This window comes from Aulonocara stuartgranti (genome assembly GCF_965226115.1).
Source record: "Aulonocara stuartgranti genome assembly, chromosome: 16".
Lineage (NCBI taxonomy): Eukaryota > Metazoa > Chordata > Actinopteri > Cichliformes > Cichlidae > Aulonocara > Aulonocara stuartgranti.
In genome coordinates, this window is record NC_138952.1 from 37,745,138 (window position 1) to 38,033,495 (window position 288,358).

A 288,358-nucleotide genomic window follows, 5' to 3' on the forward strand; every position below is an offset into this window, starting at 1 on the left:
CAGTTAAATGGAGTTTTTTCTTCCCATTGTAGGCACGTGCTTGCACATAGGTGTTTGTGTGATTGGTGGGGCTTATGTGTATCGTTATAGGGTCTTTATCTTAAAAGTCAAGAAGGCTCAGCAGCGGCTGTAATACGTGAGGAGGCAGAGGAAATTCTGCATGTCGGCCAAAATCCTCAGCAGGTTCTACAGCTGCATTGTGGAGCCCACACTGACCAGCTACATCACTGCATGGTACAGCAGCACTACTGACATTGACCGCAAATGCCTGCAGAGAGGGATAACAACTGCAGAGAAGATCACCAGAAGTACACTGCCCTCTCTCCAGAGCATCTACCATTGCAGAGTCCAGAGGAGAGCTGCCTCCACCCTCAAAGACCCCACACACCCCAACATGGATTGTTCACACTTCTGCCCTCGGGACGGATGTTCAGAAGTGTGAAATCCAGAACATCCAGACTCAACAACTCCTTCTTCCCCACTGCCATCAGACACTTGAACAGCTGACCTATTTTTGAACAGTAATAACAATTTTTTTGATTTAAGTTTCTTGAAGATGTTTCGCCTCTCATCCAAGACGTTTCTTCAATTCTAAACCAAATGGTGGTGAGTCCCTTTTCTTTCCATCTTCTTAGTTTAGTAGATGAAAGTGAAAATTTGAAAAATTTATGCACATAATTAATTTACATTTTAAACTTATATTAATGGATTGGATTTATATAGCGCTTTTCAAGGCACCCAAAGCACTTTACATTACCACTATTCATTCACTCTCACATTCACACACTGGTGGAGGGGACAGTCCTGGGGAAGACTGACAGAAGCGAGGCTGCCATATCGCGCCATCGGCCCCTCTGGCCAACACCAGTAGGCAAGTAGGGTAAAGTGTCTTGCCCAAGGACACAACGGCCAGGACAGAGAGCCCAGGGATCGAACCGGCGACCTTCCGGTTACAGATGCGATTCCCAACCCCCTGAGCCACGGTTGCCTGGAATTGATATTGATATTGTACCGTAATTGTCACAAAGCTCATGAACTGGATATTTATTGATTCGACCCTCCCAAGCACCAACTAAAAGAGCAACCCAATGTCATGATTCGAGTTTTGAGGAGAAGACAAACGACTGCATGGTCTCAGTAGATGTCAGAATAGTGATTTTTATTATACATATGTACATATGGGGAAGATGAGCATCACAAGCCTTTTAGAGCCGATCTCCCCCGAACAATCACTTCCCAAGTCTTTTATTGCAATGATGACGTCAAGTCACATGATAAGTATCAGTCAGTTCTCAGAACTCAGGAAGTTCCCTCCAAAAGTTCACCTTATATGGCCTCCAGATGTTTCCACTCAGCCCAGCACTCAGAGAAAACCAGTGTGTGTGGTGTGTATCTCTATTCGTGTCTATTGTGTGTATGTCAAACAGAGAGCATGTCCTGAGCCGACCCCACAGTTCTCCATAAGTGTGTGCGTGTCCTACATGACTATGTAAGTGCGTGTAGTGTGGACTTAAATGTGTGTACTCTGTGTAATTGTGGGTTTAGGCCAAAGAAAGTTGAGTGTCCTTATCTGACTTACTGGGTCCGCCTGGAGCTACAGCTATTGCTGGTAGAGAATTACCTTGTAGCCGATTTACTAAGAATGATATGATGAATGATACAATGATATATTGCTGATAAACTGATGCAGACTAATGAAGTAATAATGAAATAATAACAGTGCATGTAAATGATATCAGTGAGATTAAAATAACATACTTTATCCTATCAACTCCTTTGAAACAATGTAAGACATTCAACATAATACAGGTCAATCCAACAGATCTAATGATTTTCACACTCTTTAAAGTCAGAGGTCTAAGGCAAACTAAAACTACATACCATATCATAATGCAACTACTTTGATCTCACATATAAGGTAACATATGATAACAAAATAATCTCACACCAAATTCCAGAACTCTTATCCATCACTGGACCTATGGTAAATGGACTGATTCTTACATAGCACTGTTCTACTCTCCTTTTACCTTTTACCATCTCCGTGCAAGTCTGCAAATTTCTTTATTAAATCATAAGATTCTTAAATTCATCAAGTCTCTCTGTGCCCTGGTCCTCGTCACAAAGCATGACATCACTGTTTTGTACATTTTAACACAATTTAATCCCACATTTGTGAAAGGAAAGCAAAACACTTTTTTGAAAAGTCTGTAAAAAAACGGGGGTGATCGTGGCTCAAGAGTCGGGAGTTCGCCTTGTAATCGGAAGCCCCCGGCTTGAACCGTCGCGGTCGTTGTGTCCTTGGGCAAGACACTTCACCCGTTGCCTACTGGTGGTGGTCAGAGGGCCCGGTGGCGCCAGTGTCCGGCAGCCTCGCCTCTGTCAGTGCGCCCCAGGGTGGCTGTAGCTACATGTAGCTGCCATCACCAGTGTGTGGATGTGTGTGTGAATGGGTGTAAAAAAAAAAAAAAAAGGGCAGCACGGTGGCACGGTGGTTAGCACTGTTGCCGCACAGCAAGAAGGTCCTGAGTTCAATTCCACCATCAGGCCGGGGTCTTTCTGTGTAGAGTTTGCATGTTCTCCCCGTGTTTGCGTGGGTTCCCTCCGGGTACTCCGGCTTCCTCCCACCGTCCAAAGACATGCAGCTTGTGGGGATAGGTTAATTGGATAATCCAAACTACCACTAGGTGCGAGTGAATGTGAGTGCGAAGGGTTGTCTGTCCCTGTGTGTTGGCCCTGCAACAGACTGGCGACCTGTCCAGGGTGTACCCCGCCTCTCGCCCCATGACAGCTGGGATAGGCTCCAGTGCCCCCCGCGACCCCGAAAAGGATAAGCGGAAGCGAATGGATGGATGGATGTAAAAAAAAACATCTGATCTGGTTATTTAAATGCTGCAAACGAAGAATGGATTGGAATAAAAAAAATACATATCCTAACCTTAATTACTGGGGAGAATAATGAATGATGCTCATAGTAAGTAAAAAGTAAACTGACTGCATTTTTTGGAGAGAGATTCACTTTTAATGTGTATGTATAATATAATAGAGATGCATAAAAAACACTCCTGAAAAAGAATAAATTATTACAAATATATTACAAAATATTAAAAAAATATATATATATAAAAATGGAGGCAACTTTGCCTGTGTCAGGAGTAGTGTCGTGGATGAGAGAGGGAGGACCCAAATGCTGGACTCACAGGTAGGTAGGTGAAGGTGGGTGTTTATTGCCGATGGAGAGAACAAACAGAACAGAGGTAGGAAATGGCTGGCTGGACAGCTGACTGAATGAACAAAGGACTGACTGAATGGCTGGCTGACTGAACGCAGGCGGAAACGACAATATAACATCAATGACACGACAGTGAATGAGTAGAAACAGAGGGCTTAAATACACTGACTGATGAGGATGACAATGAGAGACCGGTGAGTACACAGCTGAACATAATCTGGCTAATGACACAAGACGAGCTGACACAGAAAAAGCAGGAAGTGAACACATGGAAGTGGAAAAATAAACTGAACATGAACAAAACTGAAAACACTGGGTCACCAACCCAGGAACCCTGACAGCCTGTGGTAGAATGTATACAATGTATGAAAAAAAACTTTGCTGCAGATAATAATTTTACTAATTTCCATCCATCCATCCATCCATCCATCCATCTTCATCCGCTTATCCGAGGTCGGGTCGCGGGGGTAGCAGCCTAAGCAAAGAGGTCCAGACCTCCCTCTCCCCAGCCACCTCCTCCAGCTTGTCCGGGGGAATACCAAGGCGTTCCCAGGCCAGCCGAGAGATATAATCTCTCCAGCGTGTCCTGGGTCTGCCCCGGGGCCTCCTCCCGGTGGGACATGCCTGGAACACCTCGCCCAGGAGGCGCCCAGGGGGCATCCTTGCCAGATGCCCGAACCACCTCAGCTGGCTCCTTTCGATGTGGAGCAGCAGCTGCTCTACTCTAAGCCCCTCCCGGATGGCCGAACTTCTCACCCTATCTCTAAGGGAGAGGCCAGCCACCCTTCGGAGGAAGCTCATTTCCGCCGCTTGTATCCGCGATCTCGTTCTTTCGGTCACTACCCACAGCTCGTGGCCATAGGTGAGGGTAGGGACGTAGATCGACCGGTAAATTGAGAGCTTCGCTTTTACACTCAGCTCCCTCTTCACCACGACTGACCGGTGCAGCGTCCGCATTACTGCAGCCGCAGCCCCAATCCGTCTGTCGATCTCCAGCTCCCTTCTCCCATCACTCGCGAACAAGACCCCGAGATACTTGAACTCCTCCACTTGGGGCAGGAACTCATCCCCGACCCGGAGTGGGCACTCCACCCTTTTCCGGCTGAGAACCATGGCCTCAGATTTGGAGGTGCTGATCCTCATTCCCGCTGCGTTACACTCGGCTGCGAACCGCTCCAGTGCGAGCTGGAGGCCCTCACCCGATGAAGCCAACAGAACCACATCATCCGCAAAAATCAGAGATGAGATTCTGAGGCCACCAAAGCGAAAGCCCTCCGCCACTTGGCTGCGCCTAGAAATCCTGTCCATAAAAATTATGAACAGAACCGGAGACAAAGGGCAGCCCTGGCGGAGCCCATCACCCACCGGGAACGAGTCCGACTTATTGCCGGCAATGCGAACCAAGCTCTTGCAACGGTTGTATAGGGATTGAATGGCCCGTAGCAATGGGCCAGACACCCCATACTCGCGCAACACCTCCCACAGGACGCCCCGAGGGACACGGTCGAATGCCTTCTCCAGGTCCACAAAACACATGTAGACTGGTTGGGCAAACTCCCATGCACCCTCAAGTATCCTCGAGAGGACAAAGAGCTGGTCCAGTGTTCCGCGACCAGGACGAAAACCGCATTGTTCCTCCTGTATCCGAGGTTCGACTAGCGGACGAACCCTCCTCTCCAGCACCCTGGCATAGACTTTCCCGGGGAGGCTGAGGAGTGTGATCCCCCTGTAGTTGGAACACACCCTCCGGTCCCCCTTCTTGAAGATGGGGACCACCACCCCGGTCTGCCAGTCCACAGGTACTGCCCCTGATCTCCACGCAACATTGCAGAGACGTGTCAACCAAGACAGCCCTACAACGTCCAGAGCCTTCAGGAACTCGGGGCGGACCTCATCGACACCAGGGGCTCTGCCACCAAGGAGTTGTTTAACTGCCTCAGTGACCTCGCCCCCGGAAATTGGTGGGTCACACCCCTCATCCCCAGACTCTGCTTCCTCCCCGGAAGACGTGTCAGTGGGATTAAGGAGGTCCTCGAAGTATTCCTTCCACCGCCCGACAATTTTCTCAGTCGACGTCAACAGCGCTCCGCCAGCACTATACACAGTGCAGGTAGAGCACCGCTTTCCCCTCCTGAGACGCCTGACGGTTTGCCAGAATCTCTTCGAGGCAGTCCGAAAGTCTTTTTCCATGGCCTCTCCGAACTCCTCCCACACCCGAGTTTTTGCTTCAGCCACTGCCCGAGCCGCATTCCGCTTGGCCTGTCGATACCTGTCGGCTGCCTCCGGAGTCCCACAGGCTAACCAAGCCCGATAGGCCTCCTTCTTCAGCCTGGTGGCTCCCTTCACCTCTGGTGTCCACCATTTGGTTCGGGGATTACCACCACGGCAGGCACCAACCACCTTGCGGCCGCAGCTCAATGCAGCAGCTTCGGCAATGGAGACGCTGAACATTGTCATGCTTTCATGCTTTCATAGTGGTCCTTAGGAGAGCTTGACATTTTATCAGGTGGTCCACACTGTAAAAAGTGTGAGAAACATTGATAAGTGTATGTGTGCTTTTGGAAAACATTTAAAGCTGCTGTACAGAATCTATTCAATTTCAATTCAATTCAATTTTATTTATATAGCACCAAATCACAACAACAGTCACCTCAAGGCGCTTCATAGATACAGAGAAAAAAACCCAACAATCATATGACGCCCTATGAGCAAGAACTTTGGCAACAGTGGGAAGGAAAAACTCCCTTTTAACAGGAAGAAACCTCTGCCAGAACCAGGCTCAGGGAGCGGCGGGGCCATCTGCTGCGACCAGTTGGGGTGAGAGAAGGAAGACAGGATAAAAGACATGCTGTGGAAGAGAGACAGAGGTTAATAACAGATATGATTCAATGCAGAGAGGTCAATTAATACATAGTGAGTGAGAAAGGTGACTGGAATCCCCCGGCAGCCTACGTCTATTGCAGCATAACTAAGGGAGGATTCAGGGTCACCTGGTCCGGCCCTAACTATATGCTTTAGCAAAAAGGAAAGTTTGAAGCCTAATCTTAAAAGTAGAGATAGTGTCTGTCTCCTGAATCCAAACTGGAAGCTGGTTCCACAGAAGAGGGGCCTGAAAACTGAAGGCTCTGCCTCCCATTCTACTTTTAAATACTCTAGGAACAACAAGTAGGCCTGCAGAGCGAGAGCGAAGTGCTCTAATAGGGTGATATGGTACTACAAGGTCATTAAGATAAGATGGGGCCTGATTATTTAAGACCTTGTATGTGAGGAGCAGGATTTTGAATTCAATTCTGGATTTAACAGGAAGCCAATGAAGGGAAGACAAAACAGGAGAAATCTGCTCTCTCTTTCTAGTCCCTGTCAGGACTCTTGCTGCAGCATTTTGGATTAACTGAGGGCTTTTCAGTGAGTTTTTTGGACATCCTGATAATAATGAATTACAGTCGTCCAGCAGTCTTACATATTTGTTTAATATGTGCATTGAAGGACATGTCCTGGTCAAAAATGACTCCAAGGTTCCTCACAGCGTTACTGGAGGCCAAGGTAATGCCATCCAGAGTAAGAATCTGCTTAGATACCATATTTCTAGGCTTTTCAGGGCCGAGTACAATAACCTCAGTTTGATCTGAATTAAGAAGCAGAAAGTTAGCGGCCATCCAGGTCTTTATGTCTTTAAGACATTCCTGTAGCGGACCTTGGAGTAGGGGTATGTCACCAGGGTGCAGAGGAGGCTACCCCCCCGTCCCCTTCTGGCTGCCTCTGCCTCAATTTTATCCCACAACTTAGACATTCCCATTACTCAGACTCTCATTACACATACATATAGGATCTTGGGGGTGGGCACGATACACGGAATCCAAAGTACCATCAGGGTGTACACCCCACCCCTGGCGTCGTTGCCCACCTCTCAATTTTAAATACACGTAGACATTGAGGGCTAGCAGGAGGGACCATGCGCTTACCTCCTGCTCTCTGGCAGGTAGCTCCATGCCCTCCTGGGTTTTAAATGCACCTTAGAACACACATGCATCAACACTACAATGAGCGGGTGGAGGGAGGTTTGGAGTCTTCTCTCACCCCCGTTCTCTGCGGCCTGCTGGAGCGGGGGGGGGCTAGGAGGAGGAGTTGGCCGTCCGACTGCGGTCTGGAGTGTGGGGCCTCCCTGCTGCTGCGGAGTCGGGGCGGTCTGCCTCCCCCCACCGCAGGGAAAAAGGGTAACACCACTTGGGTCTGGGTCTGGGTGCAGTTCCCCCCTCCACGGGCAAGGGTACCTAGACCCGGTTTGTAGAGTACGCTTGGGGAGTGTGATCGTGTGTACAGCGTCTCTTTATGTCTGTCTCCACGTTGGTTGAGTGTGGAGTAAGTGCATATGAGAGCATGAGGGTGGGAATGGATGTTTGTGTCTGTGTGTGCCTGTATGTCTGTGTCTATATGTCAGGTTGGGTGTCAGGCGCCACCTCTCTGGGGACATCTCAGGCCCTCCAAGGTTTGGAGGTCTATCTCCCCCCACCACCACTTCCCCTGCCAGTGGCGGACTCCCTCAGACATCGGTGCGTTGGTGGTTCTTTGTGTCCGGGGATGGGCGTCCAGGTACACACCGGCTCACTCCTTGGCGGCCGCTTATCGGGGCCTGGAGCCTGGGGCGCGCTCGGGCCACTTCGGAGGTGGGGTGCCCCCGGCCTCTCGGCCTGGGGGTCGGTCACTCAGGCACGGCTGGCTGCCGGCGGAGCTTACGGGCGCGTCACTGCAACTCCCCCTGGCTTCTGCTCCGCGGCTGCTGAGTGAGCCCTCATCTGGGACTCTCCTCAGCTCTTTCTGGGACAGTGGCGCGGCTGCCCCTCTGTTGGTCTTCCTTGGTCTCTTGTGTTCTGGGGGCCTCTGGATGTCTGGAGTTTTGATCTCCTCCATACCTGCTTCATGCCCTGGAGGATGGGGCTGTGGCCCCCCACACCCTCTAGCAGATCATTACATGAAGGAACCTTTTAAAAAACAAAAAACAAGCGCGTCCATGCTCACAGGTGTACACACGGGTGATCACACCCACAAACTACACCCTTTTTGGCTCCTACCTCAAAGCACACTGTTATCTTATGTGCTGCACAATAATGTTTAATATTTAGTATTTACTGTCATATTCCCATATATCATTGTGATGTTGTTTATTCTATTACTCTTGTTCTCTTCTGCTTGTTTTCTTTTTTCTTTCTCAGCAGGTAATCCAGGTGATTGATATATGCATTTTTTTTCTTTTTTTTTCTGCTCATTCTGTTGGTTTTTGTCTTTTGCCCTTCTCCCCCGTCCCTCTTCTCAGCTGTTTCTCTTTCCCTCTTTCTTTCTCCCCTTCTTTCCCCCAGTCAAGTCTCTCCCGTATTCAGTAAGTGAAAATAAAATAAACAATAAAAGTTGAATCAAATGGACCATTACGGCAAGGCTGGGATGGTCAATTTGGTAAAGTAAATCCGTTGGGCATCTTTCTTTGCCTTTAGACAACAATTCTGATGGCAAAAGAGCCAAACGGGACAGGCAAAAAAAAAAAAAAAAAAAAAAAAAGACATTCCTGCAGTTTAACTCATTGGTGTGTGTTATCTGGCTTCATGGACAGATAGAACTGGGTGTCATCTGCATAGCAGTGAAAATGTATGCTATGTCTTCTAATGATGCTGCCTAAGGGAAGCATGTATAATGTAAACAGAATTGGTCCTAGCACTGAACCCTGTGGAACTCCATAATTAACCTCAGTATGTGAAGAGGACTCTCCATTTACATGCACAAATTGGAGTCTATTAGATAGATATGATACAAACCACTGCAGTGCAGTACCTGTAATACCTACAGCATGTTCTAATCGCTCTAATAGGATATTATGGTCGACAGTATCGAACGCTGCAGTGAGGTCTAGCAGGACAAGCACAGAGATGAGTCCACTGTCAGAGGCCATAAGAAGATCATTTGTAACCTTCACTAAAGCTGTTTCTGTGCTGTGCTGAGCTCTGAAACCTGACTGAAACTCTTCAAATAAACCATTCCTCTGCAGATGATCTGTTAGCTGTTTGACAACTACTCTTTCAAGGATGTTTGATATGAAAGGAAGGTTGGAGATTGGCCTATAATTAGCTAAGACTGCTGGGTCTAGAGATGCTTTTTGAGTAAAGGTTTAACTACAGCCAGCTTGAAGGCCGGTGGTACATAGCTGATTATTAGAGATAGGTTGATCATATTTAAGATCGAAGCATTAATTAATGGCAGGACTTCTTTGAGCAGTTTTGTAGGAATGGGGTCTAAAAGACACGTTGATGGTTTGGAGGAAGTAATTATTGAAGTTAACTCAGAAAGATCAATTGGAGAAAAAGAGTCTAACTTAACATCAATGGTACTAAGAGTAGCTGTAGATAATACTACATCTGCGGGATGATTACTGGCAATTTTTTCTCTAATGATAAAAATTTTATTTGTGAAGAAGTTCATGAAGTCCATCCATCCATCCATCCATCCATCTTCATCCGCTTTATCAGGGGCCGGGTCGCGGGGGCAGCAGCCTAAGCAAAGAGGCCCAGACCTCCCTCTCCCCAGCCACCTCCTCCAGCTTATCCGGGGGAATACCAAGGCGCTCCCAGGCCAGCCGAGAGATATAATCTCTCCAGCGTGTCCTGGGTCTGCCCCGGGGCCTCCTCCTGGTGGGACATGCCTGGAACACCTCACCCAGGAGGCGCCCAGGGGGCATCCTTGTCAGATGCCCGAACCACCTCAGCTGGCTCCTTTCGATGTGGAGCAGCAGCTGCTCTACTCTGAGCCCCTCCCGGATGGCCGAACTTCTCACCCTATCTCTAAGGGAGAGGCCAGCCACCCTTCGGAGGAAGCTCATTTCTGCCGCTTATATCCGCGATCTCGTTCTTTCGGTCACTACCCACAGCTCGTGGCCATAGGTGAGGGTAGGGACGTAGATTGACCGGTAAATTGAGAGCTTCGCTTTTACACTCAGCTCCCTCTTCACCACGACGGACCGGTGCAGCGTCCGCATTACTGCAGCTGCAGCCCCAATCCGTCTGTCGATCTCCGGCTCCCTTCTCCCATCACTCGCGAACAAGACCCCGAGATACTTGAACTCCTCCACTTGGGGCAGGAACTCATCCCCGACCCGGAGTGGGCACTCCACCCTTTTCCGGCTGAGAACCATGGCCTCAGATTTGGAGGTGCTGATCCTCATTCCCGCTGCTTCACACTCGGCTGCGAACCGTTCCAGTGCGAGCTGGAGGCCCTCACCCGATGAAGCCAACAGAACCACATCATCTGCAAAAATCAGAGATGAGATTCTGAGGCCACCAAAGCGAAAGCCCTCCGCCACTTGGCTGCGCCTAGAAATTCTGTCCATAAAAATTATGAACAGAACCCGAGGGAACAGTTTACCCTGCCCGGGATAGGGCTACCGGGGCCCCGCCCTGGAGCCAGGCCCGGGGAGGGTGCCCGAGGGCGAGCATACATTTCATCATAACTAAATGCTGCCTAGAAACAACTCCTGTGTGTTAACACTAACTTCATTTTAACCTCACATTTCCTATGTTATAACCTGTTTTTGATATAGCCCTTTTTATTTCATTTTGCTCCTTTTAATGTAAAAATACCTTGTAATTCTAGTTTATCAGACTTAACCAAAATATATGCTTTCCTTCCTCTTTGGTCCTTCTTTAAGTTCAGTTAAAAGCTAAATGAATTTGAGGCCTTTTGCCTGGAATTAATACTTTCATGTGTGTTTCTGGACTCTATGTCTGTAAGCGTGTGCAATCCTTCAATAACTCATATCATCCTCACAGTAGATTGGCTAATCATAGCGCTAGCCAAAGGCTCGTGACCCTCAAGAGACGAATTGAGCCACAACTCCTTTAAAGGCACAAACTGCAATATATATAAAAATTTCTATGTATAAGCTCTTCCCTTTATCCTAAAAATAAATCTATGTAATATCTGTATGTAAGCCTACATTATAACCACTTCTTCTAGAAATCAAAAAAGAAATCAAACCTTTTCTACTCCTACAACCTTCACCAATTTTCCCCCAAAGCATATCTTTTTGTCAACGTGTCCCACAATTTCCCTCTAAGATTTGTATACAGCTTTAAAACACTGGCATTGTATCTTCTAAACAGGATTCAGTTCATTTTAATCCTTTAACCTTAACATAAAAATAACAGTTTCAGTTTTACCATATCCAAATGATCAAAAACCCCAAAAAGTCCTAAAATGATCCTAAATTATTAAACAATTAAATTATTAAACCCTAAATTCCCCTTTATTTTGACACATTTCATGTGCCAAAATACTATACAAAACTAAAAATGCTCAGTTTTCCCCACTCATGATCCAATCTATGTCATAAAAATAAACTTAATACAGAACAGTTATCAGTCATGTCTTTCTTCAGTTAATGGTAACTGAGTTACATCAAAAAACATTTCCCCTTTAGCATTTGGCATTCTCCCAACAATATACTATAATCCCATAATCTAACCCCAGGCAATAAAACAGAAATTTTCTCTGGTAAAAGCAAATTGTTTATCCACATTCATTCATCCCCACCTTCATCCAGTCACGCATTCACTCACATGCATTCACACCATATTTTGCTAATAGTGGAGCCTCCCGCGCAAGTGATCAGATTCTCCACCCTCAGCAAAATGAGTTCATTTATTTGTTCTATTTTTCCATAGGAAAATATTTCTTTATGCTTTTGGACTGGATTGACTCGCTACAATCCTTTTAGACAGGGACTTACGACCTCATCAGGTCCCCACAGGTAGCTTTCTCCTCAGCCAGTTGTAATCTGGAAAGCCCACCTTATATTTGCTCTTCCCGAGAATTTGTCAGCGCTGTTATTCACTGTTGCAGGCCTGCTTAGAACAAAAATGAGAAAAAGAGAGCTGATTATTAGCTCATGAAAACACAAACAAAATCACCTGACAGGTTTTCTCTGAGTACACTGTTACAAAAATAATGGGCCCCCTCTTAGACATGTACATGTTTCCTAAAACTCCTTCTACTAAAAACAAAAACAACAACAACCCGAACCTGACTGACAGAATCAGGTCATCACCACAACAACATCAAAAGTCTTAAGCACACAAAAGTTTTGCCACCACAGTCCTGACACTCCCAGGTCAACTCACATAATTTCACCTCCTCAATACACCGAAAGTCTTGTTAAAACCACACAATTTGCACACAACAATCACCCCCTTCATGCACTTTAGCATACTTAGATTCAACATAAGACATAACCCCCTTACGACAACATATAATCACTAAACTATAAATTTCCTATCCAAATCTGCACTCCTCTTCTCTGCCGTGCTTCCTCTCCTGAAAGCCTCAGTCACACACACACAGGAAGCTCCTTCGTCACCACTCACTCCAGCTAATTTGCATACTGAGTCATCTCTCAATGTGTTGCCGTAACAAGAGAAACATATGTTTAAACATTACCAACTTATTAAATTATTTTATTTCTTTCTACAGTGATCACTGGTTTTGATCACTCAGTACCAGGGCACTCCTAAGTCACTCTTTTAAAAACTACTTTAATCACTTTTTCTTTTTTCATAACTCACTCCCTTTGTCATATAGCTTCTTTGAGTTATTCCTCAATTTCAAACTCAAATGTATTCTATTAAACATTCACACCATTCTATCACTCATACAAATAGCAAGCTGTTCTTCATTGCGTATGTTTGTGTTCTTAGCCAGGTTTAATCAATGTCTATGCATTAATCTTTATGAGCTTGTCCTTGTAAGGTTAATGCATTTTCTGCTTGTGTATGTGAATTTGCATATGTTGCTTTTGCAGTGTTTCAGACTCCTGCACAATTCTCCACTTAAGCCGTCAGTTTTCTTTCCCAAATTTGCTAACCCAAATTTTAAGTTCCCACCTTATTAACAGCATTCCTGGTCCTCAGCCACAAGTTAGGGCCCACTTGTCAGGTTTATGGAGACATGGCGCTGTGAACAATTCAACCAGAAACTTGCCTTGACATGTCCAGTCATGTTAACCTATAGGTTTCTTCCGACCGCTGCACGTGGAGAATTGCTCCAGGTCTGTTTCGCCCCTGAAGAAATACAACTGAGACATTTTATTATTATTATGAGTACTTAAACTACCCGTTTCCCTCTCTCTGGTCAGAAACACCAGCTTATGTTATGTGTATAAGTGTAAGCAGGTCTTCATTGCTTTTCCTATGTATTTTTGTTAATGTTCAGTGAGTGTAAGCTGCTTTCTTCATTGCCTCTGTATGTTATAGTCAAGTTTACTTCATGCATCTTTTCACTTTCAAAACAATCTCACTTCTGATTCTTTCCAGAAATAATTTCACATATAACACTTTGTGTATGTGTGTTTTCTATTCATTGATGTAATTGTCAGTTATTTTCTCTCTTTATTTTACCTTCTTTTTGTTTACCTCTTTAGTTTTTTGGTGGACATCTCTAAACACCATCATGAGTTCAGGCTTTCATTTCAATCCAATTATACCCTGTATTCTCGCAGTCGAACTCATCCGGCTTCACCTCTCACTGGTCCCCGTCCTCTTCTCTCAGTGTCCTTTTGTTGTCTTGAATTCTCCAGCAAACACAGTCCGTTTCTTCTCTGTTTCTCTTCAGTATTTTCCTTTTGGATTAAGTCCCAGCCTGGCAAAATATCACAGTCCACCGTGCATGTTTCATCACGCGGTTTCTTCTTCTCTGTTGATCCTTTCAGTCATCTCTTTCAAGATTACTCCAAGCATGGCAAATCTGACAATCAGTGTCCAGTGCTTTCCACAGCTTTCCTACGAACCATGCTTAAAAGCAGCTCAAAAGAAAAAGGACATTATAGAGACAGATTGCGTCCGGATGCAAAGAGACAGTACTTGCAAAAAATAGCCTGCATTGGAAATGTGGACCTGTATGAAATAACGGCAGTGGAGTAGAAACCCTGAAGACCAACCGCTATTGACATAGCCTGATATATTTTCCTGCATTGTCTGTGGAGTCAGCGCATACATGGCGAACCAATTTCGCAATTGTAAATCTCTGGAGATGGACATCCAATTCACCAAGGATTGGGTACAAGATTTGGCTATTTTTCAGCCTTCACGTTGTAAATTCGCCATCATTCAAACAAAGGTAAGTCAGCTTGAATACTGCGAGTAAAATGTGTTTGATTTCCCCCCAAACATTCAGATTTGTGCAAGCACAAATTCATTCATGAGGGGAAATTACAGTGAGAACATGTGGAGGCTCTGTTAGGGGGATAACATAGTGAGTTCAGTGCACTGATGTGACATTGTCCTGAAGGATTTAGTCATTCTCTATGGTTAAAGAAATTGCAATAATTAATTCGTATTTATTATAAATAATCCTAATTATACATGTTGCTTCATTGTTTGTGTCCTGTGTCACTAAAAATATATTCTATTTTAGTTTTCTACATTGATCAATGACCTGCAGAATCTCCTTACCATATTAAGTGATTCATAATTGTCACTTAAAGTCAAACTTTATGCTTTCTCCCTCTTGAAAGTGATTACATCCTTGCATTACAACTTTAGGTTAATTTTTTTGGTAGCAGATTAAAAAAACAAAAAACAAAAAAAGGCAGATTCAGAATATAACATGCAGCGTTCTATAGATGGATACATAAAATGAAAAAAAATTACATGTATGTGCTAACTTTCTAAACACTTTGTTACATTTATGATGAATAGATTTTAAAGTAGATAAAACACATTTGTGTAGGCCTTGGCTCATTAAAGTTCTTGTCTTTAAATGAACTTTGTCTGTGTGTGTTTCAGGTACTGCACTCTCAAAGACTGAATGAACCGTGGCACAAGGACTGTTACAAATGAACCTGCATACTGGGTTTTGCTGGGTAATATGACCAAGATACAGTTGGTGGTTGGCTATAACCACTGACTAAGCCATGATTGCAGAGGGAAAAGAGTCTTACAGGAGGAGGCTGGAAAACAAACTGCAGGAAAACAACACCAGGGAGGTGTGGAATGGAATGCGGGCCATTACTGGCCTGAAACAAAAGAGAGGTGTTGCGATGGATGGGGTCGTTGAAAGTGCAAACAACCTAAATCTACACTTCAATAGGTTTGACTGCCCTGCGTCTCCTGTCTCCACACCAAGCTCTTCTCATCTTATCCATCTACTCCATTCTCCTTCCCCCTCTCCTGTCCCCTCAGACTGTCTCACCCTGTCCCTCTCAGGAGATAACATCAAAAGGGAATTGGGCAGATTCCACTCCAGTAAAGCTGCTTGCCCTGATGGTGTCAGTCCCAGGGCCCTCAGGTGCTGTGCTTCCCAGCTGGCTGGAGTTCTACATTGGATCTTCAACACGAGTCTGAAACTGCAGAGGGTCCCATCACTCTGGAAGACATCCTGCCTGGTTCCTGTCCCTAAAAAGATTAACCTGTTGACCCTCAGTGACTAAAGGCCAGTGGCTCTGACTTCACATGTCACGAAGACGCTGGAGAGACTCATCCTGAGACATCTGCGTCTGCTGGTGGACCCTTGGCTGGACCCCCTGCAGTTTGCTTATCAACCTCGTATCGGCGTGGAGGATGCCATCGTCTACCTGCTGGACCAGACTTATTCTCACCTGGACATTGTTGGGAGCACTGTGAGGGTCATGTTCTTTGACTTCTCTAGTGCTTTTAACACGATCAGACCATCACTGCTGGGGAATAAGCTCACGGAAATGCAGGTGGATGCCCCACTGGTAGCTTGGATCACGGACTATTAAAAAGTCGACCACAGCATGTTCGGCTGAAGGGCTGCCACTCGGACAACATCATGAGCAGCATGGGGGCACCACAGGGGACAGTCCTATCACCCTTCCTCTTCACCCTCTACACATCTGACTTCAGGTACAAGTCACTTTCATGCCATCTGCAGAAATTCTCTGATGACTCTGCCATTGTGGGCTGTATCAGGGACGGGCAGAAGTACAGGAGTGTGGTGGACAGCTTTGTTGAGTGGTGTGAGCTTAACTATCTACAACTTAATATCGCAAAGACAAATAAACTGATCATGGACTTTAGGAAGCAGGCTTCTCCTCCTACCCCTGTCACCATCAGAGGGGCTGATGTAGAGATAGTGGAGGACTAACGGTACCTGGGGGTACACTTGGACTGTAAACTGGACTGGACCAAGAACACCAATGCTGTCTTTAAAAAAGGGCAGAGTCGGCTTTTCCTACTGAGGCGGTGTGCCCAGGAGATATTTTATTTTGTATTCTTATGGCCACAGTTATAATCAGTTATCATTGATTAATCATTTACCATTGTTGAATCAGTTGACAGAATAATCTTTGAATCACATCTATGTTACTCTGAGCAAATATTAATGCACACAGATTATCAGTACTTTAGTCAGTCTATTGGGGTTCTGTATTATTCTTGTTATCTGCTTAAGTTGTTGCACCTTATTGCAATCACACCGCTCAGACCCACCAGTCCTGTTGGACCCAGGCCTGTCTGCGTTCAGTTCTGCACGTACGCAGGCCTGTAACAACATGCACACACTTAGTAATAATAGGAGGGTCGTCTGAGGACAGTTTTCCTGATAGATATACTTTCACAAAGTGCACAATATAATACACACTTGTTTTTCTCTAAAAGTAGCAGTTGATGTCCATATAAGGAGAACTTTTTGAGAGGTGGGCAATTGTTATCATTTCCAGTAAAGATCTAACTGTGACGTCAGTGGGATTATATAAGGATGGGGAGCAGTTTGCTCGAAGAAGTCCGGCTCTTCCCACACTGTATTGTACTGTGTGTTTTTTAAATAAATGTGTCGACACACTATGGATTCTCAGTTGTATGTCTCTTCCTCAAATTCGAACCATGACAGCGGCTCAGGTCCTTCAATGTTTGTAGGAAAATGCTGACCATGTTTATCACTCTGTGGTAGAGAGTGTTGTGTTCTCTGCAGCAGTGTGTTGGGGCAGTGGGGTGAAGACAGCCGATGCCAACAGGCTGAACAAACCGATTAAAAAGGCTGGTTCTGTCCTGGGTGTCAGACTGGAGAACCTAGAGGAAGTGTCTGAGAGGAGAATGCTAAAAAAGCTTCTTTGTATCATGGACAACCCCTCCCACCTCATGCACGCCTCCATGATGGACCATCGGAGCACACCGGGCAAAAGACTCATTGCCCCGAAATGCAGAAGTGACCGCCACAGGTAATCCTTTGTACCGGTGACAATAAAACTATACAACTCTTCCTCACTCTGTAGGTGATTTTCCTGAGGAGTAATAACAAAGCTATTCTGTTCCCATTCAGACCGTGCAATATCACCCAACAGTTTTTTCATTGAATGTTTGTTTCATCTCCCCATCATATGCTGCTTCTCTTGTATCCATTTGCACAATACTATGTAACTTTTAGAATCACCTGCACTGATATGCGCTGATAGCTAAGCTATTTATTTTTCAGGATATAGTTATACTGTTACTTGCTACTATTAAACCCGGTTCTTTTATCCCCATGATAGAACAGAGAAAACCCGACTCAGAGTGGTCAAAACATTTATAATTCTTTATTCAATCATCTTCCGGTAGAGAGAGCCCTGCACAGCCCAAAGCCAGTTGCAGAATCCCTAACATTAGAAGCTAAAAATGTGTCTTATATAGGTATTATTTTGGTACTTTACACGTCACACACAGTTTCGATACAAACAACTCCTTATATGTTACTAGTTCCTCTTTTCTTTGTGTCAAATTTCCGGTGCAGCTTTGCACTTCCTCTTTCTAAAGTCTGTTGCCAGGGCAACCTGTCACCCTTAACATAGTTCTCGTCTTCCTGGTTTATAAAGGCATACATAAAACAATATAATCAGACAATAAGCACTAAGAATATATATATTTATTCAATATTATATTTTGCACTATCTTACTTTATATTACTGTATACTTGTATTCTATTGTCCATCCATCCATCCATCTTCATCCGCTTTGTCCGGGGCCGGGTCGCGGGGGCAGCAGCCTAAGCAAAGAGGCCCAGACCTCCCTCTCCCCAGCCACCTCCTCCAGCTTATCCGGGGGAACACCAAGGCGTTCCCAGGCCAGCCGAGAGATATAATCTCTCCAGCGTGTCCTGGGTCTGCCCCGGGGCCTCCTCCCGGTGCGACATGCCTGGAACACCTCACACAGGAGGCGCCCAGGGGGCATCCTTGTCAGATGCCCGAACCACCTCAGCTGGCTCCTTTCGATGTGGAGCAGCAGCTGCTCTACTCTGAGCCCCTCCCGGATGGCCGAACTTCTCACCCTATCTCTAAGGGAGAGGCCAGCCACCCTTCGGAGGAAGCTCATTTCTGCCACTTGTATCCGCGATCTCGTTCTTTCGGTCACTACCCACAGCTCGTGGCCATAGGTGAGGGTAGGGACGTAGATCGACCAGTAAATTGAGAGCTTCGCTTTTACACTCAGCTCCCTCTTCACCACGACGGACCGGTGCAGCGTCCGCATTACTGCAGCTGCAGCCCCAATCCGTCTGTCGATTGCCGGCTCCCTTCTCCCATCACTCGCGAACAAGACCCCGAGATACTTGAACTCCTCCACTTGGGGCAGGAACTCATCCCCGACCCGGAGTGGGCACTCCACCCTTTTCCGGCTGAGAACCATGGCCTCAGATTTGGAGGTGCTGATCCTCCCGCTGCTTCACACTCGGCTGCGAACCGTTCCAGTGCGAGCTGGAGGCCCTCACCCGATGAAGCCAACAGAACCACATCATCTGCAAAAATCAGAGATGAGATTCTGAGGCCACCAAAGCGAAAGCCCTCCGCCACTTGGCTGCGCCTAGAAATCCTGTCCATAAAAATTATGAACAGAACCGGAGACAAAGGGCAGCCCTGGCGGAGCCCATCACCCACCGGGAACGAGTCCGACTTATTGCCGGCAATGCGAACCAAGCTCTTGCAACGGTTGTATAGGGATCGAATGGCCCGTAGCAATGGGCCAGACACCCCATATTCCCGCAACACCTCCCACAGGACACCCCGAGGGACACGGTCGAATGCCTTCTCCAAGTCCACAAAACACATGTAGACTGGTTGGGCAAACTCCCCTGCACCCTCAAGTATCCTGGAGAGGATAAAGAGCTGGTCCAGTGTTCCGTGACCAGGACGAAAACCGCATTGTTCCTCCTGTATCTGAGGTTCGACTAGCGGACGAACTCTCCTTTCCAGCACCCTGGCATAGACTTTCCCAGGGAGGCTGAGGAGTGTGATCCCCCTGTAGTTGGAACACACCCTCCGGTCCCCTTTCTTAAAGATGGGGACCACCACCCCAGTCTGCCAGTCCACAGGTACTGCCCCTGATCTCCACGCAACATTGCAGAGGCGTGTCAACCAGGACAGCCCTACAACGTCCAGAGCCTTCAGGAACTCGGGGCGGACCTCATCAACACCAGGGGCTCTGCCACCAAGGAGTTGTTTAACTGCCTCAGTGACCTCGCCCCCGGAAATTGGCAGGTCATTCCCCTCATCCCCAGACTCTGCTTCCTCCTCGGAAGACGTGTCAGTGGGATTAAGGAGGTCCTCGAAGTATTCCTTCCACCGCCTGACAATTTTCTCAGTCGACGTCAGCAGCGCTCCGCCAGCACTATACACAGTGCAGGTAAAGCACCGCTTTCCCCTCCTGAGACGTCTGACAGTTTGCCAGAATCTCTTTGAGGCAGTCCGAAAGTCTTTTTCCATGGCCTCTCCAAACTCCTCCCACACCCGAGTTTTTGCTTCAGCCACTGCCCGAGCCGCATTCTGCTTGGCCTGTCGATACCTGTCGGCTGCCTCCGGAGTCCCACAGGCTAACCAAGCAAGATAGGACTCCTTCTTCAGCCTGGTGGCTTCCTTCACCTCTGGTGTCCACCATTTGGTTCGGGGATTACCACCACGGCAGGCACCAACCACCTTGCGGCCGCAGCTCAATGCAGCAGCTTCGGCAATGGAGGCGCTGAACATGGTCCATTCGGACTCAATGTCCCCAGTCTCCCTCGGAATGCTGTTGAAGCTCTGCCGGAGGTGTGCGTTGAAGATCTCGCGGACTGGGGCCTCTGCTAGACGTTCCCAGCACACCCTCACTACGCGTTTAGGTGCACCAGGTCTGTACAGTGTCCTCCCCCGCCACCTGATCCAACTCACCACCAGGTGGTGATCAGTTGACAGCTCAGCCCCTCTCTTTACCCGAGTGTCCAGAACATATGGTCGCAGGTCTGCTGATACTATTACAAAATCGATCATCGACCTACGGCCTAGCGCGTCCTGGTGCCACGTGCACTTATGGACACTCTTATGTTCGAACAGGGTGTTCGTTATGGCCAAACTGTGATTAGCACAGAAGTCCAATAACAAAGCACCGCTCGGGTTCAGATCAGGGAGGCCATTCCTCCCAATCACGCCCCTCCAGGTCTCGCTGTCGTTACCCACGTGACCATTGAAGTCTCCCAGCAGGACAACAGATCCTCCAGGTGGAGCACCCTCCAGCACCCCCCCCCCCCCAGGGACTCTAAGAAGGCTGTGTACTCCGAACTGCCACTCGGCGCATAAGCGCAGATGACAGTCAGGACCCGTTCCCCGACCCTAAGGCGCAGGGAACAAACCCTCTCGTCCACCGGGAAAAACCCCAACGTACCGGCAGCAAGCCGAGGGGATATTAGGATACCCACCCCAGCCCGCCCCCTCTCACCAGGGGCAACTCCAGACTGAGACAGAGTCCAGCCTCTCTCCAGGAGACTGGTTCCAGAGCCCAAGCCATGTGTAGAGGTGAGCCCGACTATATCTAGCTGGTACCTCTCAACCTCACGCACTATCTCAGGCTCCTTCCACACCAGAGAGGTGACATTCCATGTCCCTATTGCCAGTTTTGGCAGCCGGGGGTCAGTCCGCCAGGGCCTCCGCTCCTGGCCGCCACCCGGCACACAATGCACCCGACCCCTATGGCGCCTCCTGCGGGTGGTGGGCCTGCGGGAGGATGGGCCCATGTCTCCTCTTCGGGCTGTGCCCGGCCGGGCCCCATGGACTAAGGCCCGGCCACCAGACGCTTGCCCTCGGGCACCCTCCCCGGGCCTGGCTCCAGGGCGGGGCCCCGGTAACCCTATCCCGGGCAGGGTAAACTGTTCCCTCGGTGTCCTTTTCATAAGGGTCTTATGAATCGCTCTTTGTGTGGTCCCTCACCCAGGGCCAATTTGCCATGGGAGACCCTACCAGGGGGCAAAAGCCCCCAGACAACATAGCCCCTGGGATCCCTGTGACACACAAACCCCTCCACCACGATAAGGTAGCGATTCAAGGAGGATTCTATTGTACATATTGTATATCTTATTACTCTGTTCCTCTGTCTCTCCTGCTGCATTGAGCATGTGTATGACAAAAGAATTTCCCTCAGGATAAATAAAGTTCTTCCTATCTTATCTTATAAGACAGACTTCTCCTGTTCAGCTGCCCAAAAAAAGGCTCTTAATCAAAACATAAAAAGACCATCCGTAGTGACAGGTAAAAGAAGCCATCCTCAGAAAAGGAAAATTCCACCTGCTACTGTGGAGGAGTTGGATCAACTGATGGGAGAATATTTCTCCAAGCATAGTTCTGTTCTGAATAACCTACAATGTTTTATTTAGGGGGTCTAGATTTATGCCTGAAGTGAATTGCCATGTAAATAATTTGCATTTACTGAATATGTACTTACTAAGTAACACTGTTCAAAAGTTGAATAAAGAAACAAACTAATTTTTGCCTTTTTTTTTTATTAAAACCGCTTTGTAGAACATAACATCAGTAACAATGTACAATCCATGTCGTTTATAGTTTACAAGTGACAAAATGTTCACATTAAATCATGACAGCATTTAAATAATATCACCCTCTACTAGCATTCTGTAATTTACTGTCTCTTTTGAAAACGTATCACTACATATACAGCACAAGACTTTTAAGAGTATTTAACAAGAGCATTTTCCCTGGTTTTACTACCACACTGGGGCACATGTTCACCCTCACATGGAAGAAGTAATTTGATTGGCATAGTGGCATGTAGCATGTAGTTTGAAGCAGGGATTTGTGTAGCTTTGGAACCCAGTCAGGATTTGTTTCATTCATTTCATAGGCTGGTTTGCTACAATAATGAAAAACAATTAGCAACTCTATAAATAGAAAGTATATCTACAAAATCACTCATTAGGATGTTTGGTATGGAATTTGGTATGACCTCAGAGCGCATTGAAAATAAAACTAATAGGCTATAGGCAAGGCAAGTTTATTTATATAGCACAATTCAACAACAAGGTGATTCAAAGTGCTTTACAGAGACATTAAAAAAACAAAAACAAATAAAATGCATGACTTAAAATTGATTAAAAAAAACAGTAGATAAAATCAGAACAGTAGATAAAATCAGTAGTTAAAATGTAAGTTTTGAAATAAAGACTATAAAGAGTAATATGAAATTATTTAGAACTTACCTGAATGAAAATGTCTGGAGCACACCAACAGATATCTGTGATGTAGAAAATTGGATGTCATCTTGTCTCACAGCTGCTATCCAGGCTGGATGTTTATTTTGGTAACATCTGATACATAACCTCCCTCACGTTGCTTCCAGGTGGGGAAATGATAAAAAGAGAGCCCATTTTCCAGCTTATTCCCTTCCCAATCTAACATTACAACCAGCAACACAGCAAGACCGAACCATTGCTGATGCTTTTGCTCCTTTAGCCCTTTGTTTGGCCTGCTAAAATGGCGCCTCGGCGGTCACACCCCCTCCCGTGACATCATGCTCCAAAGCCCTATATAGGTTCCCCTAGTTCTGCAAGCTGATCATTCTTGTTTACGTGCCCCACCCTCCCTCCTTCCTTCTTCTCCATTCTTCTTCACTTCTATTTAGTACATGAGGATCTGCTTAAATTAATGTTTTGTGGGAGGGTTTGGCAGCAATGTGGGTCTGGGGTCTGTTGTCAGGTCAAACAACTCCTTACTTCTGACTGCATCTTTCAAGACAAAAAAAAAGTGGGGGCAGGAAACGACAGGAAAGAAAGAAATGTGGATATAATAGTGCTGGAGGCGATTTGCCTCAGGCCTCACCTTCACTGCCCAGGATGGTATCAGTCCTATGCATTACGCCAGAGCATTAAGCTAATTGATCTTTGCTTCTGCTGAGCTTTGTGTATAAAGCTGCATATTCTCTCAGACTTCTCTGTCAGAAAGGGAAAGACATTATCACAATTATTATCATTTACTGACAAAAACTGACATTTTCCAGGAAACAATTATATACAATTCAATACAATTTTATTTATATAGCAAATTTGAAAAACCACAGGTACAGTGGGGCAAAAAAGTATTTAGTCAGCCACCGATTGTGCAAGTTCCCCCACCTAAAATGATGACAGAGGTCAGTAATTTGCACCAGAGGTACACTTCAACTGTGAGAGACAGAATGTGAAAAAAAAATCCATGAATCCACATGGTAGGATTTGTAAAGAATTTATTCGTAAATCAGGGTGGAAAATAAGTATTTGGTCAATAACAAAAATACAACTCAATACTTTGTAACATAACCTTTGTTGGCAATAACAGAGGTCAAACGTTTACTATAGGTCTTTACCAGGTTTGCACACACAGTAGCTGGTATTTTGGCCCATTCCTCCATGCAGATCTTCTCGAGAGCAGTGATGTTTTGGGGCTGTCGCCGAGCAACACGGACTTTCAACTCCCGCCACAGATTTTCTATGGGGTTGAGGTCTGGAGACTGGCTAGGCCACTCCAGGACTTTCAAATGCTTCTTACGGAGCCACTCCTTTGTTGCCCAGGCGGTGTGTTTGGATCATTGTCATTTTGGAAGACCCAGCCTCGTTTCATCTTCAAAGTTCTCACTGATGGAAGGAGGTTTTGGCTCAAAATCTCACGATACATGGCCCCATTCATTCTGTCCTTACCACGGATCAGTCGTCCTGTCCCCTTGGCAGAAAAACAGCCCCATAGCATGATGTTTCCACCCCCATGCTTCACAGTAGGTATGGTGTTCTTGGGATGCAACTCAGTATTCTTCTTCCTCCAAACACGACGAGTTGAGTTTATACCAAAAAGTTCTATTTTGGTTTCATCTGACCACATGACATTCTCCCAATCCTCTGCTGTATCATCCATGTGCTCTCTGGCAAACTTCAGACGGGCCTGGACATGCACTGGCTTCAGCAGCGGAACACGTCTGGCACTGCGGGATTTGATTCCCTGCCGTTGTAGTGTGTTACTGATGGTGACCTTTGTTACTTTGGTCCCAGCTCTCTGCAGGTCATTCACCAGGTCCCCCCGTGTGGTTCTGGGATCTTTGCTCACCGTTCTCATGATCATTTTGACCCCACGGGATGAGATCTTGCGTGGAGCCCCAGATCGAGGGAGATTATCAGTGGTCTTGTATGTCTTCCATTTTCTGATGATTGCTCCCACAGTTGATTTTTTCACACCAAGCTGCTTGCCTATTGTAGATTCACTCTTCCCAGTCTGGTGCAGGTCTACAATACTTTTCCTGGTGTCCTTCGAAAGCTCTTTGGTCTTGGCCATGGCGGAGTTTGGAGTCTGACTGTTTGAGGCTGTGGACAGGTGTCTTTTATACAGATGATGAGTTCAAACAGGTGCCATTCATACAGGTAACGAGTGGGGGACAGAAAAGCTTCTTACAGAAGACGTTACAGGTCTGTGAGAGCCAGAGATTTTCCTTGTTTGAGGTGACCAAATACTTATTTTCCACCCTAATTTACGAATAAATTCTTTACAAATCCTACCATGTGGATTCATGGATTTTTTTTTCACATTCTGTCTCTCACAGTTGAAGTGTACCTCTGGTGCAAATTACTGACCTCTGTCATCATTTTAGGTGGGGGAACTTGCACAATCGGTGGCTGACTAAATACTTTTTTGCCCCACTGTATGCCAAAGTGCTTCACAGAACAAGTTAGAGCAATAATAAATACAAATACAAAACACAAAGTACAAATAAAATATACTAACAGGCCTTTATGGAACAAACTACTAAAAAAGTAGATCGATAAGGACATGAATCCTTGACCTCTTAGAGTTGGTTGAAAGTTCATGTGCAGGTGCATGTAATGTCTATTACTTTCTCTTTCAACACACACACACACACACACACACACACACACACACACACACACACACACACAAATGGATTCATGTCAAGTGCTTCACAAAAACAAAGCATCCACATACATAGCCTATAGTTAATTGGTCTGAATCACTGTCATCACATATTCACACCTTCTCACATTATCACCAGATAGCTGTAAACTCCCATCTCAGGAGGGTCATTCTCATCAAAGGTGTTGATAAAAACATGAATGTTCCAAAGTAAGCACACAAGATGAAACCCCATGAGATATACTCTACAAGGAGACAAAAAAACAACATGATGCAACCTGCAATGTTTTTCATATTAGTCTAAAGTTCAGTGTGGCTCCAATGATAGTGAAAAGTAACCGTCAGATTTTAACAGCAATGTTTGCTCATCTTAAAGATGGAATTGCATATTGCACATAAGATAAGATAAGATCACCCTTTATTGTCATTGCACAGTCATATCTAGTACAATAGTACAACAAAATTGGAAATGATATACATTATTCATAAAGCATCATTATATTTAAAATATATATAAGTATTGTAAAAGTCTGTAAAAAGCCATGCTCTACTGGGTGTGTAAACTATTTGACAAATACTACTTGTTTCACATACAGTATAATGACATATGTAAAGCAGGATTAATAAATCTTGTTTTCTCTCTCGCCACAAGAACAGTTTCTTCCCCTCTGCTGTCGGACACATGAACAATAACCACATGACTGTCCCCGCCACAAACACATGACCCTACGCTGTGTCACTGCATCATTTCATGTCTGGCACTGATCACCACCTGCACTCATGTATATATCTTTCTACGTAGCACTCATAATTCTTATTCTCATGTATATATCTCATGTATATCTCATGCACATATCTTTCTTTCTACATAGCACTTTAATTCTTATTGTCTGCACTGAAGCACCGCAGCAATTTCCTAATGTTGTAAACCTCAACATCTGGCAATAAACCCATTCTGATTCTGATTCTGATTCTGATTCTGATTGTCTTGCTGTGTGTTTGTATGGCCTGAACTGTGTTTCGAAGTTACAGATACACAGAACACACACCCTTCACTCCAGCCATTGCTTCTACTTGAGTTAGGATTACTTTTATTATTAGTGCTAATTGTGCACAGGAATGTATGTCTACATGAATTAGGCTTAAGTCGTCAGGTTAGTCATCTATACTTGCAAGGGAGAACATGCAAACTTGCCCTTAAAATAGTGTAGATAAACTGTAATATTATTGATATTATATTTGTGAAACCTTAAATAAAATTAGATGTTCTCTTGTCTAGACATAAATGTACAGGGTGAGCCATTTATATGGATACACCGTAATAACATGGGAATGGTTGGTGATATTAAAGTCCTGTTTGTGGCACATTAGTATATGTGAGGGGGCAAACTCCTTAAGATGGGTGGTGACCATGGTGGCCATTTAGAAGTCGGCCATCTTGGATACAACTTTTGTTTTTCAATAGGAAGAGGGCCATGTAACACATCAAACTTATTGGTAATGTCACAAGAAAAACAATGGTGTGCTTGGTTTCAACCTAACTTTATTCTTTCATGAGTTATTTACAAGTTTCTGACCATGTGTTCAATGTGCTGCCCATTGTGTTGGATTGTCAATGCAACCCTCTTCTCCCACTCTTCACACACTGATAGCAACACCGCAGGAGAAATGCCAGCACAGGCATCCAGTATCCGTAATACAACAAAAGTTGTATCCAAGATGGCCGACTTCTAAATGGCCACCATGGTCACCACCCATCTTAAGGAGTTTGCCCCCTCACATATACTAATGTGCCACAAACAGGACTTTAATATCACCAACCATTCCCATGTTATTACGGTGTATCCATATAAATGGCCCACCCTGTATATTGCTTGGTATAAGCCATAAGCCAGAAGAATTTGCTTAGTTGTCTTTGTGCACCCCCTCTGGGTTTTTGAATAATCGAATAGCTGCAGCAGGAGTGATTATTTAAGTTTTCCTTTTCTTTTCTTGTTATTTTTCTTTGGGGTTTGGTGAAATACGTGGTATCTGCAAAAGCATTTTGTGTTGTGTGTATTTATTAATTACTACCCATCAGCTCCAGTAGCATTCCTAAGTCTTCTGATTAATAATAACCATAATATTTCACTCAATACCTAGTCTGTATTAATTCATTAGCGCTTCATCAGTGTTACATTTCTTGGCGAGCCAGCCAGGAGCTCATTTGGTTAGTAATTAATATATATTCAAACTCACCAATTTATTTTTCCCCATAATGGAAGTTTTTGAGACACTTGCCATTAAGATCCCAAATGCAGTTTTAATTGACGGAGTAACTGAGCACTCGGTTGATGAAGTTATACATTTCTTTGAACAGTATGGTGACATAGGCCGCAAGGTTACTATAGATTCACCAGAATCTGAATTTAATAACATGCTTGTCGCTGAGTACGCTTCGGGTTTATCTTTAACACGGTTGTCTCAGTTGTTACCGCACACATCTATTTCAGATTCAGGTGACAAACTCCACATTGAAAGTCTATCTGAAATTTATGCATCAAAAGTTAGTGGTTCCAAGACAAATACTTACTTGGCAGACTTAAAAAGAATAGCCAAATTATCTGGGAGGGATTATGCAGAAGTCCTCAGTGAGGGGATGACCCAGATACGCCGGTCCCTTGCAGAGCTCAACCCAGAGACTCCAGTGGTTGCAAAACCAGAACCAGAAGATTCAAAACCTCCAGATTCAGTCTTTCCTCCTTCACGACCAGCCTCTCTTCCATCTAAGTCCCCTTCTGTTGCCAGTGGTGCTGAAGCACAAGGCAGAGAGAGGCATTCTGCCTCCATTCCAGCGGCTGATCTCAACCTTCCTGAAGCACGCTATGTTGTGGAACACGTTGTTCGGAGTGGGGACAGCTCGCTGCATGCATTCCATAGACTGAGAGCATTTTCTGGTAAAGTGCCCAGGCCAATTCAAGAGACAGATTATGATATATGGCGGTCAGGTGTTGAATTGGCCCTGAAAGATCCGTCTATATCTGATCTGCAGCACACCAGACTGATTCGTGACAGTCTACTGCCTCCTGCCTGTAATATGGAAAAACATCTCAGCCTTGACACCTGCCAGGACAGTGGAGAAAAGCCTTCGGCCTATAGAGATTGACAGACCACGTGACTTTCGCGCATTGCATGCCGGTAACTCGTGGCAAAACAATCCAAGTACCTGCATCAAATGCAAGCATTTGCAGCACCGCAAAACGTTCATTCTTCGGTTCCAATAAATTCTTGCTTTTTCTTTGTCCCCCAAAAAGGTATGTACAAAACGAAGGAGAACAATGCCGGTCCGTACAAAGACAGACATGATGAAAAGTCAAAGAAAAGATACGAGGAAAAAAATGAAACCAGTGAAAGTGTTAGACCCTTACGAGCACACAGAGGGACAAAATACGTTAGCGTGCTGCCCAACTTCGCCATGCTCATATTTATAATCATACTGTTCTTGGAGTGAGTGCATACACTCATGAAGTTTAGTAACTTCAGGTCACTGCAACAAGCCCAGGTACAGTTTACCGACGGATGGGTACAGGACCTTGAAATGCACCATGTAGAAAGTAAAGACCATCGTACATATCATAAGTTTACCAGTCTCACAAATCGTCTTCATAAATACACATTCGTTAACCGTTTATTAATAGGACCTTTGAGCTCAACGGTAATTAATTAGTAGTGGAAATAATTTCTGGTAGCATCACAGAAATGTAGCAGTGACAATAATATTGTATGCTGTAATCGTACTGGGCAATTAGTGATACAAAACAACTGTTTTACCCTGTGAATAAAAGTATATGTTTTTGTCAATGTACCATAATAACAGAAGCGAAACACAATATTGTGTCAGGACAATTCACTATTTATGCACAATAAACAAAGGAGCATAGCGCGGCAATTTCTGTTCAGCGCCAGACTTGCTTGTAACCTATATCACCAATTATGTTAAGAAAAATGACGCATTAACTACAACAGCAGACTGACCTTCGTGTAAATGCTTGGAGCAGACTAACCTGTGAGCTGGAGTGTTCTGGGACGTTATAATTGGTCTTTGAATGGCTGCAATCCAGTCGCCTCTTTGTTACCTCGGAAACATGGCTCGAACAATTTCTCTTCAACGACGTAATCCGATAACAACCGATCTCTTTACCCGTCGGCTTCCCGTGGCTGTCATGCGACTGGCTATTGCAGTTAATAATACAACAGCTTCTTGCCATTTTTTCTGTTTCTTTTTATCGCTGTATAACTGATTTCAATTGAAAGCCTGCGTGCGCTAGTACCTCTTGCCACGAGTTCCCAGAATTCTTTGCGGTTTTACCCCTGAGTGACGTCACATTTTCAATCTCTATTTGCAACGTCTGCAGGTGGTATTACAGCATGCAGCAAAAAGAGGAGGTGTTTTAGAGAAAGACATGGACAACCGACTGTTGAATCAATTCTGCAGGGGATAACAATTTAATATCGGAACTCCAACTTAAACAAAAGAAACACAACCCCCCCCCCCAAATTTACTGAACTTCTATTACTCCTTCGAACTGAAGAGGACAGAGAGGCAGCAAAGACATTAAGGATGAAAAAGCATTTGGGACCGACAAAACAGAAAGCCACCACTAATGCCCAGTTTGCCAATACTGGAGAAGAAACTAACCCTCTGTACTGCGCTAACCACTCTGACTAAACAGCTCTCACAACAGATGGCAGCTATACAACAGCAGCTTGCAGCTTTGACAGCACAGCAGTGTAATGTCAAACCACCGGTTGCTGCCTGCCCAGCTCCAAAGCCCTATGGGCTGAAGAAGGTTGGTAAGAATCCAAAACCTAGCGTCTCCAGCCCTAAACCAGAGTTTTGCTTCTGCTGTGGAGAAGATGGTCACATTAAGCCACAATGTGAAAATGCACCCAATTCAGCATTGGTAAGTGCTAAGCGGAAACAATTTGACAACAAACAAAAGTGGCAGAAGCAAAAGTCCTCTGCTTCTGAGGATTTAAACTAGTTCCGGTTCCTGTGGAGGGGCAAACAGGAGCTTAGCTGGACAGACCTTGTCCCGCTGAGAACAAAAAGCATGCCAAGTGTGCAAAATTGCAGAAAAAGACAAAGATCCACACTAGATTACCACCAGGATTAGTTGGATCCAGATGTACAGCAGAAGTCAATATTGCAGGTTGCAACTGCCTGGTTACCACAATTACTGGTTCCCAGGTTACCACAATACTGGTTCCCAGGTTACCACAATTCCAGTTTCATTTTATAATGAGCATCTCTCCGATCAGCCAGTCCACCCATTGAATGAGCTTCTTCATGTGGAGGGGGCTGCTGGTCAGTGTGTTCCATACCTTGGGTATGTTGAAGTTGCCATGACATTTCCAAAAGACTTTCTTGGGAGTGACTTCCCACTTCAAACTCTTGCACGGGAGTCATCATTTTCATCACCAATTGTGGTTGTCAAGAAGAAAAATGGAGACATTCGACTATGTATTGACTACTGCAAACTCAACCTGCAAACGATCAAGGATACGTATGCATTGCCCAACTTGGAGGAATCGTTTAAAGCACTCACTGGTTCTCTGTGCTTGATCTCAAATCTGGTTATTATCAGATAGGGATGGATGAAGCTGATAAAGCCAAAACCGCTTTTGTAATGCCAATTGGGTTTTGGGAGTTCAACCGAATGCCTCAAGGAGTTACTAATGCACCTTCAACGTTCCAAAGACTCATGGAGAAGTGCATTGGAGACTTGCACTTGAAAGAGGTCCTGGTGTTTTTGGATGATTTGATGATGTTCTCCAACACCCTTGAGGAGCACGAAGACCGTTTGCTGAGAGTGTTGAATCGGTTGAAAGAATTTGGGTTAAAACTTTCTCCAGAAAAATGCAAATATGTGTTACTGTCATGGTGTGCTGTGTGAGGGCAGGAGAAGAGGACCCAAACACTGGACTCGGTACACAGAAAGGGCAGCTTTATTGCGCTGTGGCAGAAACTCCAAACATAACTCAAAATCACAACCCTAAACTGAGAACCCAAAACTACTAAGAAACACTTGGAGCCGGGAGACAAAAGACTGGAAACACAGAGACAAAACACACAGCTAGTTGAGGGTGAACTGACGTTAACGACGCGACGCAGAACACTGGAGGACACACACTAGAAATACCCGGGCAGGAACATGAGGGAACGAGGAACAGGTGGGAACACAGTCGGGAGAAATTAGACTAAACGAGACAGAGGAAGCGAAACTAGAAACACTGACATAAGATATGAGCCTTCAAAATAAAACAGGAAATCCACAGACTGAACACAGATAACTCTGACCAAGAACAGGAAGAACACAGTACAGGGGTCAGAGTGGCATCAGGGGCAAAGGAATACACAAGCTAAGAAATATAGAACAGAAACCAAACACCTGTAGTCATAATCCAAGAACCAAAAGGAAAACAGACCAATAAACAATAATATAGAATCAAAACACTGGGCCACAGGCCCAGGACCGTGACAGTTACAAACTGCTTAGAAGAAAAAAGACTTTATGTTTGGCAATATTTGTTTAGCTGATTGAATTTATGCACCTAAAATTACCTGCTACATAAGAAGAGATAATCTGTTTATGCTCACTCCTCCTCGGTAGCACTAGAGAGATACTTATGAACCACAAACCCAACTTCGAGATCCTCACCATGAACACATCACAGAAATGAGTACAAAAACAGGATGTGTTGAGGGTGTAAGTGGGGCTGTTGGATGTCATTGTTTTCTTATTACTGAGTATCTCCATGCTGTCACCTGGAAGCAATATTAGGCAGCATGTGTCCACCTGCCTGTCAGATTGAATTTCTTAATTGGTTTAACCTCGGCTGAAGTGTTTTCAAAGTGGACTTTTTTATCTATTCACATAGTGCATGACTATCGTGGATGACAAAACTACACCTTATGTACAAATTAGTTGTCACAAGATATTCACACCTAGTGTCGGTCTGGTATATTGTTTGTGTTACTGAGGCAGCATGCTCATGTTTCAACCTTTAATTCTTTTGGTGTCATACACTTTGAACAGGATGAAGTCATGTATTGAACTGGCTTGCGGGTCCATTATTCTATTTTGCTTTTGCTAAATAGTTGTGGAAAGTTAACGTTTCCATTGTCAGTCAGCTCCTGCTGTGCAGGTCAGTGTGGTGAAAGACTGTCTTATCACTTGTGAACAAAATTAGTAATAGCAGAGCGCTACCGGTTGTTTTTAATCCCATTATTTTGGAAATGATCTGTAATTCAGGTGGAGGCGGCACTCCCCTTAGACAGTCCTCAATGAAGGGTAATAAACAGGCAACATTATCATTTACACCAACTTTAATTTACACCTAATGTTTTATTTACTCCCACCTCTTGAGCCACGATCGTCCCGAAGCCATGATCGCCCCGAAGCCACGATCGCCCCGCCTCTCGCCCTGTGAGAGCTGGGATAGGCTCCAGCACCCTCCACGACCCTGAAAAAAGATAAGCAGAAGCGAATGGATGGATGGATATATTTTTCTGTCAGTGTGTGCTGTCCGACACTGTAGCAATCAGAATTATTGTCTGAAAGCCAAGAAAAATGCCCAATAGATTTACTTCTACTTCAGTTCTTCCATACTGGTCCACACTGGTACCCCAGTTCCACCAAGGAATCCACCAAGGGCAGGGGGGCCCAGGCCCATCCAGTAGCAGCACCACAAAGCTCCATAGAGCCCAGGACACCCACCTTTTTTTTTCCTTTTTTTTTTTGAATAAAAAAAATGCATATATCGATCACCTGGATCACCTGTTGAGAAAGAAAAAAGAAAACAAGCAGAAGAGAACAAGAGTAATAGAATAAACAACATCACAATGATATATGGGAATATGACAGTAAATACTAAATATTAAACATTATTGTGCAGCACATAAGATCAACAGAACACAGTGTGCTTTGAGGTAGGAGCCAAAAAGGGTGTAGTTTGTGGGTGTGATCACCCGTGTGTACACCTGTGAGCATGGACGCGCTTGTTTTTTTAAAAGGTACCTTCATGTAATGATCTGCCAGAGGGTGCGTGTGTGTGGGGGGGGGGGGGGGGGGGGGGGGCACAGCCCCGTCCTCCAGGGCATGAAGCAGGTACGGAGGAGATCAAAACTCCAGACATCCAGAGGCCCCCAGAACACAAGAGACCAAGGAAGACCAACAGAGGGGCAGCCGCGCCACTGTCCCAGAAAGAGCTGAGGAGAGTCCCAGATGAGGGCTCACTCAGCAGCCGCGGAGCAGAAGCCAGGGGGAGTTGCAGTGACGCGTACGTGGTCAGTACACACAAACAAAACAGTGAAGAAGGCGCAGCAGCGCCTCTTCTTTCTCAGGAGACTGAAAAGATTCGGCATGAGCCCCCGCATCCTCAGGACCTTCTATCACTGTGCCATTGAGAGCATCCTCACTGGATGCATCACCACCTGGTATGGCAACAGCACCGCCTACAACTGCAAAGCTCTCCAGCGAGTAGTGCGGTGCTCTGAACAGATAATTGGAGGTGAGCTTCCCTCCCTCCAAGACATCTACAGGAAGCGGTGCCTGAGGAAAGCGGGGAGGATCATCAAGGACTCCAGTCACCCCAGCCATAAACTGTTCAGACTGCTTCCATCAGGAAGGAGGTTCTGCAGCATCCGGTCCCGTACCAGCAGACTGAGAGACAGCTTTTTCCATCAGGCCATCAGACTGCTGAACACGTCATAGACACCTCAGCTTCACTACTGGAACTTTAACATTATGCACTCCAAACTGTACAGTAATGCCACTGTTTTGCACATGTCTCAACTCTGTATATTTTATATATTTTATTTATTGTTTACTCTATTTAATTTGTAAAATATGCGTACACACACACACACACACACACACACACGCAGAAAAACATATTTAGTATACACATCCAGAAATGCATATACTATTATATATTGTACATACATTTATTAGTTTCAGATTTAGCCATTCTTGTATTTTGCTTGTTTACATTATTGTATTTTGCACAACTCTGTTGCTTGTGAAGCTCGCACACAAGAATTTCACTCACATGTGCTGTACCAATGTACCTGCACATGTGATGTGACAATAAAAGTGATTTGATTTGATTTGATTTGATTTGATTTGAGCTCCGCCGGCAGCCAGCTGTGCCTGATTGACCGAGCCCCAGGCTGAGAGGCCGGGGGCACCCCACCTCCGACAAGAACACCCCCCTGACCTTGCCGCAGGGGAAAAACTACAAGCAACCTAACATTCAGTCAACTCCCAGACTACATAAGACAAAGACAATAGATAGCCAGGCTGAGATCACCCCCCCCCCCCCCCCCCATACACACACACACACACACACACACACCTCAGTGGGGTCCTTGAGAGCGGAGAACCCCTGCTAGGGATGGTAGCAACCTCCCCGCCAGCTGACGAGGCTCCCAGTTCCACAGGGTTCAGTGCTAGGACCAATTCTGTTTACATTATACATGCTTCCCTTAGGCAGCATCATTAGAAGACATAGCATACATTTTCACTGCTATGCAGATGACACCCAGCTCTATCTGTCCATGAAGCCAGATAACACACACCAATTAGTTAAACTGCAGGAATGTCTTAAAGACATAAAGACCTGGATGGCCGCTAACTTTCTGCTTCTTAATTCAGATCAAACTGAGGTTATTGTACTCAGCCCTAAAAATCTTAGAAATATGGTATCTAACCAGATTCTTACTCTGGATGGCATTACCTTGGCCTCCAGTAACGCTGTGAGGAACCTTGGAGTCATTTTTGACCAGGACATGTCCTTCAATGCACATATTAAATAAATATGTAAGACTGCGTTCTTCCATTTGTGCAACATTTCTAAAGTCCTGTCTCAGAGTGACGCTGATAGTAATGCCATGTGATTCAGCTAAGAATCTCCTCATTTGTGAAGCCACGCTTAAAATACTCAGCAATTTGTGAATTCATGATCCGTATCTGTAATGCTGTTAGCATATCTGTAGCATTTGTAGCTGAGGGCTTCAGCTTCCGGGTAACAAGGAAATGACGTCATGCACGTAGATTACTGATTGGAAGAGCTAAATCGAAATTTCGAATTACTACGTCGAAATTTCGAGAAAGATGGTAAAATGGTAAATGGTCTGTATTTGTATAGCTCTTTACTTGGTCCTAAGGTCCTAACAAAATTTCGAGTTAAGGATCTTTTTTTTTTGTGGCGGAAACGGGCTTCCATACAAATGTCCTGTTTATAAGGTTGGGGAAACCTGCAGTCAGTTGAGACTAGGGATGGGTACCGTTGTCCAGTGCCATGATGGCACCGGTTCTGACATAAACGGTAGTAACCAGACCGAAAAGCAGCGCACATTTCGGTGCTTTATTTCGGTGCTTTTTTTTCCTGAGCTGTGATACACTTTAGATTCTAGCCAATCATTTTACGTTTCCGAGGATAGTAGGCGGGCCCAGGTACGTACGTTCTTTTAGAGCAGAGCTACAGATTAAAAACGCGCAAGGCGAAGTGGTCAAAAGTCTGGCTGTACTTCACAGCAAAAGATGCAAACTCAGCACCCTGCAACAAGTGCTTTAAGCTGATACTGTGATACAGTGCAAAGGAGGTAACACCTCAAATCCGATGAAACACCTGGCGAGGCATAGCGTTTTTTTTTTTAAAGCCCAGAAATGCGCCGTATTTGATAGCTTGCTGCGAGACCTCACACCGAGCACATCTACTGCGGGTGTGGTGCCTGTTATCGGACCCGGAGTTTGCAACATCCCCCAAAAACACGAAGAGGAGAGTCCTGGCCCCTAGCCCTGCCAGTGTAGCAGAAGTGATGATGGATGATGATGCAGCAGCAGCCGTTCTTCTCTGGGTCAGTAGCTTAATGTTGTTCGTGTGTAATTTACGTTGAGTAGGCTAACCACGTTATTACATTAATGCATGTAAGGTGAACTAGCAAACACCATCATAGCTACATGCAGCTGTCTTCTTGTTTGATGGCAGATACTCCCTTCACCCTGGCCAAAAAGGCTAAAATGACCAAAGAAAAAGTGGAAAACAGTTAAACATGAGAGGTTTAGGACAAAGTTTGTGTTTTTTCCATTGTTTAAGCACTGCTTCCAGCCAAGAGTGATACCATATATGCCCCATAGCTGCAGAAAAGGCTAACATTGCTATCTTTTTACAAAAACCAGCTGAACATGAGAGGTTTTTGGACCAATTGTGTGTTCTCCATTCTTTAAGCACCGGTTTGAGCACCGTTTAAGCACCGGCACCGTTTCAAAAGTACCGGTTTGGCACCGGTATCGGATAAAACCTAAACGATACCCATCCCTAGCTGAGACTGAAACTTGGATGAGTGATAAAACATTTCTCTGACTGAAAACACTCCGTCCAGATAAACAGAATCAACTTTTTTTAGACTGCTACATTAGCATAACATAAAAACAGTGAACCTGGAGGATGAACGCTAACTTTTTTCCCCTCGATAAAAGTTAACGTGCCTGATGGTTAGGGACAAATGCAATCGCATGGCAGGATGCTGTAAACGGACCAAACTTCAGTCAGGAGAACAACTGAGATAATCCATCCACAATACGAGGTCATAAATATACTGCAACAACATGGGAATAGAGCAGCTGCCAGAGAATTCAACTTTAATGAATCAATGGTACAGAAGTGAAGGAAGCAAGAAGAATGAGTTGAGTGAAGTCTGACTCATCTGATTTTGTTACACTTAATGAGCCTTATAATCCAGTGTGCCTTATGTATGAAAAAAGACCGGTTTATGGACAGTGCGTGTAAATGCTGTTAAAAATCTTCTATGTAGATTTCATGATACAGGACCTGTACACCTCCAGGACACTGCGGCGTGCAGCTCGGATCTCAGCTGACCCTTCTCACCCTGGACACAGTCTGTTTGACCTGCTCCCCTCAGGCAGGAGGCTCCGGTCCATTCGCACCAGAACCTCTCGCCATAAGAACAGTTTCTTCCCCTCTGCTGTTGGACACATGAACAATAACCATATGATTGTACCCGCCACTAACACATGACCCTACGCTGTGTCACTGCATCATTTCATGTTTGGCACTGATCACCACCTGCACTCATGTATATATCTTTCTACGTAGCACTCATAATTCTTATTCTCATGTATATATCTCATGTATATCTCATGCACATATCTTTCTTTCTACATAGCACTTTAATTCTTATTGTCTGCACTGAAGCACCGCAGCAATTTCCTAATGTTGTAAACCTCAACATCTGGCAATAAACCCATTCTGATTCTGATTCTGATTCTGATTATGATGTGTATGACTGATTTATAACAAGTTACATAATTTCGTAAATATATATATAGTTTGGGTTAAAATGTCTTCATTTGAAATGTACATATGTAAAGTGTAAGAGCTAGCGTATCGTGAGAATACCCTTAACTAGTGTACACAAGACTTTTCGTGGACTGCGAGGGAGCAGATGTCTCTCATGAAGCGTGTTACGCTAAAGGTTTACTAAAAGAAAAAGCAACACAAGGACAAGCAGTCAGCGAGCTATTTGTCGTTTGAGAAATGTTTTTATTTGTTTGGGCTTAACATGTGTACTGTAAAGTTGCTAATTGGGTTGTAATGTTCACTCGTGACCAGTTCTCACGGCGTAGTGGCACATGGGCGTACTGGTGATGATGAAGCTGAGGAGAGAAAGCCCAAGTAATAAACGCCCGTTTCAAAGAACCGACCTGTGTCTGTGTTTCCGCGAAGAGAGCTACAGTGTGCCTTATAATCCCGTGCCCCTTATGTTCTTAAAAATATGGTACATCAAAGACACTGCAGCACGTGTTGGAAAGTCGCCAATTCGGCTCAACGAGTTAAAAACTAACCCAACAAAACCTGCTTCTTAAACACACGCAATTTGCCGTTTCAGATCAGTGTCTTTCTATAAGGCTTATGCATGGTGTTAGCATAAAACAAAACAATAAATTCACACTGAAATATCACTTTATAAATGAGATAAACCTAATTAAATTCATTTCAGATAGCTTATGCAGAATGGAGCCGAAGATTAGTGTGAGTTTCTCTCCTAAGGAGACTTTAAAAAAAATTATTGGACAGCAATTTCCACTAACAGTTCTTTGTTAACAATCTAACATCAAATGGATGGCCACCAGCTTAAGTAGAATGAACATGTGATCACACAGTCAACCACAGTTATGTAAACAGCCCAGGTGCTGATAGGTGGGAGCTGGAGGAAGACCCGCCTCTAACCCTTAATACAGGTTGTGGTAACTGCACACACAAACACAGACAGTGAGAGAGAGAGAGGTGTAGACCATGACAAAAACCTTCTCAAACACGAGAGTTGCTCGCACACAGCTTCACAGTTCTTTTTAAAATGATGCTCTTAATCAATATCTGCTCCAGTATATTTCTAACACTGAATAGATTCAACAAGCTGAACTTATACTTATTTAATAAAAGTGGCTTCAAGTGTATGAGCGCTTTTAACATATCCAGATATGTTCAACTCATCACACCATTTGACAAAGGAACTGCACTGCACTCATTATCATTGAGCAGATCGACAACAACATGGTCCTGTGTTAAAACTTGCTTTGACACAAATTTGTCAACATGAAAAATAAATATGGGGAGGGAACACATCCCCGTGAGGAGCCTAGGACCAGAGGTGGTTAGAAAGGACCCCATTCATTTTTATTTATGCTGAACTATTCTAAACACCTTGGGATTAAAATATGAGGCTGAATTGTGTTGAAAGCAAAAGAAAAATCCACAAACTTTAATCAAATATGAGAACGTTTTCCTTCCATTGTGTCACGGACCCAGTTCCAGGGATTCGGGGTCCGTGAGCAGTGTGGACTACTATTGTAGTTATTATTATTATTATTATTATTGTGGTTATTGTTATTATGGTTGTGTCTGCTGTTCTGTTTTTCCGTGTTGATGTACTGTCAGGTGTTATGGGTGTGTGCATGTATGTGAGGGTGCGGTCGTGGCAGGCACTTTTAGGCCTGGTGGGTGTGGCCCTGCCAGCTGACCGGTCCCACCCAGGAATCCACACACACCTGGCGCCGATCAAGCCTCGTCAGAGGAGCTTCAAAACAGTGTGGCTGAGAGCTCCTCAGCGCTGGATCGTTGAGTGACTTCCCGTCAGTCTTAAGTCTATGTGCAAGGTTAGTGCAGGTCTGCCATTAGGTTTTTGTACTCACGGCTACCTTTTGTATGCATGTTTCCCCAGGAGGCATTGCGGCATCCAGGAGGCAGCACACGGACAGTACACAGGGAACGGAGACAGAGCACGGAGCACGGAATAAAGGAGAAGACACGGAACGGGAGTCGGGATCGCACGGGGAATTTATTGTTGTTTGGATTTTCACCCCTGTAAATAAACGCACTGCCTTCAGCGTCACGTCCTGCATTTTGGGTCCTCATTTCTCACATCCCCACGGTCTGCCAGCCAGACCGTGACAGAACGATCCAGCCAGTAATGGATCCAGCGGACTCACCGTGGAAGTGCAGCTCCCGTTTTGACGGGACCCGGCTAGCGCTTGGAGGGCCTCCGCGCTGCCGTTCCTCGCTGGCAGCCTACCCTTCGGCCCACTCGTCTGCTTCCTCCCCGCGGACGCCCCGGTCTCGCAGAAAACGCTCCAGCCGGTCCCGGGAGGATTACTACGAGCCTGCAAGCAATCAGCTCACGCCTGCACAAGCCTTTTACAAGATGTTAGGGATTATTATCGTGCCACCTGACTCACCCAGCATTTCCACATCACAGCAGGAGCAGCCACAGCAGAGTCCTCCCTCGTCACATTCCGCCAGCGCCGCTCCCTCTTCAACAGGGAGGCAGCGAACACGCAGCCAGCACTCACAGCTCCAGCAGGAGCCTGGGATTCAGCTCAAACAACCGCCTAGGGTGAGTGACAGAGTCTCCCTTCATTCGCCTTTTTTGTCAAGGGATAGACAGACTGTTTCCCCCAAAGCTGCGAACGCCAGCTACATGAACACTACAGCTCGTGTTTCTCCGGTTCGGGAAAATAAAAGTTTTCGTTTTAAGAATGACTATTTTCCCATTGGTTCAGAAGACTGTGCGCCTGATGTTCTTTCAGATCCAGGAGTTAAGACTGTTCCCTCTGGATCTGTTTATTCTGGAGCTATGTTTATTCAGTCAGCTGCCCGTCCGCTTTCAGCTCAGTCCCCTGCTCAGCAGCCACCTGTAGCTCAGTGTCCTGTGTTTCCTGCTCAGAAGCCGCCTGTAGCCCAGTCACCAACTCCACCACCACCACTTTCGCCTCAAGCTCAGTTAGCCGCCCGGCCTCAAGCACCTGCAGCTCAGTTAGCCGATCAGCAGTCACCTTCTTCACCACCGCTTTCATCTCGCATTCAGTTATCCATGGCTCAGTCAGCCACTCATCTTCACCCTCAGCCAGGGGTCCCAATTGCCTCTGGTTCTGCATCTGCTCCAGCTGGAGGGCTCGAGCAGCCCATCCAGCCTGAAGTTTCGTCTGCTGAGGGACACATTGTTTAACAATCGTGTTCAGCAAGGTGGGGTTTGCTTTAAAATCTCTGATATCACAAGTTTCTCCAATACTTTCATCACGACTGGTGTATTAGCATCCAAGCACTTTTCTGAAATGTAATTCAGTATGTTACTTAATTACTCCCAGGACACAGTACTTTGTTACACTAATTTGAACCAAGACATTACTTTCACGTCTCCCTGAAATGACCTGAAAATAATCGCCTCATACCATACCAGTTAACAATGTACACTCCTTCACACCAACACAAATCCCTGTCCTAATGAGGACACAATTAAGATCTTCCTCTTAGGATTTAGCACAAAGGAAAAATCCAGTGGTTTTTTTGTTTGTTTGTTTTTTTTGCTTTGGGCTGTGTTTTGAGTACACAATGCATTTATAATGCATTAACTGAATGAGTGTATGGGTGGTTGTCAGTGCACTGTCAGCTCAGCAGCAGATCCTTCTGTCTCAGGAAAACCAGAGCCATCGCAGGTGACCCCTTGCACCCCTCCGACCACCTGTTTGACCCACTGCCCTCTGGTTGGCACCTCAGGTCAATCTGGTCCCACACCTCCAGACTCACTAAAAGCTTCTTTTCCTGGGCCATTTGTACTGTTAACAAACACTGCACAGTTGGTGTGGAGCACCCATAATTTTGTTGTACATGTACAAAGGGGTTATTCTGCTCTATTCTAAAAAGGCTCTATGCAAATAATAATAATAATAATAATAATAATAATAATACATTTTATTTAAAAGAACACTCAAGGACACTGAAAAGTAGTAAAAGTAGGCATAAAAGCAGGGAATATGCACAATACTGAGAAACATAATAGAAGGAACAGATTAAAAGCAGTAAAGTGGAAAGGTTATGTGGAATAAGCTATTTTGAACGGGTGAGTTTTGAGTCGAGAAAATGAGGTGATAGTTCTCAAATCAGGAAGTAGGGAATTCCAAAGTCGAGGAGCAGAGCAACTGAAGTCCCTGCCGCCCATAGTGACAAGACAAGGGGAATAAACGGTGAGAGAAAGAGTAGAAGAAGATCTAAGACACCGAGATGGGATTGTGATCTGAACCTAAACATAGAGATATGGAGGGGGGAAGACATGAATAGCCTTGAATGTATACAGAAGTATTTTAAAACTGACGCGATGTTTGACCAGAAGCCAGTGTAGCTGCTTCGGGACCGGGGAGATGTGGTGAATAGAGGGAATCCACATGATAATACGGGCAGCAGAGTTCTGGACACGTTGAAGCTTACTGATGGATTTTTGAGTAAGGCCGAAAAAAGTGAATTACAGTAATCGATCCGTAACAAGGCTTTGAATAAGAATGGCATGTGGGGTGAAAGAGGGACAGAGATGGTTAATGTTACCCAACTGAAAATAAGCAGAGCGAGTGACATTATTGATGGGAGAGTTAAAGGATAGAGTACTGTCAAGGATGACACCCAAACTTTTCACAGAAGAAGAAATGGAGACCAGCATTTGGAAACAGCAGGAAGGAAAAACTCCCTTTTAACAGGAAGAAACCTCTGTTAGAACCAGGCTAAGGGAGCAGTGTGCCATGACTGGTTGGCAGGGGAAGAAGACAGACAAATATACACTGTGGAAGAGAGCTGGAGCTTCTGATACCAAGTGTAAAGCTAATTACTAGAAAATGTCATTTCTAATTGCGGAGAACAATGATTTGTGTACGTATGAGTCAGAATCAAAGCAGGCCTTTGGAATTGTAACACGCAAATATACATTTTATGGGTAAACGTTTTGGTGTCATTGAAGATGTGTAAAGCTTTACTGGAATAATTTGCGCTGTATTAACAGAATGCTAGCACTTTCTTTGCAAAGCTTTACCACCCTTCCTGTCGTGTTCATCAAATCTGTCAAGGTCTGGCTGGCAGGCCGCGGGGATGTGAGGGAAAGAAGGACACAGGCGCGGAGCTCTGTGTGTAGACAGTGCCTTTATTTACAGTGTGGTAAATACTGATGCACAATTAATCCCCGTGCTCCATAAGACTCCCGTGTGTGTCTTCCAGTGGCGTCCGTGCTGTCCTTCCTCTCCACGCTCCTCCTGCAGGGAAACTATGGAAGCAGCCGTTAGACACTGACCCCTGCGGCCACACACGATCTTCTAGACTAAACCACACACACTGACTTGGGAGTCTAACACAATGATCCCACGTCAGTGGGAGCTCCAAGATTCTCCTAAGTAGCTCCCCCGACGAGCCCTGATCAGCAGCAGGCTTCGGGTGTAGCCAGTCCCCTAGCAGGGTCCTGGGTGTGAGCGACCCAGGACCCTGACAAAATCTGACCGATGTACAAATTAAAAAAACTCATAAATATTGTTTTATGATGTAAAAAAAACCCTTATGGCATCCTCTACACTATGCACTTGAACATATAAAAGTGATGACCACATCTTTCGTTGAATTTTGAGAGTTTTAATCAACTTTGTTACATTTGTGGTGTTCCCAGTCAAAAGTGACCACCATAGAAAATGGATGGGAATCCACCGCCTACCCCACCCCTTTGGCCTCTGACCCCCTGAATGACTCACTGAATGACCCATTGACCAACCCACTGAACTGAATTTGGTGGTGAAAAATGTTTCGTATGTAAATTTAAGAGCTGTTAAAACTGACTGGTTAATTTTGACCGGGAACACTAAAGTGAACACAAGGGAGGGACAGACTTAAGTTTTACTTATTTTAAATCAGACATACATTTTATTTGTGATCCTTAAATAAAACATTAGGTGTAAATGAAAGTAGGTGTAAATGATAATGTTGCCTGTTTATTACCGTTCATCAGCTTGAAGCTGAAGCTCCGGTGCGTGTGTCAAAAAAATCAACACACTGCTTCAGACTGTGTCGAAGCTTGATTCGTTTGGCCAGAGTCACGTGATCAGTGACGTCCGAAGCTTCATTTAGAGCCTAACTGCTTCGGTGTCTGATTCAATGGTTTATAAGGAAGCGAATCATTCGCGGGATTTGTGGAGTGTTTTGATGGTGACAGATAGCGAACCACTGATCATTCCACTGAGAGATTTGGAGCCAGCGAGGAATCGAGGAGGTTCTGTTGTGTGGGAGTATTTTGAGTTGATTTTGGTCGATCGGGTGGGTTTTCCAGCTTTGTGTTCTTGCTGTTTACTTTTGTTCTGTGCGTGTTTATTATATCTAAAAACGGGAAAAAGGTAAAATGTCAAAAATCTGCTTCCATAATATAAATATCATTAAATAACTTTAGAAAAACTTCCACTTGACTCTTTACATGTAATGTTGTGAAAATATTTATTTTATTGTTTAACTAATCTGAAAATGTTTGTCTGCCAAATGTGCAGCAATTGAATGTATTTATTCTCTTTAGCTGATAGTTTGTGGGGCCCAGGTAGACTGTATACCTGCATCTCTACCAGTCTCGCTGCACTGCAGCCTCCTCTGGGCCATGTGAAGGGATTTTCCTTAATGCAGGAGAAATTATCTCCACGAAAAGGAGCAGGTTCGGCCATCGCACAGTGGAACAAATTCTCTTCTTAAATAAAAATGAGAAAGGGTTACCTTAAATGCATCATGTTTTTCATTTGCAAGTTCATAAGCATTTTCCTTTTCCATTTCACAATCAATTCTACCCCCAGGTCAAAAATATGTCTGGGAAAATTTCCCTAATATAATATTATTTATAAATACACCCGTCTAGCGATTAACTGCATAAGTGCATGGAGGCAGGACCTCAGGGCAGAAGCATACTCCATAATGTGTTGTACATTATTATATGTATATATATGTAACGTGGTATTTTTCAATTATTGTATTTACCAACTTCAAGAAGTCACAAGCAAAGAAAGACCACACCATGGTGCATGTTTAAACAAGGAGAGTTTACTGGTCAAAATTATTTATTAAACAAATAAAACACGTTTTTTTAACCACCAAACAATATATGATCAAAGCAACACAACGGCGGTCCAATATCAGACAGAACTCCACTCTGTAGAGTGAACAGTCATTATGAAGCAGTTGGTTTTATTTTGTGGATTCAAGCTGCTCTTCATATTTTTGGCCACCAGATGTCACCAGAGAGGACTGTGTTGAAAAGCTTCGAGTAATGAACCGTTTTTCAACACAAGCGTCAGAAAGCTTCATTTGGCCATCACTACCGTTCATTGAGGACGGTCTCAGAGGAGTGCCTTAGAACACACATGCATCAACACTACAATGAGCGGGTGGAGGGAGGTTTGGAGTCTTCTCCCACCCCCGTTCTCTGCGGCCTGCTGGAGCGGGAGGGCTAGGAGGAGTTGGCCGTCCGACTGCGGTCTAGGGTGTGGGGCCTCCCTGCTGCTATGGAGTCGGGGTGGTCTGCCTCTCCCCACCGCAGGGAAAAGGGTAACACCACCTGGGTCTAGGTGCAGTTCCCCCCTCCAGGGGCAAGGGTACCTAGACCCGGTTTGTAGAGTACGCTTGGGGAGTGTGATCGTGTGTACAGCGTCTCTTTATGTCTGTCTCCACGTTGGTTGAGTGTGGAGTAAGTGCACATGAGAGCATGAGGGTGGGAATGAATGTTTGTGTCTGTGTGTGCCTGTATGTCTGTGTCTATATGTCAGGTTGGGTATCAGACGCCACCTCTCTGGGGACATCTCAGGCCCTCCAAGGTTTGGAGGCCTATCTCCACCCACCACCACTTCCCCTGCCGGTGGCAGACTCCCTCAGGTGTCGGTGCGTTGGTGGTTCTTTGTGTCTGGGGGTGGGCGTCCAGGTACACACCGGCTCACTCCTTGGCGGCCGCTTATCGGGGCCTGGAGCCTGGGGCTCGCTCGGGCCCCTTCGGAGGTGGGGTGCCCCCGGCCTCTCGGCCTGGGGCTCGGTCACTCAGGCACGGCTGGGGGCCGGCGGAGCTCATGGGCACGTCACTGCAACTCCCCCTGGCTTCTGCTCCGCGGCTGCTGAGTGGACCCACACCTGGGACTCTCCTCAGCTCTTACTGGGACAGTGGCGCGGCTGCCCCTCTGTTGGTCTTCCTTGGTCTCTTGTGTTCTGGGGGCCTCTGGATGTCTGGAGTTTTGATCTCCTCCATACCCGCTTCACACCCTGGAGGACGGGGCTGTGGCCCCCCCACACTCCCTAGCAGATCGTTACATGGAGAAACCTTTGGAATACAAGCGCGCTGATCCACACAAGTATGCACACGGGTGTTCACTGCTCGTAGACCCAAATTACACCTTTCTTGGCTGCTACTTCGAAGCACATCTGTCCTGCGTGCTGCACAACAACATTGAATATTTAGTATTTACTGCTGTTTACACTTAGCTAGATTAATGCGATGGTGTTGTGTTTAGTATGTTGCTTTGTTTTTTTTGCTTGTTTTCTATTTTTCTCTCAACAGGTGATCCAGGAGATTTTTATTTTTTTTCTCCCCCCTTTCTCACTGTCCCTCTCCCCTTCTGTTTTTCCTTTCCTTCCTCTTTCTTTCTCCCTTTCCTATCCCTCACTCATGTCTGTCCCGTCTGTAACATCTGAAAATAAAATATAATAAATAATAAAAACAAAGATCGATCAAATGGACCAATACGGCAATGCCACGAAGATCCATTTGGCAAAGTAAATCCATTGGGTATCCTTGTTGGTCTTCAGACAACAATTCTGATGGCTAAAGAACCAAATGGGACAGGCAAAAAAAAAAAAAAGAAAAAGAAAAAAAAAAAAAAGGAGTGCCGCCTCCACCTTAATTACAGATCATTTCCAAAAAATGGGATAAAAAAATAACCGGTATGAATCTAGAGCACTCTGCTATTACCAATCTTTGTCATGGTCCTGGGTCGATGACCCAGCACTTTAAGTTTATTATTATCATTGTTCTAGTTTATTCTGATTTTGTATTTGTTCTTAGGGTTTGAGTTGTGTGTTTCTATCATCCCTACCTGTGCCTCCCCTCTGTGTTCTGTTCGTGTCCCCAGTTGGTAGTGTAAAACAGTCTGTGTGTTTCCTGTTTTACTTTGTCTCGTTATGTCCATTAGTTCCAGCTGTGTCCCCGCCTGTCTGCCATTTCCTAATTACCTGGTGTGTGCATTTACACTGCGTGTCTGCCTGTGCACCTCGTCGCATCGTCTGTGTTCATCCTCTGTGTTACGTACGCTACATTACTTTGTGAATCCCCTGCTGTCCTCCCTTCATGTTCAGGTTTGCTGCTCTATGGTTTAGTTTCTCCCAGTTTAGTTCATCCTTAGTTCTGTTTTGCCATCCCCACTTTATGTTCGGTATTCTTAATAAATCACCCTCACATCCTAATAAGTGCTGCATTTGAGTCCTCCTTCCACACGTCACACGGCTGCTGCCCCCAGTCGTGACAATTTTGTTCACAAGTGATAAGACAGTCTTTCACCACACTGACCTGCACAGCAGGAGCTGACTGACAATGGAAACGTTAACTTTCCACAACTATTTAGCAAAAGCAAAATAGAATAATGGACCCGCAAGTCAGTTCAATACATGACTTCACCCTGTTCAAAGTGTATGACACCAAAAGAATTAAAGGTTGAAACATGAGCATGCTGCCTCAGTAACACAAACGATATACCAGACCGACACTAGGTGTGAATATCTTGTGACAACTAATTTGTACATAAGGTGTAGTTTTGTCATCCACGATAGTCATGCACTATGTGAATAGATAAAAAAGTCCACTTTGAAAACACTTCAGCCGAGGTTAAACCAATTAAGAAATTCAATCTGACAGGCAGGTGGACACATGCTGCCTAATATTGCTTCCAGGTGACAGCATGGAGATACTCAGTAATAAGAAAACAATGACATCCAACAGCCCCACTTACACCCTCAACACATCCTGTTTTTGTACTCATTTCTGTGATGTGTTCATGGTGAGGATCTCGAAGTTGGGTTTGTGGTTCATAAGTATCTCTCTAGTGCTACCGAGGAGGAGTGAGCATAAACAGATTATCTCTTCTTATGTAGCAGGTAATTTTAGGTGCATAAATTCAATCAGCTAAACAAATATTGCCAAACATAAAGTCTTTTTTCTTCTAAGCAGTTTGTAACACATTATGCTTTGGTAGCTAAATGTACAGTTGCTGTATTTCCATGGAAAAGACAGAGAAAAAACACTTTCCAGAGAATGAAAGAATGACGAAACACAAGAGAAAAACGAAAATGTATAAACTAGAAATTTTACTTGCTTATATTATGGATCGTGGCTCAAGAGTTGGCAGTTCATCTTGTAATCGGAAGTTTGGACAGTCTCGGTCGTTGTGTCCTTGGGCAAGACACTTCACCCGTTGCCTACTGGTGGTGGTCAGAGGTCCCGGTGGCGCCAGTGTCCGGCAGCCTCCCCTCTGTCAGTGCGCCCCAGGGTGGCTGTGGCTACAATGTAGCTGCCATCACCAGTGTGTGAATGTGTGAATGACTGGATATGTAAAGCGCTTTGGGGTCCTTAGGGACTAGTGAAGGGACTAACCCTAACCCCTAACCCTAACTAAAAAATGAATCATTTACTATTTGATTCATTTTTTAGTTTTTTTTACTGGAATCTATACACGATCCATTACAGGGTGAATATTTATGAAAAGTCTCGCCAAACTGAAGTAATAATTTTGTGTCATTGAAAAAGTTGCATGAAAAATAGTATCGTTTTGTGTTGGCCAGTGGTTCTCAAACTTTTCACAATGAGTACCACCTCATAAAATAAATGGCTCTTGAAGTACCACCCTTATGACCTCCATTAAAGTACAGTAGTATAGGCCTCTTTAAAACCACATACAGTTTACAAGAGACAATTTTCTTTCTTATATGAATGTTATTTATTTAACTGTCATAAACAGGATGTGACAACTGATAATAACAACAGCTGTGCTGCATGAAAACAGTCACAGCAGGTGGGACATCCGGTCTTCAAGTGATGACGTGTGAACAAACTACTCTGTGTCTTTTAAACATGTTTTAATGTTTTGTATCTTGTTCTATTTAATCTGAACAAGCCCCTAAAAACAGTCAGTGATCACTGTCTGCCTCTCTGAGATTTTATTAACTCTGTTCATTTTACAGCTCAGTTTTTAAACCCTTCTGATGTAGCTACAGCCCATGCAGCAGTATATGAATGACTAACCTCGTGTTGTGGATGGATTATCTCAGTTGTTCTCCTGACTGGAGTTTGGTCCGTTTACAGCATCCTGCCATGCGATTACATTTGTCTCTAACCATCGGGAACCCTCACGTTAACTTTTATCCAGTGGAAAAAAGTTGGTGTTCATCCTCCAGCTTCACTGTGTTTATGCTAACATAGCTATGTCGCTAGCAATCATGTAGCACATCATTATATACCAGCTAGCCCAACTTCAGCAACTCTACAAACGTTACTGCTGTTTTCTGTTGTAGTTCAGTGGGTCATTCAGTCAGTCAGTGTGTGTGTGTGGGTGGGGATTCCCATTCATTTCCTATGGTGGTCAATTTTGACTAAGAAAACCACATATGTAACAAGAGGTGCTCATCACTTTTATATGTTAGAGTGCATAGTGTGGAAGATATCATAATTCAGTTTTGACACAAACACAACAGGAAGGGTAGTAATGCTTTGCAAAGAAAGTGCTAGCATTCTGTTAATACAGCACAAATTATTTCATCTTTAATGACTAGAGGGAGCCACAATTTGAGAACCACTGGTGTAGGATAAAATAGTTAGTTTGCCAAAGTCTGCCAATAGTCCAACATATTGTGAGAAAGGATCAGGCAGTGGCGACCTTGAATCAGTATGAATGAACTTGAGACTGCAATAGTGTCCCTCTTGTGTCATTCTTTCTCTCAGTATGGATTTGCAGATTGGGGATCAAATGACTACTTTTGAAAAATTATGCTTTGTACCCGAAATTCTGGGAATCCACCTCACTCTATAGAGGGAAGGACCACTCATTTCTCTCCTGATACCAGTGGCCTATTTTAGGATGACATTGTATGTATCCTATTTTTACTGAAGGTGAAAATAATGTGTATGAGTAAGGCCTTTACAGCCCTCAGATGAAACTGAGCTGAACATCTATGGGAGACATTTGAGCTTTCAGTGAAGAATGGAAAGAAGGTCAGCTGAAATGGGTGCATGTCCCATTCAACTTTAGCTGGAAAAATATCTAAGAAAATAGATGGAGTGATGGTTAGGAAGGATCACTCTGCAGAGGTTTTTGGATTTAATTTTTATTGATTAAAAGAAACCATACAAATCTATTTTGAAATAAAAGACACATAAAGACAACAGGCCATTCAAAAGTCAAGGTATGATATTTGCTACATGTGATGACAAATGCAATGATTTTCTGTTCCCCTCCAGCAAAACAACAGGTTATCGTTCAGATTAACTAAGAGGTTACAATTACATTTATCCTTAGTAAAGGATATTGAACCGATTCTGTGGCTGCTGATGGGCACACCGTTTTCTCCAGCTTGAAATGTGTAAACTAGGATAAGTAGGTATCCCCCACCCTCAACGATGTATATCATAAAATGATACAAGCGATGAGACAGAAACCAAACTGGCCACTAATGGGGAGCTTGAGGTATATTTATAAAAATATAATATTATTAGCAATAAGGCATGTACCGCAATAATTAGAAATTGTACCATTGTTGTGTGCGTGTGCAGAAACACTGAAGCACGTGGAAACTACACAAAACATAGTATAAAATATTGTAATTTGAATACAAGATTAAGGCAGATTTAGAAAAGTAAGTAAGAAAGATGCATTTATAGCACTTTTTACTGATAAAAATCACAAAGTGCTTCACAATAAAACCAGAAATATAAATAAAACAAAACAATGAGAAAATTAGTTAAAAACTTGTTTGTATAGAAATGTCTTCAGCTGCTTTTTGAAAGAGTCAGTGGGGTCTGCACGGCGTAAAGACAATGGAAGAGAATACCACAGCTTTGGTGCGTGAAAAGCCGGATCCCCACAAGTTTGGTACGTAGGACCAACCGTGACCTCTGACCTGAAGACCTAAGAGCAGGGAAGAATCATGAGGTTTCAACATGTCAGAGACAAAATCCAACCACGATGCTACATGTACAATCCACACTTACTATTTTGAGGAATTACATCAAATCAATAGCTGACATTGTTTTAATAAAGTAAGACTTTAAAAAGATTAAACTAATGGATCATATTATAGGTCAATAAAACCATGTGCCTTTAAGAGGTGAGTTCACCCCCCTCTTTACTTCAGTAGTACACAGGTTTTCTGCTATTGCACAATACAACTTAATGAACTGTCAAATACTGAAGAACAAAATGTTGAGAGCACAATATGAGCTGTTCACGTCTTCTTTTTGAAGATACTGAAGACAGATGAGTGAGCTACAGTACTGTGCAAAAGTCTTGAGCGACCCTCATTTCTTTATATTTTGCTTCTAAGGAGCTGAACTTTCTTGTAACATTTTAAACTGGTCATGATCAGCAGCTCTCTAAGGTTTCTAAAGCTCTTTCAAAGTTATACTTTAATCAATGCCGACTTTACAGTCTATTCAGTCAGTGTCAACAGGTCGTATGGATTGAGAAAAAAAGCATATCTGGGTAGAAAACTGTTAGTCATGGTCTGGGCCTCAACACCAGCTTCATGGAAAATGGAATAAAGGCAGCCAGCCCCCCCCCCCCCCCCCCCCCCCCCCCCCCTCAGGCTATGTAGAAGAATAAGTTTGGTCATATGAAATATTTAAAGTTCCTTAGAATTGTGAAGACTCTGTTTATGCATGTGTGCACACAGTTGTATTTACTGCAGATACTGTATTTCCATGTATTTTTACATGTTTTAAGACATTGTTGAACCTATTACCCATTTTCCTAATAAGATATAAAGAAATGAGGGGCAGCTCAAGCCTTTTGCATAGTATTGTAAATGTGGTGAGGATGCAGCTGAACTGGAACGTTCCTCATTTCAACATAGGTGGAGTTTTCGCAATCTTTGCTGCTGTTCTGAAACAAAAAAAAAAAACACAAAAGTGACACATCACCTACAGCAGGATTTCTTTTCAAGTAATTAGTTTAGTAACATTAAGTGCAGAGGAGATGCAGACATTTCGGCCTCATTCTTTTGATAGCTTTATTCTGTTAAATGTATTTAATGATAATACTGCTGTTAAAACTGGGTGTTCAGGCACGGCACAAAGGCAGGACAGTTTTTATGGATGTCTTTCAGTATCTTATTAACTGTCTGTAAACTCACTTTGAAAAACCTGTCTACAAATTGTGAAACAATTCCAGAACAATGGTCTTCAATGTAAAATAGAATAACTTTCTACAGTACATAACATTAAAAGTTTCCAAGAATCAGGAGAAATCTTTATGCTCGAGGGACAAAGGATCAAAGTCACAATCCTCCGGTCGGCATCGTCGAGTGGAAAACTCTTCTGTGGTCAGATGAAGCAAAATTTGCAAACATGGACAGTGATTCTTTGGGATCAGAGAAAACAGGGAGAAAAAGGCTGGTGTGTGCCAAATTTTTCAAGAAGTAGAGTGAAAATCAGCAGCACATTGGCATCAAGATATAGAGAGGAGGTCAGGAAAGAGGTGGATTAGTGAGTGTATACAGCCAACTGTAAAACACAGCGTGATGGTTTGGGGCCACATTTCAACAGTGGTGTCGGGACGCTTGTCAAAATTGATGGAATTTATGTAAGAAAGAAAAGCAGTAAGAATTTGAAAGTCTTTTAACTCTAAAGAACACCTTATAGACTAATTTCACATTAGTTATGTTACAAGGGCTGGAGCCTATTGCTCAGCAGGCGTTTTACAGTCTCATAGCAGAAAATGATGCATTAAAACTGCATTCGGTTTTGGGGACGTCCTGCTTTTGTGCATTTCATATTTACAGTCAGCTTATTAGGAAACATTATAAATTTAACTTGTGTGTGTCTAACTGTAACAATGTCTGATGTCAATAAAAATCTGTGTGGGTCAGTTTGATGTTTCATTTCAAAGGACTCTTGAGGTTGACACAGAACATCCACTGTGTGTTGTTATGATCTGAACAATTATTTTATGGCTTTGTATCGTCTGCTGTGAGTGTAAAAAAAAAGCAGAATTTCAAAGCAGCTTATAAACAGCTTACACTGAGTTGGAAACAAAAATCATTTTAAATTGTAATTGGAAAAACAAACAAATATGATTTCAGACTAAGAAAGTCTCAAAATAACAACGATCAAAAGAAGCTCCCCAAGCCCTCAACAACAGTGAAAGCTGTGGTCATATCATAGACCTTATATAAAAGTTTAAACCTGAATTCTTTCTCATTTAGAAAATGAACTACGGCTGTGTAAAAATCTCTAGCAAAACATCTCCCTTCATCCATTACCTGGCTGACCATCGTAAAAGCTGCTTTCAGCTGCTTTGTGGACCTTTTAACGTTGCGTCCGGGCAAGATGATAACAAACATCTGATAAAAAACACACTAAGACATATAAAGACATATATCGTAAATTACAGCCTCAGAAAAATAGTAATTCTGACAGATAGTCACCATAAGCCTCATGTAGAAGGAGGTGATGATACAGCTGTACACAAACATCAGGGCCAGCAGACCAATCAAAATCCACATGAGCTGATGGGACTGAGGGGGAGGAGGTGAAGGGGGAGGAGTACACTGTGGTGTGGTTTCCAGATGACCTAATAAAAACAGTGGTTACTTCCTGTTTGTACTTCAGTGGTTTGACTGACGTCACTAAACACAACGACATGAACAGCAGCCAGTTTCACGTTCAGAAACATGCATTATTAGGTTTTGTTGTAAAGACTGTTTTACACATTTAGCAGCACAGAGTATCCAGCCAGCTTCGTCAGTAGCGTGGGCGTAGTTTGATCAGATCTGACCAGCAATGCAAGGAAGTCAAACTTTGATTTAGATACTGTTAAAAGATTCTGTCTGCTTAAACCACTGAATATACAGACTAAAATCTCTGAGGTGAAAAAAAATCCTAGCCTGCACAGAAATTATTATTTTTTTATTTTTAATTTTAAGAGTCAACAACAGGTTTCAAAGCCTTGCAGTATTTCTGTGATAGTTTCTTTACAAAGTGGTAACTGTAAGGAGCAATCTCTTGGACAATTAACCCTCTGAGGTCTAATTTGTCCTCAGCGATAACACTCATCACAGCCTTAACCATGTGCTAAACTGAAATGGTTTTTAATGCATATCAAACAGAGCTACATTTTGCCCTGATTGCCAGGACATGGTTGAACAAAAAAACGTTTAACAAGTTTAACAACACACCCCTAACCCACACATGCACTGCAGACCATCTACTAATGAGAATGTTGATGGTTCAACCCTGGCTACTGCAGTCTGTATGCCAAATATCCTCAGGTAAGACATTTACCCCAAGATGCATCAAAATGTGCAAATGTTAGAAAACAATGCTTGTGTGAAATAGTGAATGAGGCATGCTGTAGAATCACTCTGAGTGCTCAGAGCAGAAAAAGAACCCGTCGATTTACCATTTTCATCATTCTGATTGAAGATTCTGAGTGTCTGTGTTGATACAGTGCTAACAGAGTTTACCTGCATATCCTTCTAAGACACAGCAATGCATTTTTGTCCCGTGTGGGGGACGTAAATGTGAGACGTCTACATCAAGCACCAGCTATGCAATCTATGAGTCCTACTGCACAGTAAAGAGGATACCCTGGGCTTTTTATCGCAAAATTTGTGTGGTTTGGGCTAAAAGACCACACGGACTTTGCAACTTGGACACAAGGGAGGTTGAGTCACAGTGTCTTTGCTGACATTATGATTCTGTTGCTAAAAAAGTCTCAAGTCTTAACTTTGATTTAGTAGGATCGTGGGTTTGTATTTGCAACTTTAACAACACATAGTTCCTAATTTTACCACCTCCAAATCAAAACTTTTAGTCTGTACCTTTGAATTGCACAGCAGGACTTACTGTGCTTATACTTTTTGGCGCGTTTCCTGTCTTATTTTGATAGTCTATGTGCACTATGTTTATGTGTCCCTGCTGCGTTGACAGCTGTCTCCCCTCATCACCCTTGTGCATATGTTGTCTAGGACCTGCTCAAGTCACTCTTCCCGTGTGGTTCCCAGCAGCCTGCCAAAAGGTTATTTGTTAAAATGATTTCGTGTTCGGACATGTTTCCTTCATCTTACTGTTTTAATATTTGTGAAAATTTGTGAAAGAATGTGTTTTATGTTTTTTTTAATGATGGCCAATACGCACAGAGAGACCACAACCAGTTAGGCTGAAACCGAACTTTGCCCTCCCCCATAACAAAAACTAGCCAGCAGATAAGTATGCAATGAAGTGCAAAACACAGCTCTGATGAACAGAACAAGCTGTCTGCAGAGCTCAACTGTGACTTGTTCCAAACTGAAAACTACTCTTTGGAGGGAGACTGTAATCTCAACTATTCTAACAGCATCTGACAGAATCACAGTATTTGATGCTCTAAAATGTGGACGTTCTGTTGCATCATTTGTCATTTCAATCTTTCACTTCTGCAGACAAAAATTAATAAATAAATAAAATGCAATTTCTGTTTTTATCACTTTTTGTATATACATACCTTGTAGTTGCAGTTTAATTAATTTGTTTGCTGCACTTGTCACGGTTTTGTCCGTCCCATCCTTATTTGTTGCTGACCACTCACATTCATACTTTGAGGTCCATGCCTCTGGCCCAGCATTGAGTAAGATGAAAATGTACTTGAATGGAGCGTCTTTAAGTACGATAATGTTATGACAGGCTTCAGATTCAGTCTGGCAGAGCATCTTTCTGAAAGGAAACAAAGAAATATTAGATATGCAGCTAGCATGACCCAGTCTAATTATTTTAATTGAAATAATGTTAAAATTGCAGCAGGCAGAATTCTTGAAAATGGGAAAAGAAAACCTGCAGATTTTTGAACATAGAACTGCTACAGACTTCATACAGACACCTTTTTGTCATACAAACATTTGATCAAAAACATAAAGAGAACTTCAGTCAGCAAACATGAGTTCATACAAGTAGTACGAGAATTTCTCAACATCCTGCAGTGAAAGAGAAAAGCTTGTTTTTGTCATCTCAAAAACAACACAAATTCACTAAAACCAAGAGACATGCTTCGACATACTTCTCTGGTAAAACCTTGTTGAGTCGAACATCTACAATTATCCCAGTGTTTGCTGTAAAGTTACAGCTGATGAAAACTGTATCTGGGTTATTAGTCTTATTCTGTGGCTGGATCACCTCAAAACCTGGTAAAAAGAAATTCAGAAACAAGGTTAAAACTTTCTGTTTTTTCTTTCTGTCATTAGAGTCCATGTGGAGAGACATCTAAGGGTAAATGTTTTATTTACTGTACCTTTCAATAACATAACACACTGACCATGAGAAATGCAAGTCCATATTTGTGTTCTACTGTGGCCATTTTTTAACTCACTGGACCAGCAGTTCTCATTAATCACTAAAGTTGAAAAATTAATTACTAAAATTAAACTGCTACAGTTTAGAAGGTGAAACTGAAAGTCTTACCATTGCTTGGGTAGAATAAGGAGCTCAAATAATAATAAATAAAGAAGCTTTTGAAGCTGGAAAGTATCATTGTCTTCTCCCCGTTGTAAAAAAAAACACTAAGCTGATTCTCACCAGATTCTCCTTTTGTACAGAGACTGCATTAGAAACTGTCATTTGAACCTTTTGGTTTCTGTGGGCTGTGCTCTTTCCTGTAGTCGTCAGATAACAGACATTCATTTTTTCCTTTTTGTTCACTGCCAGAAGAGTTCACATCACACTGTTTCCGGGACTACAGGAAATATTTTGCATTTCTTACTGTCTGTTTACGTTATTTGGAGTTACAACTTTACTGGTGCTTTATGTGCAGCTTTGGAAAAAGACTGAAAATACTTTTTTAACTCATCACTCTAAAATCCTAAGCCATTTAGATCTTAGCAAGCACTTTATTATAAATACTATATAAACACTAAGCCAAGCACCTTTTATCAGCCTCAGTTCTTACTGTCATGAGTTTCCAAACATATTTCAATGATTGCTTGCACCGGGCCAACATACACTTAGCTAACACTATGACTACTGAAAGGTGAAAGGAATGACACTGATCATCAAGAAAAACTGGAAAATGCAGTTCTTGTGGGGTGTTTCTGGTCTGAAGTGGTTACTATCAATCAAAAGTGATTCAATGAAGGAACGGTGGTGCACCAGTGACAGGGAACTATGGGAAGAAGGCAAACCAGCTGAGGTAGTGTGCAGTTTTGGGCAATGTTCTGCTACCTTGGGTCCTGTGCGTGCTACTTTGAAACATCCCACTTACCTTAGCACTGTTGCAGTACACCCCTTAAAAGAAAACACACCCATGAATACCCTTTATTGGAAATGGCATCCCCTGATGGCTGTGGCCTCCTTCATCAGGATAATGCACCCTGCCATGAACCAAAAATGTTCAAAAAGAGTTTGAAGATTTGTCCAGTTGACCATCTGTGGGATGTTCAGGACAAACAAATCTATTTCACACCACATCATACTAACATCTTATTGCCAGATGACACAGCACACCTTCAGGGAGCTAGTGGAGACTTGTCTTGATGGGTCAGGGGTGTCATGGCATCAAAAGGCCAGTCATCTAAACATGATCAGCCAGACTTGTGATGACAAAGACCATAATGGAAGGCCTTTGTCATCACATGCTTGAAATCATCATGTGTTTTTTGCTGAACTGTTGGGTAGAAAATTACATGAACACCATACGGAATATTGATTGATTGATTGATTGGTAATTTATTTCAACATGTGAACAATATACAAGTACATTTAGAAAAGAAATAAGAGAGAAAAAAATACTATACAAATTACATACAAAAAATTATGACAAGTGTGGTTGAGTGTCTGTTAACAGAGGTGATCCAGTAATGCTGCACTCAGGAATTAGACTAACTGTTCACTTTAGCTAAAGTTATTAGGTTAGCTAAAGAGTTGGGAAGACATAAAAACCCCTAAAATACAATGGTTTGGGCATTCATTTTCACATTTGCCTACTGTGGGGGTCTCTGCAAGCATACGGAGCTGTGAGAGGGTACACGATGACAACTGTGGAATTCTGCTGGAAACAGTCGATCATATTCATTTGTCAAAGCTGAACCCAGGGCAAACTACGCTAAATTAGTGTTTTTAGGTAACAGCTACAATAAGCATAACAGATAATAACAAGATGAATGACTTCTGAATGCTTAATCTGTACCCCGCCTCAGCTCAAGATGCCGTAGGTCCACTCAGTGACACTCCGCAGGTACAACATGTCATGGTCCTGGGCCATGTTGGCCCAGTATTCTTAGTTTTTGTGTGTTTTTGTATTTTGTCCCCTATTTATGCCTTGGTTCCTAGGTTATTTAGTTAAGATGTTCCTTATTTGGTTACCTCCTGTGTGCCCCTGTGTATCTGTGAGCCCTCGTCTCTCCTTGTGTTTTATTCCATGTTTTCCCCAGCCTGTTATGCCTGTGTCCTCCCCGTACTCTCTCCTCCTGTCTGAACCTCCGTGTACTTCCTGTTTTACTTTGACAGTCTCTCGTCAGTATGTGTCATGTTGTGTTCACTCCTGCCCTGTCTCGTTATGATTATCTGTGTCAGCTGTGTTCCCCGTGTGCTCCGACTTCCCTCGTTAACCCTCTGTGTATTTATGTGCATGTCTCCCTCAGGTCAGTGTCGCGTCGTCAATGTCTCCTCCCCGAACCTGTGTGTCTTTCTGTGTTCCCTCGGTCTTCTGTTAGTATTCCCAGTTTAGTTCTGTTTCTTTGTGAAACCTGCAAAAAAAGCAGTGATTTTGAGTTCAGTTCCTGCCTCCATGAGTTTTGCGTTTGGGTCCTCTTCTGCCTCCACACAGCCAGTTCATGACACAACATAGTTCTGTTAATCAGCACTCGATTACTTTCACGAATGACCCGGATGTATGACCCCAAAAACTGAATTGTACCACTGAAATTGAATGGTGCGAAGTGAAACTGAAAGCATTCAATTGCTAAAATTAAAGAAGGACAGTTTCAAATTAATTAATTTTCAAAATATAAAATTCAGTTTCAATTTAGAGATGATCATTTCCAAATCAATACATTGGATTTCAAATTATACTAATTCTAATTGAGTTTTAGAAGCTTTCATTCAAGTTGAGCAATTCAAATTCAAATGTAACTTATTCAAATTCAGTTTCTGATGGCACAAAGTTCTGCCCATAGTTAGCCTTCTTAGACTGTGAGATTTCCATCAGTAATGGGGGACATTTAAAAGCTGACGTGTACGGTAAACCTACACATACGGATCAGTATCTAAGGTTTGACTCTCATCATCCACTGGAGCACAAACTGGGCGTCATCAGGACGCTGCAACACAGAGCGAACACCATCCCCACAGACACATCAGCCAGAGAAGTAGAAGAACATCAAGAAGGCTCTGAGTAAATGTGGTTATCCCAGCTGGACTTTTGTCAAAGCTGGGAAGGCTCCTAAAGAAAGCTCCAGCCGATCCAGGAGAGAAGGACAACCGCTGCCTAAGCAAAAACCTGCAGTAATCCCATATGTGTCAGGAGTATCGGAGCAGCTGAGACACATTTTTCCTAAACACCAGGTCTCTGTGGCTTTTAAACCCCAAAACATGCTGCGCCAAAAACTGGTCCACCACAAAGGATCGTGTCCCCCGACACAAACGGAGTAACATAGTGTATGCTGTTGAGTGCCAGGAGGATTGCCAGGATTTATACATCGGGGAAACCAAACAACCTCTGGTGAAGCGGATGGCACAGCACAGAAGAGCCACCTCGTCAGGCCAGGACTCTGCAGTCTATTTACACCTACAGGCCAGTGATTGGGTAAACCTGCAGTCAGCTGAGACTGAAGAAGTTACTTGGATGATGACGAAACATTTCTCCCACTGAAATCATCCAGATGAATAGAATCAACTTTTGGGCAGTGACACTGATGTTATCAAATGTTACCTAGGAAGGAATTATACCTGCCATGTGCAGCTATAACAAATCTCAACGACTGATCCACTACAATTTGCATACAGGCCTTGTAGGGGCGTTGATGATGCTGTGATCACTTTAATAAATTTCTTGAACACTGAAAAAATGGCTGTTTTCAGTGTTCATTAACCCTCTGAGCTCTAAGTCATCATCCATGATAGTCCCATGTTTAATTTTATCAAAATATATTTTTAAAAATAGGTTTTTCCAAAGTGTCTTTTTTGCTTTTCTTCTTAACATAGAGTCTGGGCCATATTAATGACGACTTAGACCTCACAGAGTAAGTTAATATGACCTGATTGAACTATTGAGACACCAAGGCCAAGGAAAGTCACACGTGGTTGTCATGTCAAACACTGTTGAAATTCCTCGTGGGTAAAGAACTGTCAGGGTCCGTCTGTCTTCCCTTCTCCAAGGCTGTGTCCACATTCAGGGGCTGCATCCTTCGAAGGACCCAGCCTACCCAGTCTACGTATGTCAGGTCCTTCAAAGTCCAGGAAGACCGGAAGTGCAAGGCTTGTTAAACTGGATGGGCTAGCCTACATTGCACATTCCCTGTTGCCTAGCAACCATGATGGCAGCAGCTACAGCTGTAGTGCATGTTCAACAGAAATACAGAAAATCTTAATTTTATGTCATTTCTTTGACTTTCTCTGGGAAAATTGTTTTGTTTCATCTACATGTGATGTATCTAAGAGAACATCAAGAGAATATCTGAGAGAACACTGAGTGCCTTTAACAAAAAATGAGCCTACCTTTAGCTAGTAAGCTAGTAGTTCATGAGACTAGTTTCATTTCATTGTAACAGTACAAATATAATACATTTGTCACGGGTGCTGAGACGAGCCGTGTGGTATTGAAGGGAAAAAGGACCCAAAACGCAGGCAGTAGATGATAACGCTTGGTGATGATTTATTTACACAGTGGTGAGAAGGCAAAACCGGCAAGAGGGAAGACAAAACTAAAGACCTGAACTGGGAAAGCTAAATGACAAACCTGAGAAGATACAAAAAGGGATGAGAGGCAGAGAGACGAGCAGGACACCGAGTAACACAGACTGACACGGAGGAACACAGACGAACCGGCAACAGGCAGGAGAACACACAGGGCTTAAATACACACACCAGTAATCAGGGGATGAGAGACAGGAGGGCAACACAGCTGGGAGGAATCTGGGCTGACGGGACAGAGGAAAACTGAACACACTCACATACGACACAGACCTTCACAATAAAACAGGAAACTCAGACACATGGAACCAGACAAGACATTGAACTAAACAGACAGATTCACAAACAGATGGGGTGACACCATAGACAGACAGATACAGACGCAGACTCAGAGGCAGACCGAATATAACACAGAACCTAAACAATCATCATCTAGAAAATGATAACGAACTAAAAGCGCTGGGTCACCGACCCAGGACCATGACAACATTTTACATTATATATAGTTTACTATTTAAACCATCCATCCATCCATCCATCTTCATCCGCTTTATACGGGGCCGGGTCGCGGGGGCAGCAGCCTAAGCAAAGAGGCCCAGACCTCCCTCTCCCCAGCCACCTCCTCCAGCTTATCCGGGGGAACACCAAGGCGTTCCCAGGCCAGCCGAGAGATATAATCTCTCCAGCGTGTCCTGGGTCTGCCCCGGGGCCTCCTCCCGGTGGGACATGCCTGGAACACCTCACCCAGGAGGCGCCCAGGGGGCATCCTTGTCAGATGCCCGAACCACCTCAGCTGGCTCCTTTCGATGTGGAGCAGCAGCTGCTCTACTCTGAGCCCCTCCCGGATGGCCGAACTTCTCACCCTATCTCTAAGGGAGAGGCCAGCCACCCTTCGGAGGAAGCTCATTTCTGCCGCTTATATCTGCGATCTCGTTCTTTCGGTCACTACCCACAGCTCGTGGCCATAGGTGAGGGTAGGGACGTAGATCGACCGGTAAATTGAGAGCTTCGCTTTTACACTCAGCTCCCTCTTCACCACGACGGACCGGTGCAGCGTCCGCATTACTGCAGCTGCAGCCCCAATCCGTCTGTCGATCTCCGGCTCCCTTCTCCCATCACTCGCGAACAAGACCCCGAGATACTTGAACTCCTCCACTTGGGGCAGGAACTCATCCCCGACCCGGAGTGGGCACTCCACCCTTTTCCGGCTGAGAACCATGGCCTCAGATTTGGAGGCGCTGACATTTAAACCTTTTTTGAAAAGTTTTTTTTTGGGGAAAAAAAAGCTCAGCGGTGGAATTTAACCCTGTCTCAAATATTACAATTCAGTTCAGATTCAAGGTATTTACTTTTATTTCATATAATTTCTAACTTGTGACTGTCTGACATACAGATATTAACCCTTTGAAGCCGGTCGGAGTGGGCACGCTCCGTTTTCCCTAACTATGTTTAAATCCCGGTAGCACTGCAACCACGTAAGCTAGCGCAATAATTTTTTTTGCATATGAAACCGGAGGAGTTGTACTTACATTTTATGCCATCAGCTTATCCTCGGTCACAGTTTCCTTCCACATATAGTCTTGCAAAAACTGCATAAAAAGCACTTGCAGCAACAAAAACATAATATTCCAGAAACACGCTTTGCCGATCCGATCAGCTGTTTGTAACACTTCCTACATTGGAATAGACGTCAGCGCAAACTATCGCATGTCCGCCATGACCTGCCCGAAACCGGAAGTGTGCGAATGCTGTTTGTTGATTACAGTTCAGCGTTTAACACAATAGTGCCCTGCAGACTGTTCACAAAGCTGAGGGATCTGGGACTTAACAGCCGTCTGTGTGCATGGGTGTTGGACTTCCTCACTGGCAGAACTCAGGTGGTGAGGGTGGGCAGGTGCTTCTCCAACAGCATCACCATCAACACAGGAGCACCTCAGGGATGTGTCCTCTCGCCACTGCTCTACTCCCTCTACACTTCAGACTGTGTGGCCACCCATGGCTCCAACACCATTGTGAAGTTTGCTGACGACACAGTGGTGTTGGGTGCCATCTCCAACAACGATGAGGCGGCCTACATGGATGAAGTGAAGAATCTGGCATCGTGGTGCCAGGACAACCACCTCCAGCTGAACGTCAGCAAGACCAAGGAGCTGGTGGTGGACTTCAGAAGGGGTCAGCACAGAGACTACAAGCCCATTATCATCAATGGAGTTCCAGTGGAGAGGGTGTAGTCCTTCAATTATCTTGGTGTCCACATCTCCTCAGACCTGACATGGGCTGCCCACATTCAGGTCCAGACCAAAAAGGCTAGGCAGCGCCTGTATCACCTACGACAACTGAGGAAGTTCAGGGTCTCTCCAAAGATCCTCGGGATTTTCTATACAGACGCTGTGGAGAGCATCCTCACACAGAACATGACATCGTGGTTTGGGAACAGCTGTGTGAAGGACCAAAAAGCTCTCCAGAGAGTGATCCGTACAGCAGAACGCTGCTGCAGGATTGCTCTCCCCCCGCTTCAGGACACCTACACCAGGAGATGCCGGACTAGAGCAGCGCAGATACTGAAGGTCCCATCCTGGCAACAAACTGTTCCAACTTCTGCAATCTGGTAGAAGGTTCCGCATCTTCCGGGCAAGGACAGAGAGACTCAAGAGGAGCTTCTATCCCCAAGCCATCCGTGCCCTAAACACACACACCCGCCCTCTCACATCATCTATAATTGACTGAGTCAGGACTCTTCCAGACACTAAACCAAGGCACAATGTACATTTCAATTCCTTTAATTTTAAATATGTTTATATTGTCTATCCTGTAAAATAGTCAGATGTCTATTCATATTAATGTACAGAATTCACCTGCTTGCTGCTACTACTGCACATTCACCCAGTGTATATACTATATGTATATATAAATATATATATATATATATACATATATATATCCTCTACACCCCCCCCCCCCCCCCCCCCCCAATTTTTGCACATGTCGAGGAGCGTGTCAGGCTACATTTCACTGTGTGTTATACTTGTATAACTATGCACAGTGTTGGGAAGGTTACTTTTAAAATGTATTCCATTACAGAATACAGAATACATGCCCCAAAATGTATTCTGTAACGTACTCCGTTACGTTACTCAATGACAGTAACGTATTCTGAATACTTTGGATTACTTAATATATTATCATGCTTTTTACAACAACGTGAATGTGCTATTGCTGTGTGATTTATTACTATTACTGAAGGTCCGCGACTCCGAACTGTAGTAAAGGGACCTCTGACTAATACGGCGGGGTCCCTGTCGGCTCGTAGCCCAAAAATAGCTTTACTTTGTTGTGTGGGTCAACTTTTCTAGTGAGAGACAGAGAGAGGCGTTGAAAGGCTGCTCCAACGGAACTTATTGTTTTCGGAGGAAAACACGAACACGGCGTACAGTCGAGTCTTAATAGCTTACTTACAACTGGGCTCGTCAGGCTCTCTTCTTGGCTGCAGTGGTTATTATTATATTTACATGCTTCCAGCTCCCGTTTTTCCTCGACGACAACTCGTACCTTTCCACTCCCCTTTTTCTCCCTCCTCGCGCTCACAGACACATAACGTGTATGGCAGTCCATTCTCCCTGCAGCACGGACTACACTGCCCATGATGCTACATTCTTTAGAGCTATGCTTGTAGCATTCTGCCTGTTAGCTTAGCACAACAACAACAACAACAACAACGAAAAGGCGCTCTCTCACCCAGGAAACACACAGAGAGAGAGCGTCGCCCTGTAACCATGGCAACCGTAACGCTGCCGCCTGGAACAGCTGTCAAACAAAACCCAAACAGTCCTGACCCGCGACAAAATGAAACAGGAAAGTACCGCAGTGTAATCCATTTATTTCAACAAAGTAACTGTATTCTGAATACCACCTTTTTAAACGGTAACTGTAACGGAATACAGTTACTCATATTTTGTATTTTAAATACGTAACGGCGGTACATGTATTCCGTTACTCCCCAACACTGACTATGCATGTGACAAATAATAAAAAACCTTGAACCTTGAACCTTGAAGTGACGTCATTGTCGTGGAAATGTAGTTCTTTACCATCAGTGCCTTGTAAGCCTATACTGGTGTTTTTAAAAGTTATGTTTGACTTTATGACTTTCTGTGTCGTTTCTGGGATGCTCAGGACTCATATTGCACTGCTGGAAATAGTTTATTTTGATGCTGCTTTTTTGCAAATTTGCATTATAATATTTATTTTCGTTTTTTCTGCAGTGTATAGAAATTGGTGTATTTCAAAAATAAAACTATGAAAACACTCAAAATAAATTTCCTGTGGTGGGAAACTAGTTTGTGCAACTTTTTTGTATTTACAGTTTTGCGGGATAAGTCTCTTAAATTTCTCTAACTAGAAATATATGTTAAAAAAACAAAAACGATTTTCAATTTTTTTGTAGTTTATTGCACTTTGTTGCAATTTATGTAATTACTATGCACTTAATGCAGACATATTATTAAAATTTGGGCTATAATGGTTGTATTGACAATGCTCCCAAAAATGGCTCCACAGCATGTAAAAATATAATATAAGCTCTGGCGGACTTGGTTCTATGGTTAATATACAATGCTCACTGTCTGAAAGCTTTAGCTGTTTTTAAGGGCAATATCTCAAAATAAACTAAAAAAGATTTGATCTTTGTATGTTTCAGATAAAATGGAAGACAAACTGATGCAGTAAATATTCTTATAATGATGAGAAAACTGTGCAGTATAATTTAAGTATGAATTTACTTAAGCTGTTGAAGATATGAGACATGTTTGGATAAGAGGCTCTAACCCAATCCTGAAAAAAACAGGTCTAGATCCAAACAACTTTAATAATTTCCGTCCTGTCTCCAATCTACCATTCCTCTCAAAAATTCTTGAAAAAATAGTTGCTTCACAAGTCCATCTACACCTAACTGATAATAACCTTTACGAACAGTTCCAGACTGGCTTCCGTCCTCTGCATAGCACCGAAACTGCTCTTATAAAAATAACAAACGATCTTCTTATGGCAGCTGATTCTGGTCTCCTCTCCATCCTTATTCTTCTTGATCTGAGTGCAGCCTTTGACACCATCTCTCATCCCATTCTCCTTAGCAGATTAGCTTCTATTGTTCTCTCTTATACTCCATTAGCCTGGTTTAAATCATACCTGTCTGACCGCACTCAGTTCATTCAATTAAAATCCTTCACTTCTCAGCCTTCTCCTCCATCTACTGGGGTGCCCCAGGGATCTGTCCTCGGGCCCCTTCTTTTCATCATTTACCTTCTTCCACTCGGACACATTTTTCATAAATATAATATTCAGTTCCACTGCTATGCCGATGACACCCAGCTTTACCTCTCTACCAAACCCGATTCTACTCTTCCTCCACCCTCCCTTACCCTCTGCTTAGCTGAACTCAATTCCTGGTTCTCCTCCAACTTCCTTAAACTCAACAGCAATAAATCAGAACTTCTCCTGGTCGGCACTAAACGATTGCTATCCAGAATTAACAATTTCTCTCTCACCATCAATAATTCGCTGGTCCCTATCTCTCCCTCCGTGAAAAGCTTGGGTGTCATTCTCAATAGCACATTATCCTTTAATTCACATGTCAATAATGTCACACGTGCAGCATATTTCCAACTCCGTAACATCAATCGCCTCCGCCCTTTCCTCACTCCTCATGCCACTGCCATTCTCGTCCATAATCTTGTTATCTCTCGAATTGATTACTGTAACTCACTATTATTTGGCCTTACACAAAAATCCATTAACAAGCTCCAACGTGTCCAGAATTCTGGTACCCGTATTATTACTAGGACTTCCTCTACCCACCACATCTCCCCAAACCTGAAGCAGCTTCACTGGCTCCGGTTAAATTTCGCATCCATTTTAAAATAATCCTTTATACATTTAAGGCTATTCATTCTCTCTCTCCACCATACCTCTCCAATTTAGTACAGATGAACGTCCCATCCCGGTGCCTCAGATCTTCATCTCCTCTTTCTCTCTCTCTTCCTTCCGCTCGTCTGATTACAATGGTGGGCGGGGCTTTTAGTTGCTCTGCCCCTCGACTTTGGAATTCCTTACCCCCTGACCTCAGAAATATTAGTTCATTCCCTCTTTTTAAGTCCACCCTCAAAACTCATCGGTTTAAAATTGCTTATGTTTAAACCTCTGTATGCTCCTAACTTTTGTCTGTTATTCTTATATATATATTTCCAGTTTTTGTGTTTTTATTTGCTGTACAGTGTCCTTGGGTGCTTTGAAAGGAGCTATTTTTAAATAAAATGTATTATTATTAGAATACAGAAGCAACTAAGTTGTTTATAATTAGCACCCCCCCCCCCCCCCCCCCCCCCCTCTATATGACGTCTGGGGTAATAACCATCTCAAGTTCCCTAATTTCCCCTTAACTGTCCCCAACACCTTTTCCCAGTTCTTGTTTACTGTATCATCTTCCCCAAGTACACACCCAAATACTTCAAACCACCTGGAAGTTACAAGAGTCCAGCCAATCCAGCCAATCTCCTACTGCAAGAGCCTCACTCTTAGCCCAGTTTGCTCATGCAGCTGAAAATCTGCAGAAGTTTTCAACAATCATTCCTAACTTATTGACATCTTTTGGACTTCTAACAAAAACAACATCAGCATATGCAGATAGGTTAAAAGACGCGTTAAAACCTACAAGTCATCCCAGCAATAGAACGCCTAACCCTATTTAACACTGGTTCAATAGACAGAGCATATAACATACCAGACAGCCTGATACCTCTGGTTACTTTAAAAGGTTTACACAAACAGTCGTTCGTTTTCAGTACACTTTCAATGTCCTTGTACAACACCATAATCTTAAGTCAGTGCCGAGACCAAACCTTTCCAACACACTGCAGAGGTAACGGTGCTCAACTCTGTCAAAAGTCTTTTCTTGGTCCAGAGAAATTAGACCAATATCACATCCCAATGAACTGGAGACCTCCAAAATATCTCTGACTAGTGACACATTATCGACGATAGACCTGCTTGGCCTAGACCTTTGATGGACAATCTGATCCATCACCTTCTTCAGTCTGTTTGCCAGCACTTTCAACAGTATTTTATAATCAGCGCATAACAAAGAGACAGGCCTCCAGTTCTTAACATCCTGAAGCTCACCTTTTTTAGGTAAATGTGTTAAAACCATTCTCCTGCAGCTCTGAGGTAAAGATCCTGTAGCAAAGCTCTCTTCAAAAACCTCCATGACATCAATACCAAGGTCAGAAAGCTTTATCAAATTCGACTGGAAGTTCGTCTATGCCAGGGGCCTTCCCTCCTTGCATGCTTTGTAAGGCAATATTAATTTCAGTCACTGTTAGAGGCTCCCCCAGCTCCTTGGTGAAATCCTCAGAAATTCTGGGGAGACCGCTGCAGAAGGCATTAAAAGTCTCTTCGTCTCTAAGTACTCAGAATGATAAAGCTCTGAGTAAAAATCTGCTGCTCTCCGCCTGATGTCACCATCCGCTGTCAAAAGATCCCCAGCAGATGATTTCAAACCATGTATGAACTTGCTCTGTCCTTTCTTTTTTTTTTTCCAGCAAAAATAAAAACTTCGTAGGAGCATCCATCAAAGAAAGGTTTTGAAATCTGTGCACCCTGTGCTCTAGAGCCCAGCAAGTCAGCCAACAAAGCTTTTTTAGAATTGAGGTTCTCAAAACAACCTCGGTTTCCTGTGGAATTTGCAGCTCCACTATTTCAGTCTCCAGATCTCTCATAGATTTGGCCAAGTCCGAAGAGACATTGAAAGTGCACTGATGACAAAAGTCTTTGGTTTCAGCTTTTCCCTGCTCCCACCACTGCCGCAAACACATAAAATCATCTTCCTAGATTTAAACACTCTCCAGAAAAACTAAACGCTGTCTTGAAATTTGCATCTAGTAACAAAGCAGTGATAAAACGACAGTAAGCAGACTTGTGTTTAAGATTTGCAACAAAAGCATTACAAGAAACCAGAGCATGATCAGAGAAAGAAACAAGATGTATGTTACACTCTTTAAAAATTCCAAAATGATGTCTAAAACAGTATATCCTGTCTAATCTAGCTGCAGTCAAACATTTTCCTCTACACCTAACCCATGTAAATTGTGTTTTTTATTGTGCATTTCCCCCAAACATCAACTACAGACTGTGCTTCTGTCAAACGCTTTAGAAATGTCTGGGTTCTAAATGAATTCATCATTTTCTGTACAGTTAAAGTCTCCGGCCACAAAAAGAAACTCTTCTGGATCACACTTGCGTAAGACATCCTCAAGCTTTTGTAAAAACAGAACTCTCTCTGGCCTCGTATTTGGAGCATACACATTCACAAACATAATCGTGGAACATACTTTGCCTTCACCACCATCAGCCTGCCCTTTACCACCTCCTGAAAATCATCGGACTCTGGTAGAAAGTCTTTTGAAAAAAGCAGCCACTCCACCACTGGCTCTATTTAAATGACTCAAAATCACTTCTCCGTCCCAATCCCTCTTCCAGTCTGTCTCATTTAAACAGTCGCTGTGCGTTTCTTGGACCATTAATACATTCATGTGCTTTAATTTCATTAACTCATACACACTGACTCTGTTCCTCATATCTCTGGCTCCATTCAGGTTTAAAGTAGAAACTCTGAAGTTACTCATCACCAAAGATACAAGGATACACAAAACACAAAACCTTAGATGCCATCGTACTCCTCATCATTATTAAACTCCAGCTTAAGTTTTGCAACTATCTTTCTCAGTCTGTAGACTTCTTTGTCCGTATAATCCTTTCCTTTATTGCTCAACTGTGATCTCACATGCAACAGAAGCCACTTCTTGTCTGGAAAAATTCCTCTATTTTCACATTTTTCGTATTTTTGTGACCTTGAGAAAGTGTTTAACTTTTCGCACCCTGTAACCTTTCTTCTGCTGTTTAACAGAGGCTCTATAGATTGAACTGGCCAGACTATCTTCAGTCCAGCCTTCCTTTTCACCTTCATCCTCTTCTTCCGTATCACTATCAGCTTCCTAACTCCATTTTATCTGTAACATCATTCTGAGTTTGAGAGCTAGCTACACTCCCTGATTTTGTCTTTAAAGGACTCCTCTAACAGCATCTGACTACCTTCTGTGTCCTCAGGATCATTTGCAGTTTTTCCCTGAGCTCTCGTTCACCACACCTGTGTTATTCTCCTGATTATCCTGTGTATCTATCACTGTTTGACTTTAAGTGTGGACAATTTGCTCTACATTCCCTTCTTCTGTAGTCTCCTTTTTCTGCACTTAAGTTGGTTTCTGACCAAGTTTCCCACCACTTTGCTTCCCTGTTTCGTTTAATTCATTGCTCGCCGAATCTCTGGATTCTGCTGTTCTCTGCTTCTTTTCTCCTCCTTCCACCCGAGTTTGTTCTAAATTATTTGAAGGGACATATTTTCCAGGACACGCTCGAACTAAATGGCCCACATTGCCACACCCAAAATGCACCAACACGCCCGAAGTCCCATATAAGTTATAGTCAAAATCATCCACTCACACATTAAACACTACATTTAGGTCTTTATCCTTTTTATTTAGAATCATGGGAACCTGTCGCCTCTGTGAGACAACGTGCTTTAACAGCTGGGATTTGCTGCCGATGACAGTTTTCTAATCAGAGAATCATTTTTCTCTCACCAGTCATTCATCACTGATAAATGGAGGAATATTTGCAATCATGACTTTTTTCGCTTGTGTGCTTAAAGGACAAACCGAAAAAAAATCTCATTCACGACAATACCCTTCTCAATCACTTTGTCTTCTCCACACTGTCAACAAAAATCACCACTGCACTGTTCATCCGAGCAGCAGATTTAATGCTGCTATGACCCAGAATTTCACCCACCGATAGACTACACTCCTCTACAGAGCAAGGACAAGTAGGTATGATCTTAAAACCATGTTGTCTCGTAAGGTTAGCGAGGTCCATTTTGGCGATACAAACGCCAACCAGCACAAAGCTGGTTTTACGCATTCAGCAAAAACACAGTGACAGGGGATTTCTTTAAATCACCCCGTAGTTCTTCAGCTTGAGACACCTGGGTTAGAAAACACAAACACTGCAGTTGTCTTTCACTCGTGAGGGCAGTCATGGACGCACGACCTGCATCTCATCACTGTCTGCGTGACAGTGATGAGACTTCACCCACGACTGCAGACCTGCTGATGGTTCCAACACCATCATTAAGTTTGCAGATGACACCACGGTGATTGGCCTCATCAATGACAACGATGAGGCCGCCTACAGGGAGGAGGTGGATCGTCTGGCTGAGTGGTGCGACACAAACAACCTGCTGCTTAACACCGAGAAGACCAAGGAGCTCATCGTGGACTACAAGAGGAATGCTGACCCACATCCACCCATCCACATTAAGGGGACGGCTGTGGAGCGTGTGAGCAGCTTCAAGTTCCTGGGAGTCCACATCTCCGAGGATCTCACCTGGACGACCAACTGCTCCAAGCTGGTCAAGAAGGCTCACCAGCGCCTCTTCTTCTTGAGGACTCTGAGGAAGAACCACCTGTCCTCAGACATCCTGGTGAACTTCTATCGCTGCACCATCGAGAGCATCCTGACCAACTGTATAACAGTCTGGTACGGGAACTGCTCTGCCTCGGACCGGAAGGCGTTGCAGAGGGTCATGAAAACTGCCCAGCGCATCGCCGGAGCACCACTTCCAAAAGACAGCTACAGGAAGCGGTGTCTGAAAAGGGCTGGGAAAATCATCAAAGACCCCAGTCACCCATCACATGGACTCTTCACCCTCCTGCCCTCTGGGAGGCGCCACAGGAGCCTCCGGACTAAGACCACCAGGTACCGGAACAGCTTCTTCCCCACAGCTGTCAGACTCCTGAACTCTGCCTCCTGACATCTGACCCACGTTAAACTCATGGACTGAACATACACACACCCACAATGGACAACTGTACCCTCAAACACACAATAATAACATGGACTGAAACACCACTCACAACCACTAGCACTTTATATAGCCTCTGTAGAAACTATCTACACCCTCACTTATCTTAACTGCACTACTGTATAGCTCTGTGTAAATAATCATTCTGTACATTCGATAATCTTTAATCCTACAACTGTTTACAACTTGCATAGTTCCCATTTCTGTATAGCTGTATATCTCAGATTCTGTAAAGTTATTTATTTCATATTTATATCCTGTACATAGCTTGTACTCACTACAGCCTGTACATACTTATAGTTATAGAATATTCATAACATACTTCATACCGTGTACATTATAACATAATAGACCCATTTCTGTAATATACTCACATATCTATATTATTGCTAATATATATTGTAATATATCTATATCACTAAAGCACTTCTGGATGGATGCAAACTGCATTTCGTTGCCCTGTACCTGTGCATGTGCAATGACAATAAAGTTGAATTCTATTCTATTCTTTATTTATACTTTTCTCTGTGTGTGTGTGTGTGTGTGTGTGTGTGTGTGTGTGTGTGTGTGTGTGTGTGTGTGTTCAAATAGCTCAGAGTTGAGGTTCCCCTTTTTCTAAATCTGTATGTTCTTAAAGAAAGAGGAAGCGGTTAGTAGCTGAATAAGTTCATCATCACAAAAGTTATTAGGTGAAACGTCACGTAGACATGTAGATTGCTTAGTGATCAATAAAAAGCACATTTCATGAAGCTGATCACATTATATGAAAACAATTTTCCTTTGACACACAGACAGAAAAGTAAAGTTGGAAACAAGTCCTCAATCTCTCAGACTCACCACACGCTCCAACACTCCCAGCATGCAAGAAAGAAGGACCTTTAACAAACGCATTTATTCATATCACAATTCAATAATACAAACAAATGCTCACAAAGTCAAAGGAAACATCACATACCACCCAAAAACCACACAAACGTAGATCCATGTGTAGTTAGCAAAACAAATACACTGAATAATAATATCACTCTAAAAATGCAAAAGTAGTGCACCATCCTCCCTCAATGAACATAAAACATTTCGAATACACCACAAATCTGTAAACATCTGTAGATTACAAGTAACACAATAAAAAGCATCCACTTTCAATCTCAATGCAACTAAGCCCTTAAAACTAAGTGCTGCATCAGTCCAACCCTGTCCAAGCATTTTACTCTTCATTGTTTTCCAAATTGCTACCTTAGTCATACCAAGAAGGAAATTGATTAAGACATGAGTCTTCTTTTTCAAAGCTCTGTACATAAGACTAAAAACTAAAACAGCCATAGAAAAGTGGTCACCCAGTGCTTCCAACCATTCCTGCAAAAACAGGCTTTTTAACCTTAGACAGGACAAAAACAAGCGCTCCAGCGACTCCTGTTCTTCACAAAATAAACATCCACCCCTAGTAGTTGGGTCAAAGTGAGCTCTGTGTCTGTTCGTAGCTATAAATCCATGAATAATCCTCCACTGGAGGTCACCAACCTGTTTCTCAACAGGTGGCTTATACAGGAACCTCCATCTGCTCTTCGGGGCAAGGTCTGAACCAAGAACCTGTGTCCACCTCAACACGCAACACTGGTGTTCTCAAAGAGAGAAGCAGTCTATTCTCCTCATGCCATCCATCAAAAGCTGGTGCAGCTGAAAGTACTGGAAATACGTACTCATATCCATTATGCCACTGGTCAGCTAGATCGCAGTTTTCAGCAAATACTTTCAGTGACACGGGTAAGGACTCCCAGACCTCTCCCAGGATCCTCTTTAAGATTCTGGTGGACTTGATGTTAGTAAGGTCACATATCCTTTCTATCAATAGTTTTGCGAGGTGACCCAGTTTCACAATCCCAGCATGAATGAACTTGGTCCTTATTGTAGGTGATGACAGCAAACAATCCCGTACAACAAGTCATTGTGAAACAATGGTTCCTCAAAAATCCCCAGCCAGGTCTAAGGTCAGGATCACAGAAAATCTTCAGCGTTTCCCAAGCATCCAACACTGAATGATAAAAAGGTCTTAAACCCATCATATCAGGCTCTGCTGTTTTAAGCAAAAACAGATGCTTATCCAGTCCAGGATATCCAGCTATAAGGAGAAGCAGCCGAGCCAAGGGCAGCCAACAGTAACTACTTCCATAAAGCAGCTTCTGAGCGGTTTGTAATCTGAAGGCAGTGGTCTTGGCCAAGATATCCACAAGTCCTTGACCTCCCTCTGACACGGGAAGAAAGAACACAGATGCCTTAAGCCAATCCTGCCCGGACCAGAAAAAATCCACAATGAACATCTTTAACCAGCCCAGCAGGTGGAACCAACCCCGCAAGCTTGTGCCACAGGGACGAGATTATTGGCAATCAGAGCCCTACCCCTATATGACAGCTGGGGTAGCAACCATGTCCATTTAGACAACTTGGACTCAACTTTTTCCTGTACGCCCCTCAGTTCGTTTTCTGAAATTGTTCGTTACCTATAAAAAGTCTCAGTGTCTTAATACCATTCCTTCCCCAGCACATATTTCCTGGCAGGGTTGGACTGTTCTCCACCCACCATTTACTGACCAATAAGGCCTCACTTTTGTCCCAGTTAACTTTGGCCGAAGAAGCCTTTTCATACATATTTAACCTCTCACTCAGTTCATTCACATCATGTTGATTACTAATAAAGATTTTAACATTATCAGCATAAGCAGAAACAACTACCGAAGAACTGTGACCCATTCCCGGTAGGGAAAGACCTTTTAATTTTCTCAATCCAAATAAAAGAGGCTAAACTATATAGCTGACCAGAAATGGGACAACCCTGCCTAATACCTCTATGAACTAATACAGGGTTACTAAACCTACCTGTCACCTTCACTACACAACTAGCATTGGTGTAAAATAATGACACCCAAGAAAGAGAAACATTTCCCACACCAAATGCTTGCAAGGCCGAAAAAAGAAAAGTATAATCTACACGATCAAAAGCCTTCTCCTGATCAACAGAGATAATCCCCACATTTAGGTCACATGTCTCACAGACAGCAAAAACATCTCTCATAAGAAATAAGTTGTCTAACACAGATCTGTCTGGAACACAGGAAGACTGATCCACTGGAATCAGGAGTTCAATAAAACATTTCAGCCTCTTGGATGACACCTTTGAAATAATTTTATAGTCTACATAAAAAAGTCACTGGTCTCCAGTTTTTTAACAAGGCAAGGTCCCCCTTTTTAGGCAGCAGAGAGAGTGCACCCTGCTGGCAAGAAACTGGAAGTGTACCCCTAACAAAAGAATCATTAAACACATCCAGAAGATCGTTCCCTAATACATTCCAGAAATGTTTAAAAAGTCCGCAGGTAAACCATCTATTCCTGGAGATCTCCCAGAAGCCATCTGTGTAACCGCTGTTGTAAGTTCCTCCAATGTCAAGTCCGTGTTTAAAGATTCCTGATCCTCTGAAGTGAGTTGAGGAAGCCCTTGAAGAAGTTCTGCTACCACTGCTTCATCACAGTTGCATTCTAAAAGAGATTAGTAAAACTCCATTACAAGTCTTCTCATCTCAGCTGGATCTGTTGTAACTTGGTCGTTTCGCAGATGAAGGCAGACCATCTGTCTCTTCCGTGCGACTGACTTCTCCAAATTAAAAAAGAATGTTATTGGTGCGTCCATGTCCCTAAACTTTGTAAACCGAGCACGAATCAGAGCCTCGTTAACTCTCTCCTGAAGAAGAGTAACTTCATCCTTTTATGATACAGTAAATCCTGCTGATTATTCTGACTAACAGAAACACTCTCCAAGTCTGTTATTTCCTGTTCCAGTTGCCGAATCACCCTCCTAATGTTGTCAGTGGATTTATAAGTATATTGCTGGCAGAAATTCCTGATTTGGACTTCCACTACCTGCCACCACCCAATCAGGGATTGAAAATCATGTTTCTTTGATCTCCAGAAAATTTTCACAAAAGTAAAATCAAGTAACAGTTCAGTGTTAAAATGCCAAAAAGATTTCTGTGTCCCTGTAACAGTAGGAACCAATTCCATTAAAATCGTGTCGTGATCTGTAAACCCAACAGAAACAATGTGGCAATTCATTACACGAGTGCTATAAGATCCAGACAGATAAAACCTGTCTAACCTGGCTGCACGGCATCTACCTTCAGCTATTCTGACCCAGGTATGCTGTCTACTCCTTGAATTATTTCTTCTTCACACATCAATCAGGTCCATCTTTGTCAAAACATGAGACAAGAAGTTGGAAGACTCAAAATGTGTTTCCTGACCTGTTCTGTCCAGCATATAATCAACACAGCAATTCCAGTCTACACCCAAAATAATACATTCACTGGAATCTATAAGACTTAAGTTGTCTTCCAACATTTTAAATTGATGTTTCTGTTCTGGACCATAATTTGATTCCTACACTTTAATAAAATGAATGACAACACCTTGAATTTCTGCCTTGACTTGTAAAATTCTGCCATTAATATATTCTGCACTTGCCAAAATTTGGATGTCCAGAGTTGGTGAAATAAAATACCGACCCCTGCACAGCAGTTAGTTCCATGACTAAATATGCATTGCTCCTTCCAGCTTACCCCCTTTCTATTTCAATAACATTGTCACTATGGGTTTCTTGTGAAATAAAAAAATACATCTAGCTTCTTCTCTTTGATAATTTCTGTAATCAAAGCTCTCTTCTGTGCATCCCTCCCCCATTTATATTCAAAGAGGCCACCTTTAGATGTTCTATATTGAGAGAAGGAAGAAAAGCAGTGAAGAAGAAAAAGTATATAAGAAACACAGAGTGATGTCTGACCATCTTGCGATTAATAATAAGATTTTACTTTTTCCTCAAATGAGTTTTAACTGCTCTTTTCCCCCCGTCTTAAATTAGTAACATGTTTCCTTAAACAATATCGTTTCTTCTCATTCAGGAGATCCACATCAACAACTTTCTGTATTGTCTTCACAGACTGAATAAACTTATCAACGTCAGGAAAACAGTCCGTCACCAAAACTGATCTTCCATAACTATCGTCCAAGAATGAGTTAATTTCTTCTAAAGAGTACAAATTTTCAGTTTGGGAAACACTTTCCGCAACTGAGAAACACTCTATGTTTGCCATACTGTCACCATGGCAACCAGTCTGCGTCGTAGATTCTCCCTCTACCTTTCTCCCCAATCCAACCTGTTCAGTTTCTTCCACAGTCACCACCAACAGCACCTGCTCCACCGAAGTGCTGGCTGAGAAAACAGTCCTACTATGTAATAATAGAAACATGACGAAAAAGTTTGAAATAAACAACAGCTCTCAATCCTACTCATGACATGCTCCACCACCAAACTCCCAGCATGCAATGCAGAAAGAAAGAAAGAAAGAAAGAAAGAAAGAAAGAAAGAAAGAAAGAAAGAAAGAAAGCACTGGTGCAGCGTTCGATACTGTCGACCATAATATCCTATTAGAGCGATTAGAACATGCTGTAGGTATTACAGGTACTGCACTGCAGTGGTTTGTATCATATCTATCTAATAGACTCCAGTTTGTGCATGTAAATGGAGAGTCCTCTTCACACACTGAGGTTAATTATGGAGTTCCACAGGGTTCAGTGCTAGGACCAATTCTGTTTACATTATACATGCTTCCCTTAGGCAGCATCATTAGAAGACATAGCATACATTTTCACTGCTATGCAGATGACACCCAGCTCTATCTGTCCATGAAGCCAGATAACACACACCAATGAGTTAAACTGCAGGAATGTCTTAAAGACATAAAGACCTGGATGGCCGCTAACTTTCTGCTTCTTAATTCAGATAAACCTGAGGTTATTGTACTCGGCCCTGAAAAGCTTAGAAATATGGTATCTAACCAGATTCTTACTCTGGATGGCATTACCTTGGCCTCCAGTAACACTGTGAGGAACCTTGGAGTCATTTTTGACCAGGACATGTCCTTCAACGCACATATTAAACAAATATGTAAGACTGTTTTCTTCCATTTGTGCAACATCTCTAAAGTTAGAAATATCCTGTCTCAGAGTGACGCTGAAAAACTAGTTCATGCATTTATTACTTCCAGGCTGGACGACTGTAATTCATTATTATCAGGAAGTCCTAAAAACTCCCTGAAAAGCCTTCAGCTAATCCAAAATGCTGCAGCAAGAGTCCTGACAGGGACTAGAAAGAGAGAGCAGATTTCTCCTGTTTTGGCTTCCTGTTAAATCCAGAATTCAAAATCCTGCTCCTCACATACAAGGTCTTAAATAATCAGGCCCCATCTTATCTTAATGACCTTGTAGTACCATATCACCCTATTAGAGCACATCGCTCTCGCTCTGCAGGCCTACTTGTTGTTCCTAGAGTATTTAAAAGTAGAATGGGAGGCAGAGCCTTCAGTTTTCAGGCCCCTCTTCTGTGGAACCAGCTTCCAGTTTGGATTCAGGTGACAGACACTATCTCTACTTTTAAGATTAGGCTTCAAACTTTCCTTTTTGCTAAAGCATATAGTTAGGGCTGGACCAGGTGACCCTGAATCCTCCCTTAGTTATGCTGCAATAGACGTAGGCTGCCGGGGATTCCCATGATGCATTAAGTTTTTCCTTTCCAGTCACCTTTCTCACTCACTATGTATTAATAGACCTCTCTGCATTGAACCATATCTGTTATTAATCCTGGACCTGCTTCCAGGCCCAAAGTAGTCTGCGTTTAATATGGCTTTTGTGTTGTTAACATGTTTAAAGTTTGTATCTTCTTCTATTTAATTTCCAAAAGCCCCTAAAACAGTCAGTGTTCACTGTTGGCCTCTCTCAGCTTTTATTACCGCTAATCATTTATTTAAGCTCTGTTTTTAAGCCTTTCCGATGTAACTACAGCCCAGCCCATGCAGCAGTATATGAATGACTAACCTCGTATTGTGGATGGATTATCTCAGTTGTTCTCCTGGCTGAAGTTTGGTTCTTTTACAGCATCCTGCCATGCGATTACATTTGTTCCTGACCACCGAGAACACTCACGTTAACTTTTATCGAGTGGAAGAAAAGTTAGCTTGTTTATATTATGCTAACATAGCTGTGTCACTAGCGGTCACGTAGCACATCATTATATACCAGCTAGCCCAACTTCAGTAACCCTACAAACGTCACTGCTGTTTAGTTTTCTGTCTTCATTTATGTTGGAAGTGATAGCAGAGCTGTACGTTTGAATTGTTTCAGAAATCTCTCAGTCAGAACATGCTATATTGTATTTAGATGGAAACTAGCGAGCTAACTCCCTGCTAACTTCTAACTCCGTTAAATGTCATAAATTCCGTTTTCATGGATGCCTGGATGTTAAACTCAGTTGTTACACCTGGTAGAGCAGAACGCTGATCATTTTATTAAAGATGAAAGACTTTAGACAGTTTTTCAACTCTCAGTAATGCCATAGTGATCGTTTGATATATGGACCTGCAGTGGAGTTTAGGCTCAGACACGGCTAGTGACGTCAGGCTTAACGACCGAATAAGCAAGCGACTAATGCAGAAAACAGAGATTTTTAGATGGGAAACTTCTTGAAGTACACTGAGAGAGAAAGATAGAGAGTTATGCATGAAGTGTCATTTTATCGTGGTGGAAGCAAAACAGCAAAAGTAAGAGAGAATTCATGACAACGTTTATGTGAAGTGAAATGTGAATTGTAGTTTGGATTTTCTTTTGCTGCTGCTTCAGTCAATTTTGAATGGAAAGAGACAAAACCTGCAGCTTCAGAATCGCAAAAAGCGCAAAAAAAGACAAACACAAAGCGCGGATCCAAAGCATCAGAATCAGTGAAATCAGTGAAATCAGTGAAACCCTTTATCACCGTTCCTCTTCCCCGCTGTTTTTTTTCCTCCCTCTCTCTCTTTCTCCCTTCCCCCAGTCATGTCTGTCCCGTATGTAACAACTGAAAATAAAATAAAATAAACAATAAAAACAAAGGTCAATCAAATGGACCAATACGGCAAGGCCGGGATGGCCCATTTGATAAAATAAATCCGTTGGGCATCTTTCTGGGCTCTAGACAATAATTCTGATGGCAAAAGATCCAAACGGGACAGGCGAAAAAAAAAAAGAATCAGTGAAATATCGGCTTTCAGCCCCAACAGCGTGTCTGTGACGTGCCGTCGGGTCAGAACGCAGACATCTCACTGATTCTGCTGCGTCAGGTCGACGCTTCGTGTTTATGCCCTTGTGCAGAATCTGTATAGTGCTGATTTTCTAACACTGGAATATTTCTAACATTTTGAGTTATTTTCCAGTGTTAGAAAATCAGCACTGCTCAGTGTTAGCCATTGTTAATTTTAAAAACTGACTAGGTTACTTTTAAACATATAACACTGTCAAAAGTGTTAATTTAACACTCAACAGTGTTGTATTTAACACTCAGAGTTGTGGACCCATATAGACACTCTCTAGTGTTAATTTAACACTGGAGATTTTGCTGTGTAGTATCTATTTTTATTGGAAAATCAATTATCAAAACTCACCCCGAGAAACAGTGGACCACGAGAACAACGTTGGAAGATGATTCTGGGATCATCCTTGATCCACTGTTTCTAGGGGTGAGTTTTGATGATTGATTGATAGTTTCCACAATAGCCAACCAAGTGTACAAGGCTCTCCAGGAGGTGGACATATCCAAGTCTATCATAAAGAGAAGACTGCATGAAAGTAAATACAGAGTTTATTAAAGCAAAGAAGTGGAATTTTCTTGAACGGCCAAGGCAGCCACATGTCTGTCAGAGGGTACTGTCGCGGTCCCTCTGTCTTCCCTGCTGTCTCTCTCCCTCCTCCCTTCTCCTGGTGTTTGTTTTGTTTGTCTCTGTGTTCCTGCACAGGACTCGTTGTGGGTCCAAACCCCTGATTGAGCACACCTGCTATGAAGCACAACCTGCTCTTGATCACCTTGTTGTAAAAGCAGCTACTTAAGGTATTGGCTGAGGATCAATGTTTGCTGGATCGTTAAACCGAAACACTGGCTTCATCGTGTGTTTTTGCTCTACTTTCACCTTTGTGGATATTGACCCTCTGTTTCCCTGGGCACAGGTTTTCAGCTGGTGTGGTGAGGCTGACTCTGAGTGTGAGAGTGAGACACTTTGAACCCCTTCCCCCAGAGCACTTTTTCCCCTTTTCACATTTGTGATTGTTGGAAAGATTTTTGGCACGGTTAATAAACGCACTGATCTTCTGGCCATTAGACGTGACAAGAACAACATTTTTAAAGTCAATTTCCAAAGCCAACATATAAGTTGTATAATCTGTGTCAATGGAAAATTGTACTCAGTAGTCAGTATAATCTTTTAATGATATAAGTTTGCATATGGTAGAATACTGCATGTAATCATTAGTGTTTAGAAGTATATAGTTGGTGGCATATTGAAAGAATGTCTCATCCTAGGGGGTCTGTGACATTCCAAAGTGTTCTAGCATTCACCCCCACATCCTGGGCGCATGGGAGAGGTCGTACCTTGTTTTATTGTTTTACGGTAGGATTAACGTAGCTATGTCAGTTTTAGTCTAAGTGCCTTTTTACATATAGATGAACTGTTGGATTTTCCAGACCAGCAGGTTAAGGGAAGTCGTTTAAGGGGTCACACTCTGAAACACACACACACAAACAAACACACACACACACACACACACACACACACACACACACACACACACACACACATAAGCACCCACTGAAGTATAAATAAAGACCGGGGCAGTTTCTCAGCGCGAGTCTCAGTCTGGAGGCTGCCCTTGCTAGCAAGAAGTTCTGTGTGTTTCTCTTCTCTGAGTCTTTGCTGAAGAAGTGTTTTAGAGTATATTTCTTGACAATCTGGATGGCATAGTTATCAACAATCATAGAAAAGTGCTTCGCTATAAAAACAAAAAGAGACTGGAGGAGGCTGAATTTGCTTTTTTGTTTTATCTCAAAGAAAAACGGACCTCAGATACACCAGAAACCAGAACTGTAGGAGATTTGTAACCCTGATTTTGTCTGTGTGTTGTAATCATCTTGCTCATGCAGACAAAGATTTTACAGACACACAAACTGTCAACAACAGGATGTGGATTAACACTGCTGAGAATAATTATTCATATCACAGAACACAGTTTCTTTCAAAGAAAAATACTTTTTGCTGATAAAGATCATGGACACATGCACGCAACTGTAGCACAGACAGCAGTGATCAGTCGCACACGCTGTTTAGCAAACCATTTGTTTAACTTACACCACACTGACCAGTGGGGAGGTTTTTCTTACCAGCCCACTGTTGCTGCTTTTACAGATAAGGCAAAGGAACACAATGTTTTTCTATTTTTAACTCAAAAGTGTGACACTGACAATAACCTGTGCCACATAAAAATGTACAAGGTGGAGGCTGAAAGTTCAGGGGGGGAGTAATTACAAACACTGAACTGGAATGAAGGTTTATGACCAGTCGGAGCAACACTTTACATGACCATCATCACACACCAAAAGTAACAGTTGTGTTTTTAGCAATGATTTATCACAAATCCCAATTATTTTGATTCTCATAAATATTATGTTCATTTCATGATCCCCTTGCAAATCAGATATTACATTGCCTTTTTGCATTTCTTTTTGTCTTTTTGCAAAAACTCCCCAGATGGCAGCAGGATTTCTGGTATCAGATGAGATTTACTACGTCTTTGTTCAGAAGCACAGAAAGTACAAAAGTGGCTTCCAGAAAGAACCTGTTGATAAAAAAGCTCAGACTTGTTGGAGCCAGCAAAAAAAGTTTAGTAACTCAGTAATTACACGTGTGCTGAGCAGGAAAGCAGCTCAAACTCATAAACCATGTTGGTTTCCGTCTTTGCCTGCCAGGAACAGAAATAAGATTGTGCTGTGGTCAGTGGAGGAAGTTGTGTTTCTGCTGAGGCTGCTGAAGGGCAGAATCAAATGCATGAATCTCTGGAGCCTCCTCGCCCTGTGTCGATGATTCACACAGATGCCGTTGGCGTCGGTACCACGAGTTCTGTTTTTTGCTAACATGTCTGCCATGGCTTATAGACATATGAGGTCATCGGTGAAAATAATTATTCTGTTATACTGTATACACGATTATAACTGCTGGACAGGCAGGCGTTCATGAGCTCAAAGATGCAGGCATGAATCCTGATATTTCAGAAGTATTTCATTCAGACACTGTCATTGATGCTAATTCGAAAATGCTGCTGAACCTGCACCTGCTCGATTTGCATGTTTTAATAGACCGGATGTGGTCAAAGCTGTTGCCCTCTCTATCGAGGTCAGAGTTATTAATGACTTCTTTAAATCCCATCTTCACTATATCACACATGTTGACCATGGTGGAGAGGAGCCTTATTTGTTACAATGCTAAATCAATGAAGCTCATTTACTTGCTAATGCTTGCTGTACTTTTACATGAACGGCAGGTCGTTACTGATCTCAGAGCCTTTAAAAGGCCTGTGGCACACAGTAGTCTCCCATGAGCTTAAAGTCAAAGACCAGAGGTTTATCCATAAGACAGTGTTCTAGACAGTGTTGAGGGGAGACAAACCCTACCACTCTATTTTCCCAAACCTCAACAGCTTCTTTCCAGTGCATAAACCTAACCAGTGATCTACTATATAACAGCTGTGGTCGGTAACTTACTTACGTGCATCGAAGGCATGAACGCTGTGGTACTCTGGGGCTTTTAATGACTAATGCAAAGATTGTCACATTTACCTTTTAAATAACTTTTCAACTGCAAAATCTGGTGTACAAATTGGGAATGATTTGGGAACAAATCCGTAATTATATTTTTAGGCATGTAAATACAAATACAGTGAAGGGCTAATGTTTCATTTGCTGAAGACTGGTGTTGCATCTAGCTGATGGCATGGAGATACTTTCTCTCTAAATAATAAAATAAGTAATTTTGCAGGAGGTTTCACAAAAAAACACAATTCAGCAACTCATCAACAACTCATCAACAACTCAACACAACGTCACAGAAAAAAGGTTATAATCGGTGATGTTGGTTTACGGCCACCTCTCCTCAGCACCATAGCTCCTTAGATGCTAAAACACTGTGAGCCTGAGGTGGCAGCTGCGCATGAATATGTCACAGTGAAGTTAATCCAGTGTGATCCATTAATAAGTATATCTGTCACCAGGAGAGGCAGTTGGTTTCAGCCGACAAAAAGTGGCTGGAGGGGTTAAAGTGGCTGACCCACTTTAACCTGGGCCTGATTAGTAGCTGCAGTCCTCTGGTTTATGGCCGAGTGTATAAGGATCTAAAGACACACGAGACTCAGAGTGTCAACATGCTAATGCATTTGTGCTATAAAAAACTATTCTATGGACTTGTGTTATTTTTTTCTGGGGGCTTTTCAGGTTTCTTATTGTCTTAGTTCCTTCAACGAAGACGGTGATGATAATTGTTTTTCACATTGTAACATTGTTTCAGCCTTAAAACACTCAGTGAGAAAACCGCTGAGTCAGGAACCTGAATCAGAATCAGAATCAGAATCAGAATCAGAATGGGTTTATTGCCAGATGTTGAGGTTTACAACATTAGGAAATTGCTGCGGAAAGTCCCATTAGCAGCAGAAGTAGGGCAGCTCTTATCAGTTGATAAACCAAGTTACACGAGTTGCATCTCAAGCTGATTGAGTGATTTACCATCATGTTAAATAGGTTGCTGATTATTGAAATGGTTATTTGAAAGTAATTTTAAAGATTATAAAATTCATTTTAAAGTAATTCCGACCGTTAAATATGACCATCTCTGCCAGCCAGATTCAGCTCTTTTTAAATGGGGTACTTTCTGGATTTGTTTTGTTTTTTCAATTTTCCAGTCAGTCACTCTAAAACTGTTATTCAGAAACTGTTTGACAGCAGTCATCAGGATTATCCATGAATAACACCTTTGGTGACAGTGGGAGGGAAAAACTCCCTGGTAACAGGAAGAAACCTCCAGGCACTGTGACTGGGGTGAGGGGAGGATCAGGAGCTGCTGAAGAGAACCAGAGATTAATAATAACTAATGATTAAATGCAGAGTGGTGTATAAACACATAGTGAGCTAAAAAGGTCAGTGAAGAAGAAACACTCGCCAGCAGCACTGACCTATTATAGCATAAGAGAGGATTCAGGGTCACCTGATTCAGCCCAAATACATGTTTTATCAGAAGTTTCCAGTTTTAATAAAGCTCTCATTTCCATGTGCTCTATAAATTACCTATAGGCTTCTCTTGAAGAAGCTGAAGGCTTCTGCTTTTAAATACCCTTGGATGTTCTAATAGGGTGATATGGTACTACAAGGTCATTAAGATAAGATGGGGCCTGATTATTTAAGACCTTGTATGTGAGGAGCAGGATTTTGAATTCAATTCTGGATTTAACAGGAAGCCAAAACAGGAGAAATCTGCTCTCTCTTTCTAGTCCCTGTCAGGACTCTTGCTGCAGCATTTTGGATCAGCTGAAGGCTTTTCAGGGAGTTTTTAGGACTTCCTGATAATAATGAATTACAGTCGTCCAGCCTGGAAGTAATAAATGCATGAACTAGTTTTTCAGCGTCACTCTGAGACAGGATATTTCTAACTTTATGCAGACTGCACAAATTTAAGAAAACCCACATTTGTTTAATATATGCATTAAAGGACATCTGATCTATGTTGTATGGCATTCAATGCAACTGAAAGTCTGCATCCTCATCGAACAGATTTTTCTTCAGACTAATACAACAGCCTTATACGTGTGTAGTAGTGAGTAACCTGTGCTCTAAAACCTTCAACTGCAAGTTGAAAAAGAGCATTATTATATTGTTTTTCTCAAAGCGCTAATTAGCAGATGGTCCTGGTAGACACGTCTGTAGCCTACACAGGGTTAAATCCAGATCTGCTGCAGGTACTTTTTCATGGTATGATACTAATCTGTACTATCAACAAAAACAGAGGAACCGTGCATGTCTCTGTGGTTTATGTCGCACACACATGTGCACAAGACTTCCAGTAGCAACTTTTCAGCAACTGTCAGTGGCTCTAAACTGCAGCACAATGCTTTCTCATCATTTAAAGCTCTAACTAGCACCATCTACAGTCCAAAGCACTGTGTTACATGCTACCCTGTCACACTCTGTCAAAAATGCTTTCATAATTCTGATTTAACCATTGTGGCAACAAGTTATAAGATAAGATAAGATAGAACTTTATTAATCCCTCGGGTGGGTTCCTCTGGGAAATTCGATTTCCAAAAAGCACAGCACCGACAGAAGTTACAGTTACAGAATATTATATATATATATATACACACACACACACACACACACACACACACACACACACACACACACACACACACACACACATATATAAATACAGAGACAAATATAAATAAAATATACAAAGTCGATAAATAGAATAAATAGGAATAAAAAATAAAAATACAAGTGAATTGCACATTTCAAGTATGTAACAAGTTATGTAATGAGGTGCTCAAATAAAGGTTCTGGGCTTGTAGCTTCAGCAGGAAATAAATATGCTTTGCACATTTCATTTGATGTTGAGACAAAACTGAGAGAGTCTCCTTTATTTCAAAAAGTTTCATTTTCATTGTTGTTGTTGTTCTTTTGGCTGCTCTGTTCAGCTGCGACCATGACAGGCCCCCAAGGATTTTAAGACCACGTTTAATGCTGGGCAGACACTGTGCGATTTTTTCAGTCACGTTATTCAGCTCCTGCTCAAACTGCACAATTGACTCGCAGGGGTTAGAAGTTCATAGGTCACGATGCAGGTCTCACACTATACGGCCCGATGCTCTGATGCAACCTGAGTGCTCACACTGTGCGTCCATAACATGAAGCTTATAACAGAAAATCTGTCGCTCGCTCTCTCTGTCTTTCACTCACACAGACACACCACCACCATCAACTTTGCTAAATTGCTAATGAAAAACATGATCAGGCAGCTGTGATTGAGCAGCAGTGTCGATCCAACTATTTTCACGGTTGTTGTGTCGTGATAATTTTGTGAGGCCACATCGAAAAGGCTCGGATGAGCTTGCCATAGTTCTACAAGTTGTGCCTCCATCGCTTGTGTCCAGATCACACGCTGCACAGCCGTGCTGCTCTGTCTTTTTCGCTGACATTTGTGTTTGCGCGTGCGCAGTGTGACAAACTGCGGTGACACCCTCACGACCAAGCGATTGATGATCGGGAGCTGGTCGTGAGGTGTCAATCGTGTCTCGTTACCCCACGTATACTACACAATGCACGACGCACGATGAAGGCCAAAATCGGGCCAATCACCAAAACGGTCGCACGACTCAAAAATCGTCTCAAAATGGGCCAAAAATCGCACAGTGTGAGCCCAGCATAAGGGAAAAAAACAGCAAACCTTTTACTTACTTTATACATGCAGTTTTTATGCACCAATAATTCTGAGAACCAGCAGCAGACAAACAATATTTCAGTCTTCATCCCAGTGTATCCAGGCTTGGTTGGGCTGTCAAGTGATCAGTGACGTCCGAAGCTGCTGCTGCTGCAGTATCTGATTCAGTGGTTTATACAGAAGTGAATCTTTAGTGGGATTTGTGCTGTGTTGCGGTGATTTTGTGTGAGAGATCGTAAACCCATGTGGGATATACTGAGAGACATGGAGCGAGCAAGAAAGAGAGGATGTTCTGCTGTATAAAAAATAAATAGAATAACCTTATGTGTTGTTTTTATGATATTAAACAGAAGCTGTCATTTCAAGTTGTAGATGCAAGCTGCTCTTCACGCAACTTTTGCTTTTGGCCACAAGATGGCACCAAAGAGGACTAACAGAACACAACACTAACACAAGCTTCAGTGCTTCAGACAGCTTCATTTGGCCGTCACTAGATGCTGACGCTATATAAATAAAATGAAATGAACTGAACTAAAAGAGGCAGTTTTACTGCAGTAAGAAAACACTTAAGTGATCTTAAAAGAAGCCATGGCTCTGCAATGATTCAGACAATATACTGTATACACAGAAAAGGGGAGAGAGGACGTTCCTGGGGAACACTGCTGACTGATGAGACTGATCAGTCAACCATTTCATTTCCACTGCATCTTACATGCCCCCACCTGCCACCCCTGCTGCACATGTAAGCTGTTTTCACCTCGGATCCATTTTTACCTTGTTAGCCTCTTTATTACAGTTGAATCATGACCACTGACCTTAACCGAGGCAGGTGAGGCCTGGAGTTCTTTAGATGCTATTGTGGATTCTTTTATGAAAAGAGATGAGTGGAAAAAGCTCCATATATCATACATATGATGCATACTAAGTCAGCTGATCAAGCCCTAACTTTAAGATGTATCAAAAAAAGCTTGAAGCCTAACCTTAAAAGTAAAGAAGGTGTCTGTCTCCCAAACCCAAGCTGGGAGCTGGTTCCAGGGAAAAGGAGCCTGAACGCCAAAGGCTCTGCCTCCCATTCTACTTTAGGAACAACAACAGGTCAGTAAGCAGGGCTCCAACACCTTTGATGAGCCATAGTTTATGCAGTGAGACACATGATAAATATGCTATATGTGTCGTTATTGTCTGTGCCATGTGGACGTCCTCTTGTCAGTATTTATCTGTTGGCTTCTCTGTTATTTGACATAACAGCAAAGAAATAGCCTGTTTGTACACAACGAGGCTTATTCTGATTTAAAGGACTTTTAGAAAAGTCCTGAAAACTATTAAAAAGTGTTTTCCAAAAATGTCTCCTGTTGCAACAACACATATTTATATTTTTCAAATAACAAAAGTACAATTTAAAGTCAAAAAACTTTATTTTGTGTTAACATCCAACATGAATACATGAACATTTGCTTTGCATTACAACAATAACAATAGTTGCAGTAAAAGACAGCTATCATTGTACTCTTTTAATTATCCCAAGCATTGCATTTTAAGTTGCATTTAAGCTGTGCACAATACAAGTGATTTTACATCTAAACTCAATGGAAAATTAAAGCTACAGCTTTTTACCATCATTTGAGTTTACAAGAATGTAAACATTATTTTTTCACTTAAAAAGTAAAATGTTATTTTGGTGTTTTTCATCAGTCGTCAAAGAGGTGAAAATGATCATCCCCACCCCGCTCACTAGGTAGAAGCAATAATATTATTCTAACGCTTCTGAGCCAAAGAAAAATCTGCCCTGCACACGATAGCTCCACCATCAGCGTTCACATGTTACACACGATGTTTTCACATGGACCTGAAGCTCCGTCCACCTTATGAAGCGTGCCAGGCCACGGCCTCAGCATTTCTCTCCTCCCCCGTTCACATTGGACAGTCTGAAAATGGAAAGCATGCAGATGTTAATGGAGTGAATAATTATCATCGCTTTCGATGGATAGTATGCAGCAGAGCCTGACAGCTACGTGGAAGGAAAAGGTCACATGATTTGTCTGTGACACGAGAGGCTTATGGAAAGATTTGACCTTTGAAGGATAAAGATTTCTGTCAGCCTGACATATTGTGTTTCTCTTGTTGATCTTGAATAATCCTTTACACCACTGAGACTTTCATGCCATTAGTACTCTTGGACTGTTAACCATGAATATGTGCATAAATATACTACTACTTTATGCCTTAACCGATAAACAGGCTAAAACACTGAGAAGTGATTGGAAAGAAATAAGTGGGGCAAACTGAGGTCAAGAAAGGTTTCTGCAAGGTTGCTGTAAGGCTGTCAAAGTGGAGAAAAAACCCTACAAAGTGAAAGAGTTCTCTTTACAGTTGTTACAGTATCAACAAGAGAACTACTTTCTGGAAACCAGGCAGCTGAGCTGGGACGGCACGTGGAGGATGCAGCATGCAACACTGGCTGCAGCTCAGGTGGCAGAGCAGGTCAGCCACTAATCAGAAGGTCGGTGGTTCGATCCCCGTCTGCCTCCTGGCTGCATGCCAAATGTCCTTGGGCAAGATGCTAACCCCGTGTTTTCCTGCTGGTGGTGGTCAGAGTGGCGCCAGTGTCCGGCAGCCTCGCCTCTGTCAGTGCGCCCCAGGGTGGCTGTGGCTACAATGTAGCTGCCACCACCAGTGTGAATGTGTGTGTGAATGGGTGAATGACTGGTTGTGTAAAGCGCTTTGGGGTCCTTAGGGACTAGTAAAGCGCTATATAAATACAGGCCGTTTCCTGATCCTGCACAGCCACAATAATTTGTAGCTTTGGCTGAAATTTTAAAACATGCTAGAAACAATTTTAGAAACATCAATTTTGTTTGTGCAGAGGGCAGAACACCCCATGGGGTGCCCGAGCACACAGGAAGTGATTTTCCTAAATAGCATGGTAGAAAAACGTTTCCATGTCTCTGAAACTGCTCTGGACGAGGAGCGAAACATCAGTGGCTCGCAGCTGATAAATGCCTCGAGGCTAAAAGAAAACACAAAACTGCTTTACTGCTTTTTAAACAACCCGTGCAGCGTCATGGTTCAGTGCCTCGTGTTTGCTCTTTCATAAGTGAAACTGTAATATTCCACGTGAAAAATTAGAACCAGTTACCTTCTGTAAGGCAGTTAGCCAATGACTGATGATTCACACCACAGAGTCACACTCTTTGCATCAGAAACAGTTCATTGTGTTGGAGTCAGGTTGCTGTGATACTACTAATTAGAAATAAATACTAATCAAATTCCCGATAAAGACAAAATAAATGAATAATGTTCTGACCTGGAAGTAGATGATGATGATTAAGACACAAATGATTGCGATCACCAGGACAACCACAGGAACACTGACAGGTGCCGTGTTATCATCATCTCCCTCTTCTTCACCCTGGTGCTGACTTTGCCTCTGAGTTTCCTGCATGGGGCAGCTGGAGCTGTCTGTGAACGCAGAACAGGAAACGTAAGACTGAAAAAGTGATGTGCACTCAAAATTTCAGCTCTGTGGATAAACATGGCAGTGCGGTCGCCTCACCGAGGACATGAATGAGTGTGCCATTGCCAATAAGCCGCAGGTACGGTGGTGGGTAGAAGATCTGTATTTCACAGCGATACATATCTGTGTCAGTGGCATTCAGTCCAGAGAGTGTCACCTCCACAGTGTCATGTGTGGTCTCAGCAGTGCACTCCACCTGAAATGTGCAGGACATCATTGTACCTCAACACTCCGTGCACAAGTTTCACACTTTGTATTTTGTATTTCAGTCTAATGTTTGTGCCATTTGTAAGAGTGCAATCTTCAGTTTAATGTATAATGAAGAAAAAGAATATTTATGGAGGAAGAAATATACATTTGTAGGACGGGATCTGGATTCTTAATGTCTGACACCTTGTTCACTAAAGACGTCTCATGCATGCAGTTTGCTGAGCACATGAACCACCTTCGTTTGGTAACTGAGGGTAAATTAAGGGTGTAGTGAAAGTGGGCTTCTTCAGTTGTGAGCCATGATATAAATATGTTTATATAGCGCTTTTCCACTCTGAGCACTGAAAGCACTTTCATAACTTCATTCCCACGAGCACTGTTTTCTCTGCTTTCTAACATTCACACACCAGTGGATGCATCGGAGGGCAACATGGGGTTTAGTACCTCGCCCAACGATATTTGGCATGCTGACTGGAACAGAAGGAGGTGGAACCACCAACCTTCCAATTAGTAGGTGACCTGCTCGACCACCTGAGTTTTTAAGCATAAAGTGTTATCTTGTGTCACTAGCAGGTCGCAGTGGCAGATTCCTGAAGAAAACTCAACCTTAACAGGCAAAAAAGCACAAAAACAATAATTACCTGTTCTTTTTGCTCCATACGTGTCTCTCTCTGGTCCGTGAAGTTAAGGATGGAGAAGCAGATTTCTTGGTGGCCATGGAGGCCCTTCAGCACAGTGACTCTGGCCTCCTCAGGGTATGGGTATTTCAGGCTTTGTGGATGAATAACACACTGAATCTGTGCCACACCATTGGTGCTGACCACTCTGTAGGGCTGGGTCACTTTCGTAGCTGGCGTGAGAAAAGGTATAAGTGACTATTAGTAGTAGCAATGAAGAAGCAAATACATTACTATCAGCTAAAACCATTTACATATCAGAGTCCAGTTCCAATGGAGCACTCAAAGAAAGAAACGTATATATAAATCTTTTCATATAACGACAAATGAGCTAGCACAAGGAAATAATAAAATTATGGGAGCAAATTCTGGGTTTTGTAAGCTTTGTATGGATTAAACAGACAGGACACAACCTTTGGAAAACCTCACAGGAGCTAAGACACGATGCTCTTCTTTCTGAGAGCTGAGGTGAGGATGAGTGTTTGGAAAGGCCGTCTGACTCCTCCAGTTCAAAAGTTATCAAATTTGAATTGTTGTTTCATTGGTTTTCCTCCAAGCCGAGTCCTTTCAGAGATTCTCAGAAGTTTGGCATTGACAAACTCAACATGCGTCATGTTACTTTACCCCCTCCTGTTACTCTGTGTTTGAATGTCTATCGAGCTGATAGTTAAATTCAGCACCGACCTACTGAAGGCCTGCTGAACAGTGACATTTAATATACCTGAATTGTTTAATCCTACATTAGAAATTCCATGACTCTTTTATGTTTTTCATCACACGACGATTCATGATGTGCTTGTTGAAAATTAATTGGAATACATTAAATTTGCTTGGCTCCTTTCCTGGCTAGCACTTTAAAAGCTAAAACCACATTACAATGCCTTATAATACAGTTAGCTGAATCCACAAGGAGCAGTAAACTTCAGAGCCACAGCAGCAAAATGGTTCAGCTAAGGACAGCTGAACTATCTATCAAAAAGAAATATTGCTGAAGATTCACTTTATGATCAGTTTTGTCATTCTGGTGGCAAAACGTCTGGATCCAAGGGTCACTCCACCTGTCAAATGAATGCCCGTTCTGTGATTACATCCTGCAAACTAAAGGTTTCAGCAGTCTTCACATGTATTTAATATTTTCCATGTATCGCGTCTGAAATGATGACTTCTTTTAAATACAGAAAATACCACCTGACACCTGAAAACCTTACATGTTTCACGTCACTGATGCTGGGCTTGGCACCAGTTTTACGTTTTAAGTCAACAGTAAGTCTTAAACTTGCTCATGTAGGAGCAAAGTGTGTCTACACAGCTCCACCATTAAAGCTTCCAAGCTACTTTATATGTCTGCTCATGTGGAAATGTAGTCACTGTGGTACATGGTCCAGCAGCTAGTTAACATATGTTTGGTGTCCCAACGAATCCTGTCAGAACTGCCCTCAGGTTCTTCAATGTGCCCCACAGAACACAAAGCTTCAATGGTTTTGCATGACTGTGGCACCATTGTCTTTATCTGTAGTGCTGTTTAATCTGATTCCAGTCTCATTCGCTTTTCTTGTTCGTAATGAACTTAAAAATAATGTTTTTTAAAGTGTTACAAAAATCATCAGTAAAAGGCTGTTTATACTCACCGCTCCACACAGGCAGGCAGAAGCTAAGAGCTGTCAACACAATCCATCCCATCATACAGTGAGTCAGGAACATCCTACACTGCTACACAGAAAGCCACAGGCACTTAAAATGATCCTTAAGCTGGCGATCACTCACACTGAGCAAATTTGACAGAAATACATGAAAATGAGTGAAACTCATCTTTATATTTCCTTACGGTGCTGTCATGGAAACTGTGCAGCAGCACAGGAAATGATGACGAGGTTTTGCCGGTAAGAGAGATGGCAACGTGGTTGTGGTTCTGCTGGAACACTGAGAAAAACATGAATTTCATTTTTCTATGATTTTAATGAACTAGTTTAATAGCAGCATCCTCTGTCTGAAGAAAACAGAAGAAGCTGCTCAAAACATGAAAAAACAAAGAAAGGAAATCATGGTAAAAGATGACAGCAGTCAATTAAATTCTCAAGAAAACTTCAATATTAATAAGACAGAAAAAATAAACATGATGCTGTTTATGTTCTTTAAAGGATGTGAAGAGCGTAAGAATGTTCCAGAACAGCTACTGAAAACAAAGTAACACCTGCTGGCTCGGGAATTTTTACATCTCTTTCAACTCTGTGAATAATTTAAGATCCTTTGCATATGCTCATACAGCAAAATTCAGTGATTCAGTGCTTTATTCAAATATACACTAAATGCTCTGTTCACTGAAGCTTTTGTGTCTAATTCCAAAATCTGATTGTTTTTAGAGTTTTGTTGATTTTACATGAAGCGTGTGAGCGCGTCTCTGAGGCACAGTCGCTGATTGAGGCTTTGGCAGGTGAATCTTGGGTGGAAACTAACGTGCACAAATGACTTGTTCGTGTGGAAACTTTTGCTGGGTGAATATTTAGTTTGAATTCCTGTGACTGTTGAATTTTCCTTCCAAGTTTTAGATAACAGTGCAAAATCTGTAAAGCATAAAAACAAACCCACTGTTGTTTTTCACTGAGCCATTGCTAACATGATTTTCTGTCCATGACTCTTCCCAAGTTAATGAATATTCCTGAATACTTGTGTATTCTTGCTGAATATTTGATATTTTACATGCACATAGTCTTATTGTCTTTAGTTGTAGTTTAACTTCTTTTTATACAATTATCTCCTGTTTGAAACAACAAAACCGGAGGATCAAAACTTACTGGGCTTCACCTCAGATGGACCATTGTGTAGTGTCTGAAAAACCAAACCCCGGGGAGTCGCTCGTGAACTGGTGGCATCAAGAGGTTAATTCATCTTTATATGCTTTTAGACAAACAAAAACAAAACAAGGCAGGCTAACTAAACTAAACAGCAGAACACTGAGCTTTGTAGGGGAGTAGAGTGACTACACAAAGCTGTGAGTGGGATGTACAGTAGAAACTGTTTTTGTTTTCCAAAACTGTGTTGCCTCATCACAGCAGGATGGTTTTCTGCAAAAACACAGACAAACGTTGTTCTCTACTTAGGCGGGTCCATTCAGCTCCAAAATAACAGCTTAGTCTAGTCCAGGTTAGCACAAGTATATGTTTAAGTTTACGTTTTTAACCTGTGATTGAAGCAGCTTGCAGAGATCAACTCCAAAACGTAATAACTCTGACTACTTTCAAGGCAAAAGCAAACTGTGTCACTAATTTGTCACATTTGTTCCTGTAAAGCTTTTAAAGGACTTTTAAAACAGCATTCAAGTCCTGCTTGCAGCATAATGCAGCGCATGATGCAATCAGCACCCACAAGTTCCCCACATGTTGTATTTTAACATTATCGCTGATTTGCTATTTCTCTCTGGAATATAACAATCATTTTCGTAGTTTCATTTATGCATTCCTCTCAGGCCTGCTGCACCTAATATGCAACGATAAGGTGCAAACAGTGGAAAACAGCTAATTTTGCAAGTGCATTTTCAGATAGTTCACTGTGAAAGTGCTGATGTTGTGACATTCAGTGTCCTGACGTCACATCTGTGTTTTGCCTGGAAACACTCTGTGGGGTTAAACCCCGTTTTTGACAAAGCTGACTGAAGTTACAGTCAGCACTACAGTCACCTGGAAAATGGTGGTTTATTTCTGCTGCTGTCATTGTTTCAGGATGGTTTACTATGAAGCGCATGCATGTAATGAGAAGCCGTCAGCCCCTGCATGTGCAAAAAGCTATTGAAAGGAGATGGTTTCACTGTTTAGTTCTGCAAAGCGTCTTTAAAAAGGCCAAAGTTGCAAAAGCACGTGCTCATCTGATGTTCCTACTTTACACCGCGTAGACGAGAGTAATGATCTATATTGGCAGCTCTGTGCTCAGCTTCAGTAGATTGTGTTGATGCAGCAATTGTAACACGAAGCAAATGCAAAACTATCGAAAGCAGTTTAACAGCTGCAAAATCCCATTTGGTTCCATTTATCCAGTTTTTCGTTAAATGCACAAACGTCTCAGTGATATAAATAATAAACAGACGTCCTCCCGTCAAAGCTGCAGCGCTCCTCAGGCCCAAAACTGAGAGACACTGCTTGAAGCTCCACACTTGCACTTTGCAGCATCTCGACTGGCATGCATATATTTCTACTACTTTACATAAGATTATAAACTTCTCCATCACTGTACTTTCTGTTTTATCTTAAACACATATTTGAGTGATATGGTGATGCTCTGCTTATCATGACAGCAATATGAATCCAGAGTACAGTGTTGCTGTTGGAGAGTTTAAATTGATCATGGGTGTGAGAGTGGAGGTAATGTAGCTTGTTTTAAGTGCTTTGAGAGGTAAGTAGAAAACTGATGCCAATGGGTCTATCCCTGCCCTTCCATCCTAAGACATGTGACTGTTTTGTTTCAGTGTTTTTGAATTTGTAGAGTTCGTTAACGACTAACGGACGACTGGTTCCAAACAAAGAAGCGTACCCAAGCCTCTCTGCCTTCAGCTCTCCACAGCTTTAAATCTTGTGTTCATTTTCACCAATGTAATAGCTCAAAGTATGCAGTTGCTTTCTCCCCTCTTGTCTTTGATTCCTGCTGCTATAGTTATACTTACAGGATATAATATTTGCTCTTTTTGCACCGTGATATGTTTGCATGATTGCACATGAGCGATTTAGAACAGTTTGCACCAAATGCAAAAGTGCAGAACTGCTTAAATGTAAGATAAGATAAGATAAGATAAGATAAGATAAGATAAGATAAGATAAGATAAGATAAGATAAGATAAGAAGAACTTTATTTATCCCGAGGGAATTTTTGTCGTACACATGCTCAATGCAGCAGGAGAGACAGAGGAGCACAGGAATAAGATATACAACATATACAATAAGAATAGTAGTAACAGTAATATACAGTAATACAAATATAATATCAAATAACTCTAATAAAGTAACAATATAACTATATCCTGAAAAATAAATAACTTAACTATCAGTGCAGGTGATTCTTGACAGTATTGTGCAACTGAATAAAAGAGAGTAGCAGCGTGTGATGAAACATTCGATGAAATGCTGTTGGGTGATGTTGCAGGAGTGCTGGGAGTGGTGCACTGGTGCACAACAAGCCTGAAGAGGATAGCTGTTAATTGTACTATTTGTTTTCCTTAAATGAAGCTGTGACTCTGATGGAGCCAGTTCCAGGGCTCAGGCTGGTTGTTGCTCTGTCTTTATCTACTGAGTGTGCCAAAGAGTGTTTTAGACTTCCACCCATCAGCATTATTGAGTTGCTTTACTTTTTAAATAGATGTCTGCAATGAGAGAGAGAAATTCTAAATTACTGTACAGAAACGTTTTTAGGTGAGACCCATGTTTTTATAGGTTTCCATTAAATACCAATCAGCCCTGTTTACAGAACTCAGTAAAGTTCTTTTAGAGTCTCATAGAGAATGTAAAATATAATTATCTGATGATGATGATGATAATAATAATAATAATAATAATAATAATAATAATAATAATAACAATAATAACAATAACAATAATAATAATAATAATAATAATAATAATAATATGCCTTGCTATGTGGTGAGTCCGTGATCTGGTGAGTGAATGAGGTGATATCTGTGATTACCTTTTGGATGAGCTGCAGTGTGATCAGCTTTGACTGTTCTGAGTGTGTCCACTGTGGATAATGAAATGTTATAAAACTGGAAGAGGAACACAGGGAAGACACGAGAGCTCCACACACCGACCAAACACAAGAACCAGCATCAGCTCAGCAAATATTTCACATGAACCCAGAGCTATAGCTATCTAACCACGTAACACTGTGGCTATATCTTCTATATATTCTGTCTTTCCCAAACATAATGAAAATTAAACCGTGGTTTACGACAAGGCCAGGAACAGTTTTTCATCTCAATATGCCTGTGACCCAGTTAGAGCCGCCTCCGTGCTGTGGAAGACTGATTTCAGAAGTATGAATCAAATTTTCGATTCTCTCTTTGCGACTCTTAGTTGACGTTATGAGAACTTGGGAAACTAAAAATGGATCTAAAAGATGTGAAACTGCTTTATTTTCAGTGAAATTAGAACTTTTGATTCCTTTATGACAGAAAAAGTACTCGTATAACCGTCTGTGTGTAATGCATCCTTGTATTGCAGCTTGTATTGGAGAGGAAAATATAAAAGCAAGAGACAACATAGTAATCGCATCTGTAACGGAAGGTCGCCGGTTCGATCCCCGGGCTCTCTGTCCTGGTCGTTGTGTCCTTGGGCAAGACACTTTACCCTACCGCCTACTGGTGATGGCCAGAGGGGCCGGTGGCGCGATATGGCAGCCTCACCTCTGTCAGGGCAGCTGAGGCTACACCTGTAGCTGCCTCCACCAGTGTGAATGTGAGAGTGAATGCACAGTGGCATTGTAAAGCACTTTGGGTTCCTGGAAAAGCGCTATATAAATCCATTATGATTGTATTGAACTGTACGTCTCACACGCTGTTTTAAAGATCAGTCTTCTGAGAGCACTCCTTATGTTCTAATGTTACTGACTGCTTGCTACCTGCAGGTCATCTGATTTCTCATAAACCTGGGAATAATAGGAAACGTTTAAAGATACTGACTTGTTCACCTGTTAGAAACAGCTGACACTAAGCTGCACTGTGATTATTGTGCCTTTCACTCGGTTCTCTGAGCAAAGGAACTAAGTTAATTGCTACTCTGAGTAACAAGTAAGTTATTCAGCGACCCTGCAGACTGTATAGAAAAGATGGACACAGTCATCGATCCCAGTGGGACTGATGACTGTGTCCTGTTTCAAAGTACTGAGCTCAGCATGTTTGTGCTGCGATGGCCTTTTGAAACTGGTTGTGAAGATGGAGTGAGGAGTGACTCTGCACACTCATACTTGTCAGTCACAAGCTAGTCCCAGCCTAACCCTGCTCTGACATTTGTGATTATTATTTACAAAGCAGACATCCTGTTGTATTCATTAAGACTGAGATCATGACCTTATCAGGAGTGTCTTTTCTTGAAGCCGGGGGTCATTTATTATACAGAAGTAAGAAATCTGGGCCCCTTTTGAAAGCAGTGAGGTCGCCCCCTGCTGGCTCCTGGAAAGAATGCAGGCTGAAGGTCTGTGTCTGCCTGTGTCTACTGTATCTGTGTTTCATGTTTGCCATGTGTCCCTTTGTTGTTCTGTAAAACACTTCCGGTAAACTGGTGCTTTGCTAAGTTAGCTATTTAAAGCCTAAATGTAATAATTACTTTAGATTTTGTTTGAATGGGATACTGGATGTGTACGTGTGTTTAAGGTTTCTGGATGTTTCTAAATATTGTTTTAAAGCAAATGAAGTGATGACGGTTCCATGCTATTCAAAGTTTATACTGGGCAGTAAGTGCAGGCTATGCCGGGTAGTTAGTCTACCATGATAAACGATAGTGCCGTGAAGATTTCGACCCTTTCTCAGAGCTGAAAGTTTGATTAAACACATTTTAACATTAGACAAGGATTCTCGAGTAAATGCAATACTCGTCTTTGAAATTCAGCCCCACTGAAAGGCTTTTAGACGTGAACCCTACCAGGGCCGGTTCCCACGCTCAGGTCTCACCTGTCACATCATATGAAAAGCTGTGTCAGTTTTACAACAGATGCAAGAAGCACAGTCTTTCTAAATGTTCAGCTTTTGTCTTGTTGATCTACAGAATGTTTCCTCTGAAGTCTTGGAGATGATGAAGATGTTTCTCTGCAGCCTTTGTGGGATTTCTAGCTCATCCAGAGCCCTGGAGTAAGTCCAAGAAGTGTCAGAGGGGATTTCAGGTCATCACGTGGTTTTAAAGATAACAGTTGGCAATTAGATCGTGTGAATACACAGTTTGGGTAATTAGTAATCATGCAGTAATAATGTGTATACCACAGTGAGGTACATGAATTTAAATCTTTGTATATTTATTCATCAGTCAAATATTCAAGAATTAGTTTTAAGACTGCTGCCCTCTGCACGTATCCCAGACTTTTCCTAAAGCTTCCTAACAATACTTGCTAATCAACAACAGTCAGATCCAGATATTTATTACTACATATTGATAGAGCAGAATAAATATTTTCCATCTGCCCCAATTTTTCTTCAGTGTTAGGATAACTCAGTGTTTTAGGAGGGACACAGTGTGACTCACAGGTGACTATCAGTGACGACAGCATGCCAGTGCTGTGTCTCTGTGAATACAGTGATGGACACAAGTGCAGCGACAGAGATCGCAGTTCTTTCTTAGAGGCTAAGCTAGTGGCAGGAAGGTCTCTGAGGCCGCCTCTGAAACCCGAGGCACACAAACTCAGTCATGACATGAGAGCGACAGAGGGGAGGGGGTAGGGAGAGAAAGGGCGAGGGTCCTGCAGGACTGTGACATGCTGCACACTTAATCACTAAAACAAAACGTTTTCGTCTACTTTTTGTGAAACACAGTCAGAAATGTCTCTGTTTTGTATGCAAATAAATCTGCTTTCTACATTAGAACACAGGCTCTGCCCAACATGTCAGCTTCCTTCTTGATATACAGCAGCAAGGCACCTTTGTGGTTTTAATGGCTGTTTACACCTTTGAGCATGTTTTGGTCCATTCACATATGAATACATTTGTTTTCTGTGTTTTTGAATGTTATGGAGTTCCTCATTGATTGTAATTGTGTAATGATGAAGAGTATGTCACCGTTTCCTTTGTTGTCCACAGTGTCCACTGTGGCAGGTGTCTGCTCTCTCAGACGTTACATGTGTGCAGTCGGTCATTATGGATTGGTATAAATAATATACAGTAATACTGCCAAGATGTTGTTGATGAATATGATACAGTTTTTTACTGCAATTACTCATTTAGCCCATTTTTTTCAAGGCTGACTATTTGCTGCTTTTTTACTCTCAGTTCTGTCTGAATCTATTCTAACAGCCAAATGTAACAAGACTCTGAACATATGACAGTATTAATTTGATCACATTCCCAGTAGATACACTGACACAGGCTGATAAACTACATCCCATAATGTCACTAAGGGTCAACACCATCTAACCAAGTTATCTGTAAATAAACAAATGTACAAAGTCAGCCCACATCCACTTAAGTAAGCCGATATAACACAGTCTGGGTTTTTTTAACACCTCACATTTAAAAACTACATCTCAGACTTCAGTCTGTTGTATCTCTATGACACGGTTAGCCTTTGTTGCTAACTTTCGAGTGAAACTAGTGTGAAAACTCGTAAAAACATGACCCGGCTGACTGACTGACAGGCTCTGAGCTCATCATGACATGTATTTTGGACATATCCATCTTTAATCATTCATAATAAAAATATGTTTTATGAAATTCAAAATAAGTGCTGTAAATCTTTCCTGGTGTTCTCAGACTTTTTGTTGCTTCCACTTAACTAAAGCTCAGAGTCCAGCTGCATCTTGTCTTGCTCATAGGAATGATTCATTCATTTATTTTCAACAGAGACAAACTAAAAAATAAATGAATTAATAACATTTAAATGTTAGTGAGTGACGAGAAAAATATGCAAGATTATATTGAGACTTGAGACGTGTCGGTTTCCTGCAGAGCCATGAGCGCACTTATTCTGAGTAATAAGACATTTGTCATCTTCATCAAAGAAAAAAGATACAGTCACTTCTGAGTAAATCCACACACGCGTGAGGCATCTCTGAACTCACGACAGCATAATGTAGCTGAATATGAAGGAAAATTACTCATATATCAACCAAACAAGAGAAGGAAATAGATTTTCAGCACATCAGTCCCAGAAGTGAACACAGTCATTACATAATGGCAAAATGTTCTAAAAATACACATGATTTTTTCTATTTTAAAACATCTCATGTTTATAGCAAAGGTGTTTACTGTGCAACATGTAATGTACATATACTTCACAGTAGTGGGACAGACTTTATCATTAATTAAACAAGTAATACAACAACAACAATAATAATAATAATAATAATAATAATAATAATAATAATAATAATACATAAGAAAAAAGTAAAGATCAAACAAAATGTTTTAAACTGTTCTTAAATATTTTAACTTTTAACAACCACCAGTGCTCTGCTGAACCACTCAGGGTTGCACTTAGCCACATATTAAGCAAAGCAAAGCTAAAGGATCACTCTTACATACACTTACACTCTTACATACATTTACACACTTACATACACTTACACTCTTACATACATTTACACACTTACATACACTTACACTCTTACATACATTTTCAGTGTGCACTTCTTCTGTTCTGGGACTTTCTAGGGTTTCTAGGGTTCAAGCTACAGTGAACTGATCTAAAGGCTGAAAGTGCTTTGAAGTCAGAACAGTTTGACAAATTTGTTTATTTATATTTTCTTTTTGTGTTAAGTTTTGTGTATTGAAATATTTTATTTCCCCAATTCTTTGTCTGAAAGTCTGTTGACATTGCTACATAAGTAATGTGTCTAACTGATGGTTTCTCAGTATACATGTAGTATTTTCAGTTGACACCCACAGAGTCATCCAGAGTTGGACTTTGCTTTGAGTACATGCTAAACAGGCAAATCTTCCAGGACCAGAACATGTTACATCTTGGATTAAGTAAATGTCATTACTGTTGTTTCCATTAAAGTTTTTGGCCTTTGGGTGGTGGATGAATGTCCTACAGAAAGATGGGGATTCTAAGCCCAGATTCTGCTCCCTTACCCTGGATGGGTCATCAGTGACCTGGTTAATATCAACAAGTTTAAATAAGAATAATTAACAATAATTCTACTATTATCTGTCTATACTGTTTTTCCTTTTGGTAATTGTAAAAATTGAAAGGTTTAGACAAACAGCCTTGTGATGGTGTTAGGTAAGCCTAACTCATCACGTGTGCTAATCCTAATCCTACGAAGCACCAACCATAAAACAAATGCCTGAAATCCAGACATACCATTAAATGTGCTGTGCATGTCCACGCCGTTTAGACTAACCATCAGAAAACATACAAACAACATCAAAAAACAACTTGGTAAAGACCCCAACAGGTGAATCTTTTCCATACCTACGCAGTAGTCCTCTGACTTGTACTAAATGGTGTTGGCAGCATTCCTAGGTTTAATACTCGTGATATTTATGGATGATTGCCATAAGCAGCAGTTAAGGTTTGGGAGATTTCCTGGGTCTGGTGTTTTCATACACAACACTTTCCATCTCTTCTTTCTTCTGCTTTTTCTAAGGAACACAAAACCGACAGACACATTGTTGTTGTGTGTTTTTAGATGAATACAGCACACTATACACAGAGTTGCTGCCATGTGTGGCTTATTAGATATTTGCATCAACAGGCAGCTTAACAGGTGTACCTTAAAAAGCGTATAGACACACCTACCCTCTGTGGTTACTTTGATATGAATGGCTCTTATTTACTGCATGACTCCTAATTATTATACACAAATTACACACTGTTAGCAGAAATCATAGACAGTATAAAACATGGATGTAGGTCCTGATTTGGAAAAATGAAGTCAGTGAAGTGGCTTAAAGCTGCATTCTATCTGAAGGCCACCAGGTGGCCGTAGCTGTGGTTGCAAACAGACTTCCAGTCCTGTGGAGGAACAGCTGACCTCTGTAAACACTTTCCTGCTGAGCTTCAGTCACTCGATCTGGGTCATGTCTGCTCGTAAATATTATTAATATTATGTTTGAAAGTGGAGGGTTGTCTTTGGTGTGCACCTAGAGCTACATGCTGTCCGTCTCATCAGTGTGCAGTTTCATCATGACCGTTTTTTGTGACCAAATGGAAATGACAGAAATCCTCACATCGAGGCTTCAAGTGCTGTTTTTACACTAGGAAGAAGGGGGTGGGTTATCTCACACTGAGTGTGCTATACAAAAACACTCAACCGCATAAAAACTGCTTTGGTTTAGTTGTTTTGCAAGCTTCAGCTATCTCAGTCATATTTCAGTGGGTTAGCATCTACAAACTGATATCAGCTGAAAATGTCTGAACTGATAAAATCAGCTACGTCTGCTAAAAACCCAGTGAGAAAGCTTTCCGTCTTCTTGGTAATGCATCTGGTTTCTTCTTCATTACCTCTACCGTTGATGAGTTAAAGCTGATGAGCTCGCTATTTTGAATATTACTGCCTGCAAACATGTGCAGAGAGACACGGTGTCGTTTGCAGATATTTTAGGATTTGACCTCTGCACAGGAGCTGAGGAACGGTTCAGCTAATGGCTCTTACAGAATGATGCTCATAAGAACTAATATCTGTCCTACACCACTGAATTTTGCATTCAAGCCCAATAGAGTGATTTGTATTCATGTATACTGAGATTTTTCTAAAATTGAACATGCTCTTTCCCCAGACAACTCACAACTGCTGAGCTGAGAATGTTAAATTATAGCTTACAATCCACAAATTTAGCTTACAGAGAAAAGAAAGATGATGCCTCAGTTCCCTCATTAGCCCAGTCCACTGCACTACAGCTCTCTCCTCATCTTTCAATCAGACACATATGGACAGTAAACTGTGTCTAATTTTCATCCCTAATGTCGTCTGCAGTTTATGAAGTTTCTCGTGACTCCAGCTGTGACATAAAGCTGTCGGACATGATGTGGCAATTTGGTTTTAAAATATTGAATTAATGATATGAAAGAAACTTGTGAGGAAAGTAACCCCCTGAACCCAGATCAGTGATAAGAATGACATAAAAAGGCAGAAACCATCTTTCTGAAGTGAATTCCTGATCCAGTAACATGGATAACCTCACCATGTTTTCTACTGTCAGTCACATATAACTTTGACCATTTCTATTTTGTGTCATATGTTTTCTACTTTCACTAACACTGATCAAGAGAAGCAGGCCCAGGAGGCGTCTGTGTACAAAGGTATCTCCATGGTTACCCCATTTTGATCCTTTTACCTGCTTTGGCTACTTTTATGTGGACAAATGAGTGAAATCCATCTTCTTATTCTTACCCATATAGCAATGGTTATGCAGGTGATTGTCAGGCTGTAGACTAATAAAGCACAAGATCCCGCCCACATCACCACCTCTGGGATTAATGGAGGATTGCATGGACAGTCCTTAACAGGTATGATGCTGTCGTTGATTGATGTCCAATTCTTCCCATCTGAAATTCCATAAGAGTACAGTTTATATTATTATCATTATATATTATATTTCACATTCATGTGGGAAAAGTACCTCTGAAATCCTTCCTTGATGTCCCCACCTAAACCTCACTGTTGGTGTGGTGTTTTGGGGTACTTTGTGACCTCCAAACATGGCATGCATGATGGCATCCAAAGAGTTTTCCAGTTTTAGTCTCATCTGACACGACTATATTTCCCAGTATTGCACAGGCTTGTCTAAATGTTGTTCAGCAAACTTTAAATTCACTTTAACATGTTTGTTTTTACAGCATTAGAGTCTGAATATGGGCGGCTGAGTGCATTACTTATTGTTTTCAAAGGAGCTTGCAAAGAAAAGCGTCTGGACTTCTTTAAGTTGCTTGAAGACGTTTCACCTCTCATCCGAGAAGCTTCTTCAGTTCATGTTTTCTTTGAAACGATCATACCTGCTGATCCCAGGTCAGATGCTCCTTGGCTCTCCTGATCATGCTGTTCATTCTGTCTGAAATCTGTCTGGTTGTGGCCAGTTTATGGTGAAATTATGTTCTTTCCACTTGCAGATTATGGCCCCAACAATGCTCACTGGACCCTTCAGTATTTTAGGAAGCAACAACAACTGGTGGGGAGCAGCAGTGAGTAGCAGGGCTGCTTACCCCACTCCCCTCCCCACATGACTGATTTCAGCTGTCGTGACATCCCGTGCCTTTCACACCTCCCTTTCTGCATGTGTTCAATACTTTTTCAATGTCATTTATGATTATTCCTCATAATCTCATTTGTGAGCATCTGTGGTTTCATTTGTTGGTTTGTGTGGACTGCAGATCTGGTCAGAATTCAAAGTTAGCATTAAATTAGCACCTTTAGAAATATATGTACTTAAAACTGGTGACATGTTTCATATTTATTTTACCCGCTGTGAACCTTTAGAGCCTCGTCAGCGGGGAGAAGAGACTTTGTAATGTATTTGTTCTGCTCAGACAGTGTTCCTGTGCAGTGACCTGGATGTGGGGAAGACCCTCTGCTGTCCTCAATACTGTTTGCAGGGACTTTCAATCTTCTGACCACACAGACATACATGTGGTCCTACCAGCTGCAGGGACTCTGCATAACTATGATCGAATAACCTAATTAAGCAGGGAGTCAAAGACTGAGTGTGAAAAGTCTCTTTATCTGAGTCTGTGATGTGCAAAGAGCGTAACCAGACTCCAGGAGGCTGCAACTCACCAGCACTTGTTTTTGTTTTAAGCTTTGTGAGACTCTGCAAGAGGAATTTAAAAGTTTTTGGATTCAGTCTTACCTCACATAATTCTATGCGGTTGTATGTAGAAAATAAACAGAACAGATAAATTATTGAATTACCAGGTTCATAACTGCTGGATTCATTTTTACTGTTTTTTGCACTTAATGTCACTATTTGGCATGTAGGTAGGTGGGAGGTGCACCCGAACGCAGCAAACTCGGTCATATAAGAAACTAGACATGGAACAAACAGAGCGCACAGCATCAGGCGCTCGCACGACACCGAGGAAAACTGAGGACTTGGACATACATGAGGTAAAAGGACAGAGAAGAGACACCTGGGTAACACACAGACTAAGACATACAAACATAGAGACAATCAGACAATTCATGATCTCACACACAGAATGGAAAGCAATGGTTTTCTTAATGAGTTTGTGTGTACGTGTTTTACCGGTCACATTGACTTGGATTCTCTGACAGCTCTGTTTGTATGGTGGAGGATAAATCTTCTCAGTGATGCAGGAATACACCCCACTCTCACTCACTGTGACTTCAAACTGTGCAGTGTGGTTCTGTATAAAGAAAACAAGCAATCATTCACCATCATTTCAACTGAATTCATTGAATGGAGTGAGTCCAGGTGTTTCCGGCATCTGGCTGGGATGTCACTCAGGCCGAGGAGAGATGTCTCAGGCATGTCCTACCACATGGAGACCCCGAGGCACGTCCAGGAGATGATTTTTCGGTTTCGGATTTTCCAGTGTCCCACCGGCAGTGTTGGTCAAGTTACTTGAAAAAAGTAATCAGTAACTAATTACTGATTACCTCCCGAAAAAAGTAATCCTGTTTCTTTACTGATCACTTATTTTCAAAAGTAATTAGTTACTTAGTTACTTTTTAAAACATGATTTATCCCCTAAATAGGTAATGACGTCTTGGATCTTTCAGCCCAATTCTACTTTTTCTGCATAATCCATCATACAGAATGTAATCAAATGAAAACGTCTCTTTTTAAACTTTAAAACTTTATGCATCAAGCAAAGATTTAATTATCTGCAACATTCTCTGACTGGAAGAAATTTGTTTAACATCTAAACCTATTTTCTGCACATTCCAGCTCATAAGATAAAGTAGTGTTTTGTGTTTACACTCAGTCTTTTAAATAGACGCAAGTAAAACAGCAGAAAACAAATAAAAAAGTCAAAGACTCAGCGGTCCTGTTGCTCTATTTTCACCTGTAGAGCAGGAGTGGGGCAGGCGGAGGTTTGCCCTGGGGCAGGTGTGCCGCGGCGGTCAGTGGAAGGATACGGCAGTTTCTCTGTGAATGTCACATTCCAGCGGCAGCGTATTTGGTGCTTTCTCGGGCGTTTAGGGGTTTTTTCGCTGTAAAAAGAAGTTTTCTTCCCACGCACAGCGGACACTAATGTTTTTGTCCCTTTTTATGGAATCAAACTCAAAGTAAGGTCAGTACTTCCACGCTTTAAACGCTGCACGCTCATACTCTCTCTGCACTCGATATGTGATCCATTGTTGATCTGCACACAGCTGTTGTCACGAACGTCGCACTCGCTTACGTCACTGTCGTGAGACATTCTCGCAGAAAAATCACGGTTTTAGTAACGCAGTGTGCTTACGGGAAAGTAACAGTGATCTAATTACCTTTTTTGCAATAGTAATCCCTTACTTTACTCGTTACTTGAAAAAAGTAATTGGATTACAGTAACGCGTTACTTGTAAGGCGTTACTGTAATCCACCAGACGAGGTGGCCATAGAGCGGGAGCCTCGTCAGCCATGTTTAGACTGTTGCCCCACAGACCCAGTCAGCAGCACACAATCAGCTCATGCATGGATGCCTCTGAATGTTCACACTGATTGAAATAGAGCACGTACTTTATTAACTAAAAATAAAATATTAACTTTTCTTATCTACGCTGTTTCTGTGACTCCGTCTTTCTCTGAGTTGATTTATTTGAACTATTGTTCAGATTAACTGCTTTTATCATTTTAATATGGCTCATAACATTGAGTTATAGAGCTTTTTTATATGTTTAATTCAAAGGAGCAAGTTTGAAAGAAGCAGAGCTCATTAGGTTCACACATGGGTTAAACATAGATGGTTGTCATGTGCTCAGACTGCACATGTCCACACCATCTCAGCCTCGCCTCTCCAAACTGCTCAACCTGAACCTCTGATGTTCTCATTTCTAATCCTGTCATTCTGGACTCTCCCAGTGAAAATCTTGAAAACTCTGCCACTTCCAGTCCAGTATCCTGTCTCTTTTGTCAATGCCCCCATCTCCAAACCATACATCAAAGCTCTCACTAACATCTGGTAAACCTCCCCTTTCACTCTTGCTACTATTGTTCTGTCACCCTGCCTCCTCTTCACCACTCTTGTGCTCTGTCCGTTGCCTTGGATGGCTGACTTCAGTAAACTCATCTACCACACATGTCTCATTTACCCGGCTTTACACAGGCTTTTTCCAAAATATTAGAGAAAATACAAGAGGAAAGAGTAATCAATAATTACTGCAGTATGCATTAAGTATATATATATATATAATCACACCACCACACAGCACTGACCCACACATACAGTTCTTACACACACACTGGACTTTCTGGACTTTGGTTTTGCACAACACTGGTCACTATATTCTTCATTTCCGGTTAATACTTGTACAGCTGCTGTTATTGTGTATATATTTATTTATATTTAGATTTCTTCATACATTCTTATATAGTTCTATATTGTGTATTGTGTATTTTGTTGTACAGTTATTTTATTTTCAACTTTAATTTATATATTTATCTTTATCTTATTCTTCCCAGTTAAATTTACCCTTCATTCTAATTTGTGTTGTACAGTTATTTCATTTTTAACCTTAATTTATATTCTATTCCTTCCTAGTTAAATTTACCCTTTTTAATTTTTCATATTTATTTCCTATCTTATTCATAGCCTTTTCCTTTTTTGTTTTCTTTAGGTCACGAGCAGTTGTCCAAGCATTTCACTACATATCGTACTGTGTATGACTGTGTACGTGACAAATAAAATTTGAATTTGAATTTGAATTTATATATATAGTCTGAAAGTGTGTGACACAGAGCTCAGTGACGTCAGTATTATCTTTTTGTGTGTGGTGAAATGATACAATCATGCCAGTCATGCACATCCTGATTATAGGAGAGACGTTACATTTAGAAATTAAAAATAAGTTACATGTGTTTATGTGTATGTCTTAAAAATATACATAACATACATAACACTGATTTATGAATACTGACCAACTGACTGCAACAAGTATAGTAATGTTGCTTAAAGTGCTATTTACAGGGATTTTGCTGTTGATCACGGGTGGCAGTTTCTATACTTGACCTTTATCGTGCTTACAGAAGAAGAAAGGTGATAATGTTCAGCCACACTAAAGACAAATAACTCAAACTAAAATGTGAGTTACCTGAAAAAATAAAAACTACACTTCAGAAAACAAGGAAAACACTGAAAAGACATTGTATATTCACAATATGTATATAATGCTATGCACAACACACACACACACACACACACACACACACACACACACACACACACACACACACATATATATATATATATATATATATATATATATATATATATATATATATATATACATATATAATATTGTGACACTACATTAATGAAATAAAATTTAATTTAATGTAAAACATTACTTAAATGTCTTTCTGCACATACTGTTGTGGATCTTTTGCATGAATTTTTACATCAATCAGTTGAATTTGAAGTTCATATGTGGTTTGGGGGTCTGTGGGGGAGGTATGATCTGAAGCAACCACATAAATTGGTTTAACAGTCAGTGAAACTGTAATACAGCTTTCTAAAGAAGTCAGCCTGACATTTAGTTAAAGGAATATTATACCAACAGCCACTGATTACTGTTTCATCCATATCCTGACGTATGATGTCACCAAGAGCCTTTGACTCAACATGAAACAGTAACCCAACACAGGTACAGCTTCTCCCTCCTCAGTTTGTCCTTCCCATCATTTCTTTCGGGGTTAATAAAGTATTTCTGATTTTGATTCTTTTCACTTGCACTGAACGGTTTGCATACAGTTGTCATTGTTCTTAAAACACAGTGACAACAAAGATTGTGATGATGTTCCTATGCTAAGGCCATCACAGTCCCCAGATCTCAACTCCGCTCATACACCTATGGGACATTTTGAAGTCTCAGACAGAGCTCTCGATTTCTGTCATCAAAGCTTCAAATGACAAAGTGTCTTTTTGAAGACAGGGGACGACGACGGGGACCAAAGATGTTCCGCACAAAGATGCGTAATACCTCACAAAAATAGATATAGAGGTCCATGCAGCAATTTTAATTGTCAGCTTGCCATCACATGTCGATGTCACGGCCTTGATTGCTCACAGCTTTCAAAATTCAGTGCATCTGCATTGTGATACTGCACACTGTGAACAAATAGAAACCCCAACTTGCATGGGATCTCAGTGCAGTGCAGAGGAGACACTGTGGTTTTCCCGTGTGGCAGAGATCAGCAGTTCTTGCAATCTGACTTTCATTTCATCAAAGTTTTCTCTGAGACATAAATGAATACTATGACTTCAACATAAACTGTTTACATTACTGTGGTGCATACTGGCTAGGTGTGCTGCATGTGCTCCAGCGCCTATGACACAGAAATTCAACATATTTGAATGATACAAAAATCTATACTGAAAGGTTTTTAATGAATGTCCTTAGTAAGGAAACAGCTAAAGAAAGCTACAAGCTCACACACTGACCTTATCCAGGCTGACTTTACTGATGGGTTTGTCATTGAAGATTAGCTGATATTTCATCTCTGAGGCTTGGATACGTGGACATGGAAACATCACTTTACTGGATTCGGTCACTGAGATGACAGGTCCACCTGATGGACAAAAACAGAGTCCAAGCAACAAAGGATGAGGTTGTGCAGAGGCTACCTGTCATAATGGACAAACAGCAATGCTCAGCGTTGTAATGTACAAGCATAATGTGCGTGCTCCCAGGACCTGGAAGACTGTGAAACCTGAATACATGTAAGCAGTACATTTTTCTCACCCAACCCCGACAATGTTGTAACCCATGCCAACGTGAACTGTTGCACTTTTCTCTGCTTTTGTTCAATGTTCTGCTCAAAGTTAGTATGAATACAAAACAAATAGTAAGTCAGTCAAAATATTTATGAAGCACTTTTAGGCACAGCTCTCACTGACACAGCTCTACTGTGTGCAAATGTACACACCCCACGAGTAAACAGCTGTATACTGGCAACAACAACCAGAGAACAGCAGGTTACTAATGTAGGTACAGTGAATTATAGCAACACACACAGGGGAGGTCCTAGCCTAAAGATAAGGCTGCATCAGTGTCCTTAAAGACACCCCAGTGTTCAAGATGAGCCACAACAGTGCTTCAATCCAGCAAAAGGTGCAGCCTGGTCAGGGCTGCTTTATCTCCCAACTTTGACACTAGTAACAGATCAGTGGTCACTTCACAGATTTAAAGGAGTGTTTTTGTTCCCTACTGGTGGAGAAATAAAACTCCTAGAATGAAAATGAACAAAACAGCGCATTCAGCCTGCCCTTGTTTGATGTCATTGACACAACCTGTAGTATCATCACTGGTTCTGCAAACTTGCTGGAACATGCTGCTCTGACACAACTCTGATGTCCAGCTCAGGTTTGCCACTCCAGGCTCAAATCCCATCCCTGCAGGCACGCTCTGATCTGTGGTCGAACTGGGATTTCTGTCAGTTGTTGTCAAAGAAGAACTGAAACATGAACCAAAACATTTTCAGCTTCTTACCTGGAATTCCCCAGTTTACAATTTTTCAGTCAACAAGTAAAATATGATCCAGGTTACGTTTTAGGAAAACCAGGGTTAACTAGAGAGTGTCGTGCTGCTGTACCCCTAACACACTTTTCAAACCGCTGTATTTTCTTTTAAACTGTGAGTGTTCCTGGACATCAGACTTGATCCTCTCATGACTGTTTTTAACCTAAATATGATGGCACATGGAGCTTCTATGCACGGTGTTAACCTCAGTGTCTTTATACTGTTGGAAGAAACCAGACAGCCCAGCATGGAAAGGGCAATCAAAACCAGGAAGGTAAGAAACCAGAAAATTGAAGCACCACTGACACAACACACTGAATGAAATGTGTCAGAATGTGTGAAAAGGCTCTTTGACTGAAACCTACGAGTATAATCCTTTTGTTTTCTTTATTTGTCCAAACACAGATTGTCTCCTTAAAATCTTGTACTGGGATCACTCAGCAGCCAGTTTCTCAGGGACGCTTCATTAGCACTGGTTGGACCCTTTTGACTTGATTCAACAAGCTGCTGGAAACAGTCCTTGGAGATTTTGGTCCATATTCCCATGTGAAGGCCATTTGAGTCATTTTTACAGTGTACATACATATCAGTGCATAAACTGTGCAGGAATCACTGATTGATCCATGTTTTCAAATCTGAATTTGTTCTTTCTTTAAGTGCTGCTGACACTGTGTATGAACAAACACTGTCTCAGAAAATTTAAACTCACAGTCTTTTAAATTACTACTATTATCATCATTATTTTTTTTTTTTTAAGTGTTTATGATTTGTCACACTTTTGTGACCATAAAAGAAGAAGCTTCTGTTTATTACTAAGAGCTTTGCAACAGTTTCTCTTTGTGTTGTATGAAACAATAAAGTAACTGTTGGATCATTCACAGTCATGGTGTTCTCGGTTTACTCTTCTTTATTGCTAGTATCTCTAGTTTTGTATTCTGGACTGTCTTTGTTTTAAGAAAGGATTTGTGTTCATATGTTTATCTGTTTGTGCTTTAGTCCCTCGCCCTGCTGTGCTGATTGTAGTTTTCTTAGGTACCTTTTGTCTCCATGTCTGCTCTGTGGATGGTTTCGTCTTCTCAGGCAGGTTTCTGCTTTAAATAGCTGGAACATGTCTGGCCATTCTCCTCTGAACTCTCAAATTAAAAAGGCAACGTCGCCCAGAGATATTGTCTCATTTTCAGGGCTGTTCTTTCTGTGGTGCAGCACAGTGTAAAAGTGTAGTTATTCACAGTTTTACTGCTATAAAAACCAGCGTTCCTGTGATTGTGTGTGGCAGAATATGACATCTAGGTCATTCATTCTGAGGTTATATACCTCACATCTGATTCATCCAGTATCCAGTCAAAGAGCTGCACTAAAGAATAACTCACTCTTTAGTTTTTCTCGTTTTTTGAGCCCGTCAGTTTGCATAGTTTTCCGAGTCAAGCCAGCTTATCAAACTTTCCCGTGTGAGGGTTTATGTCAGTGTAGATTTGACTTTCTACTGTTTCTCAGAGTGTACATGTTGTGTACTAAAAGTTATTTGTGAGCCATGTATTAGTATTTCATTTGGTGTCCCACAGTATGCAGTACAAGAAAGAACATTTTGTGTCCATAACAAACTCGCTTTATAACCACTGCAAAGTCAGTAAAAGCACAAGAATCCGACACGCGACAGCTCTGTCATTCTGAAAGTCGTCACATTGATTAATACACTCACTTATACAAATAACTGAAGTTATTTCACAAATTCACTGGTCTTACCTGAGCATTCTGTGCCTTCTCCATCACTGAAGCACACCATCACCACCATCCACAGAGCCCTCAGCCTCATCTTGCTGTCCTCTGAAGCTAAGCTGCCCGTGTTTGATGCTGGTCTGTGACGAGGACAGATTTTGTTTCCTGTAAGGTGTGAGGGGGGTTATCACAGTCCTCACTACGTGAAAGCTATTTGCCACGTGCTAACAAACACCATGTTCAGTAAAGAGAAGTGAGTGACTGTCAGGTAGGAACATTTCCTGTGTGAAGCTATGAAACCATAGAAAACGAATACCCACGTGTCCCCACACACACACACGCACAGTTACAGTTGCTTTTGTTTGTTTGTTTTGTTTTTGAAGCAGTGGGCACTGAAACTAAACCTGCACTTTGTTGTTGTAGCTGATACTGGCTGTCAGTCAGCTTTTATTCGCAGAGTAACAAAAAAGAACACAAAACAGAGACTTTTGATGTGATCCACTTTCACCCATCTGTGTGACTTGCTGTGGTCTGTAGTTCTCCCTCACCCACTAACTGCATGTGTGTTTTGTTTGTCTCGCATGTGTGTGAAAAATCCATTGTATGTGCAAATGTACACTTTCAGACTGGATATGTTTGTTGGACGTGTTTATATGGGTGTACATGTTGCTGCAGACTCACCTGTAAACTGTGTGTGTGTGTGTGTGTGTGTGTGTGTGTGTGTCCACATGTTTCACTTTCACACATTTTTTTAATTCTTTTAAGAAATTAAAACAAAATGGAAAAAAGACCAAATCTGTGGGTTTTGAAAACCAGCTTCAATGAAAGAAACTGACACAAATGAAAAGGGGGGCCCATATGAACCTATCTCTCGCTCACTTTCTGTATTAATTAATTAATTAATTAAAAAGGTAGATAGATAGATAGATAGATAGATAGATAGATAGATAGATAGATACTACCAATTAAGCATATTAGGTGATGTGCATCTCTGTAATGAGAAGGGGTGTGGTCTAATGACATCAACACCCTATATCAGGTGTGCATAATTATTAGGCAACGTCCTTTCCGTTGGCAAAATGGGTCAAAAGAAGGACTTGACAGGCTCAGAAAAGTCAGAAATAGTGAGATATCTTGCAGAGGGATGCAGCAGTCTCAAAATTGCAAAGCTTCTGAAGCGTGATCATCGAACAATCAAGCGTTTCATTCAAAATAGTCAACAGGGTCGCAAGAAGCGTGTGGAAAAACCAAGGCGCAAAATAACTGCCCATGAACTGAGAAAAGTCAAGCGTGCAGCTGCCAAGATGCCACTTGCCACCAGTTTGGCCATATTTCAGAGCTGCAACATCACTGGAGTGCCCAAAAGCACAAGGTGTGCAATACTCAGAGACATGGCCAAGGTAAGAAAGGCTGAAAGACGACCACCACTGAACAAGACACACAAGCTGAAACGTCAAGACTGGGCCAAGAAATATCTCAAGACTGGTTTTTCTAAGGTTTTATGGACTGATGAAATGAGAGTGAGTCTTGATGGGCCAGATGGATGAGCCCGTGGCTGGATTGGTAAAGGGCAGAGAGCTCCAGTCCCACTCAGACGCCAGCAAGGTGGAGGTGGAGTACTGGTTTGGGCTGGTATCATCAAAGATGAGCTTGTGGGGCCTTTTCGGGTTGAGGATAGAGTCAAGCTCAACTCCCAGTCCTACTGCCAGTTTCTGGAAGACACCTTCTTCAAGCAGTGGTACAGGAAGAAGTCTGCATCCTTCAAGAAAAACATGATTTTCATGCAGGACAATGCTCCATCACACGCGTCCAAGTACTCCACAGCGTGGCTGCAAGAAAGGGTATAAAAGAAGAAGAACTAATGACATGGCCTCCTTGTTCACCTGATCTGAACCCCATTGAGAACCTGTGGTCCATCATCAAATGTGAGATTTACAAGGAGGGAAAACAGTACACCTCTCTGAACAGTGTCTGGGAGGCTGTGGTTGCTGCTGCACGCAATGTTGATGGTGAACAGATCAAAACACTGACAGAATCCATGGATGGCAGGCTTTTGAGTGTCCTTGCAAAGAAAGGTGGCTATATTGGTCGCTGATTTGTTTTTGTTTTGTTTTTGAATGTCAGAAATGTATATTTGTGAATGTGGAGATGTTATATTGGTTTCACTGGTAAAAATAAATAATTGAAATGGGTATATATTTGTTTTTTGTTAAGTTGCCTAATAATTATGCACAGTAATAGTCACCTGCACACACAGATATCCCCCTAAAATAGCTAAAACTAAAAACAAACTAAAAACTACTTCCAAAAACATTCAGCTTTGATATTAATGAGTTTTTTGGGTTCATTGAGAACATGGTTGTTGTTCAATAATAAAATTATTCCTCAAAAATACAACTTGCCTAATAATTCTGCACTCCCTGTAATATTTCTAATAAATACAAGTAAAGGATAAGTCCGTTTATAATTAACAATGAACCAGTTAAGACGTTATATCCACAACAGTGAAATTCATTTGGTGAGTAGTTGCCCTGTATGTTAGTACATGTACTAACATACAGGGCATGTCAAAGTTGTAACAAAGTTGCCTCGTGAAGAATTAACACGCAATGTTAAAACATTCAGTTTTTCAGAATTTACATAAATGTTTCAGTAATGTGGATTCAGTTCAGCCACATAAATTCACACGGTGCCAGTTTACAGCAAGAGTCGCTTCAACGTGCTTTGTTGATGATCCCTATGAGCAAGCACTACCTGCAGGTGTGGGGAGGAAGACGTCTGCTCTGTGGAAAGGTTAATAATGTGGTTATGCTTCCATCTCATGTGTTGAGTTGATATTTAAAATATGCATCTTCATAGACGGGTTGAACACACACACACACACACCACACACTGTGTGTACATGTGCAGCCATTAACCTTCCCTTGTTCCTCCAGTGACGAGCTCACAGCTTTGTGCAAGGGGATGAAAATAAAATGTCCCGACATTTCAAATTAGCAGCGTGGGCTGTGAGTTGGAAAGCTCGTCAAAGTACTGAGATACGTAATGCACATTTAAAAAATATACATATATGTAATAAGTGGGTGGAAATCTTTGATTGCTTTTTCCATTGTCTTTCTATTATAAGTCAACAGAGGAAGCCAGCAGGGGACGTCCCGCTCCCGCTGAGCACCACCAGGTTAAAGTTCCACTGCCTGCTCGTCTCTGTTTGTCTAATCTGCGGCTCTTTGTTGGCTTTGGCTTTGGAAAATTGGTGTTCTTATTTGGCATGCAGTCTCTTTGCACCCCACAAGTGCAGGGTTGAGCTCTAAAGTTTGAGCAACAATAAAAAAGTTAACCCCATCAGAGATTTATAGCAATGGCTCTCTTCAGCTAGTTAGTGCCAAACACAGCATGCAAGTCTGTGGCTGAGAGCTGCAGCTTGTACCTCCTCCTCTTCCTTCCTCTCTGCAGCAGCCCCAAGTGTTCTGCTGTAAAAAAAATCAACTGTCTTATTGAAGCCAGCAGGTCTCCCATTTAAAATGGTTTAATTCCATCATTGTAACACTGACAGGTGGATTCTTGGGATTAGACAAAGTTTTTTTCTGTGAGTGCAAAGAAAATGAAATACAGCTGCTACATTGTTAAACTCGGTTGTGTGTGTGTGTGTGTGTGTGTGTGTGTGTGTGTGTGTGTGTGAGAGAGAGAGAGAGAGAGAAAAGCTAATTTAGCATCTTTTACCCAGCTCGAAATCACAGCATAGTCGTGTCCAACCGGCTCTAATGTTCACCAGCTGGGCAGCACCTTTATCTGGGTGCAGTGATGATAATAGTCAGATGTGACTTTGTGTTCACAGGTTTCTTCGTGAGGCGCAATGAGGACATTTTCACTGTCCACTGGTTGGACCTGGCTGAAGCTCAGGAGGTAGAGTGGGTCATCCACTGACTGGAAGACTGGTGGGTTGATCCCTGGCTGCTCCAGTTTGCATGCCAAATATGCAAATATCAATGGGCAAGAATCCTCTTAAGCACAGGAAAACATGCGGCCTGTTGTATAAAGTGCTCTGTGCGCTCCGGGAGAAAAGAAAAGCAATCAGCCCATTTAACGTTCAAGTCATGTGTGAGGGCGTTCATAAGGGACAGGTGTGCGAGTCTCTCCCATCGTCTCATGGACCATAACTATGATTTGACACATGGAGAATGTTGTGCTCTTTGTAGCAAGCTGGTAGCTAGAAAATAATAATAATACTAGTAATATTTTCATATTGGCTCCTGATGGGACTCAGCAGATAGTCCATTGTGAAAAATGCACCATGTTTGACTATGATGATGATGCTTGGCAGTACAAACAGAAAAAACAGTAACTAATAACTTTCTGTCACACATTGACAGAGAAATGTCAAAAGGAAGAGTAGAGTGTGTTTGAACGCTGTGATACAGGTGTTACAGCACCCTCTGCACTCCTGGCCTTTCTTTGCTTTCACACAGATCTTTGAATTTTGCTGCGCAGAATGACGAGTCAGCGCAGTCTGACAGTCTGACACTAGAGGGAGCTCTCTGGAAACTCATTTCAGTTCTACATATTTGTCCTATGGAGAGAGCCATGATTGTTTTCCGCTAACTGACGTACCTCCTGCAGACCGTGCTTTGAAGAAAGCATAATATTTTTTCTTTTGTACATATAATGATTGATTTTAAGTGTGCTAGGTGTTAGACCCTTTAAAATAATAATAATAATAATAATAATAATTGTTGGGTTGTGTTAATATGAGCTACCAGACATACCAGAAAATAACGTATTATTATTATTTGATCCTGTCGGGGTCTCCTTTTAGTAAATTAAAATATGAAGCTTGTGTGGAACTGCATACATCACTGTGTGCACACCATAGATGGACTGGCCATCGGGCATACCGGGCATTTGCCCGGTGGGCCGCTGGCGATTTTTTGTTTTTATGGGCCGATGGATTTTTTTTTTTTTTTTTAGGAAGGGTATATATAATGAAAGGTGTTGGATTGGCCAATTGGTCATGATCGACTCTGGGCTGGACCAATTACAGCCGAGGAGGCCGGATGCACCCTCCCCCTTGTTTAGCAATCACGTGATTTTCGCGCATTGCATGCCGGGAACTCGTGGCAAAACAATCCAAGTACCGCATCAAATGCAAGCATTTGCAGCACCGCAAAACGTTCATTCTCCGGTTCCAATACCTTCTTGTTTTTTCTTTGCCGCACAAAATAGGAATGTACAAAACAAAAGGAGAACAATGCCGGTCCGTACAAAGACAGACTCGACGAAAAGTCAAAGAAAAGATACACAGCAAATCCATCATGTCCAAATTAACACTGTCGGATTTGATTTCAACACTATTAAAGTGTCTATATGGGTCCACACCAGAGAGTGTTAATTTAACTCTTTTTGGAGAGTTGGTACGTTAACTCTGATTTAGTGTTAAACACCAAATCTGTCTGAAGTTGATAATTTAACACTTGGTGTTAAGAGTTTATATATTAACTCTCAAAGAGTATTTTAGTTTAACTACGTAAGAGTTATCTTCTAATTCATTCTAAAAAGCAGGAATTTTACTGTTCTGAACTTCTAGAAATTTCTTTTGGAAATAAACATTTACTAAAAAGATGCAATGGTTTTTGAAAAACATTTATTCTGAACTGTGCACCACAATTTCAAAACATTTTCTGAAAGATGTAACAGTATACATGTTCTCACTTTCATTAGAATTTTGTTTATCAAAAGGTCTGACATGGTAAATGCAAATAACAGCATCTCATCACTTATTTCTTCAATACAATATGCAGGTCCTTCATTCATCCCTCTGTGGAACTTCAACGCACTTCTGCTCTCCCCCATATTCCATCTTCACAAGCATATCCTGTGCGGAGATTGAATAAAAATTAGTTGACAGTAATTAATGGCACAAATAATCCAGTAAACAATTGCAGCACAGTAAAAAAAAAAAAAAAAGGAATCCTCTTTGAGCCATTACTTGTGTAAAGTATTTTCCCAAAAGACAAAGACACAGGCAACAGGTAATACTGAACTAAATGTAAAACCTCAACCTTTTTCATTTTTACCTAAACCGTGTGCACAAAACTCTGGAGGGATCTATGCTAACGTAGAATCCAGTCAGGACGTCTGCTACTGCTCGTGTTTTTTTTTATTTTTTTTATGGGCGATCGTTTTCAGGCTTCAAGCAGCACCATTATACCAACATTTCACATTCTAGACATTGTTTTAGGTGTATTTGACCAAAAGTTTGACTGAAAATTCACATGCAAGCTTTTTTTCAAGGCTGTGGTATTTGCCCGCAGACAATACCTTTCAGCTAGCTAAAACAGAATATTATGCTATCAGCGAGCAACATGGCTAATGCCTTTCACACAGCTTTGTCTCAACTCCAAAGAGCCACAGAAGTAAAAGCTCATAATAATAATTGAAACAATCTTTGAAAAAATGACTTACCAAGCATGGCAAACAACTCAAATATGTAGAGCAAAATGTTCTGAAACGGCTTCACTTCAGCTTCGATTGGAGCCGTGCTGGGGGCGGAGTCTGTGAATTTACTCTGTTGGTGTCATAGCCCGTCTAGGAGTTCAGAGTTAAGAGGTCAAGAGTTAATGTTTCCATTGTAACACCTCCAGATTTGACAGAGAAACACTCATTTTTAACACTCGATTTTAACTACTATCATTTTACACCTCAGAGTTACATTAAAAGAATGTGACTCTGCTTAGAGTAAAATTAACTCTACTTTTGCAAGGAGACTATTAACACCAAAACATTTAACACTTTTGAATTTGCTGTGTACGAGGAAAAAATCAAAGGAGTGAACGGGTCAGACCCTTACGAGCACACAGAGTGGACAAAAGACGTTAGCGTGCTGCCCAACTTTCACCACGCTCAGATTTATAATTATACGGTTCTTGGAGTGAGTGCATACACTCATGAAGTTTAGTAACTTCAGGTCACTGCAACAAGCCCAGGTACAGTTTACCGACGGATGGGTGCAGGACCTTGAAATGCACCGTGTAGAACGAAAGACCATCGTACATATCATAAGTTTACCAGTCTCACAAATCGTCTTCATAAATACACATTCGTTAACCGTTTATTAATAGGACCTTTGAGCTCAACGGTAATTAATTAGTAGTGGAAATAATTTCTGGTACAGAAATGTAGCAGTGACAATAATATTGTATGCTGTAATCGCACTGGACAATTAGTGATACAAAACAACTGTTTTATCCTGTGAATAAAAGTATATGTTTTTGTCAATGTACCATAATAACAGAAGCGAAACGCAATATTGTGTCAGGACAATTCACTATTTATGCACAATAAATAAAGGAGCATAGCGCGACAATTTCTGTTCAGCGCCAGACTTGCTTGTAACCTATATCATCAATTATGTTAAGAAAAATGACGTAATAACTACTACAAAACTCTGACCTTTGTGGGAATGCTTGGAGCAGACTAACATGTGAGCTGGAGTGTTCTGAGACGTTATATTTGGTATATCCAGACCATCCGTTGGCTCTTACTTCGGAAACATGGCTTAAAAAATTTCTCTTCAACGACGTAATCCGATTAAAAAAAACGATCTCTTTACCCGTCGGCTTCCCGTGGCTGTCATGCGACCGGCTATTGCAGTTAATAATACAACAGCTTCTTGACATTTTTTGGGTTTCTTATTATCGCTGTGTGACTGAGTTCAATTGAAAGCCTGCGTGCGCTAGTACCTCTTGCCACAAGTTCCCAGAATCCTTTGCTGTTTTACCCCTGAATGACATCACATTTTCAATCTTTATCCTGGTGGGCCGGTCTCTAGTCAAAATGCCCGGGCCGATTTTTTGTCCCAGTCCAGCCTTGGTGCACACATGCACACAGTGATGTATCCAAGTCTGACCACGTGGATGTAAAAAGCTTCTTAAATCGGACCAGGTGCCTATTTTGTGTGTGCGTGGTACATGTTGGCCCATTATATTATATTATATTATATTATATTATATTATATTATATTATATTATAAACTTTTCAAACAGATGACATGAGAATAGAATAGAATGAACTCATCAGCACCGATTGGTTAAGGCTGATTTAAGGGTTGGGCAGGACAGGAAATGAGCCACCGGGAACGCGCAGTGTGAGGATACGCGCTCCCACAAGTTTTTTTGGGATCCGGTGTAGCGTCAAGTCAAACTGCAGAATACCGGAAGTGAGGCGTTTTCGGCTTCACAGTAAAAGCTTAATTCCTATTTGTATGGTCCTTATATGCACTTTATTCTCAATCCTTAAATCTAAAATTTGATATACAGAGAAAAAACAAAAACTTCCTTTTTTTATGTAATATACACTGGTCTGTGTGGAGTCTGGAACTGGATTATTTCCCTCAGTTTAACTTCTACAATGACAAAAAAAAAAAAAAAAATCCAATCTAAATTGAGATAAATAAAAAATAGAACCTAAAAGTGTTTAATATTGTGTAGCCTAGCCAAATAAACATGAGAAGTGGCATTCTCAAATGTCAGTACTAATAATAATGCTTTTTTTTTCCTAAGGCAAATGAGCTACAATTAATATACAAGAGAGTAGCCCGCTACCACAAAGTTATCATTACAATGTAAACACATAAATATGACATAAATATGTTATCATTATTTATTGTCAGTTATTAAATAATAATAATAATAATAATAATAATAATAATAATAATAAGGGCTCATCTTTCTAGTTTTATTGTGAAAGTCACGCCGGAAGTGCTCCGAGTGCCAGCCTCCAGTATCAGCAGCGGTGTTGGGATTCAGTGTAGCAGCAAGGGAAATCAGTGGAATCTGGGCTATCTGGGAAAAGGGCAGTCGGTGAAAACCGGCAAGAATCCCGGCGAAGTGTCCACCGTGACACCGCAGAAGCTCCCGGCGGACTCCTCGGTCCCGTCTCCCGCTGCTGGCTGCGGTTTTTCCTCCCTGGATCCGCACAGTAAGTAGCCCGATTCCTCGCTCACCTAAACGCATCTTCATCGCACCGCATTCACCCTTTCCCTCTCTCTCGGTAACCTTTGTGGATCAAGCACTAAAGCGGCTTCTCCTGGCTGCTGGAACACCGGAGCTTTTTCGTTTTGTGACAAATGCATCACGATTTCCATTCGTTAACATCCGCTGCAATAAGAGCTAATTAATTCCGTTAGAAGCTGCATGTGTGCAAAGAAAGGAGAAGGATGTGAGAGGGGGGGGGGGTGACAGAAAAAAGGCACTGGGGTGTCTGCATGTGCACACACGGGCTCGCTGCTCGTAGTGTCACACTGCGCCGGGGCCTGCTGCGCACACACTCCCGGCCTGTATGCGCAGGGTCGCCGGGGAACAGCAGCCGGCTTGCATCGCCTTTCCAGGCGGAATATCGGCGTAGCTCCGAGGCCAGGCATGCCGGGCTGACGCGAGCTAGGCGTGGCCTTCATATAGCATTACACAGATATGGGCGTGTCCCCCGCAGCTGCCTCACAACTCACTGCTGTCCTGTTAAATCGCATCCACATATTACGCGCATTGATGTGATTTGAGCATCAGTTTCCATTTTCGTGATGTTTTGTGTAATAAGCAGACGAAGGCTCGCCCCGAGGCTTCTTTAAAAGTCCTTCCAAACGCAGCATCATTAGACATGCAGGCCTGCCATCTGTCTGTCCTCCTCCCGTGCACCGTCAGGGTCTAACTTCCTCTCTTGTCTGTCCTCCTGCTCACACTCCTGTCCGTCTACACTGACGGACCCAGCAGGGTTAGAAGTGGTGGTCAGCCATTTTTTATGTGTGTTGCTGTAAGCTGTCAGGTGTTTAAATGACGTGACTCCACTCCTCAGTGTTGGTGGTTACGGTGTGTGCAGTGTTGTTTGTTTTTGAGTCCGTAGAGATGTGCAGTGGTATTAGGAAATGCTAGCAGGGCGGTTAGCTGAACCCACAACTGTACAACACACAGATTCACATGTCAACAACCGACCTTTTGGAAGCCTTTCCTGCACAGCCAGCCATATTATTGACACTAAATATAGGGGCGTGGTTTAGTTGTGTTACAGCCATTAGAGGTGTGGCTTAGCAGGCGCTGATTTGATACAGCTCCCAACAGGCCATGTTAATAATAATGCTAAAATTACACAAAATGATCTTATTTTTTAATATAATATGCAGACACTTACACAATATTTCTGCCAAACCACAGTTATTGTGATTGTTTTTTTTATAACCAAGAAGAATATCATCAGTACTTTTTATCACATGCTGGTATTACTATTTGAATTGTATGTTCCATGCTGGTGTGCATGGCTGAATGCGTGTTGTATAAAGTGCTGTGAGTGCTCAGGTAGAGTAGAAAGCGCTGTATAAGAACCAGTCTGTTTATCATGACCACTTCAAAAAGTAGTGAGATGGCAATGACGAAAGATCTTCCTTTTGAAGTATCCAATGGTTACTCATGTCTGTCTTTTATATACAGTCTATGAGAGAGAGCAGAATATGGAGCAGTTTCTCTGATTAACGTGGTTACGGTTAATCTTAAACTCCTGAGTGCAAACCAGACCGAACAGGCAAACAGCTAGAAGGGCAAACCTGCAGCTCCACATGGGAGATTGTTCCAGGAGCTTTGCTGGGAAGATTTCAGGTATGAACATCCTGACGCGTTCACTTGCCGTGCTCGTCTCTAAGGTTCTTCGACAGGCTTCCTCCTGTCGTTTCAGAGCGTCCGTGTCGAAGCATGTTGGTTTTTGCTGGTCAGATGCTCCAGCATCTCCATACAAGACTCATGTTGTTTTTCCTGCTCGTGTCTCCGTGGACCTGTTGCTACAGCTGCACACGTTTTTACACAAGTCTCTCCACAGCTACAAGATCTAAGCTTCATTCACTCACCATTGTAGTAAAAGGAAGGGCTGTGGCACACACTTTGTACCAATGTGTGACTGAAGATGTAGGAGCAGTGTAGTGTGTTCAGTCACAGAAGCCTGATGTAAGTGTACTGATGTAGTGCAACATGAAGTTGTACTTACAACTGATTTTGTGGGAATGAGACTGTGATCACAAACTCTTCTTTAACTGAGGAGTTAATCGCGTCCACTCGTGACACAAGACAGGAAATGATATATAAAGTATTCAGAATGATTTCACCACACTAACAGCTTTAAACGTTTCTCATTCAAATGTGTGATGCCTCATTTCAACCAAATGTTCTTAAAACCACTCGTAAAGGCGTAAACGTCTGGAACTGGGCTCGTCAGAGCTCCAGTCTAATCGTTCTGGCAGTTTTGAGAAGTCCCGCCTCGATAACGCGCTCGCGTGCGGCAAAGTGGGGCAGGATCCCGTGTCTCCGGGTGGTGCTGAGAGTGAACTGGAGTATAAAAATCTCAGATGCCCTAATTCCACTCAAGGCTTCCCCAGCTATGTGTGACCAGCCCCTGGACTACACTGTCCACTGTGCCCTCACTAACATGCTGATTTAGTCGCCTGGCGCCTTTTTAAACAGCGTGACACCATTTTTGATGGTTTTAGCATTGATGCAGTACGAGTTGCTGCTTATTGCTGGCAAGGTGTGGATTACATGTTTAAATTGTTTAAATATCGTGAACATCATTTGGCTAACCATTGCAGGGCTCTCAAAATTTCAAAATCCCTGGTAGCCCTTCGGGCAGGGACTCTTCAGTTTTTGGTAGCCCAAAATAAATGTAAGTAGCCCGAATAAAAAAGAGAGCAATTTTTTGATTGATGTTTTGTTTCCTTTACAATATTATACATTAAAGTATAATATTGTAAAGGAAACAAAACATTCATCAAAAAATTGTTGAAACACAAATTACAACATTGTATAAAAATTACAATCATCAACTCAAACACTTGGTTCTAATTGAACAGAAATTTCTATGAACTTGTAAGAACTGTGTAGGACATGAATCAGTCTGTGTCAGATCCTGAATTTGAAATTTCCACTGAAGTCACGGGTAAGAGGCAAGTGGAACCAAGATCGAGGCCGTTTGCTTTTTGAAGTTTGCACAGACTGCTGCATTGTGCCAGTGGTAGTTCACTCTTTGCAACATAGTAGCTGTTCTAAACTGATTTTTCAGGTTTATTTTTAGTATGTTATTTGCAATTGGTGTTTGTTCTGGGAAAGATACTGCAGACTGAGCAATAATGCATTTCTTGCATTTCTCATGGGTTCTAATGGGGGCCTTTCTTAAAATGACTGGTCCCAGTAACAAAGGCGCTTGTCGACTCAGAAATCGAGAGAAAACCAACAACACAGCCGGCAGAACATTATGTTATTTACACGGGTGCACATAAGTGGTCCGCATGTGCGCATTCGCTGTCAAAATAAAAGACGCGCACCAGATAAGAAGTTGCAGCGCGCGTTTGCGTCCATATAAAAGGCACTGTTTTTGTCCTAGAGTGGGATTTTCACGGCACATTCTGCACCACATCTCTGTGCGTTCATCATTTGTTTGAAGCTAGCTCACCTCCTGCAACCACTTTTCCAAGAATACGTGCTTCTTTTGTGGTTCGGACTCCTTCTGACATTTGTTTGGAGGTGGAGGAACATCACAGTAATTGCTTAAAGGAGCGTCTTCGACATCTTTAAGAGTTCTAAACAAATGTCTGTCCTCCTCCTGAAAATCTTATGTATGCAAACACGCGTTGCAACTTCTTATCTTGTGCGTGTTTTTTATTTTGACAGCGAATGCGCACCTGCGGACCACTTATGTGCAGCCCTGGTTATTTAGCTCGTCATGTTGCAGCCACAGAAATTCTTTTGTCCATGAAACCATAAAGCTGCACTTTCTTTTTGCCTTATAGTCTGATTTGTCATAACTTCTCCGTTTTGTGGTAAGCTTTTCTTTGGCTGTCACTTCTTCACCCTGACCTGTCTTATTTGGCTCAGCAGAACTAAAATATATATCCTGCTGCTTTTACACACGCACTCACATAAGCTCAGCGATTCTCTGCGCGATCAACCTCTCACATGTTTAAGCTGCGGGAGATTTCACTTGTCATGTTTGCATAGTAAGCTAACGATTGATAAGACGATGTCAGAGGAATTGGTGCGCAAATTATCATCACTCACAGATCAGTGCTGTCGCTCTCTATACACAGTTCGCGCGATTGCAAAGTGAAAGCAAAAAAACAAGCGCAAATTCAAACACGATTTCAATATGTCACATATTGACAGCGGCTCACCGATGCCAATGACATAATTACCCAGCTACATTTCCGAAAGAATGCAAAAGCATTGACATATATTTTTCCTTCCTACAATAGCCCGACGGGGAGGGCAGAGAGAGATTTTGGTAGCCCGACTGGAAAAATCACTAGCCCCGGGACGTCGGGCTAGCGATTTTGCGAGCCCTGCATTGCAGTTAAACTCACCTAATTACCAAGCGCATAAACATTATAAACAATAATATATTGTTGAGTAATCATCACTGCTAATAAGTATACTGGTTGCTTTTCTTGGCAAACCAGAACATGAACAGGCTTCGCTGATTTGGTGCAAGGAGCATGTTGCATAAAGCACTTAATGCTGGGCTCACACTCTGCAATTTTTGGCCCATTTTGAGCTGATTTTTGAGTCGTGCGACCTTTTTGGTGATCGGCCCGAGTTTGCCCTTCATCGTGCATCGTGTAGTATACGTGGGGCAACGACAAGCGATTAACACCTCACGACCAGCTCCCGATCATCAATCGCTTGGTCGGGAGGATTTCAAACAAGTTTGAAATCCTCCCGACCGTCGTGAGGGTGTCACCACATGTCGGTGAAAAAATCGCACAGTGTCTGCCCAGCTTAATGAAGCAGCTGTGAAAACCTGCGCATGTGTGGTACAAGTACAACCTGGGGGGAGAAAAGGTGATGTTCTTTATTTCCCAGATATTTTGATCAAATATTACTGATAATTATACTGCATTGCACAAAAGTGTTGAGGCTCTCTTCAATATTTTGCTCCCAACCAGTCAGAATTTCCTGTAGTCTTTTAAAGCAGTGTTGAGCTGCCAGGCTTCTTGGGACATTGGCTGCCTTACCCACCTCAGCTCACCAAGGCAGTACAGGCACTGCCTTTTAATCCAGTCCTTGTACCCATGAATCATCCAAGCATAAAACACCTAACTAGAGAGAGATGAGTTAGTGTTGTGTTTACATGTACCAGACTTAGCAGTTGTGTCATTAGCTTGATTTTGTTCCCATTTCTGTGGTTGAATCCATGAAAAATGCTCCAATGGAGACACTTTGGAAAACTGCACCTCTTCCTCCTGTAACTATATACACTATATATCTATGTGCACTGAACAGATATATTTTAACTTTCATGTAGAGTCTTAAGCACAAGACATTTTGCTTCACCGAGGTTTATTAAGGTTTTACAGTAACAGGGCAGGTAATGTAAGGGGAGAGTTCTCCGGTAACTAACCTTCCCCAATACACACTCAACGTCTTTGAGTGTTACAATGTTACCAAAACAGTAACATTGTAACAGAGATCCTGAACACATCACGATAAAATATCATACGACGATATAATCACACACACACACACACACACACACACACACACACACACACACACACACACACACACAAACACACACACACTTTGAACTACACTGAAGTGTTTTAAGAACCTATGTAGTTATAAGATTATATATTAGTAATTAGGATTAATGTGTGGCCTTTGACCATGCTGTGACCTATTGTCAGAAGGCAAAGCAAAGGGCTAACCTGAGGGTGTCCCCTTGGGCAGGGCCCTCAGCCAGGGCTGCCCGTACCCTGGCCTGTACCTGACCCCTGCAGCTGTGTTTGGACGGGTGGGAAAGTTACTCAGCAACAGGGGGCGGGGATACTGATCCCTATATATCAGGGGACCAGAGGACACCCCCAGCACTCGTTTCCCCTCTGCTGATGCTCTCTGTCCGTCTCTGTGTTGTTCTGCTGTCTGTGCTTAAGGCTGTACACCCCGGGGTTTTGCTTTGCTTGCTTTCTGCTATGTAATTCTCTTGCTAAATGTCTGTATGTATTTTTCCTGCTGTTCATATGATTCAGTGTATTAAACTCTGTTCCAGAGCATCTTTTTAAGTGTCTTGATTTTAATTGGATCTAAAGAGGTTGGATCTCCACATCCTTGGTGGGAGAAGGTTATCAGGATGGCTTCAAAATTTACGACCACAACCTCAGACACTTATTTCTACTGTTAGGTTTAGAGGTGCTGGCCTCTCTTTTACACCAGCGTCACTACAGTAATGGGGGTGGGGCAGAATGCAGATGGTATGTAAACTGTATGGAGATCCTGTTAGACTGTCGGTTCGAATGAATCAGATTGACTAATAAATACGCATGGTGGTCAGAACAAAACAGTCCGGTACAAACTGCAGCAGATGTTAGTAAATGAGGTCCAATGATCTCAAACATGCTGCCAATGCAGTAAAACATACATGGGTTGAAAATAGGGCTGCCATGATTACTATCAAAATCGTCGACAACTAACTTAATAGTCGATGTGTCGTTTGAAGCTTTGTAAGATCCCGAAAGATACAGGAATAAGTAGTAGGATTTAAGAGTGTAATAACGGACTGAAACAGAAGATGGCAGCACTGCATGTACAAGGAGTCCAGCTGCCGTCAAACCCCGAAGAAGAAGAAGCTGTGTCCGGTATCGTAGCTGTGTCCAAATTCAGGAACTGCATCCTCCTGAGCCCGCATTTGTAGGCCGATTACGTTACAGCGACACGACAGACTGTCCAAATTCGAAGACTCCTCCAAATGTGGCCTTAGCCGTGTAAACTTCAAATATCTGTTCGGTTTATCAAGACATCACATATTTGCAAGAGCGCTCCGACGTTTTCGGAGACGTCTGTTACCGACCAGCTCGATAGTGGGGTTCAAGGCTCACTAGAGCACAGCGAGAACAGCGGACTCCCTGCACATCATTTTCAACCCCCCGCGGCCTTTGGCTACTCAGGTTAAGCATGATATATAAGTCATTTAGATAACTTAAAAATGTTGTTGTTTGGCTTTTTTCAGTATTTGTTCCTGAGTAAATCGGTTTGGCTGAGATTAAAGTTATAGTTTTTACACAGCTGAATAAACGTCAAGCAGAGAACTGATTATCAGAAGTGTGAGACGGTGGAGAATATACTCCTGTTATATTTTAGATAGCAAGGAGCAGACGGCTGAGTTTATTAAACTTCACCAAAACAATCTGCAAACTATCATCTTGATTATTTTTAGTTAGCACAGACCTGAAACACTTCAAGCTGTAAGCTAATGATAGTCAGTGTTGGTGAAGTTTCTTGAAAAAAGTAATCAGTAACTAATTACTGATTACTTCCTCAAAAACGTAATCCCGTTACTTTACTGATTACTTATTTTCAAAAGTAATTACTTAGTTACTTAGTTAGTTTTTAAAAACACGATTTACAACCTGAATAGGTGATAAAGGGGTAGATCTTTCAGCCCAATTCTACTTTTTCTACATAATCCATCATACAAAATGTAATCAAATGGAAAAGTCTCTTTTTAAAACTTGTTTTATCAGTTTTAATCTTTTAACTTTATGCATCAAGCAAACATTTAATTATATGCAACATTCTCTGACTGGAAGAAATTAGTTTAACATTTAAACCTATTCCAGCACATAAAATAAAATATTTTTTGTGTTTACACTCACTCTTTCAGATGCAAGTAAAACACAGCAGAAAATAAATAAAGTCAAAGACTCAGCGGTCCTGTTGCTCTATTTTCACCTGTAAAGCAGGAGTGGGGTAGGCGGAGGTTTACCCTGGTGCAGGTGTGCCGCGGTCAGTTGAAGAATCCGCGAGTTTCTCTGTGAGTTTCCCATTACGTCGTAGCGCACTCGGTGCTTGCTTGGAAGTTTAGGGGTTTTTTGCTGTAAAAAGACGTTTTCTTCCCACGCACAGCGGACGCTAATGTTTTTGTCACTTTTTATGGAATCAAACTCAAAGTAAGGTCAGTACTTCCACGCTTTAAACGCTGCACGCTCATACTCTCTCCTGCACTCGATATATGATCCATTGTTGATCTGCACACAGCTGTTGTCACGAACGTCGCACTCGCTTATGTCACTGTCATGAGACATTCTTGCAAAAAAATATCACGGTTTTAGTAACGCAGTAACGCAGCCTTCCTACAGGAAAGTAACGGTAATCCAATTAGCTTTTTTGCAATAGTAATTCCTTACTTTACTCGTTACTTGGAAAAAAGTAATCGGATTAACGCGTTACTGCCCATCTCTGCTGATAGTTGTATAAGAGCAGATGCACGCTGGTGCAATAAGCCGTACGTTTTACATGATCTGATTAGTCGACTGTCAAAATAGTCGTTTGTGGCAGCCCTAGTTGAAAAACCAAAGTGCAGCTGTGTCATTCATGGTCTGGCCTCCTCTGCAATCTAACAGAACAAAAAGCAGCTGACATCCAAAGAAGAGCTTTGGAGCGCCCTTCAAAAAGCTTAGAGAAATATTTCTCAAGACTATTTAAGCAATAACTGGAAAGCTTGCCTTAGAGTTCAGGCTGTATGGACGAATGAAGGCGGTCATACCAAATACTGACTGTCAAGCTCAACTGTTTCATACTTGATATTTCCATGGATGTCTGCACATGTTTCAGTAACTGCACCTTTTTCCCATTTTCCTAAAAAATCGAAAGAAATGTGGGAAGACTTTTGCACAGCACCGTACCTGCTTTACATCTTCACCAACTGCCCAACAATAAACTATAATACACATAATAACTGTAAAATGATGTGGTACATAGATTATAATTTAACATGTAATGAGGGCCGTAGGTCGATGATCGATTTTGTAATCGTATCACCAGGCCTGCGACCATATGTTCTGGACACTCGGGTAAAGAGAGGGGCTGAGCTGTCAACTGATCACCACCTGGTGGTGAGTTGGATCAGGTGGCGGGGGAGGACGCTGGACAGACCTGGTGCACCTAAACGCGTAGTGAGGGTGTGCTGGGAACGTCTAGCAGAGGCCCCAGTCCGCGAGATCTTCAACGCACACCTCCGGCAGAGCTTCAACAGCATTCCGAGGGAGACTGGGGACATTAAGTCCGAATGGACCATGTTCAGCGTCTCCATTGCCGAAGCTGCTGCATTGAGCTGCGGCCGCAAGGTGGTTGGTGCCTGCCGTGGTGGTAATCCCCGAACCAAATGGTGGACACCAGAGGTGAAGGGAGCCACCAGGCTGAAGAAGGAGTCCTATCGGGCTTGGTTAGCCTGTGGGACTCCGGAGGCAGCCGACAGGTATCGACAGGCCAAGCGGAATGCGGCTCGGGCAGTGGCTGAAGCAAAAACTCGGGTGTGGGAGGAGTTCGGAGAGGCCATGGAAAAAGACTTTCGGACTGCCTCGAAGAGATTCTGGCAAACCGTCAGGCGTCTCAGGAGGGGAAAGCGGTGCTCTACCTGCACTGTGTATAGTGCTGGCGGAGCGCTGCTGACGTCGACTGAGAAAATTGTCAGGCGGTGGAAGGAATACTTCGAGGACCTCCTTAATCCCACTGACACGTCTTCCGAGGAGGAAGCAGAGTCTGGGGATGAGGGGAATGACCCGCCAATTTCCGGGGGCGAGGTCACTGAGGCAGTTAAACAACTCCTTGGTGGCAGAGCCCCTGGTGTTGATGAGGTCCGCCCCGAGTTCCTGAAGGCTCTGGACGTTGTAGGGCTGTCCTGGTTGACACGCCTCTGCAATGTTGCGTGGAGATCAGGGGCAGTACCTGTGGACTGGCAGACCGGGGTGGTGGTCCCCATCTTTAAGAAGGGGGACCGGAGGGTGTGTTCCAACTACAGGGGGATCACACTCCTCAGCCTCCCTTGGAAAGTCTATGCCAGGGTGCTGGAAAGGAGAGTTCGTCCGTTAGTTGAACCTCGGATACAGGAGGAACAATGCGGTTTTCGTCCTGGGGCCCGTTCTTCGTACGTCGCTTACTACATCCAAGATCAAATGACACATCCAAGATCAAATCATCGCGCTAACCGTGAGCTCGCTAATCCGGTTCCCCGAACACACCTGCTGTTGACGATTACTACAGCTGGACGCAGGAATGTGACATCACTGGGTGTCGTAAAAGGGGCTACGCATCGATAGTAGAAACATTGATCGGCAACCCGCTGATTGGTCGGCGAAAATGTCGAAGGGGCGTGCTCGGTATTTTCCGGCAGCAGAGCAAGAACTCATGAGTGAGGGATTTCAGGAGTTTCAGAGTTTAATTAAAACGCAAGAGAACACTGCAAAGGCTGCAAAAGCAAGGAGAGAGGGCTGGCAGAAAGTTGCTGACAAATCAAACTCGTAGGTAATTTAATAATAATAATAATAATGGATTGGATTTATATAGCGCTTTCCAAGGCACCCAAAGCGCTTTACGATACCACTATTCATTCACTCCCACATTCACACACTGGTGGAGGCAGCTACGGTTGTAGCCAGGCTGCCATATCGCGCCATCGGCCCCTCTGGCCAACACCAGTAGGCGGTAGGGTAGATCTATCATATGACACTATATTGTCCAATATCATATGGCATTATATTATATTATAATATGTTATATTATATCCCCTTTCACATTAGAGCCACAACAGGACCCACAAGAAAATGGGAACAAGTAAAAGTGGAATACAGGAGTATTCTACAGAATGGTAATATTTATCTCTTAGATTGCTTTGCGTCTCTTGGCAAGGTAATACTGGCCTGTAATACTCTGTTAGTTTGTTCATAACAGCAACCAAGAAAAGGGCAGAGGAAAAAAAGACAGGTGGTGGTCCTGCACCCCCTCGTCAACAAGTTGGTTAAGTAAATAATACCCTCACGGGAATATCGATATCTCTCTATGAGCACACTGTCGCGCTGAGGTAAAGGATCCTGTCTGTCCCGCAATATACGCTGAATTCTGAGGACTCTCCTTATCAATCTTGCACCTTCCGCAATGGGTTGGTCGCGTATACGGACAGGACATGGCTGCGACAGGCTTCCCAAATCCACCTTCACTTTTATAGCCGTGGTCTCTCATCTTGATTACACGAAGTAATTTACAATTACTACTCTGAAATATGAATTACATCTGTAATAATCACATACATGTAATAGAATGTTAATAGTTCATTTCCCTTTTTTAGGAAATGACCTGTATGTATCTGTGTGACATCAATAAAAGGATCAAGTGCTGCATTACCTTTAGTTACATTGATAATATTTATTTATGGTGAAACAGTGGAAAAATATCGCTGTTGCTTTCGTATAAATGAAGCGGACATACCTGCGTGGCCGCGATCTAATCCTGTTTACATAAAGTAAACCTGCTCCCGAGCAGGTTTACGCTTACGGCTCTGTTGCTATGACAGCAAGTCCCGGATGAGCTTCGGGGAACCGACTGATCCAGGATCACGCGAAATCGTCAACAATCAAATCCGGCTAACCTACTTAGCGAGGTACGAAGAACGGGCCCCTGGTCGCGGAACACTGGACCAGCTCTTTATCCTCTCGAGGATACTTGAGGGTGCATGGGAGTTTGCCCAACCAGTCTACATGTGTTTTGTGGACTTGGAGAAGGCATTCGACCGTGTCCCTCAGGGTGTCCTGTGGGAGGTGTTGCGGGAGTATGGGGTGTCTGGCCCATTGCTACGGGCCATTCGATCCCTATACAACCATTGTAAGAGCTTGGTTCGCATTGCCGGCAATAAGTCGGACTCGTTCCCGGTGGGTGATGGGCTCCGCCAGGGCTGCCCTTTGTCTCCGGTTCTGTTCATAATTTTTATGGACAGGATTTCTAGGCGCAGCCAAGTGGCGGAGGGCTTTCGCTTTGGTGGCCTCAGAATCCCATCTCTGATTTTTGCGGATGATGTGGTTCTGTTGGCTTCATCGGGTGAGGGCCTCCAGCTCGCACTGGAACGGTTCGCAGCCGAGTGTGAAGCAGCGGGAATGAGGATCAGCACCTCCAAATCTGAGGCCATGGTTCTCAGCCGGAAAAGGGTGGAGTGCCCACTCCGGGTCGGGGATGAGTTCCTGCCCCAAGTGGAGGAGTCCAAGTATCTCAGGGTCTTGTTCGCGAGTGATGGGAGAAGGGAGCCGGAGATCGACAGACGGATTGGGGCTGCAGCTGCAGTAATGCGGATGCTGCACCGGTCCGTCGTGGTGAAGAGGGAGCTGAGTGTAAAAGCAAAGCTCTCAATTTACCGGTCGATCTACGTCCCTACCCTCACCTATGGCCACGAGCTGTGGGTAGTGACCGAAAGAACGAGATCGCGGATACAAGCGGCGGAAATGAGCTTCCTCCGAAGGGTGGCTGGCCTCTCCCTTAGAGATAAGGGTGAGAAGTTCGGCCATCCGGGAGGGGCTCAGAGTAGAGCAGCTGCTGCTCCACATCGAAAGGAGCCAGCTGAGGTGGTTCGGGCATCTGACAAGGATGCCCCCTGGGCGCCTCCTGGGTGAGGTGTTCCAGGCATGTCCCACCGGGAGGAGGCCCCGGGGCAGACCCAGGACACGCTGGAGAGATTATATCTCTCGGCTGGCCTGGGAACGCCTTGGTGTTCCCTCGGATAAGCTGGAGGAGGTGGCTGGGGAGAGGGAGGTCTGGGCCTCTTCGCTTAGGCTGCTGCCCCCGCGACCCGGCCTCGGATAAAGCGGATGACGATGGATGGATGGGATGGATGGATGTAGAGCTGGGCGATAGAACGATAACGATATGTATCGCGATATAACTTTTTCTCGATAGAAAAATTTAACTATCACGATAGACCTCGCCGCTCTTGTCCTCTTAAAAAAAAAAAAAGAACAGCCATTCCAAATTACGTAGCGCAGAGCCGAACCAATCACAGCCGCAGCGTCACGTCATGTGACTTGTTACGTACAGCACAAGTGCCAAGCCGCACATGTGTATTTGTTTGGGAAGCAGCCAGCCACCGCACCGCCCGGGTAATGGAGGAAATGAGTGTGCCGACTAGAAAAATCAACCGAGCGTGACCGAAGGTTACCGAAGAGAAAACAGATGATGGTTCCAATGCCATAGAGATTGTCGAACGGAAGAGCCATAGAAGTTCCGTAGTGTGAAGGTATTTTGGCTATTTCAAGTCTGACAAAAAACAGAGTAGCGTGCACTGTAAATTGTGCCGAAAGCAAGTCTGGAAATACAATAAACTGGTGCATGCGCTACGTCCACACGTACCCGGGTATTTTTGAAAATTTTTTCTATGCGTTTGCACCTTTCGTCCACACGTAAACGGCGTTTTTGGTCACTGAAAACGAAGATTTTTGAAAACTCAGTTTTTGCATTTACGTGTGGACTAGAAAAACGGAGAAAACGCAGTGTCAAAGGTTTGCGCATTTTTTGACGTCACACTGTGCGCCACGTTATTGTTTCGGTGAAATGAATTTCTACAATACTGTTACTGTTAATTCTACTCTCTGCAGTGTTTAAATGCTTACATATACACACACAGTTACTGTCCCTCCACACATACGGCTCTGTTCTGCTTCTATGCCCCAGCTTTGTTTACTTTTTCCCACCGAGGCTTCTAGACTTCTGATTGGCCAACATTTCTGCACGGTTAGGAATCTAGCGCCACCTGCTGCTTTGGCATGTTCATAGCAGCGTTTTCCTTCATTTCTGCCTTTATGTGTGGACGGGATTATTTTTTTAAAACGAAAACGGAAAATCTCCGTTTTCAAAAATACCCGTGTACGTGTGGACGTAGCCTCAGTCTCTGACTGGAAGCGCTAATTCGTCATTCGGCTTTTGTCAGACTAAAGTAACTGTTAAAACTGTTTGAAAAGCTAAGCTATACAACAAGGAGAGATTGAGAATTTCCTTTTAGTTCTCAGTTTATTTGATATTGACAAAAGTTAGTCAATTTTGTCTGTTCTTCTGTAAAACAAACTAAGATTTATTTTTAGAATTAATATTTTGTTTCTAAGTGGAATTGACAATTTAGTAGTCTGTTTCGTTTGTTCTATTTTGAAACTTAAACGCTTTAGCGGCTGCCTTTTGTGTAGTTTGCAATATTTGCCTTTATTTATCTGAAAAAGTCTCATGTTCCTTAAGTACATCTACCCTGTTGAACTTATTATGGGAAATAAATATTTAAATAAAAACAAGCTGCTGATTATTTCACATTTTACTTGTGAGCAACGGCACATTTAAATCTTACAAATGTAGTTATTTGGCTTATATCGTGATAGATATCGTTATCGCCTGAAACGAAAAAAACATATCGTGATATGAAAAAATCTTATATCGCCCAGCTCTAGATGGATGTAATGAGGGTAAATGTATGCGTTTTGATGACGAATGATGTCAAAGCTGATCTAAACAGTTATGTTTTGATTGGCTGTTCCCATTCCACGCTTGTATCCACTGTGTAACATGCATTTACAGCATGATGGGCTGTGCACCGTTAGCACAAACAGGAAATGGCACTAGACTTAAGTCAATCAAAGCATGGCTTTGGGATGTCGTGGACAATTACACATTACAAACAAACATGTTTGTACAAAGATGACGTTAGTTCATTCACGAGGCTTTCCAAACACACGGCCACATCATTAGACGCACGCTGACAGTTCTGAGGAAATTAAATTTCCACCATGAATGTTTGCAGCATGGAGCGAGGACACATCGAGTTAACCTGTTATTTCTGCTGCCTTGAGGCCTTTGCCCTCGCACCTTCAAAATAAAAGAAGGATCTGCTCTAATGTATTGACACAATGGAAGGAGCAGGTTGCTGTTCGATTAATAACGCAGACGATGAGTTTGTTTCTTTTAGCTCTCTCCGGTCGTCTGTTGCTGCTTCCACTGTGCGTTCTCATTTTGTTCCAGTTGGACATGCATTTGATTGGAATCATTATTTTGATGAGAGCTCTCAGTGACTGTGCGAGGCTCTGCTTGGTTGCTCAGCAGCACTTAGACCTCTGTTATGGGAATTAGCCCATCTGCGTTTCCGAGCAGCGCAGAGGCCTACGAGCACAGAGTCGACGTTTGGCCTCGTGTGCTTCCTCTGGCATCTGTATCAGCTGCTCTACTGCAGTTTGTCAGTATATTGCCACTGGAGGCTAAGAGAGGTCAAACTAGGTCACCATCTGATGTTTTTGGGGTTTTTCTTTTGCATGTCTGTCCTCCTCTAGCCAAGTGTATGGAAAAGTCATCCCTCCTTCTCTCAGGAAATTCCATCTCATCCCAGGGGTGAGACAGACAGAGGGTGTGACGGAGCAGCACAGCACATCAGCAGGGACACTTTTCCAGCACATTGAACTGTTTGTGTTTAGACAGTTTACCTTGGACTAAGGGAGTAAGAACTCCAGTTTGATTCACACACTGCAGGGACAAAAAGCACTGGACCAAACCTCTGAATCTTTGAATTCAGCTGTTTTCAGTCCCACTGCCACTGGTGTAGAAAATCAAACAGCCAGCCACGCTGTCTGCCTTCACGAGCTGCTGTGAATGTATCGAGATATCCCATAGTCAGCTGTAAGTGGTGAAGTTGAACCGTTTGGAAACGTGGGATTAGTGCTGGGCGATATGACGATATATATCGTGTGGACATTTGTCTTCTATCATTTCTAACATCCATCCATCCATCCATTCGCTTCCGCTTATCCTTTTCAGGGTCACGGGGGGCACTGGAGCCTATTCCAGCTGTCATAGGGCGAGAGGCAGGGTACACCCTGGACAGTTCGCCAGTCTGTCGCAGGGCTAACACACAGGGACAGACAACCATTCACACTCACATTCATTCACACATTCACACCTAGTGACAATTTGGATTATCCGATTAACCTATCCCCACAAGCTGCATGTCTTTGGACGGTGGGAGGAAGCCGGAGTACCCGGAGAGAACCCACGCAAACACGGGGAGAACATGCAAACTCCACACAGAAAGACCCCGGTCTGATGGTGGAATTGAACTCAGGACCTTCTTGCTGTGCAGCAACAGTGCTAACCACCGTGCCACCGTGCTGCCCAGTCCTTGATCCGAGGTACGTTATGCCCGGTCGTTAGTAAAGTCGAGTTGCCTCGCTTATACGATGCATGCCGGGCCAAAGTAGAGCAGGATGTTTGCAGTGTCGTGCATTAAGCCTTGGCTGCTGACCTGTGGACGAGCAGAGATACGCAGCCCTACACGAGCGTAACCATCCGTTTCATTAACAAAGATTGCACCCTCTTCTGCTGTTTACGGACTGCGAGGTGGTGTATCGTGATATATATCGTTATCGTGATATAAAATAATTCATATCGTGATAAATATTTTTTCCATATCGCCCAGCACTATGTGGATCTCAGCCATGAAGTTCTTTGCTTTAAAGAGGAGAAATAACAAAAAGCAAATATGATTGTGTATCATGTTAGCCCTTTGATGTGCCATTATGACAGCCGAGGAAGGCTCTAGGACCTGCAGTCCTAAGCAGCTCAATAGTTCTTTAACCTTAAAGCTGTCACCAGACTACAGCGGGTCACTCCTGAGGCCGTCATCAACCCAACCGGAGCTCTGACGACAGTAACAAAAGGAAAAAATGTCGCTCAAACTCCCAAGATATTGTTCATAAAACAAAGGTCACATGGTTAGAAACCTCAGAGCGGGACTAAAGTGGACATTAACACCACCCCTCAGACGTCGCGGTGCACGTGCAGATGTTTCACCTTTAACAAAGACATGATTTCATGCTAAAGCACCTCTGACATCGTCTTTCCCACATATTTCAGCTGTTTGAAGTCTGATTGGAAATGTCCTTGTGTGCACACAGCGTGTCATAAATGGCCAAAGAGTGAGCTGCAGGGTATTGTTACACACCACCTGTGCGTGGTGCTGTGTCAGTGTGAAGCCTGCAGCCACACATTATCACACAGCGGGATTATGGTCAGCACCCAGAGAGGCTACATGCTGTCTGCTTGGTCACAGCTTGGTGGAAGCAGCTTCCTCCTCAGCTATTTGTTTTCCACTGGTTGTCAACAGCAAGTCTAAAAGTAGACATCAGTCCACTGATGGTATCTGCCCCAATGTTACACCCACACCCACTGGTGATTGTGCGTGTTGTTGATGTTGGTTGATATTGTTTCAAACCCACACACGGGGTTTCCACGTTAACCCCTGATAAGAGCTGGGTTTTTCCTGCTCGTTAACTTTGAGGCTGGTTTAAGACGAGGGTTGGACGACCGAGTTATGCATGAAGTGTTTAAGCTCTGAACATATGGATTTATGAAGGCAGTGCAGTGATGAAGCTGCACGTGTGTGTGTGTGCGCACACTGGTAGAAGTAAATGGTTTTTACTGTTTGTTGTTGAAACAGGCAGCTGGCAGCTGAATGCAATGACTCAGCCTGTGTGTGTGTGTCTGTTTGTGTGTGTTTCTCTGCCTCCCACATAGACACACACAGTATTAATGGAGTATCCAGATGAGTAGCAGTACTCTGGTCTCCAGTGTCTCCCCTTAGTGGACAACTTTGTAAAGAAAACACCCAGCGGGTAAATCAGAGACTGGTACAATGATCCTTCCTGTACTTGTTAGCAAATCTCAGTGGTTTTTATTGGATTGTGCGTAAGGGAAACGCGTACACGCCACTCAAGGTTCAGAGGTCAGGGATGCCGTAGAGAAGGCTGCTGTTGGTCTGAGATAGGGCTGGGCGATATATTGAGTTTTTTAAAAATATCGATATATTTTCATATGAGATATAAGATGTGACAATATCGTTTATATCGATATAGTCTATGTTACGTTATAATTAGCCGCAGGTTTGCCTCTCTTTCGTCCACTTTTGTCTCTACGCAACGTTACTCGGCCTCGCCTCTCCTTCACTGAACACAACTCCCCCTCCCCCATAGCTTCACCTGCAGGCAGCGACAAGATGAAAGCGGAAAATCTCCGTTAGCGAGTTACCTCGGATCGCCCCGTGCGTGGGGCTGGACGGCGTCAACGTGTTAGCGAGCTAACCGCGCTAACGAGCTAACCGCGCTAACCGCGCTAACGACATGCAGCCCGAAGGGGCTGCATGGCCTAAAATCCTTTCATTTTCTCAAAACTCGACAGTGCGCCTTATGTATGAATTCTGGTTGTGCTTACTGACCGCGAACCGATTTTATGTGGGACACAGCGCTCAGCAATCTGTCAAAAAATGTTTTAATATGACTTTGCTAAGCTACGAGCTGCACCGCTTGATGGATTGTCGGAGGATTACGGCTACCGAGGAGGAGCCTCGCGGAGTGATACGTACTGTGCTTCAACGTAATATTACCGTACTGTGTGTATAAGGACCACAAGTGGCAACTGTTCAGAGACGTGGTGCAGCTCTGAAATCTGTCTCTTTGTTATTATGCTCAGCGTCTATTAGTTTACATTTTGACTGCACAATTGTGAGCTTTTTGTTATGCACAAAAACAACATTGTTTTCTTTTATTTATGGACCATGATTATTTAATAAATGCTGATAATTTATTTTTGAGTAATTTCTTCATGTACATCTATGCTGTATGTAAATAAAAGTGCCCGTGTGACATCTGGGACACAGTGTGACTAAGAACTCTCTTTTTGTTCTTAACTTATAGCTTTAAAAAAAAAATCGAGATATGAATTTTGGGTCATATTGCCCAGCCCTAGTCTGAGACACATTCCTGTCATAGTTTCAGTGGCTGAACAACACGACTCCTGGAGAAGAAACAGACTCACACAAATCAAAGTAGAACTAAGACAAATAAGGTTCAAACATTAATACTGCATCAATCTCTAATGTGACAACTAGAAATGTGTTTTTGTAAAACCCAAAGACGTCCACATATAACTGAGCATTAAAATGGTATGAAACACCTGACACAGGAAGCTCAGGACATGTTGCTGTGGAAAGCAATGGTTAGCTGTCTGAGGTATCTTAGCAAGAAAGTGAAGCTGCAGCAGCTGAGTTTCCAAAAGGTTTCAGTACTTCTGTGACAACGACAGCCCGTCTCCACTGGTCTTTATCCACCGTGATGCTGCCGTCAGCCACAGATGTCAACAAATCCAACTCGAGCATCAAGAACAAAGATGCTTTCTTTTTTATATTCTGGAGTTTAAATGGTTCCAACCCCTGCATCTGACAGCTCGGTGCTTATTTATTATAAAGCTGTGGCTTCTAAATAATAATAATGGATTGGATTTATATAGCGCTTTTCAAGGCACCCAAAGCGCTTTACAATGCCACTATACATTCACTCTCACATTCACACACTGGTGGAGGCAGCTACGGTTGTAGCCACAGCTGCCCTGGGGCAGACTGACAGAAGCTGCCATATCGCGCCATCGGCCCCTCTGGCCAACACCAATAGGCTGTAGGGTAAAGTGTCTTGCCCAAGGACACAACGACCAGGACAGAGAGAGCTGGGGGATCGAACCGGCGACCTTCCGGTTGAGCTTCCCAACCCTGAACTATGGTTGCCCCACAGCAATGCAGCACAGCAGCATGTCCTGTACTGTCCTATAATGTGAGACACGTGGACAGCGAAGTGTTGGTATGGATGTGTGTGACGTTTGCAGATGTGTGTAGTCATCTGCAGCAAACGCTGAAGTTCAGCACCGCTGTGTCTCTTTAATCCCACACAGATGTGGAGACAGATGCAGGCTGCTGTTGCTGTATTACTGCACAGCCCTCATTCTTGGAAAATTGAATGTGATTTCTTCTTCTCTCCTTTTTTTCCTTCCATGTTTATCCCCTGAGCTGCACGACTCTGCCAAGCCACTCTCTCTCTTTCTGTTTCCGTCTCGTCTTTGTGCGTCTATGTCCCTCGACCCTCGCGGAGATCCAGGGGCCGGCTGTGCAGCTGGGGATCAGGACTATCGTTCTGATTGCACTGAGTGGAGCCTGACATTGTTTCCTTCTTTTTAAAGCTCGCCTGGGGAACAGTGGAAGAAGCATTCAAATGCTTTACGTCAGATTCAAATTCAAGAAAATGCTCATGGCCCTCACAAGGAGGCGGAGTCTGACACGCAGTAAAAACAGGATCAGCGTTAAACCCTGAGAAATGACTGGACTCAGAATCCAGTCGGTGCTTTCTGCAGGCAAACAAAACAAGTTTTAACTAAATGCACGTAAACATGTGCATGTGCCTGCATCGTAATAATTCCCTGTAAAGTCATTTCCAGCACAGAAATCTCTGCAGTGACTCAGTACGTGCTTTATTTTTCCAAATTTCCAAATTCAGTGGAATTTGGCTCAAGCCAGATAACACACACCAATGAGTTAAACTGCAGGAATGTCTTAAAGACATAAAGACCTGGATGGCCGCTAACTTTCTGCTTCTTAATTCAGATCAAACTGAGGTTATTGTACTCGGCCCTGAAAAGCCTAGAAATATGGTATCTAACCAGATTCTTACTCTGGATGGCATTACCTTGGCCCCCAGTAACGCTGTGAGGAACCTTGGAGTCATTTTTGACCAGGACATGTCCTTCAACGCACATATTAAACAAATATGTAAGATTGCGTTCTTCCATTTGTGCAACATCTCTAAAATATCCTGTCTCTTAGTGACGCTGAAAAACTAGTTCATGCATTTATTACTTCCAGGCTGGACGACTGTAATTCATTATTATCAGGATGTCCAAAAAACTCCCTGAAAAGCCTTCAGCTGATCCAAAATGCTGCAGCAAGAGTCCTGACAGGGACTAGAAAGAGAGAGCAGATTTCTCCTGTTTTGGCTTCCCTCCATTGGCTTCCTGTTAAGTCCAGAATTGAATTCAAAATCCTGCTCCTCACATACAAGGTCTTAAATAATCAGGCCCCATCTTATCTTAATGACCTTGTAGTACCATATCACCCTATTAGAGCACTTCGCTCTTGCTCTGCAGGCCTACTTGTTGTTCCTAGAGTATTTAAAAGTAGAATGGGAGGGAGAGCCTTCAGTTTTCAGGCCCCTCTTCTGTGGAACCAGCTTCCAGTTTGGATTCAGGAGACAGACACTATCTCTACTTTTAAGATTAGGCTTCAAACTTTCCTTTTTGCTAAAGCATATAGTTAGGGCTGGACCAGGTGACCCTGAATCCTCCCTTAGTTATGCTGCAATAGACGTAGGCTGCCGGGGATTCCCATGATGCACTGGGTGTTTCTACACCTCTCTGCATTGAATCATATCTGTTATTAATCTCTGTCTCTCTTCCACAGCATGTCTTTATCCTGTCTTCCTTCTCTCACCCCAACCAATCACAGCAGATGGCCCCGCCCCTCCCTGAGCCTGGTTCTGCCGGAGGTTTCTTCCTGTTAAAAGGGAGTTTTTCCTTCCCACTGTCCCCAAAGTGCTGCTCATAGGGGGTCATATGATTGTTGGGTTTTTCTCTGTATCTACTCTACAATGTAAAGCACCTTGAGGCGACTGTTGTTGTGATTTGGCGCTGAATAAATAAAACTGAATTGAAAATTAAATTGAATGTATTTATAAAATATATAAAATTCCAACATTTGTTTATCAGTTTTAATCTCTCCCTCAGAACATGCTATATCATGTTTAGGTGGAATCTAGCGAGCTAACTTCCTGCTAACTTCTAACTTAAACTGAATAAATCCTGTTTTCATGGATGTTAAACTGATTTGTTTCACTAATTTAGGTTTTAATAAGCTCACGTTCAAACAGGACAGAATGCTGCATTTACAAAACAGTGACTATTCCATTACAGAAGATTCCAGAGAAAACTGGAAAAGGTTCACTGCTTCCTGTACGCGTCTTTTTCTGCTTTGCTGTTAACGTCGCCGCCTGTTTCCCCACATCTGCAGATCTCTGTACAGGGAACAAGGAAACTTGGATTTACTGAGAACAGCAACAAACTCTGGAGGTTAATGCGTTCGAATGACTGGATCGCAGGTTGTAACTTGTGAATGATGCAGTGAGTGATGGTCAGATAAACGTCTCCCTATCATCACCAAGCAGCTCCTCTGTCAGGAATGTCAGGTGCTTAAAGTGAAAGTCATTCTGATTGAAATTTGTCTTCTCTCTTAAACAATCTCCTTTAACTGCGTTCTAAACATGAGCCATGCCGTTGGTCTGCACTGTGGAGGCTGAAAGAGCTGAGCATCAGGTAACAGTAGGTTTGTTTGGTTTTACAGACACGGCGGCTACACTTTAACTGACCTGTGAAACACGTCTATTATGAATGTGAGGAGTCTTTTTCTCAGGGTTTTATTTGATTTCTGATTTGGGCAGAACTGAAAATCAGGAGTAATACTTGGAAGTACAATTAAGTATTTTACATGTAATTAATTAATTTTGCATGATTGTTACGTTGTAAACAACATTTTACACAAGTGATTATTTAATGTCCATTATTAAAAAAAACCTGCAAAACATAATAATAATCAGACATCAGAAACAATTTGTGCTCCTTTGAAACACAAACCAAATGTGGCCGCCGCCTCGTTTTGTGACGCGCGAGAGCTTCTTCAAATCAGTTTCCTGTACGCTGCTTGAAAGTGTTGACCCTGAACTACATCTACCATGATGCATTTCGATTGTGTGAACCCCACTGCCCCCGGTGCGGCGGGTGAGAGGGAGAACATGTAGTTCGACGCGATGTACCGCCGGATCTGTTATTTAAATACAGACGTGTATCCATGGAAACGTCAGAATCTCCGCTGAAGCCATTTCAACGACCACCAAAAAGCTAAAACGCCAAACGATTAAAGAGCAGCTAAACAGATTCCGCCGAAAAATGGAGACGCCAAGCGCGGCTCCCACGTGCAGGACGTGCCCACCGAGTGTGGAAAGCCCACAGATTCTGAAAATCCAGATTTCGTCACTGCTGAACCAAAAGCAAACGAGAGCAAAACTTCATGTTTGAAAAACAGAATTCCCTCTCAGTGCGGCTGTTGCTTCCATCACGGTCGCACTTCCTGCACAGCTCTGTCCCTCAGTGTGCCTCATTTCTGCTGTTCAGTACCAAAGAAACACCTAGCTGTGTCTCTAATAAAACCTCTGTACCTTTGTGAAAAAATGCTTTTATGACTACAGTTCAAAGAACAACACAAACATGGGCAGTGTGGGCGCTGAGCTACCACAAGTTCTTCTGTAACTTTATACGTTTATTTCTTCCAGAGTCGAGCTGACAGATTTGTTTCTGTGTCACAGCAGGTTTTTTGAACAAACAGTTTAGACAAACAGTTAAATATAACAAAGGAGGGTTTCACTGGTCCACTCCAGATCAAAGTGGGCTGTGGGCCGTCATAGATAGTTCGTAGAGTTAGAGCTCGGCTCAAAGAGAGAGCAGCACTGATGCTCTTAGTTTGAAACTCAGTGAACATGTTTTCACTTATTCACTGAAAATGATCAGAAGCCGCTGTCAGAGGGAAACGCATCAAACTGTCCTGCGGAGTGGGCTACGTGACCCACTGGATACCCCAGTACACCCAGTGGACCACCTGCTGGATCCAGCTGCATAAAGGGGTCTTGGTTTGACCTCCCACACATCATAGCTGGTCTCACTACCATCTTGTAAATCTTTCCTTTCACTGTTTCTAACAGCCGTCTCCGCCCACTTCACCCTGGCTCCGCCCTCGTCTTGTGTGCGGTCAATGTTTTTAGATACCAGCGGTGTTTAAGCTCGCTACCGCTCTTCCACCAGCCTCCCTGTCATTCTCGCGCACACACGCACGCACACACACACACACACACACACACACACACACACACACACGTATGATGATGGTGTGAAAGACTGAGGTTACCTCCTCACAGGCAAACAAATCGCAGCAGCGAGTGGTGCAGTGTGTTTGTGTCCCGTAGCCGTTCATGTCTGAAGCAGAAGACGTTGGAGAGCACGTGTGTGGCAGCGATGCACGTGTGTGTGTTTGTGTGTCTGACTCGAAGAGCTTGTGTTGATTGTGTGTGTTAGCTGCTCGCACAGAGTGCAGAGGGACAGATAGGTTTGTGTTTGGGGTTTGCTGGCTGGTCGTCTTGATGTAAATGCTGACAGAGCTGTGTGTGTTTGAAGACTGTGTCCATGCTGCCTGTTTTCCGTACAGGAAGCAGTGAAGCTTTTGTGTGTTATGGCTCGCAGTCCTCCTGGAACAGCCACTGTTTTTCTGTGCTCACTCTATCACATGTGAAAACACACAGTCTCATAGGCGCACCACGTCCAAACCAAACCGCAGCTACCTTTTTATATCCAAGCAGCTCTCCGCCACAGATGGAAAGTATGTGAGCCGTCCTCCTGTCTCTGTGTGGATCCAAACACTGTCTGGATGGACGTGGAGCGACGCTCAGACCTATGCTGCTCGTGGCATTAGCCAACTTGATAATTATGGACTTTTTCTGTGCAGTGAATATTGAGAAACTAAATCCAAGAGTTAAGTCTGGCGGCCTTTTCACTGTGGAGTTGGAAGCTCAAATCCTCCGCTTGGTTTGAAAAAATGTGTGGATGGAAAGAATGAAAGAGGAGTGTGTTCACCTCCTCCAGCAGCTGCTCTGTAGGTGTCTTCAGGCAGGAACTTCTTCACTATGTTAAAAACAGCTTCATGCACTCTTTTGCTGTTAAGCACATCTTTATTCTTCTGATGCAGAGCGGCTCAGCATAGAGCACTGGTGCTGTGCTGGGCCATGATATTTCCATCAGCTCCAGTGGTAACATTGAGCTTGTCTCTATGATGGTTTAGTCAGTGCGTGCTGGTCTTCTCCATAATCACAAGTACCTGGGTCAGTATCAAAAGGCCTTTGCTTCTGGTAGATCAGGGTTAACAGGTTAGGTTAAAGCTGATGTTGGAAGCAGCACTAGGGTTTGTGCGATCGTGTTTCCACTGCGTGTCAGGCTGTAGGCTGGATTCCAGGTTAAGAGGTTGGGTGGAAAGTATCACCAGTATTCTAATTCCCTTTTTATAATACAGTGTAATATAATGCTACACAGACTCGGGTATGTTGGTGGTTACCACTGTGAGCTTAGGGGCAGGAAGAAGGGGAAAGGAGCAGGGGTGACTGTGTGGTCTTTGGGTTGCTGTTGTGGCGAGGACCGCGGTCAGGATCAGACCCATCAGCTGATCTCCACCAGGCTGGGATTCGAGCTCGACTACCGTCGCATTAATATCAGGGTCAGGGTCGTCACCTAACAGGGTTTAAAACAGTTCACTTATTAATAGTCATTTCTAATAATTGCTCTCAGCTCAGGTCTGCGCTGGCAGACAGGGGTGTGGGACTCATCGCTTACGGCGAGCGACGGGAAGTCAACAGCCCTCGGTGGGGGTCCAGGTGACCCCGAGCAATGCAGAGACAAACTGCAGGCGAGCATTAACTTTCTCTCTTTTACTCATCTCGGCTGGAGTCGGACTAAACAGCAAGCAAGTCGGGACTTTTACAGCGAAAATAAGAAAAAAAGCGTCATAGGAAAAATAATTTCTATACTTGTTAAAAAATCCCAGTTATCAATGTTTCCATATTATTTGGATCACATATTTAGTGAACAACAAGTTTGGAGGAAACAGGCAAGACCGCCATCTGGCCTAATGCATTTCTTTAGGTGTCATCATGCCCCAGTGACAGTGCAGCTATTATCCCTCACTGGTCTGTTTAAAGCGTCCAGATGACCTGTTACAAGTTCTTTTGCAGACAAAAGCAGAAATGAAGGAAACCTCTGCTCTGGCTTCCTCCCGTACTTTAAAGACATCTGTAAATCAGTCAGGTTAGACTGGTTACCGTGGGTGTGAGTGAAGTGGGCAGGATCATCCTAATCCTGTATGAATATTAGGGGTGGGGGAAGAAATCGATACTGTGTAGCATCGTGATATTTTGTTTGCTAATAATGTATCGATACAGGGACAGCAGAAATCGATATTTTGTTACAAAAAGGTTTTTGTGCTCTGACTTCAGAGCATGTTGATCCTTTTTCTGAGCAAGAATCCTGACATTCCTTCACTGTCCAAATGTGTTTAACTGTTTTTGGCAGCAATAAACATGACAGTTTACTTATTTTAATTTAAGACATGTTTTATTTTAATTAAGTTTAAAACTTTTTTATTTAATGTAAAATTATATTTTGTTTTAATTTACTTTCAAATTCTTCAGTTGCTGAAGGGGCTGCATAGTTTTCATAAATTGCATAGTTCAGAATAGCTGTAATTGTACCAGATGGTTGCATTCAGTTAAGTTGGACTAGACTGTAATACAAACCGTTCAGTTTGTCAACAATAAAACTGAAATGAGAGAAAGACTGAGTGTGAGACTTTGATATTAGATAAAATGAATATTGATAAAGTTTACCTTTATGTACAGAATCTGAATATCGCAGAATATTTTTAAAAATTGCAATAATATCGTATCGTGCGTTAAGTATTGTGATAATATCGTATCGTGGGATGTATGGTGATTCCCACCTCTAATGAATATGTCTGAAAAGTCTATACACTGCTTTAAACTGAAGCACTTTAAGTGTTCATGATCTCTGCGTTTGCCCGATTATCTTCTATAATATCACATTTCTACATTTCAATGAGTCTCACATTTTCCTAACAAAACAGAAAGAAATGGGGGCTCAAGACTTTTGCATGGTCCTGGGTCACTGGGATAGTGCGGTGAAGCGGGGCCTGGGGCCTGTCGGTGAACTTGTTGGAACTGAACCGCTCTGGTAGATTCAGCTGAGTCAGATTCGGTGTCTGCTTTGTTAATTATACGATTAGCTGCAGGAATCTGTAGAAGCCTCACTTCTGTGTTTGTATGTGCCTGAGCACGTTTTTCACTTGGTCAGTATTGCTTGCCTTTCCCCGTCTTGTACTTGTGTGTGTGTGTGTGTGTGTGTGTGTGTGTGTGTGTGTGTGTGTGTGTGTGTGTGTGTGTTCTTTGTACAGTCTCAAAAAGAGACAGAAAGTAATCGGGGGGGGGGGGGGGGGAAACCCACTCTGCTGTGGTCATGGTGTCTTCACCCTTTGCCTGTTTTTCTCACATGTTGAGGAGGTTGTCCTTGGTTCCTAGTTGTTGTTTCTGGCAGGAATCATTTCAGCTGAGGACCGAAGTGGAAAGTTTTATTGTACGTTTAGCTTGGGTGTCACAGTGTACATGTAGAAGCAACGTTTTTAAACACTGTAACGCAATAGGAGCTAAAATGATCTGTTTTTGGAGTCCTGGCTGTCAGCACAGCTGTGGACACTCAGGGTGTCCTCACCTGTGGAACCGTCACTCTGACCGTGTGATACTTTACACTGTGCTTTAGTCCAGCATTATTCTGTGATGTTGTTAATGAAGGTTTTACACGAGTTTGTGTGTTTGTGTGTGTGCGTGGGTGTCCATGCGTGTGGGTGTGTGTGTGTCTGTGTGCGTGTGAAGGCCGTCCTCCTTCTGTGAAGTAACATTTCTGTTTTCCAAAAAAGCAGCTGACAGGTTGTTTGTTAAAGTTTCATATTCATGGTTCAGCCGCTGTTTATTTAACTGATGGATGTTAGGCTACGTCACTCTGCAGGTCTTGATGCTCAATTCAGACTTTTTGATCAAATCCGACAAATTTTTTTTGTCTGCTCGTTCACACTACAAATAAAATGTGACAGCAGACGCGCTCTAGTGTGAAAATATCGTTCACACTGCAGGCGAAAGCGCATCAAATCCAACTTCTTTGACCCTGTGCGAAACATATCCGATCATGGTGTGACAGTGTGAACGGCACAAATCCGATCATTTTAATCCGATCTGGGTCACCTTTGTATGTGGTGCTGAATCCGATACATATCTGATGTTTTAGAAAGCGACTGCTGTTTGAGAAGACATCGCGAACGCTTCCCGACCATCCCGTGTAGATGTCAGTGAAACTGCTGGGAAGACAATGCTGGAGAAACATGAACATTTTATTTGTTCTGTATAATCTGCAGATTCTGACAGAACTAGAAGCAGCGCTCCTCTAAAACAGCAATAAGCATCATTATTAGGCCAAATGTAAATAACACAATAACTTTATAACTTAAAGCAAAATTGGGAAACGTAAAGTCCAAAGTCTTTATATTAAGGCCATCAGTCAAACAATGCTGTTGGTCTGGGTCTAAACAGAGCGCGTTGTGTGTGACGTCTTCTTTTGCGCATGCGGCCGCTTTGAGCATTTTTTGTTTTTTTTTAAACAGTGCATTGTGTTTTGCGTCCTGATTGGCTGTAGACCCTCGTCAATCACTCTCCTCCATGCTGTGTCTCCTGTACAGTACAGGATGTGTTCAGCGTGTCAAATTTACATCAATCTTTGATCAGCAGCAGCGTGACTCTGAAGTTTTCTCCCCAACAAACACAACAATGTCGACGAAACGTCGTCACCTGCGGGTGCCTTTGGTTTCATTCTATAACACTGGGCTTATTTTTCTACAAAGGTTTGAACTTTGAGAGTTTAAACAAGAGAGAAACGTGTGAAAATGTTCATGCCTGTCTGAGAAAAGTGCATAAAGTGTGTAGTGAGGAGTTTTACAGCCTGTAAACATCTATATAATAATTGAAAAAAGATGTGGATTTCATCAATCTGGATTATTTTTAGACGGTAACTCTAGCGATAAATGAGGGACCGCTGTCCTGGCTGACTGACATTATTAGCTTTGTCGTCGTTATTACCGTGTTGTTTGGAAAATACGGCGCATTTAAAATCAATCCTTTGATTTTTCTGAAAGTCGACAGAGCCCCTTATAATCCCGTGTGCCTTATGTATGAACTCTGGTTGTGTTTACTGACCTCAAAACGATTTTATGTGCACGGCGCTCGAAAATCTGTCAGATGTTTCAGTACGACTTTGCTGAGCTACGAAGCCGCACCGCTTGATGGATTGTCGGAGCATTACGGCTATCGTAGGCGGAGCCTCGCGGAGTGATACGTGCTGTGCTTCAACATGATATTACCGTATTGTGTGTGTATAACCTCTTTGTAAGTTTTGTGGATGTTATACATGGTTATGCTGAGGATGTGTCGGCCAGTTTCCACTGGAAATGCCTTTTGGTTAAACTGTCAGCGAGGAGTTTGCACTGTTACGTTTTTATAACTTTAATGCAGATAAAAACAGCTGCTTGTTTAAGTGAAAATACACTGATGTTTGTTTGTTTTTTTGCACTAATAAAGTTGTGGAGTTGTAAAGTATTTTGTCTCGTGTCAATTATATCGTCAGTTATATCGTTATCGCAAATTTTCAAACGTATATTGTGATGAATATTTTTGGTCATATTGCCCTGCTCTAGCTACGTCCACACTAGCCCGGATAGATTTGAAAACAGCGTTTTTGTCTGAGAACGCTCCGCGTCCACACTAGCGTTTTCAGTCGTTGTGCGTCCACATTGCAACGGCCGGAAACGTTTACGTTCCAGTCCTGCGCAAAAGTGAGTGAGAATTAAAGAATTTGAAGAAAAGCTATCTGGTCATTTACAAAGTGATATTAATCCTTTTTAGGGTCAAAATTGAGAGCAATCAAAACAACCGCTGTATAACGCCCTTCGCTATCTTTGTTTAATTGGTCACATGACTGCATCACATGACTAAAATGCGTCATCGTTTTAGAAAGTCTGCGTTTTCGAGTCTCCACACTGCGACAGCAGCTCCGTTCTGAAATGTGTGCGTTTTCAAAACACTGCGTTTTTCCTTGAGGAAAACGGCGTCTCAGTGTGGATGGGAGGCCAAAACGGAGAGAAAACAGTGTGGACGTAGCCTCAGTGTCTTGGCAACTAGTTAGTCGCTGCAGCTGCTTTCAGTTGATCTCTGACTGCAAAAAAATAAAATCAATCTAATTCTGAGGTCAAACATGAGCAGTCCAAATCCTTTCTTCCTGTTGTGGAGCAGTCTGCCCAGGCAGGCTTGCTGACCTCCTTCTTTGCTCTTCTTCCTCCCAGCAGCAGTTTAACCCAGCAGCTCAGTGACATTGCATTAAGTGCCTGAGGTGTTGACTCTGTGTTTGCAGCATAGCGAGTGCTGTGAATCTCCCTGACAGCTGCAGTGTGACCACTGCAGCATCACTGTAGGACTTCTTGAACAGTGCTACGTTGGTAAATCTAAAACCGTTCAGCTCGGCATCAGCAGGCTGTCACAGTCAGCAGCCGGCCTTCAGATTGCAGTGCCTGGATGTACACTGAGGTGGCATTGTCCTCCACGCAAGGGGGGTTACCGCATGCGTGAGTGAAAACTGTGACTTGGGACAAACTTTTCTGTCCTCATTCAAACTGTGCCGACACAGATTCTAGTTAAGAAAGTGCCCGCTGGAATATTTCAGACTTGATATGACAGCTAGCTAAAACAGCAACAGGTGCTGCGCTTGTGCCGATGGTCACCAGTGGAGAAATGACACTGTGGCACTGAGGAAATACTGTTTGCTGTGTCAGCAGCCATATTGGATGTAGAGGAAATAATACCCTGACACAAGAACAGGGTTTCCTGCAGTGCAGGTGTCGGCTTACTTCCAGGAATCTTGATATTTTGCAACAGCAGTTAGAAAATCAGAAAAGTAAATCCATGTGTGTCATTTTAATCCAGCGGCAAAATGATTTTTCATCCATGTTTATGTGATGTTTAAAAAAACTTTGAATGTTTCCAGTTTCCTTCTGTCTGATTGGATGTGCCCTCTGGCAGCGCGTACCCATCTGAATAACGATTTAAGGAAAAAAATGGCACGCAGCCGATGGGGCATGTGTGCTCGTCTGCGCTGCTCTAAATAGGTGCGTTGGGGGTTTCTACCAGCCCAGCTTCTCACTTTCAAACACGTCACACGCACACTGGTGTTTTTATAGCTACGAGGATGCTTGCTGACACCCCCGAGTCCCTAAACCCAAAGCAGGGATTATTCTTGGTTGGACACCAACAGCTGCACGCGCCACACGTCAGCTGTCATTGTGTTTGGCTTCTTTGAAGTGTGTAGTGCGGTGTCTTTGTGGAGGGCATGCCAGCATTGACATAGAGCCGCTGTCTAATGACACATCTTAGGTCCTTGCAGGTCCCTGTGATTCATAAAGGCCTAAGCCTAATGAAGTCTAACCTCCACAGCTGGACTAGTTCAAACTTGCACTCTTTTCAAATAGCGTTAGAGTCTGTGTGTCAGGGATTTTCTGAGGAACGGCACACGATGGTCTGGAAATGAGCTGTCGACCTGCACAATGTGTTTATTAGCTTTGCTCTTATTTTCTTGGAATACTTGTCAAAGTCATCCATTTCACTGCATGAACTGATTAGATGTGGAGGGAACATTTGTGTAGCTGCTAGAAGAGCCAGCTCGCTTTTTCCTCTGGTTTCACATTTTTGTGTTGTGCGTCTGTCCCTTTGTCACAATGTCTCAGAACTGCTCCGACTGCTTGGACGAACAGCTGGCTTGATGATGTTTTTGAATTATGACGTGATTGTCAAACATCAATATCAAAAAGCAGTAACAGTGAGAGGAGGCAGACGCAGGACGTCAGGGAGCTGCTTACACATGTTGTACACATGTACAAAGAAATCCTTCAGCTAGTGGCTGTCGCCCTGACAGTGGCAGCTTTCCTTATAAATGACTTTAAACGTTTTTCTCCTTCACACACATTTAAACGTGAACAGCAGAGAGATTTCTACATTCAGCACAGTGTCAACGTACGCTCCAAGATTAATGTAATCAGTTTAGTATTCAAACAGTCTCTGAGAGCATTAGCAGCCTGGCAGCTGCTGGGTCTGAGCCGACCTGGCATTTCAAGTCTGTCTGCTGTGATTCTGTGTGTTATGCTTGTATTTGTAGCTCAGTGTGTGTTTGACATCCTTCAACAAAGTCTGATCAGCTTTACTGATGTATCCTAACCATGAGACGGTCACCCCAGCTACTACAACACTCCTGAACCTGCAGCACATCTCTAATAACAGCGTTGTTGTTTTGAATGTGACTCACTAATGGGTCACGTACAAACATGCTGCATCATCAGAATCCAGTGGGCGGAGCCTCAGTCCTGAGGATGTTTGAGGAAGACTGGAGGAAGAAGTCCTGCATTAGGAGTGTTTCAGTTCCTCTCTGCTCTGCATTCATAACATCAAACTATTAAGTCCTCTTAAAGTAATAAGGTTTATAATAAAGTCCTATTATGACTGAAGTAGTAACGCCATTGTTTCCAGAGAGCATAAAGCCTCTGCCCATGTTTCATAAGACTTTTTAATGGGGCCCGTTTGGCAGCCGGGAGTAACCAATCAGGACAGGCAGAGCTTTAATATTACAAGCATATTAGCGATCCCTTCACGGCCATAGGTTGGTAACACAGTGTTGTTTAACCTTTGCCTCTGCACCTGTCAGTGTTTTGAAGTCCCCAACAGAAAACTGTCAGGTACATGTTCTGCTTTGTGCTGGTGGGAGTAGAACAAGATATTTATACGACTGATTTTCAGGTGGTTCCGTCTTTAAGTGTCAGCGTGAGGTCCACGTACGTCAGGGAGGTCGTCATGAGAAACGGGACGTAACAGACGAATCACAGTGAGGGCAGGAACGCCAACATATACTTTACATCTGTGGAAGAGAATCTGTGGATGAATTTGGAAAAACACCAAAAAAGGTCTCAGGATCTGTTCATCTGCCAAACATGGTGGAGACGATGCACGGCTGTTGGTGGGAATGGACTGATGTTTGGCAATGCAATGGAAATATGACATGTATGAAAACTATTCAAGCCAAAGAATAAATAAATGAGTAAACAGAATGATGAGTGGAAAAACCCACAAACTATTGAAGTCAGCTGGAGCAACGGCAGAGCATCACAAAGAAGGAGTCTTTAGAGACGTCCATGTTCCAGACTTTAAATGAGCTGTTTGGAAACACTGTTATTGGCTAATGCTTTCTAATGCTTTCCAATTGCAACACAGCAGGATGGGGAACTGTTTTAAACGACACATCAGTTTTTAATTCCTGAAAGATATGAATGCCAAGTGATACGGCACAAACATGGGTGTGCAGCTGAGGTTACCACTTTAAGGAAGAGCACACGAAAGCCAAAGGTCATCCAGACTGAACTGTTTGATTTGTTGAACCCTTTAAACAGTCCCACACCAGTGTACTGTGCATCACTCCCATGGGTTTACACAGTGGATTATCTACAATGTCATATAGCTTTAAAAAACTGGGTAACACTTCCTGTTAGATGGCTGCATGACTGAATGCTGGTTCACTCACTGCTGAGTGACTCTTATGCTGGCAGATTAACAGTACAGGGGGATGCTTTGGCCTCAGCCTTTGTTATATCCCCATGTTGTGAGACTGACCGAGTTACTCCCTTCTGTCAGTCTCTCACATGCTCCCATTCTTCTCAGCACACAGACTAAAAGTGTCTTTGTGTTCAGAACAGCTTGACTACACGCTGAAGTTTGAACACCTTTTTCCAAACGATATGACCTCAGCTGGTGTTTTGAGGATGGTGGCAGAGAGCACTGCCCAACACTCGGTGCTTGCTGTAGGATATTATAGACATGCTTTTCATCAAAACATCCTTCTCATCCGGAGAGAAGTGTTTAAATCTAGGATAAAAGTTGTCTCGACTTCCGAGCGACTCGCTGTGACTGTTGTGCTCCAAAAACAACCCTCTGATTGTTTCATTGCTGGGAGGTTACTGACCTGTAGATGAGATGGAAGTTGCCGACTCGTCTGCGAGCGCTCGATAAGTAAAGTAGACGACCAGAATCTGCTGGTGACCGGAGCAGCTGTGAGGTGTATTTTGATAAATGGCCTGCATTTGTATAGCGCTTTACTCAGTCCCTAAGGACCCCAAAGCACTTTACATATCCAGTCATCCACCCATTCACACACACATTCACACACTGGTGATGGCAGCTACGTTGTAGCCACAGCTGCCCTGGGGCGCACTGACAGAGGCGAGACTGCCGGACACTGGCGCCACCGGGCCCTCTGACCACCACCAGTAGGTAAACACGGGGTTAGTATCTTGCCCTTGCATGCAGCCAGGAGGCAGCCTGGGATCGAACCACCGACCTTCTGATTAGTGGCTGACCTGCTCTGCCACCTGAGCTACAGCCACCACCAGACCTCTTTTCAGTCAGTTTCACCTACACTCAACAAAAATATAAACGCAACACCTTTGTTACTGCTCCCATTCCCCATGGGATGGACGTAGAGACCTAAAATTCATTCCAGATACACAATATAACCATCCCTCCCAAACAGTGGTCACAAATCAGTCCAAATGTGTGGTAGTGGGCACATCTGCTATATTGAGATAATCCATCCCACCTCACAGGTGTGCCACATCAGGATGCTGATCTGACATCATGAGTAGTGCACAGGTGTACCTCAGACTGCCCACAACAAAAGGCCACCCTGGAATGTGCAGTTTTGTCTCACAGCAAAATGCCACAGATGCCACAAGCAATGAGGGAGCGTGCAATTGGCATGCTGACAGCAGGAATGTCAACCAGATCTGTCGCCCGTGCATTGAATGTTCATTTCTCAACCATAAGCCGTCTCCACAGGCGTTTCAGAGAATATGGCAGCACATCCAACCGGCCTCACAACCGCAGACCTCGTGTAACCACACCAGCCCAGGACCTCCACATCCAGCAGGTTCACCTCCAAGATCGTCTGAGACCAGCCACCCAGACAGCTGCTGGAACAATTGGTTTGCACAACCAAACAATTTCTGCATAAACTGTCAGAAACCGTCTCAGGGACGCTCAACTGCATGCCCGTCGTCCTCATCGGGGTCTTGACCTGACTCCAGCTCGTCGCCGTAACAGACTTGTGTGGGCAAATGCTCACATTCGATGGCGTCTGGCACGTTGGAGAGGTGTGCGCTTCACGGATGAATCATGGTTCACATTGTTCAGGGCAGATGGCAGCTGAGAATGTCCCAGTTCTTGCATGGCCAGCATACTCACCGGACATGTCACCCATTGAGCATGTTCGGGATGTGCTTGACCGGCGTATACGACAGCGTGTACCAGTTCCCACGAATATCCAACAACCTCGCACAGCCATTCAAGTGGAGTGGACCAACATTCCACAGGCCACAATTGACAATCTGATAGACTCCATGCGACGATGTGTTGCACTGCATGAGGCAAATGGTGGTCACACCAGATACTGACCGGTTCTGGGTCCCCAGACCCCCAATAGCGCAAAAAACTGCACATTCCAGGGTGGCCTTTTGTTGTGGGCAGTCTGAGGTACACCTGTGCACTACTCATGATGTCAGATCAGCATCCTGATGTGGCACACCTGTGAGGTGGGATGGATTATCTCAATATGGCAGATGTGCCCACTACCACACATTTGGACTGATTTGTGACCACTGTTTGGGAGGGATGGTTATATTGTGTATCTGGAATGAATTTTAGGTCTCTACGTCCATCCCATGGGGAATGGGAGCAGTAACAAAGGTGTTGCGTTTATATTTTTGTTGAGTGTAGAAACTGCGAGCAGCTTGCCACAGTCAATACTTGACAACTGGTCAGGCAACACACATGTTTACTAGTGACCAGTGGTAACTATTTGCTGGCTAACTGGTCTCTAGGTCGATGTGACTGGTGGAGTCATGTAACACTGCTGATGGGGAAACATTGTTGAGCGTTAGTAAAGGGCTCCTCCTCATTCATAGCGTACAGTTAGCATTACATGTCATCATCGATGAGGACGTGGACATCAGAGTTAACTTACCCTACGGCAGTGGGAGGGGATTAACCTCTTTACATTTACCTGGTCACCAGCAACCCATCTGGGGTGAGCAGCAGGTTTAGCTCAGCATAACCAAATGTAACAGCTGACATGATTGTGTGAGCCTGAGATTAATGAGGTTAATGAACAAGCTGGAACGTTCCACATGTGACAAACACTAAACTATAGACGGCTGGTTTTACACTTCCTGTTTATTCATGTTCATGAGCTGTTTTGTTAGTAACTGTGCCAACAGCACTAAAATAAGACACGCTCCACATGTAAGCTTCCCAGGGAACAGTTGCTGGGTTGAATGCCGCTGATGTGCCCGTGAGCACTGTGTTGCTCTTTGTTCGCTCCAACAACAGCCTCCTTGTTGCTTCAGCTTTCAGCTACTGATCACATGAGAGCTGCTAATGATCTTATACAAGTACGACCGCAGCGTTGGTTTGTTCGGTGAAGTGTTGACGTTTTTATACATTTGTCCACTCAGTTTGTGGACACACACACACACACACACACACACACACACACACACACACACACACACACACACACCCATGTGACAGGTGAGCAGTGTGAATCTGAGAACACACACGTGGTTTCACACGTTGTGTTTGTGTGTGAGGCCCGATCACAGCACGACTGGGTCGGAGGAGCCCAGTGATGCTGTGGCTGGTTCAGCAGGTTCGCACAGAGGCTCACCGGGTGAAGATGGAGGCCGGAGCGTGGACGGAGCCTGCAGCAGGGTCTTCAAATGTTGGGGCCTGTCAGTTATTTTTAGGTCACACACAGGCTACACTCAGCACGGTAGATGCACACACTAGCGCCACCTGCTGACAACATATCAGGTGTGTAGACAGCCACTGTGTGTGTGTGTGTGTGTGTTATCGCATGTAGCGGAGCTGGTCGGGCTCTCTAAGCCAAAGGTCTTCTCTGTAGTGACGCTGCTCTCCTCTGCACCACATTCAGGCTGTAAGCAGGTCCCACACACCCACAGCCAGCTGTGACAGGACCAGCGTGCTTTCAACAACATGTGAGTCTCTGTCCATGTGAGGGAAGTCTGCTCTTGTACTTGATGCCTTTTCTGTCTGTGTCTGCAGGCTGACTGGATCATCACTGTGCTGCGCTCCAGCTGGACTGAGCTGTTAGCAGACCAAAGGTAACTGGCCTGAAAGCACGTGAGCCCTTTGAATCACGGACACATGCATGTGCCGACTGGTTTGAATGGTTCACTTCACACAGCTGTTAAGACAAGTGATTTAGAAAATGATTTCTAGAAAAAATAAAAACAAATAGAAGAGCTGCTACAACAGGCTGCAGGCACATGGTCCAACCGTCCTCTGCAGCCATCAGCGTCACATCAGCAGAGACAGACTCCCCTCTGCCTGCTGCCTCTGTAGAGTGCTGCTCCACACATGTACACCAGCTCCAGTTCAGACCCTGTTTCATCAGGAAGGATAAAAAACTGTGCAGCCCCTCGTGAGTGAGGGAGCAGCCCAAAGTACTCCTCTCTGTTTCTGTCACATGTCCAAAAGTCTTTGAACTGCAGTCTCATAGTTGATCTTAAAATTTGTGTTAAGGGTAAGTGGGTGGCGTCCAACTGATGGTGCAAAGTTCTGTCGTGATTTCCAAAATAAAAAAGGGAACAGCAGTCCCACACCTGCTTTGAGTACTCCAGGAGAGTAGACTCCACTGTGAGCTCTGTGGACAACTGAACAGCTCTGTAGTGAGTGGCTCCAGCCTTCACCCACAGCCAGTTCTGAGTGCTGGTGGCAGGGCTGTGACCAGAATCTCATGTCCTGATATAAAACATCTATCGTCCGATAACAATATAAATGTAACATTTTCTGTAAGTTCTGTGAATCTCGGGCAGCTCGACTTGCGTGAAGTGTTTCCAGCTGGGCGTCGTGTAGCTGGAGTCGAGTGTTTTAACTGATGCATGAAACGATACATTTTTAGACAGAAGCTGTAACGGTTTCTTTATATTTATTACACGGCGTGCTGCGGGGAAAAGCCTGTTCTAATGTTGGAGTCTTTATTTTTATTTTTTAGCACCTGACGGCTCTTTTTTACTTCTCATCTGTAAATAATCTGCTCTTTCACGTGATTCAGTTTATTTTGAAAAGTCTCAACAGGATCTTGAGCTTTATTCTGGAAGTGGACATGCGATGGTTTTACCGTCATTGTTGCATAAAAACAGGCGCTTGTCCGTCTGTAGTGTGGTTATATTAAATATAGGAGAAAGAGAGAACTTTAAGAAATTAATAATAACTACAGTGACATCAGAACATGAAAACATTGCTGTAAACAGTTTATTTTGCGACACCACGAAACAAACGATAGTGTGAAATCAAACGATGTTTTTATATCGTCATCTGATATATATCGTTATATCGAACAGGCCTAGCTGGTGGTATAAATCTGTGAACTCCTCCTAGAGCATGAGGTGTGTGTGTGCGCGTGTGTGTGTGTGTGTGTGTGTGTGTGTGTGTGTGTGCGTGCGTGCGTGCATGTGCGTGTGTGTGTGTGCAGTATCATGTTACATGGCTGCAGCTGAGCCCTGTTGGGGATCTGCTGGGTCTTGAGGTTCGGACGCTCACCATCATTTCCACCACACACATGCGCACACGTGTCCGTTTGCTTGTCTCTGTTTCTGTGACACAGGGTTTGTCCTCCAGCGCGACACCTGCAGACACAGTGGCCACTGCGTAACATGTGTCTCTGGCTGTGATACGCAGTGTAAGCCAGCAGAAAGGCTGCAGCAGCACAGCCCTCGCTCTCTCCACCTCCCACTCTTTCTCCGGATTCATCTCATCTCCCTTCCTTGAGAAACAGAAGCAGGTGTCGATACGAAGCAGGGAAACAGAAAGGAAATGATGTAATGCCTGCTGTGGGTCTCGGGGGAAGTGATATCATTGTGCTGGATCAGCAGGCGGCCCCCCTGCTCGTCCTCTGCTTCCTCTGCCTCCCACCATCCTTCTTCCTGTGTGATATGAGCTAAACCTGTGCTGTGCAGAAATTACACTCTGGAAACTGTATTTACGTGAAATCTGCTGATGTAATCTGCTGTTGCTTTTGTACGTTGCTAAGAGAATCAAACAATGTGTGTTATATTATTAGTGACCTTTTTACAAAGCACAGGAAGTACAGGATGGCCTTTTTGGTCTTTCGGGGTAATTTCCTGCATCCTGTTTGAGCTGGTGATGATGTAACAAAGTTAAAGATGGCTGAATGAGGCGAATGACATCGGTGACAGAACGTCCCCCTGATGGACGGATGGCCTTTCCTGCTGAAACTGAAATAAAAAACTAATTTCATTGTTAAAAAAAACCCTACATACTAGTCATTTGGTTTAACCTACAAATACACCCTGATCAAAGCTGCTCACACCAGCTGTTTTATTGTTTCTAACATTTGTAACTCAGTTTGTATTTATTCAGGTCAGAGTCCGGATGAGATGAGAGTCCAAGAGGTGAGCAGAGGTTAAAGTAGGAAACTGGGGAGCCACTGGTGTAGAGGTGAACGTATTCACTTGTTCGATTGCAGCTGGAGACACAGATTCCCTTCTGGGGTTGTGTCAGAAACCCCTCAGCCTCATCCAGATAGCAGCTGGTGTCGTCTGCATAGCAACGAAAACGTCTTATCTAATAATATTAGCTGGATCGATAGAAAAACGACGTGTGTCTGTGGGTGGACGTGGCCATCGACGACATCCCCACACCACCAGCAGCATGGACGGGATGAGTCCATGCTGGTCTTACTGGACAAATGTCACAGCAGAAATTCAGACGCATCACACCAGGAAACATTTTCAATCTTCTGTTGTCCAGTTTTGGTGAGTCTGTGAATTTTTAGCTGTGAGTGTGGTGTGGACGTGTTGCGCATGCAGAGAGGCTCTTCTTCATGCTGTGGTCGTACTGAGTGTTAAAGTTACTTCCTTTTAGCTCAGACCTGTCTACCAAGTCTCCTCTGCCCTGTGGTGCTAACGAGGGACCTGAAATCTCAGACCATCTGACACCAACAACGATGCCTGAGCTGCTGCCGTTTGTTGATTAGATATTTGTTTACATGTTGTCATGGTAGCGAGTTTTAAAATGACCTCCGAGCTGTGAGGGAGCTTTTGAAAGGAGAGCGAGGCTAATAATCATCATGTCGCCTCACCGCGCTGCTGAGTGTTGTGAACTAATGACTCTGAGTGTGCTTCCTGTGCTGTTAGCAGAGCTGCAGACGACTCTGGCACCATCACAACGATGCACATAGAACCAGAGTAAACAGAAAGCATCCTTCACCACACTCTGGGGTAAACGTGTGTGGATCACAGGAAGCCTGGCTCGCATCAGTCTGACTCACAGCTGTGCCCGATGCCTCGTATTTAACCTTCACTGTAGTAAATGATGCTAACTCACAGCTGAAACATGGCTGGTTTCCATGTTAGACAAACTGGGAGACTCCCAGTATACACGTCTGTCATATGAAGGCAGCATTGTGGGAGAGCCTCACTACAGAACCAGCGTTAGACTCTGACACACACACACACACACACACAGTGTAAAATCATTCACACTGATCTCATCGTCAGCACGATCCTCTTTGGCAGAAATGTTAGAGGCAAAGTTAAGAGAGGAAGTGAGGAAGAGACATCCCGAAAACATGACTCGAACAAATCTGCTCAAAGATCCTGGATTTGAGACGGAAGCATCACCTCTGTTTGCTTTGAATCAGCTTTGACTCTAGACTTTAGTAATACCGTTTGCATTTGTCCATGATCAAACCCATCAAACTGGAAGCTCTTGTATAGGGTGAACTATTTAAGCTACCCTAGCCCAGGGACCCCTTACTGGGGATAAAGACTTTCCTAGGACCACCCGCCCCGCTGATAAAACTCTTCAATCATCGTTCTGATGGAAGCCAAACTCGAGGTAACTGTTTCTAATTTTAGCTGGTTTGGTTTTTGCATTGCTTGATTAAAATATTTGTCCAGTGTCCTAATTGGCTCAACCCTGGATGATGCACAAGCTATGACTCGCGGACCGCTGGAGGTCCGGGGACCGCAGTTTCAGATGTGCATCTTCTCTGGACCGACCCGGCCCTGACTGAAATATCTCAAGAAAAAGTGAACTGTGCTTGTAAGTGTGGTAATTAGACAGCGCTGTGCGTTTGAAGCTGTTGAGGGAGCCTTTTAGTGTGAGTGCACCATCAGCAAGCACCACAGAGGAACGAGTCCCACCCGGATTTACTCACTGCTGCGTTTCTCTGGACCTGATTTATAGCTTCGCTTCACAGAAACCCAACAAACCCAACAAGCAGGCCTAAAAATACCGTCCTCTGTGAGTGTGCGTGCGTGTGTGTGCGTGTGTGTGTGTGTGTGTTTGATGTCCTGATATAGAGCCGTGGGAACGAGCCACATTGAATGCACTGGAGCTGGAGGGGTCTGTAAAGGCTTTTCTGTTGTTGCTCTGTTATGGCAGCAGACCAGTTGTTGCGCTGCCACAGTTGGAACTGGCCAGTACAGATGCAGCATTTTGCTCAAGGGCACTAAGACAGCAGCTGTTGGTGAAGTCATGAAGGACTGGAACCCTCTGTCTCCTCTTCCCTCCTTTTGAACTCGTCTCCTCTCATCGCTCTCTTCATTTCATTTCTTTTTCTCCTTTTTTCACTTTCAGTTTCCTTTTGTCATTCCCCTGTTTACTCACCTCCTCTTCACTCATTTCCTTGTCTCCTTCCTCCTTGCCTCATTTCCACTTATCTCTTCTCACTTTGTGTCGTTCTCCACTTGTTCCCTTTCTCTCTGCCTCTCCTGTATCCTTCTGGTGTCCTCACCTTTTTCCCTCCTTCTCCTTTCCTTTCGTCTCTTTAGTCCTAGTGTGCTTATGAGTTTGTTAAGAGCACTCAGACTCTGCATTGTTGCTGCATAGTGCAATTCAATCACAGAAAACTGGAGGGCAAGCAGACGTCCAGAAGGAGCCTGACATTCGCTGTCTGAGGCCGCCCTGGTGCGTCCTAGAGGGAGATGGGCCTTTGTATCCTCAGACATACAAGCCTGAACACTGGCTCTACAGTTTCAGGTCTGGGAGGGGCTGTCTATGTTAGCGTTAGGAAGTCATCTTTCTGCTCTCGTCTGTTATTTAACGCTGTGGGCGAGAGGTTTAGGCCCCTCCCGTCTGTAATGATTTGTAGTGTTTGCCAGCTGGTTACAGGGCGTGGCGTCGTTGGAGTTTGCTGGAAACAAGATAAAAGCTCTCAGAGGTCGTTGTGCTGTCCGTCTCATCTCACAGCATCTTTTGTCTAAATGTCCAAAAAATTAAAAAATGTCAGTTTTATTGCGGCCAAAGACGTGCAGTAGGATTCAGCGCTGAACGCAAAGCCAACACTGACCTCAGCTCGCTAATATGCTGAATGATCCGATGCAGCTTTTTGCTTTCTGTCTTCATGAAGACACTTTGTTGGTCTGCGTTGTGCTGAGAGCCAGAAGGTCGATACAGACTAGTGGACTCTAGCTAGCATTAGCTTTGAAATAGCAACTCTCTGTGAGTAAGTACAGTTATAATAAGAACGGGCACAGTTCCTCGTTAGAGACAACTCAGGGTGAGCAGCGTTCTCAGCACCAGTGTGCTTAGACACCTGCCTGCATGCTGAGCTGTGCATGCATCGTGTAACAGCGCAACGTTCACACTGTAGTGACGTCCTGCTCATGTGAGGGCGCTGTCGTCTCTACAGGATATCGAGAAACACTGTCTCACTCCCTCTAAATTGTAACAGACAAGTGGGAGAGGATGGGGGAGCGAGGGAGGAGGGGGACAATAAACGAGGGAGAGACATGAAGAAGGGAGGATGGGGGATGATTGCATGGTTTCATTGTGACACACAGGAGGAGTGTGGCTACAGCAGCACAGTAATTACTGTTTACTTTGGACACACTCACAGACACACACACACTTACAGCCCATCACAATGAGTTGCTGTCTCAGCTGTTTGACTCAGAGCTGTTTTTAAGGCTCCACCTGAAGGTGCACTTGACAGCATGCCGATGCTGGAGGGTGGAGAGAGTACAGCCAAGCTGGACGCTGACATCGTGCTCTCTCATCTTTTTACACGACACTTACATGTAGCCGTGCAGTGCAGTCATACCTCCTTCATGATGTGATGACAGATATTTAAAAAAGTAAAGGCACCAGCCGTTTGCTGTTTTAAATCAGTCCCAGTCTCCTACTGTACTGGTGCACAGCAGGACACTGGTGTTTTGATTTTGGCGTTTTTAAAGCCAGATTTTGTGATGTCACTGTGAATCTGCTGACTCACTGGCTAACAACTGGTCAGAAGCAAGAACCGAAGCAACGATGACTAAAATGTACAAAACGAACTGAAAACAAGTGAGATAAGCCCAGGCTACGCCTGCAAGCCCCTCTGAGACCCCACGGCCTTACCTGACATCATGTCACACGTCAGGTGTTTCCATCTCAGTTCAGACTGATCTGTGAGAGAATAATGATCACTGTCTCAGGATAAAGAGTCATAGGATCGAGAAATGTCAGCACATTTCTGGAGTGAGAAACTTGAGGGACAAATATGTTTGCCACCGAAATACTCGAGGGGAAAAATATCAGGTTTTTATTGTTTCTATCAGCCGACACAGGAAAAGAGCCACAGAGTAATGAAGACAAAAGCACCAGCATGAGCAGGAATGGCAACGACGCCGTTGACTCGCCAATGGACTCTGAATCAGGCTTCACACGGACCCTCTGGTCACCATTTCTTTATTATTATCTTTATTCATATATGTATTTACTCAGTGGTTTCCTTTTGCTTTTTACAAACTGTCACGATCGGGCGAATTACACACAGTAGTTCGGCGTGCCCGTGTGGCGGGCTGGCTAGACCCAAACATGGCGAAGGCTAGCAGTGGGTTGGAACAGACACGCAGTTATTCTAGTAACGATCAGTGCACGAAGCGTGGCTTCAGAACTGGCGTTACAGACGGAGAGCGAGTGGAGCCGGGTTGAGAAAAAGGATCGAAGGGAAAAACACTCACGGTTGCTGAATCAGGCGGAGACTGACATCGGCAAAATTTCGGAGCTCCTGACATGAAGAGAACAATGTCTGAGCGGCGAACAGGTGGGTGGCGTCTCTCTTTTAAACCTGGCCCCGTGATCAGCTGATCACCGGCTGACACAAACGGTGCTGCCAGAACGAGCCATAGTGGGCGACCAGTAGCCTGACACAGCTCCTCAGCCTGCTGCTCCTGGTGTGAAGCTAAGCTAACATCCAGCAGGGACGTGCTCGTGTCCGCTGATCCCAGAATGAGTTTGGAGACTCTCCGGAAAGAGGCCGACACACATGGTGGTCAAATAAGTGCTTTGTACATGCAACTGTTCTCTACTAGCATTGTAAAGATGAACATGAAGCACGGTGACAGTCTGCCTGGTATCTTTGTAACTAATATTCTAATTGGTGTGACGCCGTTGACTCACCAGTGGACCCTGAATCAGTTTTTGAGTGTCAGAGAAAAATAATTGTAACAGCACATTTAAGACTTTTGATATTGATTCCAGGCTTATTTTTAGACGAATGAACTCTTTGTGCAGAAATACCTGATGATTCATCCTTAAAACTATCCGGACGCAGTTTCAATGTACGGCAACAGCGTTGTGTGACAGTGTGGTCTTACGTCTTCTTCCTCCATTTAAAATATGTGGTGCAGTGACCAGATGTCAGAGCATCAGATAAGCTGAACCCAAGCTGAGTCAGACCTGATGAGAGGAGACTGTCCAACCTTTGGCTGCATGGAAACAGCAGATTGTTGCAGAAGAGTGCAGCTGTGAGAGCTTTCACAGCGCTCCTCTGGTCCCTCAGCAGCCCCAAACCACACACACACACACACACACACACACTTGTCTAAATGACAGACCTTGCTAACCACAGGGATCTAATTGTAGCAGCGCTCCTCATACCCGTGTGTGTGTGTGTGTGTGTGTGTGTGTGTGTGTGTGTGTGTGTGTGTGTGTGCGTGTGTGTGTGTGTGTGTGTGTTGGTTGGCTATGTATCTCCATAAAGGGGGCAGAGTGGTGACGAGTAAGCAGCGCTCCAGGAATAGCATACTGTGCCCTGGGCAGCACTGTGGGGTTGTCTGGGTGGAGAGCTGGAGGAGCTGCTTATAGGAGGCCTGCAACACTGTCACTGTTGAGTACAACTCGATGAGCTGTATGTGCAGCTTCACTTCACAGCTAATCTTTACCAAAAGACAGTTTTTTCACATGTACTGGAAAAGAAAAGAACAGTGTGTAATATCAACTATGATGATTTCATTTACCTTCAGTGTGACGTTAGAAACGGCAGAGTCGAGATCCCTACAGTCAAAATAAGACTGTTTTCCTTTGCATTGATGTTCAATTTACAACAGTCGTCTCAAGGCGCTTTATGTTTGCGTGTGTTGATCTTCTCTGTGGCCTTCTGCCCTGCTATGAGCTGGTCTTAGAAGTGTGATGTAGGGAGAGAGTGACTCCTTCTGCATGCATACATGCCAGAGGTGGGGAGAACAGCTGAACAGCAGTTAGGGTGGCAGTGGGTTTCAAAGCAGCTTGTAGATGCAGTTTGAAGTTTCTCTTGCTGAAATATTCATGAGCTTCCCTGAATAAAATGTTGTCTGAGCATGTGTTGCTCTAAAATCTACTGATGCACCCCCCGTACTATCAGACCTCAGGCTGATGACAATCCCGACGGTCCCGCTCCTCTTTAGTCCGGAGGACACAGCATTCGTGTTTTTTTTTTTCTGAAAAGAATTTTAAATTTTGATTTGCCTGACCTCAGAGCAGTTTTCTGCTTTTCTCTGGTCCACCTTAAACGAGCATTGGCCCTGATAAAAGGATTTCTGGATCAGGCTCTTCTTTGTATGACAGACATTTGACCTCCACTCATGGATGGCACGATGACCTGTGTTCACAGATGTCTGGAAGTCTGAGCCCATGCAATGATTCTATGATTGAATCATGTTTTAATGCAGTGCTGCCAGAAGGACCAAAGATCATCCACATCCAATATGGAGTTTAGGCCTCGTGTCTTCCACACAAAGATTTTTTCAGATTCGCCGCACTGAGCACATTATGTAGTCGATGAAACCCAGTCGTGCTGCTGACGTGTGACCAGTTACAGTTACATACAAAATGGTAAATGGCCTGTATAGCGTCTTACTAGTCCCTAAGGACCCCAAAGCGCTTTACACATTCAGTCATCCACCCATTCACACACACAGTCACACACTGGTGATGGCAGCTACATTGTAGCCACAGCCACCCTGGGGCGCACTGACAGAGGCGAGGCTGCCGGACACTGGCGCCACCGGGCCCTCTGACCACCACCAGTAGGCAACGGGTGAAGTGTCTCGCCCAAGGACACAACGACCGAGACTGTCTGAGCCGGGGCTCGAACCGGCAACCTTCCGATTACAAGACAAACTCCCAACTCTTGAGCCACGATCGAGACAAATGTTCCTGCAGCTCATTTCAGCACCACTTACTTTCCGTCCTTATGCTTCATTCCAAACTTTTTTTGAGCCGACTTCAAAATCATCATATTTTCAATGAAATAATAAAACATGTCAGTTTGAACATTTCCGCTGTTGTTTTATGAAATAAATGTGGGTTTTTGAGAGCTGCAAATCATTTCTTTCTATGTCTCTTTTCATTTTACACAACTTTCCAGTTTTTCCTGCATTGGGTTGATATCACATCATGTAGCCAGACAGTCTTTGACGTTAGCGGGTCCACCATGAGATGCTAGGTTAGTTGTATTCATGGTCTGAGGGCTTTCCCATATTCTGTATATGCTGTGTTAATATGGGTGTCGTGAGTGTCAGTGCAAATAAAACAAGGTATGATTATTTTAATGTGTCATGATACCTTTCTAATATTGGTACTGTGTTTTTATGCTAGCTATCTTCTGACTATTAGCTTCTGACATAAATGCTCATGTGATACTTGTGTAACTCTGGCGAATAAAAGCAATTATTTCTTAGAATACTCTTCAAAGTTAAGCGACTCATTCAGCTAAACTGTTGTCAGCAGTATTTTTATTTACCAAAGAAATGAGCTTGTAGTTGGAATTAGCCTGATGACTAAAGCGATGTTTGGTTGCAGGTCATGGTTTTACTTTGATAAACCGTTGGAGCATTGGTTTCATTACAATAAGATGTGTTTGCTGCTGGTTGTCAGCAAAGTATTTAACAGCTGCTGCGTGTCTCTGATCTGTTTCTCAGTATATTTAAATAACTCTGAGAGACGTTAATCAAAGCAACGCTCCCTCGCTCTCTGTCTGGGTACACAGACAGTTAATCTCTCTTAACCTTTCCCCGGTATTTTCATTTCTGGATTCGGACTCTTTAGTTCTGTGGAAACAAACCGCTCCAACTCTTCCTGTGAATAAGACTCAAAGGGGTCGAGAAATTAAACAGTTCTCTTTAAGTAATTTATAGAAAATGTTGTTTTTGACCACAATGTCAAACATATCAAGATGGGCACAACAGAGACTGAAGGTCAAAGGACCAAACAGTGTAACAGCTGACTGCAGTTCTTACTGGCTCACACTCGTCTTATAGCCTCATCATTTAAACTTTAGTCCATTTACTGGTTATCTGTAAGAGGGTCACTAACCATCATTTGGGCTTATTAAAGGCGTGCTGGGGCAGGGATTATTTCCTGAGACATTTTAATAATTCCAATCTGAGAGATTATCAGACTACAAATATATTCTGAGCAGCTTCTAATGTGCATTTGAATTGTTGGAAAATCCCAAAGGAAACGATGAACGTCTCAGGGACGTCAGAGTCCATCCTGTCTACTGAATCCAGCTGGACTCTTTGAAGCCGGATTCCTGCTGCCCGTCGATTTATTACACGTTAACCACTTGCACTGAATTTGCAGCTTTCACACAACAAGCTTCAGACAGGGTTTAAGAAGGGTGTAGTACACACTATTGACCACCAGATGGAGCACAGAGATCACAGGTGCAGCATTAATGAGCATGACTCTTCTTATCCTCAGATGGATCAGTTGTCAGATGAGGAGGTGGAGGTCAGAGAGGAGGAGGAGGAGGAGGACAGTGACAAGGAGGACCAGGACCTGGATAAGATGTTTGGTGCCTGGCTGGGAGAGCTGGACAAGCTGACACAGGTACACAGAGCATGAACAGTCCGTGCTTATCTGTGTTAGAAATGCAGCTGCATGTAAACACTCTCCTTTCTGCTTCGCCTGCCAATCCAGAGCCTGGATGACGGTCGCTCAGAACGGCCACCTCAGGAGAAGCCTCCGCTCAGACAGGAGACCAACATAGCCAACTTCTCCTACAGATTCTCCATGTATAACATCAACGGTCAGACATTTTATTTTTATTCTCCCTGTTTTCCTTTTTCCCCCACAGGACGATGCAGCCCACACCTTACTGTTTCCTTAGCAATTAAATAACAACCAAGTCCTAATCAGACGTACACACATCATCAGCAAGTGTGCGTCTGTAAAACGTTTCAGCAGCTCGCTCATCTGCATTTTAAAAGCATAATAAAAAAGTGCTTTTCTCTGTCGTATGTATTTGCCCTGATGTTTGGTGAAAGATAAACTCTGTCGGTACATTTTCAGTTACCATAAAGCGTGTTGTCATTCTAGTCTATAATGAACGGCCTTCTGCGTACAGGTCGCTGACCTTTGTCTGTTCTTGTTCAGCCATGCCTGCTTCCTCCTCTTTGTTCCTGCCTCACATCCTTCTGTCTCTGCAGAGGCCTTGAATCAGAGGGAGAATGTGGATCTGGATGCTCTCATGGCCGACCTCTGCTCCATCGAACAGGAACTCAGCACTGTCAACGCCAAACCAAACAGCTCTGGTAGCATGGCCCGTCTGGGCATAACCGATACCAAGGTACGCACAATCGTCCCTCTTGTCGCTGGCTGTACGTTTACCGACTGCGCCTCTTACGCTAACGCTTTCTTTTTTCTCGTCTCTCCAGGTTCGCCAGAAGCCCCCAGCTGGGCGCAGCAGCAGGCAGCAGCCAGCAGGGGGCAGCAGCGGTGCTGCCGGCAGTGGTAGTAACAGTGTTAGCGGTGGGGGTGGCAGCAGTGGGGCGAGCAGCAGCAGCAGCAGCACCAGGGCGTCACCGGCCGGCACCATCAGAGCTCCTGCTGGGCAGCAGGGGAGACCAGCCCTGGCTTCTAACTTCAGTCTGGATGACATCACAGCCCAGCTGGAGAAGGTAACAGTAAAAAGTACACATTTGATTTTATTACAAAGAAGTGTTGGGACTCAACTCAACCCTAACTTGATGCAGAGAGAGTGAGGGGAGGGCAGCTGGAGGCTGAGCCCTGTTTCTCTGAGCTGTGGTCACGTTCTTCTGTTTGTTCCTGTCATAGTCGTATCACAGACATCACAGTGCAACAGTTTAACACACAAACTTCACAGCACAGATAAAGACGTGTGCAGCCTGCGACAGATGTAAGGCTGGTCTCTGTGGACTGTGTCAGCTTCCTAACAACATTTGGATGCTCGTGGCTGATGTGATGGACAGCTGTAGCTGCAGGCTGATGCAGCTTGTACCCGAGCTGCCAGCTTGGTTGTCTCCACTGTCACCTCGGTCACCTCGAGCTCCAAAAAAATAACATGGCTGTGGACATGTTGATGCTTCAGAACCCACAGGTGGCGTCACAGTGACCACATCCATCTTTCATGTTCGCTGTGCTACCATGAACGTCATCTTTGCCACTCCCTTCATTCCCGTGGCCTTTAACACAGCTCAGGGTTCAGGTTCCAACCAGCACTTGGACCAGTTAAGGATGTTAGCGCTGTTTCCTCTTTAGCGTGATAAGCCAGACGTGTGACTGACCAGCAAATAAAGGCCTTTCCTGCTTTTCTGGGGGGGGGGGGGGTCGGTCTCCAAATGCTTCCTAGTTAGTTTTTTGCGTGTGCAGATGTTAGGCCTGAACATAAGACAGTCCTGGATACACACCTGGATGCCCTGAGGATACAATAAGATGTGACACAGCCCTGATATTAGTGGGTAAAACTTTAAGGGCGGATTCATCGAGCACCACCTGCATCACCTGTCAGTGATGACACATCCACAGCACCACCAAAGTGCTCCCTTCCTGCAGACGTACTCGGTCTGTCCTCTCATTTCTTCTGTTTGTGTCTCCTTCAGGCTTCGCTCAGTATGGACGAAGCTGCTCGTCAGACCTCCTCCCACTCTCTTAGCTCAGCCTCCTCCTTCGCATCCTCAGCCACGATGCGAAGGCCCGGATCCTCTCAGAGGCAGCATCGACGCACGGGATCGGTCGGCACGGTCAGCGAACACGAGGTGAGAGCAGAGCATCACAACATCAGCGTTACAAAGGCAACAAAAGAAACGAGAAAGACAGAAGTAAAGCGGCAGCAGGAGGATGGAGTCAGCTCAGTGAACTGGTCATCGGTCTCAGATGTGAGAGCGATGGCTCTGCACTGTTCTGCAGGCTTTATAGGAGGAACTCGAGTCCCGTCGACTCGGTTTCTGTGTCCTGGCTGTGATCACGTGGAGCCGTGTCATATAAAATAAAAGATATTTGTATGTTTAATGAAAGCAAAGCAACAGTTACACAGCGGTGCTGCTTACAGTGTCTGTCATCAAGAGTTCTGTTACACAGAGACTGTAGTTGGATGAACGCTCGTTTCATGGGTACCTAAACCTTTTTTATAGCAGACACATTCCCGGGACGGCCTTCGTTCTTCTTTTCAGTGTTTTGAATTAGAAACCACTGTGACTCTCAGTATTTAAATAGCCCATCAAGTCATTTACTTGTAGACTGATCTTTAGAGACGATTCGTTTGCAGTGACCACAGTCTGTTTGAAATGCTCGCCATGGTTACTTGCAGGCTGGACTGGGTCTACCTCACACTGCAAAGCATGAGTAAACATAAGTGCTGACTTGTGCTCAGGGTTAGTGTTTAAAGACACTCTGAGACGAGCAGCTAGCAGCTTGTTAGTAGTTAAACAGCAAACTGCTGTCTGAGCACATCATCTCAGCGTTTTAAGCTCATTAGCGTATTATCTCTACGGGCTTGTCCAGCGTTTGTGTCCAGCTGGTCTGACGATGACAGGGCCTCTCTGCTCCTTCTTATGTCTTCTGGTTTGCCACTTTAGGCACGCTCGATTGTCCACTCGTCACGCTCCTCCATCACCTCAGCATCCGGAGTTTCCGTTAACTCGGCTTCTTCCATGGACTCGCTGGACAGCGTTCTGTGCGCTGACCCAGACGGCCAGCAAGTGACGCCCCCAGCAGAAGGAGCCGGTCGAGGTCATCCCAACACAGAGGTACACGGCTCTCTGTTTGTACGGTCCTGTGCTGCTGTAGCCGAACATAAGATACCTTACTGTAGATAATGTGATGACCAGTAAACTCACAAACGAGGTCCTTTGGTTGGTTAGAGGTTAAAAGTACAGATATTCACTGCCTGGCATTACACCTGCACATCACACAGTAACTGCATTTACACGACACACACACACAATTAAAGAACATGCGGAGCGCTCAGGAAATCCAAACACAGCTAAGTTCTGTTCATTTAGTTTTCTCCTGCAGTTTTAGTGGCTTGAGGGTGAAAATACGCTCATAACGAATCATATGCACGATATTATTAATGGATGCATACATCACTCTAGTGTTGCAGCTGGAGATGAGTGTAAAACGTGTACACTGCAGTTTCAGAAGACTTCCAACAGCATGGACGTTTCCACAGACTGTATGTAAAAGATGGACATTATGACAATAACACCAATAGCCTTAAACATGGATTCTAGCAGCCCAGCAGGAGGCAGCATAAATGCAGTTGTCCTTACTTCATGTGTGACTTGGGTCAACAGTTCCAGGTGAGGTTACTAGTTTAAGGCCTCCTTATTGTTACTGCAGCCTCGTGTCTGTTCAGTAAACTCAGACTGACGATAAATGGATCAGAGACTGTTGTGTAGCTGTCAGTCTGATTCATGTTCTCCTTAAAGACAAAGAAAGCTGAAGCCCTGACAGCCACACAGTGTGGAAGTGTACACTATACAGCAGTGTGGGTGAGCACTGGGTGAACCCACACTGAAAATGATCATTGGCAGCTGCCGATGGTTCAGATGGGACAGGAGGCTGTGGTTCATGCTGCCTGCCAAAGTTTGACGACAGAGACGGTGCTCTCAGTGAAAAGGAGCCTTTAACCCCCAACGACCAACCAGCCGTCTTTTTCCATGAGACTCAAAGTGTTTGGGACCAACGATGCAACGTCACACTGTCTCCTCTCCAACAACACAACCTTGTCGGCTGTTTGTTACTGGTGTGTGTCGGGTTATGCTTTGTGCTGCTTCAGGCTTCGTCCTCGCCTCTTTTATAATCCACACTGCTCCAACAGAAAAGCTTCAGTGACGCGCACATGCCACCACAAATAACAGCTTCTTCTTCTTCCTTGCTGAGGAAGTTGAACCTCCAACCTTGTTAGTGCTGTCACCTTGTTTAACAAAAACCAAACACACCCTGTTACTGTGAGGAAACGGGGCTACTGCTCCAGTTTGTCTGAGAGAGCAGAGAAGAAACAATATTAGAATAATGGAAGAAGCAAGAGTGCGTCAGCATGTGAGAGTAAGACATGTTAGCAACACAAAACATCCAAATACTGAGAGGGCTGAGGAAGAAAGACACACAGAGGAGGAAGAGGAGAAGTGCTGTACTGTGTTTGCCGGAGCATTTCTCCCACAAGCTCATTAGAAAGTGGGACTCGTGCAGTCTAATCCCTGAGGCTCTCACTCTGACTGTGGGCAGCAGAAATAACCCCGTCGCTGGACTCAGTAAATTGAACTTTCTAGTTATGGCTGCTCTCGCGTGGACGCACAAAGGTTAGTCAGACATGAGCTCTGAGTTAGTGGGAGCCTGACTGTGGTTCAGTTCAGGACACGCCTGCCTGTTTTCTTTCACCACACAGCAGAAATATATTGATGTTGAATGTTTGAAAGTCCGATCGTAGAAACACAGTTAAGTCAGTATCTGGGCAGTGACACATCATCAGCTTTGATAGAAAACAGTGACCCTGTGATTGAAGCACACGAGCTGCAGGAATCGAACTTAAGCATGAATATAAAGCATGTTTCAATACTTGGATGAAATCCTTCAGTCTTTGTCTGGAACTCGTGAAAACAGTCACGTTGTGTTTCATCACGCTAACAGCAGCAGCTTTAAATGCTAACGTGTTTCAGTGCAGAAGATTTATATGTGGTGAAATTAAAAGCATCATTTTAACTAAGTGCATGACGTCACGTTACTTTAGATAAAACAATCAACTGTCAGCGTTTACATGCTAGTCTATAGTGTAACGCATGGAGTTGTACTGAGACGCTAACAGTGTTGTAACTGGTGTGTATGACTACACAATCAGACACCTTTGGGTTCACCACGCACTCTGGTTAGATTACGCTGAGTTAGTAGTTGTGATTATTATTAGTCTGTTATCGTCTTGTAAACACACTGAGCTGCTCTAACGGCACCAACAGTGTCATAATTCCTGAGAGCTGTCCATTCAGAATATTTAACATCCCAGTCATGTTTCCAGCCTCGCCTGTCTACATGTGACAGGACACGCCTGATCTGGTTGTTTCTGGGTAGCAGCTCTTTTTGTCACACACGCTGTAGACGGGTCAGTTATGTGTGTCTGACCTAAATATTATTTTTAATCTGCGGCTGTCACGACAGACCTAATGCTTTCTATAAAATAGTTTCTAGATTGAAGCAAATGTGCAGTGATCAGATTATAAAGATGAGAAGAGAGAGGATGGGTTCGCATCATTTTAACATGACCCCAAAATAGCAGGTCAAAGAACCTGTGTCATTGTTGAAAGTGCCTCCTGGTGTGTGTTTGGTCAAAGAGTTCACACTCGGTGCAGTGGCTCTGATCATGGACAGGAAGTCTCAGCATGCCACAGACGTGTCTGCAGTTTCTTTCTTAGCTTTGCCTTTAAATTCGAGTAAAACTGTGCATTTAGTGACTCAGTCGTAAACACGGTTTTACTGCACAGCTGCTGCGACTCACTGTACTCGTTTCTGTTTACATGATTTAGCCTTGATGTCACGTTTCCCACATTATTACCCAAACTGCAAACTAAACAGTTTGTCCTTGAATCCATTCAGCATGTTTGGCACCATTTTCCTCTCCTTGATGGAAAACTGCAACCAAAGCAACAGTCTCATTGTGCTCCTGTCTTTATTGTGGTCTTTAGAGAATATGTGCTGACATTTGCAGAGACACATAAAACCTGAAAGTCTCCACTGTGACACCGATTGCCTGACACTAAGTGCTCTTTGCCATCACCGTCGTGGTGCTGTGACACCACAGCGTGTCCATGTAAGAATACCCTGCTACATGCTCCATGTTCAATAAGAGGCACACTGGTTTGTATTAGCTAGTGTTGGAGCCCATTACTGGACGTCTGTGGGACTGCTGCTTGTGTTGCCTCCTGCTGACTCTGAGAGAATGCAGGTTTGATGTCATGCTTTCAAATCCAGAAATGACGACACAGACCTTTTACAGAGAGCCACAAAAATCAGCCCAAAGTCCTGAATTAACTGGTGTCTTTGCACTTGTAGTTTCCTGAGCTTTGTGGTCATGTGACTGTTTTGTAGTTTATTTTAAAAGCCCTCAAACTTCACCCAGGGTCCGTCCCACATGATGACATGATTTGTTAGTAGAGTCGGCTCAGTCTGGTCTCTGCAGACAGTTTCTACATACTGCTGCTGCTGAGCTGTACAGGGAGTGCAGAATTATTAGGCAAGTTGTATTTTTGAGGAATAATGTTATTATTGAACAACAACCATGTTCTCAATGAACCCAAAAAACTCATTAATATCAAAGCTGAATGTTTTTGGAAGTAGTTTTTAGTTTGTTTTTAGTTTGAGCTATTTTAGGGGGATATCTGTGTGTGCAGGTGACTATTACTGTGCATAATTATTAGGCAACTTAACAAAAAACAAATATATACCCATTTCAATTATTTATTTTTACCAGTGAAACCAATATAACATCTCCACATTCACAAATATACATTTCTGACATTCAAAAACAAAACAAAAACAAATTAGCGACCAATATAGCCACCTTTCTTTGCAAGGACACTCAAAAGCCTGCCATCCATGGATTCTGTCAGTGTTTTGATCTGTTCACCATCAACATTGCGTGCAGCAGCAACCACAGCCTCCCAGACACTGTTCAGAGAGGTGTACTGTTTTCCCTCCTTGTAAATCTCACATTTGATGATGGACCACAGGTTCTCAATGGGGTTCAGATCAGGTGAACAAGGAGGCCATGTCATTAGTTTGTCTTCTTTTATACCCTTTCTTGCCAGCCACGCTGTGGAGTACTTGGACGCGTGTGATGGAGCATTGTCCTGCATGAAAATCATGTTTTTCTTGAAGGATGCAGACTTCTTCCTGTACCACTGCTTGAAGAAGGTGTCTTCCAGAAACTGGCAGTAGGACTGGGAGTTGAGCTTGACTCCATCCTCAACCCGAAAAGGCCCCACAAGCTCATCTTTGATGATACCAGCCCAAACCAGTACTCCACCTCCACCTTGCTGGCGTCTGAGTCGGACTAGAGCTCTCTGCCCTTTACCAATCCAGCCACGGGCCCATCCATCTGGCCCATCAAGACTCACTCTCATTTCATCAGTCCATAAAACCTTAGAAAAACCAGTCTTGAGATATTTCTTGGCCCAGTCTTGACGTTTCAGCTTGTGTGTCTTGTTCAGTGGTGGTCATCTTTCAGCCTTTCTTACCTTGGCCATGTCTCTGAGTATTGCACACCTTGTGCTTTTGGGCACTCCAGTGATGTTGCAGCTCTGAAATATGGCCAAACTGGTGGCAAGTGGCATCTTGGCAGCTGCACGCTTGACTTTTCTCAGTTCATGGGCAGTTATTTTGCGCCTTGGTTTTTCCACACGCTTCTTGCGACCCTGTTGACTATTTTGAATGAAACGCTTGATTGTTCGATGATCACGCTTCAGAAGCTTTGCAATTTTGAGACTGCTGCATCCCTCTGCAAGATATCTCACTATTTTTGACTTTTCTGAGCCTGTCAAGTCCTTCTTTTGACCCATTTTGCCAAAGGAAAGGACGTTGGCTAATAATTATGCACACCTGATATAGGGTGTTGATGTCATTAGACCACACCCCTTCTCATTACAGAGATGCACATCACCTAATATGCTTAATTGGTAGTAGGCTTTCGAGCCTATACAGCTTGGAGTGAGACAACATGCATGAAGAGGATGATGTGGACAAAATACTCATTTGCCTAATAATTCTGCACTCCCTGTATAAGTAAACTGAACTGAACTTGTGAGTGCAGGTGTCCGTGGGCAGTGTGGGTTGTTTTTATGAAAACAAGTTTTTGCATATGACTGTCACATGATATGTGTCTTAATCTCTTGATATCTGCAGTAACCTTGTATTTGTGCTACATGCTACAAAAACACTTTAAGATGAAGAAAGTTAAAGGCGTAACCTTTGAAGCTTTTTGAACTTATAGGCGAATCGGGGAAAACTGCATATAAACAGGTTGTAGTCAGGGCTAACCTCACATGGGTCACTGGGATGTAATATCCTTCCATTAAGAGCTGATCATTGCTTTAATGTGTTTGCTGTGTGTGCAGTTCTCCTTCACAGGTTTCCCTCTCTGATCTCTGCCTGACCATTGAGCTTTCTGCTAAACTACCACGTTCAACCAATCAGCAGCAGATCGATTCACCGGCACTCTCTCTTTCTTTTTCAAGCACTCGTATTTGGACAGGGAAACCTCGCTGATTTTGAGAAACATAGCGGGAAAACCTTCTCACCTACTGACCAAGGTGACACCCCACATACTTCTGCACACTGCCCCTCTGCCCTCATGCGTCAGCATCCATCCTCTCCTCCACCTTCTTCTACATAAGTCAAATAAACATGCATGTGCACGATAAAACAAGAGTTTTGGCGATGTGCTTGTTAACTCTGTTCACCTCGCTCTTTGCCTTCCTTTTCTAACTCTGTGCTTGAGCCTTGTTTTGCACAGCTTTGTGGATGCTGCCCGTTGCTGTTCTGATGTTGCTGTGTGTGCGTCTCACTCAGCACCTGCTCGGTTTGTGTTTGTCACAGTGATGCAAAAGCTGGTTTGCCTTCAGTCGTACCTGCAGCCAAGTGCAGAGACACTTTTGAATTAAGGTTTGCTTCATGTATGAGTGAAGGCAAATGCTGCTTCACTGGACGTGTGCTACGTGTGACATATGTGCGTTTCACTGGTGTACCAAGTCTTTGAAGGTGAAGACCACACAGGACAAAGTTGTCATAAACTCAGTATGTACCTGCTAATATGTCATTATTTCTGTGTGCATGTTGAGTTATGAAACCTCGCCTGATGTGAAACTAAAACCAGTGAGCGTGTCGCTGGAGCACACCCCACCTGTGTGCTTTTCTGTTTGCCCTGTTTGCCTGTAACTGTAAAATCTTGGGGATTGTGAGGATGTAGGATTACTTCTGATAATGAGACCAAGCACAGGTAAGCAGGTGTGACAGCCAACTCTTCTGTGTCTGCTTTTACAAGCTCCAACCAGCTCAGCCGGTGTTGGACGCTGCATTCCAGTAAAAAAGACTAAATGTGTGTGATAATATTTCATATTTCATATTGTGGCATAGCTCGGGCTGAATGTGTGAGCGCTCTCCTGGACAGTTTAGGTTAGCTGCTGTTAGCAGAAACCACGGTCCACAGGCTGTCTCTGTGCTAACGAGCGTTTGCAGCCAGCAGCAGAGACTGGTGCTGGTATTGATAATGGGACCAGCTACCCGCTATATAGAATAGTTACTGGGATCAGCATCCCGGCTGCTGGTGGAGATCAGGCGTTCCCGGTTTATTTTCAATAATTTTTTTATTCTTTTTTAAACTCGTTTTTCTTCTTATGTTATTTTTTACCAACATTTTCACGTCTTATGTCTTTTACTGTTTATTTTGAACTTGCACTAACTGCAGTGGGAGTTGTATTAACACTGAACGTGGACGTCCGTGGACGGGAGCGTGGCAATCGTAGCTGTCGGAGAATCTGTGGTTCTTAAGCTGCAGGTTGTATTTGTGTGTATTAGGAAGGCCAGCTTAAATACCAAGCAAGTAAGGAGGCTTTATCCTGATTGGATCGGCAATGACAGGATTTCATTGGAAGAAAAAGCAACTGTGGCAGTTTGATTGGATGTTACAGGAACGTGCCAAATTTGCAGGGGTAATCTCCTTTGGAGGACAGAGGGGTGATTCCCTTCCTAGGAGCATCAAACGTAGACACGTGCACACAACGCAGCCAGCTGCCCGCAAAAACTCCAATTTGAGGAAAAAGGAATATCATCCTAGAAATCGACCGCATCAAACAGCGTTTAAAGCTGGACGTTTACATAGTGCTGAATGATCAAATTATACTTGAAGAACTTTCTAATGATGCAGGAACAAATGTTTTACCAGTGTTCTCACACCGCTGTGGGTCAGACCGTCTCGCTGCTGCCTCGCTGCTGCCTCGCTGCACTATTCCTGACTCTGATTCACACAACATGCTCGAGCTGTCTCTGGGAAGATGGAAACAGTCCGTGTTTTCTTTTCATCTGTGTCCCAGATTAGAGGACGCATAACGGCCCCGACCATCCAGGCAGATTATGAGCTTCTGGGCCAGTCTAATTCCTGCAGCAGTGATTGCACTGCGGGCGTAATTATCTGCAGTCATTAGACTGTGTGTGTGTGTGTGTGTGTGTGTGTGTGTGTGTGTGTGTGGATGCAGCAGGTCTGCATACTGTTTTTGTGTCAGTGTTACACTGCCTCAGCAATAAGTCCACCCACACTCTGTTCACACACTGCTGGCCCAGTTGTGCAGTTCATCTGTGCGCTGTGTTTTGAGCTGCAGCACTGAGGGGACTCATCCTAGAAAACTTCAAAGGCAGAAGCTCTCTCCCTGAGCACAAGCTCATTTTAGCTGCTTCATAATGTAGGCCAGCTGAATATGTGTGAGACAGAGAGACGATGATTATGCTGCAAGATGGAAAACACAGTGATGTCAGAGGTCGGCGTGTTCAAGTATTCAAAAATGAAGCTTTGTTAGCTCTCTGGGCTTTCTTTGGGCATTAGCTGTGGTTTGTCTGACTTTCAGTCAAGCCATGCATCAGACCGTTAGAGCCACTTGACCCTCTCTGAGTTAATCAAGCATCAAAACGGCCCCAACTGAAAGGATGAAAGAACCAGTTTTAAATATGTCCAGAGACACTTTGTTACTAACAGCCCATCACAGAAACCCACCATTTGTTTCACTGGCTTTAGTCACGTCCTGCCAAAGGTTTGACAGGAGCCCTAAAACTGATCCACCAGCAGTGAAGACATGGCCTCAGTGGAACGGCTGTCAGGCCGTATCGGTTCAGTCTGTGCACATTTGGTTTCATTTGTTTCTTGGCAAAAGATAAAGAAATGAGGGGTGGCTCAAAACTTTTGCACAGTGCTGTACCTCTGAATGATTGTCTGCTTCCATATATGTTTGTCACGACAGTTAACTGTGGAACCAAGTGGAATAATTAAGGCCAGTCAAGTATGGGCACTGGATTATGAAGCTCTTTATGAGCTTAGGCTGTTCGCTTCAGTGCTGCTTGGAGAATTGTGTGCGTGTGCGCGCGCATGTGTGTGCACATCCTTCGGTGTGTTTTGGGGGTGGGGGAGGGGAATGAGGGAAAGTGGCTGCTAATCTCCTCCTCCTCACCACATGGCTCCTGTTTTCATGCAGCCTGACTGACAGCAGAGCGCCTCCATACTCAGACCCCTTAAAACTGGATCCAACTCAAAGAGAATGTGAGCGGTAGAGAGGTGAGGTGAGGACAGCAGCAGGAGAAAAGTGAAGGAGGAGATGACAGCAGGAGTGCGAGTCTGTGAGGAGGGGGCATGAGAGCCTGAGATAAAGAGATCAGTGCTCTTCCATGTAAGCTTGCACAGCAGCAATGCCCCTCCCCCAGCTGGGTGCATCTCTCCCTCCGTCTCCTCCTCTCATTCCCTCTGTCTCGCTTGGCCGGGGAGGATGTGACAGGACAGGGTAGCATCTTTCACTCTGGGATTGACTCAGTAAGTCTGATAGCTCGTTGATACAGGAGGCTGTTAGTCTGCAGATCAGCTGATGGTTGCATCAGCATGAGCGTACGCGGTCAGTCTGTTTGATTCCAGGTCTTGTGCCTGAAGCTGCTCCGATCCACCGTCTTCCTCCTCCACTCCTTCCTCTTCCTTGTTTTGACGTGATAAAGCGGCGTCTGTCCAGGCTGAAGTAGCGGCGTGCGCTCAGTTTGGATAATCCAACAGCCGTGCATTAATCCAGTCTCATTTTCCTGTGCTGTCCAATAACGCGCTGATGACGATGATTAAAATGAAGAGACGCAGGAGGAGAGGCACGCCTGCCAGCCAAACTCTTCCCGTGGTTCCTCGTAGTTTGGGCTCCTGAACAGCAGCTCTCTGCGGTGGCGCTAACCTGTTCGGCCTTTCTACATCAGCGCATCCGAAGCCTGGTGATACGGGAAGCTGGCACACAGCCAGCTGGGAATGCATCGATCCTACCCAAACATTAAACGCCGGCATTTCCTGGAGTTGGACTTCTCTTTATTTAAACCTCGCAAATATTATTTGACATCAAGCAGACACAGAAGTGTTGGCTGTTTGAGGGAAACAAACGATGAACTCATGTTGGAGGAGTCAGGTAGGTGACGGGCTCGATGCTGAGTGACTGCTGGCGTTTGCATTGACTGACCGGTGTGTGTGTGTCTGTAGGAGGAGCAGGCTGCCAAACTGAAGGCAGAGAACATCCGACTGGCCCTCGAGAAGATCAAGGAGGCCCAGGTGAAGAAGGTGAGCCACGCATTTGTTGTCTGGTAGCTGCGTCTATGGTACGTGCTCGCCGCACTTCATTTTCTGGGTCAAGTCAGTGTTACTCCACACTGAAAGCTCTGGTCAGTAACAGCTGGGGTCAACATGCACATCAAACACACACGCAGACACACACTGAGCACTCTACATAATGACCGCTGCAAGTTAAGTTCCAATCCCAGAGAGAGAGAGGAGGGATTACCAACCTGGATTTACCCACACACACACACACACACACACACACACACACACACACACACACCCAGCTACCTGTGTGTGTGTGTGTGTGTGTGTGTGTGTGTGTGTGTGTGTGTGTTGAATCATCTGTATGTTGATCCTGCACAAAGCTCCAGAAAAGTGATCTTTCAGCACCATGTCTGCAAAAGCCCCATTAGAGAAAGAGGCAGATGTATGAACAGCTGTGTGCACAAAGCCCATAAAATCACACTCAACCCATCGCTCACGTTTTTTAATAATACAAGAATGAACACTTACTGGCTGCATAGAACTGGCTCTATACGAAAGTGTGATATAAGGTGGCTTTTGAGATGAGGTTGTTAAAAATGTAATCATGTATGTGGCGGCGCGGACCCACCACAGAGACCAGGTCACGTTTCTGCTTTGGAAACTGTCAGAATTACAGTGAAATCTTTACTTTGACTCAAACGCACTGCTATCACTGGTGATTGGTGGTGATTAACACAAAGAGAACCAATCACAACAGGCCGTAATTCAACCTGACAGCAGCCTGTCTGGACTTTACCAAAGCCTGCAGGAGCTGTGCTCACCCCAGCTTCTGCCAATATGAATGTCAGAATCTACGTGCAAGCTTTCTTACTGAAAACAGTGTATTCAGATGTTTTCTAACATTTGAATTCAGTTCATGATGCACTGATTTCGGTTCTCTGACATCACTGCGTAGATCAGGGGTGGGCAACTCCAGGCCTCGAGGGCCGGTGTCCCTGCAGGTTTTAGATGTGTCCTTTAACCAATACAGCTGATTTAAATGGCTAAATTAGCTCCTCGACATGTCCTGAAGTTCTCCAGAGGCCTGGGGCCCGTTCTTCGTACGTCGCTCACTACATCCAAGATCAAATGACACATCCAAGACCAAACCATCGCGCTAACCGTGAGCTCGCTAATCTGGTTCCCCGAACACACCTGCTGTTGACGATTAGTACAGCTGGCTGAAGTAATGTGCGATCACTGGGTGTCGTAAAAGGGGCTACGCATCGATAGCAGAAACAGTGATTGGCAACCCTCTGATTGGTCGGCGAAAATGTCGAAGGAGTGCGCTCGGTATTTTTCGGCAGCAGAGCAAGAACTCTTGAGTGAGGGATGTCAGGAGTTTCAGAGTTTAATTAAAACGCAAGGGAACACTGCAAAGGCTGCAAAAGCAAGGAGAGAGGGCTGGCAGAAAGTTGCTGACAAATTAAACTCGTAAGTAATCTAATAATAACAATAATAATGGAGTGGATTGATATAGCGCTTTTCAAGGCACCCAAAGTGCTTTACAATGCCACTATTCATTCACTCTCACATTCACACACTGGTGGAGGCAGCTACGGTTGTAGCCACAGCTGCCCTGGGGCAGACTGACAGAAGCCAGGCTGCCATATCGCGCCATCGGCCCCTCTGGCCAACACCAGTAGGCGGTAGGGTAGAATTATCATATCACACCATATTATCCAATATTATATTACATTATATTATATTATAATATGTTATATTATATCCTCTTTCACATTAGAGCCACAACAGGACCCACTAGAACATGGGAACAAGTAAAAGTGAAATATAAGAATATTCTACAGAATGGTAATATTTATCACTTATATTGCTTGTCGTCTCTTGGAAAGAGACCCTGGAATAATCTGTTTGTTTATAACAGCAACCAAGAAAAGGGCAGAGCAAAAAAAGACAGGTGGTGGTCCTGCACCCCCTCGTCAACAAGTTGGTTAAGTGAATAATACCCTCACGGGAAAATCGATATCTCTCTATGAGCACACTGTCGCGCTGAGCTAAAGGATCCTGTCTATCCCGCAATATACGCTGAATTCTGAGGACTCTCCTTATCAATCTTGCACCTTCCGCAATGGGTGGCTCGCGTATACGGACAGGACATGGCTGCGACAGACTTCCCAAATCCACCTTCGCTTTTATAGCCGTGGTCTCTCATCTTGATTACACGAAGTAAATTACAATTACTACTCTGAAATATGAATTACATCTGAAATAATCACATACATGTAATAGAATGATTAATAGTACATTTCCCTTTTTTAGGAAATGACCTGTATGTATCTGTGTGACATCAATAAATGGATCAGGTGCTGCATTATCTTTAGTTACATTGATGTTATTTATTTATGGTGAAACAGTGGTGGAATATCGCTGTTGTTTTCGTATAAATGAAGCGGACATACCTGCGTGGCCGCGATCTAATCCTGTTTATATAAAGTAAACCTGCTCCCGAGCAGGTTTACGCTTACGGCTCTGTTGCTATGACAGCAAGTCCCGGATGAGCTTCGGGGAACCGAACGATCCAAGACCACGCGAAATCGTCAACAATCTCATCCAGCTAACTCACTTAGCGCGGTACGAAGAACGGGCCCCTGGTAACGAACTAATCATGTGATTCAGGTGTGTTGACCCAGGGTGAGATCTAAAACCTGCAGGACACCGGCCCTCGAGGCCTGGAGTTGCCCACCCCTGGCGTAGATGATGGTAAACCTGAAGAGTCTAGAAAGTTTGCACTGTTTCGCAGCATACAGAATGACATACACCGTGCTAGGAGATGGGAGAAATATTCATATAGCAACATATTTTATCATTTTCAAAAAAAAGGAACAAGCCTATACTAATGCTAACCAATAAATGAACGAGTACTGTAAATATAAAGTAATCACGTTTGTAACTTTCTGGAGTCATTTCAAGAAAGGCTTCAATAAAACGAGTGTAGCTCAGCGCTGGTTTCAGTGTCCGAGATTTAATTAAAAACAAACAATAAATTGTGAAAACAAGAAGCTGAAAACAACGATACTATTAGCTTATATAAAACATTGTGTTAGCCATTCCTCAACCCATAAAAAGCTAACATTAGCCAGTGCGCTAGCCTAAAAAGAAAACGTTAGTTGCTAGCAACATTAGCCTGACTAAGGTTAGCTTACGAGATGTTAGCAGCTCACATTTAGCCGTGTTACGTACTCTGCTCTCTCCTCCTGGTCCTGCTCACAGCTGGTGATTCGTGTTCATCTGTCAGACGAGAGCTCAAAGACCATGATGGTGGACGAACGGCAAACGGTCAGACAGGTACGGCTCCTGCTGGTGTAGTCATGCAGTTAGTTTAAAAAGCAGTAGAGTATGAGCACAGCGCTAATCTCACAGTTGGTCCCTGTCTTTAGGTTCTGGACAGTTTGCTGGAGAAATCTCACTGTGGCTACAGTGCGGACTGGTCACTGGTGGAAACCATCAGCGAGTTGCAGATGGGTGAGTGCACGTGCACACAGAGGCTCTTCTGTCTGCTCATGACGTCATGTGTACTCCTGTTTCCTGAAAGCAAACACAGGGAGAGAAGTTACTAAAAAATTATATAATATGTTGGGTTTTTTAATGTGCAGCTCTGCTAAAAGTTCGTGTTGAGGGTCCCTGATGTGTACAAACTAATGCAAACCCTTCACACAGCACCCACAGAGGTTTCCACCACAAACGCGTTCCAGTTCAGTCCTCCAAAATCCCAAATACACGTCCGTCTGACAAGTGGGCCAGAAATGGGAAGGGAAAGAGGAGCATAAAAATAAACACACACTCAGCAGCATATTAAACATATCAGGTCCCCATAAGGAGAATCCTGTGCTAACGGCTGTCTAAATGACTCGGGTAAAGTTTGTAGCATGCGTGCTTGTTGTTTTTGTCTGCTTCCACTTGTCTTTGCACTAGGATGATGTCGGAGTAAATGTGCAGTCATATTCGTTGTGTTCCCACTAGTGCTGTCAGCGTTAATCTGAAATGACGTTAACGCCACAACACGGCGAATCTCCGTTAACGAGCTACCGCAGATCGCCCCGTGCGTGGGGGACGGCGTCAACACGTTAACGAGCTAACTGCGCTAACACACAGTTACGCACATCCACAGTATGTCGGATGTGCCATTGCGTGGCACATCCGACATACTGTTTTACTTTAGTCCATGACTCGCTTACCTTCAGGGTCATACGTCACATGAAAACCAAAATAGTTCCAAAGGCCAGATCTGAATGAGGGTGGGGGAGGTTCAATTTGCCATGTTGCAACGAGAGCTTAACTTCTGTCTCGCTAGCTTGCCCTGCGCTCAGTGAATCTGCGTTCGACTACTCCGCCTAGGCTGCACTGTCGAGCGCAGATCCACTGAGCGCTCAACACAGACAGCATCGTCAGAAGGAAAGTTGATAAAATAAATTACAAATTTTGTATTGTTCGATACATATGCGTACCGAACCGAAAGCACTGTATCGAACGGTTCAATATCCATACGAGTATCGTTGCACCCCTAATATACATATATACATATATATCTATATATCTCACAGATGGAAAATGCAGTATGAAAGTACAGCTGGTGGCTGCAGTGGACACTTAGATGACCTCATCCCTAAACACCAGCTGTTGTGATCCACAATCAGAGCCTGAGTCATACTTTTTTAAACTGTTCCCATATTTACACATGGACACTACGTGACGTGTCTTCTTTTTGACGTCCCACGCTGCTGCACCTACTTCCAGTCATACAGTCTTTGTCTCCAAAAGTTGATTCTGTTCATCTGGACGTAGCGTTTTGTGGGAGAAACGTTTCGTCATCATCAGGTGACGTCTTCAGTCTCAGCTGACTGCAGGTTTCAATCTTATAAACAGGACATTTGCACAATGACTGAAACCAGCCCACTGAAGGAACAATGGGCTGGGAGGTCAGTTCCTTAATCTTAATTATGCAAATTCTCACGACCATTGATCAAAACCCGCTGATCAAAGACCATTGATCAATGGCCATGAGTCCCATTCACAGAGAGTTGGGGAATGGCTGCAATCATACAGTCTTTGGGAAAACATGTTGCAGGTGAAATTCTAGGCTCAGGCACTTATTTTGGGACAAAAATATGGAGCGTTAAATCCGTGTTTTGATCAGATATGGCTGATGAGCAGTGGTTGACAGATATTACTGTTCGGTCCCCCGTCACTGTCACATCTGGTTTAGCATCACTGTAGCTCCGTGTTCAATGTGAGCTCTTAGAAACTGAACCTGGTTTTATGGGTCATCAATCAACAAGAGGATTCTTTTTAAAATGCTCTTACCTGTTGTTAGATGAGTGTAACGTGTTCGTGTTCACCGTGTGAAGCAGACTGGGATTTGTGATCTGGTGCTACCAGACTTTAACCAAACGAGTGAAGCTCAGTTCTGCTGTTTAGCTTAGATTTGTAATTGTGTTCAGTGATGTTTCGCCATCAGTGACAGCACAGATATTCAGCTGCAAACACACACACTTCCTTTGGGGGTTGAACTGCGTGTATGTAGCACACACTGTACTACAAGCTTCCACTCAGTTTAACACACACACACACACACAGTCTGTTTGTAGGTCCAGTGCAGTGATGCGTGTGATCTAACCTACATCTTCAGGGCTTCTGCTGAATTGCGGTCAGCAGTGTTATGAAAGAGAGCGGGACGTCAAAGTGTGTTTGATCACATCCAGCTGAATCTAAAGCTTCCTCGTTTACACAAATCCACACGTCTCTCAAAGCTCTGCTTACAAACACAATCTGGGGTTAGATTTAAATCCAGCTGTACTAATTAATCAAGTAAGTGATGCTTTCCACGTCTATTTCCACCCACCACCCCCCTCACATTCCCACACCGCCACCAGCACCCTGCTGGGCACCCTTTAGCAATAAATTGACTTCCTGTTTCAGACCTGAAGCTGATGTCGCTGTGCACAGCAGGAATGATCTAATGAGGATTCTTCTGCTGATTGAAGGAAAGCTGACGTGTATCAACAAACACGCCTCTTTAATCACATGTTAGTATTCATAAACTGGTCAAAAAACTCCCATCAAAACATTTTTGGGTTGTTATTGTAGGAAAATTAAAGTCTCCTGTTTTGAGATTTTAAACGTGTACGTACGGAAAGCTGAAACGTGTCAGGGCGGCGGGGACATTTCCAGATCTTTAGCTCGTGTGAAACACTTTGTGCTTATCGTTTGCTTCATGACAAAATCTTTGAAAGTGTTAGTGGTGGACTAGCAATGATTTTAATGCTGCGGTCTGGACTTTGACTGTATGCAGAGCGGCTCTTTGAGGATCACGAGAACCTCGTGGAGAACCTGCTGAACTGGACCAGAGACAGCCAGAACCGCCTGATGTTCACTGAGCGCATAGAGAAGTATGCTCTGTTCAAAAACCCCCAGGTGAGACATATGCACATGTAAAGCACCCTGCAATTATGACCCAATGTTCAAAAGTTCAGGAATCGGCTGATAAGAATCAAACGCCGTCGCAGAGACACGCGTGACAAGCCGCCTTGTCACGCGTGTCTCTTCTTGGAAAGCTGGGTGTCAGAGGAGGTGCAGAAGCTTCCAGGCAAATCTTGTAAAAGGTAACAGGTGATGAGCAAGGTGGAGAAGTGGCATGTTGTCCCTCACAGCGCCGCAGGACACCGTTCTCATTCATGGGGCGGATTCTGGCATGTTGCACCAGCTCGGAGTGCTCCTCCACATGCAGCATAGTGCAGGTCACAGCGGGACTTTTTCCTGAACATTAGGGTTGACCTTAAACCAGAAGTTGGACAATAATGAGCCGATTGCTGCGACTTCTCGACTGAACCTTCTCTTGGACTTCCAGCTCCTCACCTACCCCTTCTTTCTCATGCTCACTGTCTACTGCAGAACTACTTGTTGGGGAGGAAGGAGACATGCGAGATGGCCGAGAGGAACAAGGAGGCTCTGTTAGAGGTCGGTCTCTATTTTTATTCTTTTTTTCCTCATCAGATTCCCTTCTGTTGGGTCCTTACATGAAATGCTAAACATGTAGAATGTTTAGCATTTAGCATGATGGTTTTAATTTCAGGCGAAAATAAAAATGGTGTTTTTGTATATCAGGAGTGTTTCGGGGGCAGCTCAGTGTCCGTCCCTGAGATGGAGGGTGTCTTATGGCTGAAGGAGGATGGCAAAAAGTCCTGGAAGAAGCGCTACTTTCTGCTGAGGGCTTCGGGCATCTACTACGTTCCCAAGGGCAAGGCCAAGGTGTGTAATGGAGGCAGCACTTTGTCATACAGTCAGTGTTTGGGTGCAAAGTTGTGAGATACGTGTGTTTGTGCAGGCATCCAGAGACCTGGCGTGTTTCCTCCAGCTGGATCATGTTAATGTCTACCTTGGTCAGGACTACAAGAGCAAGTACAAGGCTCCCACAGACTACTGCATGGTGCTGAAGGTAGGTGGACATGATCTTCCACTGCCATCTAGTGGTGAAAAACTGTAGTGACGCTTGGATGGGTCTAAAACTAATAGTATCCAGTGAGTTAATGCAGCGTGTTTTTGTAGCACCCTCAGATCCAGAAGAAGTCACAGTACATCAAATATCTCTGCTGTGACGATGTCAGAACGCTGCAGCAGTGGATCAACAGCATCCGCATCGCTAAGGTAAACGTTTCACAGTCTCCCTGTCGTATCACACGACGGCTCTAATCGGAGATGATTCACTCGTAGTGTATGATGTTGGTGCGGCTCACAGGCTGTGGGACACAGGACCATGCTGGTGCACCATGAAAAACTGGGAAACTATTCTGGATATGATGTATGAAAACAAGTATAAATTGAAGAGTTTGCCCGTGTTTAGGATGCTGTTGTTTATTTAAAAACAAACAACAACAACTCCTGTTTTTATTGTTAAATGATGTGCTCTAATTCTTTTCCATGGTCTAACACCCTGTGCCAGCTAACTTTGCCAAACTTTCAGCGCTCTGATTGCCTGTGTGCTCCTTTTCTCAGCCTAGCTGTTTATAAGAGTGTGTAACCTGAGACTAAAGTCCACAGAGCTGTGACTGTGTGTGTGACAGCCCACAGATGGGATCTAATAAGCACGCCTCATACTGCCTGCTATTACTTTGTCATTTTCACTTATTCACTACTGATTTATGATCGGCGTGCTGTTACTGACACCTCCCCCCCAAGTGTTTATTCCTGCCCACAGCCTGATGCATATGGGGGGAGCACTGTGGGGACGCTGTGTACTTGCTGAAGCTGCCTTTCTTGTGTAAAGTGTCACCTGTGTATGTGTCCATCAGTACGGGAAGCAGCTGTACATCAACTTCCAGGAGGCAATGAGGAGGTCGGAGGCAGCCTATGATTGGTCCTCCCTGTCTTCGTCTTCCATCAAGTCTGGATCCAGCTCCTCCAGCCTTCCAGGTCCGTGTGCCTCCTTTGGTTGAGATCACTGGCTGGTAGGGCGGGGCTATATCATACCGTTCATGGTAATACTGGTGTAATGTTGGGAAACGCTAAGAAAATGAAATATCGTGATAGAATATGGGTAAAACGCACATACACAGTGCCTTTGTTTACATACGCACATGGCGGAGAAAGTGGATCGTTGAATGAAACAGATGAACCTGAACTGGTTTGTAAAAATGCTGCAGCTTCACTGGTGTGGAACTGGTTTAGCTTTCGTCCCTCAGACACACAACAAAGCACTATTTTTGGTAGCGCATGCTAGCGGGCCGTCGTTATTACCGTGTTGTTTGGAAAATACGGCGCACTTAAAATCAATCCTTTGATTTTTCTGAAAGTCGACAGAGCCCCTTATAATCCCGTGTGCCTTATGTATGAACTCTGGTTGTGTTTACTGACCTGGAAACGATTTTATGTGCACGGCGCTCGAAAATCTGTCAGATGTTTCAGTACGACTTTGCAAAGCTACGAAGCCGCACCGCTTGATGGATTGTGGGAGCATTACGGCTATCGTAGGCGGAGCCTCGCGGAGTGATACGTGCTGCGCTTCAACATGATATTACCGTATTGTGTGTGTATAACCTCTTTTTAAGTTTTGTGGATGTTATACATGGTTATGCTGAGGATATGTCGGCCAGTTTCCACTGGAAACGCCTTTTGGTTAAACTGTCAGCGAGGAATTTGCATTTGCACTGTTAAAGTTTATATAACTTTAATGCAAAAAACAGCTGCTTGTTTAAGTGAAAATACACTGATGTTTGTTTGGTTTTTTTGCACTAATAAAGTTGTGGAGTCGTAAAGTATTTTGTCTCGTGTCAGTTATATCGTTATCGCAAATTTTCAAACGTATATCGTGATAAATATTTTTGGTCGTATCGCCCTGCTCTACTGGCTCGTTCATACACAGCAAAATCTCCAGTGTTAAATTAACACTTTTGACAGTGTTATATGTTTAAAAGTAACCTAGCCAGTTTTGCAGATTAACAATGGCTAACACTGAGCAGTGCTGATTTTCTAACACTGGAATATTTCTAACATTTTGAGTTATTTTCCAGTGTTAGAAAATCAGCACTGCTCAGTGTTAGCCATTGTTAATCTTCAAAACTGACTAAGTTACTTTTAAACATACAACACTGTCAAAGGTGTTAATTTAACACTCAACAGTGTTGTATTTAACACTCAGAGGTGTGGACCCATATAGACACTCTCTAGTGTTAATTTAACACTGGAGATTTTGCTGTGCAGTGTGTTGTTATGTATTACATGTGAATGTATATCTCACCTACAGATAAACACATTAGGGCTGAAGGAGCACTCAGAGCCTGATAAACATTGCTGTGGAAAGATCCCTGCAGCTGGATTCTTTCAAACATGAGCTAAAAGACACACTAAAAGCACTGTCATCAGTTTCTCAATGTTTTGTTAACCCTCCAGAATCCCAGTCCAACCACTCGAGCCAGTCAGACAGCGGTGTATCAGAGATGACATCATCGGGCCACACCCGCTCCCAGAGTGTCGTCAGCTCCATTTTCTCTGATGCTTGGAGGAGAGGAACACAAGGAGAGGTGCGGTCATGCTCACAGTGTGTTCCTCCATCATCTGTTTGCTTGTGTTCTGCCTTTGCCCATGTTTCCCCTCTGCTTTCCTACCAGCGATCAAAGATGAAGGGACGTATGCCAGTTCCACTTTGTGCAGGAGGAGGAGGGAGTGGAGGTTAGACAGGAAGTGATGTAACCGGCATGTTAACAGCTTGGCTGCAATCTTTAAAGCACTGGTTTTATTTGAAGTGACACTTGAGCTGCAGTTGTATAAAAATGGACAATCATGACATTGAACAGTTGAGTAGATGTGACAGATGTGACAGATGTTTTCCTCGACTTTAGGCCTACGATGCTTCCTCCAGCATTTCTGTGCATTAGTTTGAAGGCCTTGAAAAGCTGTTAGTGAATCACAGTCTGTGGTAAATCATACGTTCATTAAAACCCAAACTGTACGAGTCTTAAAAAAGCTACAGTAAAAACAAGCAAATGTAGATGTTGCAGATGTGTAGTTAGGATTCAGGACTTTTCGTTGGTCGTCAGAAAGCAAGTAGCTGCGAACACAAAGCTAATCATTCAGAGTGTTTGCAAGTCAAAGATGTTCTTTTTGCTGCTGCGCTGCAGCCAGTGTCATTATATCATGTAATGTAACACAGGCTTGTTGCCATTACTGTACGTGGAGTGGTCACGCTCACGGGCACGATGACCCCAGTCAGGTTAGAGTCAGGACCATCCCGCCAGCTTGTCTCTATGGTAACATGTATATGTTGGTTTCCACCTGTTTTAAACGGCTGCAGCTGACCTGTTGGATTTTCTTCCTAACCTCGTGGTGTGAATGCCCCCTGCAAACATTTAATGAATGACACTGTTTAACTAAAGCTAAGCAGACATGTTTGAGCCCGGCTCACGGTGAACATCGTTGAGTTTGATGCCAGATCAGAGGCCAAACAAAGAGTTTGTAAAGAAAGCTGGAACGAACGTGGAACAGCAGCTCAACCACAAACTGCCTAAGACACGCGTGTCAGAGGAACCTGACACCTGCCCAGAATATGAAACGTGTTAATAACATTGAACTCTAACGCTAATAATAATGTTGAAATATGCATTGTTTTTCTGTTTTGATGAACAAGTCCTAACTGACTTGGACATGCAGTGATTCAGCAGTGTATTGATTTAATGAGAAGGTTTCCACTGTTCATTGCTAGCATGCTGACAGCCTGCTGCTGGCCTTACGTGCCCCTCTGCGCTAAAACGTTAACATTATAGTAACTTCAGAATCAGAGAAACTTTATGAATCCCAGATGGAAATGGAGCAGCAAATATACAACAAACAACAAGAACTCGTATTAAATTAGTTTAGGAACAAAGTTACAATAGATAAATATTGAGATAAATAGATAAATATATAGAGATATAGGAATATATACATATGAATATAAAAGGACAACTTGTAACATTTTATACGAGATAAAATCAGTTTGGGGGATTTAACAATAAACTATGTTGATACAACTGCAACAAATCAAAAAACTGACTGAAACGCAACAAACAAACAAGGCATGTTTTCAGTTTTATTGATATAGCGTCAAATCACAACAACGAGGTGCTTTATATATAAGACGCTCCAATAATACAGAGACAATCCCAACAAGCAGACAAACCCCTGTGAGCCAGCATTGGGCGACAGTGGCAAGAAAAACTCTTTTTAAAGGAAGAAACCTTTAGCAGGGAGGAAGACAGGAAACAGAGCACTGTGGAGGATGTTAATGATAATTAATGATTAAATACAAACTGGTGTATAAACACATATTTAATAATATTTCTTTGCAAGCTCCTTTGATTAATAACAAACACATTCAGTACCTTTGTATGTAAGGCATGTTAAGACCTCACACGATTGGATTGTAATGACTCTTCAGTGAATGTTTGTGTGTGTTCTCTGCACTCGTTTGATGTTTCGCCTTCTTGTGGATTTTTTCATTTTTAGAGCTTGTGGTCATTTTTTCTTTGTTCCCTCCTTTCTCACCACGTCTTTATCCTGCATCCCACTCCCCGCTCTGATCTCTGTCTCTGCAGATGATGAAGATCGACCCGATCAGTAGACCCATCCCTGTGCAGATACCCAGCCTCTCCCCCCAGCCGCTCCCTCTCTCTCAGACTCCACCATCCCGGACCAGCTTCACTGACAACCTCGTCCCATCTGAGGAGTCCTCCCCGTCACCGCCGTCGCCTCCCGCACTGCCCCCTGTAGCGAGCGTGGCCCATCAGCCGGCTCCTCCCGCCTCATACGTGAAGTACAGCACGCTGGCTCGCCTGCAGAGCCAGAACCAATCCAGAACACAGCAGGCGGGTGCCCCCCCACCCTCGCTTTCCAACTACAACACCCTTCCAGCTGCCTACAGCACCTCCCCTCAGCTACCACCATCTCCTCCCCCTCCTCCTCCACCCACGGCACCAGCGCCGGGCTCAGCCATGGCAGCATTGAAATTTGGCCCTCCAAGCCCATCCGCTCTTCCACCACCACCCCCACTGGAGGAGGAGCTGGCACAGGAGCCCTCCTATCTCCCACCCCCTCCTCCCCCCGAGAGCCCGGATGCCAATGGGTTGCCACCCCCACCACCTCCAGAGCCCATCCCTAGCTCATGCACTCAACTCTCCAACACGGGCCTCCAACAGTTCCTGGCACAGAAGTTTCCCAACATGGTGTATGACTTCAGCCCAGCAGTGCCTGATGATAACTCTCCCCCACCTCCTCCTCCACCTTCCACTGAGCTGTCTCCTCCAACCTCCCTGCAAGGTCTCCGACCTCTGTCACCTAACGCACCACCTCCTGCACCTCCCAAAACCTTCACTGGAGGATTTCCCCCTCTCACTGCTCCCAAACCCTCAGGCCCCTCTTCCCTTCCCATCGCACTCTCACCTGTGTCTCCAACGCAGCCACAAGTTGGACACGGATCATTTAAAAAGCAGCAGAGCTTCTCCACAGGACACTCCCCAAATCAGCCACCTCCCACTCTGCCAAAGCAGCACAGCCTTTCCTCCAAAAATCTTGCCATCTCTCCCTCTTCCACCTCCTCTGCTGTCTCCATTGCAGCTGCTACCTCCTCTTTGGTCAAACAAATTGTCAATCAGTTCCCAGGAAACCCTGCCCCTAACTCCAACATGGAGGGATCCAAGATCGCTGCCCCTCTGTCTCCTCCAGCAGTTAAGGCCAAACCAAAGTGGCAACCTGGCAGTGTCGTGGCTCCACAATCCCCAGAGTTCCCGCCACCTCCTACCGACAGCTCCCTGGGAGAGTTCCCTCCTCCTCCCTCTTCTTCTTCGTCCTCCAAGACAAGTTCGCCCATAAAGAGGTCGCCTTCCTCCTCGTCCACGGGATCCTCCAAACGGGGCCCTCCACCTGCACCTCAGAGAGCCTCCTCTATCCGCTCCAGTTCATCAGGAGAGACCCAGGAGGAGAGGCCCAAGACGGTTGAGAGCCTGGTTAGCAAATTTGGCCAAGCTCCTCAGATGGGCACCTCGTCGAGCTCCTCGTCAGCGACAGGGTCACCTTCTAAAGACTCTTCCTCACTTCCTGCTCCGCTACCCAAACCAGGGAAACTGAATCTGGCGAACCTGCCGCTGGCACTCCAGGGACTGCAGACCGGGCAGCACCACCAGCCGGCTGACTTTCAGTGTCCTCTGCCCCCACCTCCTCCTTCCCAGCCTCCTCACCTCGATTCATCCCCAGACTACTTCCCACCTCCCCCCAGTGACTCTGAGCTCTTTCCTCCTCCTCCTCCTCCCCACCCATCAGATTTTCACCAACCCCCAAAAGTGGCAGTGGTAAACCCCCAGCCCCAGATGCAGTCACACCAACATCCGGCAACCTCCTCCTTATCCTCGTCATCATGGAAACAAGGGTCACTGAAAAAGGGGGCGGTCCTTCCTCCAACACTGAACCGGCGAATGAGCAACACGGCCCAGTACGATAATACAACATCAATGCCCCTCTCACCACCACCTCTATCTCAGACCCCACCCCCATCACTGTCTTCTTATTCCTCCTCACCTGTTCCCCCCACCTCCCCCAAATCAGTCGCTCCAGGCTCCCTGGCACTAAAGTCTCACTTCCTGGAAGACCTAAACCGAACCCTTAAGAGGAAGTCTGTGTCTCGCCACGGCTCGCTTACCTCCTCCCACCTCATATCCTCCTCCAAGATGGAGCTTGTGGGCACCATGGACGACATGGCACTCCTCCCCCCTCCTCCACCTGAGCTCCTGCAGCAACAGCAGCAGCAGGGAGTCCGAGGACACTCTCAGACTTTATCTCGCCACCACGCACACTCCCACTCCGCCAAACACGCCAACATCTCAGGCTATGCAACGCTGCGGCGAGGCCCGCCTCCTGCTCCGCCGAAACGGGACCAAAGCACCAAACTGACCAGTGAGTGGTAAGGGAAGGAGGACGCTGTGGGTGGAGCTTAAAGAACTGAACTCAACAATTTGGTGTAATTGTTCCTGAAGAGAAAATAATTAATGTCTCTCTCCTTATCCGTCTCGCTCCATCCTAAACCATCCACCCTCGGACTCTGAGGAAGTAGCAAGTGTCCTACTCTTAATCTCAGACCCTGATTGTTAATATTAACCTCATTACTCTTATCATTAACAATACATGTTTAATCCAATAAGTATGAAATATGTATATATCTGTATACAAGCGAAGCAGAAAAGTCACCTATCGAGCTTTTTTCACAACGTCTGTGCAGCTTAATTGAAACGCAACAAGAGACAAAGACTTTAACGGCAACAGAGACCTTTTGCTGCAAAACAGCAGGTACTGCATGGAGCAGTGGCAGTGATGTTACTGATCAAGGAAGGGAGGGGATCATTGAAGGACGGCACAGTGTGTAAATGTGTATTGTGAACTGAGGGGGGGAGGCAGGCGGGGAGCCCTTAGAGGGAGGTTTGCCATTTATTTCCAACTGTTTTTGTGTGTTTTTATATAAGATTATTTAATACTGGAAAGATATTGTTGTTATAGTTATTTTAAGATTTTAAGACGTGTCCGGAGTGAATGAGTTTGACTGGGGATGGGTCTGCCTTCTTCTAAAGATCTGGGCTGCCAAAACTATTATACAGCCAGTTCCTCTGGGTTTATATTTGGGTCATTTCTAAATAAGTCTCTTTTGTTCCACTCTTAACAAACCGCCAAGTAACTAGCAAACTGTTTAGGGTTAGCTTGCATTTTAGCCACATGTTAAACAAGCCGAGTTTGAGAAACGAGAAGATGCTACTTTTGAAATCAAGTCCCTCCATAGAAAGGAGCAGATGTGAGGTTCATGTTACGTAGGTTCACCAGTTCACCAGTGCTGACTCCCAGGGCGTAAAACCAATCGGTTGAATATCTGCTGATTGAAAACATGTTGTATGTCAGGTAGACATTCAACCAGGGATGCTGGGCACAGATTATAAACAAATTAGGACTGAGATTACATCACACGAGTATATTTGCGCCAGTTGTTTTCTCGTCTTCCCTCTGTAGAGGCCATCGGGATAGACCTGGACTTCTTTTCTCTCAGCTGTCTGTACTTAAATGTTATGATGAGTCAGGTTCTCTGAGCTCAGCTTTAGTGCTCCAATATCAAAGACGTCCTTTTAATGACAGACACAATCACCACATTTTTGTTGGTGGGCCTCCCTCAATGTTGTAGAGGTCTTCCTGTTAAAAGGAAGTCATCCCCCCCCCCGCTGTCACCACTGTCCTCACAGAATATCGTCACACTGTAACGTCTTTGCCCGCACAAGTACAAGGCACTCAGCCACTCGTTTTGGTCCTATTGAATAAAAAGTTCATTCATTAAGTTCATTATGTAAATCCTTGTCATGCTGTGTTTATCAGGTATACTTGTAACTGACAAGTCCTTAGCCGAAGAGCGTTTCACAGTCAGACCTGCCTCTCTTTCATCAAATGTGCTCATGCAGCCAGCTTCAATGGAAATGGGTTAAATGGAAATTATAATGTAGACCAGAGGTCCCCAACCTTTTTTGCTCCACGGACCGGTTTATGCCCGACAATATTTTCGTGGACTGGCCTTTAAGGTGTCGCGGATAAATACAACAAAATAAAACTAGTACCGGTACCAAAAAAAAAGAAGATTTATTCATAACACACGTGAAAAGACCCAGGAAAACAGAGTTAACGATAAAAACGATAACAAAATGACGCTGAAAACCGATAAAAACCCTGAAAACTATACATTTCACACCTGAGCCTCAACTCTCGCGGCCCGGTACCAAACAACTCACGGACCGGTACCGGTCCGAGGCCCAGGGGTTGGGGACCGCTGATGTAGACTGATGCAGCAATCTCACAGTAAGAAAACCACCCCGCGTGTGACTAATGTTTGAAGTCCTAGCACCAGCTGATGCTAGCCTTCCATGTGTAAGCTGTGTCAGTGTCAGTAATTAGTTTTTTCTGGGTCATGGCTGAGTGAAATTTACATGCTACTTTCCCACTGTGCAAGCTGGGGTCAGGGTGGGGGCGAGATGCAGACAAAGTACATAGAAAAAATCCAAACATGAAATAACCTGGTAAAATATGACAAAGATGCTGCCCAAGCCTAACAGTCCACCAATGAAAGAAGACTGTACGAGTGTGTGTTGTTTTAACTCTTCAGTCACTTTGTTAGTTAGCGAAAGTGTGCGACCACTAAAGTAATCAAACACTAAAGGATATGCTGGGAACAAGTGCCTGAAAAGCAACATGCTAACTGTTAAAAGCATTGTGTTTACATCACGCCCTGACCACCCTAAAGCCTGGACTCGTATGATCTGTGACATACTCACTAGCATCTTTGTGTGACGATGTAGCCAAAAAACACTCATCTCGAGCTTTTATGGGGCAACAACCTGATAGGATGACCGAGAGTAGCACAGCTCTCTGTTGGCCTTAATGTTCCATTGCTGGAACGTGCTTTTGAAAATAACAACAGCTTCTATTAGGACAGGTTCAGGTGCAATTAACTCATAGAACCATGAAATGCACAATTTCACTTTTCTATTTACTTTTGCGCCCCCTGGTGGTGTTTTTTTAAAGAGTAGACGGGGCTTCAGTCAACTGCAAGTCTTTTGAGCCCTGTTTAAACAGTAACACTGTTCACACTGAGCCCTGATGTTAACCTTTGGAGTTGAAATATCTATCAGATTAAGGTGACAGCTCTGTGAACTGTTCACCTACAAGATTCACTGGTTGCAGGATCCCACCCACATGTACAAACATTTGGGGTTAACGTTTGGTTAAAATAATATTTTGGGGGCTGTGGGAAATGATTGCGGATATTTTTCAGCACTGCCTGACACGAGGAAAGAGCACCCTGTTAAAAAAATACACTTCTCTGGTGCTAAGAGTGTGGATACAACCCATGACACTAGTCAGCTATCGCAGTTAGCCTTTGTAAGTCAGTAGATAAAGTCACACATGAATGACTCTGTTTTTAGCAACATGTCTTCTGGTACTAGTCAGAGGGTACATGTGGTTAGAGTAGCAGCAGGACGTTTCAGGTCAGTCAAGTCGTTCGTCTCATCCTTCCACTCTTATAGTTACTGAAACTTGCTCTGTCATTTTTGATAAAGTTTTTAAATCCATTTTCTGATCTTTCTTTTCTATTTCATGTGCCGCTTAACCTCACTCTGTCTCTACCTTCCAGTTTTTAATCCTGAATGAAATGATGAAAATCCTCTGCATGACATGTCACCACCACTGCACCAGCACAGATGCCAAAAATATGATATTCCTGCCCCAGTTTGGCAATCATCTCAGCTTTCAGTTGTTTTCCCCCTCCGGTTTGTAATTATGGTGAGAAAATGGTTTAAGTTTGTTTTAACATTTCAACCACCTGTTTTGTGATATTGTTGGGGAGTTTGGAGGGATTCACCTGAGAGAAATACTTCTATAACCCACTGCCCTGCAGGAAAGTACTCACTCGGTGTGTTTCAGCGACACTCGAGATACAGTTTGACGCTGATTGATGTCTTGAAAATGTCTTGCTCAAGGACACCCAGCAGAGCTGTTTGGTGTCACGACTGCTGTTGCATTTAAAATAAAGGAGAAATGATTCAAACGTGTGCACATCTGAACGTTTGTACACAGGTCTGTAAGCCGTGTTAGTGTGTGGATCCATGTTTCTGGCAAGCTAGCAGAACTCCATCATGAGCATGCCTGTTAGAGGGTAAACTGATGCAACGAAATGCACACAGTGCTGTATGCTTAAAGTGTGTGATATTACATTTATGCTGCAGTCTTTGTTTATAAAACATCCACAAAATGAGTTGATCAAGTTGATCAGCAAAAAGTGTAGTTTGTCTATAGCAGGGGTGGGCAACTCCAGGCCTCGAGTGCTGGTGTCCTGCAGGGGTTTTTTTTGTTTTTAAACCTTTATTGAAAGAAATTCTCATATACAAAACAAGTCAAGGAAACAGACCAGAATTGTAACAATTTACATTATAAAGATGGTGAAGCAAGTCATAACTTTACTGGGAGAAAATAAAAGTTTCTACGGTAAAATAATAAGGAACATGGACCTTTTGACACAAGCAGGAACATTAGAATAGCAAGTACTTTGTGATTTTACAGCATAGTACAGCAGTCTTTTTATTCATATTTGAAATAAGCTTGAGTGACTTAAAATATTGACAAAAGTAATTCAAGAAGATGGTAAACAGAGGAGAGGCATCTTCCACTTACATGAATGAATAAAATACACAGCACTATTACAAAACTGACAACATCTGAGATTTCAGAGTCCAGGTTGTCCATAAAGTAAAGAACATCCTTAGATGTGAAGGAAGGTGTATTGGAAAATCTGAGTGAAACCCAACAGAGTATTTCAAACCAAAAAGCATCAACATACTGACAAGTGAAAAATAGATGCTCTAATGTTTCTGGATCGGAAGAACAGAAAAGAGTCGGCCTCTAAATTAAACCTTTTATACAGGAGTTCTCCAACTGGATAAATGTCAGATAAGAAGTGTTTCTTTCATTTTAGGCACAGGTGGCTACTTTAGGTAAAAAGAAAATGACTTTTCTTTCAACGTGTTATCGAGGTCATGTCTGACATTGACATTATAGTTACAGAATACTGTTTGCTTACAGGTATTAGAGATTAAATTGTTTGTCCTTTATTGAGGTATTACCTATCGTCAGTGAAGGTGAGCATGTTCTTATTAGTGAAATCTTTCAAGTATTCACGATAAGATTTAACAGTGGTGTGGGTATCGCTTTACAAACATTATAATTATTAAATGAAACGTCTATTTTATATTTATCAATAAATTCTTCATAAGATAGCAAGTTTCTGTTTTTATCAAGCAGATCAACAACAAACACACATCATACCATCATCATACCAGTCTGATTTAAATAAGGACTCTTATTGATGACTATGACCCTGTTATTCCATAACACAGAATTGCGGGTGAAAATTAGTTTCCCAAAATTCAAAGCTTGCTTATAGAAACTAGACAACTTAAAAGGAATCTTAAACATTTCAAAATCACATCTGAGCATAAAATCTACCCCGAGCTTATTAAAGAGTTTGTTTGGATTATAGCACCACATAGATTGAGGGAAATGCAGTCGTTCATCCATCTGAGCCTGAACGCAGCAATAATGGATTCAAAGTCTAAAGCTTTCAAGCCCCTGTTTTCATAGTCTTTAACTAATTGTGATTTGCGTATATAATGTGTTTTATTTTTCCAGATAAAGCTGAATATAATGGAATTGGTTGCTTTGAGAATGAAAGGATTTTATTAATTGCAATAGAGACCATATTTACATTCTTTAGAAATAAGGCCGTGTCATCAGCAAATTTTAAATTCTTTATCAAGAATGTTTATTCCTTCCAGATCTGAAGAGAGTTTGATATAAATGGCATTTCGGCTGCAACAATAAACAATAACGGGCTAATAGGGCATTACTATTAGCCACGATTCATTTTAAAACTATTAGAAAACCCTTGATCGAGTGCAATACTACTTGTTATATCTTTGCACAACATTTTCACTACACTAACAAATCTGGGACCAAAACCCACAGACTCCAGAGCTTTAAACAAAAAATTATGCTCCAAAGAATCAAAAGCTTTAAAGAAATCAGGAAATAAGGCTATCATGAGGAATTAAATAATTGTAATCCAACATATCTAATACTAAACGGGTATGATGGTGGATATGACGTCCTTTTATAAAGGCTGACTGTGTCTCGTCTATTATTTGAGTTATTCCTGTTTTTAATCTGTTGGCATAAACATGAGCTAACTTGCATAAGCTAGTCCTTGTTTGGTTTAGGAAGTAAAGAAATTATTCCTCGTTTCATAGTTGGAGAAAGCATGTGATCATTTATACATTCATTAAATACCTCTAGTAATCTTTAATGTCACAATGTCTGTAAAATTCAATTGAGATTCTGTCGGGACCTGGTGATTTACCACTCGCCATTTGGGAAACAGCAGCATCCAATTCAGCCAAAGTGATTTCAGACTCATTGAGAATTTTAAAGTACGTATCAATTTGAGGATTTTTCCCCGGATAGAACTAAAAAAAGAATTGGTTTCTGAACTGGAATAATTTGTAGTGCAGAGGGCTGAATAGAAATATTAATATAATTGTTTATTAATATAGTTTTTGATAGTCTGTTGGTCCAACAACAACAACGACAATCCATTTAGCCCTTGAACTAATGAAGGCACATTTTGCTTTGTCTATATAAAGTTCATCTGTACTACATCTGGTTTAGTTCTGTAGAGTTTTCCTCTGTCAGACATGATATGTCTGTATTCATATAGCACTTTACTAGTCCCTAAGGACCCCAAAGCACTTTACATATCCAGTCATCCACACATTCACACACTGGTGATGGCAGCTACATTGTAGCCACAGCCACCCTGGGGCGCACTGACAGAGGCGAGGCTGCCGGACACTGGCGCCACCGGGCCCTCTGACCACCACCAGTAGGCAACGGGTGAAGTGTCTTGCCCAAGGACACAACGACCGAGACTGTCCAAGCCGGGGCTCGAACCGGCAACCTTCGAATTACAAGGCGAACTCCCAACTCTTGAGCCACGATCGCCCATAAGACCTACAGTTCAAAATAGCACCCCTCTGACAGAAAACCCATCTGTTCTCTGATTGGATTGTTAAATTTGTGATTGACATGACATTGACCAATCAGCTGAAAGGAAGAAAAATAGGGTCAAAATTCATACTTGTAACTTGAAACTAGAGTGCAGTTTCACACATATTTTTGGCTAAGTCCACACACAAATCTTTTTACACATACAAAACTGATTTACAAGTACAAAATATTTATGACCACAATTTGAGCCCATAAGTTCCTTTTGAATTTGATGGCACCAACATAAAACATTGAGGAGAGCCGTGTTTAGCATAGTGTAGGACCCACCCGTCTTTAACATCTGAGAACAGCCGACGCCTGGTGTTTGATGATGTAGACAGTTTTTTGCAGCTTGGTGAACCTCTGCCAATCTTTCTCTCTGAGAAACTGTGTATGCTCAGTCATGTTACTGACAGAAACACTGTGGGGATGTGGTCCATTAGAAGCCAGCAAAGAGAGCTGAAGACAGGCAAGCAAAAGAAACTATTTCCATGTTTTGCAGTTATATGGACGTTTCCTTGTTAAGAGAGTGTAACCAGGTTAGTTTTACAAATCTCACCTCAATGTGACAATCATAAGTTTGACAACTGTTTTGAAAATTGGAAGGCTATGTATGTACAGTGGGGCAAAAAAGTATTTAGTCAGCCACCGATTGTGCAAGTTCCCCCACCTAAAATGATGACAGAGGTCAGTAATTTGCACCAGAGGTACACTTCAACTGTGAGAGACAGAATGTGAAAAAAAATCCATGAATCCACATGGTAGGATTTGTAAAGAATTTATTCGTAAATCAGGGTGGAAAATAAGTATTTGGTCAATAACAAAAATACAACTCAATACTTTGTAACATAACCTTTGTTGGCAATAACAGAGGTCAAACGTTTACTATAGGTCTTTACCAGGTTTGCACACACAGTAGCTGGTATTTTGGCCCATTCCTCCATGCAGATCTTCTCGAGAGCAGTGATGTTTTGGGGCTGTCGCCGAGCAACACGGACTTTCAACTCCCGCCACAGATTTTCTATGGGGTTGAGGTCTGGAGACTGGCTAGGCCACTCCAGGACTTTCAAATGCTTCTTACGGAGCCACTCCTTTGTTGCCCGGGCGGTGTGTTTTGGATCATTGTTATGTTGGAAGACCCAGCCTCGTTTCATCTTCAAAGTTCTCACTGATGGAAGGAGGTTTTGGCTCAAAATCTCACGATACATGGCCCCATTCATTCTGTCCTTAACACGGATCAGTCGTCCTGTCCCCTTGGCAGAAAAACAGCCCCATAGCATGATGTTTCCACCCCCATGCTTCACAGTAGGTATGGTGTTCTTGGGATGCAACTCAGTATTCTTCTTCCTCCAAACACGACGAGTTGAGTTTATACCAAAAAGTTCTACTTTGGTTTCATCTGACCACATGACATTCTCCCAATCCTCTGCTGTATCGTCCATGTGCTCTCTGGCAAACTTCAGACGGGCCTGGACATGCACTGGCTTCAGCAGCGGAACACGTCTGGCACTGCGGGATTTGATTCCCTGCCGTTGTAGTGTGTTACTGATGGTGACCTTTGTTACTTTGGTCCCAGCTCTCTGCAGGTCATTCACCAGGTCCCCCCGTGTGGTTCTGGGATCTTTGCTCACCGTTCTCATGATCATTTTGACCCCACGGGATGAGATCTTGCGTGGAGCCCCAGATCGAGGGAGATTATCAGTGGTCTTGTATGTCTTCCATTTTCTGATGATTGCTCCCACAGTTGATTTTTTCACACCAAGCTGCTTGCCTATTGTAGATTCACTCTTCCCAGTCTGGTGCAGGTCTACAATACTTTTCCTGGTGTCCTTCGACATGGCGGAGTTTGGAGTCTGACTGTTTGAGGCTGTGGACAGGTGTCTTTTATACAGATGATGAGTTCAAACAGGTGCCATTCATACAGGTAACGAGTGGGGGACAGAAAAGCTTCTTACAGAAGACGTTACAGGTCTGTGAGAGCCAGAGATTTTCCATGTTTGAGGTGACCAAATACTTATTTTCCACCCTGATTTACGAATAAATTCTTTACAAATCCTACCATGTGGATTCATGGATTTTTTTTTCACATTCTGTCTCTCACAGTTGAAGTGTACCTCTGGTGCAAATTACTGACCTCTGTCATCATTTTAGGTGGGGGAACTTGCACAATCGGTGGCTGACTAAATACTTTTTTGCCCCACTGTAGGTGTGGCTGCAGATCAGGTGGCAGAGCAGGTTGTTAATCGCAGCAAACAAACAAGCATGTTCACAACAAGGTAAGACAAAGTATTTGTTTTTATTGAGCTCTTTGTAGGAGGTGGATCACTGCAGCATCACAAGAAAGAAACACTTTCCTTTTGGTGTGTTATGATGAAGACTTGTTTAAGTGCTTTTAAATGATGCATGCATAAATCATCAGTTGAGACAAAAGACAGGCATAGCTTCCAGGTCTGGAAAGGTAAACGATACAGGAACATTATTTTAAGTGACTTCTGTTTGTGTCTGTGAGGAAATGAGCCTCCTTACTCTGTGACCTCAGGAGAGTCACACAGCACAGTCCTGATGACGTTATGCTTTCAGTTGTCAGATCTTATCAAATATAACATGTAAACTTTGTAAATGATGGTGATTACTAAAGTTAGAACTGCTGCAGGGGTGATCCCGAGGATGTTCAGTGACCAACAGTCTGTGATGGACAATTAGACAACGCTGATGATCCTTCCCTCACTCATCAGGCCACAACACCAACTTGGTGGAAAAAACCTTTCAGCTCGAGTTTTCACAAAAGGATATTTATAGGTCATATTAGAGTGGTCACACAAATCCAAGGGAATGCTTGTAAATGTTAGAGGAGCTGGTCAGACGCTGCTAATGGACAGCTGAGGCTGGAGGTCTGGTTCAGCTTCAGTATGCCGTCAGTGTCGGGGATCCTGCTGCTCCATGCAGGGAAAACACACAGAAAAGACGACACTGTGACTGTTAATAAAGCCTGCCCCCCACTTCGAGCTGCGTAGCTGTTGATATATGGGCTACACCGATTTGTGCTTGTTGCCAAAATAAAAAAAAAAGAATAATCATTATCATAATCAATAATAATTTAAAGCTTCAGTATGTGGAAGAAGAAACACTCAAATCGTGTGTTTGTGTGGACAGAGAGCAACACAGAGACTCTTCATTAAACATCAGACAGTTGTGTATTGTGTGTTGGATCTTGTGTTTCCATTCAATTGTTGCTGTGTGTTACCAATACGTTGATCCACTGAGACTCAGTGTAGATGTACAGAGCCTTTTTGTCCGTGCGAAGCACCATCACATTCTCCACGCGCAGCCTTCTCATCGCTTTCTCTCCATCCGCAACAAACACCTGCAGAGTGACACATGAGCCTGCTGAGGTCAAAAGGATTTGTTTCCACAACGGTACAAAGTCCAGGTCTCCAGCTGTTTTCCTCGTCATGACAACTGCACGTGGGGTGAAAACATTTATAGCTCCTGTGTTTGGACCAAGGATTACTGCCGCTTTGATTGACAGCTGTCACAACACGAGCAGTCATGCAAGAATTGCTTTGTTTACAAATTAGAAATTCGATTACAGCCTAACTGAACATGTAACTGAACAAGCACATGAACCTCATGGCATGCAGAACTATTCTGTGACTTGTTTAAAGCTTACTGGTGGCAGTGGTTTCAAAATGAGGAATCCAGAGCTGCTGGGTCATCATAGCTAGAATCACATTTCATAGAAGGTCCATGGTAAGCTAGCATGTGTGAATTCTGGTCCATTTGTCTGTGTTGCTGTGGGTGTGCTGCTCCACACTCTTTCAGATCCAATAAAACAAAAGTCTTGCTTTAAAAAATGCACTGGGATGAGATGGTGTAAAGATTACTCCCCAGCAGAGTAATACAGTTTAACCAGAGTGTGACACTGACCGTGTGCACGCTGTCCACCAATCGTTGTGGGCTCTGAACCTGTGAACAGTTGCATGTGGCTGGAGGACCTGGGTTTCCTGTTTCTCCCTCCATGCCTGGTAGGATATACACTAAGAAAACACAAGGCATAATCAGCTTTCTGCCAACAAGTTTATATTTTAAGTGGTTTCAACAAGGCCATCATGTCACAGCTTTATCCTTTCTGGGTATGTATGACTGCTCCATGATTGCGTCGTTGGCCTGAACGACATTGCCCTATTAAATAATGTGTAACTAAGTAAAACTTTATTTATATAGCACCTTTCTAGATAAAAGATCAAAAAGTGCTTGACACAAGGATGACAAAGTATAAAACAGAAACAGACAAAATGCAGCTCTAAAAAGAAACTACCGAGTCCACACATCTTACGCTCAGTGGGAGAGAGTTCCACAGTCTGGGAGCCACAGGGGCTAAAGCTCTGTCTCCCTCAGTTCTCAGCCTTGTACACTGAATAACAAGTAGGCCCTGATCACATGACCTCAGGGAGCTGCTGGGGACACAGGGCTGCAGACCTTTAATGATGTAAGCTGGTGCTTGTCCATGAAGAGCTCTGAAGGTCAGAACCAGAATCTTGAAATGGACTCGATGGGGAGCCAGTGCAGCTGTATCAGCAGCGGTGTCACGTGTGTGAATACTTCGATGGTTCGCCTTGCTGCAGTGTTTTGGATAAACTGCAGACGCTCCAGGAAGTTTTTGTTTAAACATGTAAACAGTGATGAAATGAAGTGTGAACTAAAGTGTGGTTTTATACCGATTATTACGCTGCATGAAAGGATTATTACAGGTTATATAAACCTGCAGCATTAAAATGGTTCTTGTGGCTTTAGTGGTTGTGCAAACATCTGGAAAAAACAATGTCACACAATAAGGCGTGATCAAAGAAACAAAAAGTAATTATATACATTTTTATACCGTGTAGAGATGTAGATGGGAGTATTCTCTGTAACATAAATCATTACATTACAGAACATAGTTTCTTCAGCACAGTTTCATGCCTCCCTGATGCCGTCACTGTCTAAAAAGCAGTTCCTAACCTCAATCAGACTTCTCTGGTGAAATGAAATTTAAATACAACTTTATAAATCTTCATCTTCTGTACCAATATCATGACTATATATTTACATGCACTTTAAAGTAGATCAAAACTGATACACGTGTTGTCACAAACCTTGTCCAGGAAGTCCAGGTTCTCCAGTCTGACCATGACGCCCTGCATGACCAAGATGACCTTGAAACCCTTTGGGCCCACGAGATCCCTTCGGCCCCTGCACACAGTGATCACTCCATTCATTTGGTTTGCATGCAGCAGACAAACTGAGGTACAAACTTCTTACATTCAGCTATATCCTATTAAAGGTAACCAAGCAGCAAATGTCTGTGGACAGTGAGAGGTAAGAAGTTTCACATCAACAAAATGATATTTAGAAAATAGGTGCCTTTTTAAATATATGAATCTACTAAGCAGTTTTTCAGATATGTGTGTGTGTCAAAGGATGAAGTCGGTACAAAACTTCACGGTTAGTAGACGTTTAGTAAACGCCTACCTCACAGCTAGCTTTTGTTTCAACAGGCAGCTCTTTAAACAAAAAGGCATGAATGCAACGGGAACAATATCACACACGCACGCGCACACACACACACGCACACACACACACACACGCGCACGCACACACGCACGCACACACACACACACACGCACGCACGCACGCACACACGCACACACACACGCACGCACGCACACGCACGCACACACACACACACACACACACACACACACACACACACACACACACACACACACACTTGTGTGTCATTCTTCCGACTCTAGCACTGCCAACCCCTTGCAGGGTTTCCCACCATGCACACACTCTGTGTTTCATTCTTCGTGCCTACCGTGCTCCCCCTGTCCCCAGGCTTTCCTCTGGATCCCTCCTCCCCCCTTTTCCCTGCAGCGCCCCATTGGCCTGGGTCTCCCTGCACCAGCACAACAGAATGGCCTTAACATACTGCACAGCCAGAGATTTTCACCGAATGTGTCTCAGCCAGTTCTTCACCTTCTGTCCTGGGTTTCCAGGGATGCCACGCTCCCCCTGCAGAGACGCACAGATTCATCAGCCAACGCAGTCACATAATGTCTAACAGGAGCAATGTTTTTTCTTCTTTTGATTTCTTCACCTTCACTCCCTCCAGGCCTGTTTTTCCTTTGACACCTTTATCACCCTGAACAATAAAAATAGCAAGTGTCATCGGAACATATGTATAAATGTATAACAGTAAAAAAAGAAAAAACACTTACACTGAATCCGCTTTGCCCCTTATTGCCCTACATAAACACACAAAGGAGCTTAGTATCAGTAGCATTAAAACAAAATACAAATGGGAAACTGCTGTTTGGTTTCCAGACAGGAGTCGGGATGAGTGTGAATAACATATATGTCTGCATGTGGGCAGGACGAACTCATCTATTCAGCACAGTCTTTAATGTAGTTTATGAGATGTGTCCTAAATCAGGTAGTATATACTATGGCTACTGGCTGGTTAGTCATATAAATAATATATCCAGCCTTTAATGTACCTTCATCATCCCAGGAGTTCCTATATCTCCATACAGGCCCCTCCAGCCTCTCTCTCCCTTCTCTCCCTGTGGAAACATTGACTCATATCAGCTCATATTTTCACTGTGTAAACATTTAGATTTATACATTATTTCAATAAATGGAACATTGATGATGTCTATCACATCTAATATTCTTAAAACCTATCTGACTTTGGATGGAAAGGCGACTGATACACCTGAGAAATCAAGTTAGTGATATGTTTTCTATGCTCGGTGTTTCCTGTAAAAACATGAAACTTTGCCCCTTTTTAAAGGATGACTGTGGCGGGGGCGTGGTTTGCTGGCCTGCTGCAGAGGAGGGGTGACATAGTGAACTCTGGGCGGCACGGAGGAGGAGAGGCAACAGGTGTACGGGACAGTGTTAATGAGGGAGATGTCTTGTGTGCCCACAGTGAGATGGAGCAGATGATGCTGGGAGGGAGTGGCTGCGTCCGAGGCAGGTGCCAAAGGTTATTTCCAAAATAAAAGACACTAAGCATAACCCGTGTGTGTTTGGGTCTTGTGTCACAATGACCTAAACTGTATAAGATGAGTCTTTTATACTTATTGAAAGACCTTGGTGTGCACAAGAAATAACAGGTAGCACAAGCATTACAACCATGATTAATAACAAAATCAACCCTGGCAGCCAACAGCAAACCAAGAACAAATGCCCCACCCTGTATGTCCGTAAATGAAGCTTTTTATTTTCATCAGGGACCTTGGGCCAAAGAAAAAAACCCTAAAGTGCCTCAGTGTCACGTGCAGGGTGCAGTGGGAATTGTATTGGGGCAATTGTCATTGTCAGTCCATCTGCGCTGTAACTGCAATAATTTAATCAACCGATTCACACTACAACCTGCTTTGCCTCTTATCTGTAGTTATTTTTATTTAATTTAATAACTGTACAGTACTCTGCTTATAGTAACCATTGTCCTTAATGTAAATATGTAAGTAGCAGCCTCGCCTCTGTCAGTGCGCCCCAGGGTGGCTGTGGCTACAATGTAGCTGCCATCACCAGTGTGTGAATGTGTGTGTGAATGGGTGGATGACTGGATGTGTAAAGCGCTTTGGGGTCCTTAGGGACTAGTAAAGCACTATACAAATACAGGCTGTTTACCCGTTTATTAGTCATAGCTTTACAAATACAGGATATGACTTTATTATTGCATAAATGCACACCTCAGAGTTCTTAGTCACACAGTCGCATTACTGAAAACATGAACTTTGTGTTACACAAAGAGTTTCTTTTTCATTTTTTCACCACTGTTTCAATTCTCTGCAATTCTCTATTTTACATGTTAGGTCTCTTTATCCATTACTTTTACACTCCTGACATTTTAGTTCAGTTTTCGTTACAGCGCCAAATCACAACTACAGTTACCTCAAGGCGTTTTATATTGACCCTACAATAATACATACAGAGAAAACCCAACAATCATATGACCCCCTGTGAGCAAGCGCTTTGGCAACAGTGGGAAGGAAAAACTCCCTTTTAACAAGAAGAAACCAGAACTTCTTCTTTTCTCCTCATTTTAGTTCTTTTTAGCTCTTAAATTAAATAGTAATTTCTGTTTTTATTTGATCAGAGCAAGTCTTTCCTTGACCATGTAGTGACCATGCAGTCAGTGTTGTGGTGTATGTCTGTATGGACGGACTTTGTATAACCTTTTGACCTGGCTGTCCCATGGCTCCTTGCATTCCACCTTCTCCCTCTGGACCTAACACACCAAGCTGACCCTGAAATACACTCACCAGTTAGCTTTTGCTTTCATGACATCTTACATGCAGTATTTATGAGCCTGAAAAGATGGGATAACTGTCTTACACTGTACCTTCGATCCTCTGGCTCCCCTACAGCCCTGCAACAGTAACAGTACCATTACCGTAACAGTACATATGGCGGGGGGGGGGGGGGGTTAAATATGTAAAAAGATGGTCCTGCATACTTTTTCTCCTTTAGGTCCTGTGATGTGTTCTGTTATGTCAACCTGGAGAGTTACAGAGAAATTACAAAAAACGAGTTCTTTTACATCATGCTTCAATTCTCACACCTTTTCTTTCTTTGAATGAATCAATGTGGGTGCTACAGGTTGGGCTAAAGGCTAAAGGGTTTGAAACATTTATTCCTGAAGAAAGTCTTGAAGGAATAATTTTAAAACAAAGCTAATTTGTGGGTAACAGAGAGGAGGGAGATCATCACCATTAGCTCTGCTTTCCATTTGATTGGAGGAAACATAGGTGGTGGAAGAGGAGGAGTGATGAAGACTTCACATTTTGAAACTGACCACCTGCTGCCTCTGCTGGATGGGAATCCTGCACAGGCAGAGAGTACAAAAATCATGTTAATTACTGTGTTCCCTGTGCATTCTGGGAAAGGAGGGCACTGAGATCAATCAGATCTATAATCATGACATAGTGACGGTTTTAGGCAGTATGTGAAGTAAAAAACACTTTCTAAAACAAATCACATCTTGTGTTTTGATTTTACGTACCATCCATGACATCATGTTATCCAGAGTGGTCCTATGATCAAGGCTCTGTGGCTCAGACATTAAATATTGTGGGGCATTGATTCTTGATTTGTATATTTCACTGTCTGACTTGTCTGCACAGCAGTCATGCTGCTGCATGTGCAGTCACCAACCACCTTTCCACTCTTTATTCTCTTCATAGCGGCCCACACTTCCTCCTTGCTAATGCCCTGCACACGTGTGGGCCGCTGTGAAGAGAATGAAGAGTGGAAAGGTGGCTGGCAGATTTCTAGGAGAGAGGGCAGCAGACCTTTTAGGCTGTTTAACCAGACTGTTCACCACAGTCCTCATGCCCGAGGAATGGAAAAGAAATGTACTGGTACCCATCCCAAAACGTTGATTCTTTTCATCTGGACGTTTTCAGTGAGAGAAACACGGCACTCATCCAAGAGACGTCTTCAGTCTCAGCTGACTGCTGGTTTCCCCAATCTTATAAGCAGTACATTTGCATAATGACTGAAACCAGCAGTACTGAATGAACAACGGGCTGGGAGGTCAATTCGTTGATTATTAAAATGTAATGTCAGTCAGCTGAGACTGAAGAAGTCACTTGGATGAGTGACGAAACATTTGTCCCACTGGAAATGCTGCATCCAGATGAACAGAATCAACTTTTGGGGTTTACTTACCTGGATGACTGAGCATGCATCAAGGCACTGGAACTGATGTTCAAGAGCAAGGGTGATATGCAGAGCTCTAGTAACTACACAGGTTAAAGTTAATGACACATACTATGAAGATAAAGTAAAGTGTTGTGGAAGCTAGGCTGAGAAGAGAGGTGACAATCAGTGAGCAGCAGTGTGGCTCCCTATCAAGAAAGAGCTCTATGTGATGTTTGCTTTGAGAGTGTTGATGGAGAAGAATGGAGAAGGTCAGAAAGAGTCTCACTGACTCTTTGTGGCTCTCAAGAACGCAGATAATAGAGAGAGAGAGCCAAGAGAGGACGGACTGTTTACTCCAGAGATGAGCTGATCGCCCTGATGCCGGCCGGCTCGCTGGCCAGGCCCGCAGAAGTACCAGCTGATATTTGGAGGAAAACACATCGGGGATGCAGAGGTCAAGGACAGAAGAGAAGAAAGAAGGAGACGGTGAGACAGCGGAGGCTCGAAGCGAGGAGGAGCTATAAATCGTGTCTGCCGTCTATCGTGATGGGAAATGTGCGATCGTTGGCAAATAAAATCGACGAGCTCTCAGCACTCGTACGGAGTCAGAGGGAATACCGAGAGTGTAGCCTGATGTGTTTCACCGAATCATGGATGCACCAGGTCATTCCCGATGAGAATGCTTCCGTGGAAGGCTTCCACACTGTTCGGGCGGACAGGGACAGCATCGCTAGCGGTAAGCGGAAAGGAGGTGGGCTTGCTGTTTTAGTTAACAACCAGTGGTGTAACCCTGCCAACATAACAATCAAAGAAAAGATTTGTTGCCCGGACATTGAACTGTGTGCTGTTGGACTCAGGCCGTATTATTTACCCAGGGAATTCTCTCACGTCATCTTGGTGGCTGTTTATGTTCCTCCCTCTGCTAACCCCACAGCTGCATGTGACACTATCCACTCTGCCATAGCTCGGCTACAGACTCAGCACCCGAGTGCCTTTATTGTGATCTCGGGTGACTTCAACCATGTATCACTGGACAATACACTAACAACATTCAAACAATATGTGGACTGTCCCACCAGGGGAGAGAAAATTTTAGGAGGTGGTCAGAGGAGGCAATAGCGGAACTACAGGGCTACTTTGAGGTGACCAACTGGGAGACACTCTGTGAGCCTCACGCCGAGGACATCAATGGGCTTACTGAGTGTATCACAGACTACATAACTTTCTGCACCGACTCCATTGTTCCAGCTCAGACTGTTCATTGTTACCCAAATAACAAGCCGTGGGTGACTAAGGACATCAAGGCCCTCCTCAACAACAAGAAGAGGGCTTTCAGAGGGGGCAATAAAGAGGAGGTGAGGAAGGTCCAGGTGTTACTAAAGGACAAGATCAGAGAGGCTAAGGACAATTACAGGAGGAAGCTGGAGTGGAAACTCCAGCAGAACAGCATGAGAGAGGTGTGGAGGGGCATGAAGACCATCACTGGATTCAGGCCAACCAACAGCAGGGGAGCTGAGGGAGGTGAGAATAGAGCCGACGAGTTGAATCTGTTTTTCAATAGATTCGACACCACAGTGTCTGCTCCCACCCCCACAACCTCACCTGCAGTCAGCCTGGAATCCAGAGCCACACCACTGTGCCAGCCTCTCTCTTCACATGTTGCCTCCTGTGAGATTCCTGACACCCCTCCCCCACCCATCACCTTCACTCAATACCAGGTTGAGATGCAAATGAGGAGACTTCACTCAGGCAAGTCTGCTGGACCAGACGGAGTGAGTCCCCTCGTCCTCAAGACCTGTGCCCCCCAGCTGTGTGGAGTCTTTCATAAACTGTTTATGCTGAGTCTGAGTCTGCAGAGGGTCCCGGTGATGTGGAAGACATCATGCCTCGTCCCTGTACCAAAGACGCCTCGTCCCAGTGGCCCCCAGGATTACAGGCCCGTGGCACTGACCTCCCACATCATGAAGACCCTGGAAAGGCTCATCCTGGACCAGCTGCGACCCATAGTAAGACCACATCTGGATCCCCTTCAGTTCGCTTATCAGCCTCGTCTCGGAACTGAGGACGCCATCATCTACCTGCTCAATCGTGTCTACACCCATCTGGACCAGCCGGCGACCACTGTGAGGGTCATGTTTTTTGACTTTTCTAGTGCTTTCAACACCATCAGGCCGACCCTCCTGGGTGATAAGTTAGCAGCGATGCAGGTGGATGCTTCTCTGGTGTCCTGGATTGTTGATTACCTGACAGGAAGACCACAATATGTACGTCTCCCACAGTGTGTGTGTCTCCCACACAAGGTGATCAGCAACACAGGGGCACCACAGGGGACTGTCCTCTCCCCCTTCCTCTTCACCCTCTACACCACAGACTTCAGCCACTGCACAGAGACCTGCCATCTTCAGAAGTTTTCTGATGACTCTGCGGTGGTTGGATGCATCAGCAGGGATGATGAGACAGAGTACCGGGCTGTGGTCGACTCCTTTGTCACGTGGTGTGAGCAGAATCATCTGCAGCTCAACGTGGCAAAGACCAAGGAACTGATCGTGGACTTCAGGAAGACCAGGAAACACTTGACCCCTGTTTCAATCCAGGGGGTCAGTGTTGACATTGTGGAGGACTATAAATACCTTGGAGTACACATTGACAATAAACTGGACTGGGCTAAAAACACCACAGCACTTTACAGGAAGGGCCAGAGTCGTCTCTATTTTTTGAGGCGACTGAGGTCCTTGATCTGCCAGAAAAGCATTCCAGCGTTAAGCTTAACAACCGATATATGGAGCAACTGCCTCTCTCTCTCTCTCCCTCTCCTGCTGCTACTTCATTCATAAAACTGATCAATGATCATCTGATCGGCTCTTCTGTCGCGACTCCGTCTCTCTTGTTTGTTTTTGGCTCACTTTACACCAGAAAGAGGAAACCAGCAGATAAACAATTAAAAAATACACTATATCGGATTCATATTGGTATCAGCAGATATCTAAATTTATGATATCGGTATCGGACATAAAAAAGTGGTATCGTGCCATCTCTAGTGTGAACGAGAGGGAGACAGGTGGAAAGGTGAACATGGAAGGAAGAGAGGTAATAAGGATAGATGAGTTTACATACCTGAAGTCAGCCATCTAAGGCAATAGTGCACAAGAGTGTTCAAGAAGAAAGAGCAGGTAGGGTGGAGTGGGTGGAGATGAGTGTCAGGGGCGATTTGTGACAGAACAATAGCAGCAAGAGTGAAAGGGGAGGTGTCCAAGATGTTAGTGAGACCTGCTATGATGTATCGTTTGGAGATGCAGGTCACGGCCGCAGCATTAAATCACGGAAAAGCAGGGTTATGAGTGGTCTTGTGGTGTGATGTGCAGCTGGCAGCTTGGGTGTAAATAAATGGCTCAAAATTACAATTTGTGGTCCCGCCATGCCTTATTCACACCACAATGAGTTCATCACAACAGTTCTGCCTGAGCAGTTTGGAAACAAAGGGGCAAGGCTGAGATGGTTTGGACATGTACAAAGTTGCACAGGGGATATATTTAATAAAGGACGTTCAAGATGGAGCTGCCAGGTAGGGGAAATGCTCATTAACAGACAGTTACTTCAATATTTTTGATTAATTTCTCCGGCCCCAACTCAGCTCTCTCCTTCACCAGGCTCAACACAGAAGTGTTTTCAGCCTCTCTCCATGCACAGATATATCACGTTGACCTCCTTGGTCAACGTGATATATCTGTGTGGCCCCTCCCTTGTTCGACCACACCACCTAATATCCGCTACTTGTCGTGTGACCACGAAGGGCCCTTGCCATTTGAAGTATCAATCACATCTTAATGGTTTAATCTGAAACTCACTGAGGTGGGTGCTTTACCTTAGGAGGCAAGAAAGTGTTAGTGTTTATGGACTTAACTGTTATCCAGTGTTTGACTCACTTGTTGTAATAGAGGAAGCAGCCGACGGGAGGCTGCTTAGCAACGCAGTCCATCCTAGGATCAGCTGAGTCAGCATCTCAACACTTCCTGCAACCACAAATCATGACCACTAAGGAAAGTACTGCTTCCCTCTGTGGTCATTTAAATATGGCTTCATGTCTCTCCTTCCGAACCAACACCCACCATCTTTTTCTATCAGGTGGAAAATCTGATGAGGAGACTAGCAGAAAGATCCATGAAACCATCAGTGATGACAGATATGTAATTAATAATTCAGACACAGCATGAAAGAAGGGTTTCAATGGGTTGCAAAGCTGCTTGGAGATCCACACCAACGTCAGGCAACGGATGTGTGTGGGCCCTGAGATCAGATATTTTAGGACAGATGGCAGGAATATAATTTGTTTAAGTTGAGCTAATATGAGACAACAGTTTAAAGAGCAGAAGCCTCATTTATTATACTTCAGATCAAAACATTTAATCAAATGACTGTAGTTTAAGTCAGATCTGTCTTTAGACAGGTGCACATGTGTGTGGATGTGTATGTGTTGTGAGATTATTATATTATCTTATGCCACGTTAGACCCCTAATTAAAGATTGTGAAATCATTATGTAGTTTTAGTTTGCATTATTCTCCTGACTTAGAAGAAGGTGAAACTATTACACTTATTAAACTGAGTTGTATTACACTAGACTGCTGATTTATTGTGAATGAATGATATTGTTTATGATGCATTATACTGCTGAGTTATAAGAAATACTGTTTTCAGAGAGTCATCACCTTATTTGTCTGACTAGAAAAGAACAGGACAGACTGCACAGGAAGCCGAGGTCATAACTTGGACTTACTGAGAGAGAAAGAATGTGGATGTTTAGGCTTTGTGACTAGGTGGAGGAGGGGCTGAAGCTATAAGAATGTGAGGAACGCTCAGACGCTTTGAGATCAGGCGGACACCCTCCCGCGCTCATCTCCCATCCGGATGGTTTATGCTCATAAAGTGTTGAATTGTATGGAATAAAAGATTGTTGATTGAGCATTTATACACCGAGTATTGTCCTTCCTTCAGCCCAACGATCAAAAGAATTGGGAGATTTAACAGTGTGCACGAGAGGAAGATTTAGAACTTGTTCGCGTCACGCTTAAAATAATTCACCCTTCGCAGTTGTGACTCTTCCAGCTCACAGTGGAACTTAAGTTTTCTTAGCCTGGACTCGGCTGCAATGCCAAACACATATTACAAACTTGAAGTTAAATAATCTGAAAGACCTCCAATGCAGGACCGTAGTCCCTCCACTGTAAACTCTAATTTAATAAATGGAATTTATTAATGTTCTTGTCCTGTTCATAAAACCCAATAAATAATGGAGAAGAACTTTTCCCCTAATATGTAATTAAGTATAAGAGTTCAGGTATGTTCATGCATTATAGTCAGTGTAGCGTGTCTTACCTCAGTGCTGTTTCCTGCTCAGTGCCTGGGAAAGCTCTAGTCCTGTACTGGAGATGTCTGTTGGAGCTGCATCTCTTCCTGGTCATGGTCCAGCAGAACTGCAGCCCAATCTGCTATGCTTGCACGTTCAGTCTGGCTTAATCTCAATCAACTGTGGAAATGCAATGCAGCTTCTGGCACTGCTTCACAGGAATAATCAGATAATTACTTTAACACTGAGCCAAAGAGGAGCCTGCTGATCAGGACACATGCTGTGGAGGATGTTGGGTCTGTGTTTCCACAAACCCTGCTAATTCTAGAGACTTATTCATCATGAAGAAAACAAGACAGTCGATCGATCCATTACTTGCGCAAGGGAGGCCTCTCATCTGTGTCCAGCACGACAAAGACCCCAATGATGGCCTCCTCTCGCTGCCTTTTATTGACAAACTTCAAACAATAGTTTACAAAGCACCTCCCCTTGCAACCCCCTTTGGTTACAAAGACAAGGCACTGTATGTAAATGTATATGTGTGAACTTCTGTAAGTGTGTGTGTGTGTGTGTGTGTGTGTGTGTGTGTGTGTGTGTGTGTGTGTGTGTGTGTGTTTGACCTCCTGCTGACCAAAGGGTCATAAACCCAGGAAGCTTACATCGAAAGAAACAGATCTTTCAGATAGGATGTATCTACAATAAAACCTCCCCCAGCACAGAGTGGCTGGAGAGGTGGTCAGGATCAAAGGAATGGCTTTGATCCTGCTGCTTAAACTAAGACTGTACAAATTTAAGAAACACAATGGCAACATTCAACAATTAGACTTAACAGAGGATGAAACTTTGAAAGCAGTCTGTAGCACTTTCTGTCATAATATATTACATGAATATATCAGAGCCCCATCAGTGCTGTTCATCCTGCACTGCAGCAATGGTCATAGTGGGTAACTGAAATAGTTTAAGTACTTTTTGCCCCGTAGAAATCAGCTGATCTTCAGTGAGCCCTTTGGATAAATATTTAGACCTTCGTACATTTCCAGGTGCGGGAGTGGGCTGATTGTTCCCTCAGTGGTCATGAGAATTTGAATAATTATGATGAAGAAACTGACCTCCCAGCCCATTGTTCATTCAGTGGGCTGGTTTCAGTCATTGTGCAAATGTACTGTTTATAAGTTTGGGGAAACCTGTAGTCAGCTGAGACTGAAGACGTCACTTGGACGAGTGACAAAACGTTTCTCCCGTTGAAAACGCTGCATCCAGATGAACAGAATCAACTTTTGGAGATTTACTTTCCTGGATGATTGAGCATGCATCAAGGCATCTGAAATAAAGCTGATCCATCTCTGTCCTCACACACTCGGGATCTGAAGTTCTACTTTTACATTTTTCAGTTCTACAGTTCTGCTGACATATGAGCTGTTTCTTTGTGAACATACCTCATTAACAATTATTCAGACAGTGTTTTTAAGCTGAATATTTGCAACAAACTCAGTAAAAAAAACAACAAAAAAAACCACAGTCAGTACTAAAAAATTAATCAGTGGAAAAATTAAACACACATGTTTACTTACGCTGCCAAGTGGGAGTAGTTGGTTTCAGTACATAAATATTGGGCTTTGGTATTTAATCCGTAGTTATTGGTGTGACTATGGTGTGATTATTAATCACTGTATTCAAAAATGAGTAGAGGGACAGGGTGGCTTGCTTGGCTCCTTTGGGTGGCACTGTCACTTGGTGTTAACTCGCTCTGCGGTAGAGTATCACTTCCTGTTCCTGCTCAAACACAGTGGTGTTTCTGAGTAGCTTATCTGCTTGGCAATTTAATTAAAAACCGTAAGATACATTTTTTCCATAGTATAATCTTCACGTGCTTCATCCGAAGCACACTTTCTGTGTACTCACTCCCTAATTTATAGCCAAAGTATTCACTCACTGAGTCTTTACTGTTTCGCTAGCTTAGCTTAACTCATAGCCAACTCACTAGCACCATGGCCTCTTCACCTGTCCGTCCTGCAGTTTTTTGCTCATTGTGTCAGATGTTTAGTTACTCCTCGGCCTCCTTTAGCAGTAATTATATCTGTAACAAATGTAGCATATTTGCAGCTCTGGAGGAGACTCGGCTTCGCACCCTTCATTCACCCGTAGCTAGCCAGGCCCCTGTAGCGGTGCAGCCAAGATAGCGTAGGCCTCGCTCCCTGTTCCCCGGCAGACCCCAAGCAGCTGGGGAAAGAGGGCGGCTGGGTGACAGTGAGGAGGAAGCATAGTCTTAAACAGAAGCCCCAGGTACACCACCAACCTGTTCATGTGTCTAACCGTTTTCCCCACTCGGCGACACACCCATCGGGGGTCAAACTCTGGTAATTGGTGATTCTGTTCTCAGACATGTGAAGCTAGAGACACCGGCAACCATAGTCAATGGTCTTCCAGGGACCAGAGCAGGCGACATTGGAAACCTGGTCTTGTTTAGTGATGTTCGATTCGTGAACGAATCGTTCAATACTCGAGAATCACTTTACTGACTCGTGAATCATGACTCACAAGCCCAACTGACTCACTGACTCATCCCTGTTTCTGTTAGCAAACTAATTCGCTTAGTAGAAATATATCTAGCTTATAATTAAAATTGCGGGGGGAACAAACAACAGCCAGTTTCTTAACAAAAGCATTTCTGCTCTGAACTGGAAGAAAAAACCCTGAGTAGAAGCTCACATCAAGAAAATAGCTCCTCGGTTCACAGTAGCATCGCTCTGCTAACATGCTAACAACACATTTGAGCTACTCACCCCCTCCCTTCCTGTGTTGAATCGTAAGCGTAAGCAAATCACTCAGGACTCGCTCACCCCCTCCCTCCTGTGCTGAATCATAGAGCGAACGAATCACTCACTCACTCACTAACCCCCTCCCTCCTGTGCTGAATCATAGAGCGAACGAATCACTCAGGACTCACTAACCCCCTCCCTCCTGTGCTGAATCATAAGCTTAAGCGAATCACTCAGGACTCACTAACCCCCTCCCTCCTGTGCTGAATCATAGAGCGAGCGAACGAATCACTCACTCACTCACCCCTCCCTCCTGGCTCACAGCTTCTTCTTCTTCTTGGTTGGCAACCAATGTTAAGGCGCATTACCGCCCCCTGGCTCACAGCTCAGTGGACATTTAGATGAGAAAATATATATTTAACACATTTAAGGAAAATACTAATAAAATAAAAATAAACAAAATAAATGTTTATTAAGCAATTTTGATAGGAAACTGCTTAATTTTAGAATCAGAATCAGAATCAGAATCAGAATCAGAATGGGTTTATTGCCAGATGTTGAGGTTTACAACATTAGGAAATTGCTGCGGTGCTTCAGTGCAGACAATAAGAATTAAAGTGCTATGTAGAAAGAAAGATATGTGCATGAGATATACATGAGATATATACATGAGAATAAGAATTATGAGTGCTACGTAGAAAGATATATACATGAGTGCAGGTGGTGATCAGTGCCAAACATGAAATGATGCAGTGACACAGCGTAGGGTCATGTGTTAGTGGCGGGGACAATCATGTGGTTATTGTTCATGTGTCCAACAGCAGAGGGGAAGAAACTGTTCTTATGGCGAGAGGTTCTGGTGCGAATGGACCGGAGCCTCCTGCCTGAGGGGAGCAGGTCAAACAGACTGTGTCCAGGGTGAGAAGGGTCAGCTGAGATCCGGGCTGCACGCCGCAGTGTCCTGGAGGTGTACAGGTCCTGCAGAGATGGGAGTCTGCAGCCAATCACCTTCTCAGCAGAGCGCACAACACGCTGCAGTCTCTGTTTGTCCCTGATAGTGGCTCCAGCGTACCACACGGTGATGGAGGAGGTGAGGATGGACTCGATGATTGCAGTGTAGAATTGCATCATCGTCCGTGTTGGCAGGTTGAATTTCTTCAGCTGCCTCAGGAAGTACATCCTCTGCTGGGCTTTCTTGATGACGGAGGTGATGGTGGGCTCCCACTTCAGGTCCTGGGTGATGGTGGTACCCAGGAAGCGGAATGAGTCCACAGAGGTGATGGGGGTGTCAGTCAGGATGATGGGGGGGAGTGGGGCTGTGTGCTTCCTGAAGTCCACAATAATCTCCACTGTCTTCTGGGCATTCAGCACCAGGTTGTTGTGGCTGCACCAGGACACCAGACGTTCAACCTCCCTCCTGTAGGCAGACTCGTCCCCGTCCGAGATGAGCCCAATGACGGTGGTGTCGTCTGCGAACTTGATTAGCTTGACAGACTGGTGGGTGGAGGTGCAGCAGTTGGTGTACAGGGAGAAGAGCAGAGGAGAAAGAACACAGCCCTGAGGGGAGCCGGTGCTGATGGTCCGGGAGTCCGAGACATTCTTTCCCAGCCTCACGTGCTGCTTCCTGTCCGTCAGGAAGTCAGTGATCCACCGGCAGATGGGATCAGGCACATTCATCTGGGAAAGCTTGCCTCGGAGATGGTCTGGAAGTGTTTTTGCTCTTTTATGCTCCATAAAATAGTTTTTTTTTTTTAGAATCATTCATCTTAGTGTCTGTTAGTACATGACTTAATAATTGATCAACAAATCGATTTACTCTGCCTTACAGAAACCTGGTTGCAGCAGGATGATTATGTTAGTTTAAATGAATCAACACCCCCGAGTCATTCTAACTACCAGAAACCTCGAAGCACAGGCCGAGGGGGCGGTGTGGCAGCAATTTTTCACACCAGCCTATTAATCAACCAAAGACCCAGACAGACTTTTAATTCATTTGAAAGCCTGATGCTTAGCCTCGTCCACCCCAGCTGTAAAACTCAGAAACCAGTCTTACTTGTTATCATCTATCGTCCACCTGGGCCTTACACAGAGTTTCTGTCTGATTTCTCAGACTTTTTATCTGATTTAGTTCTCAGCTCAGATAAAATAATTATTGTGGGTGATTTTAACATCCATGTAGATGCTAAAAATGACAGCCTGAACATGGCATTTAATCTGTTACTAGACTCAACTGGCTTCTGTCAAAATCTAAAAGAACCCACCCACCACTTTAATCACACTCTAGATCTTGTGTTAATATATGGCATAGAAACTGAACATTTAACAGTGTTTCCTGAAAACCCTCCCCTGTCTGATCATTTCCTGATAACATTTTGTTACGGATTCAAATATTGGGATGGACACAAGAGGAAAAACCACAATAACAACACTGGTCCGGCCGGGTTGAGTCAAACGATGATTTTAATGAACACACGCGTGGGAGATGGATGCCGTACGCAGACAGCATCAGATCTCAAAATGGTGGAGCATTGATCAAACTCTTATAGCCTCTAGTGGCCCCCACCTTATCATAAAAGCCTAAACATTCACATGCTTTCTCTCACACAGCGCCTAAGTTACGACTTTGGCTCCCTGTTTATCTGCTCCTGTTGAGATGGGGCAGAAAACTCCAGCATGTTCTGTTCTCTTCTAATCAGACAAATAAGGCGATGACTTTCTGCGAACAGTATTTCTTATAACTCAGCAGTATAATGCATCATAAAACAATATCATTCATTCACAATAAATCAGCAGTCTAATATAATGCAAATCAGTTTAACAAATGCAATAGTTATCACCTTCTTCTAATTCAGGAGAATAATGCAAACTAAAACTACATAATAATTCACAATCTTTAATTAGGGGCATAACATGGCATAAAATAATATTATAATCTCACAATTTACATTTACAATAATTGATTACGCAGCAGTGGAGAGTAGACTTTATCACAGTAGATGTCTTTCTGAAAGCGCTGTAACTAAGTTTAAGAATATAATCCACCCACTGTTATCATCTTCAATGCCCTGTACCAACATAGAGCAGAGCAGCTATCTGAACGCTACCCCAACAGAGGTCGATCATCTTGTTAATAATTTTACCTCCTCACTACGTACGACTCTGGATACTGTAGCTCCTGTGAAAACTAAGGTCTCTAATCAGAACAGGGCTCTAGAGTGCGACCAATTTGGTCGCAAATGCGACCAAATTTTTCAGTGGTGCGACTAAAAATAAATATTTGGTCGCACAGGTGCGACCAACTGTTCCGGTAACAAAAAAAAATCTCTGTAACTCTCCGTGTGGTCAACAACAGACACACATTATGCCCCTATCGTGGACTAAACCAATCAGAGATAGTCAGGGGCGGGACCTCTCTGATTGGCCGTGGTCCAGTTGAAAGTGCAGGTGGAAGAGAGAGGTGAGTAGCTTGAATAAAGCGATATCAATTCATTAACGGATTCCACACAAAGACCTAAACACGGAGCGGACCCAACACATCAGAATCAGCTTCGTCTTTCTCGGCTTTCTCACCCGACGGCCTGAACACGGACACGCTGTCGGAGCTTAGCGATTCTTCAGGTCCGCGCTGTGTTTACGTCTTTTTGCGCTGATTCTGAGCTGCAGGTTTTGCCTCTCTCCAACCAAAATTCACCGAGCCTGCAGCAAAAGAAGCAGCAAACTGCGCTTCACATTTGATCAATGTCGTCATGAATTCCCTCTGACTTTTGCTGTTTTGCTTCCACCACGATAAAAATCACACTTCCTGCACAGCTCTCTCTCTCTCTGTACTTCAGGAACAGTTTCCCGTCTCAAATCTGTTTTCTGCATTATTCATTCGCTTATTACCCACCAGTCTAGCGTTGTTTACAGCGCTTTTTCTTTTTTCACTTAAATGACCTCGGACAAGAAAGCCTAATTTCTGCTGTTCAATACTGAAGAAATTTAAATTTCTTAAAATTATGCAAAATTGCAGAATATTTTTAAGGTTATCTGCTATAAAAAGCCAGACCAGGAAAATCTCCTTCATGTTTTCCTGTGTTTTATTCTCAGTTACTTTCACACAAAGGCATCTGCTGTGATTTTCACAATTCTGATGAAGTCTCATGTGTATCAGTACTGATAAATGATCAGAATTATAATATTTCTGACTGTCTGAGGCTAAATTGAATCAAATCAGGACTTTGAGAACCGGAATTGAATGGATTATAGAAATCAGTGATGATACTCAGCCCTAGTGAGCAGCCTAGGCCTGGGAGAAGTGGATGTACTGTAGCTGTGGGTAATAAGAAAAGATGAAAAGAACTATTGATAACTTTTTTGTTAAGTTAAGGCCTGATCTGTCTGAAATTCATAGCCAGTGCTCTGACACGGTGCCATCAATATTTGAATGCTGAAAAAGCACAGTGTATCCAGAAAACACATTATATGCTGCAGTAAATGCACTGCCCAAGTGTCCCCTCTCCCCACGGCCTTTCAGCAGCAGACAGCAGCAAACAGGTCGTCAGAGGAGGCCAAGATGATGATTAAGTTTTTAACATTTTCTACAATATTGACAAAGCACTTTAAGCACAAGTTTGTTAGTTAATAATTTAGAAATTAATATTGTCTGTATGGACTTCCCCCCCCAAAGAAAGTGCACATGTAAAACTGCGGTGTTAAGCGATGCGGTTGAAAAATTTGAGTGCGCCTAACTTTTGTGCCGGTACGCCTAAATTTTTAAAGTTAGGCGTACCGGTGCGCCCATGTCAAAAAGTTAGTCTAGAGCCCTGAATCAGAAGTACCTGACTCCGTGGTATAATTCTCAAACACGTAGAATAAAGCAGATGACTCGTAAGCTGGAGAGGAAATGGCGTGTCACAAATTTAGAGGATCATCATTTAGCCTGGAGAAATAAAAAAAAAAACAACATAAAATGAAGGAACAACAAGTAAGCCTGCAGTGCGAGAGCAAAGTGCTCTAATGGGGTGATATGGTACTACAAGGTCATTAAGATAAGATGGGGCCTTCCAGGCATCCAGGTCTTTATGTCTTTAAGACATTCCTGCAGTTTAACTCATTGGTGTGTGTTATCTGGCTTCATGGACAGATAGAGCTGGGTGTCATCTGCATAGTAGTGTAAATGTATGCTATGTCTTCTAATGATGCTGCCTAAGGGAAGCATGTATAATGTAAACAGAATTGGTCCTAGCACTGAACCCTGTGGAACTCCATAATTAACCTCAGTGTGTGAAGAGGACTCTCCATTTACATGTACAAACTGGAGTCTATTAGATAGATATGATACAAACCACTGCAGTGCAGTACCTGTAATATCTACAGCATGTTCTAATCGCTCTAATAGGATATTATGGTCGACAGTATCGAACGCTGCACTGAGGTCTAGCAGGACAAGCACAGAGATGAGTCCACTGTCAGAGGCCATAAGAAGATCATTTGTAACCTTCACTAAAGCTGTTTCTGTGCTGTGATGAGCTCTGAAACCTGACTGAAACTCTTCAAATAAGCCATTCCTCTGCAGATGATCTGTTAGCTGTTTGACAACTACTCTTTCAAGGATGTTTGATATGAAAGGAAGGTTGGAGATTGGCCTATAATTAGCTAAGACTGCTGGGTCTAGAGATGCTTTTTGAGTAAGGCAAGGCAAGTTTATTTGTATAGCACAATTCAACAACAAGGTGATTCAAAGTGCTTTACAGAGACATTAGAAACAAAAACAAATAAAAAGCATGATTTAAAATTGATTAAAACAAGCAAACAAACAAACTAACTAATTAACAAACAAACAAACAAAACAGTATATAAAATCAAAACAGATAAAATCAGAACAGTAGATAAAATCAGTAGTTAAATGTAAGTTTTGAAATTTAAGCTTAAAAGTGTGGATTTGGTGCTTTATTCAAGGTTCAAGGTTCTTTATTTGTCACATGCATAGTTATACAAGTATAACACACAGTGAAATGTAGCCTGACACGCTCCTCGACATGTGCAAAAATTGTGTGTGTGTGTGTGGGGGGGGGGGGGGGGGGGGGGGTAGAGGAAGAACATTATATATATACACTCAACAAAAATATAAACGCAACACCTTTGTTACTGCTCCCATTCCCCATGGGATGGACGTAGAGACCTAAAATTCATTCCAGATAATCACAAATCAGTCCAAATGTGTGGTAGTGGGCACATCTGCCATATTGAGATAATCCATCCCACCTCACAGGTGTGCCACATCAGGATGCTGATCTGACATCATGAGTAGTGCACAGGTGTACCTCAGACTGCCCACAACAAAAGGCCACCCTGGAATGTGCAGTTTTGTCTCACAGCAAAATGCCACAGATGCCACAAGCAATGAGGGAGCGTGCAATTGGCATGCTGACAGCAGGAATGTCAACCAGATCTGTCGCCCGTGCATTGAATTCATTTCTCAACCATAAGCCGTCTCCACAGGCGTTTCAGAGAATATGGCAGCACATCCAACCGGCCTCACAACCGCAGACCTCGTGTAACCACACCAGCCCAGGACCTCCACATCCAGCAGGTTCACCTCCAAGATCGTCTGAGACCAGCCACCCAGACAGCTGCTGGAACAATTGGTTTGCACAACCAAACAATTTCTGCACAAACTGTCAGAAACCATCTCAGGGACGCTCAACTGCATGCCCGTCGTCCTCATCGGGGTCTTGACCTGACTCCAGCTCGTCGCCGTAACAGACTTGTGTGGGCAAATGCTCACATTCGATGGCGTCTGGCACGTTGGAGAGGTGTGCGCTTCACGGATGAATCATGGTTCACATTGTTCAGGGCAGATGGCAGCTGAGAATGTCCCAGTTCTTGCATGGCCAGCATACTCACCGGACATGTCACCCATTGAGCATGTTCGGGATGTGCTTGACCGGCGTATACGACAGCGTGTACCAGTTCCCACGAATATCCAACAACCTCGCACAGCCATTGAAGTGGAGTGGACCAACATTCCACAGGCCACAATTGACAATCTGATAGACTCCATGCGACGATGTGTTGCACTGCATGAGGCAAATGGTGGTCACACCAGATACTGACCGGTTCTGGGTCCCCAGACCCCCAATAGCGCAAAAAACTGCACATTCCAGGGTGGCCTTTTGTTGTGGGCAGTCTGAGGTACACCTGTGCACTACTCATGATGTCAGATCAGCATCCTGATGTGGCACACCTGTGAGGTGGGATGGATTATCTCAATATGGCAGATGTGCCCACTACCACACATTTGGACTGATTTGTGACCACTGTTTGGGAGGGATGGTTATATTGTGTATCTGGAATGAATTTTAGGTCTCTACGTCCATCCCATGGGGAATGGGAGCAGTAACAAAGGTGTTGCGTTTATATTTTTGTTGAGTGTATATATATATATATATATATATATATATATATATATATATATATATATATATATATATATATATAGTATATACATTGGGTGAATGTGCAGTAGTAGCAGCAAGCAGGTGAATTCTGTACATTAGTATGAATAGACATCTGACTATTTTACAGGATAGACAATATAAACATATTTAAAATTAAAGGAATTTGAAATGTACATTGTTCCTTGGTTTAGTGTCTGGAAGAGAGTCCTGTCTCAGTCAATTATAGATGATGTGAGAGGGCGGGTGTGTGTGTTTAGGGCTCGGATGGCTTGGGGATAGAAGCTCCTCTTGAGTCTCTCTGTCCTTGCCCGGAAGATGCGGAACCTTCTACCAGATTGCAGAAGTTGGAACAGTTTGTTGCCAGGATGGGACGGGTCCTTCAGTATCTGCGCTGCTCTAGTCCGGCATCTCCTGGTGTAGGTGTCCTGAAGCGGGGGGAGAGCAATCCTGCAGCAGCGTTCTGCTGTACGGATCACTCTCTGGAGAGCTTTTTGGTCCTTCACACAGCTGTTCCCAAACCACGATGTCATGTTCTGTGTGAGGATGCTCTCCACAGCGTCTGTATAGAAAATCCCGAGGATCTCTGGAGAGACCCTGAACTTCCTCAGTTGTCGTAGGTGATACAGGCGCTGCCTAGCCTTTTTGGTCTGGACCTGAATGTGGGCAGCCCATGTCAGGTCTGAGGAGATGTGGACACCAAGGTACTTAAAGGACTGCACCCTCTCCACTGGAGCTCCATTGATGATAATGGGCTTGTAGTCTCTGTGCTGACCCCTTCTGAAGTCCACCACCAGCTCCTTGGTCTTACCGACGTTCAGCTGGAGGTGGTTGTCCTGGCACCATGATGCCAGATTCTTCACTTCATCCATGTAGGCCGCCTCATCGTTGTTGGAGATGGCACCCAACACCACTGTGTCGTCAGCAAACTTCACAATGGTGTTGGAGCCGTGGGTGGCCACACAGTCTGAAGTGTAGAGGGAGTAGAGCAGTGGCGAGAGGACACATCCCTGAGGTGCTCCTGTGTTGATGGTGATGCTGTTGGAGAAGCACCTGCCCACCCTCACCACCTGAGTTCTGCCAGTGAGGAAGTCCAACACCCATGCACACAGACGGCTGTTAAGTCCCAGATCCCTGAGCTTTGTGAACAGTCTGCAGGGCACTATTGTGTTAAACGCTGAACTGTAATCAACAAACAGCATTCGCACATAGTTACCCTGTTTCTTGTCCACGTGGCTGAGAGTGGTGTGTAGGACGTGGGCGATGGCATCCTCTGTGGATCTGTTGGATCTGTAGGCGAACTGCAGCGGATCTGTGGTGTCTGGGATGGAGGAGGAGATGATGTTCTTCAGCAGCCTCTCAAACACCTTCATTACTACCGAGGTCAGTGCAACTGGCCGGTAATCGTTCAGGGATGAGGGTTTGCTGTTCTTGGGCACAGGGATGATGGTGGATCTTTTGAAGCATGTGGGGACCACAGACTTCGCCAGGGACTCGTTGAAGATGTAAGTGAACACACCTGCTAGCTGGTCAGCACAGCAGCGCAGCAGACGGCCGGTGATGCCGTCTGGCCCCGCCGCTTTCCTTGTGTTCACTCTCCTCAATGCCGCTCGGACGTCATGCTCCGCGATGCTGGTCACCGGTCTCTCGCTGATGACGTCACTGTCCTCGGTAGTCAGGCGGTAGATAGCATTAGCCGCCTGGCTAACCTCGAAACGGGCGTAGAACTGATTCAGCTCGTTGGTGAATGCAGAGTCGGCGTTGATCGGTGCCACATACTCCGTGTGTCACCCTGGTGGAAGCGGGACTCCACACATTCCCGGTACCGGCGTTTGGTATCTCTCACCGCGCGCTGCACGCCGTATGAGGCCACTTTGTAGGCGCTCATATCGCCAGTGGCGAGACCCGTGTTGTAGGAGGCGGTCCTGGCGTTTACTGCAGTGCGGATCGATCTGTCCATCCACGGTTTCTGGTTTGGGAATGTGGTGACTCTCGCAGTGGGGATAATCTCCTCTGCTAGCATATAGCCTGTCAACTGTAGAAAATAAGACCCGAGCATTATGGCTGTTTTTAGTGATGATGTCAGAGAAGTAGGACCTTCTTGCACTCCTCAGTTGTAAATTATAATTGTGAAGTTTCTCTTTATAGATGTCATAATGAACCTGGAGGTTTGTTTTTCTCCATCTGCGCTCAGCTTTCCTACACTCTCTTTTTTCATTTTTCACTAGTATGGAGTTTCTCCATGGAGACTTTTTCCTTCCAGAGATAACCTTCACCTTAATGGGAGCAATAGTGTCCATTACATTTAACATGTTAGCATTGAAGCTATTGACGAGCTCATTGACTGACCCTCTGGACAGGTCAGGTGTTAATGGGAAGACCTGGTTAAAAATCGCACTACTGTGTTCGGTTATACACCGTTTTGTGATCACTGTTGTTGATATATTTGTATGGGCTGAGATTTTACTTTCAAAGAAAACACAGTAATGATCAGACACGCCCACATCAGACACAGTAATGTTTGAAATGCTCAGGCCCTTGGAGATCAGTAGGTCAAGAGTGTGTCCTCTATTATGTGTGGCCTCTGTTACATGCTGAGTCAGCCCAAAGTTGCCCAGAGTGTTACTCAGGTCTTTAGTCCCTTTGTCCTGAGGGTTGTCCACATGGATGTTAAAATCCCCAACAATAATTACACAGTCGAAATCAACACAGATCACAGACAGCAGTTCACTGAGGTCATTAAAAAAGTCTGTGCAGTATTTGGGAGGCCTGTAAACATTAAGAAACACAACTTTGGATGGGGCCTTCAGCTGTAAAGCCACATATTCAAAAGCCTGAAAACGTCCAGGAGATAGCTGCTTACATTGAAATGATTCATTAAATAAGACAGCAACCCCTCCTCCTCTCCTGCTCACCCTGGCCTCACTGATAAAACTGTAGTTAGGAGGGGTCGTCTCGATGAGAACAGCTCCACTGTTACTTTGGTCCAACCAAGTTTCAGTTAAAAACATAAAATCAAGGCTGTGCTCAGTGATTAAATCATTAATTAAAAATGTTTTCCCAGCTAAAGATCTGACATTTAATAAAGCCAACTTAAGTGTTTTAGAGGTATTACTTGCCCCCTCATGTTTGGGAGCAGTCTGTGGCACACAAGGTATGTTTACTATGTTTAAAGATCTTTTAGAGTGCAGCTCTCTGTGTTTTGACCAGGCCACATGTCTCCTGTCACCTAAAAGTACAGAAATTTTAAAACCTTCTAGTAAACAGGGTCCCAGCTTCTCCTGGGAAAAGTCACCACTGCCATAATCCTCGCAGCCCGGACCCTTCACACATCACACATCAGACTGCGGAGACAGGGCATGAAGGTGGTAAGGAGGAACTAAGGGGGGCGAGGCTGGGCAGTGTGACTTCAATTGCTCTGTTGAGGGTGGGGCTCGATGGCGAACCTTTGGCCGCTCTGGTGGGGGGTTTATGGAGGACAAAAAGGGATTGGGCCGGGGGTAGATCTGAGCCCAGCATTGACCCGCTCCATCATCTCCTCAGTGAGTAAAGGTGTAACTACAGCCAGCTTGAAGGCCTGTGGTACATAGCTGATTATTAGAGATAGGTTGATCACATTTAAGATTGGAGCATTAATTAATGACAGGATTTGTTTGAGCAGTTTTGGTGGACAGCTGGATGGCATCAATGCTTTAATGAGCTAACCATGCTAACGCGTTGACACAGCGCAGCCCCACACACAGGGTGAGCCGCGCTAACCTGTTAACGGAGCTTTGCCACGTTAATGCAGTTATGGCATTAACATCATTTTAACAAGATTAGTGTTGATAGCACTAAATATTATTACTATTATTTTGAGTGTCAGATGAGCAGCAGAATAATGTATTGTGTAGAGAATGCCGGGAAAGCATCCCGACTAAAGGTTGGAGCACTACTAGTATTTTCAGTATTTACAACAGCGCCATAAAGTGCAAAATGAAGAGTGTGTGAAACTTTGTGCTGTATCCCAGACCGCGAAGTCTCCCAGCCTCTTGCCCCGAAACAAACCGACTTACAAAACTTATATACCGTATTTTTCGTACTGTTAGCTTACACTAAAATCATTTCATTTTTAAAAAATCGACAGAGCGCCTTATGTATGAATTCTGGTTGTGCTTACTGACCGTGAACCGATTTTATGTGGTACAAGACACTCAGCAATCTGTCAAAAAATGTTTAAGTACGACTTTGGTAAGCTACAGAGCCGCACTGCTTGATGGATTATCGGAGCATTATGGCTAGCGTAGTCAGGAGCCTCGCGGAGTGATGTGTACTGTGCTTCAACGTAATATTACCGTATTGTGTGTGTGTATAAAGACCACAGATGGCTCCTGTTCAGAGACACGGTTACAATGCGGATTTCAAACTCCAGGCTGTCAGTCACGCAGTAGAGGTTGGGAACAGAGCAGCTGTGAAGTCTGCCTGTCTTTGTTATTATGCTCAGCGTCTGTTAGTTTACATTTTGACTGCACAATTGTGTGCGTTTTGTTATGCACAAAAACAACATTGTTTTATTTTATTTATGGAGCATTATTATTTAATACATACTGATAATTTATTTTGGAGTAATTTTGTTCATGTATATCTGCGCTGTACGTTAATAAAAGTGCCTGTGTGCGAGCTGGGACACAGGTTTGACTAAGAACTCTCTTTTTGTTCTTACTTTATGGCTTTAAAAAAAATATCGAGATGTATATCGTATATTGCCATCCAGCTAAAGAATATCAAGATATGAATTTTGGGCCATATCGCCCAGCCCTACCTCCAGCTGACGTAACCGGGTGTCATTACTGGTGACTTGAATTAGGATTTTACTGGATTTATATTTACCCTTAGCCAGCAGTTTTAAGTTTAAAGAGGCAATTCTTCTAGCAAGTTGGCTACGAGCTAAGCTAAGATAGCGAAACTGTAAAGTGAGTGAATACTTTGGCCACAAATTAGGGAGTGAGAACACAGAGAGTGTGCTTCAGATGAAGCACGTGAAGATTATACAATGAAAAAGGAAGTTATCTAAAAAATTTTAATTAAGTTGCTATGTAGATAAGCTACTCAAAAACACCACTGTGTGTTGGAACAGGCACAGGAAGTGATACTCTACCGCAGAGAGTGCGAACACCAAGTGACAGCGCCACTAAGACAAGAAAGAGATAACTTTAAGGGAACAGCTGACACTGCGTCACACATCAAAGAGTCTGTGTGCACATTCCATGAAGCTTAACGCTGTGATGAAACCGTCGTGTCCACCACAAACAAAAGCAGAGGGTTGAACAACCGTCAGTTCAAGGAGCTACTCAGCAAGCTTCAGTCAGAGTACAGCCATCTGGTTTATCACTGTGAAGTGCGATGGCTGAGTTGTGCTAATATGCTTGCATGATTTTATACACTGTGGGAAGAAGTCAGACGCTTCATGGAGATAAAGGGGAAACCTGTCATTGAGCTCAGTGATGGCAATTTCCTCAGTGACCTGGCTTCATGGTGAACATCACCAAGCACATGTCAGAGCTTTATGAAGCGCCTTGAGGCGACTTTTGTTGTGATTTGGCGCTATATAAATAAAATTGAATTGAAATTGAATTAAACATCAAGCTGCAAGGTCCCAACCAGCTCATCAACTCTCTGCTTTCAAATGTGGAATCATTTGAAGTGAAGTTAAGGCTGTGGCAAGGACAACTGGAAAAGGGAAACACTGTACACTTTCCCACCCTGCAAGAGCAAAAGCCTGACGTTACAACTGAATATGCCAGTGAGTGTGCAAAACTCATTCAAGCAGGAGAGGTTTCAAGATGTGAAGAATATCCAAAAGGAATTGGACATGTTTGCTACGCCATTTAATGTACAACCATCTGATGTGCCAGACACCTTCCAATGGAAATAATTGGGCTGCAAAACAAGTACGAGCTCAAAGCTAAAAAACAGCTTTGAGCAGCACCATCACGATCACAACCAGCTGACATCAGACACCTCGCCAAAAAGAAACAGTTCCAGCCATCTCATTAGGTGAGTCTGACGAGCGGAAATGCAGCAGACATGAGGCTTAGTAACACAGTAGTTATAGACTTTACTTTTTTCAAAACAAAAGGAAAAAACTGCAGTGTGGGCAATGAGCTGTCAGGGCTTTTTTCTGTGATTTTACACATTTATTTCTTACGATTTAAGTACAAAAAGCCGTGCCAACAGATTTCTGTCTTTGTCACAGCAGCTTTTTCTTTATCAAGTAGAAAAACAGTTAAACATGTCACTTCTTTACACTGACAGAAAGGGAAGTTTCACTGGTCAAAAGCCAGACATCATGCCAGCATCCTAAGAAATCAGAAACAAATGAATTGAGATCTGTCAGTGTGGGTTATAACGCCATGTCTAAAGCTATGGCACTCCACCAAACCGGAACAGCCGTGAACCTTCCAGGAGTGGCCGTCCAGCCACGACTAATTCAAGAGGTCACCAAACAGCCCAGAACATCCAAAGAGCTGCACAGCTCACTCGCCTCAGTTCATCACAAGGGGGAAGCAACAAAGTACATATACTTTGTACTCCACTATACTAAAGTAGAACTTTAAGGTACCTGTACTTTACTGGAATACTTTTTACTTTTCCTCAATACATTTTAAACAAATATCTGTACTTTGGACTCCTTACATTTTCTCGTTACTTTTGCTTTAACAAATTTACAGGGACTTATTGTTTTTGTCACTCTGAGCCTTCAGTCCTCTTTAAAATAATCACCAGGGGACGTCACATACAAAGAGATGACATGTGCCATAGTAACGGGTCCAAGTGGGCCACTGTGTGGTTTTGTTTTTTTGGCACAGCTCTGCAACGACTGCAGCTGTCCGTAAGTTGTGGTTGCTGTACTCCAGCATCTAACGAGCCCTACAGAAGACGATCAAACGTAAAGGGAGTAACATGTTGTGGCAGGTAATTTCAAATGCAGCGTATCTATCAGCTCAACAAACATCAGCAAACACACAAACTGTTTCGTTGTGCTGACTTTTTACAGTCAGTTACAATAACTCGTACTGCGTACTAGCTAGCATGACCGAGTTTCTATACAGTACAGTTGGGTGGGTGCTATGATGTTCGTGATGTTGAACTTTATTCATAAGGTTAGTTATTAGAGTTTCCAACCGTTCCGTAAAAAACGGAATCGTCCCGCATTCAGAGAAAATATTACGCGTTTCGTATTGAGCTGAAAAGGAACACAGTTTGTCCCAGACTACAGCTAGAATGGAAAAAGACACAAGACATGCAAGTTACGTCTCTCTTGTTTGTTTATCGCCCACTTTGCGCCAGAAAGAGGAAACCAGCGGATGTCAGGCTAAACAACAGCAGCACGTTTAAGCTTGATCAGCTGTTGTTAGAATTTATTCAATATTAATTTCTAGTATCAGCTGATGTTTGCTGGAGCCACAGCTGTAAAGCTGCTGGTCATGATGTCAGTTTGGATATGTGGTGAGAGGGAAACATGAAGATGAAACCAGGAGATGTCCTTACTGAATCATCAGAGCTGAGCAGGTGATGGAGAAACAGGTTTACCTTTTAGGTGACATGAATGAGTTGAAGGGAAGTTATGAACTGTTTCTGAGAGACAAATAACACCAGGATCCTTTTCTAAGTAGCTGACAGCTGGTAACTGTGCAGGGGCGGGTCTAGCAAAGTGTTGCCAGGGGGCCACGTAGGGCATTAATAGGGAGAGGGGGGCACAAAGACATGCTTTTCCTTCTAATGCTCCAGCTTCAAGTTCTTGGGGACACTGAAGAAGAACCACCTGTCTACTCATATACTGGTTAACTTCTACCGCTGTGTGATAGAGAGCATCATAACCAACTGTGTCACAGTCTGGTATGCAAACTGCTCTGTTGCTGAGCGCAAGGCACTGCAGCTGGTGGTGAAAACCAACGCATCACAGGGACTCCACTTGCTGCCACTGAGGATGTCCACAAGAGGGTTAGGGTTAGCCGAGCATGCATCATTCTCAGGGACTCCTCTCATCCTGCCTCCAGCTCCTCCCCTCCAGAAGGCGCTACAGGAGCCTTCAGACTAAAACCAGCAGGTTTAGGAAGAGCTTCTTCCCCACAGCTGTCACCCTACTGAACTCAGTCCCCGCTGAACCTTTCCATCCACACTCAATGATCCCTTCTACACTCCTCCTCCCAGTGACCATGATAATTTCTTTCTCAACATTCACCATATGTTCACATGGGTTACTGCTATAGTTTTAGGACACTGACAGAGTCTCTGTTATAGTGCCTACACTGTTCACTATTATAGTCTGTTCAGAGAGCTACACTTCCACTGCTGTAGATATATTCATAGCACTCTGTAGATCTGTTTATCTCACACTGCTACATCTGTATATATGTAGCACATCTGTATATTTGTCCATAGTACACCTGTATATCTGCCCGTCTGTACAGCAATATAAACATCTGTATGCTATACATTTGTCTGTAGTTCAGCTGTATGTTTGATCTCTGTTCATAACTATTTCACTATTTATACTAATAATAATAATAATAATAATAATAATAATAATAATAATAATAATGGATTGGATTTATATAGCGCTTTTCAAGGCACCCAAAGCCCTTTACAATACCACTATTCATTCACTCTCACATTCACACACTGGTGGAGGCAGCTACAGTTGTAGCCACAGCTGCCCTGGGGCAGACTGACAGAAGCGAGGCTGCCATATCGCGCCATCGGCCCCTCTGGCCATCACCAGTACTACCCTTGTCTGTATATATCAGTACATCTGTATATTTGCTCTCTACTGAACTTCCTTTTATATCATCTGCTTTTATTGCACTTACTGATTAGATGCAAACTGTATTTTGTTACCCTGTATTTAGACATGTGTAATGACCAGTGATGGGAATAACGGTGTTACAAGTAATGGCGTTACAAGTACAGGGAGTGCAGAATTATTAGGCAAATGAGTATTTTGTCCACATCATCCTCTTCATGCATGTTGTCTTACTCCAAGCTGTATAGGCTCGAAAGCCTACTACCAATTAAGCATATTAGGTGATGTGCATCTCTGTAATGAGAAGGGGTGTGGTCTAATGACATCAACACCCTATATCAGGTGTGCATAATTATTAGGCAACGTCCTTTCCTTTGGCAAAATGGGTCAAAAGAAGGACTTGACAGGCTCAGAAAAGTCAAAAATAGTGAGATATCTTGCAGAGGGATGCAGCAGTCTCAAAATTGCAAAGCTTCTGAAGCGTGATCATCGAACAATCAAGCGTTTCATTCAAAATAGTCAACAGGGTCGCAAGAAGCGTGTGGAAAAACCAAGGCGCAAAATAACTGCCCATGAACTGAGAAAAGTCAAGCGTGCAGCTGCCAAGATGCCACTTGCCACCAGTTTGGCCATATTTCAGAGCTGCAACATCACTGGAGTGCCCAAAAGCACAAGGTGTGCAATACCCAGAGACATGGCCAAGGTAAGAAAGGCTGAAAGACGACCACCACTGAACAAGACACACAAGCTGAAACGTCAAGACTGGGCCAAGAAATATCTCAAGACTGGTTTTTCTAAGGTTTTATGGACTGATGAAATGAGAGTGAGTCTTGATGGGCCAGATGGATGGGCCCGTGGCTGGATTGGTAAAGGGCAGAGAGCTCCAGTCCGACTCAGACGCCAGCAAGGTGGAGGTGGAGTACTGGTTTGGGCTGGTATCATCAAGATGAGCTTGTGGGGCCTTTTCGGGTTGAGGATGGAGTCAAGCTCAACTCCCAGTCCTACTGCCAGTTTCTGGAAGACACCTTCTTCAAGCAGTGGTATAGGAAGAAGTCTGCATCCTTCAAGACAAACATGATTTTCATGCAGGACAATGCTCCATCACATGCGTCCAAGTACTCCACAGCGTGGCTGGCAAGAAAGGGTATAAAAGAAGAAAAACTAATGACATGGCCTCCTTGTTCACCTGATCTGAACCCCATTGAGAACCTGTGGTCCATCATCAAATGTGAGATTTACAAGGAGGGAAAACAGTACACCTCTCTGAACAGTGTCTGGGAGGCTGTGGTTGCTGCTGCACGCAATGTTGATGGTGAACAGATCAAAACACTGACAGAATCCATGGATGGCAGGCTTTTGAGTGTCCTTGCAAAGAAAGGTGGCTATATTGGTCGCTGATTTGTTTTTGTTTTGTTTTTGAATGTCAGAAATGTATATTTGTGAATGTGGAGATGTTATATTGGTTTCACTGGTAAAAATAAATCATTGAAATGGGTATATATTTGTTTTTTGTTAAGTTGCCTAATAATTATGCACAGTAATAGTCACCTGCACACACAGATATCCCCCTAAAATAGCTCAAACTAAAAACAAACTAAAAACTACTTCCAAAAACATTCAGCTTTGATATTAATGAGTTTTTTGGGTTCATTGAGAACATGGTTGTTGTTGAATAATAAAATTATTCCTCAAAAATACAACTTGCCTAATAATTCTGCACTCCCTGTCAAGGCGTTACAAACGGCGTTACTTTTTTCAGTAACGAGTAATCTAACTAATTACTATTCCCATCGTTACAACGCCATTACAGTTACTAACAAGAAAATGCGGTCTGTTACTATTTCAACAAACAGACGGTTGAAGCTGTTTTCAGTTTACCGCATCTTATATCAGCTGCAGGAAGTAGCTGTAAGTAATCTGGACGCTGCAGCTTTAAGCAGCTGCGCTCCCGCGGACGGTGATCACGATCTCTGTCTAGCACAACACCTGGAGCTCAGGGGGCAAAACAATCGCATGAGTGCTGCTGTTTGACTGAGGAAGAATAAAGTAGTCGTGGTAAGCCAATCACATGACCACTTAAAGACAAAGCAACAAGGTGACATATACCAGTTTATAAACTGTGTTGATAGGCCACGTAAAACCAGAGTCATGATAAACTATATATACGCGGCGTTTTTTCCTCAATAGTTTCGTCACGTTTACTGTCTAAGGACTGCGCAGCGAGCACTCTCTGCTTATGAGGGAAAAAAAAAACAAAACAAAAAAAACCAAGGGAAGTTTTAGGAGTAACGGCGAGAGAGAGAGGGAGAGAGAGAGAGAAAGAGTTTTGAGATGTGAGATTTGTGACGTTTAGCGTGTTTGGAGTGTGTAGTTAATGTGTTTTCTTGTGTAGTAAGTGTGTAGTTCTGTGTTGTGTGTCAGAACAATGAGGCGACTGCTGTCTCCAGGTAAAACAGGAGTGATGCACCTGCTGCTGTCAGACCTGCAGGTATCAGGCTGTGATGTTCTCACAGTGGCACAAATAATTTGTGGCATCTTATTGAAGAACAGCTGATTGTTCTGTAAATAGTTTGAAATGGTTATCGAAAAATCAAGGTAGAAGGTAAATGAATGCAAATAACTTTGACAATTTATATAATTTATATTTGCATTTAAAGTTATGAAATATGATTCATTAAACATGCTTGTGGTTGTTACAGTAAAAAATATCACTTTTTCTACTCTGGTTTTATGTGTTTTGACTGATTGTAGATCAATTGTGTTAATACAGTTTGTCAAAATGAAAACATGACTGTAAATTCAGACACGTGAGGTTGTGCTGAAAAGGATGAGACCAAACAAAGTAAATAGTTTTTAAAGGTAAAATGTGGAGGGAAGATCAAAAGTAGTTAAAATGGACAATTATACCCTGGACCCCAGAGGGTTAAATGTTTTTTTAAAAGTAATGCAATAGTTACTTTTCAAGTAATTAATTACTTTTAGAATATTGTAACTCAGTTACTTTTTTGAAGAAGTAATGTAGAGGTTCTTTTGGTTTGGAAGGAAAAATAAGCAAAAAAAAAAGTCCAAAAAAGTGATTTATTAAACACACACTGATAGTACAAGTGTGGGAAGACGTCTTCATCCCACTGCCCTGTTACAGCAAACTTTATAGCCATTTATGACGTCAGAAGAATTCCCCTATCTCCTCTATCTCCAGAACAACAACATTTTCCCAGAATTACAACCAGATGTTTTCAATCATCAGTATCTAAGAACATAAACAATTGTGTATCGAGTGTGCAGTTATGTGAGATTGTCGTCCAGGCCAAAGAAAGTCCAAGTGTCCTTATCTGACCAGGAGGATGTTGCAACAATCTGATGTAATCAATTGGTTACTGTGGTCCGCCTGGAGCTGCAGCTATGCTGGTGGTTTTTTGCATGATAGAATATTACAGAGGAATGTCTTATTCTGCGTGCTCTAGAATACAAGATTAAGCAGATTTACTCAATGATAAATGATACATGATAATACTGATGATAAACTAATACAGACTAATGAAGTAATGATGAAATAATGACAGTGCATGTAAATGATAACAAAGTGACAGTAAAATAACATGTTTTTCTTGACAACTCCTCCTCTTGGGCTCGCTTGCGAGTCCAACCTAACAAACAAACACGTTATAACACTTATCAACCCCAACATCCCCGTTATTTTCCAATTTTCCTACAGTTTCATGATCACTGTACCCAGGCTCTTTTACTTTTACTTTAAACTTCGTGATAAGCGTATAAAGTTATGAGTATAATAGTATGCGATTAACGTACAAACTATTACGATTCCTTTAAACTATCAATTACTTTAGACTAGAGCCCTAGCCTATAAGGAGCCTGGAATGAATTGATGCTTAGCTCGTGACACTCCTCTTCTTTCTTCGTCTCCCCAGGTAGACTACTGGGAAGAACCGCTGCACAGGGGGAGAGGATTATTCTGCTTCTCTGTTCCCCCCTGTGTTACTTTGGGCGGAGCTTATCTCGAGTAAGCTTTCGTCAGCCCCTGCACATTGAGACCAATGGAACCAGGTCTCCCCCTTTCCCTTCAGTTGAACCGCACTGGTGGTTCGAGCCGTCACCTCGAATGGCCCCGTCCACCTCGGGTCTCTCTACTTTCGCTTAATGACCTTCAGCCACACCGCCTTGGCGTCGGGGACGGACCTGTCCACCTCATTCACCCCTGCTCCAACCTGTTGTGTGAAACTAGACACAAGAGCTTTTAATTCTTTCCAACATTCAGCATGCTTTCTATTACTTTTTATACTTTCTTCCGCCGGGACTGTTGTCCAAGGACCTGGAAACTGTCGTCCTGTCAACAGCTCATATGGTGTGAAACCTGTGGATTGATTAACACAACATCTTATTATCATCAATGCAATTGGCAGGGCTGCAACCCCATTTAGCCCCGTCTGAGCAGAAATTTTGGCTATTTTGTTTTTCAGGTTTAGATTCATTCTTTCCACCTTCCCCTGGGACTGAGGATGATACACCGTCCCAAATCGGTGCTGCAACCCCAGCTTCTGTTCTACTTCTGCCAAATCTTTATTTTTAAAGTGAGTTCCATTGTCTGACCTAATTCTTTTGGGAAAACCATGCCGGGGGATGTAATGATTGATTAAACACTTAATCACACTTTTTGCATCCTCCCTCTTTGTTGGCCACGCTTCGGGCCACCCTGTCAGCGCATCCACACTTACCAGCAAATACCGGACTCCTCCCGGTCCCACATCAATCATGTCAGTGAAATCAATGACAATCTCTTCCCCTGGTCTTTCTGGAATGGGGAATTTACCTGCCTCTGGTTTAATCACTGGCTTTGGATTGTGCCTCCCACAGATCAGGCACGTCCTAGCTTTTTCCTTAATCATATCCCTCAAAAAGGGATGCCACCAATGGCACAGATGTCTCTCCATCTGGGCCACACCCACATGGCCAAGCCCATGTGCTTCTGCAATCTTCTGTTCCGCTAGGTTGGCTGTCAATACCGGTCGTCCGTCAGGTCCTCGCCAAAGACCTCCTTCTTCCCATGCTCCTCGAGTCTTCCAGACCCCCTTCTCTTCCGGGGCCGCCTCCTCTTGGGCCTTCCTGGCCTCCTCTAACATGTTGATTCCTAGTTCTTGCCGTAGTGCTTTATAGCCGGCTACCTCTTTCGCCGCTCGATCGGCTTCCTGATTTCCTCTGGCCACCATGCCAGTCCCCAAGGAGTGACCTTTACACTTTATGATACTCACCTCCTCTGGGTCTCCCCACTGAGACCTGTACAAGAACGTTACACATTCTCTCTAAAACAATCTCCTGCCAACCTGTAAGCTTGTGTAAAACATCAGTCAGCAGTTACATGTTAAGCTCATTTAACTCCCAGCTCCACCTGGAACCTGTATCCTGGAAAACTAATCTGTTAAATCAAACATCTTATTTATAACCAACTATAGATCATGAAAGTGACAAAGTACTCAGCACAACAGACAAGTATCACGTTCAGGATTTCCCAAATCATTACATCACTATTATTGCCGCAATTTATTTTATCCCGAATTTAATTAGTGACTTCCCTTAAGCAATGTCACTCCACTTGTTTTATCACTATGAGCCCCCTAGTAAACTGTTCCATAGAAACTGCATCCCTTATTTGTTTTCTCATGTCACTTGTCTGTTTTCTACTGAATCCTCCGCATGCACTCTTAACAAAAGCAAAACAAACATTATCAAACCACATTGATCGTGTGGTGGGCAGGCGTCGGCCATCCACATTCCAGAGGTGCCATAAAAACACCATAAAGTTAGCCATCCATAGCTGTAGAAAGAATGCTAACCTTCAACATTTTCCCAACAACACAGTGTAGCAGCATCAGCAACTCATAACCTGTAATAAAGAAACAAACATCCACCAATTGTTCTGTTAGAAATCACATCATCAAATCACATGAAGAGCTGTAATGCTGTAGAAAAAATGGAAATGTTAGCGCTGCGCAGGTGTGTACACACTTTCTCACAGTTATCTCTGTGAGCAACACAACACAAACCCCTGAACAACCACCCTGGTAGATTCACAAACACAGAAAGGAACATTTAAAAGTTAAATCGTCATGCAACCTCAGATGTCGCTGTCATCTTTCTGCTCCTGTAAAAAGAAACACACCTAAATTCATCCACCCTTTTGTCCTATCTAGGTGGAGGTTAACCTTGAGTCGTGGTCAAGTCTTGTCAGCTTTTACCAGTCAGTCCGTTTGTTTTTATTTCCAGTCTTTCATTCATTCACCCATTCATTCATCCATTCTTTCTTTCTTTGCTGATAGTGGAAACCATCGCCGCATTTAGATTTCCGCCCTCAGCAAAATGACGTCATTTCAAAAAAAAAAAACAAGAACTTTAGATCGGATTACCTCGCTGAATCCTTCTTAGGCAGGGGCCCTCATTTTCTAATTGTCCCAATAAGTGGCTTTCACCAGAGCCCATTTTAATGTGGAGAAACTCACTTGCAACAATTTTCTCGCCGACGTGTAATGCTTGTAATTTCCGATGTGCAGATCTGCTTAAAGAAAAGATTCACAACCAAAAATCAGTGCACTGTTCAAAATATGAATCAAAAATCAAAAATAAAGCTTTAAAACAAAATTAAATAAAAAGAAGCCCTCTTGTGATCCAGAGATCTTCTACAACGGAAACAAAACCCCATTTCCACTTTAATCAATTGAGTTTAAACATATAAGCAATTACTCCTGCATAAATTTCATCATAGCTAAATGCTGCCTACAACCAACTCCTGTGTGTTAACACTAACTTCACTTTACCCTCACATTTCCTATGTTATAACCTGTTTTTGATATAGCTCTTTTTATTTCATTTTGCTCCTTTTAAGGTAAAAATACCTTCTAATTCTAGTTTATCAGACGTAACCAAAATATATGCTTTCCTTCCTCTTTGGTCCGTCTTTAAGTTCAGTTAAAAGCTAAACGAATTTGAGGCCTCTTGCCTGGAATCAATACTCTCATGTGTGTTTCTGGACTGTGTCTGTAAGCGTGTGCAATCCTTCAATAACTCATATCATCCTCACAGTAGATTGGCCAATCATAGCGCTGGCCAAAGGCTCGTGACCCTCAAGAGACGAATTGAGCCACAACTCCTTTAAAGGCACAAAATGCAATATGTATAAAAATCATCTCTATTTATAAGCTCTCCCCTTTATCCTAAAAATAAATCTATGTAATATCTGTATGTGTAAGCCTACCTTATAACCACTACTTCTAAAAATCAAAAAAGAAATCAAACCTGTTCTCCTTCTTCAACCCTCACTCATTTTCCCCAAAGCATATCTTTTTGTCAACGTGTCCCACAATTTCCCTCTAAGATTTGCATACAGCTTTAAAACCACTGGCACTGTATCTAATAAACAGGATTCAGTTCACTTTACTCCTTTAACCTTAACATAAAAATAACAGTTTCTGTTTTACCATATCCAAATGACCAAAAACCCAAAAGTCATACAATGATCCCAAATGATTAAACAATTAAATTATTAAACCCTAAATTCCCCCTTTATTTTGACACATTTCCTTTATTTTGACACATACCCCCTTTAGCATTTGGCATTCTCCCAACAATACCAGTATACTATAATCCCATAATCTAACCCAACTCAATAAAACAGAAACTTTCTCTGGTAAAAGCAAATTGTTTGTCCACATTTATTCCTCCCCTCCTTCATCCAGTCACACATTCACTCACATGCAGTCACACCATATTTTGCTAATAGCGGAGCCTCCCGCGCAAGTGATCAGATTCTCCACCCTCAGCAAAATGAGCTCCTTCATTTTTATTTTCCTGTAAAAATAGTTCCTTAGGTTTTGGACTGGATTGACTCGCTACAATCCTTTTAGACAGGGACTTACGACCTGATCAGGTCCCCACAGGTAGCTTTCTCCTCAGCCAGTTGTAATCTGGAAAGCCCACCTTATATTTGCTCTTGCCGAGAATTTGTCAGCGCTGTTATTCACTGTTGCAGGCCTGCTTAGAACAAAAACGAGAAAAAAGAGAGCTGATTATTAGCTCATAAAAACACAAAACAAAATCACCTGACAGGTTTTCTCTAAGTGCACTGTTACAAAAATAATGGGCCCCTCTCAGACATGTCCATGTTTCCTAAAACTCCCTCTATTAAAAACAAAAACAACAACAACCCGAACCTCACTGACAGAATCAACCCATCACCACAACCTCAACAACCTCAAACACACAAATATTGCCACCGCAGTCCTGACACTCCCGGGTCAACTCACATAATTTCACCTCCTCAATACACCGAAAGTCTTGTTAAAACCACACAATTTGCACACAACAATCACCCCCTTTATGCACTTTAACATACTTAGATTCAACATAAGACATAACCCCCTTACGACAACATATAATCATGCAACTTCCTCAACTTCAAACTCAAATGCATTCTATTAAACATTCACACCATTCTATCACTCATACAAACAGCAAGCTGTTCTTCATTGCGTATGTTTGTGTTCTTAGCCCGGTTTAATCAATGTCTCTGCATTAATCTCTATGAGCTTGTCCTTGTAAGGTAAATGCATTTTCTGCTTGTGTATGTGAATTTGCATATGTTACTTTTGCAGTGTTTCAGACTCCTGCACATTTCTCCACTTAAGCCGTCAGTTTTCTTTCCCAAATTTGCTAACTCAAATTTTAAGTCCCCACCTTATTAACAGCATTCCTGGTCCTCAGCCAGAAGTTAGGGCCCACTTGTCAGGTTTATGGAGACATGGCACTGTGAACAATTCAACCAGAAACTTGCCTTAACATATTCAATCATGTTGACCTATAACTTTCTTCCGACCGCTGCATGTGGAGAATCGATCCAGGTCTGTTTTGCACCTGAAGAAACACAACTGAGACATTTTATTATTATCACGAGTACTTAAACTACCAGTTTCCCTCTCTCTGGTCAGACATACCAGCTTATGTCATGTGTATAAGTGTAAGCTGGTCTTCATTGCTTTTCCTATGTATTTTTGTTAATGTTCAGTGAGTGTAAGCTGCCTCTGTATGTTATAGTCAGGATTAATTCATGCATCATTTCACTGATTTCTTAATTCAAAACTATCTGTGTTTTCCATTCATTCATGTAATTGTCAGTTATTTTCTCTCTTCATTTTACCTTCTTTTTGTTTACCTCTTTAGTTTTCTGGTGGACATCTCTAAACACCATCATGAGTTCAGGTTTTCATTTCACTCCAATTATACCCTGTATTCTCGCAGTCGAACTCGTCCGGCTTCACCTCTCACTGGTCCCTGTCCTCTTCTCTCAGTGTCCTTTTGTTGTCTTGAATTCTCCAGCAAACACAGTCCGTTTCTTCTCTGTTTCTCTTCGGTATTTTCCTTTTGGATTAAGTCCCAGCCTGAGTTTTTCTTTGAAAGAAGCCTCTAATGTCCATTCTTATATTTCAGTACATAACTGAAACCGATTTAGTCGAGGAGGGTACTTGCACTTTCGCCGTCCATGTTTCATCACGTGGTTTCTTCTTTTCTGTTGATGCTTTCAGTCGTCTCTTTCAAGATTACTCCAAGCATGGCAAATCTGACAATCAGTGTCCAGTGCTTTCCCACCGTTCAACTGCCCAGCCTGTAATTCACAGTGCATGTTCCCATCTCGTAGTTCCTTCCATGCTGCTGGTCCCTTCAGTTTGGTTTCAGTGTTAACGGTTCAGTTGCACTGTCTTTTGGCTGCTTGTAAATTCTTCTCCAGTCCACGATGTTCTGTTGGTCTTCATCAGGAGATTAACTGTCCTTTGAGCTTCTTCTCAGGATGGGGACAAGTGCGAGGTCAAGCTCTAAAACTTTAAGCCAAAATCTGGCCTGTTTTCTCCCAATTATGCTACTCTACTGGTTTTGGCGCCGTACTCAAAATTCCAAGTTGAGAGAAGTCCACCTTTATTTATCTGTAACCTGTATTAACGCACTAAAACATACGATTAATATCCTTTTCATTTCTTTTTCTTAAAACCTCCATTCGCTTTATCTGCCTAGAGTTTAACTCATCTCTCTCCTTGTATGGGCATGCAAACTTCCTGTCACACACACACACTCACAGCCCCCACCTTTTCTTGGCCGCGGCTCTCATGCACTTCACAACTTCTCAAGCTGCGCCACAGACTGCAGTTTCTCTACTTTTTTAAAAATATAAAACCAAACACACTCTTTATTCAATCGTCACACACTCAGCTTCTGCATTAAATCATTTTCACAGCACACGCAGTTATAATCAATGTAAGCACTTTACACAGCCGATTCACACTTTATTTATATAAACAAATAGAGAAAAACAGTTTTCCCCCATTTTCCTTTAATACTAAATGGGCACATGCGCGGCCCCCCCTCTCTCTCTTTCTCTGCTCATCCACACACTGCGGGGTTAGAAGCCCCCCTCCTTGCAGCTGCTCGAGACAGAGAGAGACTCGCTTTTCTTTTTTCTGCACCACCACAAACACAAAACCAAGTCTATACATGCAAGCTTTTTTAAACAATATAAACACTTCTCCACCGGTATTTACACTTTATTTACATACACGGGCCAGTATAGACATAAACACACCGCATGCCAGAACAACTTATCTCATTTATTTCTCTCTTTATTTCCATACCGATATTCCTAACTTTTTGACTAATTTAAAAGCTTCCAAGCCCAGGCCTCGCCTTGCTGGTCAATAAACCCCGCGTCGGGAACGCCCTCTCCGGCCGCGGTCAGATTTCTAAACACTAAAGTAATTTATAACCGCTTCCCGCAGGTGAGAGAGGAAGGAGCTCCACGTCCGGCGCCACACGCTTTCAGCTATACTTAAAGCTCACCAGTCCCCTACGTTTGAATGGTAACGGCCGGGTCTCACCCTTTCAATCAAAAAATGCAGTATATTAAGGCCATCACCCTTAGATTTGCCTCGCCTGTTAACGGGAGTTCGAGCCCCGCGGAAGGCTACTCCGGGCTAAAAATAACCACGCGTCCGCAGCTATTAGTCGGTGCCAAACGCTGAACGAAACTGCACTCTACGGCTCCGGTCCTAAATCAATTTATATACTTTTAAAAGCATCCGTGTGAGCTCTCAGCCCTCCAGTTATCCCTTGATGCCCGAACCGCGTTCTGCTGGACAATTTAACCGAGTACCCTGAACTAAAACTTGCCTGACTGACGCCACAGTCAACAAATATAACACATCAGTTTAAGCCCATTTTGTTCACTTAACCACACTACCTATTATCTTAAAATTCACCCCAGAATTAACAGCAATAACTCAAACTTTTACCACCAATTATCCTAATTAAATAAAATCACTATGGACAGAACTCAGCAGAAGGCCCCCCTGAGTGAACATTCAATTTAGTTTAACTTCCAATTTAGTACCTTTGGATAAAAAGCATTCAACAGGTGGTACTAACCTTTCATACCGCGGTATTTCACTCAGATGGATGGCTCTCTCCTGGGTTCCCTCCCGAGGAGCTCCGCTCACAGCGCGTCCTTCTTTCCCTCCAAACCGGGTTTCGGCACCAAAATGTAAAGGTTCTTTTGGTTTGGAAGGAAAAATAAGCACAGACGGAGTCCCGGAAGTGTCCAAAAAAGTGATTTATTAAACACACACTGATAGTACAAGTGTGGGAAGACGTCTTCATCCCACTGCCCTGTTACAGCAAACTTTATAGCCATTTATGACGTCAGAAGAATTCCCCTATCTCCTCTATCTCCAGAACAACAACATTTTCCCAGAATTACAACCAGATGTTTTCAATCATCAGTATCTAAGAACATAAACAATTGTGTATCGAGTGTGCAGTTATGTGAGATTGTCGTCCAGGCCAAAGAAAGTCCAAGTATCCTTATATGACCAGGAGGATGTTGCAACAATCTGATGTAATCAATTGGTTACTGTGGTCCGCCTGGAGCTGCAGCTATGCTGGTGGTTTTTTGCATGATAGAATATTACAGAGGAATGTGTCTTATTCTGCGTGCTCTAGAATACAAGATTAAGCAGATTTACTCAATGATAAATGATACATGATAATACTGATGATAAACTAATACAGACTAATGAAGTAATGATGAAATAATGACAGTGCATGTAAATGATAACAAAGTGACAGTAAAATAACATGTTTTTCTTGACAGTAACTAGTAACTATAATTAATTACTTTTTCAAAGTAACTTGCCCAACACTGGTAATGACAGTAAAGTTGAATCCTAAACATCTAAACAAAAGCTGCTACAGGAGAAGTTTTAGAAGGCCAGTAAAGAGAGCGTGGAGGCAGATGGAGGATGCCAAGTCCACTGAATCTACACACTTCCTGTTTCCACCTCATCCTTCCAGTGCTTTACAATGGCTGTATCCCAACTCAGGGTCTGCAGCCTTAAAGGCTGCATTTTAAGGCTGATTACGTCACAGCGACGCAACGAAGGCTGTCCCAATTCAAAGGCTGCTCGAAATGCGGCCCTAAAATGCGTCCATCATTTCCCTGAATTTTATCGATGTGGCAGTGTAGACTTCATGGCCCAATACAGCCCAGAATGCATAGCGCAAAAAACGGCGGAAGAGGGGCGCCCAAAGAGTAAACTTTAAGTAAGTACTGAATATTATGTCACTTATTTATGTGCAAATGTTTAATAACGAAGAACATGAAAACATTCCTGTTGGCCACATGTCGGCAAAGTTATGTGACATTAGTGACATTTGTACTAACTTGGTTTTAAAGCCTTTACTTTAAAATATACACCGTTCAATAGCTGAGCTTAATCTTACAGAGAATGTGATGATTTTATTTTTAAAGTAAGCACTGAGACAAATTTAGTAATGCAAACATATTAAAAGAACAATATTTGTGTCTTATATATAACACAGTTATATATAAGACACTAGCTGCCGGACACTGGCCCGGTGGCGCCAGTGTCCGGCAGCCTCGCCTCTGTCAGTGCGCCCCAGGGCGGCTGTGGCTACACTGTAGCTGCCATCACCAGTGTGTGAATGTGTGGATGATTGTGTATAGTGTAAAGCGCTTTGGGGTCCTTAGGACCAAGTAAAGCGCTTTACAAATACAGACCATTTTCCATTTATATACACAGAGAAGATTTAAGGTGACAGGAAATGTAAATAAATGCAGCTTGAATCTTTACTGCAGCTCAGTATTTGAAACAGAGTCATTCACTGCTGTAATAACTAATAATGACTGAAATGATAACTTTTTATATTGGCCATATTATATTTACATTACCAAAGTAAGATGACTTTAGTCTCATGAGCAACATGAGTTAATTGTTATTTACTAGCTAATCTTAAATGACTGTTCAGTACAGAAATGACGCCCAATAATCATGATTTCACAGTCCTGTGGTCTCAGCCTCAGATACTCAACTAATCAAAGCTCATGTAGAAACAAACAAACAAATGAACAAAAGATTTTCTCCTTCATTTCTGTCAAACAAAGCTGTATGAAACGTTTCCAGCTGTTAGTATCATGGTTGCTAGGCAACCTGGGCAGCGCGACAGAGGCTAGACCGTCCCATTTCAGAAGCCTCGCACTTCCGGCCTTAGCGGTCTTTGAGTACGCGGCCCTTGTGGACCGTTAAGGCTGCATACTTTAAGGCTGCAGACCCTGAATTGGGATGCAGCCTATACTCCCTGCTCTCTCTACCACAGCTGCCTTTGAACTTGCCTGGGCCAGGTCTGAGTCCAGCTTTGCCAGGTCACATGACACAGGGGTGTGCTCTGATGTCAGCAGGCAGGTCAGTGGAGCCCTCTGGTGATGGATATATGGCAGTGAAACAGGAGGAGGCCTGAGAACAGACAGCAGGCTTAACTAGCAGGACAAAGTAGCATGTGGTACTTGAAGGAGTCATCACAGCCAATCAGCTCTCAGGAAAATGGAACATCACATACATTTTCTCTTCTTTGATTTTCATCAATGTATTTCCTTTGATAGATTTTCTGTCAACACTAATGCCTGATTAGAAGCTCATAGGCAGTTCCTGTCACTCTACAATAAAACAATGAAGAGGCTGCGCTCTCTGCCCTCCCACTAGCTGACACAAGTAAACTGTGCTAAGATGCCCTACATGGACTAAGGTTCTTGGCCACATACATATAGATTTTCTTGGCTGTAGAAATCCTTGCCATGAAGCTCCCAGCGCACATTTTTGATGCTTCTGTTTGTGGCAGAGCAGGTTTGGAGCTCTGCAGAGCCTTGGTGACTTTTACTGACTATGCACCCCTACCCACATGTATGATTTAGATTTATACTTATGTGGCAGCTATTCACTGACTTGACAAAGTTATTTTAAATGATGTCATCAATTACACAAGTTTGTTTCCATGAAAACTAAAAGTGGGGAGATTCTTATGGGCTCAAAATGTGGTCATAAATATTTTGTACTTGTAAATCGGTTTTGTACTTGTAAAAAAGATTTGTATGTGTAAAAAAAATTTGTGCATGTGTAAAAAAGATTTGTGTGTGTAAAAAAGATTTGTGTGTGTAAAAAAGATTTGTGTGTGTGTAAAAAAGATTTGTGTGTGTAAAAAAGATTTGTGTGTGTGTAAAAAAGATTTGTATGTGTAAAAAAGATTTGTGTGTGTAAAAAAGATTTGTGTGTGTAAAAAAGATTTGTATGTGTAAAAAAGATTTGTATGTGTAAAAAAATTTGTGCATGCGTAAAAAAGATTTGTATGTGTAAAAAAGATTTGTGTGTGTAAAAAAGATTTGTGTGTGTGTAAAAAAGATTTGTGTGTGTAAAAAAGATTTGTGTGTGTGTAAAAAAGATTTGTATGTGTAAAAAAGATTTGTGTGTGTAAAAAAGATTTGTGTGTGTAAAAAAGATTTGTATGTGTAAAAAAGATTTGTGTGTGTAAAAAAGATTTGTATGTGTAAAAAAGATTTGTATGTGTAAAAAAGATTTGTGTGTGTAAAAAAGATTTGTGTGTGGACTTAGCCAAAAAAACCCTGCAAGTTACAACTACGAATTTTGACCCTATTTTTCTTCCTTTCATCTGATTGGTAAATGTCATGTCAATCACAAATGTAACAATCCAATCAGAGAACAGATGGGTTTGGCTCTCGGAGGGGCGCTTTTTTTGAACTGCAGGTCTTTGAAGGGAATAAATGCCCTTTTACATGCCAACCCAGCGTTTTCCTTCATCACCACGAAGGAAAACAGTCTGTTGTCGTCCGAGTTTGGTGATTGTTGTTTCACAGGTCTACGTGTTTAATACAGGGACTTCCACAGCCTTTTCAACAGCGCTGCGGACGCAGGGGGGGCAGGCAGTGTTTTGGAAATGACAGTCTTTGTTACAAAGCTTTCTTCGTTATGAATTAGCATACATGATTTTATTGAACATTTGAAGAACTAGCAAAAAAAACAGAAACTCTTGTAGTTCACATAAAGTCAGCGATAAAAACGACAAGGAGCAGGTGCATCTAGTACAGGTAGAGCTGCTGCAAAAACCCACAGAGCTCAGCAGCCAGCAACAAATTCTGGATCCTTGGCTTTTAGTTAGCAGTTAGCATTAGCAGCACATCCTGCCTCTGATGTGAAAGGACTTTTATGCTGCGCACTGTGACTCACAGCAATGGTCCTGGGTCAGCCCTGACTTTGTGTTAAACTAATCCTAAAGTAATAATGGTATTTCTAACCACTGACATACCACAACTTTATCTTTTCAACAGCTGCTGAAAGTAAGGGGACCTAACTGCTATCGGATATTTATATAGAGATTACCCTTCAAGGACCTGCAGTTCAAAAAAGTGCCCCTCCGACAGCCAAACCCATCTGTTCTCTGATTGGATTGTTTAATTTGTGATTGACATGACATTGACCAATCAGCTTAAAGGAAGAAAAATAGGGTCAAAATTCGTATTTGTAACTTGCAGGGGTTTTTTTGGGCTAAGTCCACACACAAATCTTTTTTACACACCCACAAATCTTTTTTACACATACAAATCTTTTTTACGCACGCACAAATCTTTTTTACACATACAAATCTTTTTTACGCATGCACAAATCTTTTTTACACATACAAATCTTTTTTACGCACGCACAAATCTTTTTTACAAGTACAAAATATTTATGACCACATTTTGAGCCCATAGATTCTCAAAAAAAGGAATGAGACGTGTAATTTGACTTATTTTGTTGTTTTGTGTGTGTGTTTCTCTGTGTGAAGTTTTGATGTGTATCTGAAAAACACAATTTCGAAAACACTGGAAAGACCTCAAAGACATTTTTCCTTTACTTTCTATGTAAACAAAAAATTTGATTTTATTTATTTTCTGCTGTGTTTTACTTGCATCTATTTGAAAGAGTGAGTGTAAACACACAAAAAATATATATTTTATGTGCTGGAATGTGCAGAAAATAGGTTTAAATATTAAACAAATTTCTTCCAGTCAGAGAATGTTGCATATAATTAAATTTTTGCTTGATGCATAAAGTTAAAAGGTTAAAACTAATAAAACAAGTTTTAAAAAGAGACTTTTCCATTTGATTACATTTTGTATGATGGATTATGTAGAAAAAGTAGAATTGGGCTGAAAGATCTATCGCTTTCTTACCTATTCAGGTTGTAAATCGTGTTTTTAAAAGTAACTAAGTAACTAAGTAATTAATTACTTTTAAAAATAAGTAATCAGTAAAGTGACTGGATTACTTTTTTGGGGAAGTAATCAGTAATTAGTTACTGATTACTTTTTTCAAGTAACTTGACCAACACTGGTGCACAGTGACACAAAACTCATTTAACAACGCAAACTATTTAAAAAATGATGTAGGCAGATCAAGGCAATGTTACAGATTCAGTAAGAACGGAAGTTTATCCTAATCCTTTAAATATGCAGGGCGTCACACTAACACCAGGGAAGGAGCGTGGGGGTGGCTTACTGGGTTGTTTTGTCAGAAGCCCGGGGTCTTTTGGAGTGTAATTTTTTCATAGTTAGATGCCTGGCTGACAACTGTATAAAACAAAAAGTACACACAATATTCGAAGGACATAGTGCACACCGTGGGAATTTACGACTGTGCGTGAATCCCCCCTGATATTGGTATGATCCGAGCTCAGGCACTAAGTGACTGAGCGAGGGGGCGGGGCAGCTGCTGCCAGCAGTGAGTGCGCTGTTGGAGAAACGGAGCCAGCCATACTAAGGAGAGCTTAAGTTTGACCAGGTACCAAAGCAAATCATTCATACCGTACAAATAATGTAAATATGACGGTGCATCACGAAAGATTGATATCAAACTGATCACTTGACCAATATTACGTTACTTGCTCTTCAAGTGAATCAACAAATGGCGAAATGAAAAGCCGAACAAATGCTATTTTTTTTTAGAGTCTTAGCTTACGTGTGTTTATTTCATATTTTCAGTTCTTACCCTCCCCGACTAAATCGGTTTCAGTTATGTACTGAAATATAAGAATGGACATTAGAGGGTTCTTTCAAAGAAAAAACTCAGGTAAATGTTATTTTATATATTATGCGTTGTATGTTGTTCAGTATATTTCTATGCAAAACAAGAGGGATTTCAGTACACAGCAGGATATTCACATTTGTAACCAGATATTTACATACACTTTAGGGAGAAAACATAAAACATTTTTACTGTACAACATCAATTTAGAGTAAACTTTTGTTTTAGATAAATATTGAAATATCTTTTGAATTAGTTAAATGTCAGAATAAAGAGAGACAGAGCTGTCTATTTTTTATCACTTTGATCAAATTTAGGAGTACATATACACTAAGTTTGTTAATTAATAAGAAAACTGCAGACGATTCCATTCTGAGCTGAAGAAGCTTCTGATAGGTTAGTAGAGTCCATGTGAGTAAATTGGTGGCACAGCTGTGGATGCATATAAGGCAAAACACAGAGCCTGTTTCTGTGACATGGGAAAATCAAGAGATGTCAACCAAAACACCAGGAAAAGAACTGTGGAGCTCCATAAGTGTGGCTCAATTTTGAATACAATTTGGTGCCATTTACAATTAAGAAATACAGACAGTTTCTCTCTTTACTCTTAAAGTTAACAAATATGTTTTTTATATTTATCAATCTAAAAAAATAAACATTTAGTCTGATTTGATGTTACAATTAAAAAAGTGTTTGTGTTTTTATCTGAAGAGTATGTAAATATCTGGTTTCAACTGTATATTTGATGATTGTCAGCACAAAGAGGGAGAGGGAGGAACAGAGAGGGAGATGGAGAATGAGGACAGAACAGAGATGGAACAAGAGCAGGTGAGACTCACATGTTAGTCAAATGGTTGTTTACCAAAAGTATCACCGTATCATAGGTACTCATGTATCTCGTACCTAGTGTTTCTTTTTAGGTTTGCTATTTTTCAAATTCTATATTTATTAAGTTATGCAGGCTTGTTTGCACAACAAGGCTCAATAATTATATAAACTTTTCTAAATCTAAATAGTGGACTTTGGTAGAATTAAAAAAATAAGTGTAGTGCAGGTCTATGATGATTTTTAGTGCTACTATCATCTAGTTCTGATTCTGGTTTTGTCTTTGTTAAATCCTCAGTAGTCCTGATTTTGAACTGTTGTAGTCCTTTTTTAATTCCGGATCAGTTCTGGGTCTGGTTGAATTGGGGTTTAGTCCTCATGTCTTGATACAGCCCCGATTTTATGTCCAGCATCGCTCTGTTATTATCAATTTGATTCGAAACGTGTCCAGTTTAATGTCTTAAACTAAACTGGCATTAAAGCTTCAATGAACTAAAGTGGTCCCTCTGAGTCAGCACCCAGAAAGCTCGTCTCTTTGAAAAATGTGGCCATAAATACGAGCGCTGCTGGGATCTTAAAACACTGGGGCTAAATCCAGACCTGAAATCTTTGTTTCACTCAGTAACAGCACCTTTTTAATATTATTGACTATATGTTATAGTCACATTTATATAAAATGTCAAACATCATACGTTAGCTAAAGGTTGAAGTCACAGAATTATACTGAACAACAATGCAATTTGAGTTTTTCTTGTTTGTACTTTATATTTGATTTACTGTAAGCAGCGGGAGTAAAAGCTAAAAAAAAAATAGTAAAGATATGAATGAATCTCTGCTCTTACAGCTTTTATAGTATGGAATCAGAACGATGCCACCTTAAAACGAAACCGAAAAAAATATTGAAACCGAAAAAAAATATTGTAACTGAAATAAATGTACTGAAAAATCTTGTATTGAAACCGAAAAAAAAATTGATAGTGAAAAACAAGTAATTGAAAAAAAATTTTTTGTTTTCGCTTACAATTTTTTTTTTTTTTTCGGTTTCAATCCATTTTTCGGTTTCAATCCACTTTTCAGTTTCAAACCATTTTTCAGTTTCACTCTGCTGGCACTGTTTTAGTGTACGGGGGCGCGCTGGGGGGCGGGGATTCCGACCCGCATGTATTTGCATATATTATAATGCTGACCAATGACTGGAGAAAACACTGACGACGCGGCTGCGGTCATGGACAAACTCGCACGTGTCTGTTCGGGAATGGCAGATGCCGAGAGGTCCAGCGTTTACATTACCAACTATTTCAAAGTGACAGCCTGAGGTGTTCTTCAGTAAATTGGACTACCGGACAGGAGGACCTGAGGCCCCACCGCATTATTTTTGGTAAGTTAAATGTGTTAAGCTAATCCGTAATTTAGGTCCTTAGCTAGCTACCTAAGGACCTAGCTAGCTAAAATGAGCACTCGGCTGTCGGGGAAACTTGTTTTGTAAAGTTCGTTTAGCTAACACGTGCAGGTGAATGAATTTACCCTGACTAAAGAAATCAAGAGAAACGCACCGGGCTGCTCAGTGACTAACCACGGTTACTGTACTTTTATTATGAGTATTATACTGTAAGAGCAACAGGCTGGACTCTGCTTCTGCTCCTGTGCAGACCTGATTATTAAATATGTGCAAACAGCAGCATGTTTTCTGTCGCTTTCCACATGTGGAAGGACATTAACGCCAACTTTTAAATTCCCCTCATTAGTCAATAGCTACGGATTAAATAGCAAAGCCCGATACTTATGTACTGAAACCAACTACTTCCGCTTGTCAGCTTAAGTTAAAATGTTACATTTTTCCCCTGATTATTTTTTTAGCTTTTTTTTTTACTGAGTTTGTTACAAATATTCAGGTTAAAAAACTGTCCAAATTATTTTTAATGAATTATGTTCACAAAGTCACATGTGCAGTACTCTGTACAGCTTGCATCCTTTAGGACAAATAATTTGAAGCATTAATATTTCTTGTTCAATACTGAGCTGATAACACCTCTGTATGTTGTGACCAGGATGCAGCAGCAGACTGAACCTCGACTGAAACCTGCTCCATCATCTCATCTTTGCAGATGTCCATTTATAAAGCATCAACAACTCAAAGGTAAACATGATATTAGAAAATGTGTTAGTAAGGCCTTTAAAACAAATAAAAAAAATAAACAGCTGTCGGCAGAACTGTAGGACTGAACAACTTCAGATCCCGAGTGTGAGGACTGAGAAGGATCAGCTCTATTTCTGATTTGAGAGATAAACTTGATATTTCAGTTTGTGATGATTCTGTTCTGTTTGTGATTACAGGAGCTGTCCTCAGATTCAGACCTCAGCACCACCCAGTGACAGCACACAGATCGTCCTATATCTATCTTTGTAGTAACTCCAAAATTAACTGAAGAAAACAGTACAAAGGTTAAAGTACCACATGTGCTGTCAGTGAAAGCTGCAGCTGTTTTATTGATAAATTTAAAGACAAAAAGTCAAAAGGATTAATCACCCCTGTAACTGTGTCACTATACATCAGCATTAACAGTACCTCAGTTTGGTGTTTCAGAAAACTGCTGATCTCAGACCTGCACAACTTCTGTTTTAAACACTGAATGTACTCAGCTACATGAAGACCACATGTTTTCTCTGACACAATTAAATAAAACCTGATTAAAGTCAAAGGTTGTTACTTGTATTTGAACTAAAAACTTGTGATCTGGAATTCTTTCACTGTTTTTTGACAATAGTGTGTTATTTATCATACTATCTATTACTATAAAGACACATCTCCTGGATGCACTGGTACGCATCTTCAGTGATGTATCCTAGGGTCATCAGGTGTTTCGGGTCTCACAACATCATACACCCTCGCCCAGGCGACCCAGCCGGGGGTGATCAGGCCCCGACTTGCGTACCAGTAGCTACCCACGGATCAGCCCTCTTAATCCACAGCCACCTTGTGGCTTTCTCTGCCGCTTCACTCACAGCCTGGATGGCCCTCTTCTTGGCTGCCCCAGCCACGCCCAGCCGGCCTAGAACTTTGCAGAGTGATCGTCCTGCAAAGCCCCTACATCCCACTTCTATGGGCTCATAGAAAGTCTTCCAGCCCCTTCCCCTGCACTCTTGCACTAGTTCCTGGTACTTTCCTCGTTTCCTTTCATTAGCCTCCTCAATCCGCTCTTCCCAGGGCACTGTGAGTTCCAGCATGATCAGCTGTTTTGAGGCCTCAGAAATAATTATCAAGTCTGGCCGGAGTGATGTTTCTGCAATGTTCTGAGGAAACTTTAGTTGTTTACCCAGGTCAGCCTGTAGCTGCCAATCAGAGGCTGTGTTGAGAAGGCCAGTTGTCAAATGTGGGCGCCCCTGGGGTTTCTCTCCAGCCTTAATAAAAGAGATTGCCTTCCTCGGAGCATGATGATGCTTGCTGATGCTGATTGCTGAGGCAATCTTTTCAGCAACTACTCTGAGCACCTGGTCGTGCCGCCAACGATACCGACCATCGGCCAGGGCCCTTGGGCAGCTGCTAAGGAGGTGTTCTAGGGTCCCTCTTCCAGAGCACAGGGGACAGGCAGGTGTCTCGCTCTTTCCCCACAAATGGAGGTTTGCTGGGCTTGGCAGAGTGTCGTATACTGCCTGCACTAGGAATCGGATCCGGTGGAAGTCTGCCTGCATGATGTTTGCCCAGGTGACCTTGCGCTGCAAGGTGCTCTCCCACCTTGTCCATGCTCCCTGCCGCTTAAGGCCTACAGCTCTGCTTACTCGCTCCTCCTCCACACCTGCTCGGACCTCTTCCTGGAGTAGCTGGTGTCTCTCCTTTCCCTGTGCCCTGCTGACCTGGGCCTTTGGGATGTACCCCAAGCCTGCTCCCCCTGTTGCTAAGACCCCCATTAGTGTTTTCTGCCTTAGGCGTGACTCCGCCACCTCAACTGCCTTCTCAGCCTTCCACTTTCTTCCTGTCCTTACCTCAATGCCTGCTGATGCCACCTTGCAGTCTTTAGAATCTCTGTACTGTAGGGCTTCTCGTGTGCGAGCCACCTTGAACTCTTCTGTGAGACCACTGAAGGGTAACTGCACGCTGTTGCTTGTCCCATACAAGGCAGCGCTGGTGAGACTGCGGGGAAGTCCCAGCCACTTACGAAGAAAGCCACTGATCTTTCTTTCAAGGGATCCCACAGTAGTTATTGGAACTGTATAGACAAGCAAGGGCCACAGGATTCGGGGCAGGATGGAATGCTGGTAGATCCAGGCTTTAAATCTTCCAGGCAAGCCGGACTTATCCACCTTAATAAGCCACGCTCCCAGCTCCTCATTTGCCTTCTGGATAGCAGTAGAGTCTTTCAGGCTGGAGTCAAAGAGTTTCCCCAAGCTCTTAACTGGTTGTTCCGTTATGGATGGAATAATGGTTCCTGAAATTGAGAACCGGAACTTGTCCGTCACCTTGCCCTTCTTCAGTACCATCGATCTTGACTTGGAAGGTTTAAAACTCATCCTTGCCCATGAGATGAGTCTCTCAAGACCTTGCAAGATCCACCTACACCCGGGAACTGATGATGTTGTAATGGTGAGGTCATCCATATAGGCTCTGATAGGGGGCTGACGAACACCTGACCTTGTTAACGGCCCTCTGCACTCCACCTCCACAGCCTTTACCACCATGTTCATTGCCAGGGCAAAGAGCGTAACTGAGATGGTACAGCCTGTTATTATACCTTTTTGGAGTCGGTGCCAGTCTGAAGTAACTGCCCTAGAAGTGACCCTAAGCCTGAAATTGGCGTAATAGTCCAGGATTAGGTCCTTGAAGTTTTGATGTGTATCTGAAAAACACAATTTCGAAAACACTGGAAAGACCTCAAAGACATTTTTCCTTTACTTTCTATGTAAACAAAAAATGTGATTTTATTTATTTTCTGCTGTGTTTTACTTGCATCTATTTGAAAGAGTGAGTGTAAACACACAAAAAATATATATTTTATGTGCTGGAATGTGCAGAAAATAGGTTTAAATATTAAACAAATTTCTTCCAGTCAGAGAATGTTGCATATAATTAAATTTTTGCTTGATGCATAAAGTTAAAAGGTTAAAACTAATAAAACAAGTTTTAAAAAGAGACTTTTCCATTTGATTACATTTTGTATGATGGATTATGTAGAAAAAGTAGAATTGGGCTGAAAGATCTATCGCTTTCTTACCTATTCAGGTTGTAAATCGTGTTTTTAAAAGTAACTAAGTAACTAAGTAATTAATTACTTTTAAAAATAAGTAATCAGTAAAGTGACTGGATTACTTTTTTGGGGAAGTAATCAGTAATTAGTTACTGATTACTTTTTTCAAGTAACTTGACCAACACTGGTGCACAGTGACACAAAACTCATTTAACAACGCAAACTATTTAAAAAATGATGTAGGCAGATCAAGGCAATGTTACAGATTCAGTAAGAACGGAAGTTTATCCTAATCCTTTAAATATGCAGGGCGTCACACTAACACCAGGGAAGGAGCGTGGGGGTGGCTTACTGGGTTGTTTTGTCAGAAGCCCGGGGTCTTTTGGAGTGTAATTTTTTCATAGTTAGATGCCTGGCTGACAACTGTATAAAACAAAAAGTACACACAATATTCGAAGGACATAGTGCACACCGTGGGAATTTACGACTGTGCGTGAATCCCCCCTGATATTGGTATGATCCGAGCTCAGGCACTAAGTGACTGAGCGAGGGGGCGGGGCAGCTGCTGCCAGCAGTGAGTGCGCTGTTGGAGAAACGGAGCCAGCCATACTAAGGAGAGCTTAAGTTTGACCAGGTACCAAAGCAAATCATTCATACCGTACAAATAATGTAAATATGACGGTGCATCACGAAAGATTGATATCAAACTGATCACTTGACCAATATTACGTTACTTGCTCTTCAAGTGAATCAACAAATGGCGAAATGAAAAGCCGAACAAATGCTATTTTTTTTTAGAGTCTTAGCTTACGTGTGTTTATTTCATATTTTCAGTTCTTACCCTCCCCGACTAAATCGGTTTCAGTTATGTACTGAAATATAAGAATGGACATTAGAGGGTTCTTTCAAAGAAAAAACTCAGGTAAATGTTATTTTATATATTATGCTTTGTATGTTGTTCAGTATATTTCTATGCAAAACAAGAGGGATTTCAGTACACAGCAGGATATTCACATTTGTAACCAGATATTTACATACACTTTAGGGAGAAAACATAAAACATTTTTACTGTACAACATCAATTTAGAGTAAACTTTTGTTTTAGATAAATATTGAAATATCTTTTGAATTAGTTAAATGTCAGAATAAAGAGAGACAGAGCTGTCTATTTTTTATCACTTTGATCAAATTTAGGAGTACATATACACTAAGTTTGTTAATTAATAAGAAAACTGCAGACGATTCCATTCTGAGCTGAAGAAGCTTCTGATAGGTTAGTAGAGTCCATGTGAGTAAATTGGTGGCACAGCTGTGGATGCATATAAGGCAAAACACAGAGCCTGTTTCTGTGACATGGGAAAATCAAGAGATGTCAACCAAAACACCAGGAAAAGAACTGTGGAGCTCCATAAGTGTGGCTCAATTTTGAATACAATTTGGTGCCATTTACAATTAAGAAATACAGACAGTTTCTCTCTTTACTCTTAAAGTTAACAAATATGTTTTTTATATTTATCAATCTAAAAAAATAAACATTTAGTCTGATTTGATGTTACAATTAAAAAAGTGTTTGTGTTTTTATCTGAAGAGTATGTAAATATCTGGTTTCAACTGTATATTTGATGATTGTCAGCACAAAGAGGGAGAGGGAGGAACAGAGAGGGAGATGGAGAATGAGGACAGAACAGAGATGGAACAAGAGCAGGTGAGACTCACATGTTAGTCAAATGGTTGTTTACCAAAAGTATCACCGTATCATAGGTACTCATGTATCTCGTACCTAGTGTTTCTTTTTAGGTTTGCTATTTTTCAAATTCTATATTTATTAAGTTATGCAGGCTTGTTTGCACAACAAGGCTCAATAATTATATAAACTTTTCTAAATCTAAATAGTGGACTTTGGTAGAATTAAAAAAATAAGTGTAGTGCAGGTCTATGATGATTTTTAGTGCTACTATCATCTAGTTCTGATTCTGGTTTTGTCTTTGTTAAATCCTCAGTAGTCCTGATTTTGAACTGTTGTAGTCCTTTTTTAATTCCGGATCAGTTCTGGGTCTGGTTGAATTGGGGTTTAGTCCTCATGTCTTGATACAGCCCCGATTTTATGTCCAGCATCGCTCTGTTATTATCAATTTGATTCGAAACGTGTCCAGTTTAATGTCTTAAACTAAACTGGCATTAAAGCTTCAATGAACTAAAGTGGTCCCTCTGAGTCAGCACCCAGAAAGCTCGTCTCTTTGAAAAATGTGGCCATAAATACGAGCGCTGCTGGGATCTTAAAACACTGGGGCTAAATCCAGACCTGAAATCTTTGTTTCACTCAGTAACAGCACCTTTTTAATATTATTGACTATATGTTATAGTCACATTTATATAAAATGTCAAACATCATACGTTAGCTAAAGGTTGAAGTCACAGAATTATACTGAACAACAATGCAATTTGAGTTTTTCTTGTTTGTACTTTATATTTGATTTACTGTAAGCAGCGGGAGTAAAAGCTAAAAAAAAAATAGTAAAGATATGAATGAATCTCTGCTCTTACAGCTTTTATAGTATGGAATCAGAACGATGCCACCTTAAAACGAAACCGAAAAAAATATTGAAACCGAAAAAAAATATTGTAACTGAAATAAATGTACTGAAAAATCTTGTATTGAAACCGAAAAAAAAATTGATAGTGAAAAACAAGTAATTGAAAAAAAATTTTTTGTTTTCGCTTACAATTTTTTTTTTTTTTTCGGTTTCAATCCATTTTTCGGTTTCAATCCACTTTTCAGTTTCAAACCATTTTTCAGTTTCACTCTGCTGGCACTGTTTTAGTGTACGGGGGCGCGCTGGGGGGCGGGGATTCCGACCCGCATGTATTTGCATATATTATAATGCTGACCAATGACTGGAGAAAACACTGACGACGCGGCTGCGGTCATGGACAAACTCGCACGTGTCTGTTCGGGAATGGCAGATGCCGAGAGGTCCAGCGTTTACATTACCAACTATTTCAAAGTGACAGCCTGAGGTGTTCTTCAGTAAATTGGACTACCGGACAGGAGGACCTGAGGCCCCACCGCATTATTTTTGGTAAGTTAAATGTGTTAAGCTAATCCGTAATTTAGGTCCTTAGCTAGCTACCTAAGGACCTAGCTAGCTAAAATGAGCACTCGGCTGTCGGGGAAACTTGTTTTGTAAAGTTCGTTTAGCTAACACGTGCAGGTGAATGAATTTACCCTGACTAAAGAAATCAAGAGAAACGCACCGGGCTGCTCAGTGACTAACCACGGTTACTGTACTTTTATTATGAGTATTATACTGTAAGAGCAACAGGCTGGACTCTGCTTCTGCTCCTGTGCAGACCTGATTATTAAATATGTGCAAACAGCAGCATGTTTTCTGTCGCTTTCCACATGTGGAAGGACATTAACGCCAACTTTTAAATTCCCCTCATTAGTCAATAGCTACGGATTAAATAGCAAAGCCCGATACTTATGTACTGAAACCAACTACTTCCGCTTGTCAGCTTAAGTTAAAATGTTACATTTTTCCCCTGATTATTTTTTTAGCTTTTTTTTTTACTGAGTTTGTTACAAATATTCAGGTTAAAAAACTGTCCAAATTATTTTTAATGAATTATGTTCACAAAGTCACATGTGCAGTACTCTGTACAGCTTGCATCCTTTAGGACAAATAATTTGAAGCATTAATATTTCTTGTTCAATACTGAGCTGATAACACCTCTGTATGTTGTGACCAGGATGCAGCAGCAGACTGAACCTCGACTGAAACCTGCTCCATCATCTCATCTTTGCAGATGTCCATTTATAAAGCATCAACAACTCAAAGGTAAACATGATATTAAAAATGTGTTAGTAAGGCCTTTAAAACAAATAAAAAAAATAAACAGCTGTCGGCAGAACTGTAGGACTGAACAACTTCAGATCCCGAGTGTGAGGACTGAGAAGGATCAGCTCTATTTCTGATTTAGAGATAAACTTGATATTTCAGTTTGTGATGATTCTGTTCTGTTTGTGATTACAGGAGCTGTCCTCAGATTCAGACCTCAGCACCACCCAGTGACAGCACACAGATCGTCCTATATCTATCTTTGTAGTAACTCCAAAATTAACTGAAGAAAACAGTACAAAGGTTAAAGTACCACATGTGCTGTCAGTGAAAGCTGCAGCTGTTTTATTGATAAATTTAAAGACAAAAAGTCAAAAGGATTAATCACCCCTGTAACTGTGTCACTATACATCAGCATTAACAGTACCTCAGTTTGGTGTTTCAGAAAACTGCTGATCTCAGACCTGCACAACTTCTGTTTTAAACACTGAATGTACTCAGCTACATGAAGACCACATGTTTTCTCTGACACAATTAAATAAAACCTGATTAAAGTCAAAGGTTGTTACTTGTATTTGAACTAAAAACTTGTGATCTGGAATTCTTTCACTGTTTTTTGACAATAGTGTGTTATTTATCATACTATCTATTACTATAAAGACACATCTCCTGGATGCACTGGTACGCATCTTCAGTGATGTATCCTAGGGTCATCAGGTGTTTCGGGTCTCACAACATCATACACCCTCGCCCAGGCGACCCAGCCGGGGGTGATCAGGCCCCGACTTGCGTACCAGTAGCTACCCACGGATCAGCCCTCTTAATCCACAGCCACCTTGTGGCTTTCTCTGCCGCTTCACTCACAGCCTGGATGGCCCTCTTCTTGGCTGCCCCAGCCATGCCCAGCCGGCCTAGAACTTTGCAGAGTGATCGTCCTGCAAAGCCCCTACATCCCACTTCTATGGGCTCATAGAAAGTCTTCCAGCCCCTTCCCCTGCACTCTTGCACTAGTTCCTGGTACTTTCCTCGTTTCCTTTCATTAGCCTCCTCAATCCGCTCTTCCCAGGGCACTGTGAGTTCCAGCATGATCAGCTGTTTTGAGGCCTCAGAAATAATTATCAAGTCTGGCCGGAGTGATGTTTCTGCAATGTTCTGAGGAAACTTTAGTTGTTTACCCAGGTCAGCCTGTAGCTGCCAATCAGAGGCTGTGTTGAGAAGGCCAGTTGTCAAATGTGGGCGCCCCTGGGGTTTCTCTCCAGCCTTAATAAAAGAGATTGCCTTCCTCGGAGCATGATGATGCTTGCTGATGCTGATTGCTGAGGCAATCTTTTCAGCAACTACTCTGAGCACCTGGTCGTGCCGCCAACGATACCGACCATCGGCCAGGGCCCTTGGGCAGCTGCTAAGGAGGTGTTCTAGGGTCCCTCTTCCAGAGCACAGGGGACAGGCAGGTGTCTCGCTCTTTCCCCACAAATGGAGGTTTGCTGGGCTTGGCAGAGTGTCGTATACTGCCTGCACTAGGAATCGGATCCGGTGGAAGTCTGCCTGCATGATGTTTGCCCAGGTGACCTTGCGCTGCAAGGTGCTCTCCCACCTTGTCCATGCTCCCTGCCGCTTAAGGCCTACAGCTCTGCTTACTCGCTCCTCCTCCACACCTGCTCGGACCTCTTCCTGGAGTAGCTGGTGTCTCTCCTTTCCCTGTGCCCTGCTGACCTGGGCCTTTGGGATGTACCCCAAGCCTGCTCCCCCTGTTGCTAAGACCCCCATTAGTGTTTTCTGCCTTAGGCGTGACTCCGCCACCTCAACTGCCTTCTCAGCCTTCCACTTTCTTCCTGTCCTTACCTCAATGCCTGCTGATGCCACCTTGCAGTCTTTAGAATCTCTGTACTGTAGGGCTTCTCGTGTGCGAGCCACCTTGAACTCTTCTGTGAGACCACTGAAGGGTAACTGCACGCTGTTGCTTGTCCCATACAAGGCAGCGCTGGTGAGACTGTGGGGAAGTCCCAGCCACTTACGAAGAAAGCCACTGATCTTTCTTTCAAGGGATTCCACAGTAGTTATTGGAACTGTATAGACAAGCAAGGGCCACAGGATTCGGGGCAGGATGGAATGCTGGTAGATCCAGGCTTTAAATCTTCCAGGCAAGCCGGACTTATCCACCTTAATAAGCCACGCTCCCAGCTCCTCATTTGCCTTCTGGATAGCAGTAGAGTCTTTCAGGCTGGAGTCAAAGAGTTTCCCCAAGCTCTTAACTGGTTGTTCCGTTATGGATGGAATAATGGTTCCTGAAATTGAGAACCGGAACTTGTCCGTCACCTTGCCCTTCTTCAGTACCATCGATCTTGACTTGGAAGGTTTAAAACTCATCCTTGCCCATGAGATGAGTCTCTCAAGACCTTGCAAGATCCACCTACACCCGGGAACTGATGATGTTGTAATGGTGAGGTCATCCATATAGGCTCTGATAGGGGGCTGACGAACACCTGACCTTGTTAACGGCCCTCTGCACTCCACCTCCACAGCCTTTACCACCATGTTCATTGCCAGGGCAAAGAGCGTAACTGAGATGGTACAGCCTGTTATTATACCTTTTTGGAGTCGGTGCCAGTCTGAAGTAACTGCCCTAGAAGTGACCCTAAGCCTGAAATTGGCGTAATAGTCCAGGATTAGGTCCTTGAAGTTTTGATGTGTATCTGAAAAACACAATTTCGAAAACACTGGAAAGACCTCAAAGACATTTTTCCTTTACTTTCTATGTAAACAAAAAATTTGATTTTATTTATTTTCTGCTGTGTTTTACTTGCATCTATTTGAAAGAGTGAGTGTAAACACACAAAAAATATATTTTTTATGTGCTGGAATGTGCAGAAAATAGGTTTAAATATTAAACAAATTTCTTCCAGTCAGAGAATGTTGCATATAATTAAATTTTTGCTTGATGCATAAAGTTAAAAGGTTAAAACTAATAAAACAAGTTTTAAAAAGAGACTTTTCCATTTGATTACATTTTGTATGATGGATTATGTAGAAAAAGTAGAATTGGGCTGAAAGATCTATCGCTTTCTTACCTATTCAGGTTGTAAATCGTGTTTTTAAAAGTAACTAAGTAACTAAGTAATTAATTACTTTTAAAAATAAGTAATCAGTAAAGTGACTGGATTACTTTTTTGGGGAAGTAATCAGTAATTAGTTACTGATTACTTTTTTCAAGTAACTTGACCAACACTGGTGCACAGTGACACAAAACTCATTTAACAACGCAAACTATTTAAAAAATGATGTAGGCAGATCAAGGCAATGTTACAGATTCAGTAAGAACGGAAGTTTATCCTAATCCTTTAAATATGCAGGGCGTCACACTAACACCAGGGAAGGAGCGTGGGGGTGGCTTACTGGGTTGTTTTGTCAGAAGCCCGGGGTCTTTTGGAGTGTAATTTTTTCATAGTTAGATGCCTGGCTGACAACTGTATAAAACAAAAAGTACACACAATATTCGAAGGACATAGTGCACACCGTGGGAATTTACGACTGTGCGTGAATCCCCCCTGATATTGGTATGATCCGAGCTCAGGCACTAAGTGACTGAGCGAGGGGGCGGGGCAGCTGCTGCCAGCAGTGAGTGCGCTGTTGGAGAAACGGAGCCAGCCATACTAAGGAGAGCTTAAGTTTGACCAGGTACCAAAGCAAATCATTCATACCGTACAAATAATGTAAATATGACGGTGCATCACGAAAGATTGATATCAAACTGATCACTTGACCAATATTACGTTACTTGCTCTTCAAGTGAATCAACAAATGGCGAAATGAAAAGCCGAACAAATGCTATTTTTTTTTAGAGTCTTAGCTTACGTGTGTTTATTTCATATTTTCAGTTCTTACCCTCCCCGACTAAATCGGTTTCAGTTATGTACTGAAATATAAGAATGGACATTAGAGGGTTCTTTCAAAGAAAAAACTCAGGTAAATGTTATTTTATATATTATGCTTTGTATGTTGTTCAGTATATTTCTATGCAAAACAAGAGGGATTTCAGTACACAGCAGGATATTCACATTTGTAACCAGATATTTACATACACTTTAGGGAGAAAACATAAAACATTTTTACTGTACAACATCAATTTAGAGTAAACTTTTGTTTTAGATAAATATTGAAATATCTTTTGAATTAGTTAAATGTCAGAATAAAGAGAGACAGAGCTGTCTATTTTTTATCACTTTGATCAAATTTAGGAGTACATATACACTAAGTTTGTTAATTAATAAGAAAACTGCAGACGATTCCATTCTGAGCTGAAGAAGCTTCTGATAGGTTAGTAGAGTCCATGTGAGTAAATTGGTGGCACAGCTGTGGATGCATATAAGGCAAAACACAGAGCCTGTTTCTGTGACATGGGAAAATCAAGAGATGTCAACCAAAACACCAGGAAAAGAACTGTGGAGCTCCATAAGTGTGGCTCAATTTTGAATACAATTTGGTGCCATTTACAATTAAGAAATACAGACAGTTTCTCTCTTTACTCTTAAAGTTAACAAATATGTTTTTTATATTTATCAATCTAAAAAAATAAACATTTAGTCTGATTTGATGTTACAATTAAAAAAGTGTTTGTGTTTTTATCTGAAGAGTATGTAAATATCTGGTTTCAACTGTATATTTGATGATTGTCAGCACAAAGAGGGAGAGGGAGGAACAGAGAGGGAGATGGAGAATGAGGACAGAACAGAGATGGAACAAGAGCAGGTGAGACTCACATGTTAGTCAAATGGTTGTTTACCAAAAGTATCACCGTATCATAGGTACTCATGTATCTCGTACCTAGTGTTTCTTTTTAGGTTTGCTATTTTTCAAATTCTATATTTATTAAGTTATGCAGGCTTGTTTGCACAACAAGGCTCAATAATTATATAAACTTTTCTAAATCTAAATAGTGGACTTTGGTAGAATTAAAAAAATAAGTGTAGTGCAGGTCTATGATGATTTTTAGTGCTACTATCATCTAGTTCTGATTCTGGTTTTGTCTTTGTTAAATCCTCAGTAGTCCTGATTTTGAACTGTTGTAGTCCTTTTTTAATTCCGGATCAGTTCTGGGTCTGGTTGAATTGGGGTTTAGTCCTCATGTCTTGATACAGCCCCGATTTTATGTCCAGCATCGCTCTGTTATTATCAATTTGATTCGAAACGTGTCCAGTTTAATGTCTTAAACTAAACTGGCATTAAAGCTTCAATGAACTAAAGTGGTCCCTCTGAGTCAGCACCCAGAAAGCTCGTCTCTTTGAAAAATGTGGCCATAAATACGAGCGCTGCTGGGATCTTAAAACACTGGGGCTAAATCCAGACCTGAAATCTTTGTTTCACTCAGTAACAGCACCTTTTTAATATTATTGACTATATGTTATAGTCACATTTATATAAAATGTCAAACATCATACGTTAGCTAAAGGTTGAAGTTACAGAATTATACTGAACAACAATGCAATTTGAGTTTTTCTTGTTTGTACTTTATATTTGATTTACTGTAAGCAGCGGGAGTAAAAGCTAAAGAAAAAATAGTAAAGATATGAATGAATCTCTGCTCTTACAGCTTTTATAGTATGGAATCAGAACGATGCCACCTTAAAACGAAACCGAAAAAAATATTGAAACCGAAAAAAAATATTGTAACTGAAATAAATGTACTGAAAAATCTTGTATTGAAACCGAAAAAAAAATTGATAGTGAAAAACAAGTAATTGAAAAAAAAATTTTTGTTTTCGCTTACAATTTTTTTTTTTTTCGGTTTCAATCCATTTTTCGGTTTCAATCCACTTTTCGGTTTCAAACCATTTTTCAGTTTCACTCTGCTGGCACTGTTTTAGTGTACGGGGGCGCGCTGGGGGGCGGGGATTCCGACCCGCATGTATTTGCATATATTATAATGCTGACCAATGACTGGAGAAAACACTGACGACGCGGCTGCGGTCATGGACAAACTCGCACGTGTCTGTTCGGGAATGGCAGATGCCGAGAGGTCCAGCGTTTACATTACCAACTATTTCAAAGTGACAGCCTGAGGTGTTCTTCAGTAAATTGGACTACCGGACAGGAGGACCTGAGGCCCCACCGCATTATTTTTGGTAAGTTAAATGTGTTAAGCTAATCCGTAATTTAGGTCCTTAGCTAGCTACCTAAGGACCTAGCTAGCTAAAATGAGCACTCGGCTGTCGGGGAAACATGTTTTGTAAAGTTCGTTTAGCTAACACGTGCAGGTGAATGAATTTACCCTGACTAAAGAAATCAAGAGAAACGCACCGGGCTGCTCGGTGACTAACCACGGTTACTGTACTTTTATTATGAGTATTATACTGTAAGAGCAACAGGCTGGACTCTGCTTCTGCTCCTGTGCAGACCTGATTATTAAATATGTGCAAACAGCAGCATGTTTTCTGTCGCTTTCCACATGTGGAAGGACATTAACGCCAACTTTTAAATTCCCCTCATTAGTCAATAGCTACGGATTAAATAGCAAAGCCCGATACTTATGTACTGAAACCAACTACTTCCGCTTGTCAGCTTAAGTTAAAATGTTACATTTTTCCCCTGATTATTTTTTTAGCTTTTTTTTTTACTGAGTTTGTTACAAATATTCAGGTTAAAAAACTGTCCAAATTATTTTTAATGAATTATGTTCACAAAGTCACATGTGCAGTACTCTGTACAGCTTGCATCCTTTAGGACAAATAATTTGAAGCATTAATATTTCTTGTTCAATACTGAGCTGATAACACCTCTGTATGTTGTGACCAGGATGCAGCAGCAGACTGAACCTCGACTGAAACCTGCTCCATCATCTCATCTTTGCAGATGTCCATTTATAAAGCATCAACAACTCAAAGGTAAACATGATATTAGAAAATGTGTTAGTAAGGCCTTTAAAACAAATAAAAAAAATAAACAGCTGTCGGCAGAACTGTAGGACTGAACAACTTCAGATCCCGAGTGTGAGGACTGAGAAGGATCAGCTCTATTTCTGATTTGAGAGATAAACTTGATATTTCAGTTTGTGATGATTCTGTTCTGTTTGTGATTACAGGAGCTGTCCTCAGATTCAGACCTCAGCACCACCCAGTGACAGCACACAGATCGTCCTATATCTATCTTTGTAGTAACTCCAAAATTAACTGAAGAAAACAGTACAAAGGTTAAAGTACCACATGTGCTGTCAGTGAAAGCTGCAGCTGTTTTATTGATAAATTTAAAGACAAAAAGTCAAAAGGATTAATCACCCCTGTAACTGTGTCACTATACATCAGCATTAACAGTACCTCAGTTTGGTGTTTCAGAAAACTGCTGATCTCAGACCTGCACAACTTCTGTTTTAAACACTGAATGTACTCAGCTACATGAAGACCACATGTTTTCTCTGACACAATTAAATAAAACCTGATTAAAGTCAAAGGTTGTTACTTGTATTTGAACTAAAAACTTGTGATCTGGAATTCTTTCACTGTTTTTTGACAATAGTGTGTTATTTATCATACTATCTATTACTATAAAGACACATCTCCTGGATGCACTGGTACGCATCTTCAGTGATGTATCCTAGGGTCATCAGGTGTTTCGGGTCTCACAACATCATACACCCTCGCCCAGGCGACCCAGCCGGGGGTGATCAGGCCCCGACTTGCGTACCAGTAGCTACCCACGGATCAGCCCTCTTAATCCACAGCCACCTTGTGGCTTTCTCTGCCGCTTCACTCACAGCCTGGATGGCCCTCTTCTTGGCTGCCCCAGCCATGCCCAGCCGGCCTAGAACTTTGCAGAGTGATCGTCCTGCAAAGCCCCTACATCCCACTTCTATGGGCTCATAGAAAGTCTTCCAGCCCCTTCCCCTGCACTCTTGCACTAGTTCCTGGTACTTTCCTCGTTTCCTTTCATTAGCCTCCTCAATCCGCTCTTCCCAGGGCACTGTGAGTTCCAGCATGATCAGCTGTTTTGAGGCCTCAGAAATAATTATCAAGTCTGGCCGGAGTGATGTTTCTGCAATGTTCTGAGGAAACTTTAGTTGTTTACCCAGGTCAGCCTGTAGCTGCCAATCAGAGGCTGTGTTGAGAAGGCCAGTTGTCAAATGTGGGCGCCCCTGGGGTTTCTCTCCAGCCTTAATAAAAGAGATTGCCTTCCTCGGAGCATGATGATGCTTGCTGATGCTGATTGCTGAGGCAATCTTTTCAGCAACTACTCTGAGCACCTGGTCGTGCCGCCAACGATACCGACCATCGGCCAGGGCCCTTGGGCAGCTGCTAAGGAGGTGTTCTAGGGTCCCTCTTCCAGAGCACAGGGGACAGGCAGGTGTCTCGCTCTTTCCCCACAAATGGAGGTTTGCTGGGCTTGGCAGAGTGTCGTATACTGCCTGCACTAGGAATCGGATCCGGTGGAAGTCTGCCTGCATGATGTTTGCCCAGGTGACCTTGCGCTGCAAGGTGCTCTCCCACCTTGTCCATGCTCCCTGCCGCTTAAGGCCTACAGCTCTGCTTACTCGCTCCTCCTCCACACCTGCTCGGACCTCTTCCTGGAGTAGCTGGTGTCTCTCCTTTCCCTGTGCCCTGCTGACCTGGGCCTTTGGGATGTACCCCAAGCCTGCTCCCCCTGTTGCTAAGACCCCCATTAGTGTTTTCTGCCTTAGGCGTGACTCCGCCACCTCAACTGCCTTCTCAGCCTTCCACTTTCTTCCTGTCCTTACCTCAATGCCTGCTGATGCCACCTTGCAGTCTTTAGAATCTCTGTACTGTAGGGCTTCTCGTGTGCGAGCCACCTTGAACTCTTCTGTGAGACCACTGAAGGGTAACTGCACGCTGTTGCTTGTCCCATACAAGGCAGCGCTGGTGAGACTGCGGGGAAGTCCCAGCCACTTACGAAGAAAGCCACTGATCTTTCTTTCAAGGGATTCCACAGTAGTTATTGGAACTGTATAGACAAGCAAGGGCCACAGGATTCGGGGCAGGATGGAATGCTGGTAGATCCAGGCTTTAAATCTTCCAGGCAAGCCGGACTTATCCACCTTAATAAGCCACGCTCCCAGCTCCTCATTTGCCTTCTGGATAGCAGTAGAGTCTTTCAGGCTGGAGTCAAAGAGTTTCCCCAAGCTCTTAACTGGTTGTTCCGTTATGGATGGAATAATGGTTCCTGAAATTGAGAACCGGAACTTGTCCGTCACCTTGCCCTTCTTCAGTACCATCGATCTTGACTTGGAAGGTTTAAAACTCATCCTTGCCCATGAGATGAGTCTCTCAAGACCTTGCAAGATCCACCTACACCCGGGAACTGATGATGTTGTAATGGTGAGGTCATCCATATAGGCTCTGATAGGGGGCTGACGAACACCTGACCTTGTTAACGGCCCTCTGCACTCCACCTCCACAGCCTTTACCACCATGTTCATTGCCAGGGCAAAGAGCGTAACTGAGATGGTACAGCCTGTTATTATACCTTTTTGGAGTCGGTGCCAGTCTGAAGTAACTGCCCTAGAAGTGACCCTAAGCCTGAAATTGGCGTAATAGTCCAGGATTAGGTCCTTGAAGTTTTGATGTGTATCTGAAAAACACAATTTCGAAAACACTGGAAAGACCTCAAAGACATTTTTCCTTTACTTTCTATGTAAACAAAAAATTTGATTTTATTTATTTTCTGCTGTGTTTTACTTGCATCTATTTGAAAGAGTGAGTGTAAACACACAAAAAATATATATTTTATGTGCTGGAATGTGCAGAAAATAGGTTTAAATATTAAACAAATTTCTTCCAGTCAGAGAATGTTGCATATAATTAAATTTTTGCTTGATGCATAAAGTTAAAAGGTTAAAACTAATAAAACAAGTTTTAAAAAGAGACTTTTCCATTTGATTACATTTTGTATGATGGATTATGTAGAAAAAGTAGAATTGGGCTGAAAGATCTATCGCTTTCTTACCTATTCAGGTTGTAAATCGTGTTTTTAAAAGTAACTAAGTAACTAAGTAATTAATTACTTTTAAAAATAAGTAATCAGTAAAGTGACTGGATTACTTTTTTGGGGAAGTAATCAGTAATTAGTTACTGATTACTTTTTTCAAGTAACTTGACCAACACTGGTGCACAGTGACACAAAACTCATTTAACAACGCAAACTATTTAAAAAATGATGTAGGCAGATCAAGGCAATGTTACAGATTCAGTAAGAACGGAAGTTTATCCTAATCCTTTAAATATGCAGGGCGTCACACTAACACCAGGGAAGGAGCGTGGGGGTGGCTTACTGGGTTGTTTTGTCAGAAGCCCGGGGTCTTTTGGAGTGTAATTTTTTCATAGTTAGATGCCTGGCTGACAACTGTATAAAACAAAAAGTACACACAATATTCGAAGGACATAGTGCACACCGTGGGAATTTACGACTGTGCGTGAATCCCCCCTGATATTGGTATGATCCGAGCTCAGGCACTAAGTGACTGAGCGAGGGGGCGGGGCAGCTGCTGCCAGCAATAAAGTAATTCAGAATCAGAGTAAGAGTAAGAATTAAAAGTGCTAAGTAGATAGATAGATATATACATGATATATACATGAGTGCAGGTGGTGATCAGTGCCAAACATGGAATGATGCAGTGAACACAGCGTAGGGTCATGTGTTAGTGGTGGGAACAGTCATACGGTTATTGTTCATGTGTCCAACAGCAGAGGGGAAGAAACTGTTCTTATGGCGAGAGGTTCTGGTGCGAATGGACCGGAGCCTCCTGCCTGAGGGGAGCAGGTCAAACAGACTGTGTCCAGGGTGAGAAGGGTCAGCTGAGATCCGAGCTGCACGCCGCAGTGTCCTGGAGGTGTACAGGTCCTGCAGAGATGGGAGTCTGCAGCCAATCACCTTCTCAGCAGAGCGCACAACACGCTGCAGTCTCTGTTTGTCCCTGATAGTGGCTCCAGCGTACCACACGGTGATGGAGGAGGTGAGGATAGACTAGAGTAACCAGTGAGCACAACATATATTTAACTTTCTACAGGACTTAAAGCTATTACTATAGTCTATAGCTATAGCTATTACTTACCTGCACTACTGTATAGCTCTGTGTAAATAATCATTCTGTACATATGATAATTTTTAATCCTACAACTGTTTATAACTTGCATAGTTCACATTTCTGTATAGCTGTATATCTCAGATTTCTGTAAAGTTATTTATTTCATATTCTGTATAGTTTTTCATATTTATATCCTGTTCACAGCCTGTACATAGTTTGTACTCACTACAGCTTGTACATACTTATAGTTATAGAATATTCTTAACATACTTCATACCGTGTGCATTGTAACATACCATAATAGACCCATTTCTGTAATATACTTACATATCTATATTATTGCTAATATATATTGTAATATATCTATATCACTAAAGCACTCCTGGATGGATGCAAACTGCATTTCATTGCCCTGTACCTGTGCATGTGCAATGACAATAAAGTTGAATTCTATTCTATTATATTATGTAAAAGTCCAGACCCTCTGAGGATTATCTGAGTACTTCTAATATTACACAAAGCAAAGGTCTCCATCAGTGTTTATGAAATGCTGGGTTTATCCTTCTTGTGAGGGAGCTGCTGGTGAAGATCACGAGCCCTGCTTGATCCTGGTGACGAGTTTCAGTCTTCCTGGTGTTTCTGAAATGATGCCTCTCACTGTGGGTCAACAGAACTTCTGGCACAGGACAGCTGTAATGAAAGAAATTGAAGTTTAGAAAAAAAAAAATCTTGGAAATGCCCTAAATGTGAGAAGCAGATTTTGTATTTACTTTTCTTTTGCCAATCAAGATAACAAAGTATCATTTTCACCACACAATTACTAACCTTGTCATCTCCTGCACTGTCTGTTTTGGGCTCTGGGCTCGTCCTTCCCAGCGCTCATGAGACTGCTTTGATGCACTGTGGTATGAGGTGCTAACCTGTTGACAGTGTTGGGAAGGTTAATTTTAAAATGTATTCCACCAAAGATTATAGAAGTAATGTATTCTGAATACTTTACAACTACATGAATGTGCTATTGCTGTGTGATTTATTACTATTACTGAAGGCTACTCGCCATACCAACACCAACTAGATGTTAAAATCTTAATATAAATGAGTAACAGTAGGTGGACATTAGGTAAGGCTGCAGCGATCTCGTGTAGAAAACTATTCAGCGCGTATATAAAACAGGTCAGCGGCTCCGAACCGTAGTAAAGGGACCTCTGGCTAATACGTCGGGTTCGTGTCGGGCTCATAGCTGAAAACTAGCTTTACTTTGTTGTCTGGGTCAAGTTTGCTAGCGAGAGACAGAGAGAGGCGTTGAAAGGCTGCTTATTGTTTCGGAGGAAAACATGAACATGGTGTACAGTCGAGTCTTAACAGCTTACTTACAGCTGGGCTCGTCAGGCACTCTTTTTGGCTTTAGTGGTTATTATTATATTTACATGCTTCCAGCTCCTGTTTCTGCCCGGTGACAGCTCGTACTTTTCCTTTCTCTCCCTCCCTCGCTCACAGACACATAACGGGTATGGCAGTCCATTCTCCCTGCAGCACTGCCCATGAGGCTACATTGTTTAGGGCGATGCCTGTAACACTCTGCTATTGCCTTCATATTAAATAATGTTTGCATAATAATTTTTAGAGGCTCTTATTGCGTGTTTTGTTTGGGTTTCCACCGGGGTGGAATTACCAAAAATAGAGAGACCATAGCCTAACATATGAAACAGGAAAACACCGCCATGTAATCCATTTATTTCAACAAACTAACTGTATTCTCAATATCACCTATTGAACAGTAACTGTAACGGATACATTTACTCATATTTAGTATTTTAAATACGTAACGCCGGTGCATGTATTATGTTACTGCCCAACACTGCCTGTTGAGATCCTGAGATCCGCTCCTAGAACACCGGCCTCCAACTCCTGAAGAGACACGGGTGTCCCTAAATTTAGCAAATATTAGCTTCAGGCTAGCTTGCTACGACGAATAGGCTAATACCAGCATTTTACCACAACTTCACCAGATGTAGCTAAAAAAAACTAAACTAATATCCAGCCCAGTGGGACAGCAAGAAAAGATGACAAAAAATGATTACTTACTTGCGGTTTGGAGGTTCAAGCTGAAATTGAAGCAGCCATTGAAAGATGGGAAGAGAGAAAGATGGCAGCTTGGTCAGCACTAGTGGCCTCTATAATGTATGCAAATACATGCGGGCCGGAAACACCCCCCCCCCCCCCCCCAGCGCTCCCCGGACGCCAAAACAGTGCCAGCAGATTGAAACTGAAAAATGGTTTGAAACCGAAAAAATAAAATAAAATTGTAAGCGAAAACAAAAAAATTAGTTTCAATTAATTGTTTTTCACTATCAATTTTTTTTTCGGTTTCAATACAAGATTTTTCAGTACATTTATTTCAGTTACAATATTTTTTTTCGGTTTCAATATTTTTTTCGGTTTCGTTTCAAGGTGGCATCGTTCTGATTCCATATTATTGTGCCGTGATGTCTGCTTTGAAACTGTCCTCTTGCTCGTCTTTTGGATGCTCACCTCTTCTTCACCTTTCCTGTTCCTTTCACCAAACTGCTGCACTCTTATTCTCTGCTCTCGTCTCCTCTTCTGGTTACAATTAGAATGCAGTCAGCATGTGCCAAACAAACTCGCTCCAAATCAATCATGTTTGATATGATGATGACGTTTTTAACATCTTATTTATCAACTTATTTAATACATTGTATCGATCAATTATTAAACAAATATCAGACTGTAGAAAAGCCAATAATAATGCACTGAGCAAGTTCATGCCATAAGAGCTAAATGGCCATCAAAGAAAATCCTGAATGCCTGATACAGGACAGGTCAACATTGAATGCAGCCACAGATGGACATCAGTCAGCTTTCTGCACTTTCCACCCGATCACATCTGTCCTCAAAGTCATGTCACTTCCTCTGTGGTTCATTTATGTTTACTTTTACATTTGCAGTTAAAATAAATTATTTCCTATGGACTGCTGGGTTATCTTGGTTTATTTAAGTTAGTATTTTTAAAGGTGCAGTCAGTCATTTTTTAGGTTACCTGATAGAAAAAAGCATCTTGTACTCATAAACAAACATAGAATAGTGGATAACAATGACAGATTGTTAAACGTGTCATTGGTCACTGCTTACTTTCCTCATTCTTTAAGCATTACTCATCCTTAGTATGTCATTTATAAATACAGATATACGTTCTTAGAAAGAACCACTTCTGAGCCAGATCTCCTTACTCCAAGGAGCTTTTCTGAGTTACCATTGTGCCAGAGGAGGAGGACATCCACTACTTCTTTCATGTCACCTGAGTTCACCTGTGGGAAAGCACATATTTCTTTGAATTCAGGAGTACTAGGGAACTAATCTTGAGTGATTACTGAATTATCTGACTAAAGCCAATCAACCAGAGAAATTCTAAACTCTTAAACATCCAGAGATGTCTGAATTTATGTCTGCACCTTCCCACTCCAGATATGAAGGATCATACCTGTTTTACCTCCGGTGTTGTGTCAAAAAGTGATCGTCTGACAAAAACTGATTTCCAATGTCTTTACTTATATTGGTAAATAGACTTTAGTGAACATGATTTACAAAAGGCTATATATCAAATTTAATAACAACCCATTGTTTCCAAGTATATTTATAACTCTGTGTTATTGTAACTATATGAAAACAAACCCAGTCCTTTTGGGACACTTAAAATATGTTTAGAGAACTATTATTATATTTATTGTAATTTCTGCTGTCCTCTTGGCCAGATTACTCTTTAAAAAAGTAATTTTAATGTCAAATGAATGAATAAGAAGTAAAAAATCACTGCCAAAAAGTGATTGCAGCTTCTACCTTGTGACAGGAATGTTGTTTGTGGCACAAGATGACTCGATATCACTCATGAGGGATACATTTGACATGTTTCACATATGTCAAATGGGGCGATCGTGGCTCAAGAGTTGGGAGTTCGTCTTGTAATCAGAAGGTTGCCGGTTCGAGCCCCGGCTCGGACAGTCTCGGCTGTTGTGTCCTTGGGCGAGACACTTCACCCGTTGCCTACTGGTGGTGGTCAGAGGGCCCGGTGGCGCCAGTGTCTGGCAGCCTCGCCTCTGTCAGTGCGCCCCAGGGTGGCTGTGGCTACAATGTAGCTGCCATCACCATAAATGTTGTTCCAGGGTCCACATTACAAGTAACCAATCACCTTCTTGTGACGTCATACTTTTGCGACTTCGAAAAATACCCGCCTTACAAAAAGAAATGTTCTTCGAGAAATCGCCTTTTGTCCGCCGATCCAGCAATTTCAACCTTTTGTCGTCCAATCCAGCAATTTCAATTCCTCTCAAGATACTTTTCTTTAATAAACGGTAAGCATAATACATGTTTTCCTTGAAATGGATAGCTGTTTGTTTGCTAGTGATAGGCTACTTGCGAACCAGTGTTCTCCAGACAGAGAATTGCGTGTCAATGTATTATGATTTATTATGAAAGTACAGGTGAATATACCTCCCCCGTCAATATATTATGATATATAATAAATGTACAGGTGAATAAAGCTGTCATAACAATGTCAGGCAAAATTGCAGTAGCTTCCCTGATCATTTTACAAACATAAGTGAAGAGAATCTGGACTAAAAGGCCTAGACTGGTTGTGTGCTGAATCTATGAATCAAACTATCACCTGGAAACATAATTAACTGGTCCATAGCTGTGAAACTGGACATGAGTTCTTGATTCTATGGAGATTAACAGTAATCCAGAAATTTACAAATTTGTCCTGGGACATCGCGTAAATGTTGTCCCAGGGACATCGCGTAAATGTTGTCCCTGGGACATTGCGTAAATGTTGTCCCTGGGACATCATGTAGAAGTTGCCAGAGACATACCATATGAAAGTTTAGCTTCTTTTAGCCCCTGTTTGTTTTATATTATATATATATATATATATATATATATATATATATATAAAAACACCCAGCACGCCCCTGCGGGCGGTTTATCCTTCAAGCTCGGGTCCTCTACCAGAGGCCTGGGAGCTTATATATATATATATATATATATATATATATATATATATATATATATATATATATATATATATATATATATATGTGGCGTGGCGTGGGTGTGGTCCTTGGCCAGCTGCAGAGGAGGGGTGACGCAGTGAGCTCCCGGGGCGGCGCAGGGGCGGGGTGAACAGGTGTGCTGGGATCTGACAGTGATTGTGTCTCTTTATATGTTGGCAGTGACAGACGGAGAGGAGACGGACGTGACAGCAGAGAAAGAGAGCGCGGGAGTATATGTGTCCACGTACAACCCCGAGTTTAATAAAAAGTTCTGCATTGTCAAAGTCGCTCCGGCTGGTATTTCTTGGGTCCACCGTTACAATATATTTTTAATATTTTATTTAATATTTACATTGTATTGCAAAAAACCCCAAAACAAGTTAAAATGAATTAATGAATATTGACTAATTAAACCTTCGTTATTTTTCCACCAGAAATGGACGATATAATTAGAAGAAGTGTTCTGAATGACGAAAAAAAAAGAACTGGAAAAGATACACAACTTTGTGTGCATGTGTCACAATGCCAGGAGGACCCATTCAGTGTTGTGTTAGAAAAATTGAACTCATTAACCCTTCATGGACATTATAATCAGAATCAGAATCAGAATACTTTATTGATCCCTGGGGGAAATTATTTTTTGTTACAGTGCTCCATTTTAAACCAACATTAAGACAAGACAGACAATACGCTAACTAAGAATAGTACAATATATACATATATATACATACATACATACATAAGTCACTTATAAATAAATATTTGGAAAAGAAACATGTGTAGCTGTAGCAGCAAACAGTGTGTTAAGTGGATGCGTTGTACAGGGAGATGGCCACAGGCAGGAATGATTTCCTGTGTCGTTCAGTGGTGCTTTTCGGTAATCTCAGTCTCTCACTGAACGAGCTCCTGTGGCTGACCAACATGTCATGGAGTGGGTGGGAGGTGTTATCCAACATTGTCTTTATCTTGGACAGCATCCGCCTCTCCGACACCACCTTGAGGGAGTCCAGCTCCATCCCCACAACATTTCTGGCCTTACGGATCAGTTTATTAAGTCTGTTGGCATCTGCGACCCTCAGCCTGCTCCCCCAGCATGCAACAGCATAGAGGATCGCACTGGCCACCACAGACTCATAGAAAATCCTCAGCATTTTCTGGCAGATGTTGAAGGACCTCAGTCGCCTCAAAAAATAGAGACGACTCTGGCCCTTCCTGTAAAGTGCTGTGGTGTTTTTAGCCCAGTCCAGTTTATTGTCAATGTGTACTCCAAGGTATTTATAGTCCTCCACAATGTCAACACTGACCCCCTGGATTGAAACAGGGGTCAAGTGTTTCCTGGTCTTCCTGAAGTCCACGATCAGTTCCTTGGTCTTTGCCACGTTGAGCTGCAGATGATTCTGCTCACACCACGTGACAAAGGAGTCGACCACAGCCCGGTACTCTGTCTCATCATCCTTGCTGATGCATCCAACCACCGCAGAGTCATCAGAAAACTTCTGAAGATGGCAGGTCTCTGTGCAGTGGCTGAAGTCTGTGGTGTAGAGGGTGAAGAGGAAGGGGGAGAGGACAGTCCCCTGTGGTGCCCCTGTGTTGCTGATCACCTTGTGTGGGAGACACACACACTGTGGGAGACGTACATATTGTGGTCTTCCTGTCAGGTAATCAACAATCCAGGACACCAGAGAAGCATCCACCTGCATCGCTGCTAACTTATCACCCAGGAGGGTCGGCCTGATGGTGTTGAAAGCACTAGAAAAGTCAAAAAACATGACCCTCACAGTGCTCGCCGGCTGGTCCAGATGGGTGTAGACACGATTGAGCAGGTAGATGATGGCGTCCTCTGTTCCGAGACGAGGCTGATAAGCGAACTGAAGGGGATCCAGATGTGGTCTTACTATGGGTCGCAGCTGGTCCAGGATGAGCCTTTCCAGGGTCTTCATGATGTGGGAGGTCAGTGCCACGGGCCTGTAATCCTGGGGGCCACTGGGACGAGGCGTCTTTGGTACAGGGACGAGGCATGATGTCTTCCACATCACCGGGACCCTCTGCAGACTCAGACTCAGCATAAACAGTTTATGAAAGACTCCACACAGCTGGGGGGCACAGGTCTTGAGGACGAGGGGACTCACTCCGTCTGGTCCAGCAGACTTGCCTGAGTGAAGTCTCCTCATTTGCATCTCAACCTGGTATTGAGTGAAGGTGATGGGTGGGGGAGGGGTGTCAGGACTCTCACAGGAGGCAACATGTGAAGAGAGAGGCTGGCACAGTGGTGTGGCTCTGGATTCCAGGCTGACTGCAGGTGAGGTTGTGGGGGTGGGAGCAGACACTGTGGTGTCGAATCTATTGAAAAACAGATTCAACTCATTGGCTCTATTCTCACCTCCCTCAGCTCCCCTGCTGTTGGTTGGCCTGAATCCAGTGATGGTCTTCATGCCCCTCCACACCTCTCTCATGCTGTTCTGCTGGAGTTTCCTCTCCAGCTTCCTCCTGTAATTGTCCTTAGCCTCTCTGATCTTGTCCTTTAGTAACACCTGGACCTTCCTCACCTCCTCTTTGTTGCCCCCTCTGAAAGCCCTCTTCTTGTTGTTGAGGAGGGCTTTGATGTCCTTAGTCACCCACGGCTTGTTATTTGGGTAACAATGAACAGTCTGAGCTGGAACAATGGAGTCGGTGCAGAAAGTTATGTAGCCTGTGATACACTCAGTAAGCCCATTGATGTCCTCGGCGTGAGGCTCACAGAGTGTTTCCCAGTCGGTCACCTCGAAACAGCCCTGTAGTTCCGCTATTGCCTCCTCTGACCACCTCCTGACAGTCCTGGTGGTCACAGGTTCCCTCCTCACAATTGGCACATAGCTGAAAAAAAGATATTATGAATTAATCCAAGAGGCTAAACTGAGTAGGTTCGTCATGTCATTGCCAGAACAGGTTTTAGGCAAATCCTTTAAATTCTAGCAGCGTTTTTTATGTTATCACAACAAAAGACAGAGTAGGTGGATTTGCCTAAATCAGCTAAACCGGCACAGAGCATTCCTTTATAAAAGACCTGTGCAATAGGTATTCCAATTTTTAAAAAAATAATACAGTCTTGATTTAAACTTTAAATTCCTTCAATTACAGTTACTAATCATTTCAAATAACTGTTTTTCAGATTTTTCCACCGCCTGAAATACCAGTTTTTATCTGGCTACAAGAATAAGCGTCTGGATGATCTGATTGAAGTGCTCCTAGGGAAGGCCGACGACTACTTCTCAGTCATAAAAACCCTGCAAGATGTGGGCCGCATGAAAAAAAGGTTTGCTGACACCTTGTCTCAAGTTTCAGACTCTGCTTCAAGACTGATGGAAAGTGGTTGGGCTCTTAAAATTACAGTCAAGAACAGCCATGGAGTTAATGCATATCAAGTCCCATCTGAGTCAAGAGAAGACATAGTGTATGATGTCTGCCCTGTTGAGCCCTACTGCAACTGTACATATGGCTTACGAGGACTTCTTTGCAAGCATCTAGTGTTACTTGCAAAATTAGCAGAGGTTGACAATGACATCTATCCAAACATGGAAACAAACATTTCTACCTTGGCAAGAATTGCAGTGAAAGAAAGGCATTACTTTGTACACTGTGAGGACTTGAAAGTGATAAAAATGCCAAGTTTGTTTGGAAAGCTGTGGTTTTTTGCATCGGCTGAAACACTTCAGTGCACTTGTTGTACGTTCTCTCACTATAACACATGTGCTTGCTTGAAGGTGGCTTGTAGCCATTTTAAACAAATGAAAAACTCTCTGAAAAGTCCTCTATCAACTTTGAATGACACTCCTGTAGTTGAAAGCACAGACAAAAAATGCACAGAAGATGCAGTTGGAAAACTAAATGCTGTTTTAGACACAGTTAAACAGTGGGCATTCATTCCAGAGGGCATTACTGCAATGATAGATGAACTGCATACAAATGTCTTAAAAACAAAACAAGAAGTAGGCAAAAGTATATGCCAGTACGAAATAAAGACGACAGATAATGCACGCAAAATTAGGCCATTGCATTCTAGCAAGAAACGTTCGGCCAGCATCGACATTCCAACCCTAACAAAATGAATGTGAACAGTCGATAACCACTGAAAGAGAGACATCCTCTGGAGAAAATGAAAACCTTTTGGAATACAAAACAAAAAAGAGAAGAGTTAAAGCTAAGTATATGCACAAGTAGACTTTTGTGTGACATTTCAAAGGGACTGCATCCATTACTTCTGTTTATTGAAACCTAAAGCTGAATAGCTGTCTTAACTTTCTGCCAAGGAACAGATGAAAAGAAATTGTTTGCTCTCTCAAGCAGTTGTTATTTATGTGTGTTATTCATTACTTTGGCTTGGTTGCTGTTTTTGATACAAATTCATCTGTGCCCATTGTAATATTTTCATATGTTACTATTTTTATATTGCTATGCATTATAAATAAAGGATTACTTATTACTATTAAAGGTCTGCATTTGTAATTGTTGGTATTATTTATAAAATATGCGCTCTTAAGTTTTTTGCTCCATAAAACGATACCTGTCACTTTTTGGACATAGAGTATCAGCTGTTGAGAACCCCCGGCTCATACAAAATAGAAGTAAAAGGTTTCAACATCCAGCCTTTTTATGATTAAATACAAAGTGTAATAAATGAGTTATTGGGGTGTGATTTTGTTAATAGTTAGTCTTAAGTATAAGTTTAATAGTAATGATGAGTAAGAAAATATAGCCAGAATAATGGAATGAGACTAACACCTGACCTCACACTGAGATTTGGTATGAAGTGGCATGTTTGTGCTAATGCTGACATTGGGGCTCAGAGTTCCTCTGTGTGTATATATTTGTGAACGTTAACTTGGCTAATGTCCAAGGGTTTGACTGCTTTCCTGTTGGATTGTATCACACAGAACAGGGATAAGAGCACCAGTGGCCGTGCACACCCTCATCTCTCTCCTTCACCCGATCATTAGTGTTGGAAACCGGCATTAGCTCAGAGTAGATTAGACTTCAGTATAGTGCAAGTGATTTGATTTTATGATTATTTGATTCAGTTTTTTCTGTGTTCAAGCTCAATTACTTTAATAAAATATGTTGAATTCAAACAAATAAATAAATAAACAAATAAACTGTGGACATTAGCCTTTTAAACCTTTCTGAAACAAGACAGGTATAAACCAGTGTATAAAAGTTTACATAGGTATAAATAGCTCTAACACTTTACTCCAGCCTGGCATCCACATATGTGGACATCAGATTTTGGGTTATTTAGACCAAAATACTAAATCTTGATCAACAAGTGCCTGAGTTACAGTTACGAAGACATTATACTGCAACTGTTCTATCGAAATTTCAAATTAATGTCCTCATATGTGGCTCTCATTTTTCTCAGAAACAAAAATTAGGTTAAAAAAAAAAAAAAATCTGGTAATTCTTTCTTTTTACATTCATCGGGTTCCAATCGGCCCAAATATCAAAGAGAAATTAAAAATGCATGCCATGGAAGATTTCGGGTCTTAGGGGGTTAAAATGACCAGACCCCTCCGGCCTGTTTTCCAGGCCACTAAATTAAACCCAGTCAATTACCAATTGCACAGAATAAAAACCTACGAGGTCCACTAATAGAATAGAATAGAATAGAATAGAATAGAATAGAATTCAACTTTATTGTCATTGCACATGCACAGGTACAGGGCAACGAAATGCAGTTTGCATCCATCCAGAAGTGCTTTAGTGATATAGATATATTACAATAAATATTAGCAATAATATAGATATGTAAATATATTACAGAAGTGGGTCTATTATGGAATGTTATAATGTACACGGTATGAAGTATGTTGTGAATATTCTATAACTATAAGTATGTACAGGCTGTAGTGAGTACAAGCTATGTACAGGCTATGAACAGGATATAAATATGAAAAACTATACAGAATATGAAATAAATAACTTTACAGAATCTGAGATATACAGCTATACAGAAATGGGAACTGTGCAAGTTGTAAACAGTTGTAGGGTTAAAAATTATCGTATGTACAGAATGATTATTACAGAGCTATACAGTAGTGCAGTTAAGATAAGTGAGATATGTGGATAATTCTACAGAGGCTATATAAAGTGCTGGTGGTTGTGAGTGGTGGTTCAGTCCATGTTATTATTGTGTGTTTGAGGGTACAGTTGTCCATTGTGGGTGTGTGTATGTTCAGTCCATGTTTTAACGTGGGTCAGATGTCAGGAGGCAGAGTTCAGGAGTCTGACAGCTGTGGGGAAGAAGCTGTTCCGGTACCTGGTGGTCTTAGTCCGGAGGCTCCTGTAGCGCCTCCCAGAGGGCAGGAGGGTGAAGAGTCCATGTGATGGGTGACTGGGGTCTTTGATGATTTTCCCAGTCCTTTTCAGACACCGCTTCCTGTAGATGTCTTTTATGGCAGGAAGTGGTGCTCCGGCGATGCGCTGGGCAGTTTTCACGACCCTCTGCAACGCCTTCCAGTCCGAGGCAGAGCAGTTCCCGTACCAGACTGTTATACAGTTGGTCAGGATGCTCTCGATGGTGCAACGATAGAAGTTCACCAGGATGTCTGAGGACAGGTGGTT

General features: G+C 43.1%; 5 protein-coding genes and 6 long non-coding RNA genes across 17 annotated transcripts; 6 read left to right on the plus strand and 5 right to left on the minus strand.

Annotated features, from left to right (window-relative positions):
* Positions 1–50,151: 50,151 nt before the first annotated feature.
* On the minus strand, positions 50,152–56,699 carry LOC309690570 (uncharacterized protein). Its single transcript, XM_082507679.1, has 5 exons — positions 56,482–56,699; positions 56,081–56,204; positions 55,532–55,740; positions 53,475–53,620; positions 50,152–51,931 (listed from the first exon to the last, which is right to left on the minus strand). The coding sequence occupies exons 1-5, from the start codon at positions 56,549–56,551 to the stop codon at positions 51,830–51,832; spliced, it is 651 nt and encodes a 216-aa protein (XP_082363805.1). The 5' UTR covers positions 56,552–56,699; the 3' UTR covers positions 50,152–51,829.
* A 32,011-nt stretch (positions 56,700–88,710) lies between these two features.
* cd28 (CD28 molecule) lies at positions 88,711–93,505 on the minus strand. The gene is made up of 5 exons (XM_082508941.1): positions 93,303–93,505; positions 91,639–91,847; positions 90,827–90,983; positions 90,578–90,732; positions 88,711–89,198 (listed from the first exon to the last, which is right to left on the minus strand). The coding sequence occupies exons 1-5, from the start codon at positions 93,373–93,375 to the stop codon at positions 89,088–89,090; spliced, it is 705 nt and encodes a 234-aa protein (XP_082365067.1). The 5' UTR covers positions 93,376–93,505; the 3' UTR covers positions 88,711–89,087.
* A 7,592-nt stretch (positions 93,506–101,097) lies between these two features.
* LOC309690703 (uncharacterized protein) lies at positions 101,098–113,944 on the minus strand. Its single transcript, XM_082507980.1, has 5 exons — positions 113,722–113,944; positions 110,901–111,028; positions 106,541–106,661; positions 104,692–104,846; positions 101,098–102,940 (listed from the first exon to the last, which is right to left on the minus strand). Exons 1-5 carry the CDS (start codon positions 113,789–113,791, stop codon positions 102,866–102,868), a joined length of 549 nt encoding a protein of 182 aa, XP_082364106.1. The 5' UTR covers positions 113,792–113,944; the 3' UTR covers positions 101,098–102,865.
* An 8,481-nt stretch (positions 113,945–122,425) lies between these two features.
* raph1a (Ras association (RalGDS/AF-6) and pleckstrin homology domains 1a) lies at positions 122,426–201,276 on the plus strand. Of its 3 annotated transcripts, XM_082507945.1 has the most exons (20): positions 122,426–122,667; positions 159,341–159,399; positions 170,273–170,401; positions 170,492–170,600; positions 171,001–171,140; positions 171,229–171,471; positions 172,414–172,569; positions 173,389–173,559; positions 179,038–179,112; positions 183,066–183,143; positions 186,399–186,473; positions 186,566–186,650; positions 189,478–189,599; positions 190,077–190,142; positions 190,290–190,433; positions 190,510–190,620; positions 190,731–190,829; positions 191,474–191,594; positions 193,071–193,201; positions 195,251–201,276. In XM_082507945.1, the coding sequence occupies exons 3-20, from the start codon at positions 170,273–170,275 to the stop codon at positions 197,609–197,611; spliced, it is 4,416 nt and encodes a 1,471-aa protein (XP_082364071.1). In that variant the 5' UTR covers positions 122,426–122,667; positions 159,341–159,399; the 3' UTR covers positions 197,612–201,276. The 3 variants fall into 3 exon arrangements, with proteins under 3 accessions (XP_082364071.1, XP_082364073.1, XP_082364072.1); XM_082507947.1 differs by lacking the exon at positions 179,038–179,112; XM_082507946.1 differs by lacking the exon at positions 159,341–159,399.
* A 5,327-nt stretch (positions 201,277–206,603) lies between these two features.
* LOC309690699 (uncharacterized protein) lies at positions 206,604–222,595 on the minus strand. Of its 4 annotated transcripts, none has more exons than XM_082507975.1 (16): positions 222,152–222,595; positions 219,398–219,579; positions 217,949–218,035; positions 213,093–213,205; positions 212,839–212,880; positions 212,725–212,751; positions 212,558–212,629; positions 210,869–210,934; positions 210,590–210,616; positions 210,469–210,513; positions 210,348–210,383; positions 210,187–210,267; positions 209,462–209,558; positions 208,254–208,363; positions 207,571–207,690; positions 206,604–207,259 (listed from the first exon to the last, which is right to left on the minus strand). In XM_082507975.1, the coding sequence occupies exons 3-16, from the start codon at positions 218,022–218,024 to the stop codon at positions 207,242–207,244; spliced, it is 930 nt and encodes a 309-aa protein (XP_082364101.1). In that variant the 5' UTR covers positions 218,025–218,035; positions 219,398–219,579; positions 222,152–222,595; the 3' UTR covers positions 206,604–207,241. The 4 variants fall into 4 exon arrangements, with proteins under 4 accessions (XP_082364101.1, XP_082364100.1, XP_082364099.1 ...); XM_082507974.1 differs by lacking the exon at positions 206,604–207,259 and having other exon boundaries at positions 207,284–207,690; positions 222,152–222,255; positions 222,432–222,595; XM_082507973.1 differs by lacking the exon at positions 206,604–207,259 and having other exon boundaries at positions 207,284–207,690.
* A 29,499-nt stretch (positions 222,596–252,094) lies between these two features.
* On the plus strand, positions 252,095–259,414 carry LOC309690219. Of its 2 annotated transcripts, XR_014271669.1 has the most exons (4): positions 252,095–252,104; positions 257,926–258,031; positions 258,702–258,790; positions 258,988–259,414. It is a non-coding gene; the product is annotated as an uncharacterized lncRNA (long non-coding RNA). The 2 variants fall into 2 exon arrangements; XR_014271670.1 differs by lacking the exon at positions 252,095–252,104 and having other exon boundaries at positions 257,787–258,031.
* Positions 255,473–256,876, plus strand: LOC309690220. Its single transcript, XR_014271671.1, has 3 exons — positions 255,473–255,585; positions 255,786–255,873; positions 256,585–256,876. It is a non-coding gene; the product is annotated as an uncharacterized lncRNA (long non-coding RNA).
* A 5,387-nt stretch (positions 259,415–264,801) lies between the features above and the next one.
* On the plus strand, positions 264,802–266,294 carry LOC309691058. The gene is made up of 3 exons (XR_014271875.1): positions 264,802–264,913; positions 265,584–265,672; positions 265,868–266,294. It is a non-coding gene; the product is annotated as an uncharacterized lncRNA (long non-coding RNA).
* A 2,733-nt stretch (positions 266,295–269,027) lies between these two features.
* Positions 269,028–270,638, plus strand: LOC309691482. Its single transcript, XR_014272023.1, has 3 exons — positions 269,028–269,347; positions 269,548–269,635; positions 270,347–270,638. It is a non-coding gene; the product is annotated as an uncharacterized lncRNA (long non-coding RNA).
* Positions 270,639–271,687: 1,049 nt separating this feature from the next.
* Positions 271,688–273,174, plus strand: LOC309691481. The gene is made up of 3 exons (XR_014272022.1): positions 271,688–271,791; positions 272,462–272,550; positions 272,748–273,174. It is a non-coding gene; the product is annotated as an uncharacterized lncRNA (long non-coding RNA).
* Positions 273,175–276,969: 3,795 nt separating this feature from the next.
* Positions 276,970–278,866, minus strand: LOC309690231. The gene is made up of 3 exons (XR_014271677.1): positions 278,784–278,866; positions 277,524–277,618; positions 276,970–277,388 (listed from the first exon to the last, which is right to left on the minus strand). It is a non-coding gene; the product is annotated as an uncharacterized lncRNA (long non-coding RNA).
* Between the last annotated feature and the right edge of the window lie 9,492 nt (positions 278,867–288,358).

Bases quoted from the DNA above. Each gene is read 5' to 3' on its own strand.
- cd28 (XM_082508941.1), bottom strand. From the start codon at position 93,375: ATGTTCCTGACTCACTGTATGATGGGATGGATTGTGTTGACAGCTCTT. The intron at 91,848-93,302 runs GTGAGTATAAAC...TTCTCACGCCAG, and splicing joins CTGCCTGCCTGTGTGGAGCG to CTACGAAAGTGACCCAGCCC. The intron at 90,733-90,826 runs GTGAGGCGACCG...CTGCGTTCACAG, and splicing joins CACACTCATTCATGTCCTCG to ACAGCTCCAGCTGCCCCATG.
- LOC309690703 (XM_082507980.1), bottom strand. From the start codon at position 113,791: ATGAGGCTGAGGGCTCTGTGGATGGTGGTGATGGTGTGCTTCAGTGAT. The intron at 111,029-113,721 runs GTAAGACCAGTG...TTTGTCCATCAG, and splicing joins AGAAGGCACAGAATGCTCAG to GTGGACCTGTCATCTCAGTG. The intron at 104,847-106,540 runs GTAAAACACGTA...ATGGAATTTCAG, and splicing joins AATCCAAGTCAATGTGACCG to ATGGGAAGAATTGGACATCA.
- raph1a (XM_082507945.1), top strand. From the start codon at position 170,273: ATGGATCAGTTGTCAGATGAGGAGGTGGAGGTCAGAGAGGAGGAGGAG. The intron at 170,402-170,491 runs GTACACAGAGCA...CTGCCAATCCAG, and splicing joins AGCTGGACAAGCTGACACAG to AGCCTGGATGACGGTCGCTC. The intron at 189,600-190,076 runs GTGAGACATATG...TGTCTACTGCAG, and splicing joins CTCTGTTCAAAAACCCCCAG to AACTACTTGTTGGGGAGGAA.
- LOC309690570 (XM_082507679.1), bottom strand. From the start codon at position 56,551: ATGATACTTTCCAGCTTCAAAAGCTTCTTTATTTATTATTATTTGAGC. The intron at 53,621-55,531 runs GTATGTATATAC...TGTTTTTATTAG, and splicing joins AATTAAACTGCAACTACAAG to GTCATCTGGAAACCACACCA. The intron at 51,932-53,474 runs GTGACTATCTGT...TTTTTGTTTCAG, and splicing joins CCTTCTACATGAGGCTTATG to AACAGCAGCAAAGATTGCGA.
- LOC309690699 (XM_082507974.1), bottom strand. From the start codon at position 218,024: ATGCTGACTCAGCTGATCCTAGGATGGACTGCGTTGCTAAGCAGCCTC. The intron at 213,206-217,948 runs GTGAGTCAAACA...CTGCCTGTGCAG, and splicing joins TGCTTCCTCTATTACAACAA to GATTCCCATCCAGCAGAGGC. The intron at 207,691-208,253 runs GTCAGTGTCACA...GTCACTCTGCAG, and splicing joins TGGTGGACAGCGTGCACACG to GTGTTTGTTGCGGATGGAGA.